At 34.7% G+C, this 288358-nt stretch overlaps 2 protein-coding genes and 1 long non-coding RNA gene across 5 annotated transcripts; 2 read left to right on the top strand and 1 right to left on the bottom strand.

Moving 5' to 3' along the window:
• Positions 1-58627: 58627 nt before the first annotated feature.
• On the top strand, positions 58628-105571 carry ERMP1 (endoplasmic reticulum metallopeptidase 1). The gene is made up of 15 exons (XM_074282869.1): positions 58628-61710; positions 63355-63656; positions 71148-71275; positions 73027-73132; positions 76788-76934; positions 79930-80022; positions 82345-82557; positions 84400-84620; positions 89075-89249; positions 91110-91300; positions 93893-94045; positions 99804-100006; positions 100660-100775; positions 101268-101431; positions 102193-105571. Exons 1-15 carry the CDS (start codon positions 61394-61396, stop codon positions 102355-102357), a joined length of 2694 nt encoding a protein of 897 aa, XP_074138970.1. The 5' UTR covers positions 58628-61393; the 3' UTR covers positions 102358-105571.
• Positions 105572-106012: 441 nt separating this feature from the next.
• LOC141551340 (uncharacterized) lies at positions 106013-108809 on the top strand. Its single transcript, XR_012484834.1, has 2 exons — positions 106013-106157; positions 108492-108809. It is a non-coding gene; the product is annotated as an uncharacterized LOC141551340 (long non-coding RNA).
• Positions 108810-108908: 99 nt separating this feature from the next.
• RIC1 (RIC1 homolog, RAB6A GEF complex partner 1) lies at positions 108909-244805 on the bottom strand. Of its 3 annotated transcripts, none has more exons than XM_074282866.1 (26): positions 244570-244805; positions 213047-213154; positions 192977-193056; positions 176338-176445; positions 165763-165905; positions 164183-164319; positions 155815-155906; positions 153947-154035; positions 152247-152391; positions 149931-149979; positions 148592-148744; positions 144874-145077; positions 135589-135627; positions 135361-135471; positions 133736-133825; positions 131376-131536; positions 130011-130149; positions 121809-121925; positions 120197-120925; positions 116723-116884; positions 116477-116613; positions 115507-115793; positions 113958-114152; positions 113148-113325; positions 112800-112988; positions 108909-111219 (listed from the first exon to the last, which is right to left on the bottom strand). In XM_074282866.1, the coding sequence occupies exons 1-26, from the start codon at positions 244711-244713 to the stop codon at positions 110934-110936; spliced, it is 4272 nt and encodes a 1423-aa protein (XP_074138967.1). In that variant the 5' UTR covers positions 244714-244805; the 3' UTR covers positions 108909-110933. The 3 variants fall into 3 exon arrangements, with proteins under 3 accessions (XP_074138967.1, XP_074138968.1, XP_074138969.1); XM_074282867.1 differs by having other exon boundaries at positions 164183-164316; XM_074282868.1 differs by lacking the exons at positions 192977-193056; positions 244570-244805.
• Positions 244806-288358: the final 43553 nt, after the last annotated feature.

Below are 288358 nucleotides of genomic sequence, written 5' to 3'. Positions count from 1 at the left end.
GAGACTCCCAACATAATCAATCTATTTACTCTTTATTCTCAATATCTTATCAGCCGACTCACTTTTTAGACTATTAGAGTCTTTAGTGATATTTTACACCACTTGCCTTGTACAATTCAGCATTGTTAAAATGTGACAGACTTCTTATCTTTTCACAAGTCTTTCTATAGCCAGAAAGATCATGTGCAATTTAGACTCATAGAGAAATTGTGATAGGAAATGGATTAGGGAACTTTGTCAAGAAATGATAGATTGTTGGCAATTGTTGGCAATATATATATATATATGTATACACACACACACACACACACACACACACACACATATATATATTTGGAAAGTGTGGGATAGTGAGTTAGGAAAGATGACTTGGCAGTTTTGAGACTGTTGATTGTGACATCAACAGGAATAAAGAAGTTGGGAGGACAATTGGGTTTAAGGGGAAATGGAACATATGTACAAATCCTTCCTGCCAGAGAATTACTGCTTCTGCTCTGGAAATCTAATATAAATAATTGCTAGACCCTAGAAATTCAGCTGACCTAAGAAATGCATTGACTAAGCACTTGCTTTTTATTTGCAGTGATAATTGGTTAAGTGGGAGTGGGGAAGTGGGGGTCATAGCTTTGGGGATATCATTTTATAGGTTGCTGTACCAGAGAAGGCAACATTATATAGTAGAGCCAAGGAGACCTGGATTTAATTCTCAATTATATCATTTACATAACATAACATAAAATGTATAGCATCAAAAAGCAAGCCAATTATATGGATACAAAACAATCTATGTTTAAAAAAATAAGTTCATGGATCCCAAATTTAAGAATCTCTCATTTAAACAGATTTTTCCTTCATCTTGACCATATTTGACTTTGTGCTTCAGTACTTAGATGATAGCAAGATGGCAATCCTAGGACCATTTTTATCTGAACTCCATGATGAAAGTAAAATTATAAAACGATAATAATCCACAAGTAGCGCTTGTTGAATGCCCTGACTAGTGAATTCTTCATATGGCTCTAGATAACTTCTGGCCATGGCTCATTTTACCCCCAGATTCCTTCCTGCTAATTCCGACCTTTTCCTGTTCTGGAATTTTAGTAACATCTCAATATTGCCATTGTTCATAATAATAATAATAGCAAGAATAGCTAGCCCTTTCTGGAATCCCAATAACATCAATATTGCTATCATTCATAATAATGATAATAATAAGAAGAATAACTAGCATTTATAAGGTGCTTTTAAATGTATAAAATACTTTACATATAATAACTCCTTTCATCCTCATGATAGCCCCCATGAGATAGGAGTTATTATTGTACCCATTTTATAATTGCAAAAATTGAGGCTGAAAGAGGTTAAAGTGACTGCCTAGGCTCTACCCCTGAGACAGGATTAGAATTCAGAACATGAATTGTTATTAGGAAGGATATATCAATTTACTCACTTTTGGCTCTGATCAAATCATCACTGTAACCTACTTCCTTGAGGGCAGGGACTATCTTCAGTTTTATATCAGTATTTCCAATGAATAACACAGTTTGACATATAATAATTATTTAAATGCATTCATTTAATTGAACTTGTTCTCCAGTTAGACCATGTCTACTTCTTTATGCTTATACTTCAAAGTCTGAGCCTGCCCACCAAATGCAGTCTGTTCTGTCCTTCTGAAGGAATTGCATCAACTCATGAAGCTGAACTCTTTGATTTAAATTGAGAGCTTAAGGGTCAAGGTTATTAGGGTCCCAACCTAATTGACTGGTACTGCTACATAAATCGGGGGGAAGGGAAAATGGTAACTTGATTTAATCTTTAAAAAAAAAAAAGCCAGTCCAAGCTGGACAGATTCCAAATTCAGGCAGGGGAATGCCAGCCTTGCCAAGTGTGGCCAAGCTCAGCACAGAGGGTTTGGCTGCAAGCTCCCAAGCTTATCGATCTTTGGCATGGGAAGGGCTGCACTCAGAACTGGTGGAGGGTTAAATCAAGAATCCATGAAGTATTAACTACTGAACCCTTAGCAACATCACAGAAATCAGCAGATCTGGAACAATTTTATTTTACTCCGTTAGAGCAGGAAGTTTAACAGATAGGTTTAAAACAACAGAATTTTAATTCCTCTTATTTGGAAACATTAAAGACTCATGAAGAGGTAGGAGTCTATTTTTAATGGCTGGAGAGACTTCAAAAGACTTTTGTTTTTCCCAAGTTCAAGGTCTGCCACACTCTAATGAAAAATGGAATGGGGCTACATGCGGCTCTACGTGGTGCTTCATGAATGTCCTTGGAGAACTGCATTCTTTCATTCAAAAGACCTCAAAGGCAGCAGAGTCACTTGTTTTGTTTGAATTTAATGAGAACTGGACTCACATAATATCTTGTGTTAAAGAGGGTGCCTCCCTTTTAACGCTGGCCAAGAGGCTCACACTCATTATCAAGGAGAAGCCTGTAATAAATTTAAAAGCACACCCACTGAAGAAATACTGTCTGCACCATATATCTCCTGGCATCTGGGGCTTTGGGCATATTTTGTGCCGGTATTATTTCCTCAAGTTACCTAGGAATGAGGTAGGAGGGGAAAATAATTATAGTACTTGCATTTTATAAGACAAATAAACCCAAATTATAAATAGATGAAACGACTTGCTCAAGTTTATTATATTTTAAATCTGTGTTGGAATCAAGAATAAATGGGTGCTTTAATACCTGTCTGGTCCAGCCTTCAGGATTTTCTGAAGAGGAACTGGTGAGGGTCTTTTGAAGAGAATAACAGCAGAAATCAAAGATATTCTATATATAGTGATTATAAAGCATTAATTATTGTTTCCCAATTAGTGCATAGAGCCTAAAAAATAATCACCAAAACTCACCAGTGGGCACAGAGCTGCATTTCCCTCCATTATTTCTCATCCCCCCTCCAAACCCAGTTTTTCACATGCCAGAATAATTTTTTTGATGTCATGGTTCTGTTTAATCTTTAACATCTTATTACTGCGTCATTGGATATCTTCAAGAATCTGATGCTTATCTATTTTTTATACCTGATCTGATATGTTTCACAGTGTACCTTTTATATAGTCAAACTAAGGTGTCCCCCAAATTTTATATATGCCTTCCCCATATTTGTGCTTTTGCTCACATTATTCCCTATTTTTGGAATCCTTATTCTGATGAGTTCCTATTTACTAATTTTAAAAATATATTTTATTTTTTCCAATTACATGGGAAAATAATTCTTAACATTCTTTTTTAAAATTTTGTGTTCCAAATTCTTTTCTTCCTTCCTTCACTTTGCCTCTCCCTGAGATAGCAAGCATTGATACAGTTTCTATGTGTACAAGGAAGCTAGATGGCATAGTGGATAAAGCACTGGGCTTGAATCAGAAAGATTCATCTTCCCAAATTTAAATCTGACCTCAGACATATTTACCAGTTGTGACTCTGGGCAAGTAACTTAACCCTGTTTACCTCAGTTCTTCATCTATAAAATGAGCTAGAGAAGGAAATAGCAAACTGCTCCAATATATTTGATAATAAGACCCCTTTTAAATTTAATATAATCAAAACCATCCTTCCAGCATTTCATAACGCTTTCTATTTCTTGTTTGGTTCTAAATTTCTCCCTTATCCATAGATCTGACAAGTGAATTAGTTCAGACTCTCTTAATTTGCTTATGCAATATATTTTTAAAAATTACTTTTATGTGTATGTATTCATTTTAACCTTATCTTGGTATTTGGTGTGAGATGTCATTCTATACCTAGTTTGATATACCAGAAAATGGTATACCAAACAATTTTCCAGTTTTCTCAGCAGCTTTTGTCAAATAATAAGTTTTTGTCCCAAAAGTTTGGATCTTTGGGCTTTCAAACACTTGATTACTAAGGACATTTACTATGGTCTATTATATACCAATCTATTCTATTGATCCCAGTGTTTTTATTAGTCAGTAACCAGATTGTTTTGATGATTACTGTTTTATAATGTAGTAAAAAAAATACCAGTAATAGCAGTAATCTAATATGATTAGACTATCTTCACCCTTTTTTTTTTTTCATAATTCCCTGGATATTCTTGACCTTTTGTTTTTCCAGATGAATTTTGTTATTATTTTTTCTAACTCTATAATTTTTGGTACTCTGAAGTATGGTATTGAATAAGTAAATTAATTCACATAAAATTTTCATTATTATTATATTGGTTTGGCCTACCTATGAGCATTTGATATTTTTCCAATTGTCTAGATCTGATTTTATCTGTGTGAAATGTGTTTTGTGGTTGCATTCATAGAGTTCCTGAGTTTGTCTTGGCAGGTAGATGCTGAAATATTTTATATTGTCTTCAGTTATTTTAAATAAAATTTTTATTTCTATCTCTTGTTTCTGAACTTTGTTGTTAATATATGTAAATCCCGATAATTTATGTGGATTTGTTATAAATCCTACAACTTTGCTAAAGTTGCTACTTATTTCATCTACTTTTTAATTTATTCCTTAGGGTTTTCTATCAATAGCATTATATCATCTGCAAAGAATAATAGTTGTGCTTCCTCATTACTTATTCTAACTCTTCCAATTTCTTTTTCTTCTCTTATTACTATAGCAAACATTTCTAGTACAATTCTGAGTTACAATGGTTATAATGGGCATCCTTGTTTCTTTCACCCTGATCTTATTGGGGAAGGCTTGTCCCCACTACATATAATGCTTGCTGATGATTTTAGATAAATACTATCTAAACTAAAACTGCCTTATCATCTTAAGGAAAGCTCCATATATTCCTATGCTTTCTAGTGCTTTTCAGAGGAATTGATGTCCTATTTTTTTTCAAAAGTCTTTTCTGTATCTAGTGAGATAACCATATGATTTCTGTTGGATTTGTTATTGATAATTGATATGGTTAATTATAGTTTTCCTAATATTGAACCAGTCTTGCATTCCTGGTAAAAATCTCACTTGGTCATAGTGTATGATATTGCTGTAATCTCATTGCTAATATTAATTTGACTTAAAATTTTTGCATCAACACTCATTAGGAAAATTGGTCTATAGTTTTCTTTCTCTGTTTTAGCTTTTCCTGATTTAGATATCAGCACCATATATGTGTCACAAGAGGAATTTTGTAGGACTCCATCTATTTTTCCAAATAGTGTGTACAGTATTGCAACTAATTATTCTTTAAATATTTGGTAGAACTTACTTATGAATCCAACTAGCTCTGGGGATTTTTTCTTAGGAGTTCATCAGGGACTTGTTCAATTTTTTTTCTTAAATGGGGTTATTTAAATATTCTGTTTCCTCTTCTGTGATTGTGAGAAATTTATATTTTCATAAGAATCCCTCTATTTTGCTTAGATTGACAGATTTATTGCATCTAATTTGGCAAAATAACTTCATAATTGTTTTAATTTTCTCTTCATTTGTGATGAATTCACTCTTTTCATTTTTGATACTGTTAATTTGGTTTTTTCTCTTTCTTTCTTTCTTTTTTTCTATTGAGGCAATTGGGGGTAAGTGACTTGCCCAGGGTCACACAGTTAGGAAATACTAAGTGTCTGAGGCTGGGTTTGAACTCAGGTTCTCCTGACTTAAGGGCCAGTGTTCTATTCACTGTATCGTGTAGCTGCCTCTTCTCTTTCTTTCTTTTTTTAAAAATCAAATTAACTAATGGTTTATCTTATTTATCTAATGCTTTCCCCTCATCCCCTCCTCTAGATGGCAAGTAATCCAATACATGTTCAACATATGTGATTCTTCTATACATATTTCCACAATTATCATGCTGCACATGAAAAATCAGATCAAAAAGAAAAAACATGAGAAAGAAAAAAAATGCAAGCAAACAACAATTTTTAAAAAATGTGAGAATGCTTTGTTATCCACACTCAGCTCCCATGGTCCTCTCTTTGCTCTCTCCATCACTGAACAAGTGGAACTGGTTTGAATCCTCTTGTTGTTGAAGAGAGCCACGCCCATCAGAATTGATTGTGTATAATGATCTCCTGGTCCTGCTCATCTCACTCAGCCTCAGTCCATGTAAGTCTCTCCAGGCCTTTCTGAAATCACCCTGTTGGCCATTTCTTACAGAACAATAATATTCCATAACATTCATATACCACAATTTATTCAGCCAATCTCCGTTTGATGTGTATCCACACAGTTTCCTGTTTCTGGCCACTACAAAGAGGGCTGCCACAAACATTCTTGTACATACAGGTCCCTTTCCCTTCTTTAAGATCTTTTTTGGGATACAAACCCAGTAGGAACACTGCTGAGTCAGAGAGTATAGACAGTTTGATAAGCCCTTTAGGCCTAATTTTTGGTTTGATTTAATCTAATTCTGAGAGAAGAAAGTTGGGGTCTCTCAGTATAGTTGTACTATTTCTTCCAGTAAGTCATTTAACTTCTTTAAACATTTGGATGCTATATCTTTATTTATTTATTATTTTATTGTCCTTGGATGAACTTTCATTGTTTATCTCTTTTAATTAGATCTATTTTTGCTTTTGCTTTGTCTGAGATGATGAATCCTCCCCCTCCTTTTTTTTTTTTCAGCCGAAGCATGATGAGTTCTGCTCCAACTCCTTACCTTTTTGTGTGTCTCTCTGCTTCAAATGTGTTTCTTGTAAACAACATATTGCTGGATTCTGGCTTTTAATCCATTCTGCTATCTGCTGCTATTTTATGGAGGAGCTCATCACATTCACATTCACATTCATGACTACTAACTGTGCACTTCCCTCCATCCTATTTTTTCTCTCTTCCCTTTCCCCCTGTCCCTACTCATGGGGACCAGTGTTTTGCTTCTGGCCACTGACTCCCCCAGTCTGCCTCTTTTCTATAAGTCCCCCATCCCTCTCCTTAGATCTCAACTGAGCCAATTCTGAAGAGAATAAAATTCAAGCAAAGCTCACCATCTTTCCCTCCATTATGTTAGACTTTCCATACCCTCCAGCCTGCTGATGACTTAGTCTCTGAGCTCCAACAATATTTATAGAACAATTCAGGGTGTGCTTGTGGATTGTTAAACAATCAATTTGGGGGAGACAGGGAGAATGCATGTACACTTTTAGTTTTCATCTGCATTATTATTACTTTTTAAAACATAAACAATCCCTAAAACAATAATTTAAGCAATGGACAGCAACTGCAATTTTCTGGGAGTGTAAATGATCCACAATCCGGTAACATTATCTTAGCAGATGGACTAACCAGGTTAAAGACCTCAACATTGTCAATGAGTTAGAGGGATGTCTACCCAAGCATGTCAAGACTCCCCCCTGGAGGAATGAGTGAATGGGAACAATTTGTTCTAGAGGCCTTGCAGGCGGCTGAAGTGGGTTCCATGGAGGGCTTCCAGCCCATCCCCAGTGGTCTCGTCACTGGAGTTTGATGATTCTGGAAGACAGAGGGATACTGACTGTGCAATTCTGCCTCGCTTAAATCCAGTTCATGCACTAGTCCAAACATCACCCATCGAAGTCATTAGTCCTCTGAAAATGAAGGATGAACAATAGAAAAATAACAAATGTTCATACTGGAAAATTAATAATGGCCTCTAGAAAGCCAGTTAGAACTGGTTATAGGTCAGCCCCAACTCCACGTGCAGTTAGCTGATGCTATCCAATTATCCTCCTTTAAGGAGTTATATAATCCTTTACTTTTTACTAATTGGGGTGTATATCTTTTCCCAAATCTGCCTCTATTTCTTTTGTGCAAATTAGGAATCATGTGGTCATAAATTTAGAGCCAGAAGGGATTTAAGAGATTCCCTATCACACTTTTTTTTCCAGATGAAGAAATGGAGGTAAAGTGATTTATTCCCTGTCACTTATTAACAAGCGGCAAGGTCCAGTTTTGAACTTGAACCAACTTCAAAAGTGATATTTATAAGCTCTATATATCATTCTTCAAAAAAGCTCCAACAACTTAAGAAAAATGCAACTTCTGACCAACCAAGGTCCATAAACAAAGAACAATTATCAATAAAACCTTTCCTCACTTTCATGTTTACTCTTCAATTGTTAGCTGTTATCACTTGTTTGAACTTAGAGCTACCTCACCCCTCACTGCCGTTTTCCAATTGATAATGGACTTAGATTTTTCAAATGTGTATCTTTGTCCTTGAGAACAACCTCAGTTTCACTGAATATTTTAAACATATCTTTGAATAATGGACATGATGACTACTCATTCTCATCAAAGCAGAGTTCCTACATCAATTAACAATTATCTTTCATGCTAGGAGGACAGATTGTGAAAAAACAAAACAAAGCAAAAAAATGGCAGATTGTTAGAATTACAAGGATTTTAGAGATTAATCTAGTCTATCCCACCCTGACATTTTATAGATGAAGAAACTAAATTCTGGGGAAGTTAAGAAAATTCTCCAAAGTACATAGTAAGTCATAAATATTTATTAAACTCCTACTATGTACCAAAAAAAGCCAAAAAGTAGTTCTTGCTCTCAAGGAACTCACAGTCAATGATGTGACAATATGAAAACAACTACATGCAAACAAAATGCATACAGGATAAATTACTCTGCATTCCTGACTCTCAGACAATTAGCCAATTCTCTTTTACTCTTTGCTGATATTAATTAGGTCTTTAGCCACAACATAAATTACGACTATTATGACTATTATGGATATCATTAGTAATAATAAATTCCTTTGATTTGTATAGCAATTTTTAGTTTATTAGAAGCTTGTACATATGTGAATTCTCACAATAACTTTGTGAGATAGGGCTAATATCATTAAAAATGATCAGCTGAGGTAATGTACATGAAATAGTTTGCAAATTTTTGATCAGAAATTCATAACCTTTCTTGTGTCATGACTCTTTTGGCAGTCCAGTGAAGTTTACAGATTCCTTCTCAGAATAATGCTCTCAATTGCAGAGAATAAAATAGAATTACAAAAGGGAGGACAGTTATATTGAAAGAAAGCTATCAAAATATTTTTTCAGAAAACTAAGTTTACCAGAAACTAGATTAAGAATCCTTGATTTATATAAATGTCAACTACTGTATTTATTATCAAGAGAAAACAGGCTTGAGGAGGTTTAGATAATTTGTCTAAGATCACATAGATGGGTCTTGGAGAGATCTAGGCTAGGAGTTTGTTAATAAACAAATATCTCTTCTCATTCATGTGGTGAATAATTGCTGCCAAACATACATTTACTACAACACAGAAATTATAGAGACAAAAAAGTTAAGTTTTACTATTATGCTCAAGCTTAATATGCTCAAGCATTTTTTTAAGTTGTTTGAGCTCTTTTGAAGATTGATATAGAGAGTCTATTATATAATATATATATAAACCCCTATTAGGAGTCTCCCAAACCCTCTTATAGACAAAATTATGTAGGAGTTGCAATGAAATAATTTTTATATATTAGCAATCTTTTACATTTGTCTTTGACCATAAAAATTTAAAAAAAGATAGATAAATAATCTTATACTCTCTTCAGTGACATAAAAGTTGAATTTAGTTAAACAGTCATAATTTCATATATTTCCTAGGGACACAAACCTCATCAAACTGTCAGGTTATGGATTAAATTATACTTAGAGGATTCATAAATAGACTATTTGAGAAGAAGGATTTAAATATCACTAAGGAGTCAGAACAACTCAGTTTCTTCCTTTGGCTTCTTATCTAAGGAATTTTTAAAGCCGTAAGTAAATTTTCACATTATATTTGATAGATTTTGGTTAGATGTAGTTACTGTCAATCAACTAATTATTAATAACAGACTTTTTAGTGCATCAAAATTTATAGAAAAATGACTCCATATCCAAAATAGTGAAGGAAATAAAAAATTTCCATAAAACATTCTTAATAACAAGGGAGTATATATATGTATTTTTCTTAATTTATAACTACATTTCACGATAATTGCTTTCCTTTGGCCTCTTATGTTGTATTTTATGCATTTGAAAACACCACTATGAGAAGGGATCCATTGATCTCCCCAAATTGCCCAAGAGGTCCATGATCTCACAAAATCAAAATTTTCTAATCTTGACTTTGACCCAGAAGGGGCCAGGTAAGAATCCACACTTTCTTATCATTTTCCCAATCATCATCAGCAGCTTCTGCTGCTACAACTTTACCTAAAAAAGGGACAATTTACAGACCAACTGCGTGGCCTAATTCTCTAACTTTGCACATCTTGAATTTCTTCTGAGCTATTTCACTTCTGCTCTGCTCATGGAGCACAGCCCCTGCTCTGATGAGGGCCCGCCATGCTGGGTGGTCCTGTGCAGGGTCTCCCACGTCATGCAATCAATTCTAAAGTTCTCAAGAGAAACCTTGAGAGTGTCCTTTATCGCCTTTTCTGGCCACCTGGTGAGCGCTTGTTCTGGGTGAGTACTCCAAAAAACAGTCTTTTTGGCACGGGTACCTCTGACATTCAAACAATGTGGCCAACCCAACAGCGCAGAGAGCCTTGACTTTGACTGTGACCTCAAAAATAAACAGGAACCGCTGGCTGTCTGCTTGAGCCCCACTAACTATTTGTAAGTGTTTGGGTTTGACAACACTTGGCTTACAGCTTTATCTATATCATTAATTCTTGTGGAGAATACATCAGAACAACCCAGACTTCTCCCAAAAGTTTCTCTCAACCTAAGCCACTCATAACATTCTCTATCTAAACATCTAGAGCCTTAAAACCTAGATTTTGCAGCTCCCACCCAGAAGGACAAGTGTCCCCAAGGCCATTTTGGTGACTGTCCCCTAAACCTTACCATGTTTGTTATTTTTTGTCCTTTGTTCCCCAAAATGACCATGCCATCAGGGAAAGGATATCCGTCATGACATGAAAGTGACTTGCATTGAAATGAGGGAGGGCCGGGCAAGTCACCTGCCTCAGTTTCCCCTCCACCAGATCTATATCAAAATGATCCCTCCCAGAAGGTCTCAGTCAACTCATCTGGAGAACTAGATGGCTCCTAATCATCCTAAAGCTGTGCTTATTTATAATTCTATAATTGCAGCATCCTGGAACCTTGCTTTTTTTAATTGTTTCTGGGAGTAATTGCTCCCCAGCTGGGTTTTTTCAGGCTGTCTCTATTGATGGCTCAACTCTTGTACAGATGGATGGTATTGTCAAGGTCAGACCAAGAATAAATAAAAACTCTTCAGTCACCATAGGCTACTTTCCCTCCCTTTGTGTTCCCTTCTCACATTTGAATGAGATGAGGTGAGATCTTTCAAGACAGTTGTGAAAATTGAGTAAGGCTTCATCTACTTCAGAGTTCGAGTAGGCCTGAAGGACTTTGAAGTTCAAGTAAAGGACATTGCCTTCCCCTCCTATGATATCTCCCTATTTCATCCAAATATGGGCAACTATGTACTTATTGGTCAAGTTCAATTTCATGGGTAGATCTCGCGTTTAGAATGTAAGTAGAATGTAAGACTCTCAGCCAATGAGGATGAGGGTCAGTGGTGGGAGGGGGCGTTTTGCGTTAGGGATTAAAGGTGCTGTCCTGCCCACAGGAGGCGCTTCCTCTCTTCGATAGTCTACTCGAAGAGTGGGACGCCCTTCTCGCGAGAATGTACAATAAACTTTGCTTTTCTCTAGAGCTCTCTCCAGCTTTTTTTATTAAATGGTGACCCTTCACCATTTCCGTACCACACAGTTTGGGGGCTAGTCCGGATCCTTTACTCGGTGAGTAAGTGAACTCCTGGGTGCTAGTGGGATGGCGCCCTGCCTTGATTTAGGCAGCCCGCCAGCTTCCAGGGGCTTCTCCTTGCTCCCTGACGTAGAGTGGACCCGAAGTGGAGAAACTCAGAGAAAAGCAACGGAAACTCCGCGGTGAAAATCCCAACCGGTTGGTGGAGGACAGATCAGTCAAGTAATTTGTTGCGCAGCAACCCAGAGGTAAGCGTCCTGTGAAGCCCCTTGAGTCTAGTTATAGATTCTGGAGGGGGCTGTAGACGGTAGACAGGAAGAGAGCTAGGCCTTCCTGGGTGACTGGGTTAACTGGTGACAGTTAGCGTGTTTGGGCGTTTAGGAGTCTGTTAAACTCCTTCCAAATTCAATGGGTGTGGCCTAGTCCCAGCCAGCCCTCGCGGAGAGAAATGAGAAAAATACCGGTAGATATTCCCTTGGGAGATAAATTAAGTAATTGGAACAAACTGCCAAAATATGAGGAAAAATAAAAAGCAAGAAAAAGTGGATAAGGTATTGTTGTTTTGTTGCAGACTGGTGGTGCCAAAAGGATTAAATGGTACCTGAAAGGAAGGACCTGAGGGGATTTAATTCCATTAGCCCTTCCAGGGGCCTTCGGGCGGGGAGGAGAACTAGGTCTTTTGAAGCAGGGGTCGTTTCAGCTGACCAGAAATAGCTGTTAGTGGATCCCATTTAGGATCAGAAACCCTGTACTCGGGGAAGTATGTGGGATTGAGCGAGTGAAGATGGTGGCTTCCTTCCTCTTCCTCCCACGTGTCCTGACTGCAGCAGGGCCATGTGGGCTGGGGGAAAGAAACCGCTATTTGGTGAAGTTCATTGTTTTAAATATGATGGCAAAGTAGTTTTATATTACTGGGAATTTAAAGCTGTGATTGGGATTTTAAGTTAAAACATAGGTTTTTAAAACAATGCTGGTAGCTTACTTAGGGGAGGTTGTGGTTGTATCTCCCTACTTCGATGGTATGTTTGCTAGAAGTAATTGGGTAATTTGTAACTGAGCTATGCCTTAAGTGTTTGTCAGCTCTGTTGGGCATGTATTAAGTTTTATGAAATTTGGGTCAGTTACGTGCAAACATTGAAGTGTAAAGTTTAAAAATATATACATATATATTTACTTAAAGGCGGGACAGGAAAGATTGATTTGTAAAAGTAATAGTTTAAATGGAGCTATGATATATTGGGTCGGGAAGCATGGTGGTGTGGGGGAAGGGTGACCACGTGGAGAGGTCCCTCCCATTAAGTATAGTGGGGTTTTTTGTTTTTAATAACTGCACCTCCTTGCTGATTTAGATATTAATTATTTCTACTGTTTAAAGGAAAAGCCTACATTTATATGGTGTTGATAACTGAATGTTTTATTTTTATTTTTCAAGTCTATAACTGTTCTAAGGAGTTGGAACTGAAGTTTTCTGAAAACAAGTTATTCAATATTTATTTACATGCGTGATAGTCTCCTTGTTTAAAGATTATTTTAATCTGATATGATAATTTGATAGGGTTATTTGCAAAAATTTTAATCCTGCTTCCTTTTTGTCCCCTGGAGAACAGAACTATTGCTGTATAAAACTGTATGACTATTGCTATTTTGGGAAATTTACTAGTCTGTTGTGTATAATCTGATAATTTCTGTAAACAGGGGGGAAGGGAAACTGAGATTTCAACTGGTCAGAAAATTGGGAAAAACTGATGTCTTATTTCAGTTCAGGCCTAATTGGAAACTACTTACTCTTTGCTTACCTCATCATTTTGGTTCCCTGATGAAGGACCACGAAAATAGACATAATTTGGGTACTGAATGGAACTCTGGAAAAGGTAAAAGATTTTTTTTTCTTTTTTGCACCGGACATCCAGGCTGCTTCTGGCCTGGATCGTTGTTAGAGCTCTATGCTCGGCACAATTCTTTTAAGAATTGCTGCGATTGACGAAAGGTCTCCTTTTGTCTCGCTCTCTTGTCTCTACAGATAAGGGAGAGGCTGCAAAAAGTTGAAAAAGCTCTTTACCTGTCCACTAGCTAGACACACCTGATTTTAGCAGATGCTGGGTTTGGAGAAGGCTGCAGAGACAAAAGGCCTTTACAGGGGACTCTAGCTGAAAATTTGCTAGACTATGATTGGCTGGCTTATGTTTTAACTTTGAATTATTGTCCTGACTCAGTCCTGCCTCAGTTTCCTTGCCTCTTAGTTCTGCCAAACCCCCCCCCCCCCTGCCTCTATCAGAATACTTGATAAGACCTTATGTTTCAGAATAGCAGAATGTCTCTCCCATTACAAGTTAATGGGAATCTCTTATCAAAACTTCTTGAATTCTCTTGTGTGGAATTAGACATTCTGTATATGATTGTATTTGCATTGGATGTTTTTAAAAACAAACTGATTTGTATGAATAATGTTCACTTATGAAAGATCTACTTGGATATAAACTCATTGGGACAAATTCCTTATTGTTATCAACACAAGGTTATGATAAATATTCGTTTAGAATTTATGTATGGTTCTTCTAGGATGGTAAATGGGAAAAGAAATGGGTTTATTAGAACTTCCACTGTTACCAAGGGCAGTCTATCTGCCCATTAGTTGGCTCAAACTTGTGAATTGTTGTGAATTGTATGCTTTAAATCAAGCGTTAAAATTATTGCGTGACCAAGATGGGAATATATATACTGATTCTAAATATGCCTGGGGTGTGGTGCATGTATTTGGGAGGAAAGAGGATATGTAAACAGTAAAGGTAAAGAACTGGTTCATCATACACTAGTCAGAGAGATACTAGAAAATATTCTGACTCCTAGGAATATAGCAGTAATACATGTAAAGAGACATCAGATGGGAAATTCTTTTGAGGTAAGGGGAAATAGATTAGCAGACCGGGAGGCCAAGGGAGCCGGAGATCAGGAAATCTCTCATATAATGAATGGCTTTGATACCTGTACTTCCCCCTAGTCTACCCTCTCCTAGTTTTACTCAGGAGGAAAAAGAGAAAGCCTCAACTCTCGGAGCAGTTGAGAACTCGGAAGGACGATGGCTCTTACCTGACGGCAGAGAGGTACTGACCAAAGCAAGTATGAGGCAAGTCCTTCAGCAACTGCACCAGGGCAGTCATTGGGATGTCCAAAACCTGTGTGATGCTATACTGACAAGGTATGTTTCCCCCGGCCTATATACTATGGCTCGACAACTGGTGGACGGTTGTCTTGTTTGTCGAAGGACTAACAGGGCTGCCCAACGCCAGCTTCCAAAAGGGGGACGACCTCCTGGAATCAGACCATTCCAAAGCATCCAGGTGGACTTTACTGAGCTGCCACCAGTGAGTCGAGTTCTTGCTGGTCATAGTGGACCATCTGACCTCATGGGTGGAGGCATTCCCGTCAGGCCGAGCAACTGCCTCGACAGTAAGTAAGGTCTTATTAGAACAAATTATTCCTAGATATGGAATGGTGGAGAGGATAGACTCGGGTCAGGGAACACATTTTTCTGCCCAGGTATTGCAGAATCTGATTAGGGCCTTAGAAATCACTTGGGATCTCCATACCCCTTGTCATCCTCCCTCTTCTGGGAAAGTAGAAAGGATGAACCAAGAAATAAAACGGCAGTTGACTAAGTTATCTTTAGAGACCCAACTACCTTGGACGAAATGCCTTCCTCTCGCTCTGGTTAGAATCAGGACCAAGCCACGTAGAGATATTGGGCTTTCACCTTATGAATTATTGTATGGTCATGCTTTCCAGGCTTATCCTAAGGGAGACTGGGACCCTATTTTAGAAACTAAGGATTTGTTTGTTAAGAGATATGTTAAATCATTGCTGGAACATTTGCAAGGACCAACAAAAAGGGCTAATAGCTCAGACTTCTAGGTTTCCCTGTTCATAGAATTCAGGTTGGTGATTGGGTGCTGATCCGTTCCTGGAAGGACGAAAAGCTGACTCCGTGCTGGGACGGACCCTACCAAGTGATACTGACTTCAGATACTGCGATTCGCACCCAGGAACGAGGCTGGACACACCACACCAGGACAAAAGGACCTGTGGCGCCACCTTTATCAGAGTGGACAGTTAAAGACAGGGGAGACCTCCAATTACATAAGAGGAGGGGACCTCCACTGAATGGGAATTGTAACTGTATGACTTTTCTTACTTTGGGTCTCTTTGCCTGTTTGTGATTTGATATATTTTCCTTTGGGAAGTTCACCTTAACTTTACGGTGTTATAATAGTTGAACATTATGAGGCTCTCCCTAAGCTTTGGGTTTATCTATTTCCTTATGACCTTCTAGAGATGAGAACCAATTTCTCCTGCTCATGCAGAATATAGGGAGGACATTTAACTTATCAAATTGTTGGATCTGTGGTGGATCCCAACAATTGAACCAATGGCCATGGGTACCTGTCCCCCTAAGCCCAGCCTGGATCCTTAGCAACAGATCCCAAATTCATAATGGGACCGGTTTCTGGAATTTAGAAGAGAAACATCAGTGGTCATTGACCGAAGATAGGAAAGGGAAATACTGCTTAAATCAGACAGGATGAGGTTTGAAGCTGGGAAATAGTGTTTGTGAGTGGACCTATTCGAGAACAGACCTGAGGCCAAAGACAATTGACTGTACAAAAATGTCTAAATATTGGCAGAATAAGGGGAGGAATCCTCAATTGAAGTGTGGAAAGGACTGGAAAGACTGTACCTTGAATGCTCTCCCAGAAATAGGAGAGCAGGGATATTGCTATCAACAAGTCACTACTGCTGAGTGTAGTGAAGTAGAATGGGATGTATTGAGATGTATAAAAGAGAATAAGAGGAAAGGGAACATATACATTGGGTACAGTTACCAATGGGGTTGGTATAATGTCACCCCAGGGACACCCGGGCAACATGGGACTCTGTTTTCCACATTTTGGAGTACCTCTAATCTAACAGGCCAGTGGCCAGTTGCCAATTGTAGTTGGAGAAAAGAGCAAGGTTTATGAAAATGCCAGTATGACCCCTTTGTGGGGGAAGCCCCCTAGGGACGAGAGACCAACAATATTACCCTTTTACAAGGAATAGCTCAGACATATTTCCAAGGGAACAACCTGCTCTAAAGGGTCATTATTGGATCTGTGGTTTAACTGCCTATACTCATCTGCCTCTTAATTGGACAGGGAATTGTTATATTGGACTAATAAGGCCAAAAGTTTTCTTTCTTCCCGAACAGGCAAACCAATATTTAGGGATTCAGTTGTATGATAATTTGGGAAGGGAGAAACGGAGTTTAGATACCTCCATCACTTGGACTGGAGATGCAAATGGTTGGGGTGAGGCCTGGCCTCCAGAAAGAATAGTCAAAGAGTATGGGCCAGCGACCTGGGCTCAAGATGGAAGTTGGGGATATAGAACTCCAATATACATGTTGAACAGGATAATTAGGCTTCAGGCAGTTGTAGAGATTATCACCAATCAGACAGCTGAGGCACTAGATCTTTTGGCTGATGAAGCTACTCAAACCAGAGAGGCTATTTTACAACATAGACTTGTGCTGGATTACTTGTTGGCTGAGGAAGGGAGAGTTTGTGCTAAACTAAATTTATCCACATGTTGTATAAAGATTGGTAACAATGGTAATCTAGTGAAGGAAATCACTAAGAACATTAGGAAACTTGCTCATGTTCCTGTACAGACTTGGACCTCACTGTTCAATACTTCTTGATGGTCCTGGTTTGGGAAGCTGGTGGAAGCAGCTCCTTTGGTTTGGCCTTATAGCTCTTAGTGGTGTTATATTATTCCCTATCTACATCCCTTGTTTGATCAGATTAATAACCAGAATTGTCCAAAACTCATCATCTGGAATGATCAGGTTGGAAGAGAAAGCTGAAGGGTCTGTTAAATAGATGCTGTGAGGAATTCATAGGGAATGTGAAATTATGTTACAAAAATTTGAAGAGATCTCAGTGTACAAAATAAGAGGAGGGACTGAATGAGATGAGGTGAGATCTTTCAAGACAGTTGTGAAAATTGAGTAAGGCTTCATCTACTTCAGAGTTCGAGTAGGCCTGAAGGACTTTGAAGTTCAAGTAAAGGACATTGCCTTCCCCTCCTATGATATCTCCCTATTTCATCCAAATATGGGCAACTATGTACTTATTGGTCAAGTTCAATTTCATGGGTAGATCTCGCGTTTAGAATGTAAGACTCTCAGCCAATGAGGATGAGGGTCAGTGGTGGGAGGGGGCGTTTTGCGTTAGGGATTAAAGGTGCTGTCCTGCCCACAGGAGGCGCTTCCTCTCTTCGATAGTCTACTCGAAGAGTGGGACGCCCTTCTCGCGAGAATGTACAATAAACTTTGCTTTTCTCTAGAGCTCTCTCCAGCTTTTTTTATTAAATGGTGACCCTTCACCATTTCCGTACCACACACATTCAATTCAATGTGTCATTATTAAACTCCTACTATATGCCAGCTGCTAGAGATGTAAGGATAAATACAGGATTATTCTTGTAGTCAAGGAGTTTATTCAATATGAACACAGATGTAAATACAAAGTATATTAAAATAAATGCAAAGTAATGAGTGGGAAGGGACTCTGATAATGGGAATTGAGGAAAGACTTCTTGGATGAGGTTGCTTAAATCCAGTTGAGCCCTGGAGGGAGCATAGAATCTTAGTAGGGAAGGGATTAAGCTTTTTAGACTTGCAGAAGGCCTAGGCAAATGTATATACACAAGAACTGGGGTATCCTGTACAGTGAGTTAATCAGTTGGGCCAGAACACCAAGTGTAATCAGCCTAGAGAAAATATCTGAGCCAGATTGTGAAAGGTTTTAAATGCCAAGCACAGAGGTCACTTTTTAATCCTTGAGATAAGAGGGAGCCATTGAATCTTCTCCATCAGAGAAATGACCTTAATAGACCTGTCCTTTAACATTATCCCTTGTATTCATTTTTCCAAATTATCCCCCCCTCCCTCTACTCCCTCCCCTAGATGACAGGCAATCCCATACATTTTACATGTGTTATAATATAACCTAGATAAATATTGCATATAAAATAAAATAGCATAAAATTACATATGTGTGTAAATCCAATTTTCTTGTTGCATGTTAAGTATTAGATTCCAAAGGTATAAGTAACCTGGGCAGACAGACATTAGTGCTAACAATTTACATTCACTTCCCAGTGTTCCTTCTCTGGGTGTAGTTCTTTCTGTCCATCATTGATCAGCTGGAAGTGAGTTGGATCTTCTTTATGTTGAAGATTTCCACTTCCATCAGAATACATCCTCATACAGTATTGTTGTTGAAGTGTATAGTGATCTTCTGGTGCTGCTCATTTCACTCAGCATCAGTTGATGTAAGTCTCTCCAAGCCTCTCTGTATTCATCCTGCTGGTCATTTCTTACAGAACAATAATATTCCATAACCTTCATATACCATAATTTGCCCAACCATTCTCCAATTGATGGACATTCATTCATTTTCCAGTTTCTAGCCACTACAAAAAGGGCTGCCACAAACATTTTGGCACATACAGGTCCCTTTCCCCTCTTTAGTATTTCTTTGGGATATAAGCCCAATAACAGCAATGCTGGGTCAAAGGGTATGCACAGTTTGATAACTTTTTGGGCATAATTCCAGATTGTTCTCCAAAATGGTTGGATTCTTTCACAGCTCCACCAACAATGCATCAGTGTCCCAGTTTTCCCACATCCCCTCCAACATTCATCATTATTTGTTCCTGTCATCTTAGCCAATCTGACAGGTGTGTAATAATATCTCAGAGTTGTCTTAATTTGCATTTCTCTGATCAGGAGTGATTTGGAACACTCTTTCATATGAGTGGAAATAGTTTCAATTTCATCATCTGAAAATTGTCTGTTCATATCCTTTGACCATTTATCAATTGGAGAATGGTTTGATTTCTTATAAATTAGGGTCAGTTCTCTATATATTTTGGAAATGAGACTTTTATCAGAACCTTTAACTGTAAAAATATTTTCCCAATTTGTTACTTCCCTTCTAATCTTGTTTGCATTAGTTTTGTTTGTACAGAAACTTTTTAGTTTGATGTAATCAAAGTCTTCTATTTTGTGATCAATAATGATCTCTAGTTCTCCTCTGGTCATAAATTCCTTCCTCCTCCACAAGTCTGAGAGGTAGACTATCCTCTGTTCCCCTAATCTATTTATGATCTCCTTCTTTATACCTAAATCATGGACCCATTTTGATCTTATCCTGGTATATGGTGTTGAGTGTGGGTCCATATCTAATTTCTGCCATACTAATTTCCAGTTTTCCCAACATTTTTTTTAAATAATGAATTCTTATCCCAAAAGTTGGTATCTTTGGGTTTGTCAAACACTAGATTGCTATAGTTGTACCCTCTTTTGTCCTTTGTACTTAATCTGTTTCACTGATCGACTAATGGACCTGTCCTTTAAGAAAATCCCAATTTATTCTGCCTTCCATCATTTTTTTCTCTGTCTCTTTCATTCTACTTAAAATTTCCCCTGAGCAGCTAAAGCACAGCTACCCTTCTGCTTGCTTTGCCCCTTTAGCTATAATTTAACTAAAATTTCCATAACTAAATATGAAAGAAAAGGTGGAACAAGGGTGCTCCTTTCCTTTGTCTGGCTTTCAAGATCCACAGGATCCAAACTGAACTATTCTGTACTCCTCTTCCCCTTTCCCACTTTCCTTCATTATCTCCTGCACCCCAAAAAAGGACAACACTCGCTCACCTCAGTGTGTTTGTTTATGGTATCTCCCATCCCTGGAATGTTCACTCTTTCCCCTCAATCCTTTGTTTTTATAATTACCTATGGAACATAATGTATTATATTTAGCTGGGTATGGACCATATTTTTACTATACTTACTATAAGTTCCATGAGAAGCGCTATTATTATCTAAATTTGTATTTCCTATAACACCTAAAATAGAATTCTGCACAGAGAATAGGTATTTGATATATCAATGAATGAATATGAAAAAAAGTAGAAATTCTAACTCCAAAATTAGAAGATAAATCTCACCTCTTGGTCAAATGTAATACTTTTATGTAGGATGAAATTCACTCCTAGTCCTTGATTTTAGGGAAGGTCTTCACGGCTGATTTTTGAAATTCAATCTTAAAGGTTCAAAGTTCCTTCATGATTTACAATATCCCCTTCTAAAATCAGATTTTGATTGCAGCAGAGCAATATAATGGAAATATTACTGAATTTGGAGTTGATCAGAGGAACCCACTTCTGCTCCATGTGGATCTGAGCAAATCATTTGTCCTATCTAAGCCTCCTTTACTTATTCTGTGAAATTAAGAGTCTTTAACATCTCTAGCTCCAAAATCTATTTTCCAGTGAATTAGCCATGAGGTTGGTATTAGAAGAGGGTTGGAGAGACAAAATAAACCTGCACTATTTCAAAAGGTTGTCTAGGATTAATCTAAGTCTGTCTGATTTGGAACGAGATCTTACGCAAAAATTAATGTCGACAGATACTGAAGGTCTGAGGAAAGAGATTTGTGATTTTTTTTAAAGAGCCATAGGAACAGCTATTGAGAAAGAAAATTATTCACCCCTAGCAGTTCAGCATCTACTACCCCACACGTAGTACATGGTTAGGGAGCAGGGAGTCCAACAGATAATCCAGGCAGCTCACCCAGATGCTCCTGCCAAGAGATCTCAGTTCCAGCCAGAGCCAGGCAAGACCTCAGCATCCAGTCCCACACTCAGGGTGGTGAATTACCCTATGATTTGAAGCTTTTTCCTTAGAATTCAAGTGTCAGTGAGAACAAGCACTGGCTGATTGGCTTTCAAGTTTTACAAACGCAGCAACAATTGTACATTTTTTCCTGATGGTTTCTATTTTTGCATTGGCATGGGGGGACAAGATGTAGTTTCTTGGAATGCACTATAACCACAGAAATAATCTCCATGTTCCCAGCTATAATTTTTTTTAAAGTTATTGAAGTCTGGTTTTGGTGAAGAACCTTTTAATTTGAGAAAATATTACTTTAAACTTAGTGAAACTAAATTGGATGGACATTATCTTACATTTGTATAAAGCTTTACTTCTATTTATTTATTTATTTATTTTGGCAAAGCAAGGGGTTCAATGGCTTGCCCAGGTTACACAGCTAGTATTAAATATCTGAGGTTGGATTTGAATTCAGGTCCTTCTGACTTCAGGGCTGATATTCTATCTACCACACCATCTAGCTCTCCCTATTTTATTATTTTTTTAAGTGATAAGGCAGGTAGATGGATAAAATTTCAAATTTGGAATAAGAGAATCTTGAGTTCTAATTTGGCTTCAGATATTGAAGATATTTTGATAATAATAATATTAATAATAATAATAATAATATTCAGATATTTGGTTCTGAGTAAGTCAAAACTTCTATCAGCTTCAGTTTCTTCATCCATAAATGGGGATACTAGTAATATTTTATTCACAGAGTTGTTCTGAAAAAAATAAGATTACATATTATATATGAAATAGATAATAATGTATCTATTATATATATCTAATATAATATATACTATGTCACATATGTGACATATTATGTATATGTCATATATAATAATATATCCATATTATATATGACAATATTTAAGATATGTATATAAAGATTACATAAGCTCTTTGCAAACCTTAAAGAGCTATGTAAATGTTACTATTGTTCACTTGTGTCAGTCTTATCCAACTCTTTGTGACCCCATCTGGGGTTTTCTTGGCAAAGATGATATAGTGGTTTGTCATTTCCTTCTTCAGGTCATTTTATAGATGAGGAAACTGAGGCAAACAGGGTTAAGTGACTTGCACAGAATTAGACAGCTAATAAGGGTCTGAGGCTAAATGTGAATGAACTCAGAAGGATGAATGTTCCTGACTCCTTGCCTGGTATCCTATCCACTATGACGTCATCTAGCTGCCCAGTTAAATATGAACTACTATTATCGTTATTATTACAAGTTGTAAAAATTCTATTATTTCCCAAGATCACATTGTAAGTTACAGAAGCAGAATATGAACTCCTGATTCCTGGACCAATGTTTTTTGTTTCTGGTTTTTCTCTACAAAGGAAAATGACCTTTATTCTAGAACTGAAAGAACAAAAATGACTAATAGGGAATTGATACCTGAGATAAGTAAAGAGGTATTAAGAGATAACCTAACTTCTTTTGTGAAATTCAAGTCACCTGCCTAGGTGAGCTCCATCTCTCTCCATAGCCAAAGAGCAGGCAAGTGAGTTTGCTGGGCAATAGCCAGTGTAACTGGAAAGACCAAAGAAAATAGAAGACTCTACATATGATTGGAGAAGGGCAAATGTTTTGCCATTTTTTAATTTGAAGAGAACAGGTGACAAACTATGGGCTAGTGAGCTTGATCACAATTTCCTAGGGACTTTCAAAAATAGATCCTTAAAATGCTAGTTGAGTAGTCACCTAAGAAGGGAAATAATGAAAGAGCTAACTTGTCTTCAACAAGGTCAGGCCATAACACATTAACCTCATTTTTAATAAGATGGATTACTAAAATAGTAGATGAGAATCATGATATGAATATATATATTTGATATATCAAGATTTCTGATATGCTCATATTTATTATTGTGTAAAAGATGGAGAAATATAAATTAGATGATAATTAAATCTAGAGAGTGGGTGACATGGATAGAATGCCAGGACTGTTGTCAGGAAGACTCATCTCCATGATATAAATCTCAAATACTTATTGACTGTTTGCTTAATCTTGTTTGCATAATCCTGTTTGCCTCAGTTTTCTTACTTATAAATTAAATTGGAGAAGGAAATGGCAAACTGCTCCAGGATTCTTGCCAAGAAAATCCCAATGAGGTCACAAAGAGTCAGACATAACTGAAAAGACAAGAACAACAAAAATCTAGATAGTAGAAACAGTGCAGGAAGAGGAGTAATAAAGATGCATATATATGAATAAGAAACAAAAATTCAAGAAAGGACTGAGCAATAAAACTTATAGTCTTAGGTTTTTTTATACAAAAGTATAAAATATGGAAAATAAGTAAAGTGAACTAGAAAGCCTAATTCTAATATTTAATTATGAGTTCATACTGAGGTTTGATGGGATAAAATCTGTAAGTACAATATTACTGTGAGAAGGAACATTTTATTCAGATAAAAGCGAATTTTTTTTGCCAATATAACTCCTCTATTCCCTTCTTCTCTGCCATTGCTACCATCCTTTCAAGCCTGGAATATTGCAATAGTTTTTCCCCTAGTTAGCTCCTCCTTTTTATAAATGATCTTCCTCAAGTGCAGGTCTGATTATGTAACTCCTCTATTTCAATAGCTATCATCTCCAGGATCAAACACAAAATTTTCTGTTTGGCCCTTCATCAACTGGCCTCTTTCTACCTTTACAATCTCCTCGTACTTTTTTTTCCCTTCACATATTTCATAATCCCAGAGACAGTGGCTTACATGTTGTTCCTCAAAGAAGACTCTCCATCTCCTGAGCATTTTCACTGTCTCCCATGTCGGATTTCATCTTCTAATGTTCCTGGCATCCTTTAAGTCTCAACTCAAATTCCAAGAAGTTTGACCTGGTTCACCTGTGTCCTAGAGACTTTCCTAGAAGATACCTTCCATCTCCCCTGTCTGCATATAAATTGTCTGTACATGATGATTTCTGTATTATCTGCCTCCAACTGACTACAAGCTTCTGTCACAGGCACTGGCTTTTGCCTTTTTCTATTCCCAGTAATATTTTTTTTTATATTACCACAATGCCTGGCACTTAGTCCATAAAAGCAAGTGCTTAATAAATTCTCGGCGTCTGACTGACTCCAAATCACTAATAGGAGAAATGCAAATCAAAACAATTCTGATGTTTTATCTCATGCATGGAAAAGTTACAAAGATCATTAAAGAAAAAAATAATCAATATTTAAAGGGTATGGAAATAAAGGCATACTACATATATTGCTGTATTGCTTTGAATTGGTCCAACCCCACTGGAAAGAAATTGGAAATCATGATTTTTAAAAATATCTATGTAACTTAGTGTGTTAGTGGATAGAATGCCAGCCTGGAGTCAGGAAGAATTCAAATCTGGCCTGAAACACTCACTAACTATGTGACATCAGGTATGTCACTTAACCCTGCTTCCCTCAGTTTCCCCATCTGTAAAATGAGCTCAAGAAGGAAATGGCAAGTCACTCCAGTTTCTTTGTCAAAAAAACCTCAAAGAAGTAGACACAACTGAAAATGGCTGAACAACAACAAAAGCTAAACAATTAATGATGTATACATATAATGGAATAATTATTATGCCACGAAAACTTATGAATATGAAGAATTCAGAGAACCAGGTAATAGCACAGTTCAGATGTTCTGGTGGAATACCTAAATCCAAAGAATGTCCGTTATTAGCTCGATTTAAACTTGGAAGAAAGTCTCAAGGAATCTATGCTTGGCCCTGTGCTATTTAATATTCTTATCAGTGAATTTATGAAGGCCTATTTGACATAATTATAATAAACAAAAATAACACTAAGCTAAGAGAGATAGTTAATACAGTGGGTGCTAAGAGTTAGGAATCAAAAAGTTCTCTGCAGGTTAAAAGATTGGTCTAAAGTGAATAAAATTAAAGTTAATATGGAAAAATGTGAAGACTTTCATTTGGGTTAAAAAAAAAGTCATCTTCACAAGAATCTGATAGAAAAGGCATGGTTAAGTAGTGGTCCATCTCAAAATGATCTGGGAGTTTCAGCCTCATTGAAGTAACAGTGGGATATGACAAACCAAGAAAGGTAATTTAATCTTAGTTGATTAAAGAAGAATCAGTGTCCAGAACAAAGGAAGTACTGGTTCCACTATATTCTGCACTGGTCAAACCATATATTATAGAATATCATCTTCGGTTTTGGATAAAGGAAATGTTAGGAAAAACATTAAGGAGTTACAGAATATCCAGAGGATGGTGATCAGCACAGTAAAAGATTCTGAGATTATGCCATATGAAGGATGGTTGGAGAAACTGACCAAATTTAGCCTGAAGAGCAGACTTAAGAGGGAAGTGATCAATTTTTTAAAGTAGTTATTGAAGAAATTAAATAGAAATTAGAATTATTCTGCTGGTTGGATCAATAGGCAGAATCTGAAAAAAGATCTTTAAAAGGCTGGATAACCTAACCAGTCATAGAATATATTTTAGAGATTATTTTATATTTTATAATTTAGAGATGGAAAGTACTGCCTTTGAGGCTCTTTTCAGTTCTGAGATACTATCATTCTTTTTTTTTAATTAAAGCTTTTTATTTTTCAAAATATATACATGGATAATTTTCATTATTCACCTTTATAAAATCTTGTATTTTAAATTTGTCCCTCCCTCCTCTCCACCCCTCCCCTAGATGGCAAGTAATCCAATATATGTTAAACATGTGATGCTATAATTCTGATGCTATAATTGAAGAAAAATATGGCTTCTGAAACAGGGAAATGAAAAGCATATTTCTAGGGAAAAGCTATGGAGAAAGGCAGGAAATGGAATGATGAAGACAAAACAGTAAGTTCCATTTTAACTAGAATGTAGAATGAGTAAATAGGAACAACATGAAGTGAGGCTAGAAAGGTAGATTGGGATCAGACTGCAAAGAACCTTGAGTACCAGGCTTGCAAGTTTCTCAATTTTCTCTTGAAGTAACGAAGAGTCATTGAAGATTTTAGAGTAGAGGAATAACATGGTAGGATTGTTGTGTCTGTTATGGATTGGAAAGGACAGACTAGAGTCGGGAATTAAGAGGCTATTGTAATAATTCAAATGAGAAGTGACAAGATCCTGAATAAGCAACAAGAGGAAAGAAAAGGGGATGGATGCAGAAAATATTATGAATGGAGAACTGATAAGACTTAAGGATTGATGGGGAGATGTGAAATGAAGGAGAAGAAAAAGTCAAATATGACTTGGAAGTTTCAAATCTAGGCAAATGAATAGGTAATAATGCCTTATATAGAAATAAGGAAGCTCAGAAGAAAGGGAATTTTAGATTGGGATGTTAAGTTCTGTTTTGGACAGGTAGGGATTGATCATCAATGATTCTAAATGATGGTGTGAATTTGGAATTATGCCCAAATAGCTATAAAACTCTTCCTGTTATTTAATCCAGCAATAGTACTACTAAGTCTGTATCTCAAAGAGATCATAAAAAAGGAAAAGGACCCACATATACAAAAATGTTTATAGCAACTCTTTTTGTGGTGACAAGGAGTTAGAAATTGAGGATTCATCAATCAATTCCCCCATCAATTGGGGAATGGCTGAACAAACTATATTATGTGAATGTAATGAATACCATTGTATGATAAAAAATGATGAGCAGACAGATTAAAAAAAAAAACCTGGAAAGATTTATGTGAACTGATGCTGATGCTGAGTGTGTACATTGTACACAGTAAAAAAAATTGTACAGTGAAAAACCTTGAGAGAATGAAGATCAAAGTATACTGTTACCCTATTTTGGTTGTTTTTTTCTTTCTCGTGATTTTTCCTTTTTGTTCTGATTCTTCTTTTTTTTTTATTTTAATAGTTTTTATTTACCAGATATATGCATGGGTAATTTTATAGCATTGACAATTGCCAAACCTTTTGTTCTAATTTTTCCCCTCCTCCCCCACCATGGCAGGTTGACCAATACATGTTAAATATGTTAAAGTATAAATTAAATACAATATATGTATACATGTCCAAACAGTTGTTTTGCTGTTCTTTTTGAACTTTGAAATAGTGTACAATTAGTCTGTGAAGGAAATCCAAAATGCAGGCGAACAAAAATAGAGGTTCATAGTCCTCTCCCAGAGTTCTTTCTCTGGGTGTAGCTGGTTCAGTTCATTACTGCTTTATTGGAACTGATTTGGTTCATCTCATTGTTGAAGAGGGCCATGTGCATCAGAATTGATCTTCATATAGTATTGTTGTTGAAGTATACAACGATCTCCTGGTCCTGCTCATTTCACTCAGCATCAGTTCATGTAAGTCTCTCCAGGCCTCTCTGAAATCATCCTGTTGGTCATTTCTTACAGAACAATAATATTCCATACTATTCATATACCACAATTGATTCAGCCATTCTCCAATTGATGGGCATCCATTCAGTTTCCAGTTTCTGAACACTACAAAGAGGGCTGCCCCAAACGTTCTTGCACATACAGGCCCTTTTCCCTTCTTTAAGATCTCTGGGATATAAGCCCAGTAGTAATACTGCTGGGTCAAAGGGTTTGATAACTTTTTGAGCACAGTTCCAAATTGCTCTCCAGAATGGCTGGATGTATTCACAATTCAACACAATGTATCCGTGTCCCTGTTTTCCCACATTCCCTCCAACATTCAACATTATCTTTCCCTGTCATTCTAGCCAATCTGACAGGTGTGTAGTAGAATCTCAGAGTTTTCTTAATTTACATTTCTCTGATTAATAATGACTTGGAGCATCTTTTCATATGACTAGAAATAGTTTCAATTTCTTCATCTGAGAATTGTCTGTTCATATCCTTTGACCATTGATTTCTTATAAATTAGAGTCAATTCTCCATATATTTTGGAGATGAGGCCTTTATCAGAACCTTTGACTGTAAAAATGTTTTCCCAGTTTATTATTTCCTTTCTAATCTTGTCTGCATTAGTTTTGTTTGTACAAAAACTTTTCAATTTGATATAATCAAAGTTTTCTACATTGTGATCAATAATTATTTCTAGTTCTTCTTTGCTGATTCTTCTTTTATAACATGACTAATGTAGAAGAATGTTTACTATGATTATACATGCATAACCTATGTTAGATTGCTTACCATCTTGGGGAGGGGGAGAGAAAAATTTGGAAATAAATCTTATAAAAGTGAATGTTGAAAATTATCTTTACATATTAGAAAAAATAAAATAATATTAAGTGAAAAAAAATAAAGAACAAATCCCTATCATTTCCGGGCAATAATAGCTCCCAATCTCACTACCAATTCAATTTAAAGCCAGCCGATTTTCCATTTATTACCTCTGTTCTTCTAGTATTTCCATAGTGCTTTAAAGTTTAACATGTTTTTCTCTCAACAATCCTGTGAAATAAATAGTATAATTACAGAATAGGAAATTAAGGCCAGAGATTGATCATTGGTGAGTTTTCAATCTACTGTTGGAACCAAGATTCAGTTCCAGATTTATCTGACTGAGGAGAGAGCTTTTCCCATTATCGCCACATGGTGAATCACTTTCTCTTTCTGAGATCATTGCTCTAAAAGTAAAAATGAGGAAGTTAAACTGAGGGAAGACACTTCTGTCACCTATGACTCCACCCTACACGCTCTCTTTCCCCGGGTCGGACGCTGCTTTCTCCCATAGTTCAGGCAACGACCCAGGCTGTCTTGCTTTTACTGGAATGGCTAATGACTAACGAAACACTAGTTACCTGCCAGCTGCCTGTTGTTACCTGTAGGACTGGATGCCCACTGATCGCAGATAACAAGTTAGGAGGAGGGGCGATACACGCCGGTAACGCAGCCTTAGAATGCAGTTTGGTGTTTTCCTCTACAAAAGAACATTTGTTAATTTGTGGATCAAAAGGGTAGCAAGTTTCCCTGGCAACTTTCATGGCCGCTAGAGGGAAGTCTTGTAACATGCCATCACCCATCTTCATTTAGGAGCAGCCTTTAGGATCATGCGATGTAAGGCAGAAATCGGGAACCTTGAAATCAGGAACTATGATCTCAGAATCATGTATTTAGAGGTGGAAGGGACGTTAGCGGTCATCGGGTCAGGGCTCCTCGGCTCCGGCCAGAGAGGTGTACTTCCTGCCCCGCTCCCAGGGGTGGGCTGGTAAATGTTTAACTGGCGTTGTGCTGGGGTAGGGGATGGGGGAGGACATGAGACACGTTTTTAAGTTTAATCTACATAACTAACATATTCTTTATCACTTGCTTAAGTCTAGACAATCAAGAATACACTAAATCAAGATAACACTGCTTGACTTTTGAGATATTAATGCTTGCATTGAAAATTCAACAATCACCTCTCTCGGTCTCTCTCTGCCTCTCTGTCTCTGTCTCTCTCGCTCTCTGTCTCTGTCCTCCCTCTGTCTTTCTCTCGGTGTTTGTCTCTGTTTCTGTGTCTCTTTCTCTTGCTCTGTCTCTGTCACTTTCTCTGTCTCTGTGTCTGTTTCTGTCTGTGTCACTTTCTCTGTGTCTCTGTGTCTGTCTCTTCTCTCTCTGTCTCTTCTCTCCTTGTTTGTCTCTATGTCACTGTCTTCCCCCCCTTTCTGTGTCACTTTCTCTGTGTCTTTGTGTCTGTCTCTTCTCTCTCTGTCTCTTCTCTCCTTGTTTGTCTCTATGTCACTGTCTTCCCCCCCTTTCTGTGTCACTTTCTATGTGTCTCTCTGTCTCTTTCTCTGTCTCTGTTTCTCTCTGTCACTTTCTCTGTGTCTCTCTGTCTCTGTCTCTGTTTCTGTCTCTGTCACTCTCTCTGTGTCTCTGTCTCTCTCTCTGTCACTTTCTCTGTGTCTCTCTGTCTCTTTCTCTGTCTCTGTGTCTCTGTCTGTTTCTGTCTCTGTCACTTTCTCTCTCTGTCTCTGTCTCTCCTCTCTCTGTCTGTTTCTCTGTCACTGTCTCCCTCCCCCCCCCTTTCTGTGTCACTTTCTCTGTGTCTGTCTCTTTCTCTGTCTCTGTTTCTCTCTGTCACTTTCTCTGTGTCTCTCTGTCTCTGTTTCTGTCTCTGTCACTCTCTCTGTGTCTCTGTCTCTCTGTCACTTTCTCTGTGTCTCTCTGTCTCTTTCTCTGTCTCTGTGTCTCTGTCTGTTTCTGTCTCTGTCACTTTCTCTCTCTGTCTCTGTCTCTCCTCTCTCTGTCTCTCTCTGTCACTGTCTCCCTCCCCCCCTTTCTGTGTCACTTTCTCTGTGTCTGTCTCTTTCTCTGTCTCTGTGTCTCTGTCTGTTTCTGTCTCTGTCACTTTCTCTCTCTGTCTCTCCTCTCTCTGTCTGTCTCTCTGTCACTGTCTCCCTCCCCCCCTTTCTGTGTCACTTTCTCTGTGTCTGTCTCTTTCTCTGTCTCTGTGTCTCTGTCTGTTTCTGTCTCTGTCACTTTCTCTCTCTGTCTGTCTCTCCTCTCTCTGTCTCTCTGTCATTGTTTCCCCCCCCTTTCTGTGTCACTTTCTCTGTGTCTGTCTCTTTCTCTGTCTCTGTGTCTCTGTTTCTGTCTCTGTCACTTTCTCTCTCTGTCTCTGTCTCTCCTCTCTCTGTCTGTTTCTGTCTCTGTCACTTTCTCTCTCTGTCTCTCCTCTCTATGTCTGTCTCTCTGTCACTGTCTCCCTCCCCCCCTTTCTGTGTCACTTTCTCTGTGTCTCTCTGTCTCTTTCTCTGTCTCTGTGTCTCTGTTTCTGTCTCTGTCACTTTCTCTCTCTGTCTCTGTCTCTCCTCTCTCTGTCTGTCTCTCTGTCACTGTCTCCCTCCCCCCTTTCTGTGTCACTTTCTCTGTGTCTGTCTCTCTCTCTCTGTCTCTGTCTCTCCTCTCTCTGTCTGTTTCTCTGTCACTGTCTCCCTCCCCCCCTTTCTGTGTCACTTTCTCTGTGTCTGTCTCTTTCTCTGTCTCTGTTTCTGTCTCTGTCACTCTCTCTGTCTCTGACTCTCTCTCTGTATCTTTCTCTGTCTCTGTTTCTCTCTGTCACTTTCTCTGTCACTTTCTCTGTGTCTCTCTGTCTCTATCTCTTTCTCTGTTCTCTGTCACTTTCTCTGTGTCTGTCTGTTTCTGTCTCTGTCACTTTCTCTGTGTCTGTCTGTTTCTGTCTCTGTCACTTTCTCTGTCTCTGTTACTTTCTCTGTGTCTGTTTCTGTCTCTGTCACTTTCTCTGTGTCTCTCTGTCTCTGTCTCTGTCACTTTCTCTGTGTCTGTTTCTGTCTCTGTCACTTTCCTCTCTCTGTCTCTGTCTCTCCTCTGTCTCTCTGTCACTGTCTTCCCTTCTCCCTCTTTTTGTCACTTTCTATGTGTCTCTCTGTCTCTGCCTCTGTCTCTGTTTCTCTCTGTCACTTTCTCTGTGTCTCTCTGTCTCTGTTTCTGTCTCTGTCACTTTCTCTGTGTCTCTCTGTCTCTGTTTCTCTGTGTCTCTCTGTCTCTGTCTCTGTTTCTGTCACTTTCTCTGTGTCTCTCTGTCTCTGTTTCTCTCTGTCACTTTCTCTGTCTCTCTGTCTCTGTTTCTCTCTGTCACTTTCTCTGTCTCTCTGTCTCTGTTTCTCTCTGTCACTTTCTCTGTGTCTCTCTGTCTCTGTTTCTCTCTGTCTCTGTCTCTGTTTCTCTCTGTCACTTTCTCTGTGTCTCTCTGTCTCTGTTTCTGTCTCTGTCACTTTCTCTGTGTCTCTCTGTCTCTGTTTCTCTCTGTCTCTGTCTCTGTTTCTCTCTGTCACTTTCTCTGTTTCTCTCTGTCTCTGTCTCTGTTTCTCTCTCTGTGTCTCTGTTTCTCTCTGTCACTTTTTCTGTGTTTCTCTGTCTCTGTTTCTGTTTCTCTCTGTCTCTGTCTCTGTTTCTCTCTGTCACTTTCTCTGTTTCTCTCTGTCTCTGTCTCTGTTTCTCTCTGTCTCTGTCTCACAAGTAAGAGCTGACTCTAGCACATCCCTGCTTGCTCTCTTTCTATCCTCATCCCTCTCTGCCTTTGGTACTTTCCCTATTGCATGGAATATCCCCCCAAATCTCATCTAATTCAAATGCCATCTACTCCAGGAAGACTTCACTTTGCTCCCCAAACTCTCCCATCACTCTCGATGCTGCCTCCCAAATCAGTGTCAAACTCACATAAAAAAGGGGCCACAAATATGTACATGAGAATCTATGCTGTGGAATATTAGTTTTAAAATGTAACGTTTCCCATGATTTATTATATTTTTATTTAGTTAAATATCTCCCATTTATATTTTAATCTGATTTAGGCTGTACCAGGGAGATTTGCAGACTACACTTATGACTCATGGGACATGTGTCTTGACACTTCTGTTAAAAATTTTATATTACTTTTCCATTTATCACATAATACGGCATGTGGTTATGTATATGGGCCTTATTCCTTTACCAGACTATAAGTTCTATGATGGTACAGAGTCATGACCTTTTAGACTTTGAACACATTTACAACCAGCCTGCATGAGATGGCCATCTGGAAAATGCCCCCAGATGTGTGCCCTAATTCTGTCTTCCCCATGGTACTGTAAGGGGGAGGAGCTGGGATCCCATTTCTTCATTATCTCCTCATTGAAAGGATGTACTACCTGCCATCTAGGGGAGGGGGGTTTGCAAGGGTCAGTGTTGAAAAATCACCCATGCATATGTTTTGTAAATTAAAAAATTTAATAACTAAAAGAATAAAAATAAAAAAGAGAGGATGTCTTGTGCTTTGTCTTTGTCAGGTTAAGTATTTCCATTTTTCTTCAGTTATTTTCATACGATGTGATTTGCTCTATTCAATCTTACCTGGACTTTGTCAATGTTTCCATTTAATTTTGCCCAAAGAAATGAAATGAAAGTTAAAGCAAAAGAGAGTTGAAAGTGGAGTTCCAATTCTACCTCAGAAATTTTGGGTAGGTATGTTTAATATACATTTAATCACTTTCCATCTAGGGGAAGAGGTGAACTGAAGGGAGGGAGAAAAATAGAACACAGGATTTTGTAGGAGTGAATGTCAAAAACTATCCATGTATATATTTTGAAAATAAAAAGCTATATATATTTTTTAAAGTTTAGAAAAAAAAGAAATTTAGTGAAGGTAAGTCATGTAATCTTTCTAAGTCTCTGTTCCCTCATATGTAATAAGAGTTACTAATATTTCTAAAAGGAGCAACTAGATGACAAGGTGGATGGAGCCTGAGGCATGGAATCAAGAAGACTTGAATTTGAAATCTGCCTGGGACACTTAGCCACTACTTGCTTCAGTTTCATCATGTGTATAATGGATATTTTATAGTATTTACTTCCCTGAATTCTTGTAAGGATAAAATGAGATAGTATTTTGTTTTTGTTTTTGTTTTTGTTTTTCACAATAGTATTTTATTTTTCCAAATACATATAAAGAGAGCTTTTAACATTGATTTTTATAAGATTTTGAGTTCCAACTTTTTTCTCCTTCCTTTCCTTACTTCCCTCCCCCTGCTCCAAGATAGGAAGAATCTGATATAGGTGCAGTCCTTTCAATCCATATTTTTCATGTTGTGCAAGGAAAATCAGACCAAAAGGGGGAAAAACCAGGAGAAGGAAAAAACAAAGAAACAAAAAAGGTTAAAATAGAATGCTTCAATCCACAGTCCGTTTCCATATTTCTCTCTCTGGATGTAATGACAGTTTCCATCCCATATCTATTGGAATTGCTGAGAAGAGGTAAGTCTATCATAGTTGATCACACAATCTTGCTGTTACTGTATACAATGCTCTCCTGGCTCTGCTCACTTCTATCAACATCAGTTTGTGTAAGTCTTTCCAGGCTTTTCTGAAATCAGCATGCTCATCATTTCTTATAGAACAATAATATTCTTACATATAGTATACATTCATATACAATAATTTCTTCAGCCATTCCCTAATTGATGGGCATCCACGGTCTGCTATAAATATTTTTGCCTTTTCTCTCCTTTATGATCTTTTTTTGAGATATAGACCCAGTAGTGAGACTGCTAGATCAAAGAGTATGCAGTTTTTTAGCCTTTGGGGCACAGTTCCAAATTGCTTTCCAGAATGGTTGTATCAGTTCACAATTCCACCAACAATGCATTAGTGTCCCAGTTTTCCCACATCTCCTCCAACATTTATCATTATCTTTTCCTGTCACAAAATAGTTTGTAAAGTGCCTTGTAAACTTTAAAAATGCTATTGAAACACTATGGTTATTATAACTAACTACTGCCTACCTCAATAGCTGAATCTTAAAACTGCAAAGAAATAGGAGCTTTTGTTAAATATATGTGTGTATGATATTCTTATAATACTTCACAGAGCACAATCCTAGAAATACAGCATTCAGAACAAAGCAGGTAGCATTTGTACCACGTTATGTACTGGTCAGATCTGAACGGGAACAATAATACTTGAGTATTTAAACTCCTTTACATCTTGGCTCCTTTTTACCTGTCCAAGTTTTTTATACCTTACTCCAGTCCACATACATCTCAACAAGCCAGCTAATTCCCTACTGCTCATTGTCCCTCTCATTATGGGCCATCTCCTGACTGCCTCCCATGCAAAGAATGGGCTCCCTTCACCTGAATCCTTCAGGACTCAGTTTGTTCAGAGAGCACTGCCCAGTTCTTCCAGCCCTCTCCTTAAAGGGGACCATGCATCTAGTCTAAGTAGTGCCTTGTATCTTCTTGTTTAGGAATACATTGTCTCTTCCATGAACACAAAGGCTTCTGTAAGGCTTTTTGCTTTTGCTTGGTATTGCCAAGGTTTATCCCAAAGCCTGAAAAACTCTTAATAAGTGCTTGTGAATGGACTGATTGACAGAGTCCTGCCTTATCTTGCTATGGCAGTGACCCTGGCTTGCGCCTGCGGAGAACGGGCTCGGACAGGTTCTGCCAGGCTGGACAGCTGCCACATACAGCAGATGCTATAACTCGCCCTTCTGATAACATTCTGCTGCATGTAGCAGGTTTCCTCTGGTATTTAATGGGTAATGGGTGGTACCAAAAGATAGACTAGAGATACTGATTGCAATCCCTTTTAGCATTGGTGTTTTGTTATTTGGCAAATTTACCTTTGTGGAACAAAAATAGATCCACTCTATGAGATTCAAATCGCTGTAAACTAAATCTCACGTATTGGGAGTTACCTTTACCTATATAGTTTCTTTTGTCTGGTTCTGTGGATATAGCAAGATCCTTTTGGTTTTATGTTACTTTCTCTTTTCTTTTTCTTACTCTCTCTCTCTCTCTCTCTCTCTCTCTCTCTCTCTCTCTCTCTGTCTTTTTTAACTAACACATTTCATTCCATGGACAACTTCTTCTAAAACTTTATCATAACACTGGAGAATTAACTCTTGGTTTTTGAGGATTGCCACAAGCTCTAGCAGATTTTATCATACTGGAAAGATTATATATACATTCCTGGCAATGACTACATATTCTGTCTCAGGAGCAGCCTGGGCTGGCCCTGAAATGATGAATTACTTGGGCATGACAATGAGGAAACAAAGAAAAATAGAAAATATCTTTCCGTTTTGTGTGACCTTTTTTCCTGCAGTACCCTGGATAGAGTATTAGACTTGGAATCAAGGAGATCTGAATTTGACTTTTGCCTCTGCCCTTGTTTTGTGACCTTGGGTAAAATGAGAGCAGTAATAATAGCATCTACCTGAGTTATTGTGAGAAATGAATGATACAGCGTATGTAAAGTACCACACAAACCTTAAGGTGCTAAATAAGTGATCGCTATCAGTGTGACTGGTAGAATGGTGGGAAAGAGAAAGAGGAGTGCTAAGAATTGCGCAGTATTAAGGTTGTAAATATTAATTGCTGGCCTGCTAAAGCAAGGGCTCTTAACATCTGTTGTGACAAGGGCTCCTTAGGCAATGTGGCAAAGACTAGGGATCTTTCTTTAGAATAAAATTTTTGGATAACTGAAAGAAATGCTAAATTTTTTTCTTTCAGAAGTTAGTGAAAATGATAATGTAATTTTTCTTCTCATTCAAGTTGTGGACTGTAAGTTAAAAAACCCTATTCTAAAGGGGAAAGGACATAGCTATACAAAAATATTTACAATAGTTCTTTTTTGTGATGTCAAAGAATTGGAAATTGAAGGGATGTTGATCAATTGAGGAATAGCTGAACAAGTTGTGACATATGATTGTAATAGAATATGACTGTTATAAGAAATGAGGAGGCAGATTTCAATAAAATGTGGAAAGACTTCTATGAACTGATGCAAAGTGAACCTTTGTACCCAGCAACTACAATGATTATATGACGATCAACTGTGAATGACTTAGCTATTTTCAGCAGTATCCAAGACAATTCCAAAGGACACAAGATAAAGAATGCTATCCAACCTCAGAGAAAGAACTGATGGAATCTGAATGTTCTATATTTTTTCACGTTTTTCTTTCCTTGGAGTCTGTCTTCTTTCACAATATGAACAACATATGTGTGTGTGTGTGTGTGTGTGTGTGTGTGTGTATATACACATAGTTGTTTGTTTGTTTTTTTTCTGAGGCAATTGGGGTTAAGTGACTTGCCCAGGGGTCCCACAGCTAGGAATTGTTAAGTGTCTAAGACAACATTTAAATTCAAATCCTCTTGACTTCAGGGATGGTGCTCTATCTACAATATGAACAATATTGTAAAATATGTAGCACAACTGAATAGGTATGACATCAAATTGCTATCTCAGGGAGTTTGAACGTGAAGGAGGAAGAAAAATAAATTGGAAATCAAAAATTTTTAAATGATTGTTTAAAATTGTCTTTACATGTAACTGGGAAAAAATAAAATATTATTTAGGAAAAAAAAACAACCCAACCCTGTTATCTAGCCCAGAGACTCAGCCATGATCTACCACCATGAGTATCGATCTAGCTGCCATGAGTAGCATTGGCTGGACTCCTTCAAACTCTGTCTAGGAAATCTAGGGGGCACAGAAACAGGAGAAAAAAAGATGTAGCCAAAGATGTGGGAAGTTTACTTTGTAAAAAAAAGAATACAAAGGAAAACTGAATCACAGACTCTAATGCTGTTAATTGTTATTTCTATGCAATTTTAAGTACATGCTTTACAACAACCCTCCATGCAAGGCAGAGCAAGTATGCCCATTTGACAGATAAGAAAACTCAGGCTAAGATACTGAGTGGTGTCCAAGGTCACAAGACTAGTAAGGGCCAGAGCCATCCCTTGAACCCCAACTGATTATTCTCCACACACGACCACAAAGCCTCCACTAATTACTAGATATGGAACAGAGCCCCAACACCTTTTCTCCTGGAGATGACTTTATACTGGAATAGGAGACACCTTAGAGAGTTAGGTCTTGTCAACCCCATGTAGAGAATGGATAATGTGATTTTTTTTTTGGTAAGAAGGTGATATATAACACAATTCATCACAAACTACTATTCGAATCTGTCCATTCAGCCTATTCTGAATTTATCTAATTGTACTATGATCTAACCCACAATTCTCTGTCTTTTCCTTAAAAATATCTCCATAAAATCTAAGCAAACTCCTTCCTTCTCGATCTGATTTTTCTTGTGCGGCAAGATAATTGTATAAATATGTACACATATATTGGACTTAACATGTATTTCAACATATTTAACATGTATTGGACTACCTGCCAGCTAGGGGAGGGGGTGGGAGGAAGGAGGGGGGAATTTGGAACAAAAGGTTTGGAAGGGTCAATGCTGAAAAAATTACCCATGTGTATGTTTTGTAAATAAAAAAAAAAATCTAAGCAAACTCTACAGCGTTTTATAACTTTGGTAACCTTGTGGAAAAAGGAAAAAAAAAATTAGTCTGCTACAAGTTACTCTTTATGGCTCTCTGTAATTATTACTTTCTTAACTAGATATTGACTAACCATCTCTTTAGTAATATATACTGGAATTGTATCAGGAATGCAAGTCTAATTAACTGCTCTATGGTTTGCTGATGATTCTGTTCTCTCTCCCTCTCCCTCCCCCCACCATTTCTCTCTGTCTCTCTGTCTTTCTTCTTTCTCTCTTTCTGCCTCTCTCTGTCTCTCTATCTCTCTCTGTCTCTGTCTGTCTCTGTCTCTCTCTTGTAAATCAATGTAACACATGCCTTTTTCCAGGCCTGTAGCTCCTCATCTATTCTACATCATTTTTCAAATATCATTGATAATGGCTCAGTAAATGCATCTGCCTTTGTTTTTTTTTTTGTTTTTTGTTTTTTTTTTTTTTTAGTACCCAGGAATACAGTTTACTTAGGCCAGATGACTTTTATTTTTTATCATTTTTATTTTATTTATCATAGGTGGATAGATGATATCTTGCCATCTCCTTAGTTTTCTTGAATGTCAACTACCAACTTTCCATTTTGTTCTAGTCTTAAAAATGCTTTCCTGGGAAGAAAAAAATAGAAGCAAAATAAGGTTTGAGAAACTCTTGTCTTCTATGTCTTCACAGTTAATAACCTCCTATTTCCTTGGAGCCATAGTCCTAACCCCTCTTTGATCTTCCTTCCCTATAACAAAGAGATCCTTTGGTATTATTAGTTTAGTATTCTCCATTACTCTCAGTTTATTCAGGGCTTTTTCACTGTAGACCTATTCTTATTGTATTTGCATACATCCTTTATTACCCATCCTCATTTTTGCCATGGGTATATGTCTTTGATCCTCTCAAACACTTCCCCCTTTTTTGTTCTATTAGAAAATGTTCTTTTGGCATCTTCAGGATTTTATTGTTGAAAATTTTCCCTCTCTTCTGGACTGACTTTCTCTTGTAGAATTTTAATCCATAGACACCCATCTATTTTTTCTCTGAACCTCTTTCTGCACTTGTCCCAGGCCCCATAATAGCATTATCGGAGGCAGTGGTGAGTGAAGCCCTTGTTATCCCTTCTACCTCCATTATTGTGCGAGTAATTCAGACGAGGAGCAAGGGAGCAGGAGGAAGGAAGGGCTCCTGCCCCTGGCTACCTTGACCAGAAGGCTAAAACTCTGCTGAAACCACCTGTGGCCCAGGTGAGAGAGATGTCTGAGTCAGTTATTTGACTATCTTTTGCTTCTCTTTGTATCCCCCAAGACTTAGCCCAGTGCCTGGCACATCGAAGGCACTTAATAAATGCTTACTGATTAATGCAATTAATTGAAAAATATTTAATATCAGAAACATATTTTGGGGGGTTGAAATAGTCTTATTTCTTTGAACTAGTCTCCATTAGAAACCTAAAAAATTTAAAGAGGCTTAAAAACAAATGATAATCCTGTTTGATTAAAAGAAAACAAAGGCTAACAACAAAAATCCAGGCTCTTTCAAAGGCACCACCCTATTCCAGGGAGATGCTAGAAAAATAATGGGTGGGGACATTTCCTTGTTTAGCATTTTTAAGAAGCTGGAGACTGATGTGGTTAGTGCAGACAAAAATTGGGTTGCACTCAACAATATGAAGAAAGAGTAGTTTATTTATTACCAGTATAAATCAATTTTGCAACCTGTGGAGGAGTAGAAAGGGTTGGGAGACAGAGAAATAATTGTAGGGTAGGGTGGAGGACTAGGAATGTCTTTAAAAGTTTTCCTATATATCTGATGGACTCCGGGAAAAAAAGTTCAGAAACTTCTCTTATAAATATTGGCAAACAGGTTTTCTGTTAACAGACATCCTTGTGGAAGACCCTTCTAGTTTGAATTAGTTGGATTCTACTTTATCTGTTATTAACAAAATCCAACAGCAGGTCTAAATGAGGTTGTTGTTTAAGGTTTCCCTATTGTTTTAGAGGACTAGATTTAATCTTTAAAATAGCCTTTGATGGGGGCAGCTAGGTGGCGCAGTGGATAGAGCACCAGCCCTGAATTCAGGAGGATCCTAGTTCAAATCTGGTCTCAGACACTAAACACTTCCTAGCTATGTGACACTGGGCAAGTCACTTAACCCCAGCCTCAGAAAAAGAAAAAAAGAGAAAAAAAATAAAATAAAATAGCTTTTGATCTAGGTTGTTACCCTTAGAACACTGGGCAGATACAATCGGAAGATTTCTTGATAGCATCCTCCAGACTGGAATTTGTTTTTTGTTTTTCTAAGACAGATTCTGTTTCCAGTTTCTTTTCTTAACCTAACAGGGGGCATAGACTCATAGATCATTTAGTGCAATTACTTCATTTAACAGATCAGAAAATTGAGAATCAGAAATATTTACTGACTTACTCAAGGTCATGTAGTAAGTGGCAGAATTGGAATTTGAACTCAAATCTTTTGACCTAAAATAAACCTTTCTACATAGTTTTGTGAGGCACAACACTAGAGAAACGAAAGTTATCAGTAATAGCTCCAAGTTTTTGGAAGTCGCTGGTTTTAATGACATTATTTTGGTTGAAACAAATCTCAGAAATGTTATTTAGAATATTTAAACATTAACATATGTTGTTTTTATATCACCATCATTTCTGAATATAACCTTCCCATTTTTCTTTCCCAGAATGCTTTCTCTTTTACCAAAGAATGAAGAACAAGAAATAAAAAGGGGTTGGGTGGGGTAGGAAAGCTGTTCAGCAAAATTAACCAACACATTTAACTGTGTGAAAGGATATTCCACACCTATAGTCCCCCAACCCTGCAAAAAAGGGAGAAGGAGGAAGGTGCATTTTAAAATCTCTTTTTCTCAAAGCTTGTCAATTATAATTATTCAATATTCAGTTTTGCTATTTTCATTGTTACTTATTTACACTGAATATATATTGTTCTGTTTACTTCTTATATAAATCTATTTTGTTTCCATTTTTTCTACCACAAAAAAAAAAAGAGCCTCATGATTATTTTGGCATGTAAAGAACTTTTCTGTCTTTAATATTCTTGGGAGTTTGGCCTTATAATGAGATCTTTGGATCAAAAATCATAAACGTTTTATTTCTTTTTTTTTCTTTTAGCAAAACTGCTAATTACTTTCCAGAATGCCTAGACAAATTCATAGCTTTACCAATGATGGATTAGTGTGCCTGTCTTTTTGTAGTCTCTCCAACACTGCCTATTTCAATGTTTTGTTAAGATTGCCAATTTTCTGGATGTGAAGGGAATTGTTTTGTTTCTGTTTTTGTTGTTTTTTTAAGAGAATTATTTTTTTAAAAAAGATTATTTAACATTACATCTTTACTTGGGTATTGTGCTATTTGGTTGCCCTTTTTTTTCTTCTGCATTTGAATTATAAGATTTAAAACTGGAAATTATGTTATAGCTCATCTGCCAACAGATCAATCCATCAATCAGCATTTACTAAGTATCCAAGAGCTACTAGGCACTGAGAATATAAATACAGAAATAAAAAAAAAAAATGAAGCGGTTGCTATCAATCAATCTATCAATCAATCAACAAGCATTTATTAAGCACCTTCTATGTGCCAAAGGTAAGGAGCTTCTAGTCTAATGGGGGAAATAAAATGTACATATACAAACATATATAGATTAAATACATAACAAATATAAGGTAGCTGTATATATATATATATATATCCATATATATATATGTATATATACATATATATATATATATATATATATGGATATATATATATATATATATATATCAGGGAAAGAAATGTTCAGGATACCCTTAATTGGTTTCTAACCCCTTTCTCACCTCCATTTCAGTTAATGAAGAGGGGCAGGAAATAGAGATAGACAATAATTAATGTGATAAATGAAGTGTTACCCCTTTAAGGTGTGAAGTTCTTTCTTAAATGAATTAGAAAGGCAGTCATATATATTTTAGTAGAAGAAAAATTAGTGAGATTTACATTTAAGGAAAATCAGTTTGGTAGCTGTATGAATGATGGATAGATAGGCTAGTGGAGACACTTAAATCAACGAGACCAATTAGAAAATCATTATAATGGTTTAGGCAATGAGTCACAAAGATCTAAATTAAGAAGGTGGCTTAGTGAAGAGAGAAAGATGTGATTGTGAGAGCTCTTGTGGAAACACAAATGACAAGATTTAGCTACTAACTGAATATATGGAAATAGAGGAGTGGAAAATCCTGGGGTTTTCAATTTGGAAGATTAGAAATCCAACTGGGGCCCTTAATAGAAATAAGGCAGTTTAATAGAGGCTGAGTTTCGGGGAAAAGGTAGTGAATTCTGTTTTCGATGTGTTGAGTTTGAAATGGATGCTTATGAGAAATTTGGTTTGACGTGACCAACAGACAGTTAATACTATGGCCCTGAAGTTAAGGAGAGAGATTGGGACTGATTCATGAGTGGTCTTCATAGAGATTATAATTAAATCCATGGGAGTTGGTGAAGTCACCAAGAGAGAGAAAAGACGGAGGACAGTCTTGGGGAACACATACAATTAGGAATGTCGATATGATGATGATCTAGCAAAGGAGATAGAACGGGAGTGGTCAAACAACTAGGAGAGAACCAGCAGAATAATGTCATGGAACCCCAGAGAGGGGAGTAAGGTCTGAGTGTCTAATCCAGTGGAGAGATCAAACAGGAGGAAAACTAAAAAAGACCACATCATTTAGCAATTAAGAGATCATTGGGTCGGAGGGGATGTAGAAAAACTGGGACACATGCACTGCTGGTGGAGTTGAGAGTTGATCCAATCATTCTGGAGAGTACTTTACACTCAAAGGGCTATAAAAGTATGCATGTCTTTTGATCCAGCTATACCACTTATAGGTCTTTGTTCCAAAAAAAGATTGTTAAAAGGGGGAAGGGGAGAAGGACCCGATTGTACAAAAATATTTATAGTAGTGCTTTCTGTGGTAGCTAAGAATTGGATCTTGAGGGGATGCTCATCAATTGGATAAGTTGAGGTAAATGACTGTAATAGAATATTATTGTGCTATAAGAAATGGGTAGCATACTTTCAGAAAAACCTGTTAAGATTTACACGAACTGATGCAAATTGAAGTGAGCACACTTGGAACAATAATATTGTACTTTGAAGAACTGTGAATGACTTAGTTATCCTCAGCAATACAGTGATCCAAGACAATCCCAAAGGACTGAAAAACGCTTTCCATCTCCAGAGAAAGAACTGATGTTGTCTTCTGAATACAAACTGAAACAGTATTTTTTCTTTCTTTCCTTCCTTCCACCCTTTCTTCCTTCTCTCCTCCCTTCCTTCCTTTTCTTCCCTCCCTCCCTTCCTCTCTTCCTCCCTCTCTCCCTCCCTTTTTCCCTTCTTTCCCCCTTCCCTTCTTTCCTTCCTTCCTTCCTTCCTTCCTTCCTTCCTTCCTTCCTTCCTTCCTTCCTTCCTTCCTTCCTTCCTTCCTTTCTTCCTTCCTTCCTTCCTTCCTTCCTTCCTTCCTTCCTTCCTTCCTTCCTTCCTTCCTTCCTTCCTTCCTTCCTTCCTTCCTTCCTTCCTTCCTTCCTTCCTTCTTTCCTTCCTTTCTTCCTTCCTTCCTTCCTTCCTTCCTTCCTTCCTTCCTTCTTTCCTTCCTTTCTTCCTTCCTTCCTTCCTTCCTTCCTTCCTTCCTTCCTTCCTTCCTTCCTTCCTTCCTTCCTTCCTTCCTGCCTTCCTTCCTTCCTTCCTTCCTTCCTTCCTTCCTTCCTTCCTTCCTTCTCTCCTCCCTTCCTTCCTTTTCTTCCCTCCCTCCCTTCCTCTCTTCCTCCCTCTCTCCCTCCCTTTTTCCCTTCTTTCCCCCTTCCCTTCCCTTCCTTCCTTCCTTCCTTCCTTCCTTCCTTCCTTCCTTCCTTCCTTCCTTCCTTCCTTCCTTCCTTCCTTCCTTCCTTCCTTCCTTCCTTCCTTCCTTCCTTCCTTCCTTCCTTCCTTCCTTCCTTCCTTCCTTCTTTCCTTCCTTCCTTCCTTCCTTCCTTCCTTCCTTCCTTCCTTCCTTCCTTCCTTCCTTCCTTCCTTCCTTCCTTCCTTCCTTCCTGCCTGCCTTCCTGCCTTCCTGCCTTCCTTCCAGTCTTTCTTTTAGTCTTTCATTTTGAATCTTCTTGTACAAAGTGACTATGCACATGTGTAACTATACCAAATTGCTTGCTGTCTCAAGAAGTTGGGAGAGTAGGGAAGAAAAGGGATGAAGGAATGGAACTTGGAATTCAAAACCTTAAAAAAAAAAAAAAGTTAAAATTTGTTTTTAAGGTAAGAGAGGGAGGGATGTTTGTTTGTTTGTTTTTTTAAAGGCCAATGGGATCTTTCCAGCTAAGTTGAAAGGGAGGAAGATCTTTCATCTCTCACATATCTACTTCAGCAAAACCCCTAATTCTCATCAGACCAAATAATAACCAAGATACAATGAGAAGCTACAATAAATGAAATTTTCCACCCTAGAATTACAGAAGTCAGGCAGAAACATGGAAACAATAGGAAAGGATAATACCAGTAAATCCGGAGCCAGTGTTGGCAAACAAGTCCAGCCTCTCAGTGTGACCAGAGACTGAAGGAGGTGGGGGAGGGCAGTGGGAAAGGGAGAACTTGCTCTTGCTCATAAGTTCGATGTATGAGAAGAACATGCAAACATGGAGAGGATGAAAATCAAGGTTCATCTGGACCTCGTTCATGTGAAATGTGCTAAAGAGCATTTCTCCTTTAAATGATCTGTGCTCTTGTGCCCTGAGATACATGAGACCTTCCTACCTAACTTATAGGTGACATCTTCCCTAGGTATTGCCTTCCCTATTGGAATGTGAACTCCTCTAGGAGCAGAGATTATCTTACTTTCCTGTTAGTGTCCCCAGCAATCAGCACAGTGATTTGCCCTTCTTAAATGCTTTAATTATCCTTAACATCTACGGGAGGATAGATTTCAAACAAATCTTTCAATTCTTCTGAACCCCAGTTTCCTATTGAATAAAATGAGATTCATAATAGACAGTAAACAAATATAATAATAAAGTTATTATATTTAATTTATAATAAAATGATATTAATAATAGACAGTATATATAGTGTTCTGTAATTCTCTCCTTCAGACTTTCTAATCTACATGAATTACTTTTGATGAAACCATGATGTGAAGGTTGAACTTATCTGATTAAACATTGAAAATTCTATTTCTTTACTATTAATGAATTTTAAAACCTTTTAATAGGGGAGGATTCTGGGAAGATGGCAGAATAGATTGCTAAATTTCAAGCTTTCCAGATTTCCCCCACAAATAGAACAAATTTGCACCAGAGGGAGAACATAGACTGGTGAAAAATCAAGAAGATCTGGGGCAAAACCTGGGTTCTTGAGTCTGGGAAGACTGACTGAACCTGGATGGCCAGACCTAGCTGGGCTGCAAAAACAGCCCTGGGTGAGAAGGAACCAGCATGGCAGGAGTGCAGAGGCAGTGGGCACGATGTTGCTGGCTATGGGCACTTGCAGGAGGGGGGAGCCTTTGGTTTGGGGTTCCAGGTCAGAGGGAAGAACTCAAGTGAAGGTACCCCACAAATAGAGGTGCTTACCCTAAGATTTTTTTTTAAATGAACTGACAAAGAAAGAACCCAATCATAGAAACTTACTATGGAAACAGGGAAGACCAGGGTTCATCTTCAGAGGACAATAAAGTAAAAAAAAAATCTTTTTCTACTGCTAAATGGCTCCCTGCCCAGAGAGAATTTATAGAAACACTCAAAAAAGAATTTAAAAATCAAAAGAAAGACATTGAGGAAAAACATTTAAAGATAAATAAATAAAAACTATCCAGGAAAAAGAAGATCATGAAAAATGTAGAAAAGGACATACAGAGTCTTAAAGATGAAAATAATTATTTGAAAATTAGAATTGAGCAAGGGGAAACCCATAAAGAGATTAGGAAATAACAAAACATTATAAAGAATGAAAAATAGAACAGAATGTGAAATATATTTTAAGAAAAACAATAGATCTGGACAACAGATCAAGAAGAGAAAATATAAAAATAATTGGACTATCTAAAGGATGTGAACAAAAAAAGAACCTTAACACAATAATGCAAGAAATAATCTAAGGAGTCTTGGAGTGATAGACATGAACAGAAATTAGAAATAGAAAAAAATCCATTCATCAACACCTCAATGAGATCCTTTGTGGAAAATACAAAGAATATTATTCTTAGGGAAATCATTAATGGCTTGTTCAATTTCTTTTTCTAAAACGGGACAATTTAAATAATTTATTTCTTCTTCTGTTAATCTAGATCATTTATGATTTTGTAAATATTCATCCAATTCAGTTATATTGTCAGACTTGCTGCTATACAGTTGGGCAAAATACCTTCTAATTATTGCTTCAGTTTCTTTGTCATTGGTGGTAAGTTTACCCTTTTCATTTTTGATGCTGGTGATTTGGGTTTTTTTCTTTCTTTTTTCTAATCAAACTAACCAAAAGTTTATCTATTTTATTGTTTTTTCATAAAATCAACTCTTAGTTTTATTTAGCAAGTCAATAGTTTTCTTAGTTCCAATTTTATTAATCTCTCCTTTGAGTTTTAGAATTTCTAATTTGGTATTTAATTGGGATTTTAAAATTTGTTCTTTTTCCAACTTTTTTAGTTGCATGCCTAACCCATTGATCTCCTCTTTCTCTATTTTATCCTTGTAGTTAGAAATATAAAATTTCCCCTAAGAACTGTTTTGGTTGTATTCCATAGGTTTTAGTATGTTGTCTCCTTGTCATTCTCTTGGATGAAATTATGGATTGTTTCTGTGATTTGTTGTTTAACCCACTCATTTTAAAAATAAGATTATTTAATTAAATCAATAAAATAAATAATTAATTTAATTTTTAGTTTATCTTTTTCTATCCCTTTATCAAATACAATTTTTATTGCATTGTGGTCTGAAAAGAAAGCCTTTCTGCCTTTTTGCATTTGATTGTGAGATTTTTACGCCCTAATTTTCTCTGCAGTACGCGGCATCTTCACCAATATATTGGTGAAGATGCCGCGTACTGCAGAGAAAAAAGTGTATTCCTTTCTGTCTCTATTCAATTTTTTCCAGAGATCTATCATATCTAGATTTTCTAGGATTCTATTAACCTCCCCAGTTTCTTTCTTGTTTATTTTGTGGTTAGATTTGTCTGATTCTGAGCGGGGAAAGTTGAATCCCCCACTAAAACAATTTTGCTGTCTATTTCTTCCTATAACTGACTTAAAATCTTCCTTAGGAAGTTGGCTGCTCTACCAGTTGGTGCATTCACATTTAGTATCATTACCACTTCATTGTTTACAGAACCTTTTATCAAAATATACTATCCTTTTTTATTTCTTTTAATAAGATGTTTTTACTTTTGCTTTATCTGAGATCAGAATTGCTACAGCTGCTTTTTTTACTTTAGCTGAAGCATAATAAATTTGGTTCCAGACTTTTACCTTTACTCTGTATATATCTCTCATATCAAACGTGTTTCTTGTAAACAACATATTGCAGAATTCTGTTTTTTTAATCCACTTTGCTATTCATTTACATTTTATAGGAGAATTTATCCCATTCTCATTCACGATTACGATTACCAGCTCTGAATTTCCCTCTATCCTCACACAGGAATATTACTGACAAATTTCAAAATCCCCTGATCAAAGAGAATACTTTGCAAGAAACAATAAGAAAATAATTCAAATATGCTGGAGCTTTAATTAGAATTATACAGGACTTATTAGCAGCCACAATAAAAGATCACAAGTCCTGGAGTCATATCTACTGACAATCAAGAGCACTAGGCCTGTAGCCAAAAATATTATATCCAGCAAAAATTTCTATAATATTGAATGAGAAAATAGGGACATTCAATAAACTTGCAGATTTGTAGAACGTTTAATCATCTAAATCCAAACTCAATAGAAAATTTAACACATAAAACCAATATCAGAGATCAATTTCAAGGAACTTAATATGGACAAATTGTTCATGGGTTTTTTTTTTTGTTGTTTGTTTGTTTGTTTTTTTTTTTACATGGAAACATTCCATATGTTTAAAACTGACATTAGCAGCAATAGGGCAGCTCAAAAGAAAGACTGGGACAGAGTTAAGGTAAAAATAGTATTTATACAAATGAGGTGCAGAGAAAGAATAGACAGAGGTATTAGAGGGAGAAGAAGGGCTGGTAGTTCATACTGGGAATGGGTTAAATGGGCATCACTACATATGTATCATGAAGGGGATAGCATGCTCGAAAATTTATAAGGAATTATGGGGAGACAGGAAAGCAAAGAGTGAAGAAGACAAGGGAAGGGTCCTTGGGTAGGGGGAGATTAAGTAACTTCAAGGCAACTTTAGGCTCAGAATTAAAGCAGAATCAGCAGGAAAAGAGATATGTAGGAGAAGAGCAGGATGTGTGTACGTATGTATGTATGTATGTGAGTGTATATAATCTATATCTCTCTATATGTACATATATATATATATATAAATAAATATATCCTTTCTTAACTGTTTGGGAGACATGAGGGGATGAAAAAGAGAAAAAAGAATAAAGTAAAAAAGGTATGCAGCAGAGAACCAAACAATGTACAGGAAGTAAAGAAAAGATGGACACTCGTGAATATATTTTACTAATATATACTTTCTGAATCTACCCTGATGTTCTGCTGAGCACATGACATTTTTGTTTTGTATTCTTTTCTCTTTTTCTTTTTTCTTATTTTTTAAAAAAACCTTTTAAAGACAAATTTGTAATCTCAGCTAAAATTACACTTTCTATAGGAAGCCTTTTCTGACTTCCCTTACTTCTAGTGAATTTTCTGCACTAATTATTTCCAATTATACTTTTTTACGTAGTTATTTGCATTTTATCTCCCCATTAATTAGATTGTGAACTCTTTGAGAGCTAGGACAATATTTTATCTTTCTTTGTATCCTCAGTGCTTAGCACAGTACTTGGCATATAGTAAGCCCTTAATAAATGCTTATTGACTTATTACTGATTGATTTGACAAATATTAAAACTATGAATATTTCAATATACATAGAACATAAAAAAGGACTGTATATGGAATTGTAAACTGTGGCTTTCATGATTTTTAACAAAATACATATTATTGAACATGGTAATAGCAAAATTTTATTACCTTGTGTTTACCTGCTTCTGAAATTCCTTCTGCTCTCTTGTCCCTATTTATTTAAATGTTTTATTGCCATTCCTTTCTTTTCTTCTGTTGGGTTCTAATTAAGTCTCTGATACATGCAATCTTCCTGATCACTGACAATTTCTCAATGTCCTAGGCAACTCTCCATGGCTGTAAATTACAAAGATACCTTTTAGTATTGTTAGAGGGATTTCCTCTTCCAGAGTTCCCTTCATAAAGGAAATCAAAGGTCATGTTCAAAAAAAAAAAAAAAAAAAAAGAAAGAAAAAAAGAAAAGAAAAGAAAAAGGTGAATACTATTACTATCTACCAACTCCTCACCTCATCATTTCCCCCATTCCCTTAGAAGCCCTCTCTTAGGATAAGTATAGATAAACAAACAAAAAAAAATCCACATATTAGTATATCTGAAAATATGTTTGATTCTGTGTCTCTAGTCAATCAATCACTTCTTTATCAAGATGTGGAAAGTATGTTTCATCATTAGTTTCTTGGAGTGGAATTAGTGATCACATAGACCAGAGTTTTTAGCCTTTCAGAATTGTTTTCTTTTACACCATTATAATCATTGTAGTAATTATTCTCCTAGTTTTTCTTTATTCTGTCTCTATTACTACAAGTCTTACCAGGTTCCCCTGATTCCATCCTTTAGCTCCTGAAATTTAACACCTGTCCTGCTGCCACTTTAGCACACATATGTCATTAAATGTTATTCTCCAGGATAGTTTGCCATAGGGGATCCACTGTGACCCCATTTCTCAGGGCTATGTAAGGATGCAATGTTTCCACAGTGTGGATTTATGGAATCAGATTCCTATTGATTAAGGACTTTAGAGATCCTCTAGCTTATTGGCAGGTAGAATTTTAGAATGATAGCACTGAAAGAGTCCACAGGACTTCTTCTGTGTCAGTCCTTCACCTTCAGACATTTTTTAAATGTGTCAACTTGCTAACTCCTGTTCTTCTGGTGAGAAGTTAGTCAATCCACATAAAACCAACAAGAAGTCACATGTCATAAGATCATAGGATTAAAAGTTGTAAATAACCTCAGATATAATTTATTCCAAATTCATTTTGCAGAAGACAAAAATAAGATGTGACAAGATGATGTGATTAGCCCTAAATCACACAGGTAATAAACAATGGAGAACTGATTAAAAAATGGGACCCTTAATAACAAAATCATTGCTCTCCCCCTATAGCCTGATTCCTTTTGGCAGGAGTATCTAGGTTGCCAATTCCTAGTTTATTTCATATAGATCAAAGAGTTATTTATTTCTTCCATTGGAGACTAAGGAGAAGCTGGAGAAGCTGTCTTAGGCTATAAGGAACTCTATAGCCAGAAGAAGGTCAACTGATTCAGTACATGACAGCCTTCCAGAGGTCCAGCTTCAAGTGGTATTCAGGATGTCACAGTAAAAGTTTACTGAGTTAGAACTGGCTCTAGGGGAAGAATTATTATTGATAATGTCACATGAGTCAGCACTCATTGATCTAACTCTAGTATTATATTTCTAATCCTTTTTAAAAATACAAAAAAACTTAGTATTATTTAAGCTGCTTACTCATTCCTGTATTCTGAGTTGTTATATGAGCCTGGAGCCCAGTTTATAAGTAAAAATACTACTACAGGAACAGAATGTATGATCCTCAGACAAGTCCCTTGAAATTAGCAAACACTTGCATTTTTTCCCCTTTAATAAGAGAATTTCAAGAAGAAAAAAGAGGTAATGAAACTCTAAATCAATATTATGACCAAGGAAGAATATATTGAGCCATTCTTTTCTTAGAAAATAGGGTGTATTTTAAAAGATGGCACTGTGTCATTTGACAGAAGTTAAATTGATGTTTTTCTAAATTGTACAATTGCATAGAATCATGACATTTAGATTTGGAGATCTTCTAGCCCACAGTAATTTGTAGTTACTCAAACTTGTGGTTACTTAAAATTACTTAAACTCTTCTCTGGGTTTCATTTTCCTCATCTATAAAAAATATGGTTGGGACTAGATAATCTTTATTGATTTACTTTTTTTTTTCCTTGAAATTTTCCTACTAAAGGAAAAGAATGCAGGTCTTTGCCAATTTCAAAGACTTTTTTGAGGATTATACATTCTGTCCCTGAAGGAGAATTTATTTTTACTTATAAACTGGATTCCAGGCTCAGATAACAAAGCAGAATGCAGATAGAGTGAGTCAGCAGTTTAGATAATATTAAGTTTTCTATATTTTTAAGTAAGTTCAGTAAATTTAAAAAAGAGGATTGAAACTATATTACTAGTCAAGTCAATTGCAGCCAAAGTTGGAAAAATCAAAACAAGTTAAATAAAACAAAGTTAAAAGTCAGTTAAAACAAGATCTGAAGCTGACCGTGGTTCAGATCAAGAGTCTATTATTGCAAAATTGAATAAATTAATTAATTATACCCAGTGAGTATAATCTAAATAATACCCCTCAGGATTATGAAATGGAGATGATAAATAGATTTAAGGGATTAGATTTAGTAGACAGAGTGCCCGGAGAACTGTGCAATATTGTACAGGAAGCAGCAACAAAAAACATTCCAAAGAAAAAGAAAAGCAAGAAAACAAAATGTCTGTCTGATGGAGCTTTACAAATAGCTGAGGAAAGAAGTAAAAGGTAAAGGAGAAAGGGAAAACTGACCTCAAAATTACAGAGAATAGCAAGAGAGACAAGTTTTTTTTTGTTTGTTTGTTTGTTTTTTTTTAAATGAGCAAGGCAAAGAAATAAATGAAAACAACAGAATGGAAAAGACAAAAGATCTCAAGAAAATTAAAGATATCAGAGCAGCTAGGTGGTGCAGTGGTCAGAGCAACAGCCCTGAAGTCAGGAGGACCTGAGTTCAAATTCTACCTCAGATAATTAACATTTCCTGGCTGTGTGACTCTGGACAAGTCACTTAACCCCAATTGTCTCAGGGGGGAAAAAAAGATATCAAGAAAATGTTTCATGTAAAAATAGCATGATAGCATGATAAAAGACAAAAATGATAAGGACTTAATAGAAGCAGAAGAAATTGAGAAGAGGTGGCAAGAATACACAAAAGAACTATTCAAGAAAGATCTTACATCACAATAACCACAATGGTGTTGATCCAGGCATCCTGGAGAATGAAATCAAGTGGGCCTTAGGAAGCACTGCTAACAAAAAGGCTAATGGAGGAATTCAGGTGAGTTATTTAAAATCTTAAAAGACGGTGTTGTTAAAGTGCTGAACACAATATTCCAACAATTTTGGAAAACTCAACAGTGGCCACTGGATTGGAAAAGATCCGTTTATGTCCTAAACCTAAAGAAGATCGATATCAACTAATGTTCAGATTGCCAAACCGTTGTGTTCATTTCACACATCAGCCAGGTTATACTTAATATTATGCAATGCAGGGTTTAGCAATATATGAACTAAGAATTATCAAAAGAGCAGGCTGGTTTTTGAAGGGGCAGAGAAACTAGAGACTAACTTGCCAACATTAGCTGGAATATAATGAGAACAAGGGAAATTCAGAAAAATGTCTACTTCTGCTTCATTGACTCCACTAAAGCCTTTGATTGTGTGGGTCACAAAATGTGGCAACTTGTCAGAGATAGGAGTAGCAGATCATCTTACTTTTCTCCTAAGCAACCTGTATGCAGGCCAAGAGGCAACAGTTAGAACAGAACGCGGAGCAAATGATTGGTTTGAGATTAGAAAAGGATTTGACTTATATGCAGAGTACATCATGTGAAATGCCAGGCCGGATGAATCAAAAACTAGAAAAGAGTATAAAAGTTGGTATGAAGCTTACCCAAAATAAATAAATAAATAAATAAGATCCTGGCAGCTGTCAAATAAAGGGAGTAGAAATGGAAGTGCAGATTTTACATTTTTGGGCTCAAATATCACTGCAGATGGGGACCACAGCCATGAAATTAAAGGATGCCTCCTTGGAGGCAAACTATGCAAATCTGGACTGCACACTAAAAAGCAAAAACTTCACCTTGCTGACAAAGATCTGTATTCAGTTTTTCCGGTAGCACTGTCTGGTTGTGAAAGTTGGATTCTGGGTGCTGCAGAATCCATGCTTCAGCACTGGATTGCTAGGGAAGGCTTTGGATGGCAAGGAGATCAGAACAGTCAGTACTTGAAGAAATTAATTCAGGATAGAGCATCAACCCATTTAACACTTCCTGGCTGTATGATCCTGGGCAAGTCACTTAACCCCAATAGCCTCAGGGGGAAAAAAGATAGATTAAAAATTAATTAATTCAGGAAGATCTAATACTGAAGCTAAAGCTTCAATACTTTGGCTAGATAAACGAGAAGACAGGATTCATCAGAAAAGACCCTAATGATGAAAAAGAGTAAAGGCAAAAGGATGGAAGAGGATGCCATGGATAGATAGTTGTGGAGACAACAAACATGAACTTGGACAGAGTATGGGAGATAGTGGAGGAGAAAGGCCTGGTGTGCTACAGTCCATAGGGTAACAGTCAGTCAGGAGCTGAAGTCACAATTTGAACCTCTGTCCTGGGACCTCAAGTCCCCGAATTCATTATTCCATTTCCTATCTTTGAGCCTTTGCAGTCTGTGTGTCATGTCTAGATTGCATGCCTTTCTTTGAACCTTCACTTTCCTTCAAGGCTCAGCTCAGACCACTTCCTCTGTGAAACCTTCCCTGATCTCCCTTGTGGTTAGTGTTCTCTGTCTCCCTTGTATTTCTTTGTATTCTTGTGTACATACTGTATACTCTCTACCCACTCAGGTAAGGTCTTTGGGGACTAACTCTTTTGGTTTAACTTTGTACCCCAATTTCTAGGAGAGTGTGTTACAAATATAATAGGTGTGTAATAAATGACTATTGAATTTATTAATTGGAATTCCTAACTGGAATTTATTCCTAACATGGTGCTCTTTAATTATCTACTTTAGAAACTTGGACCAAGAACTGGCTTTCTGACATTAAGTTTCTGTGGGCACATTTCCAGGCTGGAATAAGTTTGTAAAATGTTCTCGTAAGGATTAAAATTATAGTGCTCAACAATCTCCTTGCTAATTAACTCTATGTATGCTGCCCAGGCCCCATCTTTAGCTCTTTTCTACATGACTTCACATTCCTGATGTAAAACTCTTTTTTTCTTTAATATTTTTATTTTCCCTAATTACAATTTTTTTTTTTTTGTTTTATTTTTGGTGTAGCAATTGGAGTTAAATGACTTCCCCAGGGTAACACAGCTATAAGTATCTGAGGCCAGATTTGAACTCAGATTTTTCTGACTCCTACTCTATCTACTGCCTCTTCAATTATAATTTTTTACATTTGTTTTTAAAACTTTGAGTTTCAGATGCTCTCCCTTCCTTTCCACTCCAACCTCTCTCCATTAAAAAGGCACATGTGATGTTATGCAAAACATTTCCATAAAAGTTTTGTTGTGAAAGAAAATATAGATCTCCTTTTCCCTCCCCCTCAAAAAACCCTCAAGAAAAAAAAAAAAAAGAATGTTTCAATCTGTATTCAGTCACAATCAGTTCTTTCTCTGGGTATGGATAGCATTTTTCATTATAAATTTTTAGAGTCATCATAGATCATTGTATTATAACAAAGTCATTCACAGCTGATCATACTACAACATTGCTATTACTTTGGGCACAAAACATTTCACTTTGATTGAGTTCATGGAGAATTTTCCAGATTTCTCTGACAGCATCTTGCTCATTATTTCCCATAGAACAATAATATTCCATCATAACCACATATCACAATTTGTTAACACTTCCCTAGTTGATGGACATCCCCTCAGTTTCTAATTCTTTGCCATGAGAAAAGAGCTGCTATAAATATTTTTGTACATATAAGTCCTTTTTCTTTAAAAAAAAAACTTTTTTAAAATTTCATGCCTAGTAGTGGTACTGTTAGGTCAAAGGATACGCATGATTTTATAGTCTTTTGATCATTTATCAATGGGGGAATAGATTCTTTTTTAAATTTTTTAATAAATTTGACTCAGTTCCCCATGCATTGAGAAATGAGGCCTTCCTCAGAGAAACTTGCTTCAAAATTTTTTTCACAGTTAACTATTGGTAAATTCATTTCCCCCATTTATTTTATTTTCTCTCTCCTTTCACTGTGACCCTCCTCAAAAGTGTTTTGCTACATAATCCTCCCCCAACATACCCCCTCTTCTATCCTCTTCCCTTCCTACTTTCCTGCAGGATAAGATAGATTTCTATACCCATGTTGAATGTGTATATTATTTCCTCTTGGAGACAGTTCTGATGAGAGTAAGGTTCATTCATTTTCTCCTCTCTTTCTTTTCCCACATATAAATTTTTTCTTGCCTCTTTTAAGGCAGATAATTTATGCCATTCTACTTTTCCCTTTCCTATTCTCCCAGTACATTCCTCTCTCATCTTTTAATTTTTTAAGATATTATTCCTTTATATTCAATTTAACTTGTGCCTTTTGTCTGTATACTCCTTCTGACCTAATAATGAGAAAGTTCTTATGTGTCATCCTTCTATGTAGGCATGTAAACAGATAAACCTTACTAAGTCCCTTATGACTGCCTTTTCTTGATTACCTCTTGATGTTTCTCCCAAGTTCTGTATTTGAAAATCAGATTTTCTATTCAGCCCTGGTCACAAATGCTTGAAAGTCCTTTTTCATCAAATTTTTACCTTTTTCTCTGAAGGATTATACTAGTTTTGCTGGGTAGATGATGCTTGGTTGCAATTCTAGCTCCATTGCTCTCTGGCATATATTCCAAGCTCTGTGGTTCTTTAATGTAGAAGCTGCTAAATCTTGTATTATCTTGCTTGTGATTCTACTATATTTGAATAGTTTCTTTCTGGATTCTTACATTTTCTACTTGACCTAGGAGTTCCAGAATTTGGCCATAATATTCCTAGGAATTTTAATGTTGGGATCTCTTTCAGGAGATAATCAAGGAATCATAATAATTTTCAATGATCAGAAACTTTTTCTGTTGTCTGTTCGTTTTCCCGATGTATTACTCAGCTTTTAATTCTTTGTTAAATTAGGACTCTGTTTCCAAGGTGGAGGTACACTGTCCCAAGCTTCAGGGATTTTATGTGCTAAAGCAATAGAATCCTTCCTCAGTGTTAGGAAAGATACCTCTGTGGGATAACTAAGGCCTTCTGCTTCTCACACCCACTCTTGGTTTCCTGAGGTCCTCTCTCCTACTGACAAACCATTCTGATGTCTTTGATGATTCTGGGCTGAGAGGTCTGAATGTTTTTTTGGGGGGGGAGAATCTGGGCAGGTTGCTATGCCATCTTAGTTCTGTCTTTTCCTCTCCATTTCTTGAATGGAAATCTGAGTTCTAAATTGGGTGGCCTATTTGAGACAGAAGAATGGGGATATATAACCATCCATATCTCAAGCCCTTCGGTTACTATATTTACAAAGCCAAATGTCAAAAATAATTGTCTAAATCTTAAGAATTGGTGAACAATTAGAAATAAAAGTGTGTCAAAAAAATAAGTGTTTCCATGTAAAATGTATGGGATTGCCTGTCATCGGGGGAGGGAGTGGAGGGAGGAGGGGATAATTTGGAAAAATGAATACAAGGGATAATATTATAAAAAAATTACTCATGCATATATACTGTGGGAAAAAATTCTAAATTAAAAAAAAATAAGTGTTTCAACTGGAGAAGTCTTACCATCCAGCTGGACCAGTTTGCTCAGTGTTCAGCCCATTTGTAGGAGGAAGGTTAAAGAATAGGGGAGGATACGAATGGATGCATCATAGGTTGTGAGAATGGTATGCTGCTCACTTGTTCCACCAAATTTCTAATGAGAAAGTGTTACAAAGGAAAACTAGTGATTCAGCATAAATTTAGGGGTCTCTCTCAGGGAATTTTATCCTGGTGTCTGTGAACTTGTTTTTGTTTTTTTTAAATGATGACTATATTTCAATATAATTGACCTTCTTTGTAATCCTGTTTTAAAAAATTATTCTGAGAAGGGGTCCTTGTCTAAGGCTGTGTGTGTCAAGGACACAAAAAAGGTTAAGATTCTCTGTACTATTTGTATCTATTCTGCTCTATGGCTTCTGGCACCTCTCAGATTGAAAATAATTGGAGGTGCTCTCTGGCATATATGCTCCTATAATAAGAGTCTGAGGATATAATTTGGTCCTTTGCACTAAGGTTAAAAAATGATTGGGGTTTAAAACAAACAAGAAAAATCTAGTGGGATTTCACTTTTCTTTGGTTCAGGTCTCAGCTTTACTATCTCTGAATCTAACAGACTGGGAACTCTCCTGCCCCCACAGGCTCTTTGGAAGGAGTCTGTAAGATCAGCAGGGGTAATTCATCTTTACCTACAAAGCAAATACTCCATGGGAGGTGGACCCTGCTGTTGAAATGTGTGCTTATTTAGACCACCCTGGACAGCTGACAAATAGTAATTTTAGGAAGGGTTCTGGGGTTTAGTCCTATTTTTTTCATTAATTTGCATTGGTCACAGGCTTGAGATTCTCACAAGTAAAATTATAATTAAAATGGCTTTAATGAGTAAACTGACTTTAAAAACAAAACAAAACCCTCCCCCTCCCCACTATGTTCATCATCCCTGTCCAATTTGCTGAATACTTATTGGGTACAAAGCTGCAGTAGAAAGGACACATCTTTATTTTATTTAAAAAAAATAATCATAGCTTTTTATTTTTTCAAAATACAAGCAAAGATAGTTTCAACATTTATCCTTGCAAAACTTTGTGTTCCAATTTTTTTCCTGTCTCCCTGCCAAGTAATCCAATATAGGTTAAATATGTGGAATTCTTCTAAACATATTTCCACTTTTATCATGTTGTACAAGAAAAATTAGATCAAAAAGGGTCAAATTAATCTGAGAAACACATTTCTTATTTATGGACCTTTTTAACTTCCTACTTTATTCCTCAAATGTAAATGGATTAGGTTTAAAGTTAAGAGGGTAACTGTCTAGTAGATTCTTGCAAGTGGTAGATATCTATTGTTGCCCATTATACGTGGAGGTACAATTTTCCAAAGCACACGTTTCCAAGTGTGTACACAGAAAAAGTGTGATTGACTGAAAAGACAAGACCAATACATAATGCTTTAATTCTTTCCAAACTTGTGGAAAAGCACAGAGGTTCCTCTGGAGAAAAAGAAAAGAAAGTGAGAGAAGAAATCTAAATCTATTATTATGTCAGTCAGTCAGTCAATAAACATTAATTAAGCATTGTGGTAAGCTTTGGGGATATTTATTGGGTAAGTATGAAACAGGAGACATGAAAAAGTAGGGTGATCTGTGATTTTATTGGTGTTAGATAGAACTCCTTCCTTCATATTAAAATCCATCTCTAATCATAGAAAAAGCAAAAGACAGGTTTTCACCTCAATGAGAACAATTTAGTGGGGGAAACAAGCAAATGTGTACAAACAAGTTGTATATAGGATGAATAGGAAGTAATTAACAGGAAGGGATTAAAATTAAAAGGGATTGGGAAAAGCTTTCTGTAGAAGGTGAGGTTTCAGTTAAGACTTGACAGCCAGAGAAGCTAGGAGGCAGAGATGAGAAGGGAGGCCCTTCTGGGAAAATTCCAGGAATGTAGAGATGGGAGTATCTTCAAGTAATAGCAAGGGGGCCAATGCCACTGAACTAAACTCTTCATCATAGTAGAGGTGGTGGTGGTGCTGTACAGTGTAGCAAGTGAGCCAGTTGTATAGCAAGGGTCTGTCCAAAGTGGCTATGAACATGTGGGAGAGGCAAACCATTAATTCAACAAACATTAAATGTTTAGTCTGTATGGCTTCAAAGTTCAGGAGAGATGGAGTCCTTTCCCCAGGACTATTTACAGTCTTGTAGAAAGATGGTACTAAAGTACATTAGAGAGTTGCAAACCAAAGCATAGTGTGAGAGCAGTCCTAAAAGAATAGGGAAGAAGCGTTATGAAAGCGGTGTTCCATTGGGGCTTTAAAAGATGGATGGGAATTCAAGCAGATAGAATTTTCCCTCAAAGACCTGTATTCTAGTCCTGGCTCTGACTTCTGACCTGAGCCTCTTTTTTCTTATATCTAAAATGAGCATGAGAATGTCCATTTATCCTGTCTGTCCCATTAGGACTCAACTAAGAAAGTACTTTGGCAATTAGCAGGTGCTCCAAGCTATAGCATTTGACCAAACGAAATAGTCAATGGGCTATAAAAATTCTGTTTCTAGCTAAAAGAAAAGGTGTATATCAGTCAGTGAGTCAATAAGTACATATTAAATGTCTATTACATTACATAACCAAGCAAGCAAGACTAAACCCTAGGAGTTACAGAGAAAAGCAAAAATCCTTTCTAAGCTCCTGAAATTCACATTCTATTGTTGTCCTTGGTTTTTGATATCACTGCTTGACTTTTGTTTGCATTGGATTTAAATGAGGAATTATTACAAGTTTGTCAATCTCACTTTCTCTTTCGGAGTCATCAATGTCCAGTGGCAGGATGAAAGTTGGCTGGCCAGGGCCTTGGGGGGCCGTAAATGACCAGCTCTGAGCTTTCTAGAGTGTCTCTGCTTTCACCCCTCATGCCCTGGGAACAAAATTTTCTCTCTGCACAGTCCACCAGGAGAGTCTTCAGATACTTGGGTTAGAGATCCACCTGACAGATTTGAGGCCTATTGATTACCCTCAACCAGCTTTAGCTGATTCATGAGGTGTGGCCACAGCTTGTGCTATTGCTTCTTGCAAAGACAGATATGGCCATGCAGGGCTAAAGCCTGGGAGTTAGAGAAGGGCAGAATCGCCCAGTCCTGACCTCATGGTATTCCCATTCCAACAGGAGAAACGACTACATAAAAACAAGCTATAGCCATAGATCTTCGGATATGAACATAGATTATATATCTGTGATACACAATACATATATGTGTATATATAGATGTAATGGCAATTGATTTGTCATCTTGCTTTTAGATAGAAACACACACAATACACATACGTATGTGTGTATTTATATTAAGATATAGAGATATATTTACGAAGAAGCGATGGGGGGAGGGAGATAAGACAGACTGTGGCCAGGTTGCGAAGTGGATAGAGCCCCATGCCTGAAGTTCAAACCCAGCCTCAGACACCACTTGGATGACCCTGGCCAAATCAATCCTGGTTGCTTCAGTTCTTTATCTGTAAAATCTTCAGCTGGAAAAGGAGAAGGCGAATCAGTCTTTCCTATGAAAACCTTCAGGACTGAAAGACGAGACCAAGAGCTCCTCCTGCACTGGAGAGCCTCAGAGGGAAGGCACTAGCATGAACACGGGCTTGCAGCGAGCCTTCCTACAGAACACGGTATTTTATGAGACTTAAAGGAAGCCAGGAGGCTCTCAAATGACGACTGAGCGGGCCAGGAGTCGGCGTAGCTTCGCTGGCTGGGAAGGGCAGAGGCCACCATCCAGGATCGCTAGGGCACTACTCTTAAGTTACCTAAGGCTAACGACGGGAAGGGGTTAAGTTAGGAAAGGCTTTAAAAACCAAACAGAAGTTTGCGTTGGCTGCCGGAGCTGGTAAGAAGTCAGGGCATTTATTCTGGGGGTGGGGGGGAGGAAGGGAAAAGAGGTTGGAAAGAAGGGACTCGCAAGCATTGTCCTACTTTTCCTTTCCCTCGGGCCCAGAGGCGGGTCCCGGGACAAGCTTCATCCACCCGCCGCGGGGGGCGGGGACAGGTGGGATTTTCGTTTTTAACTTTATTCAGTTTATTCAGCCCGTGCCTTCTTTGAATGCTTGCCTAAGTTTTCATTGATTTCCAAAGAAGCTGTTGTGACTCGGCTTTCTATTCTGGAAATTTCGGCTGTCCACCTGAGCGGACTCCTTAAACCGTCCCGATTCGCCAGCCCCGCCCCTCCCGCCCAAGGAGGCGGGCTCGGGGCGGCCCGCGGGAAAGGACCAATCAGCACAAGTTTGTCCCAGTGCAGTTTCCGTCCGCTCCTCAGGAGGCGCTGCCCCGGCTGCCGGGGTGCAGGCGGCAGTGGCGGTTGGTTGGTTGGGCCGGTGGCCGCAGCGGGGGCTCGGGGCTCGCGGCTCGCGGCCATGGAGTGGGGCTCGCAGTCGGCGGCCGTGAGGCGGCTCCGCGTCGGCGTAGAGCGCCGAGGGAGTCCGGCTGCCCCGGGTCAGGAGGAGCGGGAGGCCTCGGAGCAGGGGCCGCTCCTCGGCTCGCCCCGGGACTGGACGCGGAAGGGGAGTGACGGTGGCCGGGCCGCGGGGTCCGGGCTGTCGGAGGCGCGCGCCGCGGTCGCTCTCCTCCTCTACCTGCTCGGGCTCCGGCTGCTCGTGCAGCTCTCTCTGCAGCAGCTCGTGCTGCCCGCCTCCTCAGGGCCCCGCCCGGAGTTCAGCGCGCTGCGAGCCCGGTAGGTGCCGCTTCGCTCCCCGTCCTCCTACCCTCCCCCACACGTGCACACACCTTTGCGCGCTGCTAGGCACTCCGCAAGCGTTTAATAAACGCACATGAGCTGCACCAGCCCACGCTCTGCAGCGGAACGGGGCTCCGGATTTGGAAGCAGAGAAGACCTGGGTTCAGATCTTTGTTGTGCTTCCTCTTTCGATGACCTTGGGCGAGTCACTTAACATTTCTGGCCCTCAGTTTCCTCCGCAAATTGAGCAGGTTTGGACTAGATAAAGTCCAAGGTCCTTCTGAGCACCAAATCATCCGATTTGACTTTTGCAAATAAAGACGCCAAGGAGCATTTATTAAGTTTTTACTGCATACTTACCGGGCACTGTGCTAAGCCCTGGGGATCTAAAGAAAGCTCACTGAAATATGGTGCCTCTGGAGACTGTCTTTGCATCCTTGACTCTGCTGCAAGACTGGTTTCTTATTAGTGAAAGCTAACACGTGGGAGTGGGAAATGTACATAGTGGTTTTCTCGGCTCCCGGTAGGGTTGCGAGCTGCTCTGGAGCACGGACCGCTGCTTGTGTATCCCGGGCGCTTAGCACGATGCCCGGCACATAGCAATCTCTTGATAAATGCTTGCCTACTGGCTGACCTTCTGGAGAAGACCTGACCTTTTGATTTTATTTACCCTCTGTGTTACTCTGAGCATACCTTTGCTGAACTAGATAATTAGCCAGTTCCATCCAGCTTTTGCTAATGCACCTAAATGGAGAAATTGGGGTTATGCACCATTTATGTTTCTATTTTTTTTGTTTTCAGAGACATGATTTTCATTCTTTTTGGAAATATTCTTCAGTAGAAGACTGGATTTCTTAAAAAAAAATTGTAAACTTGTCAGACTGAAGATCGAAGAATGATTTTCTGTACTATTAGATAAAATCACTTTTTGTGCTAACTTTGAGATGGAAAAGGGGGTACTATAAAGTTACACTTGATGAAAAGTTTCTCACACAGCCTATTTATTGTTAATTAAAATTAAAAGTATAGTAACCTATGGTTGACAGAGGTTGATAATTATATGTGAAAAATATTTCACTAGATCATCTTACTAAAAAAGTTTTGATTATCAAGCAGAGAAAGCTTGTTTTCATAAGTACTTTATCAGAATTTTTTTGGTAGTGGTGATTGCATACTTTAGCTAATTATCTTTTTGAAAAAGTTTCGTTTTGGTCCACTTAAAACTTTGTGAGTAAGGTGGTTATTTGTATGCATTAGGAGGAGGTCACACTGACTTTTAACCATGTGAATCTGTTACCCACTATGTAAAGAAGTTGTAGTGTCACTATTTAGCTCACTGTAGGCATGACTTTTGGACAAACTTTTTATTGCTTTTGGTAGTTTGATGTGTTTGTATTGTAAAGAATTGTATTGAAGTGTGTGAAAAGAATTTTTTTAGATTACAAATCCTTGTGTGAAGTGGTGAGGGCTAAAAATGAAAAGTTAATAGGAATTTATAGATTGTTTCAAGTTATACTTAATATAGTGAAGATCCCTTATTGCTGATAAATATTTAGGTAGATGTGGCTTACTCTTTTGTACTGTGGTGCTTTTAGCTTAGCAAATCTTTTTTTTCATCTTACTCTTTTTGATTTCTTGTAGGAATTATCTTGAACATATAACTTCCATTGGTCCCAGAACTACAGGAAGCCTAGAAAATGAAGTTCTCACAGTTAACTACCTCTTGGAGCAGATTAAACTGATCAAAGCTGAAAGCAGCAGCATTCACAAGATTTCAGTAGATGTGCAACGACCAACAGGGTCCTTCAGCATTGACTTCTTAGGAGGATTTACTAGTTATTATGATAACATAACCAATGTTGTAGTAAAGCTGGAACCTAGAAATGGAGCACAGCATGCAGTTCTGTCCAATTGTCATTTTGACTCAGTAGCAAATTCTCCAGGTATGCTCATGCTGTTATTTAATCATTTAAAAATACCTAGACAATAGCACTTGTCTAAACCAGGGGTTCTTAACTTTAACTTTATGGATAGATTTCAGAGGTCCATGAACTTATATGAGGAAAAAAATGCATTTTCACTAGCATCTATCTGACATTTATCGTTATCCTTCAATCATTTATATAGGTTTCACTAGACTGCTAAAATGGAAAGGGAAGGGGTCCATGACAAGACAAAGGTAAAGAAGCTTCCATCTAAACCCAGCTTTTGGGGTGATGATTCACCATTCTATGGGTGGTCTTAAGTTTTCTTTTTCCTTTTTTTGCTGAGGTAAAGGCTGGTGATGCTGAGACAAGGATCTTCATATCTCCAAGCTACATTTATGGGGTTAATTTCAATACTGACTGATAGAGGTTTTAATCTTTCACACCCGTGCTTTTTATCCTTTCTTAGGCAGGTTGGGACTGCCTAAAGGACAGAAACTCTCAGGGATTCCCCATATTAATCCCATTGTTAGTGCATTTGTTAGTACATTCATCTCTTCTCCTTTAGCCTATTATAGCTCAGAAATTCCAATCTCTAATAATATACTTGCCAGTAGCAGAGATTAAAGGTTTATAGTACCACTCCTAGCCATGGATGTTCTTATTTGTATAACATTAGCAATGTATTGATCTATAAATTATCTTGCTGGTAAATAAATGTAAATGACATCAATTTAGATACTTTCTTTCTGAATTTGCTTGTTATAGACAATATGAGCTTTAGAAAGTTCCTAATTAGCTGAGGATTTGCTCTTTGATTGTACATCTGACACATTAGGAGTACCCTATTTTTCATTGATAGATTTAGTAAGCCTGTTGTCCATTGGTGCTACCAGGCATTAAGTGTCATTTTTATTTCAGAGCTAAGCTGTGATTTCACTTGGCATGTTGTCATTGACTTCTACTTTGGGACTTCACTTAGGAGTATCCTATATTGTTTTAAGTTCCTAGTTAATAATTCTTGCCTAGAAAATACTTTGACAAAATTACAAAAAACATCTTCAGGATCCTTGGGTTTAATATTCTTGGTTAGGTAATATTTAAAGAAGTGAACCATGATGCAGTAGTTAACTGATATATTTTTTTGTAAATATATTCAGCTGGAAGGAATCTCAGAATCATCACTCCCAACTTCCTCACTTGACCAAAGTGGAAACAGCTTCGAACACATAAAGTGCCCAGCCATGTAGTGGTCTTCGGTCTCCAATTTGAAAACAGTCTCCGGTGCTCTTTTGAAATGTTTAATTGCTAGAGTGGTACAAAACATGTTATATTTGTTTGTAGCACCAGACAATGTTTTTTAAAAAAATGTAATGGTGTCTTTTACAAGCAGGTTTTAATTTAAAAATTAAGTTAAATTTAAATTAATTAAAACATTTTTTTAAATTAATTTTTTCCAATCCTAAAATTTAATTTGAATATTTGTACTGATAGTAGCCCATTATTTGTATGTTTCAAAAAGTCACAAGCTTAAAAAGCTTAGAAAATACCAACAATAAAAAAGTGTCTTAGTAAAGTCCTAAAACTCCAAACTTTATTTTTGATTTTAAAAATTCACAAAGTAATAGCATTTATAATTTATTTACACTCCTTTTTATTTTCCTTTGGGTATTTAAAATCCCCCCCCCCCTTTTTTTTTTTTTTTTTTTTTTTTTTTGCTGAGGCAATTGGGATTAAGTGACTTGCCCAGATCACAGAATTAGGAAGTGTTAAGTATCTGAGACCATATTTGAACTCAGGTCCTCCTGACAGGCTGGTGCTTTATCCACTGCTCCATCTAGCCGCCCCGCTATGTTCCTTTTTAAATAAGATCATAGTATTATCTTAATAAATTATTCTTTTCCCCTTCCTCCCCTATTACTTTGTAGAAATCTTGCCTTATTTTTATTTTTGAATCTTGCTATTTTACTAGATTATTGCATCAGTTAATTCTCATTTTTGTGACACAACATTTCTATGTTTAAAAAAAAAATTCTTCAATTACTGGATAAGTAGATTATTTCTAGTTCTTCAATACTATTTTAAAAAAATGTGACTTTTTTAGGCCTATAAGTGAGATCATTTGGTCAAAGGATGTGATCAATTTTGTAACTTTTATTATGTTTTGCCTGATTGTTTTCTAAAAAGATTACACCTTTTTACAGTTTTTTTTTTTAGCAATGTGATACACACCTATTTCCTTGCAGCCCTGCCAACATTGAATTTGATCAGTTTTACTTACCTTTGCTATTTTTGGTGTCAGGTTTTATCTCTGAGTTTTAATTTTCACTACTCAGATGATTAGAGAATTTTTTTTTTTTTAACAGATTTTGTCTTGAGGGAACTGTCTGTCCATAGCTTTTGGCTATTTATTCATTGGTGATTTGGCATTATTCTGGTAAATTTATATATCATTCCCTCATGGAGTTGGGAGAGATATATTTTTATCAGAAATATTTACTGCAATCTCTCTCATTTGCTTTTTTACTTTAGATAAATTGCTTTTTGTTTTACAAATGGAGTTATTTTTATTTAATCAAATTCAAGGATTTTATATTTAAAAATTTCTTCCATTTGTTGAATAGCAGCTTTTACATATGTAAACAAATTTAGAACACTGATTAATTTGATTTTACCTGGATTTACAGTCTCACAGCTTTTGCTTATGGCTATATAATTTCCCCAAACTATTTTTTATTGAATTTGTTTTTTTCCCAATGATTTTGTAGCCTTGAAATTTTAGAACACTAATCATTTTTGACAAGGCAGAATGTTGTAGAGCAGTGGTATCAAACTGAAATAGTAATACAGCCTCACTAAGTCATACATAAGGATCCCTGCTGGCCACTTATTGGCCATATACAGAATCCTTCTGTATGACTTTTGTATGACATGTTGACATGTTCTATTTTATTTTTATTTATTTTGATAGATATTTTCAATTACTTTTTAATCTGGGTGTGTTCAAGGCCTGCCTTTGTCAGGCCTATGGCTGAATAAACTAGGGAAGTAATAAGTCTTTTCACCCCTTAGTGCCCCAGGCCACTTAAAAGACTACTAGGTACTTTGATAGGAGTTTCCTCATTAGGAAGCTGCCTTTACTGGTGAAATCATAGGTTCAATCTCTATTCCTAATCATTTTATATATTTCATTTTATTTCTAGGTTTTCTTTCCATTGATTGATAATTTTTTCATTAAAAAAAATCAATACCAGGTAGTTATAAAATTGCCATTAAAAAATCTGGCAAAGCAATTCTCTGATTTTTTTTTTTTAAAGTTTTCCTTGATATGCTTCTTGTCTTTATTTTTCCAAATAAATCGAATCACTTAATGCAATTCTATAAAGTGTCCAATTGAATCTGTAAACTAATTTTAGGAATTTTGACATTTTTCTATTATTGATTTTACTCTTAACTATGATAGGGGTGATTCTTCCAGGTCAGGTATTCTTTTATAATTACTATTAAAACCTTTAAAATAGTTTTTTTTTAAATTGATTTAAAGCATATTTTGGTAGATTAGTGTCAAATTATTTTTTCAATTAATATAAATTACATTTTTATTTAATTTTTCCTGATTTTTAAGTGACATAAAAATGTAAGTCACTTTTGTGGGCTTATCTTGTATATTACTGAATTAATTTAACATCTATTAAGTTTTTTTAGAGTCTCTTGGGCTTTTTGCACATACAGTTATGTTACCTTTAAGTAGAAATATTTTAGTCTTTTTATTGCTGGTGCTTATTTTTTGTATGCTTATTACTATGTCTATAGTAATTTTTGTGTGTGCTTATTACTGTGTCCATAACTGAAATATAGATGTGGATTAATCATAGAATCATAGAACGGGGGGGGGGGGCGCCCAGGAAACATCTTTGACATCATTTAGTCTAACTCTTTCATTGTCTTAATTGTAGAAACTACTGTAGTAAGACACATTGCTGGAATATAAACATATTTTGAAATCTGTGGACCTGGTCAACTTTCTAATAACTTCCAAATGAAAGTGTCTCTATTTTTCCATTTTAACCCTTATTTTCAAATAGTATTGTTTTAGGGAAAAAAACCTTTTGATTCCATTCCTTTTTGGTTTGGGATTTTTATAGCATTTTACTATCCTGCATTCCTGCTCTTTTATATTGCTATATTCTTAATCTTCAGGCTGTTTAAAGGATTATTTATTCAACAAATGTTTATTAAATACTTCTGTGGAAAGTGTAAAGGAATCAATAATGTGATTTTCAGTAGTCATACATTGCTAAAATATTCTCCAAAGTATTCCATCCTTAGAAATTATATTAGTGTATTATAATAGAAACTTGTAATATGGAAACTTTAGGTAGATAAGACTATATTGTTATTTAATCATTATGGACTCTACATGTCTCAAAACCCATGGAATTTCCTTGGCAAAGATACTGGAGTTATTTGCTATTTCCTTTTCAAGTGTTTCCCTATTTTACAGATGTGGAACTTAAGACAAATTGGGGGTAAGTGACTTGCCCAGGGTCACCTAGCTAGTAAGTGTCTGAGGCTACATTTGAATTCAGATCTTCCTGATTCCAAACCTGGTGCCATATTCAATGCACCATCTTATTTCCCTAGAAAAGACCTACTAGTGTGTATTTTTAAAATACTTCTCTATGACACAAATGAAATAATACCTACAAACAATAATGTTACAGCAAGATGTTACACACTTATAGACTTCTGCCTTGTATTTCCAGGTGGTTGATGTTGAGGGACATTGTTATTTGTGGGAGAACTTCAAATTTAAAGTTACAGGAAAAGTGACATCTATTAATACCTCTCTCTTTGACACATTCATTCACATACTCTTTTTTTTTTTTTTTTTTTTTTTTTTTTGGTTCTTTGGCTTTATCTACATAGAGTAATTTGAAGTATGGAAACTCCCTCAGCAAATTAATTATAGCATGAAATCTTTAGAGAGTTACCTTGGGGCATTGATGATTTTCCAATGTTCCAAAAGCCAGTGTATGTCAGAGAAATTGAACCCTACTTTTTTTTTTTTTCTTGACTCAAAGGCTGAACCTTTCTACTATGTCAGCTGTCTTTATCCTATCCTGGTTTTCTTTGACTCTTGAAAAAGGTATTTGAGCTATCTGAGGCTACATCAAAGACACTGGAAATGTTAGTATAAAAAGGCATCGAAACCTTATTTAAAAAAAAAAAAATCATGTCATTTACTTTTCTTCATTGTGTAGAATGCTTGTAAAATTTACTTTTCTTTTATCCTTTTAAATAGTTGGTTTTTCTTTAAATTGTAAAACATTGCTTAGAACAACTTTTACAGAGTTTGAATTTAGTGTTTTGTATAACTTGATATGGTTTTTGATGGTTTTAGGTTTTTATGAGAGTTACATATATGAATAAGATAATTTTTCATTGTTGCTTTTAGCTTAATTTAGCTTTAATCCAAGCCAATAATGCCTTATAAATGTCTTGTACCCTGTTGCCATAGTGTGTTATCATTACTGAAGCAAGTATAATTTGATAAACTTGAACCATATTTATTCTGGAACCATAGCTGTTGACTTTAAAACTGTAGTACAGATTTTTACAGCTTAAATTGGTAGCTTAGCTAGATGTTAGGTAATGTATATAAATTCTATTGGAATGTATATAAAATTCTATTCTGTCCTAGTAGCGATTAGTAATACTATTTTTTATAGTGTTTTAAAAACTAAAAGCTCATTTAAATCTTAAAGTTAGGCTCATTTTGTAATCTTGATGAGTTGAAATCAAACTGTTATGGTAGGATAGGGAATGATTTTCAGAGCCTCTTGACTTAATATATTATTGTAGAAATTGATACTTTTTTTTTATGATGTAACATTTTCCATCAATGCCCCTCCCCAATTATTTTTGGCCAGGGGTAAGAGGAGAGGATCCCTTCATAATTAATTTTTTTTGAAAATAGTTAAACCTAATGGGTGATTATGACTGATAATGTATATCCTTTTCTACTCTTGTAGTTAACTATTTCATCAATATACTATGCTTTAGATTTAGAGATTTCAAATGTTTTCATCAGTTTCTTGAAAAATAGTTCATCAGTTTCTTTTAAAAATACTTTCCATAAGAAAGATGGCAATTGCCCATCACTATTAAAATTATCTCCTGAGCTTAAGTCCCATCTCTATTTGCTTCCTGTTACCATGACTATATCTATACCTAAAAACTTTGCTCAATTGTGAAAAGGAAGGGATTGGTTTAGATGATTTAAATTCTCTTCTAATTCTAATAGTCTGTGAGAAGACTGTAGACTGAGATTATTCTAGATCTCAGAGAAGCAATTTTATTTGTGCAGTGGTGGGAATTCTTCACTTTTTTGGTGTCCTGGACCAGTCTGATAAAGCCTATAGACTATTCAGACAGATGTTTTTAAAGACATAATATGCCAAGGATTACAAGGGGAAATATGAAAAGGTGTGTTATACAAGTTGGAAAAAAATACAAAGCTCAAATAAGTCCATAGACCCCAGGTTATAAAGCTGTACTTTAGGAGTTTTTTGCTTTAAATGTTTTCTTTGTTTCTAATATTGAAATCTTGAAGGAGGGTCAGACCTTTCTTGGTTAGATAGTTCATTTTTGGAGAATTGTTGCAAGTCCTTACTTCTTGTTTTCATGTGATAGTTAGTTGAAAGTATTGGATTCAAAGCCAGAAAACACACTTTTCTCAAATCCCCAAGCTCTGTTTTTCTGCCATTGTGTTGATGATCTCTCTGGCATCTGATTTCTCGTCTATAAAATGACTAGAGGAGAACAGTAGTTTTGTCTAGTATAAAGCTTCATTTTCAATATTAAAAAACTGGGCTCCCACATGACAGTACTTATAACATTAGCATTTGTTGATAGAGAAAATATGTGATGACCAAAAGCTACTATGAATTCAGTAGCATCTTTAAAACTATATTTTGTGGGAAGTAAATGGAAATTGCAGTGATAATGCTTGGTATATATGTGATTTTTGATAGTGATAACTGTGATTCACAGGTTGGGAACTATTAGACCTAAATGATCTCAAAGGTTCCTCCTAGCTCTAAGTTATCTAATAGGAAGTATGTAGCACCAACAGATTTAACAAAGCAATTTAATTAGGTTATGCTGTGTACAAAGTAATTTTGTGAGCACTTAAAAAGTTTCAAAATAAGAGGAATCATATCCCCAGTAATCTTATCATCTATTGGGGGAGATAAGATTCTGTACTAACGACTAATACAAGAGAGAAATGTATAAGATGGAACAAGTGATTTGACAGGTGATCAGAGAAAGGAGTGGAAGAAACTAAGTGTGTTTTAAATGAGATGGTGCTAATAGAATAAACAGCGAAAGAAATGACTAGTTAAACTTAATATGCAGTTAGGTAGTTTCAGGTTATGAAGGCTATAAAAACAGCAATTTAGAAACACATTTCATATTGTAGATCTATCATTTCTTTTTCCAAAGGTGCCAGCGATGATGCAGTTAGCTGTTCAGTGATGCTTGAAATCTTACGAGTTTTGTCAACATCATCAGAAGCCTTACAACATGCTGTCATATTCCTCTTTAATGGAGCTGAAGAAAATGTCTTGCAAGTAGCTATCACTGTTTTGAATATTAGGCTTTATTAAATGTCTGTTGAGAGAGAAAAAAAGTTGTGTTGTATGCAAATGATGGAATGTTTGTACCTTTTTCTAGCAGCACTATGAATTAATTAATTGGTGAATGAAAAAGCACTTAAGTAGTTACTATGCCAGATGTTGTGCTAGTCTGGGAATACAAGCACAGAAGAGAAACATTTTTGCCTTCGAGCCTCTTGACAGTTAATGATGCCCAGAGAAGGATTTAAACAAACTCTAAAAGTAACACAAGTTTGCATCTTTTTATTAAAACAGTTCTTGAAAATGTAAACTTTTAAAACAGAAAGTGGTCTTGCATAAAGATGATTTGATTTAACAAACAAATCATTGCAATATTTCTTTAAATAGTGATTTAAAAATAGGATTTTTATCTTGGTTCCAATTTCCCTGTCTGAAATGAGGGATATCTAAGGTACCATTCAAATCTTGGGATCTTAGGATTGATTTTTAAAAACTGTTCTTATACACTAATTTTCTTTTTTTTTTTTTTAAATTGAATAATAGTTTTTTATTTTCAAAATACATGCAAAGATAGTTTTCAGCATTCGTCTTTGAAAAACCTTGTATTCCAAATTTTTTTTCTCCCTCTATTCCCTCCACCCCTTCCCCTAGAAGGCAAGTAATCCAATATATGTTAAAAATGTACAATTCTATATATATTTTCACAATTATCATGCTGTACAAGAAAAATCAGATTAAAAAAAAAAGGGAAACAAAACAAAAGGCAAAAACAAACAAGGTGAAAATACCATGTTGTGATCCACACTTAATCCCCACAGTACTCTCTCTGGGTTCAGATGGCTCTCTCATTCCAAGTCTATTGGAACTGGTCTGAATCATCTCATTGTTGAAGAGCCACAGCCATCAGAATTGATCATCACATAATAGTCTTGTTGCTGTATACAGTAATCTTTTGGTTCTACTCACTTCACAGCACCAGTTCATTACACACTTTATTTTCTTTATTAAATGTCTATAGTTCATGACATAATAATTTCCTTATATCTCTTGGTCTGAAGAGTTGATAAATACTTTTGCCACTCTCACTGGTGAGAGTTATTTTAGTTAACTTCTTTTTTTTTTTAAGCTAATAGTGACAACTTGTGATAGTAGCGTCTTCCAAAAATTTGATAATTCCTATCATATGCACTTCCCTATTTATTCATTCTTCCTCTACTTCTTTATTTTGGCATCTATTTCTTTTTATCTCCCATTGATTTTTCTCTCTAGAATGGGGTGAGATAATGGGAGAAATAGCCTCCTAGCTTTACTGGTGATACTGAGGCCTAAAGAGATTGATCAATTAATTGTGCTTTTGTTACATTGTCACTCAGTTTACCTTTCCCAGACTTTAAGGGTCAGAAACTCTCATCCTTACAGTAATTATGTAAGTCAGACAAGCAGATATTTCCATTTCATAGATGAGAAAATTGAGGCACTCACAGTAAGATGACTTGCTTAATGTTCACACTGTCTGTTAGATGATAGAGTGAACTAACCCCTTCAACTAAAGATTTCTAATCATTTACTGTTTTTTTTTTTCTGCTGTATCCCAGATACATTTGTTCTTTCTTAATTATTATTTTTGAGAAAATGCATTTTATATCTCTTATTCTTCATTAGGGAATTTATTTTCATATAGTGAGTTAAATGTAATAGTACCTTAGAATACAATTTAATGATTTTTTTCTGTATTTTTCATTAAGGCCAGTCATGGTTTTATTACTCAGCACCCCTGGGCTAACTTGATTCGTGCATTTATTAACCTGGAAGCAGCAGGTGTTGGAGGAAAAGAGCTTGTATTCCAGACAGGTATGTTATCAAGCATTTTACATTTTAGTTTAAATATTTCTTTTGTACTTAAATTAAATCCTTATGCTGAAATAAATCTTTTTCTGCAGAAAAATTTTTCTTTAGAAAATTATTTATGAAAATATAGGATATCTCCTGAAAGTATTTAACTGTTACAAAAAAATTAACTTGCTGTTTAAGATTTAGATAATAAAAAATATTATGAATTTAAAAAATTGTCATCTATCTAGATATTTAGAGATTTAATTTTATAGTTGAATTTATTTGGTACTATATTTTATATGTATGTAAAACCAGTAACATTTAAGTAGTGTATCATTTCATATTTCTATTCAGAGGTGATCTTGATCTTAAATGTAAAAATATCCAAGTATTATCTATACAATATCTGAAGACTGTCTTAATTTCTCCAAATATTTCCTTCATTTTATTTTATTTTATTTTTTATTTTTTAGCAGTTATTCAATTCTATCTTAGATTTGGGGAAAAGTACCTTTCACAAGGAGCTGTGTCTTGGGTTCTTCCAGTGATAGGTATACTGGAGAAATCTTACAGGTCGATTTAGGGCAGAAATTTAAAGAAAAATTGGAAATCATTGTGTTAGAGATGTGTAGGGCCTTAGGTGATGATCTTTTCCAGCTCTCTCATTTTACAGCTAAGAAAACTGATATGCAGAAGAGTAAAATCTCTTGTTCAAGGTTATGAGACTAGATAGGTCTCCCTTGTCAAGGACCTGTACATGTTATACTTGTAGGTAGTGGTCAATAAATTATTGATGGGAATTAGCATATACAAAGTCCGTGTGGGCCAAAAAGACTCTTTGGCTAGCAATACTTATAAATGGGCTAGATTATTGCAGTAAATATATTACAGCATTATTAAAATAAAAAACAGGTTATGATACTTATGCATTATTTTATCTTACCACTTATTATTAGGTCTTTTTTTCACTAGCATTTTCCTCCAATTCCTATGAAGGTGACTGGGTTCTCACTGACTGGCTAGTAGTATATAAGATCTGACAGTGAAACCTGAGGGTAAGTGTGGTGACAAACTGTCTGCAGTCTGAGGACCAGCTTCGTTTATTTGTTGTTTATCTAAAAAACAGTCTTAGAAGGAATAAGAGGATTTATAATCTATATTGAGAAAAGGAATATTTTTAATATTCTATAAGTATTAAAATATTTTATTTTAAATGAATAATTTGATGGCTTTTTCATATTTATCCTACATTTTAAAACCAGAATAATTTCTCAATAGGATATATCCATTGTCATTTCAGGGAATAGATCATGCAAAAATTATGTGAGGTACAAACATAAGAGAATTAATTATTTGTAAAACACGTAGCAAAAGGAAGAAGAGGAGTATCTCTTTTCCCTTGCTCTCCTGCAGCTCTTCTTCTCAAAGCTGCATTAGTGAAAAGAACATTGCAGTGAGAGCCAAAATGTAAATGAGCCTGGGTTCAGTTCTTGGCTCTCTACACCTTCTTTACTATGGTAGAGGTAGTGGGATGTAGTGGAAAGATGGCAACATTTGGTGGTGAATCTTAGGTTTGCTGTTTTATACCTTTGAGATTATGGGCAAATACATCACATTTGTAACTTTGAATTTCCTCCTCTGTAAAATAGAGTTTGGATGGGATGACACCAAGGGTCCTTTCTAGTTCTGCAACCATGGACCTCTTACCTTGGTCAATTGCCCAAGTTACTCTACTTGTGCTGGGGAAGGAGTGTAGCATTGTGGACAGAGAGGTGGTTTCAAAGTTTTTCTAGGCCCAAGGAATGGGAATTACTCCGTGCTCTAGGCAGCTATCTAATGCAGTTTGGAAATTGCTTGGAGAATCTACATTGGGATAATTTCTTCTCCGGAAAGTTCCCTATGCCAGTTAATAGCAGGACCTGTCTTTATTATCACTGTCTTTTTCTTTAGGATGGTAAAGAAAGTGTTTTATGGTTAATGTTTAAAGTTCTTTGTAGATGTGAACTGCTGCTAATCTCCCTGAGCTTTAGTTTTCTCCTTTATAAAATGGGGATGATATCTGTAAAATTTTACATTAAATGAAATATTATGAATTAAATCTCTTGTGACTTATACATTTTGGTTATTCCCACTTTCTTTTTCATGGGAAGAAATACTAAATTCTAGTCTGAGACCTGTGCAATTAATTATAGGATGGTATTTTTCTCTACTACTTTAAAATAAGTAGGTATGTCACAATAGATGTAGAAGGGATTCTGTTTTGTCATTGGGAGATTACCCCATGGTAATACATTAGATATAGAGAACAGAGCAGTGCATAGCTAGTTTGTTGTTTTTATGTTTGTTTATATCTCTATAAAGCTGGAGAGGAGAGGAGTATCAGTATTTTGCTTTGTGTATCTATTCTTTCCTTTCCCCATTTTAGAAATTTATTTTATTACTCTTTCATTAGATATTTGATCTTAATTGTTTCATTTGTTATCCTTTAGAGAAGATGGGAGTGGTACTATAAAAATAGGAACTTGTCTTTTAAAATTTCCTGGCTCAATATTGGTTTAAATTTAGCATCAATAATTATTATTAAACTTACTGTATTACTTAATGTGTCTTAAAATATTCACAAAGCATAATATAAGATAAATCAACATGGTAGAGTCTAGTGGCATTTGTATTTCATTTCAGACTTATGGGTTATATCATAACTTTTTTAAAAATTGTAATTTGGAATACATTTTTAAAGTGTTGTTAAGAAAAATTGTTATAAATGGTAGTTGTAGAGCTTGTGTGGTGTGGTGTGGTGTGTGATGATACGTGCCTGAACTCCTAGCTACTGAGGAGCCTGAGGCTGATGGATCTTTTGAGCTTGAGAATTAGGAGCTGCAGTGAGCTGATCTAACTAGCTGTCTACACTTAATTTGGCATAATATGGTGAACCCATGGGACCAGGGGCCACCAGTTAAAGTAGCAACTTTTCATAGGAAGAATAGAACCAGGATAGAAATGGAATAGGTTAGAGCTCCCAGGCCTGATTTGAACTGGGGCCTATGTATATGTAAGCCCCTGAATTTTTAGCATAGGTATGTTAGAGAGATCCAGCAATTGTTTTAAATGATATGGTTCTGACTACAGTGCATAAAAAGCTGTTAAACCTTCTTGAATAAGAAACATAATACTTATTATAACAAATTGTCATTTATTTATAGTATTGTTTTTGTACAAAAATGCAGTTAGAAATGCTAATTAGGCTGTTAGGAATTCCTCCTTTTCTTTCCTCCTTCCCCTATCCTCTCAGTGGTGGTTTCTCTGGTAGGACAATCTTGAGAACAACCTCAGTGGACAGAAGTAATTGGTTCTGGGTATCTCAGTTTAATATTCTACATTTGTATGAGAAAATATCTCTATTCTGACTTGGATATCAAAAGGCACTTGTACCTTTGAGGCATTGGATTGGATTCCCCGGCACCCCAGTTATATGTATAGGTCATTCACAAGTTGAGAATGCTTAACAGAAGCATTAGGTGACTGAATAATATGCTTCCACAAATTGGGTCCAGTAAACTTACTTTTTCTTTTCTATGTTTTTTGTTTTCTATGTTCAGTAGTTTTCTGTCTCATTTTATGGAAGATAATGCTGGGTTGATCTTGTTAAATATATTCTGATATTTCTTTGCAGGACCTGAAAATCCTTGGTTGGTCCAAGCATATGTTTTAGCAGCAAAGCATCCTTTTGCCTCAGTGGTAGCTCAGGAGGTTTTTCAAAGTGGAATTATTCCGTCAGATACAGACTTTCGCATCTACAGGGATTTTGGCAGCATTCCAGGTATTTTATATTCAATTATGTTATATTATTAATAATTTTGTGTAAATATTATAGGAATAAAAAATAAAGTAGTTGCTTACAACCTCTTAAGTAATTGTTCTTTCTTTATATGTTTGGCATTCCTCTGAATGACAAATTTTAGATACTAGCTAGCACTTACATTAGAATTTAAGATTTGCACAGCACTTTACAAATATTACTTTATTTTATTCTTATAACAATTCTGTGAGATGGGTTCTATTATTATCTCCATGTAACAGGCTCAGAATTTGAACTGCGGTCTTGTAGTCCTGTGATTTCCTGGATTCCTTGGCACCCCAGTTATATATGTATAGGTCATTCACAAATTGTCTGTCCACTAGAGACCATCTGTAATAATTCCGTACCTACCAGAATTCCATTTCTAATCATAGCTTGAGTATTAGCTGTAGAGATTGGTGGTTAACAGAAGCACTGTGTGGCTGAATAATATGCTTCCACAAATTGGGTCCAGTAAGCTTACTTTTTCTTTTCTCGTCTATGTTTTTTGTTTTCTACTTTGTACATTTTTGTGCCAGATTTCATATGAATGAAAGTTGTGAGGTTTGCCCTATTAAATCCAATCACAGTCAGAGTTGGAAGTATACTTACCATTGAGCTTCTAAGATTGACATTTAGTCTGTTATCTTGTCTTAGTGTTTGTGTCTGTCTTTGGGAGGGCAAAATAATCTTAGTATGAATGGAGTTGCCTGAGGCTATAATTTATTTTACTTTTATTTTTCAGCTTTTGTTAGTTAAAACTGCAACATTTTCTTACCATTTTTAGTCTATGAGAAACTTAAGAGATTATCTGGCCTTTAAAATTTATATATATTAACTGATAATGGTTTGACTCTTTGCTTAAAAGTATTTGTAAAATCAGTGATTTTAATTGAATCACTTTCCCATCAGCATTTATTATTTTCAAGAGGATGATTTAAAGATTAAAAAAAATTATCTTTAGCAAAAATGCATTGCTCACTTCTGTGTTGTTTTATTTCTATAACAAAATAATGGTAAGCTAGCAAATCTTAAGACATACATTACTATCAAGAAAAGAGATTGGGATCATAAAAGTCAGATGATTTAGAGCCAGAAGAGGACAGTTAGTCACAAAGAAATTGAATCCCACTTAAGTGATATGATCTGCCCAAGGCTGAACTGGTAGCACAAGGGGCACAAGAATAGAGCCCTGGCCTGGAATCTGGCTGATCTGAGCTCCAGGCGGTGTCACGCAAGGGACTTAACAAGCTATGTGACTTCATCTCTCTGTTCTCAATTTCTAGCACCTACCTTTCAGGGTTGCTGTGCGGATCAAAAGCGATAATGATTGCAAAGCACTTAGCATAGTGCTGGTGCCTGATGGGTGCTGACCTGAGTCCTCTGACTCCAAGTCCAATGTCCTTTCTCTCATATTGTGCTCCTTGCTAGAGAGCTTGTTTTGGGATAGTTGTCTGACTGAGAGATAGAGAATGGATGCTTCAGATCCCTCATTTTTGTATCTTATGAGTTAAAATATATTTCCTTCTTTTGGTAAACCATTGTGTCTACATTAAGAAATGTGCATGTTTAGGTTTTCCACTAATACTTTCTGAAAGATTTTATATATCAGTATATGAATTTTAGTTTTAACCATTCTCTTGTGCCTAGATCATAAACTTTCCAGATTTCCCTTATATATAAAATAGTACAATAATGCAAATCATTCACCTGTTGACCAAATTATTAATACTTAACAAATCATTATGATTTTTCAGCATCAGTCAGCATTAGCTATTCAAGCATTACAGCCTGCTCTGTTTGAGGCACAATGCTGAGTCGTAGAGATGCACAGACAAAAATGAGAATTATTCTCTCAATACAGTATGTTAACAATGACAGATGATTAAACATCACTTTGAGGTTTGCAAAATACTTTACAAACAAAAATATCTGATTCGATTCTTACATCAATCCTATTTTACAGTTGAGGAAATTGAGGCAGGCAGATCATGAGTGACTTTGCCAAGTCACATAACTAGTACCTAGACAAAGACCTGGAGATAGAATATGGAGTATGGAGTAGCAAGGAAATCAGGTATGGTTAGACAGGTCAGGAGGAGAACCAAGAGAGTTAATGTTGGAAAGAAAAAAAAACTCTGAAGCATTGCTTGATAATTGGCATATTCAGTTGTGGCAGCCAGGTGGCACAGAACGCAGAGTGCCAGCTCTGGAGTCAGGCCAACTTGTCTCCTCCAAGATCAACTCTGGCTTCAGACACTAGCTTGCTGGGTGACCTTGGTCCAGTTACTTAAGCCTGTTTGCTTCAGTTTCCTCGTGAGCTGGAGAAGGAAATGGAAAACCATTTCAGTGTCTTTGCCAAGAAAACCCCCAAAGGGTCATAAAGAATTAGACGCAACTGAACAACAATATGGCATATTCAGTTATGGACATCTTTTATTTCAGAAATAGTCACCAGTTTGTTGTCAGAAGGAGAACTATTTTGTGACATAATTATTTAAAATAATTTAGGCTGAAATGAGGGTTGACTTTATTCTTTCATAGTTTTACATTTCAAATGAGTAACAATAAATCAATCTCAAAATGTGTGAAGGTAAATAATTTTTTGGGGGGGTCTCAGGCAACTTGGCATCTTTTGCTTACTTTAGCTAATTTCCATCCATTCCAAATCTTATCAGGTCCTGTTATGGATGATAGCTAGTTCTGCAAGGGTCTTTGAAATTTTGTTTATTCATTTCTTCTGTGCTTAAATACCCTTTAAATAAGCCCTTTATACAAATGGTTTGGAATTTGATTTTTGGTTCTGGCCAGGTAATAATCGAGAAGATACATTTTTGGGCAACCAGAAAGAACATATGTGAAATGAACAACTATAAGTGAGGTTGTTCTTAGAAGTTTAACTTTTATGTACTTTATTAAAATAATATTAATATGTGGATTACTGTGTTTCTTTTATGTTTTCTTTTTCATTTCTTAGGAATAGACTTGGCTTTTATTGAGAATGGCTACATTTATCATACAAGGTATGATACATCAGACAGAATTCTCACCGATTCTATTCAGAGAGCAGGTTGGTATTAGATTTTTATAAGCAGTACATCTAGATGTAGTTGTTTCCTCACTTATCTACATTTTAAAATCGGAGTGATTTCTTCTAGAGTCATTATTTGTGAACTTCTTTAACTTAAGTGTATCTAATGAGATCAGAGGCTGTTTGCTTTTAAGACTAGTGTTAATACTGATCTCTACTCAAAACTTTCATCTGTCTTTTAGGTTCTGGATGAGTAGTGACCATTATATTTTTAGGAATTATAATTTCTATGACTTAGAATTTTTGTGATTTTTTTTCAGCTTTTATTTAAAATTATCATACCAAAAATTTATTTTGTATGTTACCAATAATGTCTCATGTATAGGTATAGCTCATCTGCTCTTATTATGACTAAGCAAGAATCATGCCAGGTGAAATCAAAAAGGTATTTTCAATGTATACTTTTTGTCTATATAAGTAGCTTCCCCTATTCACTAACTAGGCATGTTCCACTTTTTTTTAGTTGGTTTTTTGAAATGCAGAATGTATTTTCTTGTAGAAAGAACATTTTCAAAGGTGACTAGGTATTTGGACTAGCCTAAAAAACCTAACGCTATACTGTAGCCAAAAGTCATACAAATGGTACTGTTTCAATCTACCCAATCATCATTGAGAAACCTTTTTCTCTGAGGAAAAATTCTGAGTTATTGCTGATAAATATAAGAATCCCTTTTCACCTGGGAACCAGAAGTACTTTTATGATTTTGACTGTGGGGCTTCTGCTGGGATTTGTAGAAGCTACTCTTGAAGACCAGTGTTCTTGCATTTGTGTAAGAGAAAGAATTTCATCTGCCCAAGAGGAATCAAACCTTCTTCAGTCTGTATGTTTTGCTTTTATTCCCTACTGATTAAAAGCCTTAAAAAAAGATTCCATAAAAGAGTTTGATTCCATAGTGCCCTAGGAAGGGAGAGGAGAGACACATTTACGTCATTTCTTGACTTGATTTTTGCTCTAAGAGATAGAGTCAGTTGCTGAGATGTTGGGTTATTTAGGAATAATAATAATGAGCCAGCATTTACATAGCACTTTAATGTCTTTATATAAGTTATCTCATTTGATCCTCATAACAACTCTGTTAAGTAAGTGCTTTCACCATCCTCATTTTACAGATGAGGACACTGAGCTTTGATTTAGAGAGGCCAAGCCAGATACTCACATTGACACAGCTCAAGTGTCTGAGCAGGATTTCACTTCAGCTCTTCTGATTCCTAAGTCTAGTATTCTATTTACCATGCCACATGATTGTCCATCACAATATGAATTTTACTGTTCTTATTCTAGGCAGTTCTGCTGGGGTAGGATGTCATAACTGTTCTCCAAAAACCAGGGAGGTTGATTACCTTGTAGGTCTCACTGAGAAATTGGACTCTCTTAGGATAAAACTGGTCCAGTGGTGAGGTGCAGTCCTAGCTAGCTTATACCAGATCATGTGAGGGAAGAACTACATGATTTCCTAAGAGTTGTGGAGCCATCCAGATATACCAAAGATTAATTCCTAGTGGAGTACAGTAGACAGTTGAATATCATAGATAGAATCAGGAATGAGTAATTCTTCCCCTTGAGGAACCCAAGCAAGGTGGGCACAGTCAGTATGTGTTTTTTGCAGCGTTCACTTTTGCTGAAGTGAAAATGGAATAGTGGACTGCTGTGACAAATTTTATGGGAAGCGTTTGACTTTGATGGGTGAAATGAAGCTGAGAAGACAAGGGTGATGAGGATGGAAAAGCACTTGATGTGTCACTTGCCCCCTTTCAGAGCTCAAGCATACAAAGTTATCTGTAAAATTGAATGTGTGAACTATTCCTTAAATGATATGACTATCTAGATGGTGGTCATGGTAACTTGTTGAAGTTGTATTTCAAGAGACTGGCAGAAATGAAATTAAGGTCAGGAAATAGAAGCAGTGGACTTAAAACAATTTATTTCAGGAAATAGGATTGTGAAAGAAAAAAAAAGAAAAAGATACCTAGGAAGAATGTGAAGAGGAATATTTGTTTTTCACTTTAAACATAATTGAAGCTGTTGACTCCCATGACTTAATTTTTTCTACTTAAAAACATATGTGTTATGAAACTACTTGCCATCTAGGGGAAGGGGTGGAAGGAAGGAGGGGAAAAGTTGGAACAGAAGTTTTTGCAAGGGTCAATGTTGAAAAATTACCCATGCATATGTTTTGTCAATAAAAAGCTATAATAAAAACAACATCAACAAACCGTGTGTGTGTTAGAGAGAGAGAGGGGGAATAATTATATATGAGTATATTAAAATGATGTTCTATTTATGTCTACTTTTTCCTGTAGGTGACAACATTTTAGCTGTGCTTAAATATTTAGCTACATCTGATAGACTGGCTTCTTCCTTTGAGTATCGACATGGAAACATGGTCTTTTTTGATGTGCTTGGCTTGTTTGTCATAGCCTATCCAGCTCGTGTTGGTTCAATAATTAACTACATGGTAGTAGTAGCTGTTGCTCTGTACTTAGGCAAAAAATTCTTGAAGCCCAAACAGAAGGGTAAGTCTGTAACTTTGCTGTAAATATTAGGCAATAGAATCTTTATGAGGCAAATCTTTATCTTTGCACTAAATGTAGGAGAATTCTGTATTATATGTGGTCCTAAGAAAGATTTTACAAGTACTCTATTCTTCACACCTGTATTCATTAGCTTCCTCTCATAGCTCCCAAAATCTTGTCTTGTAGTCTGAATGAAATAAAAATTTATGCATTTTATACACCAGTAGGTCAAGAAGTAGGGAATGATGCTTAATGGTTAGGACATTAGCTTTGGAATTAAGACATCTTAGGTTCAATTCTTGCTTGTAATGCTGCAATTTAGTTCCTGTGATCCTAGGGAAGTCACTTGGCTTCTTTATGGCGCAGATGATTCCCAAGCCTTGAGACTGATGAATGGATAGTAGAGATGGATGCGATCTGCATCCTCATTGGAATTTTTCTAAATTGAATAAAATTATAGTTTTATATATTCCTATATCTACTTAATACATAAACACCCACCACCCACATAATAAATGTGTACATGATGTCCTGTGTGTATATGTACACATATACCTATATGCATACATACCTATACTTATAATTGTACATGCCTGTGTGTGTATGGATAAAAAGATAATACACACATACACACACACACACTGAGGCACTGTATAGAAAGTGTTGGGTCTGGAATCTGCGAGACCTGAATTCAAATCTCTTTGCAGATAGTTACCAATTGTATGACTCTGAAAAAGTCATTTAATCTCACTTTGTCTCAGTTTCCTCAACTATATAAAGGGAATAACTGCTTACCTTGTACTGCTGTTGTGAGGATCAATGACATTTTTTTAAAGTGTTTACTGTAAAATGTTTAGCATGATGCCTGGCACATCATAAGCTATGTACAAAGGCATATTCCTTTCCCACCTCAGATAGATAGATGAATGGATAGGTAGATAAGTAATGTGTGTGTTTATATTACATATAAAACATATGTTATATTACCTATATATATCACTTTTGTCATATGATATATCTAATATATTTTAATATTCAAATCATATATCTATTTGGTGGGGAGAGAGAAGGGAATAAGTATTTGCATATAGCCTACTTTGTGCTAGGCACTATGCTAAGCACTTTACAGATAAATATCTCATTGACCCTCACAACAATCCCATACAGTTATTCTCATTAACAGTTGAAGAAGCTGACGCAAATGGAGATTGTGACTTGTCTAGGGACATAAATTGGTGCCCAGCACTCTCTAGTAAATGTCTGAATCTGTATTTGAACTTGGGTCTCACTGACTCCAGGCTCAGCCCTCCATTTCTTATGCCTCATAGCTACTTTTATTTAAGGTGTCTGTCACACACTTTATATTTATATATATGTGTGTATGTGTGTGTATGTGTATACATATATATATATATATGTATACACATACACATACACACATATATACATATATATGTATATATAACATATGTGTATGTATCTTTTGATTTAGATTTTATATCGAGTAAGTCTTACAATAAAATCAATCAGATATAATAGGAGAGACTTCAAAAGCTAGTTATGCTCATTTCACACATACAGGACTGTTTTGGACTGACTCATTTGAATGTCCAGCATGGTGACATGGTTTTATAGATTGCCAATGAACATTATTTTTAGGAAAATTTTAATACCTCAAGTTACCTGTGTTAATGTTTAACAAATGTTAACTTCACTAAATCATTTTATTATTTGTAACATTGAAAACTTTACTTTTTTAACTTTTACCATAATAATTTTGCCAGTTGCTTTTATGAGTTTGTTAAAGTTTGTAATCTATACTCTTATTTTTCTTTTCTTTAGTTGCTAACTACACAAAGGATTTCTTCTGTGGGCTTGGCATCACACTGATAAGTTGGTTTACCAGCTTAGTTACTGTTCTTATTATAGCAGTGTTTATTTCTCTTATTGGACGGTCTCTTTCATGGTATAACCACTTTTACGTCTCAGTCTGTCTATATGGGACTGCAGCTGTGGCTAAGATAACACTTGTGCATACACTTGCAAAAAGATTCTATTATGTGGTAAGTGCTATAGATATTGATTGCTTATTGCTTTGGATATAACTAATGATGGAGAAGGATTACACATAAGAATTTCATTTGACAAATACTGTCTTGGATATCTGTTTATGGCTATATTGGAACTGTTTCCCCATGTTATATATATTAAATAAGGTCATGGAGCTTTGTAGTATGCTGAATTGCATTATGGTATTTATATTCTTTTTTTTAATGCTTGTTAGAACAAGTTCTTTCCTTCTCTTTTTGTATCTTTTTGTACAAATAACTTATTCTCCTTCAATCCCTTCCTGTGAGTCTTCTCGTTTATGTAACAAAGAAAAGATGTTTTCTTTATCTGATTATTATTATTATTAGTGGAAAAGAAGTATTACCAAGCTTTTTTATATTTAGTTAGAAGCATTTTTAAAACAGTTGTCTCAAAAGATTTGTTATATTTTTAAAAAAATTTTTGGTTTTTATTCTTGAATGTTAAAACAAACAAATAAACAAACAAACAAAAAAACCTACCAATTCTATAATGAAGAATTCTTTCCCTAGGAGAAATGAACTTATTTAAATCAGACAGTAAGTCAGAAAATTGTATATTGAAAAATACTAGAGTCAAGTATTTGCCATATGTACCATTTCGTGTGTCTTTTTTATACTCTGTAGATTCCAAGGCAATTGATAGAAATATTTAGCTTTAATTGGATTTTTAAAATGGCGTTATTGTTGGCTAGATTTTTTTTTTTAATCTTGTTTTGTTTGTAGTAGATTTTAATTGAGGATAATTTAGGATAAAAGTGGGCAGGCTGCTTAACAACATTTTTCAAGGATGTTTTAAAAAACGCTGGGAACCAGGGCATAGGTTAAGTTGGTACCTAGAAGAGAATTGCTCAAAAATTCAAGTCATGTAGCTTTGTTTACTAGATGCATTCAACTCTGTCCAAGCCAACTACAGAGAGGTCTTATGTTCTCTGTCTTGTTGTGGTTTCTAAGTTTTTTGGAAAGTTACAGAGACCTTTGAAGTTTTTCAGTTGTATTGGTGAAAATTTTAAATAAATCAGCTTCATAAGAACTCCTCCCATATCTCAAATAGAATGTTAGTTTTTTCCTTTTAAGAACTTTAAAAAAATGAACTTTATATTGTATCTGTAGCTTTTTTATATCATGTGACTTTTCTCCATTGACCAATTTGTAAAGATACTTGTTTGATATTTTTCCTTTTTTTTTTTTAATGATACTTTTTTATTTTTTGAAATACATGCAAAGATAGTTTTCAGCATTCACCCTTGCAAAACTTTGTGTTGCAAAATTTTCTCCCTCTCTAGGCTCCCTCCCCTAAATAGCAAGTAATCTAGTGTTAAACATTGTGCAATTCTTCTAAACATATTTCTACATTTATCATGCTGCACAAGAAAAATCAGATCAAAGGGGAAAAAAGGAGAAATAAAAAAATAAGCAAGCCACCAACCACAAAAATGGTGAAAATATTATGTTATCATCCACATTCAGTATCCACAATCCTCTCTCTGGGTGCAGATGGCTTTCTCCATCACAAGTCTATTGCAATTGACCTGAATCGTCTCATTATTGAAAAGAGCCAGATACTTGTTTGATGTTCAAAATAACAGTGAAAGGATGATAATTAAAAAAAACAAAAAGCAAAAACCAAACACCTCAGATAATTGAGTTCTGGACATTTGTTAGATTATTTTGCTTCCTGTGTTCTTTCCCTTTTCCCTTTGTGTTAATTTCATTAATACTTTAAAATTTTCCCTTAATAAGCTTTTATCATTTTGTGAGGTTGAGAGCAGCACATTGTACATTTTGAGTATTTACGGGAAACTATCTTTAGTTATTAGAAGCAGCAGAATGTCCCACTGAATTTCGTGTAGACAGTTTCCTGCAAGAGGATTCTTTTTTAGTGTTTGTACACTAATAGAATTAATATTATTAACCTGAAAATTCTTAAATGTAGCATTTGGGGGGGGGGCTGAGGCAATTGGGGGTAAAGTGACTTAGTCAGGGTCACAGAGCCAGGAAGTGTTAAGTGTCTGAGACCAGATTTGAACTCTTGACTTCAGGGCTGGTGATCTATACACTCCGCCATCTAGCTGCCCCAGCATAATTCTTTTAAAAACAAACAAAACATGCTGTCCAAATTATAACTTGGCCCAAATTTTAAATTTGGAGAATTTTCAAAAGTTCTGCCTAAAATGTGCTTTATTCTTCAAACAGCTTAAAACTGAATGAGACTTTAAAGCTATCATGTCTACTCCATCATTTCAGCAGTCAGGAAACTCCTAGGGAAGCTGGAGGACGACTTGTTTAAGCTTATCCAAGTAAGAGATCCAGAATTTGAAACCAGATCTTCCTATACAGGAATTGAAATTAATGAGGCCATGCAAATCTCTTTTCTTCTTGAGTTTGCTAAAGTGCTGAAGTTAGCAGTCATTTTTGATAACATATACCCTGAATTTTCTCAAGAACTGTATTCAGCTTTATGGCAGAAGGGCCCCATTAATACCACCCAGTGGTATTAATGTAAAGTCTTATATTTTCAAAATATACCTATACAGATTATGTACAGTTCATATCAGGAAATTTCTAATTGAGGTTTTATTATTGTTACTTATAAAATTATTTTTTGACCTTTTTTCTGTTCCTTTTTTTTCTATCTGTTTTTATTGGTCCAGATTCCCTATTCAGGAATGTATGACAAAGACAGCCACACAGTTAAGGAGAGGGTGAAGGGAGATGGTAAGGGCTTCAGAGGTGCTTGTCCTTTGGTCACAGTTTGGATAATAATTACCTTCCTGTATAGTTTCACCTGTGTGAGTTAGGTTTGGTGTCAATGAAGTTAGAAATCAACATGCATGTTCAATGGAAGTAATTTATAGTGAAGTACAGAATTGTGTCCTTCTAGAATGACAGTCTGTTTAGCTTATTTCTTCCATTGTGAATTTTATGTTTTTTGTGGGAGGGAAAAAGATGGGGGGAGAAGGAAAGGAAAAAAAGGAGGGACAGACAGAAAAAGAGAGAGAGAGTGGTGTGTGTGTGTGTGTGTGTGTGTGTGTGTGTATGTGTGCGCGCGCGCGTGTGGTGTGTGTGTTTTCTTATACAGGTGTTCACGTACCAATATATTATAAATGATAGGATAAGGAACACTGCTTTGTGTATATATAATAGGTACCTAAAAAGTACTTATTAAGTCGAATTATTGAATTGGCTGCCAACTTTTAGAACTCTTGAATAAAGGGAAGGCCAATTTAAATTGCTAAGGAAACAATGCTTTTGGTATTAATAATATGTTGTCATTTTCAATTGGTGTTGGAAAGATCTATTTTGGGGAGCAGGATCTACTGAAGGTACATATTGTAGTGGATGGTTGGAGCAGTACTTTTATCTAAGTTGTCTTCATGTCCTACTTCTTTCCACCCCTTTCTTACTTTCCCATTGCTTAATGTCTCACTGTAGTTCCCAGTATAAAGATATAAAGCCAGAAAAAAAGCAGGGCTTTTGGGAAGTAGGAGGAGCATAGTGTGTATGATGTAGCAGAGCCCAGGTGAACTTTGTAATCACGTTCCTTCATTCTGGAAAGCTAGATGAAAAGGGACAAAATAAAGGGATTCATTTTTTTTAGTAACCTTTGGGTACCCCTTAAAATTAGATTACTGGTATCCAGTATTGGTGCTGTTGCTACTACTACTATGAACAACAAGAGTAATAATGGCCCTGAAGACAGAGAATGAAACATATTAGCAGAGGGGAGGATAATTTGAGGACAGATGCATTCCCTTACAGAGATTACATTTTCAGATGTAGGCTACATATTTGTTTTAATTTTTTTTTCTTTTATAAGAAAGGGTTCAGTTCCAAAGTGGTGAAGGGCAGTGGGAAGACATATCTATGTATTATAGTTAGCAAAAACAAAAGGCATTAAAAACCAAAACAGATTAGCATAGAGACAGTCTATTGGGTCTGCTGCTTCTAGATTTGAAAGACTTAGATTCAGTCCTTGTCTCTGATAATTTATTAGCTGTGTGTCCCTAAGTAAATCATTTAATTTCTGCCTCAGTTACCTCATCTATAAAATGAGTAGACCAATACTAATTCACAGGGAATTAGGCGAAGCATTTTGTAAAACAAAGCAATATATGCAAGTGAACTATTTATTTAGAGTAATTTGTTCCAAAAAGCATGGTTTCAGGTGGAATCTTATTTTAGGGTACAGTTCCATAGGAAAAATATAGTAACCTATAAGTTCAACAGTGTTTCAGTAGGGTTTCACAACTTTGGTTTGGTTATAAGGTTATACTATAAAACAGTAATAATTAGGAATCTTTTGCTGGGATATGCCTCTTTGGGAGGAGTTTGCTTTGTCAGTAAGTATTAACTTAAAAGGGTACTGAAGTGATTATATTAAATTGAAAAAAAATAAACTGTCCTATGAAACTTTGTTTTTCTTTCAGCACACAAGTGAACAATACCTGGGAGAAGTATTTTTTGACATTTCACTATTTGTGCATTGTGGTTCTCTTCTTCTACTCACTTCCCAAGGACTGTGTTCGGCATTTATTAGTGCAATTTGGGTGGTGTTTCCATTGCTCACAAAGCTGCTTATCAATAAGGAATTCAAGGAAAATGGTAAGGGCTTTTGTCATACACTTTAGGGTGCAAATTGTTCCTAATTATACTCCAGATATATTTCTTGGGCACTTTGATCTGTGCTGTATAGAATGTTTTTGTTAAAAATTCCAAGTTAATTTGTTAATAGTTATTCTTTTTTTTCCCTTTTTTCTCTAAATTAATGTTGATAGGGATCTTATATCTAAAATAAGGGATAATCCCATTTATTTTACTAATTTTTTTGTTAGAGTTTTACACTTAATCTAAGCAAAAAATGGTCAAAATATATCTGAGGATCTAGCAGGTGTATTTAAGTAACTTCTAACATTAAAAATTGAAATATCTAGGCTCAGAAATGGGTGCGTTGAGAGATTAGGCTCATCTTGCTTTGGGGTTGAGCTTTCTAGAATAGTACCTTATTATTCCTTCCACAAGATACTGTGTTTTTTCTTTAGCTAAAGATATGGTAACTACTAGCTAATGTCTTCCCTTCTACTTTTCTCTTCAAAAAAGGAAAAGTCAATATGGGGCAGGACTTCACAGGACTTTGTAAATAAATATTTCACCATTTCTTCTGGACTATAATAGTCTCCTTGATTCTATTCAGTTGGGGGTTTCTTCAGTTTTCAGAAATTGCCTCATCTCTATCCCCCATTCCCATTTTGGCTGCTGATGGGAGATTCTGATTAATTTGTTAAACACTAGTTGCATTAGTTTTCATGATGTGATTGTTGATTTCACTTGAGTTTTTCTAGAATGGTAAAAATATTGTAGTTTTAATTACTTTGCAACTCTGCCTCTAGTTTTTAGAGAACCACAGTTAGGTTACAGATATGAGTAGGTGGGATCCTTAGCCTGAGTTTGAAATTAATGATGAGAGAGTGGGGAGAAGACACATTCTTTTAAATCTCCTATGCTGTTCTTAGCATCCACAATACAGATCATAAACAAAAAATATCTAAGAAGTGATTTGAAACTATTGGAAAGTTGATTATATGTGAATTCAAAAGCCTCTGTTATTCTACTAAAATGTGTTCCTAGGCTTTTCTCCAACTTAATCCAGTAATGTTTACATAGTTACTGTGTACAAGGGATTGGGCTAATTGATGCAAGGAAAAACAGTACCTGTCCTTAAGGTGCTAACTTTTTTTTTAAGCATAGATATAACATATGAACAGGTATTGTCTATCTGGGGTAGTGGGAGGAGGAAATTAAGAGAGACTTCTCCTATTAGAAGAATAGCATATGAGCTGAGTCCTGAGAAGAAGTCAGTTTCTTTTTTTTGGTTATAGCTAGGTGAATTGCCTTTGTCCACCTATGCTCTAATTGTTCCTCAAGGATCTTACTCATTTGGTTTCTGTTACATGAATTTTTCCTTTATGACATCCTGGGTTATTTCTGTCCTTTAGACCTGACATCTGTTACCACTATACCATTCAATCCAAACTTTTTCTTCTTTATGTCTCCAAATACTTGTCTTTTTTCAAGGTTTAGTTCAGATGCCACCTTTTCTTTGAAACCTTTAATATACTCCTCTTCATGCTCTCCAACATTGTAAATAATCCTTACTTCCTCAGTTTTGATTTTCCTGTGCTTTTTTGTGTACATGTTGTAACCCTGCCTCCAGTGTCTTCAACAGTTTTTACACACACACACACACACACACACACACACACACATGCTACTGTATCAGAATTTGCCTGCCTTCTTACTCTACATTTAAAATTTCACAAGAATGACAAGTGTTAAACATTTTTTCTTAAATATTTAAGTAACTAGTAGATATTCCATAATTGCTTTTCAAATATATGGTGATAAAAATCTAGATCTAAATTCAGAATAGATTGTAAACTTTTTTTTCTCCCCTCTGTCTTACAGGTGCCAAAGGAAGATTTATCTTGACTTACCTTCTGGGCATGTTTATTCCATATCTTTATGCACTGTACCTCATTTGGGCTGTGTTTGAAATGTTTACACCTATCTTAGGAAGAAGTGGTTCAGAAATTCCACCTGATGTTGTGTTGGCTTCCATTCTGGCTCTCTGTGCAATGATTTTGTCTTCTTATTTTGTAAGAAAAAAATTTAGTTTTTCTTTTCTTTTTGATTGCCAGTATGTGGTTAGATGTAGCAATACTGGTTCATATTTATATTTTAGTAACTGGGGAGGATATATTAAAGGGACAAATAGCAACATAAATATAATTGAATGAAAAATCTGTGGGTTAGATGATCTGAGTAAGCATTTTATTTTGATCCAGGTCTCTACTTAAACTTTCTAAATTGTCTTTGTTATATTTTGTTTTGAGATTGTAGAGGCTGTTGCAGATGATAATTGAGTTCCATTTTAATGAAGTTTACTTGATACAGAATCTCACTGAATGATTATTGATATTTTTTATGAACTCTTGAGAATAAACACATAGCATTTAGGTCACATAACACAGCTAGAGGGAGGAGAAACAATAATTGATAGATTAGTAATAATTTAGTAATAATATCTTAAGCTGAATCATTGATTTAAGTAATTAGTCAATAAACATTTATTAAAGACTTACTGCATAATAGATAGACACTATGCTAGTTGTGGGGGATACAAAGACAAAAATGAAACAATATTTGTCCTAAAACAACTTAGATTTTATTGGGGAGGAGGAATAAAATACACACACATATAAGTATATATAAAATCAAAATAAAATAAGAAAAGAAGCAGTTTTGAGAGTGAAGCTTCAACAGCTGCAATATAAGTAGTGATTTTAAAGCTAAGTTATGCAGTGATTTAGAGATTTTGAAGCACTGAGCCTTCTAGGCACAGAAGATAGCCTATTCAAAGTTACAGAGATGAAGAACATCTAGAAAGGCACTTTGGTTGGGCCAAATGGTATGTAAAGGGAAGTAATGTATAATAAAGTTGGAACTAGTTTGTGAAGAACTTTAAATGACATACAGGGGAGTTTTTGTTTAATCTTAGAGGTAATAGTTTAATTAAGCAGGGGAGTGCCCTGTATATAGTGCTAATTTTGAAGTCAAAAAGTCTGGTTTCACATCCTCACTCTGCCAATTCCTAGGACATGTAACCATGGCTAAAACTTAAACCTCTAGCCCAGTGTACTCATTCCTAAAATGAAAGGATTGAGCTGTCTGACCTCTAAGATTGCTTATACTTCCAAATCTATATAATTTTGGAAGTGGTGTTTGTGGCATGGATGAGAAAAGGGAGAGACCTGAGGCAGGCAGACAAATGAGGTTATTCTACTAGTTAAGGTGAGTATATGAAGGACAGGGCAGGGGCAGCTGGGTGGTGCAGTGGGTAGAGCTCTGGCCCTGCACTCAGGAGGGTTTCAGGCACTTAATGCTACCTAGGTGGGTGACACTGAGCAAGTCATTTAACATCAATTACCTCAACAAAAAATAAAAAAGATATTGTGTTGGTAGAATCCTTAAGTTCTTTATTTATTAAAATTACTTCTTGAAACCAACAACATTTATTTAAGGAACAAAACTTTAGGGTTATCAGAGAGTCAAAAGATTGATGTTTGAGTTCTGATTGCTACTTTAATGTCTGAGTATAATGCTTGTGCAAAACCTACTGATAGTTGTGAAGATCAAAGTGAGATGAATGGATGAACATATTTTAACTATTACTTTTGTCCTAAGAACTGTGCTAAGTGTTGGGCATACAAGTAGGAAAATAGTGATAATCCCTGCCCTGAAAGCATTCACATGCTAATGGCAGAAAAAAACTACATAAAGAAAGTTTCCCTGCAGAGATGATGAGAAGGGTCAGATTTCCTAAGAGCCCAATTATATGTTGGGAATAAGGCCCTAGGCCTCTGAGCTTATATCAGTAAGTAAGGAATAATGTCAGGGACCTAGAGGACCCAAGGAGACAGTAGCAAAGCAGATGATGAGACCTGGTCATATCACCAGAAGGAATAGGGTTGGCATGTCCCCTCACCCACGCTGCCCAGATCAGCAGAAGGGATAAGGGGGGGACAAATTGAGGGATTGTTACTCGGCCAGGCCAGCACTGGGGGTAGAGTTAGGGTAGTTCCTACAGTTGTAAGTCTTTCTGTCCCCTATGAAGTGTAACTACAGTTGTAAGATAAATAACATGTTGGTGTGAATGTTGGAAATTTGAGGGAATCTCAGAAAGAATAAGAGTGTACTCCAGTATTTTTGCACAAAGTGACCATGGGAAAAATCACTTAGCTACTTGAGTATTAGTTTCTTTATCTGTAAGGTGGGGATACTATTTGTGCTGTCTTCCTTGTTAGATATGTGGTCAGGAAGGTGCTTTATATACTTCACAGTATTGTAAAATGTGAGCTATTGTTGAGCTGTTGGTCTTACATTTTCTCCCTTCAAAATCTGGTTTGGTTTCTCTTTTTTCTGCTGAGTTCTAGGTGATATTAAAAGTAAAATTTACATTTTGAACTATTTTGTAAGCATTGTAATGTAAGCATTGAGAAAATAGACACATTGATCTCTTAAGTGACTAGTTTGTGCTGGTTTTACCTTTCTTCTGCTCTGTGTATTGGGTTAGCTGAGTGAGTGAGTAGAAAAAGCCTGCACATAATTTAAATGATGAGTGCTTTTAACAGCATCTTTTAATCAATGATATCTGTTATTGATGCCACTTTTTGTGTGTTATGTTTCAGATTTCCTTCATCTATCTTGCCAAAAACACAAAGGTGACAATATTTGCTTTGGCTTCAGTATGTGCAGTTACATTACTTCTAGTTTGCAGTGGCATCTTCTTTCCATATAGTGCTGATCCTGCTAATCCAAAGCCCAAGAGAGTCTTTCTTCAGGTAAAAACAAAACTACACAGACACACATGCATGCGCACACCTATTAAAAAAAAGACACAAAAAAAGCCACCAACCTTTTTATGTTAGTTATTTTAAGATTTTAGGAGGATTTTGAGCTGCATTAATTATCAGAAAGCCAGGCTCCCATTCTAGGTTTAATCTTGTTGAGCTGATCTTGGCTTTTTTAGTGTATAGCAATAAGGAAAAAACTGAGCAGTGATACATGCTCATCAAGAAGAGCATTTTTGTTAGCTGGACATGAAATAAAATGATAATTTCTTAGAGATCTAATAAAAACATATTCATTTAGCCAAATCAGAACAAGCAAAAATAAGTGGTGTGTGTGTGTGTGTGTGTGTGTGTGTGTGTGTGTATAAAACTTTGAGTGCTAAGTTCTCTCCCTTCTTCCCTCTCCCCACACCTCATTGAGAAATCAAGCAATTCTATATAGATTCTACATACGTAGTCATGCAAAAACATTTCCATATTCGTCATGTTGTGGGGGGAGGGACACACACACACACACACACACACACACACACCCCCAAAAAATTTAAAGAAAATAAAAGAAGTATGCTTTAATCTGTATTCAAACTCTATCAGTTCTTTCTCTGGGGATGGATAGCATTTTTCATCAAATCTTTCAGAGTTGTCTGGATTATTGTATTGCTGAGAATAACTAAGTCATTCACACCTGATCATCTGTATGCATGCAGTACATTTTATCTGAGCTTATGGAAGTCTTTCCAGTTTTCTTCAAGAGTATCCTGCTCATCATTTCTTATAGTGCAATAGTATTCCATCATAAACACATATAACAGCTTACTCAACCATTCCCCAATTGATGGATATCCTCTCAATATCTAATTCTTTGCCCTCAGAAAAGAACTGCTATCAATATTTTTGTACATACAGGTCTTTTTCCTTTTTGTTTTTTCTCTCTTTTGGGTTACAGACCTAGTAGTGGTATTAATAGGTCAAAGGATATGCGTGATTTTATAGCCCTTTGGATATAATTACAAATTGCTATACAGGATGGTTGAATTACTTCACAACTCCACCAGCAGTGTATTGATGTTTCATTTTCCCCAGATGTCCCTCTACCATTTATCATTTTTTGAGATAGTACCTCAGAATTGTTTTAATTTGTATATCTCCAATCAGTAGTGAGTTACAGCATTTCTTCATAAGGCTATATAGCAGGGGTTCTCAAACTAGGCCCGTGGGCCAGAGGTGGCCGCTGAGGACGTTGATGCCGCCCGCCTGGTTTTGGCAAATGGGCTGAGGGGTGGTGATAGAGTGTGAGCTTTTGTTTTTACTATAGTCCGGCCCTCCCACAGTCTGAGGGACAGTGAACTGGCTCCCTATTTAAAAAGTTTGAGGACCACTGCTATATAGCTTTGATTACTTCTTGTGAAAATTCTTCATATCTTTTGATGATTTATCATTTGAGGAGTGGTACTTATTTTTATAAATTTGATACAGTTCTCTACATGTTAGAGAAGAAATGCCTTCATCCGAGAAACTTGTTTCAAATTTTTTGTCCCACATTTACTATTGTTAGCTGTCCATCATCTTCTCCCCATCCCATTAGTCTATTCTCTATTTTCGTCCTGTCCCTCCCCAAAAGTGTTTTGTTTCTATCTCTTCTTCCAGTCTGCCCTCTCTTCTCTTTCTCCCCATCTTCTCTTATCCCTTTTCCCTCCTACATTCCTGTAAGGTAAGATAGATTTCTATATCTAGATGAGTGTGTATGTGCTTCCCTCTTTGAACTAATTCTGATGAGAATGAAGTTCATTCATCCCTCTGTAAATTTCCCCTCTTCCTCTCTAATGTAAAAACTTTTTCTTTATCTCTTTTATGTGTGATAATTTACCCCATTTTATTTCTCTTTGCCTTTCTCCCAGTGCATTTCCTCTCGCCCCTTAATTTTAATTTTTAGATATCATTCTTTCACATTCAACTAAAACATATGATCTCTGTCTACATATATTCTTTCTAACTGCCCTAATAATGAGAAAGTTCTTATGAATTACAATATCATCTTCTCTTGTAGGAATATAAATTGTTTAACTTTATTGAGTTCTTTATGATTTCCCTTTCCTGTTTAACTTTTTGTGATTTTCTTCAGTATTACTTTTTAAAGTCAGATATTTTTATTCAGCTCTGTCCTTTTCATCAAAACTGATTTAAAATCCTTTATTTCATTGAATATCTATTTAAGATTACCCTTGTTTATTCTGAGTGATTCTTGTTTGTAATTCTAGTTTCTTTGCCTTTCAGAATATCATATTCCAGGTTCTCTGATCTTTTAATATAGAAGCTGCTAAATTTTGTGTTAGCCCAACTGTGGCTCCATGATCTCACTTAAATTGTTTCTTTCTGGCTGCTTGCAATATTTTCTCCTTGATTTGGGAACTCTGGAATTTGTCTATAACATTCCTGGGTGTTTTTATTTTGGAAACTTTCAGAAGGTGATTGATGTATTCTTTCAACCCTTTGTTTTAGACTATCAGGACAATTTTCCTTGATAATTTCTTGAAGCATGATCTCTGGGATTTTTTTTTTTAATCATAGCTTTTATATAGGACAATAATTTAAAAATTATCTCTCCTATACCTATATTCCAGATCAGTTGTTTTTCCAGTCAGATATTTCACATTGTCTTCTATTTTTTCATTCTTTTGGTTTTGTTTTATTCTTAATTTCTCATAAAATTAATTTTTACTTATTCAGTTCTAGTTTTAAAAGAATTTCTTCAGTGAGCTTTAAGTACTTTTAAAGGAGTTGTTTTCTTCAATGGATTTTTAAAAATTTCTTTTGGCCAATTCTGCTTTTTAAGGCATTCTCATTAGGTCAAAGAGCTAAGAGCTAGTCTGTTTTTAAGATGTTAATTTTTGTGTAGGGTTTTTTTTTTTTTTTTTTTTTTTTTACCAAGCTGTATAGACTTATTTTTCATGATTTTCTTACATCATTCTTATTTCTCTTCCCAATTTTTCCTCTTCCTCTCTTACTTGATTTTCAATATCCTTTCTTGAGTTTTTCTCTGGCCTGAGATCAATTCATATTTTTCTTGGAGGCTTTGGTTGTGGGAGCTTTGATTTTGTTATCTTCTGAGTGTTTTGGTATTCTTTGTCACCATAGTAACTTCCTATGGTCAGAATCTTTTTCTGTTTGCACATTTTTTTCCAGCTTATTACTTGACTTTTAACTCTTTGTTAAACTAGGGATCAGATGGTCAAAGGATATGAATAGACAATTTTCAGATGAAAAAATTGAAACTATTTCTAGCCATATGAAAAGATGCTCCATGTCATCATTAATCAGAGAACTGCAAATTAAGACAACTCTGAGATACTACACACCTGTCAGATTGGCTAAGATGACAGGAACAAATAATGATGAATGTTGGAGGGGATGTGGGAAAACTGGGACACTGATACATTGCTGGTGGAGTTGTGAAAGAATCCAGCCATTCTGGAGAACAATTTGGAACTATGCCCAAAAAGTTATCAAACTGTGCATACCCTTTGATCCAGCAGCGCTACTACTGGGCTTATATCCCAAGAAATACTAAAGAAGGGAAAGGGTTCTGTATGTGCCAAAATGTTTGTGACAGCCCTTTTTGTAGTGGCCAGACACTGGAAACTGAGTGGGTGCCCATCAGTTGGAGATTGGCTGAATAAATTGTGGTATATGAATGTTATGGAATATTATTGTTCTCTAAGAAATGACCAGCAGGATGATTTCAGAAAGGAATGAAATCATTATACAACAATACTATATGATGATCAATTCTGATGGACCTGACCCTCTTCAACAATGAGATGAACCAAATCAGTTCCAATATAGCAGTAATGAATCGAACCAGCTACACCCAGCGAAAGAACTCTGGGAGATGACTATGAACCACTACATAGCACTTCCAATCCCTCTATTTTTGTCTGCCTGCATTTTTTATTTCCTTCACATGTTAAGTGTATATTATTTCAAAGTCTGATTCTTCTTGTGCAGCAAAATAACTGTATGGACATGTATATTGTATTTAACATATACTTTAACATATTTAACATGTATTGGTCTACCTGCCATCTGGGGGAGGAGGTGGGGGGGGGAAGAGGGGAAAAATTGGAACAAAAGGTTTTGCAAGTGTCAATGCTGAAAAATTACAACCATGCATATATCTTGTAAATAAAAAGCTATTAAAAAAAAAAAAAAGTAGGGATTAGCTTTCAAGGTGGAGGGAGCACTGTCCCAGCTTTGGGGATTTTGTATAGTTGTTTTCAGAGACACTTGTGGGGACCTGTAAGTTTTTCATTCTTTCAAGGTGGTTTGATCTAGAGAATTGTATTTACTTCTCTACTGGCCTATACTTTGAACTGGGAAGTAACCATAAGCACCCTTTTCTGCCCTGAAATTGTGAGGAGGGTCCTTACTCCCCTGTAGTTGCAAGCTCTGTATGGTAGTACTCCTCTCTGCCCTGGTACTGCCACAGGGATCCAAATGTGGGCAAGGCAGCATAGGTCTGCCTTAGTGCTATCAAAGAGACCTTATAATCTTTTCTTAAGTAGTTGTTAGATTCTCTAATATCTGTGGGTCGAGAGTTCTGCCAGGTAGCTAATTCATTGATTTCAAAGCATGCTGGGGCTGTGGTCAGCTGTGCTATGCTCTCACTCGGGTATGACAGACCTTTCCTGCTGATTTGAGTTGTCTTGGCTGGAAAATTATTTTACCCCAAACTTTTATGAGTTCTGTTGCTCAAGGAATTGTCTTATGGCATTATTTAACGGTGTTGGGGGAGAATTACAATGAAGCTCTGCCTTTTAAACTCTGCTATCCTGACTCTGCCCCTTAAAAAGATATATTTTCAAAATCACAACATTGTAAAAATATTTGAGAAGCACATGTTAAGGTGTTGTTTGTTTGGGGTTTTTTTGCTGAGGCAATTAGGGGTAAATGACTTGTCCAGGGTCACACAGCTAGGAAGTGTTAAATGTCTGAGGCCATCTAACTGCCCTCCCCTTAAGTTTTAATGCATTATAGCTATAAATATATTTACAAATTATCTTATGATTAAATTTAAAGTTGTATTTCTCTAGACTGACAACAAATTCCCCTAAACTTTGGGAAAATACAGGCTGTTTTGTTCATTAAAGTACTGGTGAATTTGAAGAAAGAGTTGATTTCTGTTAGTATCACATATTCTTGGAATCCATTGGAATCTACTGCTCTGAGTTGCTGTAGAGTAATACCAATGCTTGATTAGCTTCAGCCTCCTTATTCTCTTTATTGCCCTTATTTTTTGGTAGAAGGGCTAACAAATTGTTAAAAGAATGAAAAATAGAAGGGAATTAAAAATACCGGATAATTCCTAGGTTGTTTAAGTGGGCCCTAAAATATTGACAGTTGGATGAATATACCTTATCTTGAAACAAAATAGAGAAGAACTAAAAGAAGGAGTTTCCTAAATAGAGATAAATTGTCATAGGAAATCAGCTTTATTGCTAATATGATATGGAGAAAATTTTCATTTTATAATTTCCCACATTAAAGAACCATTTATGGTAGTTTCACTTGGGTATCAGTGACTCAAGTTGTCTTTGGTATTTTACTATAAAATTTACAAAACTGTTTAGGGAGTACAGCATTTTTAGTTTTTAAAGTTGCCTTCTGATTTGATTCTTTGTCCTTTTCCAGATTTTCTTAAGAGTTTTTTTTTTTCTTTTTAAATTAATTTGTTCTTAATTTTTCTCCAAAGCATTTAACCAGAACATTTCATGGCTTGGATGGAAATATAGTGAAGAGAGATTCTGGAATATGGATTAATGGATTTGATTACACTGGAATGTCTCACATCACTCCTCATATTCCTGAGATCAATGACACCATCAGAGCCCCTTGTGAGGAGGCAGCTCCCCTCTGTGGATTTCCTTGGTATCTTCCAGTGCATTTTTTAATCAGGTTGGTAGGAACATTATTATTTGTAAATCTTTTGTAGGTAGAGATATTCAAATATTTATTAGTAACTCACTTTTCCATTTTTATTTATTTATGTGGATAGAGAATCATAAACTTTATTCAAAATTTTGCTTTGTTTTGTGGGATTAAGTTTCTCACTGTGGTAGGTCAGCTTTTTCAACTTCAGAAATTCTTTTTGGGAACTCTAGAAAGAGTAGGCTTGCATAGGATCCTCTGTCATGAGATAACAGTTGAGAAGGAAGCTTTAATCTCATTTATCTTGTTTAAGATATTTTAGAATAATCAGAAAAGTTTTCTAGGAAGCATGTATGTTTTGGGAAGAAAAGCCTGGTCCAAGACAATAAGAAGGGCAAGAGTAGCACGATTTGAAGCCTTTTTTAATTAACTAATTCTCTTGGTCTTTTGGGAGGTGTTACTTAGATTCTCTCCCCACAAATTGTAGTTGATTTTTGAAATCAATTGTCATAGAAACTACTACATTAATATGCACTAGACATCTTCAGTACTTCCCATGTATGCTGAAGAAAATGTGCTGCATTTTTGGTTCTTCACTTGAGATTCCATAATATGTGAAAAGGATTTTATAAAGCTGTAAATATATATATATATATATATATTTTTTTTTTTCAAATAAGGAAAAACTGGTACCTTCCTGCACCAGAAGTTTCTCCTGGAAACCCTTCTCGCTTTAGGCTTATATCCAAAGAGCAAACACCCTCAGAGTCTGTGAAGTTAACCTTTGAAGTAACAGGTGAGTGAGATCTGCCTTCTTTTTACTCTTTCTTTTATTTTGGTATCTTTTAACCTAGCTTTAGGGTGAGTCTGCAGTTTGTCTAAAAGTAGCTGAGGATCACCATTCTTCAGCTTAACCTTGACTGCCTTCCTTTGGCATAAGCAGCTGGCACAGGGCGGAGCCTCTTGTGTGAGCAGCACTTGGTATTTCTGTCACATGGTGGGGCTGCTTTGTGAAGGTGGGCACGACACCGTGGCATGGGGAGAACATGGGGGGAGACCCTTTTTTATGTGAGCCCTGAGATGTGTGGAGGGTTTTCCTCCCAGGAACTGAAACTCATTCTCAATAACTGTTCATTCTGAACTGTATAAATATGAGTTAGATTTTTGGCGTAAGTCAAAAGAAATTTGGGACTGGAACGCTCACAGATTGGTTTGGGGAGGAGAATGTTGACTTTTTACCATTTTGGTTTTCCTTAATGACTTTTAAATTATACTTTTTATTATATAGGTCCTAGTCACATGTCATTCTATGTCCGCACACATGAAGGATCAACCCTTTCCCGATGGTCTCTTGGCAATGGTACACCAATTACAAGTAAAGGAGGAGATTATTTTGTATTTTATTCTCATGGACTAAAGGCTTCTCCCTGGCAATTCTGGATAGATGTGCAGGTAGGAAGAAGAAAATTGATTTTGTTTTCCCAGCATTTTTTATTTTGGAAGTTTCTCTTGCATTGTACTTGTCATTTAACTCAGCTAGATCATAAAATGGAGTAGCAGTTCAGGGAGAGATGATTCCAGAAGGAGAATGGTACCTCCTTTTGATTAGGAATTCTCTTTGTGTACAAAGTGTTTGCACCCAGGGTGACACTGTAAAATGGATTGCCTGAGCGAGGATTAATTAAAAGCAGAATCAAATCATGCAGTTCTTGACTTTGTATCTGTTACATACATGTTAGGTGCTTGCCATGATTTGTTTTGTTTGAACTCTGACTTTGATCCAGGTTGAAGAGTTTTATGATAGTGGGTTTCCTCTCTGCCATGTAGAGGAAAGAACAAGAAAGAACAGCTTGGTTGAAGATTTTTTTTGAAAATTATTTTAAAAATTCTTATAGCAAGACATCATTGAAAGTTTTAATTTCTCCAAAATAGTTTTTAAAGTTAGCTGCTGGCACATACTTGATAACAAAATTCTATTTTTCTTTTCATTCTGGCATGTTCACATTTACTGGTTTTCTCACTCATCATCCTTCTGCTCATTGAGGCTCTGACCAGTAAGTAGCTCAGGAGTAGAAATACGTGCATTTTATTCTTCCTTGTGTCTCCCTCCCATTTGGGCAGATTTAAATTTGTATTAGTGTGAACCTATGATTTTTAGGTCATGATAAGGGAGATTAAATGCTAAATGAAATCTACCCCTTTCTCTCTGCCAGGTCGCAGAAGAACATCCTGAAGGAATGGTCACTGTGGCCATAGCTGCTCATTACTTTTCTGGAGAGGACAAGAGGTCTCCCCAGCTGGATGCCTTGAAGGACAGGTTCCCAGACTGGACATTTCCTTCTGGTTGGGTTTGCACCTACGACCTCTATGTATTTTAATTTCTGTCACTTTGTAGGAATATGGCTAGTGCTATGCTCCATTCTTGTGTGACATGGAATATGACCTAAGAAAGGGAGTTGGCCTAATTTAGCAGTTATTATTAGGTGCGCTCTGTTGCTTTCAAGTGTGGTATGGAAACTGAACTTCTTAAAAATGGTGGAAAAGCTCTAATTGACAACTAATAATTTTGTTCTTCCCTGCTTCAGCCAGAACAGAGACAGGGAGAAAAGCTTCAAGCAGCAGAAAATGTAGATGGAATGTTGGGGTGTGACTTTTTTGATTCTTGAAAATGCCAGGGAGTAAAGCTCATGTGGTTATTGCTATTTGCAAGGATTTCTCATTTTATGTGACCTTTAAAAAAAGAGGGGGGAGGGAACAACACTATAAATTCTTCCTTCAGGATCATGTAGAAATGAATTAATGTTATGGTGGGAAATAGCATTTCTAATTTAAAGCCATGGAGCATTTTTGTGGTATTCAGTGGAATAGAACAATATATGAAGTAGTGATTCTAATTAGAACCGAGTTGTGTAGGGGATAACACCACTTATGCGAGTGCTTGAAACTGAACAGATGATCTCTCAAAGTCCCTTTCCAGCTCTAAAGAACTGTAATTCTTAAAAGAAATTGATAAGTGCCCATGAGTTACTGCACTTGGAATATCCACCAATATTGGGAATTGCATGCCAGTGTTTCGGCTCACTATTGCGCATTTTGGCCTTGGTGTTTTCAATGCCTTATATTCTTCTAGAAATCTGTGTACCTGCTCTTGAATATACCACTTTAGGGAATGGAGAAGCCACATTTTCTTTTGGGTTCTCATAGGCCTTTTCAGAGTAATAGTACAAGGTCCAGATAGAGAGAGATGCAAGATGACCCTGACTTCTTGCATCAGAGCACTGACATGTTCCTTTGGCTTTTATTTTTTTTTAAATGTGGTTGAATATTTTATATTTATTCTGATTTCTTTGTTATGTAGGAGTCATTATTTTTTCTGGGTTATTTCTGTGTCTTTTTAAGATGTTTATTTATGCAGAGGACACTGCACTTGGTTCATGCCACATTCTATTGTATGATTAGTTTTATAAACGCATTCCTTTATTTGCTAGCACGACTAGTTTTCCTGAGTTTGAAGATGTCTTTTAGTGAGATTGGATACCTGAACATACTGTGAAAATGTGACAGTTCCCAGGAATTTGGTATTTGATTTGTGATGTGCTTTTTTGTTTTGGAAAAAAAAATTTATACAGTTTGTAGGTAGTTCTGCAGTAGAAAAGGCTTTGGTGTATATTCAATTCCTATAGCAGACAGATTTTATCAGATGGATAGTAAATTCTACTAGATTTTTCTTAATTAAAAATAAAAAAGAGGGCACAGATGTGTTTGAACTTTATACGTGCACAGGAGAACAAACTAGATATTCATTTGTTTTGTTAAGATGGAGTGGATGAAGCCCCTTGATTAGAGATGAAAAACAGATAAGTGTCTACCTCTCTGAAATGAATACAGTCTATCCATCCAATTGAAGTGGGAGTGGGTGAAGAGAAAGGATGGTTTGTTTTCAAAGCTGGAGACCACAGATTTAGGATAATTTGCTTAAACTTTCTCTATAAGTTGCCTACCTAATTTGTGGTTCATTCAAATTAATGTGAGCCCTATAGATGACACACAGCATGACCACCTGAAAGCTAGGTCTCACAAGGCCCAGGTTATTGCAGCAATATTTTCTGGAGGCTTAGCTGTTTCTGAGTTTCCATTCATAATCCACTTCAAAAGGCTGCAGTCTGTATCTGGCTACTGCCAGGGCTTTTGATGACAGTTCATTTCTGATTCTGTGTTGTTGAAATTTGGAGGTATTTGGGAACAGCTATTGTAACTAATTCTATTCCATTGTTATAAAAATGAAATGGAATGAACAGTCTCTCTCTAGAAATTACTAAGTAGATGCAGATTTTCTGGTCTTGTGTTTAACCTGAAATCTGAAATAAATAAGATTCATCATTATGAATAGATATAACTGTTCTAGAAAGCAAAACAATATTTTCCCTATGAGTTTTTCCTGTGTGTGCTGCTACTCAATTCTGGTGGTAATCATGATTTTATTTTTTACTTTGGAATATTTGTCCTTTTTAAGAATAATAGTCTTCATTTAATTAAGTTGATCATTTTGAATTTGGCTGTCATAGGAGTTGGGCTTTCAGGTGGTTAGTACAGAGATACCCACTAGTCTATTAGAATGTTAATGCAAAGATTCTTTTTATGCATTACATGCCAGAAATGTTCAAATAAATAAAACACTCAGAGCTATTTAATAAGCACATTGAGCTGTTCTTGTTAGATCAGTTGCATTTGGAATAAATGAACTCATTTATATTTTTTAGAGCCTCTGACAGGATCATTTCAGTGACTCATTTTGAAAAAGGTCTTTTAAAATCATAATAAATACTGTTTTACACAGCATTTTAGCTGTATGTAGCACAATGTTTGGGAAAAGTATGCAGAAGGGTGACTTAATTATTTCTGAATATTACATTGTGCCTCCGACCTTAAGAATGATTGTCACATGCAGTTTTTCCTGTTGTTACAGTTTAACAAATGTAAATAAGCATGCTATGAACCCTTAAAATGTTACCATTGAAGCAATAATTGTGTGCATATTTGAGGAATAGATAGCCAGCTTGCTGACTCAGGAAGCATTCTTTATATAAATAAATACACAAATTGTGTGTATGTACACACAATTGTTGATTTGAGTTGTCTAGTTTTGGATTATTAAAGAGTTACTTGCTGCCTTATGTTACTTAAACTTTTTAACCTTCTGCTTTCTTTTTAAAGAGTAACATTGTTTAGCCGCTAAAGTTTTCTTCTTTTCCCTCCACCTCCCCCCTTTCCTCTCCATTCAAGAGTTGCATAAATTTAGAAAAATAGTTTTTGTTTGTAAAATTGTAATTGAAATATAATTATGAAGTATAATTATCTTTAAAAGGTGGATGATGTGACCAAAGAACATAACATTTTAACTGGAATGTGTATTATGGTAGGATTTTTACCTTTGATTGAAATTGTACATCTCAACTTCATAGAAATTAAAAGTCAAATTACTTGGGAGTTGCTAGTTGCTTAGCTGCAGTGGATTGGATGGGATTGCTACTGTTAAATCATCAACATTTGAAGTGTTAATACATTTTTTTTTAAATAAAGAGATAGTAAAAATGAGTTGAAGCTCAACTAGTTAACCATCTTTTATTCTTTTTCTTTATTATTGTTTTACCTTCTGCAATTCACTTTTGGTCTGAAAACTCTCAGGTGTTTCCTTAGTGTAAATGACTGTCAACCTCTCAGCCTGTCATTAAACGTTGAAGAAGTTAAGAACCTGTATTAATTATGTATTTTCATCTTTAGTAACAACAAAGCACGCATGCTCACACTTACACATTGTTTGATTTTGTTTGTGTTTTGTGAAGCATATTTTACTAAACCCTTATCTTTGGAAACGCTGTCAGGTTGACAGTCCTAAGAAGTTATTTTTACTATTTCCTTGTATATTACTGAGGACAAAATAGGGTACCATCGATAACAATTGTTTTTCCTTCAAGACTTTTTAAAAATCACATTAAAAACTCAAAATAATTCCTGTTTTTTGTTTTCACACAGAATGTAAAATGTGTTTGTGTTCAGTGGGTGCTCTCAAGAAGATGAAATTCATGACCAATTCCATGCTTTTAGCCAATAGAACTTTCAAATCACATTTAAAAAAAAGCAAATGCTATGTTTTGTTGATGTTACATGTCTGTAACATGTAAGTAAGTATAAGCTGACTACCAACCTAAAAAAATAATCATATGGACCAAAAATATTTTGAGGTAGCTCTAGCTACCCATCAGAAAAAAACAACAAAGTATTTGTGCTCCCTAGAAATTTCTGTATGCTTTTCATAGGAATTGTGTAGGAAGCTACCCAGGTAATGGTTGGCTATTTGATCACATTGTCTAAGAAACAGTAAGGTTGAGAGTAAGATTTATAAAGAATGTGTGCTACTTACTTCTTTACCAGAAACCATAAGATTAAGTGCCTACAGTTTGCTATACAATATTAGCATTTATCTTCTCACTTTAAGGTTTGCAAAGTGCTTTACCTATCTCATTTGATCCTCATGATAACCCCGTGATTTAGATTTTACAGTGGGGAAGCTAAGCTGAGTGAAGTAAATATGCTGCCTAAAGATTCACACATCTGAAGACAGGATTTGAATGGAGTTCTTCCTGACTTCAGGTCTCTTGCTGTCCATTCTGCAACTAGCTGTCTTTATGGGAGAATGAAAAATGACAGTGGTGATCTCTGAGAAGTCAATAAGTCTGTAGACTAATGGGGGAAAGGAATGTAAATAACTACTGTTGTAGATTGGTAGGTTATAAGGTAAAGCATATTAGGAACTTGAATTTTAAAAGTGCTCTGGAAATTTGAAGCTAGGAAGAGTTCATTTTTGTTTATATTCTTTAACAAAAGGGTATGGAGCTATGGAGCGGAACTTAAGATACCAACACATAGAATAACTCATTTTATGAGATAGCCCCAGGGGTCAATGTCATGCTGTTTGGTAGGAAGGTGGCTAAATTTGCTATTTGTATCCTGTCCTTTAACTCTTAACTTCAGCTGGCTCTCTTCAATTTTATTGAAGAGGTAGCAGTGTTGGTGGCATTCTCTGCCATGTAGTAGGTACCTAAAAAGGACCCATCATTGATTGGTCCAACTGGGCCTTAAAGAGTTCCCATAGAAAAAAGTAAAGGAATGTCTTGTGAGTGCATGAATTGACAGAGTACTGAACAGGAGAAGAGGAGTCTGGTTCATTTGGAACATAGTGTGCAAGAAACGGAATGGCATGAACTAAGTCTGGGAAGGTGTAAACTGTTATGAAAAACTTGAAGTGCCAGGCTAAGCATTCTCATGTCATGGGCAGACTCATATATCAGGAAGATTATTTGGACAGCTGTATATGTGAAGAAATGAGGTCTGAGCAATTAGTAACAGTGTGTAATCCCTAAGGACTTGTCAGCAAAATGGTCATTATTTCTCCTATATCATCTTTAGCCTACATATCTGAAGTGAATTTTAGTAGTAATATCTCAGGTAAATTCTTAGTTAAGAATTTAAGTTAAGGGAGGGAATTCAGAAATAATCATTTCCCCAAAGTAATCACCAGCCTTCCTTGCTTGAAAACTTCCAGTATCTGGTAACTCAGTATCTTATTTTGCTTTTCTAACTTTCACTCCATAGGTTTCAAGTTTTGCTGTTTGCAGTCAGAATAACCTTTTTTTTTTTTTTTTTTTTTTTAAAAACATGATCTTCAAGTATTTGAAAATAGCCAATTAAGAAAAATTTAAGCATGGGGTTAACTCCCCTCTCCTCAGTTCCAGCTTCATTAGATTTCTAACTGGAGGGGCTTTAGGTGATATAGACTACCAATCTGTGATATATTCAAAATTTTATTTTTGGATAAGTGACTTATTTGGTTGGAGATATGCTCTAACAATTCTTTGCATTTGTTTAAATGTACTTGAGGGAGGGGTGGGGATTTTTTTGACTTTTGATTTTGGGAATGCTGTTTTATCAGAGAGGATTAAAAGTATAAGACCCAATTTCTCTAATAACCATAATCTCCACTGGCAATGCTGTAGTTTTTTTTTTTGTTTTTTTTTTTTTTTTTCACAAGCAGAAAACTGGGGAGAACATTAGAAGATATTAATAGTATTAAGGGCCCTCAGCATATGAGCATTTTGATTATCACACTTGTATGATGAAAAATTTACATGATTTTATTGAGTATTGTTAGTAAATGCTGTTTCTGCTTCAGAAAAATCTTTAAATTTGGTCATTTTTCAAGCTCAGGGGAGTCACTATTAAGTGGATTGACTAACATTTTAGTCCTGAATAACCTTAAGGGACACATTTACATGTGTATCATGTAAATAGATCATCATCATCTTGGAGATAGGCTTCTTTGATTCCTTGCCTCAAAAGTCTTTCCATTCTTTAGAAGTGCTCATATAAATGTTTTTCATTTGGCTGCAATTTCTCTTGCATTCATGAATTTAAGCTTAGTGTACAAATTATTAGAATGATTTTTCTTTTTTAGTCTTTCACTCAGGTATAATTTGGATATCTTGAAGGAACACACCCTCAAGACCAAGGCTCTTTTTATATTTACGTAACTTGCCCAGAGTCCCATAGCATATCATAGGAGAGGATTTTTACATCAAGGTTTTTCTGACTCCAGATCCAACAGGCAATACGGCTTCATTTGTAGCAGAGAACTGCTGAAAAGGATCACCAGAATTTACTATCAACTATCAGATAAGCAGGTTCTCAGAATGGTTTTTGTTTTTGCTCTTTTGGACACCAATTAGAAAATACATATTAAAGAAATTATTAATAAAGATTGATTTTTATCCCAAATATTTTCTTGCGTTTATACATTGTCGTATACACATTTATATTTAAGATGATGTGACTAAAACAGTAGCTGTTTTCTGTACAATAAGTCAGTCAAAAGGACAATTTGAATTTTTTTTTTTTTATTAAAGTATATATAACAAATTTATTACTGGAGAAAATAAACCTGTAAACTTTGCAGAATCTTTACTTCAAGGCCTCCTAATTGTAATTCATCAGAAACAAATTTGCATCTTTTAAATTATGTAGAGATGTGGGATTTAAGTTATTATTGCACATTCCAAAAGAACATGAGCTGAAAAGTTATATAAACTATTAAGCTCATCTATCTTTTCCTAGGGCATTAGGAAAGATCATTTCAGGAAGTAAGGATTGTAATTGCTTTAAGGATGTGTTGTATTGCCCAGCTCTTCCATCCCAGACAGACAGTAAGTTGCCCTATGTAGCAAAATTGAAGAATTTTTTCAAAATATTTTAAATACTTTTGTCACTCACACGCAAGGAAGGTTCTGCCTACTTATGAGAATAGAGCAAAATATGAAAGATGTTTGAAACTCAAAACTAGCACCACAGGACCAATAATCACTTAAATTCCACCCAGCCAGGAATTTTATTATTTGATATTATTGCACTTGTGATATAAAAAGTAAAGCAACAGCAAATTACCAAACTCTAAAATACTTTCAGATATATTTGATGACATAAGCTTTTTCCCTTGAGAGAAAACTACAAGAAAACCCAATCTTGCTATAGATTGTGTTTGCTCTAAGAGCAAGCAAAGACAAGATAACTCCATTTTTTCTGGGAGTAAGATGTATGCTTATACAACCGTACTACAAGAAGAGTGTCTTACAGGGTGGAAAGAATTTGGTCCACATCAGTCAAATACATTGTCATTACAAAAATAAATTTTTTCCTTATAAAATAATGTTGCATTCCTTTGTTCAAATTGCACAGTACAAACAAGCTATCTAAATTAATACTGTTGTAAGATATTTAGTATTACATACATTGGGGTCTATAAGATATAAGCTGGGATGAAAGTACCATAAAGTAACTAAGAATTATGTAGACATGTTTCCATAGCATATGAAAAGAAAAATTGTTCCTTATCCAGAAATACATTATAAAATGCTTGTAAAGTGACAGTAGAGCAAGCATTGTTTACATTACTGATGCTTAGTAGCTATGATACAATATTTAGCAATTGTATTTACAAAAAAAAAAAAAAATCCATTTTTAATCCATTTACAAAAGCAATAAATAAGAACCTCCATGAATACGCATTAAGTCTTTCCTCACTGTCTTCATAATCAAGGTATCAGGCTCTGTCTCTTATTGCCAAGACCAAGGAAGAGACCATTTAATCCAAAGCAGTGTCCTTTCTGCATGTCATGAGTAGAGTACAGAATAATTAAAACCTTACAAACTATGATACAAAGCCTCACGCAGAGAAGCAGCTCTTTTGAAAGTATTTACAAATAAGACAACTATTCACACAAAGATAGATACACTTGTGGTACAAAATATTTTTTGTGGTATCCAACATCATAATTCATGAATACCCCTTTTAAACCCAGCTTGTCAGCCTTTAGGTAAAACAAACAGGTGTAAAACTTTTAAGGAGGAATTTGAGTTAGTTCCAGCTCTTGGGTTGAATATACTAATTTAAGCTATTTGTGGTGTCTCCATGAGCTCTGGCACTTAATTCTCTTGTGTATGGTCCTACACGAAGTATATTAAGTGCCAAATTCATAGACAGTTGATGTAACGGATAACAGTGGTTTTGGAAACAACCACCTGCTACAAGAACAAAGAGAACCAAGTTTAGGCTGATGGAGAACCATCCCTATGGTTTATTATTAATAATTCTAAATTCTTTCTTAAAAATAAAACCAGATATTCTCATGTACATCTGTACAATAATCTTTATTACTTTGCAGCTTAAAAAACATTTTATGAAAGAACATTTATTTGAAATCACATTTTTCATGGATTCAAACAAATTTCTTCTAGTTAAAAAGTAGTTTGAACAGATTTCTCCCCTTTAAATCATCTGACTTGTTCACAGTGTACTCAGTTGCACTCTGCTAATACTGCCCATGGTGACAGAGGACTACTCCTATTAGGAGACTATACAGTCATATGTCCCATCTTGAAAAGATTCTTCTTCTGGGGATCCAGCCATGGTGCCTTCTGTCCAGCTGGCAGTGCTGCTGTTGCCAGCCTCGCCTGGAGGGCTGCTGCTGTGGCAAGCAGAGCTTCTGCTCTCTTCAGCTCGGGGGCTGATGGCCTGGTCAGGAACCTTGCTTGCCGGCTGAAAGGCTTCAGGCTGGATCTGCTCTTCTGTGATGTCACTTAGTCTCTGCAGTTGTGGCTTAATGACATTTAAAAATGGCTTATATCCAGGGCTAAGGAGAAAAAAGTCAATAAGAAAACATCAAATATGTGCATAATAAATCAGTGCTATATTTGGAGGCTCCAAAATACAACTTCTAACCTTGGTTAGAAGTTTAGAGGAAGAGGGCTCTTTTGTTTTTTGGATTAGAAGGATAAAATTTGAGGATATATCTCACCACACACACAGACACACTCACTCTTTCTCCAAGTTCATATTCATTTATCAGTTATTTTTGTGCTTGTATTTCCTTCCCCACATTAAGATTATAAGCCCCTTCTGAGAAAGGCCTATTGTTCATTACTATATTTCTAGGATAGCAATTGATTTGAATGTTATTGACTGTAAGTAATGGTTCTGGTTGATAAGTGGTCAAAGGATGTGACAGGCAGTTTTCATAAGAAATAAAAGTTAGCAATCACCCTAATTACAGAAATGCAAATTAAAAGAGCTCTGAGGAACCACCTCCTATCTATCAAATTGGCTAACATCACAGAGAAGGAAAATGACAAATGCTGGAAGGGATGTGCAAAAACAAAATAGGTACAATGATACTGTTGGTGGAGCTGTGAACTGCTCCAACTATTCTGGAAAAGAATTTGGAACTATGTCCAAGGGGTGATAAAACTGCATACCTTCTGATCCCATCATACCAGTATTACCAGCTCTTTTAATAACAAAGAGAATGAAAAAAAGGGGGGGAAAGACCCCATATACAAAAATATTTGTAGTAGCTCTTTTTGTGGTGTCAAAAGAAATGGAAATTGAGGAGATGTCCATTAATTGGCAAATTGCTGAACAATTGGAAATGATTGTGAATTAATACTATTGTGCTTATAAGAAATAACAAGGAAGGTGGTTTCAGAAAAACCTGGAATGGCTTACATGAACTGATGCAATGTGAAGTAAGCAGAACCAGGAGAACATTGTACACGGTAACAATAAATATTGTAAGGATGATCAATTATGAACCACTTAGCTATTCTTAGCAGTACAATGACCCAAGACAATTTTACAAGACTCATTATGAAAAATGCTGCCCATCTCCAGAGAAAGTACTGATGAACTCCAAATGTAGATTGAAGAAGGATACTTTTTAAACATTTTTAATATTTTTCTCCTTTTTTGTCTTTTGCAACATGGCTAATATGGAAATGACGTACATATAATTGATAAATATTTAACAAAATAAAAAGCTATTGTTAAAAAGTTATCTCTCTCTCAAAGCCCCTATTCTGCCCGCCCTGTAAAAAGTGCTAATTGGCAATACTTAAAATGTAATTGCTATGAAAATCTGTGTTGCAGTACTTTCCCTCCATTTTAAAATTAACTTCTTTGTTTTTTATTCTGAATATAATTATACCACTGCACATTAACAAGTTCAGTCAGCTTCAGTTTTATATAACATTTTTCCCAGAAGACTACAGTATTCTGTAAATTTTTCTAGCATGAAGGTTTCTAATGTAAGATCACAGAGATGCTATGTTAACTAAGAAAAAGCCCAGAAAATGAAGCTGGTTTTAACTTTTATTATTGATAAAAATATAGACATGCACAAGTGTTTTTGTAGATGGGAAAGGAAGCTTTACTTACCAATCTGTAGAAGCCCATCTGTCTATAGCATATAGCCCAGTTTTTATGTTCCGTAACATCTCGCCATCTACCTCTGAAGATTGCATCAGACCAAACACCTGATTAATTATAGAAGGTTCTCGAAGAATAAGGCCTATAACAATGCACCAGTCCAGACATCCTGCCTCCATGAAAATATGCAGCAAATAACTGTACAAAACAGAAAAAGTGTTTTTTTGTCATTTTTTTTTTTAATAACAGGGAAGATCTGCAAATGATGAAAAACATGACACTAGGAAGAGGTATTTGTTACTGCTTCAGTATGTTTTAAAATTTTTCTCTGCTCTCAAATATGACATTAAGACTTACCGGAGCTGGACTTGCGATTTATGTGGCCCTTTACTGGCCAACTCCATAGATATGTGTTCCAACTCTGATTGTGTTAAGCTTAGAGTAGAGAAATTTTCATCCACCATCATCCAGTCACCATCCACCATAGAGCTGGTTTCAGTTAGATCTGTGGCTGAACCAATACTGCATTCATCCCCTAATGAGAAATTTATAATCGTTTTCAATTGGCCCCACTAAAAGGATACCTCAAGGATTTTGAGGTTGACAAAATCACTCAATGGAAAATCTACACTCTCAAAATAGTAATAGATCAAGGCAATAAAAATAGTTCATGTTTCTATAGGACTTTTAAAAAATTTATTTTCTATACAATAACCCTTTTTTAAGGTATACATATTTCTATGCTTGTATAATTTACTTTCACTCATCTTTGTATAGTACAAATAACAATGACAAAAATAATTTTATTCGCAGCAAATTGACTGTATGTACTAGATCCCCACCTTATGGTACAACTATGATTGCCAGTTTTCTTTTTAACCTTTCTCATGCCCATTTTTAGGGTTGCATAACAGCATTTTCTGTTGGGAATACTAGAGAGAAGAATTTGGATCAATGTGTTTGCCTGATAAAGAAAGCTCACTTGAAAATGCAACCTTTTAACAAACTTATAGGTTAAGTTATTCCTATAATAAATCCAAATTACAAATCTATCGTCATTGATTCTTCAAAATCTTTTTTTGTCCTTTGCCAGTGATGGCAAAAAGGGTTTCACATTCTACTTGTGCTTTTTCCCCAAAGAAAGTTCTGATGTGAAATAGTATGTACCTTTATTTAATAAAGGTGACAGGAAGGCATCTTGTGTTTGTGCTCCATGGGATGAAGCTGTATCTATTTCCTGGCGGGTGGAACCAATGTTACCAAGCCAACTTTGACTTCTTGGAGCACTAGACCCTCCACCATCCATTTCAAGGTTTAAAAAAGGGTCAGCTGATTGAGACTTTGATAATTGTTCTCCCCCACCTGATTTAGAAAAACAAAAAAGTAGGATTCATATTGCTTTCTTCTAGAACAAATCCTCAGATTATACAATAATTATTACTCCATTTTCAATCTAGTACTGCATAATGCCACATACACACACACACACACTCACACGTTTTATTGAATTGGAAATCCACGAAATACTAAAAAGGTAACAGCAGTATTTTATGTGAGTATATGTAAGGTCAATATAAAAGGTGTACACTGATATCCATATGCTTAATCTGCCTCCAATAATAGTATCACAGTCTCTCACAGCTGAAACAATTATATAAAACAACACTAGGGAATATTAATAATGTTCACATGGCCAAAATATCAAAACACATAACATCATCAATTAAAATAAGAGCAAAAGATCACAGTTCCCACTTAATATGATTTATATTACACAGATTCAACTCCCAGTCAGGGAAGCAGAGGAGGCAAAACTGATGGAGCCCCAGGAGAGGGAGGAAGTCTGCAGAATGATCTATTACTATTAAGAGAGAACTGACTATAGTTATTTTAGTTAATTTTATAGTTATTCAGTTAACTTTTTTCTGGTGTCACATGGAATCTCTGGAATAAAAGATAATGGTTTTTAGAATAACAATGTGGTGATCATAAAGTTTTTCTTACTAACTTTTGGCAGGGATATCTTATTCTCATAAAGGGGAATTGGGAATAGAGATGACTTTATAAAAAATAACTGAAAATTAAAAAAAAAAAACAACTTTGGCTCTTTGTGTCTTCATCAATCAACACAAATTTGTTAAATTATAAAGTTTGCTTCCCCAACCACGGTACCTAAAGAATAAATTCTTCTGAGTAAGAAATCTTAAATAATTTAATAATTTAAGAAGTTAAAATATTGCTACTCCCATGTAAAAAAAAAAAAAAAGCCCTCAAAATTCTCCCAATATTTTAGCCCTCATATTTTTTCATATTATTATGTACTGTTATGTACCTCTTACCTTATAACTAGGTTGCAGACCTCATTCCTCCAGAGCAACCCCAAATATCCAGTACATGACACTAAATGTCAGAGCTGATAAATTGTTTGCCAAGTACATTCAGACACCTCTCTATTCTCCACTTTTAACTAATGTGACACAGAACAGAATGTATGGAGGAAGGAGGGTATTCAGGAAATTAGTGGTCAGTCATGGCTTCTAAGTCATTCATATCTTGGGGAAATCATGGTTGCCCCAGAGGAATTGGATGCAGGAGGCCTAAAAGCATTATAATTCTTTTAAAAGTCTGATCAAGGACTTAGAATAAACACATTTATTTTCCCAAACATCCAACAGAGCCCTGTTGGTTAATACAAGAACCATACATAGGCTATTACCTAGTCTGTATTTTCCGTTTTTAAATGGTGAACTGATGGAAGAAATGGGGATGACTGGGAATGGCCATAGGAAATCCTTATGGAGTCTCTTCAGAGCAATTACAAAATCTTCCACCCGAGCAGCTCTGGTGCGCTCCTTACACAGCCAGCCAATTAGTTCAAAGCCTAACTGGGCAGCGAAGCATCCGAGGTCTTTCAGCCGTACTTCTTCTAAGAGGCGCCGAGCATGTCTCCAGAGCATCATGTCAATGTACATATTTTCAGCAGAGTCACTGTCTTTGCTCCACCTGCAAATGGGTAGACAAGAAAGGTGGGGTACTATTCCACAGAATGTCCACACCAGAGATAAAATACTATTAGCAAATCTAGGAAAGTCTAAAGACACAAAGGTCAATAATTTCCCGAATGGCTCAGAATTAAAATAGTCAAACAAACAATGAATTTCTCCTGTCTATCTGTTGTGTAGCTGGCTCTCTTTCCATCTCAGCCAGGTTGCAGTTCCTGGGCCTTGTCCCACCTATGCCATTGAGTTTTTGGTTTCTACTTTCCATCCTGGGCCGAGTTCTTCCTCCTCTGGCAGACTGGCAGCTCCCTGCTGGGAAGGGTTCACTGTGGCTTAAGTAACAGCCCAGGGTAATTAATTAGGTAATACAAAAACTGCAGTATTCCAAGGAGTCACTGTGGAGGGAGCACCGGGCCTGCAATCCAGAAGACCTGAATTTAAATTTGTTATCTGATACTTATTAGCTGTGGGATTCTGAGCAAATCACTTCACTTCTTTCTGCCTCAGTTTCCTTGACTATAAAATGGGGATCCTAATGGATCAAATAATATTTGTAAAGTGCTTAGCATAAACCCTGACACAAAATAGGCCTTAACAAATGCTTTTTTTGCCTTTAAAAAAAAAATTTATTTCCTTCTTATCAGATGATTCTTTACTTCTGATGACTTTCACCCTCTTTGATCTCACCTTTTCCCAGAAGGACCAGAAGGCATACTGAGAGTTTTCTGCAAGTTCAGTTTGCTCGCAGGCAAGGTTTCAGCCGACTGTGACAAACTAATGCTTCGGTTCCTGAAGAACTCAAATCCACCACTTGAACTGGGTTCCTAAAATGGAAATAACCCATAAGACATTAAGAGAGCTTGTAAGGGGCAATGCCAATAGACAAAACGGAAGCACTGATAAAGGAACTTGCAATGGCACTCTATTCCAAACCTGAGTAGTAGTAGGTGTGGGTGGAGGGGTCTCAGATTCTCCAGAGCCAATGGCTTTAAGAAAGCGAATCATGTGTCGGCAGAGATCCCACTTTCCTTGCTCCAAAGCAGTGTTGAAGAGCAGAGTGGCATGCTGCCTGCTCACTGCTGGGACTTCCATATTCTGCAAACAATGGAGACCAAAAATAAAGAAAAAACAGGGTCACCCAGAGCCATTGCCCTTTGAACATTCCTTATTACCATCATAATGGGGGATGACAGAAAGGGCAATGGAAACTCACTGAGGGTCTAAATAGGTAGTAAATTATTAATGACATGCATCAGAAATGGTCAGAGAACCTAAGATCAGAGGAGGCAGGCTGGGCATAAGGAAGAACCTGAAGGCTGAAATTGGAAAACTTCTAGGCTGTCGAGGAGAAAAAGATTTGTGGGAATCCACGGCTGTCATGAAATCCAAGATGGGTTGCCATATGTACAACTGGAGCAGCATCTAATGTGACCAGTCTAGTTTTTCCATGGCTTTCTATAAATATGCAATTCTATATGGCTGGTTTATTAGTGGAGTTAAAATTCAAGCATACAAATAATAGAAACTATATGGGAAGCTACTATAAGGTAATGTTCCAGTAACTTTCTATAATTTCTACGAAATAATTGTGTTTAGAAGAAGAGCACATCCATCTATTCATTTACACACATACATCTCCAGTTATACATATGACTAATAATACTGTCTGACTTTGTTTATATCCTTCCTGTAGGGTGTAAAGAGGAGACTCCTCCACGTCACTCTACTCCACCTATCCAATCTGATGCCAAATCTTATTACTTTTACATTTTTAATATGCATCTCTTCTCTATTCACCCTATTTAGCCATCCCCTAAACACCTTTCAGATAGCTTACTGCAATTGCCTTCTAAATAATCTTCTTGCGTTAGGCCTCTCTTTTCATTCCAATCCATCCTTCACTCAAATGCCAGAGTAATTTTTTCTAACCGCAGATCTGAGTGTCATCCACCTGTTCAAATTAATTTGGCTCCCAACTATCTCCAGGTTCAAATACTAAGTTCTTTTCACATTTACACCCTTACTAATCTGGACCCTCTCTACTTCCTTGCCTGCCTTTTACGATGGCCTTGCTCTGTTTCCTTGCACAAGATGTTTCATGTGTTTCTGGGTTTCCTTTCCTGGCCATCTCCTAGGACTGGAATGAGATCTCACCTCCATGAACTTAGCTCCCTTTGAGACATGGCTCAAATTGTACCTGTTGGAGGCCTTTCTTGACCCCCCAACTGCTTCTTTCTGGGATGACCTCCCATTTACACTGTCCATCTTGTATATACACACTTATCTACATATTGTTTTCTTAGAATGTGAACTCCTTGAGGGCAGAGACTGTTTTTGTTTTCATTTTACCTTCAGCTTTTTGCAAAATAGGCTGCTAAAGGAAGAGTCACCAACCCAGTTTCTGGTAGCTGAAGAACTTGGAATAAATCACAAATTCATCATAAGATGGCTAACTTAGGATTAATAAATAGAAGTGATCATAGAAATCTTCTATTTGCCCAGGTCTCAAAGTGTGGTTTGGAGGTCCCTGAGACTGAAGGTCAGAGAAGTCAAAACTACTTTAGAATACAGTAAGACTTTTCATTTTGAATAGAGCAAATATTGATAGATATAAACCCTTTTTAAAAGTTCTTTTTTGGGGGGGTCCTAAAACCAGTAAGTCTCAGAACTACTATTCTACACCAACTCTTTCAACCCTTTCATTTTACACATCATGAAATTGAGACCCAGAGCAATTAAATAAGTAAATAATGGAGTCAGATCTGTGCTTAGTTCCTCTGATTCCAGTTCAGATTTTTTCCCACTACACCATGCTTTTATTTTTATCTAACTTTTCTTTCAAATCAGGTAATTAATCCTCTTTTCTGTTTTCAAGTTCCCAGCAGTTAGAAAGGTTAGCATTCCCTTTGGGATCCTGCTTCTGGCACTTGGCATCTATGTGGTATAGCCACATGACATGAAATTTCCTCACTAAACCATATTTTCAAGAGAACAGGTTTTTTTTCCCCTTATAGTAGATGATATCTGAAGAATGGATTTCAAGATAGAACTTGTTAAGCATAGTCTTTGGTCAAAGAGAATTATACTTTTTCAGTAATTATAAAAAATTATAGGATCGTAATACAGAAGCTGGTGAGAAAAGTAGGAGTTGGTGATAAAGTAGAAGCTGGAAGACCTGGGACTTCCCACTCACTGGGCCTCTTAAGTGAGGGAAGCAGACTTGTCTTAGCAAAACACTGTAGTTTCTTTTCATCTCCAAAATAAAGATCTTGACACCTTATCTATTTCACTAGGTAGAAAGTACTTTGTTATGCAAAACATCTATTAATTCCTCTCTCCCCCTCCCCCCCATGAGCCTGCATCTCCTATAGTGTGGATACAAGTAGCTCCAGAGGAGGAGTGCCTTTTCTAAGTGAAGATGAGAACTTTATTGGCAGCTCACAGTCTCCAGGGAAGTTAGAAGTGAAATCCCTTGCCCAGGTTTACACAACCATTACATAGTAATGGCAAGCTAGAACCCTCACTTACCTGACTCCAAGGCCAGGTTTACATGGACTGACTCCACCATGATTCTTTTTACTGAAGGACAAGTCTGGTGCCCAGCATACCCCAAATTCCAGCTTTAATCATGTATCACATTCAAATTACTACAGTTATAAAGCTTATAGCTGGATACTGGGATCGAGCTACTGGTGAGCTAGCACTTTCCCTAAGTACTTCCCTTTTCCCTTTGATGGAGATTTTACTTTGGAAAAAACTAGATATTCAGCTTTATTTTAAATTATTCCAACTAGTAATAGAGTAGGGCTCTAGCCTAATTTTTGTTGGTTTTCAGAACTGGTGCCATGATTAAAAAAAGAGGGATAGCTGAAGTATTTATACTGTGCTGTTAGAGGCAAAAATTGTCAACCAGAATGTTTTTGCTGTTATAGGTTTGCACTTCCATGGTTTATTTCCCATCTCTACCACAGAGCCTTTCTTTCTTTTTTTTTTTTTTTAAAACAGATAGGCAGTATGTTGTGTTCCTCTTGTTGGTTCAGGAGATAAAACTCTTAGAGAATCAGAATCTTGAGTTGTAAAGGACTTTAAAGATCACATATTCTAACCTCTCTTCTAATAGATACTTTCAGTTTGAAATGACAATCTCACAAATGAGGGAGTTCAGCTTATTCACTCCTATTCCTATTTTGCAAAATGGTATTCTCGGTGCCCATTAATTTATTGAATTAGTGCCATATAAAGCACTTTTAAAAATTCAACGAGTTGCTTTACAGTATTTAAACACACTGTGTCTTCAATGACAGTGTTCTTTTTAGGAAAAGTACCATTGTCAATAAATACAAAGAGCACCCAGACTTAAATTTGGTGCATGCTGATACTTGCAGTGACTTCAGAAACTACTGTTACCTGTAAGATAATTAGGTATGAGGCAGCTGTGTCCAAATCCTGTGCCATCAAACATTCCTCAAACAAATCCTTAGGGTTCCCAACAGCTGCAAAAAGATAATTCCACAGGGCATACTCAGTCTTCCTGGCACAATGAACAACTGTCTGCAGGAAGAGAGGGAACTCTGTGATGAACTTTGCTACAGTGGGAAGCAAAGGGTCGGGAATAGGCTCCCGTGAGGTAGCTTCTTCTTCCAACACTTCATGGAGCATCAATTCCAGCACGTGAGGGAAGTAAGGTAATGCGGCACAAGACTGGGCCAAAAGCAAGGCCTGTTCACCCAGGTTCCTGACCAAAAGCTGGCGCAGAATGTGATGGAGGTAGATCTGGGAGGTCCTTTCCACAACACAGAAAGGAAAAAGTACCTCCAACTGTTCCTTAGCATTGCCACGGGTATACAAACAGTCATAAAGCAAAGTGTCATTAACAGCACCAAGGACCAATGCATCTTCAAACAGGACAGCCAGGGGGTAAATGTTGATGTGGAAAGGCAGCATGATTCGTCGGGACAGGAAGGAATGTGGTTTTCGATGATCTCGAGGAAAAAGAGGAAGCCATACTTTCATTCCTGCCCCACCACAACTCAGCCACAGTGCCTCCAGGAGATGGCGCTTTTGCTTATTGGCTCGACAGGTGGTCCAGACATTTTCAACAGATTGGGCTAGTACAACAGGAGGACAGAATGGCAGCTGGAGAATGAGAGATGTAAAATATCAGCTCTTATTAAAATATTTTAAAAAGCAAATGTAAGAGGACTGTAATGTGAGAGGACTTTTGCCACTAATAAACAACTAGTGTTCTCTTGTTCAAAGCACAGATGGCAATTTGCTATGAAATGTAAGGAAGATTTACTAAAGAACACAGTACAATTACAGGACTAGCATTCTTTCATAGTTCAAGTCTCAAAAAAGATCTTTTGCTTCTGTTAATTATTCTGATAAACTGGTAAATCAATTCCACTATTTGAAAATACTTAGCATGTAGGAAGGATATTTGTTATCTTAATGTTGCTTAAAAGGATTCTCAAGTGACTGACATCTTCTGTATCTCTTGACCATTAGGTTTTTGGGGTTTTTTTTTCCTATAGCCATTTATCCTTTTCCATTGAAAAATGAATAATTTTTATTCAGAAGTTTCCTGAACCATCAAGTGATCTGGAAGCTCAGGATATGAATCAAGGAAACTCACCATCTTTCACCACTCAAAAAATATCATTCTTTTATCTGGAAGACTGAGGATACCTTTGTTCATTTTCTCAGACTCTTTAAATTATAGAGGAAATGGTAGTAAAAAAAAAAAATCGAATTCAAGGAATCTTAGAGCCACAGATATTGGGGCCAGAAGTTGGAGTTCATCTTGTCCAATCCCCTCTTTTTAGAGAGTAGACAACTAAGGTTCATACAAGTTAAATAATTTGCTCAAGATCACACAGCTAAATAAGTGGCTGAATCACAGTCTGAACCAATGTATTATGATCCCAAATACAGTGTTAAGTATACCACACTTCTCTTTGGTTCATCCCCCCCCCCCAATATCTCTTAACTTTCAGGAAAGGCTCTCTACTTTACTCACAAGTTTCCTTTGATTAGGGCTATTGTCCTTCTCCCGGATTTGAGGGCCAGATCGATCCCTTTGCATCATGATGAGCTGTCCTGCCAAATTTAGCATGATGCTTTCTGCATCACAGGCCTGAGGAAAAGAAATTGATCTGCTTTATCATTGTTTTAGAAGTTTTCTCAAGTTCACCATCCATTTTAGTGCCTTAAGCATAAATTTTATAAGCAAAAGTGCAGATTTTCACAGTTGCAGCTGTTATCAATGAAAAAATGTTTATTCGGGTATGCAGTTTTCTATTGGGCATCTGTCCTTGAGGAGCTAATGCCTACAATACCAATTTACAAGATAATCCAGTGAAAACTTAATATGTTGTGTCTATCTTCATTATTATCAAATTTCCTTCTCTGTACTCTCTGATATAATTGATGACTCTTTCCTTTGCTATGATGTTCTTTCATTAGTTTCTGTGACGCTGTGACACATTCTTCCTACTTTTGAATCTGTGTTTCTCTTTCCTGGTTTATACTTGACTCATTTTGTTTAAATGAAGGTATTCTCTAAAGTTCTGTTCTTGTTCTTTTCTTCTCTCTTTATACTTTTATCCCATAGTGATATTTCCTCATGGTTCAATTATCACCTTTATGCAAATTGCTGAATTTCCATCTCTGCCCTGCCAAATTCTTCTCAGAGCTAAGATCCTGTTTCCAAATGTCTGCTAGATGGCTCCTCCTGAATTTCCCCAGAGAATCTCAAACCGTGTCCATAAAACCTATCTCATCTTCGCTGATAAATGTGTTCCTCCAAGTTTATCTATTTCTATTCATATCACCATTCTTCTAGCCTCAAAACTTCAGATCTTTGACTTTTCCCTCATTCCACAGATCTAAATTCCATCATTTCAGTGCCTCAATAATTTTCATATCTACCTCTCTTTTTCATTTTTAGTAGTGGTACCTGTCTTGTTTAGGTCTTTTCACTTGGAGTATTGTACCATCCTCCTGACTGGCATACTTGATTCCAATCTCACCATTGTCAATTTATCCTCTATGCTACTTAGTTCTTGATAATCTTAATGTTAAGACTAAATTCATGGCACCAGCTTGAAGGAACAAATGCCCAACCATTCCCATACTCCCACATATCCTGCAGCAACTTCCTAGTGTTTAATGAAAAAGTTTTATCTCTTATCTTGTGAATATCTCAAGGCTATTTATTCAGTATAGCTCTAAGCCAGTGATGTCAAATTCAAATAGAAATGGAAACCATTAAATGTAAACAAACTGTGAATACATAAACTCCACATAAATTGTGACAAAAAAACATATTAACATTATCCATATTTTACGTTTTTTAATTTTTTTTTTATTTTGTTAAATATTTCCCAATTACATTTTAAACTGATTCAGGTTACACTTAGTGAGATGGCCTGCATGTGGTCCACAAGCTACAGGTTCATCAGTTTTACCTCACCTTCTCCATGACCGCAAAACCCTTTCTATTCTTTCCTCTATCTGGACCTTTGTTTATGCCACTATATCCTTCACTCACACTAATCTAGATAACTAGTAAAATTCCTACCTTTAAGGCCCAACTCAGATACAACTTCTTCCAAAAGGCCTCCTCTGAAGGCCCCCACTGAAAGGAATGTCTTTTCTAATTCTTGAAATTTCTCATGAAATTCTACCTGGATTTTCTAATCATACCACAGTTATTTTCATTCTTGTTTTCTTCTTTAGATTGTAAATTTCTCCTATGTCATACTTATATTTTGTGTGCACAATAGTACTTAATCTTGCTGAACTAAATATTATAAACACTTCATAACTCAAAAGCAATAGATTAGGCCTAGTAAATAAAAATAAAAGACATGGGAAATGATTACAACCTTTCTTTGTTTATTATCCAATGACTGCTCAAGAAACCCAGGCAAGTGATCAAACAGTAGCTGCTATCCTGGTGTGAATTACAAATCAGTTATATCTGAATAGCCAGACTTACCTGGAAATTCACTTGTGGGAGAAAAGATAAAAGGTATGAAAAGCATGGCTTTTTAAAAGCAGGGTTTTAGAGGAGCCCACATGATTATGAACCAGTTTGAGAGGGACTAACTTTCCCTAATAGGAAGTATCAAAACTGAGGGGAGTGTTCTAATGACATAGAGGATTTGTGCTATTTGTCTTTGTCAGGGACAGACTGAAATGATAGCTTAATTCTAACAAGATGAACTTTAATAGAGATGAATGTAAAGGCTTGAAATAGATTAGAAAATTACCTACAGAGAGATAATAGAAACAGTGGATAAATCAAAGGACTTGAAGTTAGGGAAACCTAAATTCAAATCTTGCCTCAGAGACTTACTAGTTCTCTATGACTCTGGGCAAATCACTAACTCTCTGTCTCACTTTCCTCTTCTGTAGTCTAAGCTAATGTAGTATGCTAATCTAAGAGCACTTAACTGATAGGTTGTTGTGAAGATCAAATGAATTAACATATGTACAGCACTCTGCAATCTTAAATGTTTTATAAATGCTAGTTATGGTTAGCTACGTTAAACAATAATTTATATATATATATATTTAGCAGACTGAGCTGGCAATAATATGTTCTAGAGTTTACAACACCCTTTATATGTATTAACTTATTTGATTCTTAAAAAGATAACAGTGTAGTGTGGCAGCCAAAAAAGATAAAATGATGTTAGATTTAGGAACCATGGGGACAAATCTGAGATAGTAAGAATACAGCATGAATGATGAACATAGATTGCAGGAGAGTATGAAACAAGTGAGGAGGAGGATGAATTGGCTTAGGAGGAAGAAAAGATGGAAGGCCAGAATCATAGGAAAGCAAAAAATTTCCAAATTCAAGCTCATGGCATAATGGTTGAGGCGTATTGTGTAAGGAATAGTGTTGGACATGGGGTCAGATAAATCTGAGTTTAAATCCTTCCTCTAACAAATTAATACTTATGTGAGTCCTGGCCTCAGTTTTTCTCATTTATAAATGGAGGATAATACATCATCTGATTCATAAGGTTAAATTAAGTAAATCAGACAAATTAGATAATGTATACACAGTATTTTACAAACCCTGCAATAGTATGTAAACGTAAGTTACTATTATTATTTCTATCTCTGGTTCTTATCATTTTGATTCGTTTCAAAAAGACTTCCTGGGAGAAGTTGCTATCCTAATATTTCTTTATACTTAATGTTCTATGAACTATTACACAGGTAGATGAAATAACTGCTTCTTGTAGCTGAATAAAAATACTAAAATGATGTACGTTTATTTTCTAGAGACTTATATTTTCAGGTCTTTATTTGTAGTTTGAAGATTTATCTACTATTGTTCCACCAAAACCAGCAAACTTCCAATGCATTCATTCTACCCACCAGGGAATATCTTACTGGTTTTTCATTGATCCAATTTGTTAGTAATTCATGTGCCATTGTACATCTTATGAGCCAATAATTATGGATCTTATCAGAATCCACCAATTTTCAGTTTTGCAAAGGAGGGAAAGTGACCCCATTTGAGATTTAACTATTCGATTTACTCAGCTTGATAGTGAAAATCTTCCACGGCCTTTTTGCAGACTTTTTAAAGAGCTCTCTCATACAGTTTCTTTCATACTTGTCTTTGACTCCAGTCCTTAGAAAAACTCCTTGATAGTTCCTTTTCCTCCTATAATTTCCAACATGGCAGTGGCTATTTCCTATACATACATCCTGATACAGAAAGGCTTTTACATTTTCTTACAAGTATTACAAGAGATTGAGTTTCATTCATGATGGTTATAGTAGTTCGCAACTTGTGAACTACTTTCTTTTGGTATAATTGGACTGTTGTTGGATTCATTCGGTCAAACTCAAAAAGGCTTTTCAGAATGTATGTAACTATGCTCACCTACTTATCAAAATCACTTGGGATAGAAGCATTATTTTTTCATCCATTTTGTTATTCGGTATAACATCTAGAGTTTCCAATAACTGAAAAGTTTCAATGACTTCAGGACCTTCCAATTTTTCCCTCTTCAGATTATAGTAGCCCCTTCATTTCATCTCCGATTCTACCTGATCTAAATTCATGGATTAAATTATCTTTCTTATGATCGTACTACTTTGATTGGCAGTATACTGTTGTGAGACTTATAGCAGATGCTATTATCATTGGTCAAAAATAATATGAATCCTTGCCCATAACTGATGAGATTTTCTAATTTTCTTATGATAGAGTATTAGTATATAATGAAAGTATTATTATTTTAGTGGGACCTAAGATATGATCATCCCTGTGGATGGCAGATAGGAAATAAAATTGTTAGAAATGGGAATTGAATAGGTTAATGAACTAGGAAGAGACAGAGTGTTTGCTGGGCTATCTACTAATTCCTAAAAACATAATTCTAACAAATCTGATCACATGATTATTGATCATAGATCAAAAGAATCAAATGAAGGACAAACACATTAGAATCAAACACACAAAAATAAGTGGCAGCTAATATAATGCCAGTAAAGAAGAAGAAAAACCTGTAGAATTCATACATATGAATTATAAGAGCAGAGCAAGCTGAGATGGCTCTTAAGATAGGGCCAAACAACAGCATATTACAATAGTAATACAAGATAATATGACATGATGAAAATAAAATAAAATAATGAATAGATAAAATCACAAAATGATGACAATGATCATGAATTATTAATATTTTTACTATATCCATGTCAGACCTTGCTTTTAGCTATCCTACATATTTAACACTATTTAAAAAGGACCCATACTTTACTCATTATCTTAGTTCAAAACCCATTTCCTTGTTATTTTCATATATTGGTGCTAGCTTTCTTCAAGATATCTGAAAGTAGTTGTCTTATTTCTCTGTGCCCCTCTTGAAACTTGATGCAACACTCCAGATATCTGACTAGCACACAATAGAGTGAAAATCTGAATGACCTTAACTATTAATTTTATTAATACAATGATAATGCCAGCTTTTTTTTTTTTTTTTTTTTTTAAAAACAAGCTACATATCACACTACTGGATCCAATAAGCTTGAGAAGAGGCTATTAAAAAAGTTCATGTAAATATAATCTCCATTAGTAAAAATGATAGTAACAAGCTCACAAAGTTTGAACTGTACCAGGAGTTGGCCAAGCCCTATCTGCAATACTGTATTCAGTTCTGGATAGCATGTTTAAGAAGGAAAGATAAGTCTAGTTGTATGGAGATACTTAACCTGAACATGAAAATACTATGGGAGAATCTGATACATATTATAAAAAATTATGTCAGGATTTATGTGAGCCTCAACTTACACTTTGACATTTAATCCTATTAAATTGTGTCTTGTACCAATATTCCAGTTTATTTATTACCATGGCTTTTTCTCCCTACTTTATGCAGCTAAAAATCCAACAATAACAGTTTTCTGTATTTCATCTAAGTAATGTATAAGGTAGGAAATGTAGCTTGTATTTTAAAAAATTTTAGTGCTTAAAAATAAGTTTCAGTGTTATGGATACCATTCCTACTGTAATTCTTGACTAAGTAAGCTCTTGAAGTACTCCATAATATATCCCATTTACCTGTAGAATAACACAGTGACAATTTTCAACATTTATCTCTGAAGAAAAGAAGAGAACATGTTTAAAAGACTCTATTATCCCAATAGAAGAAAAATAACATAAAAGTTCATTTTAATATTCCCTACTCAATTGAGAAACTCTTCCTTTCTTTTAATTATGCTCAGTAGGTAAACTGCTGCCATTGCCAGCAACCAGACACACTGAAACTGTTAGAGATACCTTAGGACGTGGATATATTTTAGTATTACCAAAACAACAACAACAACAACAACAACAACAACAACAACAACAACACACATTTATTTCCTATTTATTGATTTAGCAAGCAAAGGGTTAAGCAGTGATAGCATTCCTGGAAGTGAAAAATGTTTAATACAAAATTGAAGCATTGAGGAAAGGAACAAACAGTTTTTACAATGAAGCCCTCTATGCCAGGCACTATGCCAAGTGCTTTTACAAATATTCCATTTTAGTTTCACTAAACCCTGTGTGGTAGATGCTGTTATTACCCCCATTTTAAAGGTAAGGAAATGGAAGCAGTAGTTAAATGAGCTGCTCAGAATCATACAGATAGGAAGAATTTGAAATTGGGTATGAACTTAGGTTTTCTTGATTCCAGGCCCAGTGTTCTATCTACTGAGACACTTAAAACACACTTCCAGATAATATACTTATACAGAACGAGACCAACACAAAAGAGAATAAAGCTATTCTAACTCTGATAAATGTTAATAGACTAAAAAAATAAAAAGTAAAATAAAACCTATGTTTAAATTTTTGTTGCTGGCTTACCATAATTCTATGAGTAGCCTACATAAAATCATCAGATTCCTAACTACTACTCCAACATCAAAGATAAAAAGAATAGAGTAATGCTGAGGCAATCTCTTTTCACTAGTCATTTTCCTTATTCTGAAATACAGATAAAAATTGAGGTAAGATAATCAAGAGATACGATATATAACAAAAGCCCCAATTCACCCCCAGACTCTGGTCATACTCATATCTGAATATTGCATATCACTACTCCACATCCAAAGTAGAGAATTCTGGCAGGCCTTTAGTGACCATAGTCTCTCATCTGCCTACCTCTTTCTGGGGCTTCCTCCTGACCCTTCTTCCAGCCATGTTCCCAGCCAGGCTCCAATCTCCTAACCGTCAGGCTGGCCATTGCAGCATGCCCTGCCCTCTATCCTCACAGCTACTGTCCCCTCGTCTTCTCAGTTCCTGCCCTGTTGCCTTCGTACCTTGGGTTATTGCAGTGCCCACCTTTTCTATTCTTACTCATGGACTGTATGTACAACAGCACTGGAAAAATCTGCCCAAGTATGTTAACTGTGTCCACTATAAATTTATGCCATCTTGTCTCAGTGGCTCTTTCCTGATAAATCTATCATTTAACCAAAGCTGCTTTCTCCAAATTTGCAATCTCTTAATGGAAAAATTTTAATGCTTTTCCTGATCCTCATTCTTTCTGACCTCATTAGAGTCTTTGACTCTGTCACTCATCCCTTCCCTCTCTCTCTCCTGGTTCTCCTGGACATTTCTCTGTCAGGCTTCTGCCCATGCTAACCACAGATGATCCACAAGGGTTTTGTCCCAGGCTCTTTACTTTTCTCCTTCTTTAGCTAGTGATCTCATCAGCTCCCAAGGTTTCATTTATCACCTCTCAAGATAACAGAGAAAAGTTCCCAAGGTAAATGACTCCCAGACCTAGCCCTAGTCTCTCGAGCTTGGGTCCTATATCACCACCTGCTTTTTTGGAGAAGAAATTTCAAATGAATGTTCTAATGGCATTTTAAACTTACAATATAAGGAAGTCACCCCCAGAGCCACCTCTCCTAAGTCTTCCTAACTATTCCTAACTATTTTTTCCTTTCAGGACATTTCCATTCTTCCAATAACTCTAGAATCATCCTCAACACTTCACTTTCTCTTCAATCTTCTCTACCTTATCTCTACTATTACCTCTTTTCACCAGCATGTTCAGCTCCTAAGTAAAGCTGATGCTACCACTACAGTCTTCTTTGCCTTAGGCTTCTCCCCACTTCAATCCATTCTCTTGGAAGAACTTTAAATCCAAAATATTTCCCTTGAATTAGCTTTTTGCACATGAATTTAGAAATGTGGATTTAGTCATACAAGATAATTGCTGCCAAATTCCTAATTGAAAAAGACAAAAATTACTATACAAACAAAAAGTAGTAATATCAGAATGACTTTAATAACAATTCTAAATGTAGAATTTAGTTTTTCTGACTAAAAAACTAGATAGAGACTACAAAAAGACTAAGAATTTTAAACTCTTTGATTTTTTTTCCTTTCATGAAACTCAAATCCTTCATAGAACATGTTTTTAGAAAGTTTATTTTGAACACAACTACATCTTCATAAATACATTATTTTGGAATGTTTTCGATTTGTTTCACCTTAACAATGAAAAAGAATATTCTAGAACATAAGGAAAGGAAAAAAATGTGCTTAACCTGTTCAAGTTAACGACTTTCCTCAATTTAAATTTGGTGTTAAAACCTATATTCTCTATGACCTCTGTGCCCATTCAGTTACCTGGCAAACGCTCATTAATATCACTTCATTCGACAAAACCACAAACATGAACAGTACCTGATGTGGCATTTTCAAGGTGATCCCAGTTTCTGTTCTCACAGATGTCAGAGTCACAGATACTACTAGGAAAGGATGAGGGATGTAGCGAGACATGGAGACCTCCTGGAGAATGTGAATACTGGCAGTAGTATTTAGACTATAAAAACAAACAAACATTTCAAAAATATTACTCAAAAGTTTTGTTTTGCTTTTTTCCTTTTCAGCAATATCATTTATAGAATTTTATGATTACAGCTCTCTTTTCCTATGAGTCGCAGCTATTTGTACTATCTATTCCATTTACCAAGTAGAAGAAAATGATCTGTTCCCTACCTATAGTTTATATATTTTCTCTGTTAGGGAAGATAATGACAAAAAAGAGGGAAAATTATGGAAATCAGAAGACAATAATGATAAATGGTTAAGAGGAATTGTTATGAGAAATGTTAAGAATAAGAAGGTAAGCTCTCTGATTTTATCTTAAAAAGAAGATAGATTTCACTGGGTAGACTCTCACTTATTTCTCCAACCTTTATGTTTACTATAACCTTAATTAAATATGAATAGCTCCCAATTGTTATTCAAGGAAATGTTAGCAAAGTAAAATTCTATGAATTTTTGGTCACAAAGTATCTTCTAAATGCTATTCAGTCACTCTATCAACTTCATTAGATAAACAGAGCCTATATTTTAGGATATGAGTTAAGAATGGAAGTTAATAAAATAATATGGGTGCTACCTAAAGCTTTATCTCTCTAGAAACTTTGAACAAATCTTATCAACCATCTTGAATAACAAACTAATTAGAGCCCTTGTCTTGAATACCACATAAGGCCATCTGTTTCAAATTTTTTTATTTTTACAAAAATATAGAGATAATTTAGAATTTTAGGTATAAGCACAATGTCTGAAACTTAGAAGGTACCCAATCCAAACTTGAAATGAAATTCTGTATTTTAGAAATCCTACATTTAGAAATTTAGTACAATTCTGTCATTTCACAGTTAAAGACACTAAGGACCAAAAAGAGTGAGTGTTTTACTAAAGGTCAAAGCAGGAAAAACTAGGATTCAAACTCCGATCTCTGGTTTCAAGTTTAGCCTTCTTTCTAGGACATCATATCACCAAAAAACTTCAAGCATGGTGATTAGCCAAACAAGTTAATTTAGAAGTTGGTTTTAATTTCTATTATTGCTTAATAGCTTAAATAAGCTTAAATAAAATAGCTTTAAAAAGATGATTATAATATTAACCCACTGATTAAATCTTTCTTTAATGCTCTTAGATGGATAAAATTAAATCATTTTTTGAGAAAATAAAAGTTAAAATTGAGGGCACATGATAAATAATAATTTAAATCAATTTCTTTCATGTTATACTCACCCATCAGTTTTTCTTTCAATACTGTAAAGACAAATAGAACAGTCAGCTCTAAATAATATTACCATGTCCCGGAAAACACTAAGCAGTAATGTTTCTGCCTGAACTTTGGTGACATGTGCAAAAGCGTTGTCCAGGTTGGATGTTCTCAAGTAAACTCTTAGCTGTAGTCCCCATAAAAAAGAAAATAAAAAGCAAAGCAATTCAGTCTTTTAATCTTAGACAATGACTATTTCAGATGTGAATTTTCTTTGATCTTTTCAATTAACAAGAAATTAAAAGATATATTGGTGATTGGTTAATAAAAGAAAGTTTGGTGATAACAAACAGACAAATGATGTTCAAAAGGCTATGCTTATATAAACAGAAAATGGTGTAGAAAATCTGAGCTGTAATCTTATACGGATATTTGCTTTTTTTGGTCTGTTATGTTGAATTAAAGTTATCTTTAGATAAGAGGATGGCTTGAAAAGTGTGGAATGAATCATTCAGTCTTTAGAGAACTCATCTATATCTAGATTTTACAAGATTTAAAACATGAAAAGTTACTAGTGTTTTCAGTAAGAGAAATCCTAGAATTTAGATTCTATAACTAGATCTGAAATCTGCTTCTAAATACTTGTCTCAAGGAATAAAAGATTTTGTTTAAAATTCTAAATATTTATTGTCTATGTCCAATAGTTGTGCTTGATTTGATGCATATAAAGATTTTTTTTTGCATAAAATCCTGCAATTAAATGGGCAAATATATAAGTATAATAAAATGCAGTGTGCCTGGAGTGACAATAAAAAGAAAGCAAGGACAAAATCAATGCAACTAGTTAAAGAAGAAAAAGTAATTGGGTAGGAAAAAATGTTTATATCAAATATATGATAAAGGAATGACATGTAAAACATATAGGGAAGATAAGGATATAGGTTCTAAACATGTCTATAATTTTAGTGGTATAGTGAACTCCCAGGAGAGGAAACTCCCTTTACAAATGCAATAGAAAAATATAATAAAAGCCATTCCTGATGGGTAAATGGTAAAAGGATATGAATCAACTGTTTTCAAAAGAAGAAACACAAATTGGCATAATTATGTATAAGATTTTTATGTACATATGTGTAAACACACACACACATACATAAAAATAAACTAGAGGTATTATCTCAGAGGGATGGCACTGGTATTAAGGGGGACTAGCAAAGATCTCTTGAAGAAGATGGATTTCACGCACAGAAAATATGATAAAAAATAGGAATATGTCAAAACTGAAAATAATGACAGGCACACTAATTCATCGATGAGTTATGAATTTGGTCAACTATTCAGGAAAGCAAAGAGAATTATGCTAAGAAAGTGACTAAAATATATCTACCATTTGACTAAGATAATTTCACTGTCAAGCATATAATCTAAGGAGGTAAAAGAGAAAAAATCTATAATATACCAAAATATTCCCGTTACAATAGCAAAAAACTGGGAAAAAGTAAATTTTCCATCAAATGGGGAACAGTTAAACAAATTGGGATACATGGATATAACAGAATACTTTTTTTACTGTGAAAATCAAAAATATAAAGAACATAGAGAAGAATGGGAAGATTTATAGAAACTGATTTAAAATGAAATGATAAGAATCATGAAAATTATATTCATGACTACAACAGTGTAACTGGAAAGAAAAACCAGCATCAAAAAAGACTAGTAACAAGGACTAGACACATATATTTATCAAATAAAGAGAGGAATTGGATTGGATATTTTATCAGCACCTGGAACTCCTAGATGAAGAATTTTGCCCAACTAATTCAGGTTGATACCTTCTTTGCCACAACTTAAAAGTCTCTGTGTTGCCTAAAGCACTGAGGTTTAAAGTTGGGTCATAAAGACACTATATTTCAGAGGTGAGGCTTGCTTGATCCAAGTCCAGCTCTCTAACCATATTACCAACTGCCTTTTCAATCACCAAAAAATTGAAACAGTATGATCTGAAAGATAATGACCAAGCTCAATCCCAAAGAAGAGATATAAGAATGCATCTTCCTTCCTCTCTTGCAAAAGATGAATATTAGAAGTGTGAAATCTGCAGGTGTTTCTCATTTTGGTTGATATGCTGGTTAATTTTGCTGAAATGATTTTCCTCCCCCTTTTATTTTGTAATTAAGTATGGCTCTTTGAAGGGAAAAGGCAAAGAATATATTTAGAAATTATGGGGATGCAAAAAAAGATGGGGATGAGTGAAAGAAAAAAGAGATCCATGCAAAGTGCTCTAGGAAAATCTATGAGAGGGATTTGTTGTTTTCAAACAACAAAAAAGTAAGACTGCTTATGTTTAAAATATGGAAAACTGTTACTTTTAAGAATTTCTTCTTACCTCTTCTTGGTGGTCATTTAAATTATAACATGCCAAGACAATAAAGTCATTCCACCAGGCTAAGCCACCTGTCACAATCATAGTTTGCTCCTTAAAATACAAGACAAAAAACCAATATATTAGTTTCATTACTTAGTTAATATACAGATACCCCAAGCTCTATCCCTAATATTTGTTTTTGATGAGACCTGTAATTTTACCACTACAGAATACCCACTTCCTCTAGTAACACAGATTAGATCAATTCTCTTTCTTTTTTTTTTTTTTATTAATTTTTATAATTATAACATTTTCTTTGACAGTACATATGCATAGGTAATTTTTTTTTTTTAAACAACATTATCCCTTGTACTCCCTTCTGTTCCGAATTTTCCCCCTCCTTCCCTCCACCCCTTCCCCTAGATGGCAGGCATTCCCATACATATTAAATTAGATCAATTCTTTTGCAATTTATAATTTTTGAGTTGCTTGGGGGCAATGAAAAGCCCAAAGTCACAAAACCTGTATATCTGAGAGAGAAGACTTGAGCCCAAATTTCCTTAACTCTTATAGCCCGCTCTTTATTAGCTATATCATAGTGATTCTCAAGAAGCTGATACACTTATGAAATAAATATTTCCAGGCAAGTGAAAGAACCATTCCACTATTTCTGCTATACTCTTCAACTATAAAATCAAGTAACTTTGTAATACTTTCATTAATAGCAACTGACAAAGAAAAATGTTCCAGTCAGGAAAAGATGAGGAAGACTTGAGTATTACACTCAAAATGAATAGTGGGGCTTCAAATTTAGCAGGTAAAGAAATATGCCCTTGTGAACTATAATCTAAACCAGTTTGTCAAATGTGACAAAGTGGCATGAAAACTAGATTTTTCTTGAATAATTATTGTAATTGTTTTTAGTGCCTTTCTTTTAGTGTATCTTCAGTTAACAAAATTATGGCCAAGGACCTCAAAAGCTGGCAGTAGCACAGGCTATTTATTTTATGTTAAGGAACAGATCAATTCTCTGAGAGCCTCCACAGCCTCCACAGATCATAACATCTGAAGGAGTTGCAGGACAGCCTTTGCTGACACAAGTGTTGCAGATTGGGAATGAGATAAATTGGAGGCAGAGGAAGAGGAAAGAGGTCAGACAATGAAACTGCCTGTTAGTCAGAGAGGTCAGAGAACAGCAATTGCTCTCAGTCTCCTTGTATCTTCCTCTCACACGAGGAGATCCATTCTGGGTTGGATCTCCAGCAGCCACTGTCAGGTAGTTCGCGTGTATTCCAACAATTGTAAGACACTGAGAATTCCCTAACTTTACATCAGTTTACTTGGAACATATTTGATGCATTTAACCTACAGAAGAAAGGATTCTCTCAATATTTATGAAAATACATCCCACTCTCTTGTTCTCAGTAACAGGATTATTAATACAAACTACATATAATGAATGCCATGAAATTTTTCTCTTAATAGAAATTTTCTTTAAACAAAAAGAAAATTCAAGCTCCTTTACCATAACTATTCTTTTAGATTATTTTCCACTGATCATATTTAACTTTATAATTTTTTTTAAAGGGAGCATAAATTTGTATTTGATGGCAAAGCATCTCTCCCTACTTTGTAAAAGTACTGACCTGGGTAATGTTTCCAAAGAGCTTCCATTTTTTGGTGAGTAATGAATAATGTGCAAAACCAAACTTGCCAACGACAGCAACATTTTGTCCCAGCTTATCAATCGCTGAAAACTGTTTGAATAAAATAAGAGAATTCTCTGGAAACCAACCTAACTTATTAAATGTCACTTGCATAAACTAATAAGAAACATTTGAAAACAAATGAACTAAAAAAATAAAGTAACTCACCCTTATAGGCCAATTGCTCTCTAGATAGGTGCTGGAAATCTAAAGAAAACAATAGAGCAGTTACATAAGACTTGGAGTCAAATCATTATTTATAGTACTACTAATAAAAAATTATTCATTTTCCCATGCAATTGTCAAATTATACCATAGAAAACATTTAATAATTTTGTTTGTAAGTATGCAAATCTAGGAGAAATATTTCTTTATAATCATTTCCATCATTACAACAATAGCTCAGTATTCAGAAAACTGTTATTAGGTTTCTATTATAGCTATTCTTACAGATTTCAAATGTGTTTTTTAATCTACTACAGTTTATTATAAAAAAGTTTTCTCAGAGCAAAGTCAATGTTTACCATAATTTTTCCTATTTCCCTAAAGTGTTTTTGGATACACAGAGAAGAATCAATAAATGTTGATCAATTTATCAAACAAGCATTTGTTAAACTTACATCTTACACAATGTTCTAGGGATATAAAGAAAAAAAAAATAGTATCTAATCTCAAGTTGTTTAGATTCTGATTGGAGAAGATAAGAATATTTACCAAAACACACAATTATATGTATATAATATGATACAAATAGACACAAAATAATTAAATAAAAGTTAATTTTGGAGGGAAGGCACTAACAAGTTTTTTTTTGGGGGGAGATTGGTCAGGAAAAACTTTGTGTAGAAGATGGTGCTTGAATCAGGTCTTAAAGGAAAAGAAGACTATGTGGCAGAGGTAAGGAAGGAATGTATTCCAAGCACATGTTAGCCAGGCCAAAGGCATGGATTTGGGAGATGGAGTATTGTGGATGAAGAATAAAGAGATCACTTTTGTTGGATTGAAGATTAGAGGAGACAGAATAATGAACAATAAAGATTGAAAAATAGGGAGAGGCCAGATTATGACATGTTTTTAAAAGTCAACAAAGAATATACAATAAAATGGTTATATCTTTGTTTAAGGAAAATTAGTTTGAAAGTAGTGTACAGGATGCACTGGAATGATGAGAGAACTGAAGCAGTGAGACTAATTAAGAGGGTACTACAATAATTTAAATGAGATGTGATGAGGGCCTGAATTAAGGTGGTATCATTAAATAAAGAGGAGTTGGACTGAAGAATTGTGGGACAGAAATAGCAACTGATTTGATATATAGGGTGAAGGAGAGGGAGTTGTTGAGGATGATACTGAGGTGACTTTACTGGAGATGGAAAAGGTAGTAGTGCTAACAGGAATAAAGAAGTTTGGGAGAGAATCAGGAGGCAAAGATTTCTAGGATGTCCAGGAGAAAGACTTGAAGCTGGAGATACATATTATAAATGTGTACATACATGTGTCATTGTATGTGCTTAGAGAAAAAATTCCTTAAATACATATACATATGTGTAAAAACAGGGGTTCTCAAACTCCGGCCGTGGGCCAGATGCGGCCTGCTGAGGATGTTTATGTGGCCCACCGGGTTATGACAAATATGCTGAGGGGTGGAGACAAGTGTGAGTTTTTGTTTTTACTATAGTCCGGCCCTCCAACAGTCTGAGGGACAGTGAACTGGCCCCTTATTTAAAAAGTTTGGTGACCACTGTGTAAAAACATACACACACATACACAAAATATATAAATGAATAATATATCTATGAGTCATCTGCATATGGAAGATAGTTAAGCCCAAGAAATCTGATGAAGTTACCAAGACAGTGTAGAAAGAGAAGAGGACCTACTAGAATAGAACCCTGGAAAGTACCTAGTGTGTGGTAGCAGGATGGATAATAAGTGAACAAAGGAGAATGAGGAAAGGTCAGACAGAAAGGAAAAGAAGCAATAGAAAAGAGAATTGTGAAAATCTAGAGAGGAGAAAGCATCTAGGAAAAAACGATAGTCAACAGTATCAAAAGTTATCAAGAAGTTGAAAAAGGCAAAGACAGAGAAAAGATGACTAAATTTTGCAACTAGAAGACCAGTGATAACTTTTGGGAGAACAGTTTCAGTTGAGTAAATTTGGAAACCAGATTGAAAAGGGTTGAAGAGTGAAAAGACTAAAAGTGAAGACAGATTGTGTAGATAGTAGGAATGTGACTAAGGAAGGAGGAGAGATATAGGGAAGGGCATGAAATAAAGTATACAGGGAGAGAAATTTGTCTTGACTAGGAAAAAGTCTACTTTATTGTCAGAAGCTGAGGAAAAGGACGAAGGAGTGGAATATGAAGTCAGAGGGTTCTCAGATAAAGAGAAAATACCACACTGACTCAAGATTTCTCAGTTAAAAAAAAATAATAAAAAAAGCTGTGGGAAAACAGGAAAAAGGGAGGCATGAGGAGTAAAGAGAAGATTTAGAATAGCTTTTGAGAAGACTGAGATAAGGGATCACAGAAAATTAAAAGGCTGCCTTGCCGCAGTGAGAATTCATTTGAGATCAAGTATCATAAATTTGTAATATATTCAGTCTTCACAATTGTGAGATCTTTTCTAGCTTTGTTTAGGAGCTTCTGAATAGGAAATAGTTGGTGGGAATAACCTGAAGTTTGACAAGAAATGAGTAGAGATAAGACAAGAAACTAGAGAGCAGAACATAATACAGAATTAAAATGACTTTTTGTCATTCAGTCATTTTTTTAGTCACGTTCAACTTTTTGTGAGTCCATTTAAGGTTTTCTTGGCAAAACACTGGAGTAGTTTGACATTTCCTTTTCTAACTCATTTTACAGATGAGGAAACTGAGAGCAAACAGAGTTAAGTGAATTACTCAGGGTCACATAGCCAGTGTAGGAGGCCAAATCTGAACTAAGGAAATGAATCTTCCTGACTTCAGATTCAGAACTCTACCCCTTCTGTCTTTTGGTTGAATGTGGCTACATAGGGTTGATATTAGAGAGGGTAGAAAATGAAGTCAGGTTAGGGGTGAGGGAGGGCTTTTAATGAGGCAACACAGATTTAGGAAGGATGAGGTGTTAAGAAAGAGATAAAGTGATATGAGGTTTGTTTGTTTGTTTGTTTGTTTTTTCCAATTTGTTTTTATCACATATTGCTTTATGAATCATGTTGGGAGAGAAAAATCAGAGCAAAAGGGAAAAACCATGGGAGAGATAAAAAGAAAAAATAAGTGAACATAGCATGTATTGATTTAATTCAAGCTCCATAATGCAGGTGGAATTTTTTTTTTTTTTCTTTTTTGGTCCAAAGTCTATTGGGATTGCTTTGGAATGATAAGAGATCTGGCCAAATAGGGGAAAGTAAGCATTTCTAATTAGAGAAGTAGAATAAATATCTGGATAACAGCCAAGTGAGACAAATGGGTCATGCAGAGTCATGGAAAATATCTGACCCCTGGAGTAATCTGCCACACTCATAAGGTTTGAAAAGTTTCCGGGATGGGTGGCATTCCTAGCCTTAAGTGCTACCACAGTTCCAATGAGACCTGAAATCTCTATGTAGGCTAACTCAAATCTAGCTCAGGATTCTACCTGACTTTTTAAATTTGATGCTATGTAGCACCCCACATTTTTCCTGAGGGAACACAGGAAAGAAGAAAAAATGGTATAAAGAAAATAAAAACTCAATAAGAGTTCTTTCTCTTCCATTTTTAGAATTCCATTAAATGTATTTTGATAATAATTATAATAATTGGCATGCAAAGATTTGCTTTACTACTATCTTCACAATATTAATCCCATTTTACAGGTGAGGAAACTAAGGCAGACAGAAATACAGTGCTTTGCCCAGGGTCATACTAGTAAAAATGTGAGATCGCACTGGAATGCACTTCTTCCTGACTTCAGGTCTAACACTCTATCCACTGAGCCACCTAGCTGTCAGGACTCAGGATTCAAAAATGTAAACATTTAAAATTGTTAACTAAACTGGTATTTAATCCAGTCATCTTCTCTTTGTCTTAGAAAAAAGCACGAGGAGAAGCAAAAATGTTGACAGGAATCAAAAGACTCAATTTCAGAAATTTGACTTCTGTCAAGTAATTTCTACCTTAAAAATTCCATTTCCCCACTTGTCAAATGAGATAATAATTATATAACCTACCTAAAAAGTCATTATGAAATTATGATGATAATAAAGAAAGGACTTTGTAAACTTTAAAGTGTTGTAAAAATGTTAATTTTTATTATTGTTGTTGTGGGGAAAAGAGATTATTTACAATTTTAAAACACAGGGTCAAGTCTAAGATTTGTTAGATGCCTAACAGAAAAACATGTTGAACATAATGCTAAAATAAATAAAGATAGGGGGCAGGTAGGTGGTACAGTGGTTAGAGTACTAGCCCTGAAGTCAGGAGGACCTAAGTTCAAATCTGGTCTCAGACACTTAACACTTCCTAGCTGTGTGACCCTGGGGAAGTCGCTTAACCCCAATTGCCTCAACAAAAAGTAAGTAAGTAAGTAAGTAAGTAAGTAAGTAAGTAAGTAAGTAAGTAAGTAAATAAATAAATAAATAGATAGATAGATAGATAGACAAATAAATAAATAAATAAATAATTGAAGATAAGATTCTATTCAGAATGAATCTATCATTGAGAAAACTGTCTTCAAATGCAGATAATTTGTTCCTCAAGAAGATGCCACAACAGAAATAAAGGCCTTTTCTCTTTTTACTTTTTTAACCCTAGCACCTAAAAGTCCCTTACAATATAATAGAAGCTTAATCAATGTTTGTGGAACTGGATTGAATAATCTGTAGTTGACTTTTTTCCTTAGTAGGAGATTTTAAAGTTTACTTTTATATAGTACTGGGGAACATTTTATATGACTGACATATACTCTAATTCTTGACTTTAATCATAAAGTTAAAATCTTATCAATTAGACCAATTTAGAAAATCACTGGAGGGATAAAGAAAATTCCCCCCAAAATGGGAGGAAAAAGTGGGATGAAAGTTGAAAGAATTTTTGAGAGGGTCTATCTGTGAGATTGATCTTTTTTTTTTTTTATTTATGAAGAAAATAAACTAAAAATTACCATCTATAACTAATCTATGCATATGTCTTCAAGCTGTGCAAATTCTCAGGCTCCAACCTCCTTCAACACTACTACTACTTGAGCCAGTAACAGCTAGTCGTAAAGCAGTGCTTATCAAATTTATTCAAACCATGACACATTTTTAAAAATTCATTTGACAGAAGGGGTTGCAATGTGAAGAGTGAGAGATGAAATGAATGAACAAATAGAACTGAATGTAAAACTTTCTGGTTATGGGATTTTATTATCTATTTTTTGAAGTTTAAAAATTAATCTTCAAATAAAAGTAATTTAAACAGAGATTTACTTGCATCCTTTAAATATATAATCACTGTCCTATCATATTTCATTAAATACCCTTAATAATAGGCTGATAGGTTACCACTGGGCTTATATCCCAAAGAGATTTTTAAAGAAGAGAAAGGAAACTGTATGTGCAAGAATGTTTGTGGCAGCCCTCTTTGTAGTGGCCAGAAACTGGAAACTGAGTGGATGCCCATGAATTGGAGAATGGCTGAATAAATTGTGTATATGAATATTATTGTTCTGTAAAAAAATGACCAACAGGATGATTTCAGAAAGGCCTGGAGAGACTTACATGAACTGATGCTGAGTGAAATGAGCAGGACCAGGAGATCATTATATACTTCAACAACAATACTATATGATGATCAATTCTGACGGATGTGGTCCTCTTCAACAATGAGATGAACCAAATCAGTTCCAATAGAGCAGTAATGAACTACTCAGTGAAAGAACTCTAGGAGATGATGATGAACCACTACATAGAATTTCCAATCCCTCTATTTTTGTCCACCTGCATTTTTTACTTCCTTCACAGGCTAATTGTACACTATTTCAAAGTCCAATTCTTTTTGTACAGCAAAATAACTGTTGGGACATGTATAGATTTATTATATTTAACTTATACTTTAACATATATTGGTCAACCTGCCATCTGGGGGAAGGGGTGGGAGGAAGGAGGGGAAAAGTTGAAACAAAAGGTATTTGCAATTGTCAATGCTGGAAAATTACCTATGCATAAAATTTTTGTATAAACTAAATTAATTAATTAAAAAAAAACCTAAAAAAAAAAAAAATAGGCTGATGAGCAGTACATTCTTTTCATCTGCAAATTTTCCATCTTATTTTTATAAACAATGGTGTCTCATAAACAGCAAAAGTAAATGACATTCTTTTAAGTAAAATTCTTTTCATATACTGCCTTTGTACTTGAAACATTTATGTGAGAGCATGAAGTAGCTTACTTTCCTAAGTGGTCTCTATAATTTTGGTTGCACCTAATTATTTGCATACTGACCATCTGAGAGACTTTTATTTTTTATAACTACTTCTGGAAACCTGGATTATGGAAACTCAGTAGCAACTGATAATAAAGAAATCCAGGATAATAAGCCATAATCGTTAAAATAACTAATGAAGAAACAATACACCAAAGAGAATTAGCTTGTGGAATGTCAAATCATCTATACTTGTCCCATCCCTACAACCCTGTCTTATACCAAAGCAGCAATTATCTATAAGTAGAGAGATCTGTAAATACTCATTAACCCTTTCCAAAGGCAGAAAAAACATGTGAATGTGTGCCTTTATATCTTTCCAATAAAAAGATTATTTAGAATTACCCTAAATAAAAACAGAATCAATAAGAGAATTCAGCAGGCTAGAGAATAACCATCAATAATTTTTTTTTCTTGCATTTAATAGATAAGAACATAGGTTTGGACCTTCTTATAAAGACAACTTTTTAGAATACTGGTGAATATGACTATATGCCTTTCAAAAATTAAAGAAAAAGAAATAATTTAGAAAATGTTATATTATTAAGGATTCAGTTGTATAAACTGTGTATTGGTCACTGGTTCTTAAAGCTTTACAGACTGAAATCTGTAATTAGGAAAATAGAATACAGAAAGAAAGAAAAAAACATTGTGTTAAGAATAAAGCAGTTGTCAGTAATCCTGCTTCTAAAAGATAGGTACTTTTTTCCTTTCTCTTGAACTTAATGAAAAGATTAACAACCTAAAATGTTTTAAAGTGAAGTGCAGGGGTTTGAGTGGAGATTGAGGAAAGGAAAATGAGATAATTTAAATTTAATAACAGAGAAAATATAGGGAAAACCTAGGAAAAGAAGTTAAATGGAAGGCATAATTAACTCTGAACTTATTTGCACATGTTTAAGAAAATCATGAAGCATATAAAATGCAAAATCATTCATGAAAAGTAGACATCTAAATAGGATCTTATGCTGAATAGAGAATTAGACTAAGTATGTATGTTAAGGTTAAAGGGTGTAAGAATAGCTGGTTCATGGAGACATCACTGTTCATCAGAAAATACCCAGGTTAAAAATCTGCAGTTTGGAGGCATTTAAAGGCTTTTTATACAAACCACCTTGGGAAAGCAACATATTTATTCATTTAGATGGAGTCATAAGTAAACAAAGGACAAGCGAAATTAAAGATCTAAAATAGCAAATTCCAGTTTCTAGTCCTTGGCCCATACTAAAAAAAGACAGAAATTGTTTCCCCATTGAACTTAGCCTTTTGATTCCACTTTTATTTTAATTAGAGAATAGATTAATAATAATAAACTAAGAGAATAATTCCAATAAATAGCCTAGATCTTGTGCAAGTCTTAAACAATTCTTTGGGGCTCAGTCTTTCTCTCTCTCTCTCTCTCGCTCTCTCTCTCTCTCTCTCTCTTTTAATGAATAGAGGTGATTGGATTAAATAGTCTGTATGGTCCTTTCCAGCTCTAAAAATTCCATGCTTCTATTCCAATATAATTGCCTGTGAAGCATTAGCTTTGATATAGTTTTATGAACTCTGGAAAAACTGAAAAATTCAGAAAATGAAATTGGTTTTGGCACAGAAAAATGTTAAGACTCTCATACATATATGGTATAATGCCAGTGTTATTGCTGGTAATCAATAGACAAACACCTTTCTTAAGTGTTCTAAATCAGTGCTATCAAGTGCTTGTTAGGGTAATTTAATGGATTCTTAGAATCATGGAATTTTACAGCTGAAAGGGAATTCATTTTGTTTTATTTCCTGATTGTCTTTTGAATTCGAGACCTACCTGCTTTAATCCTCTGCTCTACTTGGCTCTCTGGTAACACAGACCTGGCTAGGTAGAACTGGCATTGATGCTAGGTCAGTGTAGAATGTATAGTTCATAGTATGGGGAAATGAAAATAGCAGAGAAATGGCTACAAGAGAGAAGGGAGTAGTGGAAAATTTTAGTAAAGGAAATACTTGATTCAGTTTTACTTAATAACTTAGTATCATAAAATGGTAATTATGAGCATTGGCCAATTTTATGTCAAAATCGATACAATTTAAAGTTATATTCAAAAACATAAGGTTTTAAAACACTAAGATAATTATCTTCCTGTTCAATTCTTTTTGGAAATATGTTCCATCCCTGCAAAAAAAAAAAAAAATTACCATAGGAAAGTAGGAAGGGGGGAAAGGGGAGGCAGGTAGTGTAATATATGGTTTAGGAGCAGGAAGTTGAGAAACAAACTTCCTTTTTACTGTGGTTTCTAGCCATAGAGAATTGAGCCTAGATTATTTAAGAGGAAGATGTAAAGAGTTTGGTATTATAGTAGAAAAGAAGAGCTAGGGTGATATGCTACAAATGAATAGTTTTATTAATTAATTTTAATTTAGCCTTTCTCCCAAATATAAATTTCTGAGATGTCGATTTTGGACCAAACTATGATATTTCTTTCTTTTCTGATTGCCAAAAAGTTTTTTTTTTTTAAATATTTGAAAAACTAAATATTTTCTCATTAGCAAAACGATGGCAGAGCTTCTTCAGTAGCTAAAGGTATGAGATAGAGGTTGTAAGTCTATATAGTAGACTAAGTTCTTTCACTCAAATTAATGTCCCCTGCACTGAACTAGGCTGGGTAAATCAATCTCTCAGTGATAATTTGCATATTACCACATCTTTGTTTATAACACAGTTGTATTTGTATTTCTTGAAAAATATGATGAGTAAAAAATCATTTTTCATAGTTGTGATGAAAGAGTGACTGGCAAAACTTTCTGCCCTTGAAGACAATGCACTGATAGAAGAGTCAGTTAAAGCAGAGGGCAATACATTCTGCTTCAAGTGGTAAGTACAAAGAAGGAACTAAAAAGGGTAGAACATACAAAAGTAGAGAAAAGACATGACACAAGAATGCAAAAGCCACTCCACTTTTTACAGCAACAGAAAAATATTTTGAAAACTAGTTCCAGGAAAAGTCTCACTGAGTGCAAGAGGTAGTAAGTATCTCAGCAGAAAATGAATTTACCTGCACAACGTGCCAATGTCGATGTCCAAGTAAAGTGCTTAAACCCTGAGAATCTAAATTTCCATCTGAAAATGGACTCTTTTCCCGAATGGGCTTATGTTCAGAATGTGCTGATGAGTTTCTAGGACTCTGGGCTTGTGAGGCATCTCCACAGTTCAAATACAAGCGATCTTCTCCCTGAAGTAGCACCTGCTCCTGGTTACTCTGTGCAAGTGGGGACAAAAAAGGAACAATTTTAAAAATTACTATTCCAGTTATTAGATAGGAGAAAAGGGAAGCTAAGTAAGTTTTGTGTTACTGCTAACCTTTGCAAGGCCCTCACTACACAGAGAAATTCTTTTATTCAACCTGTAATGACTATCCTACATTATTCAGAATAACTGTTTCAAATTTTTTTCAAACAACCATTCTTGTAAAAAAAGGTCTAGGGCTTTTACTGGATTTCAAGTTTAGTATGAATCAACAATGTGAGAAGATAACTAGAAAAAGTTAATGTTATTCTAGATTACGTTAAAAGAAACATAGTATTTGAGACAAGTGAAGTATTTCTACATATTTTACTCTGATCTGGCATGGTCATGTCTACACTGTTAAATTCAGTCCTGGGCATTCCATTTTAAGAACTATATAAATGATATGATTTGTGAGCAGAAGAAGATGAAGAAGATTGTCAGAATATTGGCAAATATGTTAAATAAAGAGAAGCTGAAAGATCCAAATAAGTGGTGACTTTGGAAGTATGAAGCATGATAGCTGCCTCCAATTATTTGAAAACAGAAATTTAAACTGATTTTATTTAGTCTCAGAGGTCAGAGCTATAAGTAATGGGAAGAAATTCCAGATTTAGGTTTGATGTAAGCAATTTTTTTCTAATAATTTCTGTTTTCAAAATTGTCATATGTTACTATGCTTTTTTGGAGGTATTCAAACAAAAGATAAATGCCAGTTTTTTATGGATGTCATATAAGATATTCTTGGCAAGGGTCAGGTTAAACTAAATGACCCTTGAAATAAATCTGAACTCCTAGATTCTGTAGTTACCTACTGAGAGAATGTAAAATACATAATGGCTTATGTAAACAAGATTATGTGACAGATAAGTTACATTATAAATTCTCACTTTGTTTAAACCTATTATTCAAAAGATCCAAAAGTACACCCAAATTTAAAGAGCTAATTTAATGACAATTTTCATAATTGCCAATAGATGGCAATGTAACTTCATAAAAGACCTTCACTGTTAACAATCAACAGTAGTTGTCGTGAAGGGTAATGATTTCTTAGGTACTGGAAATATTGACAAGGGTATGTATGAGCTATTGTTGGCAAAAGAGGTCACAGAAATGCAAAATTTTGGGATGAGTAGTGATGGTTCCAGCTAAAATACAAGGGACCTCCAAAGAAATTTTCCTGAAAACATAGACAAAATGTATGATGAGATAAGACCACCATAATTCAACAAGCATTTCTTAAATGTCTACTATGTGCCAGGTTGGGCAGTAAGGTAGTACATGGACAGAATGCCAGGTCTAAAGACTCACCTTCCTGAGTTCAAATCGGACCTTAGATACTAGCTGTGTGATCCTGGACAAGTCATTTAACTCTGTTTGCTTCAGTTCCTCATCTATAAAATAAGCTGGAGAAGGAAATGGCAAACCCTCCAGTACCCAAGCCAAAGAAAATGCCAAAAGAGATGAGAGAGTCTGAAATGACTCAACACATGCCTAACACTATTCTGAGCACTGGGGATACAAATATAAGTAAAAATGGTTACTTAAGGCTCTCACAATCTAAAGGGGAAGACAACATGCAAATAGTTATATATAGATCTCTATATCTATATCAATCTAGATCTATAGATAGATCTATCTATATATTCATATATCACATATCTATCTATCTATCTAGAGAAAACTGTAGGTAATGTGACATGAGTATAAAAAGGGACTGAGAAGAGCTTCTTGTAGAATGCGAAATTCTACTTGAGACTTGAAGGAAGTCCGGGAAGGAAGAAGTGAAAACAAGGAAGGAGAGCATTGCAGACATGAGGGACAGCCAATAAAAATGTATGGAGTCAGAAGATGGAATGTCTTTTTGAAAGAAACAGTAAGGAGACCAATATTCTGGATTGAAGAATATATAGAGGGGAGTAAGATATAAGGAAACTGGAAAGAGGCCAATTTACAAAGGATTTTAAAAGCCAAATAGAAAATTGTATACTTGATCTTTCAGGATGAGGATTTTGAAGAATAAGGAGCTATTGTAATTTACTGATAGAGAAGAAGGAGGATATGACATAGAGTTGCATTTTAGGAAGATTATTTGATAGCTCAAAAGAAAATGGGTTGGAGTAGAGAAAGACTTGGGAAACTCTAAGATCAAAAGAAAAATGTGACTTATATAAACTAAGTACACTAAGAAAGATATTTATAATGATTTCAATATTGCAAATAAAAAGAACACTGAAGGCAACTGAATCTTGATAAAGTGAAATGAACAATCCTGGCAATTAAGGTAAAAGATGATGAACTTACTACTCTCCTCAGTAGGAAGGTAGAAAACAAAGAATTGCACATGCAATCCAATGGTTCCACCACATTAATTAATTGGTTTTGCTTAACTTTTTTATACAGTTTATGGTTAATAAATGATTGTTGACAGATTAGCTTTATACAAAAAGGGAAAATTCATTGGGGAAGGGCTTTCAGGAAATAAAACTCATAAATAAAACTTTTAAAATAAAAAGTAAAATAAATTAAATGATTAAATTAAAATAAAATTTTCTCATGTTTCCCCCCCTAGAATAGAGGAAAATAAGAAAGAAAATACTTACCAATAGAAAAAAATTAATTGAAAATAACTTTAAAAAAATAATTTTTCCAAGGCTACCTATGTTTTCCAGATTTAGAGAAGTATTAATAGCAGGTTAGTTTAAGAGTTTTGCCTACTACAAGAGATGAGATCCCAGTTACTGTCACTTTGACATGAATGTTTCATTTACATATAAGTCATTTTTCTGTATCTTTATTTTTCTGGGGACCACTTAGCTGGAATTGTAGAAAAGGCTCTGAGAAGGGCCATGTTCATACTTTGCTTCAATCTGAATTGCACCAAATATTTTTAAAAGCTTGTGTGCCAAGGAAAAAAATTGAGTTAATATGAACTTTAAAAGGCAGGTAGTTATGCTTAATTGTCAAATAGCATTTTAAAAAATCCAAAACATTCTGAAGATGGAATTTTGTTTGTGAGGGAAACTTTGATAGAAACTTTAAAATTCTACGAACTGAAATTGTTTTCAGGTGCAAATTTGTAAATAATACTTAGGTGTGATCAGGATAGATAAAATGTTATAAAAATATCTTTTATAGCTTAGTGGGATTAGAACAAGTTTTATAAAATCAAAAATACAAACAGGATAGAATGCTAACTCAATTTTTTTTTCAGACTTCTTCCTCTCACACTTAAGTTTTTAGTGAATCCACCTTGTTTTTATTAAACCTACAAATATATAAAAGGACATAATGGACCCAGAAAGAACACTTCCGGCATAAATTAAATAAAGAAAGAAAACAAAAACCAGAAGTTATAACCTATAAGATGAGAGTGGTTCAAGATTTTAAGAGTATAAAATGACAGTTTTTTGAGCCAATAAGAGCCACAAACAACATCTGGAAAAAAAATCTCTTTGAAATACTAAAAGTCATAAATTTCTACTTACCATACAAGGGTTAACAGTGAGTGCACTTTTAATGAACTGAAATTGTAGAATGCCAGGCTGATTAGCTGAACTCTTGATGTCAGACTCAATATCTCCATTTTGAGAACCAAATCCACTTATTACCCACAGGTGATAACCTTCTGCACCCCAACTCTTGTATGAAAAAGAAACAAAAATTACTCCCAAACAGCAAAAAGCTCTCTTCCATATCATCTTAACTGCATACATTCCATACTACCTACATGACAAAATTGTTCATAATTTCTGGAGGATTACCAAATGTTGCTAAAAACACGGTTTAAAATCACATTAATTAAATTTTTCTAAGTGTTATATTCCTTACTCTGTATTTGGGATAGTAGAAGAAAATATAAAGAACACTTGTATCACTGAACCCAGGCTTTTATTTTCAGAAAAATTTTCTCTTTATTATATTATTTAAACTAATTTAATTGCATTATACAAAAAGGGGATTTGAGAATACATCATTTCTGAACTAGAGAACTAGTCTAGATCAATGAAAAAGAGACTAAGGCAGAAATAAATAATCAAATATCATAACCTTTTAGCAATGTTTTCTTTTTATATGTCCCCTTTTCTCCTCTCTCCCCCTCCCCCTTCCCCCTTCTTTCCCTCCAACCCTGGCATCCCCCCAAACTCATTGAATGATAGAGGAAATATAACCATGGAAGCATTGTCTAGAAAGGTTCATGATCCAGAAAAGATGATAGGAAAAAAACCTCTCTTATTTTTATAGGATTATTCACAAACATATTTACAAATGGTGGAACTGTGTAAAAAAGATGGACATTCAATATATTTTAAAATAAGAGAGTAACAGCAATTCTCAAGAAACATTTGTGATAAATTTTAAGCAAGACCTTAAAGGCAACATATCCAACGTATATTTAATTTTGTGCCTGCTTACATGAAAAAGAGTAATGAAAAAATAGTTGCAAATAAGTCACAAAAGAAAGGAGGCTATAGGAACGGCAGCTAGAAAAACAATACACTGTTTCTACCTAGCCAAGCATAATGGGAGTAGAAGAAAAAGAAGAAATTTTCAAGTTAAAAAAAAAAAAAGATATACCTTCTTTACAAAAAACTCTATTCTACATGATAAGTTATTCTCACCAAAAAGAACAAAAAGTTAAATATCAAAGACTGAGTAGATTTTCCTCTTTGCCTTCAAAAATGCTTTCAGTCAATCAAAAATTACATACTGAAGAATTTATTCATTTTCTGGCAGAACATTAAATCATATAAACAATAAACACCACATATGACAAAAGATAATCCAGACTTCCCAAATAATGCTAAGTTTTATATGAATACTTACCATAGAGCTGATCTTAAGAGGCTCTTTCTTAGTACCATCTGACCGGTAACTAAAAGAATAAAAGAAATTCTTAGGATTTAAACTTAGGGACAAAATGGAGGCCATCCACCATGAACTTTTTAAATGTTACTTTTCATTGTAAAAACCCTGTTATCTCTTTCAAATCTCATTTTTTTCCTCTCTCCACTCCCTGATGAGAAGTTGGCTCCTTTTATTTTTTCTTCTTTCTTTTAAGAATTTATACAGGGACAGCTAGATGATGCAGTGGATAGAGCACCACTCAGGATGACCTAAGTTTAAATCTGGCCTCAGACATTTAATGCTTATTAGCTATGTGACCCTGTGCAGGTCAGTTAAGCCCATTTGCCTCATTTCCTCCCTCCCCCCCAAAAAAAAAGAATTTATATAGTTCACTTTTTAAATTATAAGTTTCAAGTTAGTTTAAATTATTTTAATAATTTTAAATTTCATGATTCTTTTGCCAATCTCAAAAAAAAGCAAACAATTAAATAAAAAACCCTACCACTACAATATTAATTCTGTTTGGTTACTTTTTTACAGTTCTGTACAACATAATAGCATCTAGTGCATAGAAGGTAAGAAGAGAAATTTCTTAGCAAGAGGCTTTAAAAATGGCAACTGGAAGGATTAAGCACAGTGAACTGTTTCTACCTAACTAAGGAGATTGAGAGTAGAAAAAAGATGCGTTCCCCTTTTTAATATTTATATCATATACTTTGTGTGTTCCTTGTACCTTTGATTCTCATAACCTACTCCAACTTTCTTCAGGAGATTGCTCCTTCAATTATCTACTCCTCTCTCTAAATTTTCTTCTCTTCCTATTAAACAATTCATTCTATATAAACATAACTAAGTCTCCCTATTTAAAAATCTTTATTTGATCCTTTCATGCATTCAAAATTATCATCCTATACATAAGCCTATAGTTTTCTCCCTCTCACAGCTAAACTTAGAAAAAGAAGCTTATGCTTTTTTTTTACTTCCTTTTTCCCTTATGCCCCTGAAAAACCGCCTTTTCCAATGCTACTATCTAATTCTTTCCAAATTCAATCACCTTTTAAAAGTTTTCATGATGAGCCTTCTTGACATCTCTGTAGCAGCTGACCATTCTCCTTCCTGAGGTATTCTTTTCTCAACTCTCTTCTTATCTGACAACTATTTTTCAGTTTCTTTTGATAAATCATGATCCATATCTTGTTTTCTAAAGGTGGAAGATTCTTAAGCTCTGTTATAGGTCCTCTTTTATTCTTTCCTTCTATACTTTCTTGATGACCTCATCAGTTCCAACATATTCAATTATCATCTTTATGAAGATTGTGCCAGTACTACAAGTAGCTAATGGATATCAACGTAGCTGTCCTATAGATATTTTAAAGGGGCAAATAGATGACTCAATGGAGATAGTGATGGGTCTCATGCCAGGAAAGATTTATCTTTATGAGTTAAAATCTGGCTTTAAACCCTTACTAGCTACATGGCCATAGGCCAGCCATTTAACTCTTATTTCCTTTAGTTCTTCATCTGTAAAAATAAGCTGAAAAGGAATAGTAAACTACTCCAGTATCTTTGCCAAGAAAATCCCAAATGGAATATAAAAAGTTGAACATGACTGAAAAATGACTTGAACAAAATCTGTCAAACTCATCATGTCAAAAACAGAATTCACTATCTTAACTCCTAAACCCTTAGTAACACCCCATTTCTATCAGAAGCATTATCATCTAAGTCACCCAATTCAGAATCTTAGAGTTTTCCTCAACCCTTTATTCTTCCTCACCCTATGCACATCAATCACTTGCCAAGTCTTTTTAATGCTACTTCCATAACATCTCTTAAAAATATCGTCTTCTCTTTAACCAAACAGTTACCACCCTAGCTTATGCTCTCATAACCTCTTGCCTTAATTATTTCAGATCTCCTTAATTGTTCTCCTTGCCTCTAGTCTTTCCCCTTTTAATCCATCCTTCACACCAACTATAAGAAACTTTAAGTCAGGCAATTTTAGGGAGTAGATAATTTGGCAAAGGGAACAATGATATTTAACCTATCTTCTGGCAGAGTTATGTAACACAATTTTCAGGACGTTTTGCTTATTAGAAGATGGGTTTCCAGAAATATATTAAAAATACCTTTCTAGATGATATAACAATGAAAAGCTCTAAAACAATTTCATAGAAATTACTATTTAGAGAAGGGGGAAAACAAAACCAGAACAGTCCTAAGATACAAGATTGTTTTTTGTCATTAAAAAAAAAATTTTTTTTAAACATTATTAGTTATAATCCATGCACTTACGCAAAATCTCCTCCAAGAGTACAAATCAGCTGAGCACCAAACACACTCCATAAAGAAAGGCCTCCATGTTCCCAAGTCACCATCACAACACTGTTATCAGGAGACCACTTGATCAGTTTAACAGCTCCTGTTTTGTTCCAAATATCTATTTAAAAATGTTAAAGGAAGGGAAAAGGATGTTCATAAACATAATTTACACATTCTATTTCATATATTTCATATCTACAGGGGTTCAGTGGAATAAAACAAGGATTAGAATTGGAGTCAAAAGACCTGGGTTCAAGTTCTGGCTCCACAGTTTACTAGCCATGGAACCATCTGCAAGATACAATTAATTATATGTTTCTTGAGGGTTGATTTTTCTTTCTTTCTTTCTTTCTTTTTTTTTTCCCTGGTTGCCCAGTATTATATCTATAGTTCCTAGGAAGAAAAAGTTATAGTGATATTAATATCAAATTATTCTTAAAATAAATTAAGATTTTAAAATTCTAGTCTCTTCCTTAGGGGGAAAAAGATTTTTAATAACATAATTGCCTAAAAATTCCCTTAGTTTTTAAAATTTTTAACCATTTTAGCTAAAATTGGTTTTGTTTCAGACTTTCTCTTTCTAATATTAACAACCTTCAGTTGATATGCACATCAATGTTATAAGTTTCTCCAGTACAGAGGAAAAATGTTTCCAATTCTGCCAATATGCCAATATGGTTTGCCATAAAATTTATGTTTCCGACAAAGTAGACAAGTAGATAAATATCCGAGTGTTTGAAGATAAAATCCATGTAGGCACTGGCAAAATGCAGAGAAATCCCAAGTTCAAAACCCTAGAATTATTGGTGCTGGTCTCTACTTCTCTAGTATAGGGATTTAAACAAAACCAAGACAGACACAAGCAAACCTACTGAGTAAGATTAACAATCTTTTCATTTTATTTACATAGCTCCCAGTAAATTCTACTACACAGCCAAAGAGACAAAAATTACCTAGATATCACAAATAAAAGTTCATATAAGAATATTACAAGCAAAAAGGTAATCATATATCAGAGACATCAGTTTATTCAATATCCTTAAGTTATGTCTCCAGTTAAAAAGAAATAATTCTTCATAGTCATTATATACACTATTTCACAGGTAATGTTGTATGGCTAATGAATTTTTTTAAGCTGCAATTTGGTTACTTTGTCACCTCTTTTTAACCCTAAGATTAGAACAACTCAGCTTAAGGTTACTTTTTATGATAAACAGACATGCTATAGAGTTCTACTGATTATTAAATAATATAATGACCATGTCACCAGTGAAAGATAAGAAAATCCTCTTTATTACAAAACTTTGTTATAATAGCATTAATGAACTTAATCAAGAATATATATGACTGGAAAAGAAGGTGACGTATTCATATAATAAGAATACGAAATTACAAATAGGCAGCTTGATGGAAACTGCAATATAAGGGGAAAAAAAAAAAATCACAAGAAGTCCATTTAGCCATTGAATGGATAGTCTATGAAAATAGGTAAAAATTGAACATTGTAGGAAACCATGGGAACCGGTAGAAATCAGTTATGAGATCTCAGATCTATCAAACAATTTATTTCTAGTACATATATTTCAATTTATGTCATAAATTTACAAAATTTACCAAATTCAACATCAGTAAGTTTTACAAATGATATAAAAAAATAAAATAAAATAACTCACCAGGATATTGTTTTGGTGTTAGCTCCAATTTATGAGACAGCTGCATGGCTCCAGTGGTGTTATCTATTGTGTAAACTTGCACAGATCCACTGGAAAATAAATCACATAATTTTTTTTTTTTGGGGGGGGGGGAAGAACTACAAACCCAAATATAAGAAGTGACATTATCATTGTTCACAAAAGTAACTTTCTGGAATGTTAGAAACATGCATACTTAAAAATAAGGACTTTCAACTTTAGCTATTTTACACTTATCTTGCTTCAGTTTTTTAATAATCAGTAGAAAAATAAAATGTAATATACCTTAGAAAGGATTTTAAAATATGATTACTTTATTTTCATATTATAGGATAGCTATACAAAAGACTTCCAAAATTATACATCTACACTTAATTTCTTTTGAATGTTCTTTTTGGGATGTCTAATTATAACCTTAAATTCAACATGTTCACAATATTACTCATTACTTTTTTTTTTCCCTTGAGGCTGGGGATAAGTGACTTGCCCAGGATCACACAGTTAGGAAGTGTTAAGTATCTGAGACAGATTTGAACTCAGGTCCTCCTGAATTCAAGGCTGGTGCTCTATCCACTGAGCCACCTAGCTGCCCCTTACTCATTACTTTTACCTCTAAACCTATTGAACCCATTATCCTAGAGTACAAAATAGAAATAATTCATTTTGACATTCATTTATTGAGATTTATTTCGCATTAATCCTTTACACATACTCTTATGATGTGACCTATTTGCTACTTCCCAAATTCTCTTATCCCATCTCTTGCTTCCATGCCAAAATTCAAGTTTTGTCTTATATGCCTGGAAAGCATTCCTTAATTTTGTCTCTTGGAATCATTAGTTTTCTTTAAGGTTAGCTTCAGGTGTTACTTTCTAAGGAAGTTGTTCCTGATATTGCTTGCTTGTTAATGCTTTCTCACCTCGAAAGCTTCCTTGTATTGATTTCTGTGATATTGTTGCACCCCTCCCCCAGAAGAAGAGTTCCTTGAGGAAAAAGACCATTTTTCACATAAAAAGTGCTTACCATATCTCTGATGAATTAAATCCAACCCAGATTCTTCTTTTATAAATAGAGGCCCAGAGGTGAAATGAATGACAGAGGTCAACTAATGAATTCCCACATCTTCCCTTTAGACCCAGTAGTACTTCAACATACTTGGAGTCTTACTGATGTTATTACCTCCAAAGATGAAGCTTAGACTGTGTCACTTTCATATGCTTTTCATCTAGGTTTCTAGCCAACTCCCTTGCTGTCTTATGAGTATTTCTTCCCCATCTACTCCCATCTCCTTTTTTTTTTTTTTTGCTGTCCCTCTCTTACTCTGATACATAACACTAATACAATCAACAGCCTTCTAGAAAAGGCATGTCAATACATCAGCTAACAATCCCTGTGACTCTCCAGACTAAAATTCACTTCTCTTTGTAGGATGGCAGAACTAGTCAGAAAATGCTAGAATAACTTTTTAAGTGTTCAAATCTAAATAAAAATGTGGATAAGCACTTAGAAATTAAAAAAATTCAAGTGGTACATCTAAATATCTAAACCTGTGTATCAGTGTGCTACCTTGAAGTTGTAAAAGAAAGCTTACATTTAAATTTCAAAATTTAAATGAATTTACCACAAACCAAACTACAGTATCAATAAAATAGTCTTGATATTAACATACTGTAACAAATTCTGATATTTTAAAACAGCAAAAATACAATCTAACTTTAAAATAATTATTTTAAGAGAAAACTTTAGCAATTAAAAAAGATTGTTTTAAAAACAACTTTGTATATGATATATTTATTCTACTAAAAAGATAAAAATGTTGGCAATGATTCATAAAACAAAGTAGTACTTACCTAGCACAACCAAATGCCATGAGTCTATATTTGTTATTTACTGCTACACAAGTTCCATCCATAACATCTTGTGCCCAAACACCACGGAGTTGCTACAATAGAGAAATAATTTGAAATTAAAATGTTTTCTCAAAGATTTTACACTAGCAATGATTCTATAATCTTAATAAGTATTCTATGCCTTCAAATCACACTTGATTTTTAACAAATTCTGTAATTTATTCCAGAGAACAGAATTATAAAGGATGATTGATAATGGGAATAATCATAGTGATGTAATTTCCTGAGGTGCCCTAATATTTGAGGGTTTTAAATAAATTCCATATATTTATTCAAGAAACAGTGATTAAAAGTGTCTATTTTATGTAAAGTACTCTACATACAAATGCATATAAATTCAAGAAGAGAGGATGGGTCCTGGAACCCAGCAATTTCTACAGCTTCAAGGGCAGCAGCAAAAACCAGAGAATAAAACTATTTTCTTCATGAAGTTGACCAAGCAGGTTATCAAGTATACAGAGCAGCTGGGCATGACTGAATGGGTCACGAAAAGGGTAAGAGACAGAATTAAAAGGGGGATTGTGTGGGAGCAAAAAATAATAATGAACTGTGTGTGCAAGTGTGAGTCTGTATGCATATGTGTTCATGTGCATCCTAGTTTCAAGTCCTCATCATCTTTTATCTGTATTATTATAGAAACTCCAATTAGTTTCCCATTCTTCAGACTCTTTCTTCTTCTAATCCATCTTTTATATAGCTCCCCAAATAATATGCCTAAAGGAAAGCTCTGGCCATGTCATTAACCTGGCTCAAAATTGTAAGTGGATTGGGGCAGCTTGGTGGCACAGTGGATAGAGCAGCCTTGAATTCAGGAGGAGCCGAGTCTAGCTGTGTGACCCTGGGCAAGTCATTTAACCTTAATTGCCTTGGGGGGAGAGGGAGATCTTGTAGCAGATGTGAACTATGAACTCTTAACTTATGACATGTTAAATAGCAGCCAGAACTAGAAACCACTTAATAATAGCCAAGAATAACAGTTGATATTTATGCAATGTGTTAAGATTTGCAAAGCATTTTATATAATTTATCTCAACTAGGACTCAGAATTAAGAAAGTTTTACAGATCATCTCCATTTTACTGATGAAAAACTGAAGCTCAGAAAGGGTGACTTACCCAATCACACAGCCAGTGTTAGAAATGGGAACCAAAGAGAAATCTTCCTGATTTAAAGTACAGAACTATTTAAAATGTCACACTACCTCATTCAGGTATGCAACACAAGCAGAGGCTGGGACAATCTATGGTATGAAATACAATATTTAGGAGCCTAAAGCAAAACTTGTGCATTTTCCCTTTCTTTCTTCATTCCTCTTTCATATTTTGTTCTTAGTTTGTTTTGGCTCTCAATTAATGCCCTAAAACAATCAGAACCACCCCAAAATGGAAGGTGCTGTGTGAGGGGCTTGGCTAAACAAAGTCTTAATGAATCTTTTGGAGATATTGCAGAGTAAGACATAGATTGTACCAGATGGCCTTTGAGAAAGTTAGTGGCAAAGATAAATTAGTACTAATATCCTGTCTAGGGCTTACACAAAGATCTTGACACAAGTGTGTGTGTGTGTGTGTGTGTGTGTGTGTGTGTGTGTGTGTGTGTGTCCATGTAGATAAGGCTGAAACCTGTGATTTCACTGATTAGGAAACTTCTAGATGAGGACACTACATCCACCAATGCAAGTCAACACATTCTTTCCAATTTATAGAATACAGAGTTGCCTACAGCAGACAAGAAGAACTTAACTCCAATTTATAATGGTTTTATTTATATGGCTTTATAGAGTTGCCTAGGGAAGACAAGATTAAAGTGTGATTGGAAGATATTTAACAAATTCAATATAAATATAATAGGACAAAAATGATGCTAATATGGGATCACCTAAGTCTGAAGAAAATAATATTAGGATGGCAGAAAGTATATTATTTGTGACTGTCCTTCAGAGAACCTTATCATCTCAGTAATTCCTTATCATCTCATATTATAAAAATAAGAGAAATTGTGTAAATGTAAGAGATGGAGACTTTTCTACAAGTGAATCATCATTAAAAGTAGAGATTTATTTGTCCAAATATGTAGGAAAAGAAAACTAAAATAGCTATCTTAGAAACTCTTTAGCTCTTTATGATACAGTGAAGTTAAGAAAATGAGTTTCCTATAATTATGAGGAAGAAATATAAGAAACTAAAAGCTACATAAAAGTATTATGTATTGAAAGTTTTATTTTTCATATATTTATTTTTCCTCTAATTTTTTGGGAGGAAATTGGAAGTATCATTTATTGGGAAAGATAAATTATTAAAGATAAGAAACTGAGAAAAAGAACAGATCAGAAGACAGATTTCCAGAGATCATTTTATCCTAAGAACAAGAATATACTTTATCAAAAATTCTGAGTACATACCACATTCTGTGTTTTAATGATAAAAATATATTATTGTGCATACTCTTTGATCCAGCAGTGCTACTACTGGGCTTATATCCCAAGGAAATACTAAAGAAGGGAAAGGGACCTCTATGTGCCAAAATGTTTGTGGCAGCCCTTTTTGTAGTGGCTAGAAACTGGAAAATGAATGGATGCCCATCAATTGGAGAATGGTTGGGTAAATTATAATATATGAATGTTATGGAATATTATTGTTCTGTAAGAAATGACCAACAGGAGGAATACAGAGAGGCTTGGAGAGACTTACATCAACTGACGCTGAGTGAAATGAGCAGAACTAGAAGATCATTATACACTTCAACAACAATACTATATGAGGATGTATTCTGATGGAATTCCAACTGATCAATGACAGACAGAATCAGCTACACCCAGAGAAGGAACACTGGGAAATGAGTGTAAACTGTCAGCATTTTTTGTTTTTCTCCCCAGGTTATTTTTACCTTCCGAATCCAATTCTTCCTTTGCAACAACAACAACAACAACAACAAAATTCGGTTCTGCACATATATATTGTATCTAGGATATGCATATTTAATATGTATGGGAATGCCTGCCATCTAGGGGAAGGGGTGGAGGGAAGGAGGGGAAAAATTCAGAACAGAAGGGAGTACAAGGGATAATGTAAAAAAAAATTACCTATGCATATGTACTGTCAAAAAATGTTATAATTATAGAATTAATAAAAAATATATATAGTTAATTTTAATTGATGACAAAAAAATGAAAAAAAAAAAGCATCTGAAACAGTTAAAAATTTAGAGATAAATCTGCTAGACAGATTTTGAAACATTTGAAAGCATTGATAATTATGAAGTTCTATATACTTTGAAAACATTTATTCAACAAATATTTACTGAGTACTATATAAACTGATACACTTGTTACTCAGTTTTTTCCTTAATAATTTATAACCACAATTTAATGTGTTACCATTCTTAAACCTTCCTATAGTTAATCTTGAGTAGTAATGGGGAATTTCTATAATTTCTTCCTTTATAAATATCCTGAGATTAAACCTCTACTGTGCATAATAATTATATAATGCTCAGGAAAAAAAAAAATCACTGAAATAGTACTCTGTATAAGTTTTTAAAGCAAAAATCCATTTAACAGAACAATTCAATTAATCAATTGGCCAAATACAAAAGGAACTAAAAAAGGTAACTAAAGAAAGAAATGGAAACAAAGGCATCAAAAGAAACATAGAAAGGCAAACATATTTAATTGAAAAGAAATGGGGACAAATCAATTACATGTTAATAGGGAAATAAGAAATAGTATCTTTTCAGAATTTACTATCTTTAAGAATTTAATCTTATCTTATATATCTTAATATCTTAAGGAAAAGATAAATTTTGTTCTCTTTTAATTCTTTTAGAAGACAAAAATGGGCAGGGGACAAGAAGTCTGACAGTAATGCTAAAGCTGACTAGTGTATACATTCTTATATATTACCAACAAAACCAAGCAGAAGAGCTAGAAAGAGAAATTCTATTTAAAATAACTGATACTTCAAAATATGTTAGTGTGATCTACCAAGATTCACCCAGAACATATACAAAAATGCAAATATAAAAAACTTTTGTATAATAATTGACAGATCTTAATAATTAAAGAAACATTAATTGCTTGTTCATAGGCTGAGTTGATGTGATAGATAAAAAAGAAAAATAACAATTATAAATTCACATGAAGAAATGAAAAAATAAAATATCACAAGAATAATTTTTTAAAAGTGATGATTTCAGAAAGGCCTGGAGAGACTTAAATGAACTAATGCTGAGTGAAATGAGCAAGACCAGGAGATCATTATATACTTCAACAACAACACTATATGATCATCAATCCTGATGGACGTGGCCCTTTTTCACAATGAGGTGAACCAAATCAGTTCTAATAGAGCAGTAATGAACTGAACCAGTTAAACCCAGTGAAAGAACTCTTGGAGATGACTGTGAACCACTACATAGAATTCCCAATCCATCTATTATTGTCTGCCTGCATTTTGTACACTATTTCAAAGTCCGATTCTTTTTGTACAGCAAAATAACTGTTTGGACATGCATACATATATTATATTTAATATGTACTTTAACATATGTAACATGTATTGGTCAACCTGCCATCTGGGGAAGGGAGATGGGGAGAAGGAGGGGGAAAATTGGAACAAAAGGCTTGGCAAGTTGTCAGTGTTGTAAAATTACCCATGCATATATCTTGTAAATAAAATGGTATATTTAAAAAAAAAAAAGAAACACCTTTTCTGATGTGACCAATGTAGGAATTTGTTTTTACTAGAATTCCTAGTAGTATTTTATTCATCTTTTTTCTTATGGTTCTGCTCATTTCATTCAGCAGCAGTTTATGTAAGTCTCTCCAGGCCTTTCTGAAATCATCCTGTTGGTCATTTCTTACAGAACAATAATATTCCATAATATTCATATACCAATTTATTTAGCCATTCTCCAATGATGGGCATCCACATAGTTTCCAGTTTCTGGCCACTCCAAAGAGGGCTGCCAAAATGTGTTTCATTTTATGCATTTTAAGTTTAATACTTATATGTCAGAAGGCAAGTGTAGTATTTCATCTATCTTCATTTTTTCAACTTATCATTTATAGTTGTCTTGATCAGAATAAAAGCCTTTCAAAGTTATTATTCTATAATGTTATTATTGCATAACTTATTGGTTCTGCTCATTTTAATTGTCATTAGTTCATAAGTCTTTCCAGTTTGCTTTAAAACTACCTTATCATTTCTTATGGTAAAATAATATTCTGTTATATTCATATATAGCATTTATTTAGCCATTTACCTTTAGGAAGATACCACCTAAGTTTCTGGTTTTGACCTGCCATGAAAAGAGGTGCTATACCATTCTCCAACTGATAAATGGTCATAGGATATGAACAGACAATTCTCAAACGAAGAAATTGAAACTATTTCTAGTCATATGAAAAGATGCTCCAAGTCATCATTAGTCAGAGAAATGCAAATTAAGACAACTCTGAGATACCACTACACATCTATCATATTGGCTAGAATGACAAGGAAAGATAATGCGAAATGTTGGAGGGGATGTGGAAAAACTGGGACACTGATACATTGATGGTGGAATTGTGAATACATCCAGCCATTCTGGAGAGCAATTTGGAACTATGCTCAAAAAGTTATCAAACTGTGCATACCCTTTGATCCAGCAGTGTTACTACTGGGATTATATCCCAAAGAGATTTTAAAGAAGGGAAAGGGACTTGTATGTGCAAAAATGTTTGGGCAGCCCTCTTTGTAGTGGCCAGAAATTGGAAACTGAGTGGATGTCCCTCAATTGGAGAATGGCTGAATAAATTGTGGTATATGAATGTTATGGAATATTACTGTTCTGTAAAAATGATCAGTAGGATGATTTCAGAAAGGCCTGGAGAGACTTACATGAACTGTTGTTGAGTGAAATGAGCAGGACCAGGAGATCATTATATACTTCAATAACAACACTATATGATCATCAATCCTGATGGATGTGGCCCTTTTCAACAATGAGATGAAGCAAATCATTTCCAATAGAACAGTAATGAACTGAACCAGCTACACCCAGCAAAAGAACTCAGGGAAATGAGTGTGAACCACTACATAGAATTCCCAATCCCTCTATTTTTGTCCACCTGCATTTTTTATTTCCTTCACAGGTTAATTATATACACTATTTCAAAGTCCGATTCTTTTTGTGCAGCAAAATATCTATGAACATGTATACATATATTGTATTTAACATATACTTTAACATATTTAGCATGTATTGATCTAACTACCATCTGGGGGAAGGGTGGAGGGAAGGAGGGGAAAAATTGGAACAAAAGGTTTTGCAATTGTCAATGCTGAAAAATTACCCATGCATATATCTTGTAAATAAAAAGTTATAATCAAAAAAAGTGCTATAAATATTTTTTATATACAGATCTTTCTCTTTCTTTGTTTCTTTGGAACATAAACCTGATAATACTGTGATTGGGTCAGAGGACATATACACAGTTTAGTAACTTTGGGAGCATAATCTCAAATTGTTTTCCAGAATAGCTGTGCCAAGTCATAATCCCACTAAGAGTATACAAGTATACAACCTCTTAAGCATTTCACATTTTCTTCTTTTGTTATCTTTGCCAATTTGATGGATATGAGCTAGAACTTCTTCAATATTTGTGATTATGAATATTTTACATATAAATGTTGATATTATAGATTTCTTTCTTTGAGTACTGCCTGTTCATATCCTTTTTTTTTCTTTTGAAGAATTTCTCTGAGCCTTTTAAATTTGAATTTATGAGATCCTTATCAAGGAAATTGAATATGGTATTTTTTTTTAGTTTCTTTTCTAATATTAATATCAGACTTGTTTGTTAAACAGAACTTTTTAGTTTTTTTGCATAATCAAAATTCACCATTTTATCTTATGATTCTTTCTATTGCTTTTTTAGCCATGAATTGTTCCATTATCCAAGATATGAAAAGTGCTATATAAATGTTAACTATGATTGTTAAAGACAGAGGCATAGTCGGGGTGGGGAGAAAGATAAAGCATATACCCTTTGACAAATACTGGAATTATCTTGAAGATATAATACATAACTAAGAATATAGCTTAAGGTAAAAATATAAAACAAATAAAAACCAATCTTTGTGTATGTGTATTGTAGCTGCCCCATATATGATAACAAAAATAGAAAATGTCCACTGGCTTTACTGCCTTTTGTACATCAAGAACGAATAATATAATCCGTATAGAAACAGAAACATCTATGAAACCAAAGATCTATGAGTATTCATCTTAAATGGATTATTTAATCCATTGTAGCTTTTTACTTAAACAATCTTAATTCTTGGTACTATCAAGTACATGATAAAATAGAGTGCTGAACCTGCAATGAGGTAGAACAGAGTTCAAATTCAGCCTCAGCTAAATATCTTTGAACACAAATCATTTAACTCTTATCTCTTAAATTTCCTAATTTGTAAAATGTAGGTGATATTAACATCTACCTTTTAGGATTGTTGTGATGATAAAATAATATCTGCAAACATTATGGTGCTAAATATAAATGTCAGTTATTATTAAAAAAGAGATTTCAATCATATTAGGTATACAGGAAGAAAGAAACAAACATTTGTTAAGTACCAACTAAGTGCTAGCCATAGTGCTAAACACTTAAATATTTTTTCATTTGATTTTCACAACAACCTGGGGAAGAGGTATTATTACTATCTTTTTTATAGTAGCATAATATGACAAATCCCAAGCACAAAATTATTAGGGGAAGAACTCATTATTTGACAAAAACTGCTTCAAAAATTGAGCAGTAGTCTGACAGAAATTATTTTTATATCACCACTTCATCAACAAATGGATATGTGATTTAAACACAAAAGATCACATAAACAAATAACAAGCAAGGAAAAATATCTCTCAGATTGCTATGAAGATCAAATGAGATATGCTTTAGCACAGTAACTAGCACATAGGAAATACTTAATTTTTTCCCCCTTTTCTTGTATATCTAATCTGATTTAAGCAAGGTTTTATTTTTCTATAAATGTTTTGATAGACATTAATAATGACTACTTTCCAATAGCTGAGAGGCCAGAAAAAAAAATTCCCTTTTTTCCATTCTGATTTGTTGGAAGAAGTAACCAAAAACAGATAATTTAATAACCTGCTTATTTGCAATTATATTATAATAATTATTATTATAACTTAAAATGTTTATTAAGTTCATTAGAGACAAAAACTCTCTAAATATTAGGGAAAAGAGAATGATTAGACATCTCATCTTAAAAAAATTAATAAAAAGAAAAATAATAAATTAGCCATACCTCAGCAGTAAATCTACTTGACATTGGGGTAATAAATCCAACTCTACCATCATTAAACACAACAGCAAATCCATCAAGTGTAGCACAATACTCCATATCTTTGATGTGCACATCTTCAAAACCCAAGAATGAACCTGCTGATGAAAAAATATGGAAATGAATATTCACAACAGTTAAACAATGCTCTCAAAGTATTACTTGGAAGATCATCAGTTTCTTATATGCAACTGCATATTTAATAATCTAATAAAATGAAATAACTTCATTTTAAAGAACCAAATGATGGGAAAGTGACTAAACAAACTATGATATTGGTTAAAATGAAATATAACTGGTATGAGAAATGATGAACAAAATGAATTAGGAGAAGCTTAGGGAGACTTATATGAAAGAATACAAAAAGTAATCATAACCAGGAAAACAGTTTAAATAGTAGTTTCAATCATTTTAATGGGAAGAACAAAAAATGAAACTGAGTGTTATGTAAGTATAATGATCAAATGCCATGGGAAAAAAAAGAGAGAGAAAACACATCTTTCTCCCTTCTTTTTCTGCAGAAGACAATGAATTTGGAATATCCTCTGTTTAATGCACTGTTATTTTTATTGTACTGCTTTTTCTGCCTTTTGGCTTACTTATTTATTTATTTATATTATGAAGGAAGATATTCTGGTTAGAGGGAAAGGAGGAAATGAAAGGAGGAATAGGAAATAAAAATCAATTTTTAAGAGAATTTACTTTGAATAAAAAGTAAAACAAATGTCCAAGATCTCAAATATTTATTTCATTATTGAAAAGAAATCAGTGTTGGCAGTGATTTGGCACAGATAACATTTATTTATCTTTGTATGAAACAATAGTTTACATGTATTAAATTAGCAATTAATTGGAGAGAGGGGAGAAGGTCTAGTAATGCACAAATGATAATGTGGCATAGAGATGGAAATAAAGGAGGAGGAAAAAGGTCCTAAGTTTGGTCAAAATAAGGTTAATGCTCACCAATCAGAAGCCAAAATCACAGGGATGGGAGTATGAAATTTAGGTGGGAGGTGAAAATGCATTAAAAGATAAAATGTATACCCTTTCTTTGACATATACAGGAATTATCTTGAGAATATAATACATAACTAAGAATATACCTTAAGGTAATAATATAAAACAAATAAAAACCAATCTGTGTGTGTGTGTGTGTGTGTGTGTGTGTGTGTGTGTGTGTGTGTGTGTGTGTGTGTGTGTGTGTGTGTGTATTTTAGCTGCCCCATACATGATAACAAAAAAAAAAAGAAAAGAAAAGAAAATGTCCATTGGCTGTACCACCTTTTGTACATCAAGAGTGAATATGATCTGTGTAGAAACAGAAACATCTATGAAAACAAAGATCTATGAAAAAAAAAAAAAGAATTTAAAAAACCATACTGAAACATATTTGATTGATTATATAAAAGTATATTTATAAAATCATAAGGAAAATATTTTACAATTTCTTATTTATAGTGATTGTTTTGTAGTTACTTCAATTTTTTAAAAATCAAAAATATTTAAAAGCAGGTTCTTCTTCAAATACAGAAAGGTATAACTACCTCGAGATGACTGCAAGTCTACTGAAAATGGTACTGTACAAAGATTGATGGCTTTCCTTCCATTTGTCATCCCTTCCCAATGAATAAGATGAAGCAGTCCATCAGATGTAGCAACCAGAAGATCCTCCAGCATTGACTGCAAACTGTAAGGAAAACAATTTAGAACCAATGCTTTAAAAATTGTAAGCTCACTGAGATATTATACAGGTCTTGAAAAAAAAATTTTAATAAGCTTTCAAGTTCATAAAACAATTTACAGTTATATCTGGATTATAGCCAAAATGTTACAAAGTCCAAAGACTCATATATTCTTGTGCATATAGAATTTTTTTTAATTAAATTTTTGTTTTTAGATCAAAATTCCATTCTTCCCTCAGCTTCCTACCCCATCCGTTAAGAAGGCATGAAATATTCTTAACCTAAACTGCCCGGCAAAAATAAATAAATAAATGAAGAGGTCAAAGGGGCAAAGAAAATATCCATTCATATCTATATTTCTAACAAGTTTATCTGCTTGTAAGCCCATAGCAGATTTAGATATAGATGCATTGCTAGAGGCAAGTACAGAGGCAACAATGAGAACCAGTTGCATAAAATAAAATAAAGAGACCAAAGAAAAAAAATAGATAGCAGAAAAAGTTACTTTAAAAATGCTGTAGTCTAATATAAAGGCAAAAAAATAGTCCCTTGTCACAGTGCACTGCAATGGAAAGAGAGGGCAGGGATGAAATTCCAGATCTTCTATGATTGTCCTGGGCAAAACATTTCCCTTGATTTCCCCATCTACAAAATAATGAGGTTAGACTCTAATATTAGCACAAATCTATTGTGATTTTTAGATTGTGAGTTCAAGGACTGGGACTGTTTTCTGCTTTTTAATCACCAGCAATTAGCACGGTGTCTTGCACATACTAGATGCTTAATACATGTTTACTGACAGAGTGGAATTTAGAGTTAAAAGCCCAATAGTCCCATTTTACAGGTGAGGAAACTAAGATCCAGAAAAGTTTTAAATAACGTAAGGTCATACAGATTCAAACTCAAGTCTTAGGTTTTCAAGCTCAACTCTGTTAAGATTCCATCTAGTTGCTTTTCCTCATTGTGTCCAGAAATTACATGGATAGTGCAGGGGGAGTTTCAACAGTGAAGCCAGTGACAACTGAAATGCTATTCAGGAGGGAAAGTCACAGCTTTAAAAGAAAAAAAATATGAAGTCTTCAGGGTTTAAGATTGTGCAATTTAAACTCAATTGGTTGCTGGAACAAACTACTTTATTACAGTCCATGCTGGTGAAGAAGAATTTGTACATTTGCATGTTCAAAAGTCTCCTCATGAAAACAAGCCATTCTTCTATCTAGTTATCAAATCAACCAAAACAAAAAGAATGAAGTCTTTTTTTAATACATTATTTTGAGTGGTAGCTCTTTTTTTTTTTTTTTTAAATATGGATTCTCTCTCTCTCTCTCTCTCTCTCTCTCTCTCTCTCTATTTATATATATATATATATATATATATATATATATATATATATATATGTATGTATATGTATACCTGCACAAACATATATATTCAAACACAATACAGGCTTGTATTAAAATTTGGGAAATACCAGAAATCTCATTTAAAAGAAAACACAACTATTACCCAATTGTAAATCTTATTAGTTTATTAACCTCAAAAGTCACTATCACTAAATCATAATAGCATGATCTAAGACATTCATAATAATGCTTGAATCATTAAGGTTCAAAATTTTTTTCCAGTACTCTTTGTTAAAGAAGTCAAGGAATTATGCCATACATTAAGATTTCCAGATAAAATAGCTACTTAAATGGATTAGTGATATCATAGTTTTGATCAGCTTTACTTAACATAGGATCAACTGTAGTCCATGAACTTTGATGAGAAAAAACCAAACTATATCTTTATTGTTAACATTTGATTTCCTTTATAATCTTATGTATTTTATGTATTTAAAAACATAATACTGAAACAGTATTTGGCACCAAACTCCCAAAGTTATCTGTAACACACAAAAAGGTTAAGAATCCCTCATCTAATAAGCCAAAGCCCTCATTTTACAGTTGAGGACACTGAGAAAATGGCTGGAAGTCACAGAGGTCATAACTAAATGGGTCATAACTGAGTCAGAATTGGACTCCAGGTGTTTATAATGCAAAAGGAAATTTTGGAAACCCTTAAGCCTGAAAGCTATGATAGTCCCTTTTACTGGTAAGGTACCCAGAGTCCAACATGACTTGCTATTTGTTTTGAAAAGATTTTCTATTTATATGAATACATATTATTTTTCTCAGTGGAATGTGAGCTATTTGAAAGAAATGACTACTGAAGTTTTTGTCTTCTGCATTTCCAAGTACTTGGCACATTCATTGGCATAAAGCAGAACAAATACTTGTTGAATGAAAGAATGTTTATTACCTTAACCAAAAAGAGAACATCAGTGAACCTTTCCAGTTGAATGAGAACTATGCTCACTCAGTTTGACTCCTTTAGAGTTCATTAAGTGCCTATGGCTTTTATTTGTTATTATTTTCTACCAGCTAAACTTTTTTAAACATAGATGTCTGAAACAAAATTCATTTTCTTAAAAGAAAACTAAGTTGGGAAATTGTCTTTATAAAAATGACTCAGCCTTCAGAAAAGCACTGGGTTTATACATTGGTCAGTAAGCATTTATTAAATGCCTATTATACCAAAAAAGTAGGGGCTAGAATCTTGTCCAAGGTGAGAAGAAAAATATTTTAAACAGTTGTTGTGGAGGCAAGAATAGAAGACTTTCTGAGATATAGTGAAAAAACAAATGAGGTTTTTTTTTTTTTTTTTTTTGGGGGGGGCTGAAACCCCAAGGGAAAAGCAAACTGTTAGGAAGAAAAATGAGAAGGTCCATTTGTGGAACATACAAAGTTAAGAGTTACTATGTATAAGTCATTTGTTTATATAAGACAGGCCTTTTATAATGGATAAAGCAGCCAGCAAAATCAGTTCTGATCTGGGTTTTTTTGGTAGAAGGTCAAGACAAATTATATAAATAAAAATGACTGACAAATACTTTTTTTTTTTTTGATCTATAAACTAATAGAAAACAGTTGACACTATTTGCAGAACAAAACTTACACTAACTGATATATATTTTTTTTTTTTTGCAATAACGTTTACATATGTACATAACTAAAACTGGCTATACCTTTAGGGCTATCAAACCCTATTGCCTATATGGCAAACCTCTACACACTGGATTTTCTCTACTAAAAAAGGTGATACAGATATTAAGATGTAAATCCTGCTTCGATGGCAGTTACTGAAGGATTTTGGGGAGATAGACAACTCATTTCATTTAATCATATTTTTAAATTAAAAGTGCCAGCAAATTAATTGGCACAAAAGTAAATCTTGCTTTCTTAGGAAAATAGCAGGAATAATTTGTGCCACAGAACAAATGTTTCTATTGCCAGACTGGAAAATTACAGTTATATCACTGTACCATATAATTTTTCAATTCCAGTTTCTATTTTAGAGGTACACATGGGTAACAGTTAATTGCTGGTATAGTTTCTTTAAATATACAAAATGTTACTATTCTTTTTATCTACAATTAAGTACTAGTTTTCAACAAAGACTGAAATACAAGCCAATAAATGAAATGATTCTCTATGGAAAATATTTGTTCTGCTAGACTATTAAATATGTTTATGATGATATAGAATATGCACACCATGTCATTATGAGATAATCATTATTCCTTTTCCCTTCACTACATATTTTGTTTTTGTAGTATCACATATAATTGTAGCATTGTGAATCTTTATTTGTTTTTTAAAGGGGCACTACTGATTTATAGGGAATGGGGTAAGGGAAGAGATGGCTAGAGAGTCAAGTCCTTGTTCGGATTTCAATGTTCTGGACAGCTCCTAATAAAGAAACTCTAATAAGTAGATTAGAAATTGTTTTGTAATCTGGAGTTTTAGAGAATTGTTAAAGGAGATAAGAGAATGAGAGACTGATCCAGAATCACATAGTCAACATGTGCTCTAACTCATAGGTAGATGGCTGTCCATCCACAATGCTTATTCTCAGCTATTACAATACTAATAAAGCAAAATAAAATAAAATAAAATAAAATAAAACTTTCTGAAGGATAATAAAGCAACAAAATGAGTAGTAATCCATGTTATTAACATCACTATTATTTTTAATAGAAGCAGAATGTTAAGAATGGATAAAAACCCAATCTTGAATTAAGTGAAGGTCAAAATTCCACTCTCTGCTGGTTGTGTGACTCTGGGGAAGGAACCAAACTGTTCAATATACTAAGCAACTTTCTAATTTTGAACTTGCAAAGGTGCTTTCACCAGAGTTCTATATCCTAATAAAATCACAGTCCCAGTCCCTATCACTATTAATTTTAATATTTTCAATATTTCAGTGGCAAATAATGAACTCATACAATCTTATACCATGTTGAAGACAGGTTTTCCTCCTCTGCTAGCTCACTGTATACTAAATTGGTATTTCAGTGAATTGGGAAAGGTTAATTCTTGAACCCTATTTCTTCTTTCCTCTGCAACATATTTTGCTGCCACCAAGTGGCAATAGGCATAAGGTCAACAAATTCAACATTAAACCCAAATGTCACCAAGTGCTAGAAATTCAATTAACAAAAAGGAAGAATTTCTGCCCTTAACAAGAATATATGCTAAAAAGGGAGAACTGGAAATACATACAAATATATTATAAGGAAGAAAATGATAACTGAAAAGAAGAGAACAAAGTGATGAGAGAAGTTTGAAGAATTAAAAATGATCTTTATCTGGGATGATCAGGGAAGACTTGTAAGTAGGAAGTGGTACATAAGCTGCATTTTTTAAGATAGGAGAGACTTGACAGATGGAAATAAAGGGGAGAGTCTACTATAAGGTTAGGATCATGTTCATCAAAGGCATGAGGAAACAGGGCAAAAATGGGAAAAGTGTCAGGGAAATAGAAAATGCTTAAGTCTATTACATGGCATTTTAACATATTTAATGTTTTAGACTACCTGCCATTTAGGGGAGAGGGTGGGGGAAAGGAGGAAAAAATTTGGAACAGGTTTTGCAAGGGTCAGTATTGAAAAATTATCCATGCATGTTTTGTAAATAAAAAGTTTTAATAATATATACATATTGCAAAAAGTAAAAAATTTAAATTAAAAAAAATTTTTAAATAAATGTATAATATGGAAAGAGGCAATAGCAAGAGATAGGGTACTGTGATAGGTACTGTAAATACTGAGAAAGAGAATTTAAAAAATAACAAAAAACTAATGCTATTTCTCAAAGTAGTTTTTAAAAATGTTAACATCTTAAAAGCCTATTATACTTATATAAACACATATAATGTATAAATACAAATAAATATATAAAACAAATCAACATCATAAGAAATAACAGAGGCAGGAAAAAAACTAAAAGTGCAAGTACCATAAGGCAAATCTCTCTCATATTCTACTTATCAATCAATCAAACAACAAGCTAAAATATTAGCTCATGAAACGGCACTATACTAAGCTATAGGGACAAAAAGAAAAACAAAAATAGTCCCTGCCTTCAAGAAATCTAGATTCCAGTGGAGGAAATATATAACCTCCAACAGAGATTATATAAACAGGTACAGGGAATTATATAAACAGGTACAAGGAAGCTATTACTGGCATAGAGTAAGCACTTAAAAAATGCTTAGTGACTGACTAGTTAATCAAAGTCCTAAAGAAAGTCAGAGATTCTAAGAGGCAGACGTAAGGAAGGCTAGGAGATGGAATGTTGAGTTTGAGGATCAGCAAGTAGTCCAATATGGCTGGATTATATAGTTTGTAAAGAGATATGTGGTATAAGAACACAAGAAAGGCCTGATCTAAAGCTATATCCTGATCTAAAGCTATATTATATAGCAGCAGTCACCAAAACCATTTGGTATTGGCTAGGAAATAGACCGGTAGATCAGTGGAACAGATTAGATACAAAGGACAAGAAAGGGTACATCTATAGCAATCTAATCTTTGACAAACCCAAAGATACCAACATTAGGGATAAAAATTCATTATTTGGAAAAAAACGTTGGGAAAACTGGAAATTAGTATGGCAGAAATTAGATATGGATCCACACTTAACACCATATACCAAGATAAGATCAAAATGGGTCCATGATTTAGGTATAAAGAATGAGATAATAAATAGATTAGAGGAACAGAGAATAGTCTACCTCTCAGACCTCAGGAGAAGGAATTTATGACCAGAGGAGAACTAGAGATCATTATTGATCACAAAATAGAAGATTTTGATTACATCAAACTAAAAAGTTTCTGTACAAACAAAACTAATGCAAACAAGATTAGAAGGGAAGTAACAAATTGGGAAAATATTTTTAAAAGTAAAGGTTCTGACAAAGGTCTCATTTCCAAAATATATAGAGAATTGATCCTAATTTATAAGAAATCAAACCATTCTCCAATTGATAAATGGTCAAAGGATATGAACAGACAATTCTCAGATGATGAAATTGAAACTATATCCACTCATATGAAAGTGTTCCAAATCACTACTGATTAGAGAAATGCAAATTAAGACAACTCTGAGATACCACTATACACCTGTCAGATTGGCTAAGATGACAGGAACAAATAATGATGAATGTTGGAGGGGATGTGGGAAAACTGGGACACTGATACATTGCTGGTGGAGTTGTGAAAGAATCCAGCCATTCTGGAGAGCAATTTGGAACTATGCCCAAAAAGTTATCAAACTATGAATCCCCTTTGACCCAGCAGCGCTACTACTGGGATTATATCCCAAAGAAATACTAAAGAGCGGAGAGAGACATATATGTGCCAAAATGTTTGTGGCAGCTCTTTTTGTTGTAGCTAGAAACTGGAAGATGAATGGATGTCCATCAATTGGAGAATGGTTGGGTAAATTATGGTATATGAAGGTTATAGAATACTATTGCTCTGTAAGAAATGACCAGCAGGAGGAGAGGCTTGGAGAGACTTACATCAACTGATGCTGAGTGAAATGAATAGAACCAGAAGATCGCTGTACACTTCAATGCTGTATGAAGATATATTCTGATGGAAGTGGATATCTTCAACATAAAGAAGATCCAACTCACTTCCAGTTGATCAATGATGGACAGAAATAACTACACCCAGAGAAGGAACACTGGGAAGTGAATGTAAATTGTTAGCACTACTGTCTATCTACCCAGGTTACTTATACCTTCGGAATCTAATACTTAATGTGCAACAAGAAAATGGTATTTACACACATATATTGTATCTAGGTTTTATTGTAACACATGTAAAATGTATGGGATTGCCTGTCATCGGGGGGAGGGAATGGAGGGAGGGGGGGGAATAATTTGGAAAAATGAATACAAGGGATAATATTATAAAAAAAAAAAATTAGTCATGCATATATACTGTGAAAAAAAAATTCTAAATAAATTTAAAAAAAAAAAAAAAAAAAAAAGAACACAAGAAAGGGACAAAAGGGCCAAGATGTGAAGAGTTTTAAATGCAAATAAAGGATGTTATATTTGATCTCTGGAGGTAAGAGAGAATTTATTAAGGAAGGTACCCAGACCTATGCTTTGGGAAAATCACTTTGTCAGCAGGATGGAAACTATATAAGAAAGGGGAGAGATGAGACAGGGAGAGCAATTAGATTACTAACATAGTCCAGAAAAGAGATAATGAAAACCTAAGAATGGGATGGTAGGTGTGAAAGAGACATGTATGATAAAATGCTATAAAGAAAAAAACAAGCTTGTATAACTGATTGGATAGGTGGAGTGAGGTTAAGGACTTATGAAGGACACTGAGATTGTAGATATGGGTGAGTAGCCTTAATGGTATTCTTAATGGTAAAAAGGAAGTTCAGAAGAAACTTAGAAGGAATAATAAGCAAGGTATAATGTTACTCAAAAGAAACCAGTCACAAATATTCAATGAAGACAAAGTATACAATAAGAGAAGGTGATCAAAAGTGCAAAACACTGCAGAGAAGTCAAAGATGAAATTAAGAAGAGGCTATTTAATTTGGCAAATGAGAAATTACTGATTACTTTGGAAAGAGCAAATTCAACTGAGTGATGAAAATGGCAGCCAGAAAATGGTTTAGAAGAAAGTGAGAGAAAAAAAGAAAAAATACTGAGTACATAGTTTTTTCCAAGCAAGCTTACCAAGAATCAGAATGAGATATATAGAAAGATAGTAAATGAAGACTGTAGGATCTAGAGTATATAGCTAGGAAAAAGCCAGCAGATAGGGAGAGATTACAGCTTTGAGAGAGGAGTAGGGAAGATAATGGGAGAAATAAGCTAGGATGGCATGGGTGTGTGGGATAAGAGAATAAATTAGCGGAATAGTAAGCCTACCTTGCTACAGAGAGGGTCCAGTTGGGACTAGATAACATATTTCATATGTGGACCCAATCAGCAGTTTCATGACTTTCTCCAACTTCATTCAGCAGCAAGAGAAAATAAGTGAAGGAGGCAGAAGATAAGAATAATACAGCAGTTGGGTTTGGCAAAGCATAGTCAGATGAAAAGACAAGCAGATAAGGAATCTAAGCACTGAAGATACATATAACTGAACTAGCTAACCAAAGAAAGAATTAAGTTTGGGAGAAGTATAGGCCATATAGGTGTGAAGTTCTCATTGAGTATGAAGAAACAGGACCCTCTCTGTAGCAAGGTAGGCTTATTATTCCGCTAATTTATTCTCTTATCCCACACACCCATGCCATCCTAGCTTATTTCTCCCATTATCTTCCCTACTTCTCTCTCAAATTGTGAGGTATCAGGAAAGATGTGATAAAAGATTGTAAGCAAATAAAGGGATTTAAGAGCACACAAATATCTGAGTGAAATACATGTAGGTGACTGCAAGATCACTGGTATACTACCTTGTGTGTAGTAAAGTACAATAAAAGCATAAGTCTACAACTTTGATCTTTTCCTTTCCAAACTCAGGAATAGTGAGCCTTATCTTGGATTCACCTAAAATTCATTCTAAATCAAGTATTCTTTCCCTGAGAAAATCTATTAGCCTTTTTAATAAGAAGATATTTTTCGGGAAGCAATATGCTTCTGCTGCTTTTGTGCTCTCTTCAATTTATCAATTGTGCTCTATCAATTTATCCTTCTTGTCCACATTTTTATGTAAATTCCCATCTCTACTTCTCTCCTTCCCCCACTATGATTTAGTGAAATCTCATTTCACCCTTACTACACTATTAAAAATGCCCTTGGCTTAATATTCCTACTCCTCATGCTCCTTATTCTAGCCCTATTCTCCCCAGACTCACTGGGAGACCCAGACAACTCCTCACCAGAAAACCCCCTAAACACACCCCCTCACATCAAACCAGAATGGTACTTCCTCTTTGCATATGCCATCCTCCGCTCTATCCCTAACAAATTAGGTGGTATTCTTGCTCTACTAGCCTCCATCCTAATCCTTCTAATCATCCCCTTCCTCCATACAGCCAATCAACGAAGCATAATGTTCCGTCCGGTTTCCCAAACATTGTTCTGAATCCTTACAGCCAACCTTATTACACTCACCCGAATCAGCGGCCAACCAGTAGAACAGCCATTCATTATCATTGGCCAACTAGCCTCTATGCTTTACTTCCTTCTAATCCTTATTCTTATATCTCTAGCAGGTCTATTCAAGAACTATATATTAAAACTAAGTGAAGAGTCCAAGTAATTTAACAAAATACTGGCCTTGTAAGTCAGCAATGAAGGTAAACCCCTTCCTAGGACACATCAGGAAGAAGGCATTATACCCCACCATCAACACCTTCTTTGTTGCCATTCTTTTTTCTTGAATTTTTTTTTTCCCTCTGAGAAAAGGTCAGAATCAAATCACCACTATCCTTTTTCCTCAATTATCCATTTTGTCTTTTTTGGTTTGAATATACAAAAACAGCATATAATAATTGATACACAATACTGGTATTATAACCTGTTATTTTATTATGATACAGAATATGTAGAAATGAGTTCTTGTTTTTGTTCATTCCACATTCCACAAGAGTTCTGACTTAACAAAATGAGAGAAACTGTCACTTTCTGGTTTGCCAATATGATTTGGGGGATAGTCCCCCCCCCAATCAAAATCTCAGAAATAGCTAAGGTAGTATCAGGGAAAATGCCTAAATAAAAATAATCAATATTTTAAGGATTTGATGAAAATTATGTGGATAGGATTTATTTGATATGAATTCTAAGTAAACTCAAAAGACTATTCAAACAATTTACATTGGACATCATTGGTGAAACACAAAAACATTAAAAGAGTGTGATTGTGAGATTTTAGTTATTTAAAGATATAAAAATAAATCTGCGGTAAGATTAGAGTTCCTTCCATCAAAAATAGTAAATAAAAGTTTTGTTTCAATTCTCTAACCTGTCCTTTCATATACCCATTCTACATTTGTGAGTAACCAACCACTGTGTTATAGCAAAGGACCCAGGAGATAACAAACTGTTGAACCTAACAGAGATATGGTATACCTAATGATAGATGCTTGTAAATCCAGTACTTTTTTCATCTCCAGATGCAATGAAGGAGCATACTGTTCTTCCTTAAAATGAGGTGTTCCCTTTACTTGTGGACTTCCTCTAAAAAAAAAAAAAAAAAAGTTAAAGACATATAATGAGAACAATGTTGTAATTTTACACATTCACTCTCTCATCCTCTCCCTCCTTCTTCCTTCTCTCCTTTTTTCCTTCCCTCTCTCTCTTCCCAAGAATTTTAAAATTTAAAAATGCTCCAAATAAATTTTGGTACATTTTGATACAACATTGAAAAATATGAACTTATAAAAAAGTTCTACCTAAGGCAATAAGACAAGAAAAAGAAATTGAGATAATAAGCACATGCAAGGAGAAAACAAAATTACTGATTTCTGAAAATGATGTGATGATATATTTAGGTAATCCAAGAGTCATTTAAAATTAAATAATAACTTCAGTAAAATTGCTGATAACATAAACCATATAAATTACCAGAATTCCTATACATAGCCAATAAAACCCAGTAAAATCAACTAGAAAGAGAAATTCTTTTCTAAATAACTATAGAAGCTATAAAATATATGGGAGTATTGTTGAGATGTGTGTTATGATGTCATCTTGAAAAAATTCAGCCTCAGACTTTCTCCAAACCAATCAAAGTTTTGATATAGACATTTATTTGGGGTAATGTATCCTAAAGGTAGGAGCAGCAGCCCAGCCAGGATGGATCCTTTATATAGTAGAAAGGCTTATGATTGGCTGATGGAAAAACAGTAAGGCACAAACACAAGGAAAATAACAAAAGACAACTCAATATGCATGTGATTTCCCAGAATGCACTTAGATTATTCGGGATATGTGAGGGTCCCAAATTGCAATGGAAATCACATGCTAATAGGTTCAAAACAAGAGTGAATATTATACAAGTTCTATGAAGGAAAGTCTTTTTGTGGTTTTGTGGTTGGTTATCAGTTAGGGGGTAGGATGTTATTGGTTAAGTAAGGGGCCTTGGGCATTGCTTCCTTAGCAGTATAACTTCTGAGATTTATCCAGGAACTATACAAATCACTCTGCAGAGTAATAGCAGACCTAAGTAAATAGAGAAACAGTAATTGCTCATGGATAGGTTGAATCAATAAAAATGACAATTCTACCTATTAATTTATTTATTCAGTCCTATAACAATCAAACTCTGAAATATTTTTCAGATTTTAAAAAAAAACAACAAACAAATAGGGAAGAAAAGTCTTTCAAGTTTCTATATAAATTTCATTTCCAAATTTATAAGACTAGGCCATTCCCCAATAGATAAATAGTCAAAGGTTATTAATAGGCAGTTTTCAAAAGAACAAATCCACATCATTAATAATACTATGAAAAAAATGCACAGCTAGGTGGCACGCAGATGGAGTACCAGCCCTGAAGTCAGGAGGATCCGAGTTCAAATCTGGTCTCAGACACTTAACACTTCCCAGCTATGGGACCCTGGGCAAGTCACTTAGCCCAATTGTCTCAGCAAAAAACAAAAACAAAACAAAACAAAACAAAACAAAACAAACAAACAAAAACTGTGGAAAATAGGTACAATATACTAGTGGTAGAATTATGAATTATGAATTCCAGCCATTCTGGAATGCAATTTGGAATGATTTTTAGAAAGTTACCAAACTGAATACCTTTGACTTAAGAGATACCACTATTAGGCCTATAACTCAAAGAAATGAAAAAGAAAAACAGACATACAGACACCAAAACATTTATAGTAGCTCTTTTCATGGTAGCCAAAAATTAGAAATAAGGGGATGCCCTCCCATTGGAGAATGACTAAACAATATGCCATAAAAATGTTGAAATGGATAATTTCAGAGGAAACTAGAAAGACCTCTAAAAATAATAATAGTGCTATAGGGAACAGTAACTTTGAAAGACTTTAGAATACTTACCTATATTAAATTAATAGTATTAGGCAATATTAGTAATCAATATAATGATAAATCATAAGTACAAAAGAATGAAGATGAAATGTGCCACTCATTTAAAATGCAGAAAGAAGCATACATTTTTAGACATGATAAATATGGGAATTTGTTTTGGTGGGCTATGTAAATAGGAAATGGGGGATTTGGTTTTGCCTTTTAAAAATTTGCTTAATTTGAGATGGGGCAGTGAGAAGTGTGGCCCAATAAAGAATACTTATGATTTTAAGAAGCAAAAGTAAAACAAAACCAAAAAAATCTGTTAAAAAAATCAATCAACAACAACAAAAAAAAAACAACCAAAACTATGAGTCAGACACTCTTCTAAAGTGCTAAGAATACAAAGAAAAAAATTAAATAGTCCTTAACCCCAATCAAGCTACATTGTATCAGCAGAAATAAAATATACATGACTTAAATATATGCAATTATATACAAAATAAAAATAATTATTTTAAAAATTAAAAGCGTTAAGAGCTTGTGGAGTAGGGGAGAAAAAATTGGGCTTCAAGTAGAAGATTGTCACCTGAAGTTGTGAAGAAAAAAAAGAGATAAAGAGGTTGGGATAAAGAGGGACAGTGGGCCACCCAATACAAAACCGAGATGGGAGGTGTGTCCTATGTGAGGAATAATTAGGACAGTTTGGCTAGACTCTGAAGTGGGAAAGGAAGTAATATAAAAAGATCTCCATTACTTTTATTTTGTGTATGCACATCAAATAACCATATAATTTTTTTAAAATTACACTTATGGAATTTTAGTAACAAAAAGCATATTATAAATTTCCTGAAGATCTCTAAATTGGTACCTAACTTAATGAACTTGATGCATTATGACAAATATTGTGGAGCAAATATCTCCAAAATTTCCATTATAAAATTTGGATATTGATTTTGCTAAAGCACTTAGGTCCCTGAAGAGAGTACATATGCAGGAATGTCTGTTTACTTTCTGATATAAAATCAGTATTCAAATTTTAATGATTATTAGTTACAGGTTAAAAGGAATAAAAATATGGTATAGTACCAAAAATTCTATGTGAATGATTTCTTTCTTTCCTCCATACTGTTTCCTTTAAAGAGGTAGGAAGTCCTTAAGCTTTTTTCATTTAATTATTTTTTTTTGTACCTATCAAGCACTCTGGCATTCAAAGTTATTTTTATTAGTGTTTTATAAAACACATTTTCTTCCATCTACTGTGCTTTTTAAATATATCTTTCGACTATTAAAAGTGTCCTTGGACAGGAGAGCTACGTTAAGGGTTCTAATATTCATTTCTTGCTTGGTTTACTCCAAATCAATATATAACTGTATTGCATAAATGTGCATCCATTGAACCAGACAACTGTCATCAGGCTAATTTATAATGATACTCTGAAAATTGTGTAGGGCCAGTGTTGCCCATATGGTAAACTAACCAATATTTAACTGACATTTTATTCAGGTACTGTCATCATGTCAAAAAAAAAAAAAAAAAAAAAAAAAAAAAAAAAAAAAAAAAGGTAAGAAAGAAAAAGTAATCAAAAATTGTTTATAGTGGGAATACAATGACAAATGATCCCAAAAAACTTTATATTTGAAATCTGCACTCATGAATATAAATTATAATATTTCATAATTCCTCAAATTTGAAAGGTGAGTTTGGGATATATGTATTCTAAATCTTTACTCTCTTTTGTTGGTTCAGTCTTGTGGGGGATAATCAAAAATCTTTTTTTTTAACATTTTAATTTATTTTCAATAAACAAAAATCTATTTCTATCTCTCCTTCCTCCCTCCCTTACTTGAAAAGGAGCTCTCACTGAATCTAGGGGCCATCTCCAGTAATCCTGATCTCTATCTTACTTGCAGACCCAGATGGGGCTAGAGAAGAAATTACCTGGTGACTTTGTACAGTCCCCCTCATTGAAATCTAATTAATTCACTTGCAATGGCATCACTTCCCCGATATAATAGCACCTTTTGAGAATGAAGGACAAACAACAACTTGAAAAAGTAAAAAAACAAAAAACAAAAAAACCCCAAAAAACCCCTACACCCTTGTTAAAAAAAAAAAAAATTGTCAACAAGATCAAATTTCTTCATTTCTTTCTTTGTCCACACACAAAATAATTTCAATCAGTCTATATAGCATTTCTTTAGATATAGGTATAGCATCCTTCATCATAGGTCCTTTGAAATGGTTGCTCATTTTACTGATCTTAAGTCTTTCAAAGTTGTTTTTACAGTTTTATTATTGGGTAAATTGTTCTTTTCATTCTGGCTCACTTATCTGCACCAGCCCAAACAAGTCTTTCCAGGTTCTCTGAACTCTTTCCCCCTATTACAATAGCACCCCAGTATATACTATAATTTGTCTAGTTGATTGAATCCCCTTAAACAAAGAGCTATTATAAATATTTCTGTACATGATTTTTTTTTCTTTTTCTTAGATTGCTTCAAGGATACAAGGATTCTTTGTTCCTCTACTGTATTTATGATGTGTGCCTGTTAAAATATGCATGTATTGATCACAGCTCTTACAGATCCTCCCAGAGTCTCAGATTCACAACCTAAACTCATTATCTTCCACTATAAAGATAGCCTATAGCCAATCTGTCACCAAGACTGACTAATTTTACCTCTGTAATCTTCCTTTTCTCCTCCGACACTGCCACCATCACCTAATACCTTGACTATTGGAATAGCCTGCTGGATGTCTCAGGGAGGAAGAGAGGGAGGGAGGAAGAGAACATACTGTAGTGGTTTGCCATTTCCTACCCAGCTCACTGTGTAGATAATGGAACTGAGGCAGAATTAAGTGACTTGTCCAGGTTGCAAAGCTATTAAGTATTTTATAATTCCAACTCTTATTTCTAATGGTCCCCCTCTGCTAATTATTTCCTATTTATCTCACATATGTAATTTCTTTGTATTGATTTACAATCAATACAAGTTTTCTTCTCTGTTAAGACTATGTGCTCCTTGAGGTCTTGGCTCTTTTTGTATCCCCTGTACTTAGCATACTGCCTGGTATGTAATAGGTGCTTAATATGTTTACTGAATTTTTAAAATGCTGTTATAATTGTATAAACTCTTCTCGTGGTTCTGCTTTATTCCTTTAGGCCTCCCAAACTGTTCATTTTTATAATATTGATGTTGATATAACATTATTCTTTTGGTTCTACTTATTTCACCTCAAAACAATTCATAATGTTTTTCCTTGTCTTTTTGAAATCATGTATTTCCTCACTTCTTACAGCATGACAATATTCTATCAAATTCATATCACAACTTATTTAATTATTTGTCAATTTATGGTCATCTCTTCAATTTCCAGTTTTTGCCTACCACAAAAAAAAAATTCATCAAAAGATCAAAAATATTTAGTATATATCCAATATATATCTATACATAAAGGACTTTTTTTCTTCTTTTCTTGAACTCTTTTGGGAGTAAGCTCATAAAGGTAAAGCTGTGTCAAAATGAAATATCATTTGGGAATTTTTTGTATATAATTTCAAATTGTTTTACAGAATTATTGTAATCTTAGGTCCACCAATAGTACATAAATGTGCTTGTTTTCCCATAGCCATTCCAAGATTTATAATTTTCTTTTCTTTTTGGACATGAAATAGGATGACGAAATGATATGAATTTGCATTTCTCTCATTAGTAATGATTTGTAATTTGTTTAAAAGTTGTTAAAGATATGGAGAGATTTATATCAACTGATGCTGAGTGAAACAAGTAGAACTAGGGGATCATTATACACTTCAACAATGATACTGTATGAGGATGTATTCTGATGCAAGTGGATATCTTCAACATAGAAAAGAGCTAAACCAATTCCAATTGATCAATGATGGACAGAATCAGCTACACCCAGAAAAGGAACACTGGGAAATGAGTGTTAACTGAGAGCATTGTTTTTTTTTTTTTTGTTTCTCTTCCCAGATTATTTTTACCTTGCGAATACAATCCTTCCTTTGCAACAACAATAACAACAAAATGCGGTTCTGCACATATAAATTGTACCTAGGATATACTATAAGATATTTAATATGTATGGGAATGCCTGCCATCTAGGGGAGGGGGTGGAGGGAAGGAGGGGAAAAACTCGGAACAGAAGGGAGTACAAGGGATAATGTTGTAAAAACAAAAATACTTTTGCATATATACTGTCAAAGAAAATGTTATAATTATAAAAATTAGTAAAAAAAAAAAATGAAAAAAAAAAGTTGTTAAAGATATCTTGGGTCTCTCCCTATAAGAACTTTCTGTTTATAACCTTTAGACCATTTATCAAATGAGGAAATAGTCCTTTTAAATTTTTTAAATTTTCCTTTTAAATTTGAACAAGTTCATTATATAGCTGAGAAATGAAAACTTTATCAGAGAAACTTGCTATAGAGATTTCCGCCCCAGTTAATTGTTTCCCTTTTAATCTTAGCTTTATTAGATATTCAAAATTATTCATTTTATCTTCTGTGATCCTTTCTATGGTTACAAAATTCTTGTAACTATAGAAAGGATTCAAGAGTTCTCACCATGTTTTTCTAATTTATGTATGATGAAACCTATATTTCAGTCATTTTTCAGTTGTGTCTTGACTGTGACTTCATTTTTTTTTTTTTTTTGAGGCTGGGGTTAAGTGACTTGCCCAGGGTCACACAGCTAGGAAGTGTTAAGTGTCTGAGACCACATTTGAACTCAGGTCCTCCTGAATTCACGGCTGGTGCTCTATCTACTGTGCCACCTAGCTGCCCCCTGCCTCATTCTTTATTAACAAATTTAAAATCATTGATGGTAATATCCTTTTTCTTTCTGATTCCACAGAACTTTTGACATATTCCATTATATACTCCTTTACTAGTCTCTGATGATGAAGGTAGGCCTTCTCTAAAACCTGAGTAAGGAGAGTGTCAAATGGGTGTTCCTATTATATACCACACTGCTGACTCACATTAAGTTTGCAATCTACTAAAATCCCCATATTTCCTGTTCTTCTATCTTATATTGGTGGAGCTGATTTTTTGTATATCTACGTCCTGGACTTGACAGATATTCCTATTGAAATTAATCTTCCTTAATTCAGCCCAAAGCCTTTTTTTTTGACCTGCCAAGAAACTTGTATATCCTGACTATCATTTATTGTATAATATCCCTCCTAAATTTGAAACGCTTACATTTTCTGCAGCATCGATCTCCTTCTTCAATTTGGTCTTCTTTCTATCTCTGTGATTCTGGTCTCTGGATGATGTTTTATTCTGTCTAGCCTTAAGCAACATCATGCCTCTTTCCAAGCATTTCCAAAAACCAGCTAAAAGACAGCCCTTGCTCCCAAAGAGCTTTCAAATGGAGAAAGACAATACACAAAAGGAACTGAAGAAGGGCTGAGAATGGAATGAAAGTAATCGCATGGTGTTGAAGTGCAAAAAACACCACGGAGGCATGATGTTGAAGTGAAAAAAATTTGCAGACACACATATCTTTCTTTTTTTTTCTGATTTACAGTATTTTTCTTCAACCTGGAAGTTCTAAATTTTGGTTATAACATTTCTGGGAGTAATCAATTCATGGTTTCTTATAATTTTCTCTTTGTGCTTTGATTTAAATTCATCTGGACAGTTTTCTTTTATGATTACTTGAAACATGGTATTCCAGGGTTTTTTCTCTCAGTCATGGCATTCATGGAGTCCAATAATTCTCATCCTGGTCTCTAGACAATTTTTGATAATAGCATCTCATATGTTCATACAATTTTTCAGTATTTTAATTTTATTCTCCTATTTGTCAATTAATGAATAAATTTTGGGAAACATTTGCAACATTTTATTTTTCAGTGTCTATTTGAATTATCTTTTTTTATCATCTAATCAAAGGATCCTTATCCAGAATCCAGAAAGCCCCCCCAAAAGGGCTTATAAATTTGATTCCTTTTATATTTTGATAACTATATTTCAATATGATTTGCTTCCTTTATAATCCTATTTATTTTATTTCTATGCATTTAAAATCATTACTGAGAAAGGGTCCATGACATAAAAAAAAAAAAATTGCCACCCTCTCCCCCAAGTTGTTTATTTTCCTGTCAAGTGATTTAATTTCTTTTCTCTCCCTCCTCCTGACCCCCTTCAATCCTCCCTCTCTCTCCTCCTTCCTGGAGTCCTTATGAATTAATTCATTTGGAATCCTACTTCTAATTACTATAATTATTTCCTATGAGATATTTTTTCTTGGGTTTCTCTTAATAAATAGTGGATATGGAATTTTAAAAAATTCTAATAGAAATGTTTTCTGCTTACTTATGTTTTTTGTCTTAGTGAATCAGAGGCAAATTTTGTCCCCTTGTTTGACCTTGGTTAGAGTGGATAAAACCAAATTCTGTGTATGACCACAGCCTGAAAAGAGATAGCATGATATTAAGATTAGGTCCTTCCCTATTCCAATCTAGATCCTCTACTGCTGCCTTTCATAGTTCTGGATGGAAAAGCCTAGTCCTGGTCCCATCTTCCCTACCATCATGCCTTGCTTGGGACACCACTTAGTGCCAGGCATGAGCCTTACCCCACAGCCAAAGTACATAGTTTTCCCCCCATTTCCTGGCAGTCCCTGACTGAGAAATCATATATTGATCAGGATCAATCCTCTGACAAAGCAGCTTCCTTACATACTTCTGGCCCCCAGATTGAAGTCTACATTCAATCCTCGAACTCAGTGGTCTTTCCCTTTAGTTTTGCTGAATCTGTTTTATCCACAACTTTTATCAACCCTGAGGTGATTCTCAGATAATTGGCTTTGGTGGTACTTTTCACATTGTCATCTCTGCCAGAGGTCTTTTGCTTTTTTCACATTCTAAAATGTATATACTATTTATCTTCAAGATCCATTACACCCCCAATAGACTCTCAAGTTTGAGGTTTGAAACAGCTTCTCATTTATATCTTTCCCAGTATCTAATACTATAAATCACATTAAGCTTCTCATTTATATCTTTCCCAGTATCTAATACTATAAATCACATTAAGTAGACTTAATAATAAATATTCAAGGAATATCTGTTGCTGAATGAGGGGATCTCTTCATGTCCTCCTTTAGATATATCTACAAGTCATGGAGATTCATAAAAGTCTTCATGCCGAAAGTCAAACTTAGGAAATCAAAATATTTTCTTGGAGGAAAGAAAACCCAAAACACCACAGTATTTATATTTAAGCACAAATCTTACTACTTCCAGACAGGAACATAAAATTTCTATTCTTTTTTTCATCAATGAGACAGAAAATAGATAATCCATCATAATATTCAGTTTAGTTTTTATTTAAAAGCCTTATTCTTTCCTTTTGTCGTTTCTCCCTGAAAGAAACTTGAGAGTAGGAAGGAATGATGACAAAAAAAATTGAAAACTAAAAGTTTGGTATTCATATATTTTATTTGAAAATTACTAACAGTTATGAGGTTTTTCTTTGGGTTTAAGAAGTATGTAAGAAGTAGAAGGAAGTCTTAGTATCTATCAGCCAATAGTATAATGAAGTAGAGGGGAAGGCAGGAAGTGAGCCATGATTACTCTATGAAAGAAACTGAGTTTATAATGTGGTTGGTCTTAAAAACTGATTTAAAACTTCGATAAGAGCCTTTAATATCACCTTTATTAAATTATCACATCAATTTAAGCAGTTAGATTTCAGATACTGAATGGTTTGAAAAAAGAGCAAATGAGAAAACAGCTTAAAATATGATATAATTGTAAAGGTCAAGATAAGAAAAGCAAAGCCATCTCTCTCTAATTACATATAATTTTTTTTTTTTTGGTGGCAATTGGAGTTAAGTGACTTGCCCAGGGTCACACAGCTAGACCGTATTAAAGTCTGAGGCCAGATTTGAACTCAGGTTTTCCTGACTTCAGGGCTGGTGCTCTAGACAGAGCAACTGAGAGGACCGGAGTTCAAATCTGTCCCTCATATAGTTTATTTTAAAATATAAAATAGCTTCATACTAAATGTCCTTAAAATTACTGGTATATTATACCCTTAACTTGTTTTTGTTTCTGAGATTCACTTTAAAATACATATATAATAGTCTAATAGTCTAATTGTTAACTCAGAAAATGTTTTTACATTCAGTAAAAATATCAGCTAATGAAAAATGAGGAAAAAATAAAATAGTTTGCCATGATCCTTAGAAAGAGTTGAAGCTTTCTCAAGAAGTCTAGGAGACTAGACCTAAGTCACATAGCCCTATTCCCAGAGATATGCAGATCGGCAAGATCAGGTCCTTGGGACCAGGATGCAGAAAGTCACATGATCTCTAGGCCTAAAGGTCTCTAAAGGCCAAGACTCTAGGTCAGTGACAGGAAGTGACATAACCCATAGGAAGCAGACAACAATTAGTGACCATTGGTCAATGATGGTAACTTCCTTTTAGTCCATCCAAAGAAAAGGCTTGGATCTTTTGCTATTTAATCATTTTTACTGCTTCTGACTTATCAGGCAATGAGTACATGTTGGGAGCTGATATGCTTCCCAGGTATGCTCGGGTCTCTCCCTGCAGGGACTAAATAAATGCTTTCTCTTTGTTCCTGAAGATGTCTCTGATTAGTTAATTTGGGGAAGGGGGTCTAGCATTTGTCCCACACACATAAGATGTTATTTTTGTGGTTACTTGGAAATTTCAAATGCTACCACAACTTAACATCGCTATCAAATTTCTCAGGAATAGTAAGGAGTTTGTGTGTATCTGTGTGACTAAATTGAATGCACTACTTGCTTTTGATACAAGTTACTTATTTTTGGCAGTTTTGTCAGTCTTTTACTCTTCAAACTCCAGTTCATTATATACCAATATTTTTATATGACCCATAATTTACTTCTATACTTCTGAACACATTTTTTGGAGGGGATTCAGTCATAAGATTTAATTGGATCAGTTAAGCAAAAAAAGTCCAATGGCTAGAGTGTGGAGAGATTAAATAATTTTACCCATCCATGACCACAAATCTATGTCAGAAGCAGTACATGAAGGCAATCTTTCCTAACTTCACAATCAATCCCAACCATTTAACCCCTTTTATTCAATAAACTTCAGTGATCCCCTATAATTTCTATGATCAAAGACAACTTTTTCTGTTCATCTTTTAAACCATTCATAATCTAGCCCCCCTCCTACATCTCTTACATATATTTTATGATTCAATGACAATGACCTCCTTATCATTCCTTTCACAAAACATTCTACCTCCCTGTTCTATGCATTATCAATAGTTATCCCACCTGCCTAGAATGCCTCCCTTCCTTATCTTTAATTCCTGGCCTACTTTAATTCTTAGCTATCACTTTCTACAGGAAGTTTTTCCTGGTCTCCCTTAATGCTAGTGCCTTTCTTCTGAGGTAATTTTGTTAATAGCAGGAACTGTTTTTGCCTTTCTTTGTATCCCCAGCTCTTTCTTAGCCTAGAGTCTGAAGTTTAGTAGGTGCTGAATAAATTCTTGTTGATCTTCTCCTTTTTATTGCATGATACTGGTATTTAAATTATCCCTTTCTTTCAGATAGGTGGTTAACATGGACTTGAGTAATTAGAATTAACTAATGGCAAATGCTGTTCACACATCAATAATAAATTTAAAAGATAAGAAAAACTTGGCTCTTCCTTTTTTCCTCAAAATCAATTTTTCTTTTATAGTGAACTAGTTAATGAGAAGCATCTCATAAAAAAAAAAAGACAGGCTTACAACATACTTATAAGTGACACTTAAATAACATGCTTTGTATTTTGGGGGGGTATATATAGTATGTATAACAGATAAATGGAATGAGAGCATATTAGAATACATAACTATTAATTATAGTATATTTTATTGTAACTTGAATAGTAAAATAATGTCACTATAGGCTACTGGCTGAGACATTATTCATGTAGTCAGAATTCAAGTCAAGTCCAGACTGATACATCTAATTTGTGTGATACTAGGCAAGTCTACCTATCTCTCTCTGTTCCTCCCCTTCATCATTTATAAATCAGGGATAATACTTATATTACCTACTCTACTTCACAAGGCTGATGTGAAGAAAGAGTTTTGAAAAGCTTAACACACTACATAAATGAGGAAATTATTCTCCAAAATTTTGTTCAAATGTTTTGTTGTCAAGGGACTAAATATTTAATGAAATTTCTAAGGTAAAATAAATACATTCAAGTATAAATGCAAAAATATATCCTTAAGCTAAAGAGAAATTACTTCTGGATTACATGTAGCATAGCTCCTTTAAAAAAAAAAGGGACTATAACTGTTTAAAGAACTATGGTAGAAAAAGATACTTTAGTGATGATCCTTAAAATGCCTTCTAGCTTTAAATCCTATAGTTTTTCTGTCCTTTCATCAGATATGTTTAATAAACAGTGGTCTAAAAAGATTTTTAAGAGGTCATAAAAGAAATGTAAAACTTACAGAGTTAGGGAAAGAAAGAAGGAAATATAAGGAAAGAATATAAGTCACCCAAGGCTGAACTAAAAGCAGATCTGAAATGACATCTTATTGGAAACTATTAATGAACATAAACATCTGAGCTGTTTCTCAGATGTAATGTAACAGGGAAAAGATAAGTACTTCTAAAGTGAAGTGTGCTGTCACATAATACAGGACATCTGATAAACTAACAATAAAAGAAGCTGATGTACTCCTAAGATTTAGAAAAGAGGTTCAAGAGAAAATTGTTCCATATGAATCAGGAAGAGAAATTATCTATTCCTTGTGTGAGACATTTTAATTCTGTCTATTTTAAAATTTAAATTTGTATCAACTGTTTTTGTTATTTTTTAAATATAAACTAAATGCCTTCTTCTATTACTCTCCCTTTCCCAGAAAGCTATTCTTTATAAACAATTTTTTAAAAAAAGCAAAACTGATCAATATATTAAAAAAAACAAACAATTCTGACAATATATGTAATGTTTCCCATTCATGGACCACTGTTTTCCCATCCCCTGACAAGGATTAACTAGAGGGAGGTATCTTATATTACTTTTTTTGGGCCAAGCTTAGTCATTACACTTTTGTGACATTTAGTTTTTAGGTTTTTTTAGTTACATTATTTCCATTTATACAGTTGTAGTCATTATGTATGCTGTTTTCTTGGCTCTGCCTACTTTACCATGATTAGTTCACATAATCTATTTCCATGTTTCCCTACATTCGTATGTAGGACAGTAATAATAGTCTATTGCATTCATCCATGATAATTTGTATAACCCATTTCAATGTGACGTGATCTCCTCCATTTTTAAGTTATAGGTAGGTCTTATTTCCCTTCCTCTTTTGTTTTTCTTCTTTGTATTCCCCACCCCACCCCACTCCTGTCCCAATAAGGCCCAAACTAATAGACAGGAGACACAGAGTTGAGAGATATAAGACCCAAATCAATTAATTTGTTTCCTTACTCTAAACTCTGAATAAAGCCCAGCTGAAATTATTTTCCTTTTTTTTTTGTTGCCAGCATAAAAAATGCATGTTTTATTCAGTTTGATTTAAAATAGATGGGCTTTGATAAAACCGAGAGCCTTTAAACAATGTATAATAGATTACAAAGAAGTTACAACCCCTTTCAAATTCATTTTTCTCATCTATAAAATGGGAGTGTTCGAATTGATAATCTCTCAGATTTCTTCTAGCTCTAAAGTTTTATGATCAATATTATTATATGTTCATAAGTATAATTTTCATCCTTATGTAGTAAGGATATGTATGTAATAAGATGGATAAGAACACTGGACTTTGAGGCAGGAAAATTTAAGTTCTGCTCCTTTAGATACTTAATAGCTGTGTGATTTTACCTAAATTATTAATCTCTCTCATACTCATTTTCCTCATTTGTAAAATAAGTGGGAGTAGGATTTAATACCCTCTAAGTTCTCTTTCTGCTCTAAATTTTGGATCCTATGAACAAAAAAGCATTTTTTATTAAATATAATTGCAAAGTACATCAATCATCCTATTTCCAATCCTTATATAGCACTGTGCCATTCTTGACAAATGATCATCTAGTCTCTACTTTAGGAGCTCAGGGGGTAATAGCATATTGTTAATCACCTCAAAAGTAGTAACCTTGCTTCTTTTAAATATAGTCTATTCCATTGTAGGGGAACTCTAATAAACTCTTACTACTGGATCCTTAACTAACTGACCTATCAGCTAATTCCTGAATTTTATATTCCAGCTCCTATTTCTGTTCTGTGTCTTTGCACAGGTAGCAACATACCTTCCTATCATCTCTGTCTCTCAGAATCTTTAACTTCCCTAAAGGGTCCATTCAGTTACTATTTTCTAAGAGATTTCTGATCCTTTGTAGTTTCCCCCAGTTGTTGGAGCTCTCCCTCCTCAAGTTACCTTGTGTTATTCATCATTATACATGATATATCCCAAGTAGAAAGTAAGCTGTGGTAAGATCTGTGAGAACAGAAAATATTTCATTTTTGTCTTCGTAGTTCCAGTGTCTATCACAATGCCTTTATATGGAAAAGCTATTCAATAAATGTTTGTTAAATTGAATTAGTAAATACTAACTACAGAGTAGTACACAACATTAACACTGACTTAAAATCCATCACTTCTCTTAACTCCGATATTCCCCATTACAATGAACAAAGTTCTACATATTCTATAAATGAGCAGCTAGGTGGCGCAGTGGATAAAATGCTGGGCCTAGAATCAGAAGACTCATCTTCCTGAATTCAAATCTAATTTCAGCTTGTTAACTGGACAAGTCACTTAACCTGTGTGTCCCAGTTTCCTTATCTGTGAAAATGAGCTGGAAAAGAAAATGGAAAACCACTCCAGTATTTTTACGAAGAAAACCGCAAATGGGGTCATGAAGAGTTGGACATGACTGAACTGACTGAACAACCTACATTACAGAGAGCCATAAAAAAGAGGTACCAGGTTGGCCTGGTTTCAGAAGAGGGTTATATTATAAAAACACTAAAATTAAAATTTGTGACATAAATAGGCAACATCTTCATACAAAAAGTTGTCTTAAAATCCAGCATTTTATTTCATTTTCTTTTCTACTACATTTTTCTATTATTCTATTATATATATATATATATATATATATATATATATATATAAATAAAACACAATGATTATCTAATCACAGGGCAATCTTTGTCCCAAATCAGAGGTCCACAACTACAAACTGCAGAACAAATTCCTGCCACCTGTCTGTTTTTGTCTGCTTTTGTATGGCCCTAATACTAAGAATAGGTTTTTTAAAAAAATATTAAAACAAAATGTTACTGCATCTAAGAAGCATGATTTTTATATTTTAAACAGAAATTTAATTGTATTTAAAAATGTAAAAAACATTCTCAGGTCCTGGCTATCCAAAAACAGGTGGCAGGATTTGGCACTTATTGACAATATGCTAATATTAACTCTCTCCTTTAGACTGGTAACCATAAAATCTAAGTAGAATTTGCAAGTGAAATTTTCTGAATTCTCAACATAATTCCTTCCATGCTTAGTTAAATTTTCCCATCAGTTTCTAAAAGCAAAATTTGTTTAGTGACTAAAATAAAGTATTAGAAAATATTCCCAAATGATTATAAAATAAGAATCAATTGATGGTAAGAAAAGCTAAAAAATGCCACCTAACTGTATTTTTTGAACATCATAATTTCCACTATGTAAACAAATTAGATTTGAAATAATGTAGCTTGGACATATCTGAGTTGTTATTATATTGACAGGATAGAGTATGGAAAGAAGTTAGACCAGTGATTCCACAAATATAATAAACTTAATAGGAGCAAACTCCCACTTCCAAAGTAGATAAGCAACTATAATACAATTAACATATTTAAAGAATTTGCAGGGGCGTACAAAAAGGTCACATGACTTACTCAAGGCTACATTCCAATGTTGGGAGAGACAGTACTAGAATTCAGATCTTTCTGGGTTCTCTAATCAGGTCTTCTATCCACTAAATCAAACTACCCTTACACTTCATCTCACATTCCATGAAGAACAGCAAATGTTTGACTATCTCTCATGCAAAACCAGAATAATAATAATCATTTAAAAAATTTCAAGTTTTCTAATAAACATAATTAAGGAGTCAATTTCAATTACTTAATATTCACAAGGAAGTCAAATTTAAGCAACTGGACTCTGAAGCTTCCAAAAAAGAAAATAATTATAAAACTTATAAAATATCAGAAGTTACAGTATATGTGTAAAATCAAATTAAAATGTATATTTATCACACTGATTACAAGAAACAAAATATAAGGTATTCTATTCTCTCTAAATTTAATAGTTCTTTAAACTCCAATAGAGTTCTGTCTAAACTTTACTGGAAAAAATAAAAACACAAGGTATGTCATAATAAGAACAATCTCTATACTATTTAAAATATTTCCAAGACTCAGTTAATAGTTCATTTATTTTAACCTAAATTTCACTCACACACACAGAAATGACAAGTCTAACAAATTTGGAGTTTCTTGACAAAGGAATCTGATATATATATATATATATATATATATATATATGTATATATATATATGTATGCATATATTCAAAATAGGCTGTCTTTGTATCTACTTTTAAATTGGCAAAACTGTAATGCTTTTTTCAAGGGTATAATATATAAATAAAAAATAAAAGATGAAAAACAAAAACTTACTTCGGATATATAGGCTCATAAAGGTACTTTTCTCCTCTTGCTGATGCAATATGAAAAAATAATATGTAGCCATTTGCTGTCTGAAAGAGATAAATTTTATTAATTATAGAATAAAAATACTTTGCCCATCACCTTACTAAAGTTCTCTATTAGTTTTCTGAATTGTATCTTCATTTATTATTCATTAATTTCAAACTTAAAAAATAACCCTTTTGAAAGAATACCATCCTGATGAACTTTTCAAAAGAAGTGTAAACTATTAGCAACTATATAAAATCACAGTAAAAAGGCATATCAGAAGAACTTTGAGGTTTCATTCCCACTCAACAAAGAAGCAATACTCTTTCTCTCCCTCCCTCTCTCCTTCCCTCTCTGCCTCTCTTTCCAAGGGAGTCACTGATAAAAAAGAAAAACCTCATGTTTGCCAAAAAGTGATAGCATTTTTTGGTACTAATAAATAACCAAAAATAAAGTAGATGCTCATCAACTGGGGAAATGGTTAAATAAGTTGTTGTATATGAATATAAGGTAATATTTAGAAACTTAGATGAATAATGAATACAGAAAAGTTTAGAAAGAATTATATGGATTGATGCAAAGTGAAATAAGCAGAATCAAGAAAATAAGATAAATGATCACTACAGAAACAACAATAAAACTAACAGAAACTAAATGCTGTGAAATTATGATGATGAAGCTTGGCTGCAAAGAACATGAGGGCTTCTCTTTTTTTGGAAAGATGAGACACTTTGGATATGAAACACTACAAGGGAAGACTTTTTCATTATGTTGTTTAACTTTGCTTTAGTAGGTTTCTTTTCCTTTTTAAAAAAAATTTTTGTTATAAGAGATGGCTATCCTCATAACAGATGGCTTTCTGGAGCAGGTAAAGGGAAGGAAAGATATATTGAGAAATGTAGTTTATATAAAAACAAAAAGTAGCAATAAAATCTATTTTTAAAAAAGCTATCAACTTATCAGAACTTAGGTGGTGCCTAATGGCTCATGATGCTAAATGGTGCTAAAGTTTTGCTCAAGAAAACATACCTTTGCTTTTTTGAAACCAGCAATAAAAAGGATTTTATGTATATATTTTACAATCTGTATTTTTAAAAAATAATATGTTATATAAACATTCCAAAAGAAGAGATTACTGAGTATGCATTTAATAAGCTATAAAATGTTTAAATTACTGTATGTTATGCTCTGAATATTATTTTTCTGAACATTTGTTTCTTATCCTGATGAATTTTGGAAAACTACAGCAACTCCCTCTATAGCTATAGATTTATAGCTCATTTGCAGCCTATAGACAGTATAGAGCAGGAATTCTTAACCTGGGGTCCATTTCAAAGGTTCCATAAACTTGAATAAATTAAAATGCATTCAATTTATCATTTAATTATTTAATTATTTGGAGTGCTCTGTTCTAAGGAGTCCACAATTTTTTACTAGATTGCTAAAGAGGTCTTTCACCCAAAAAGATTATTAACAATTCCTAATATAGAGAGTTGGCCATTTTTACTAAGAGGGAACCCAGGCTTTTCCAGTTCTAAGGCCAATTGTTATCAACAGTTCTTAACTGTTTTGAATTACAGATCCCTTTTAGTAGTCTTGTGAAGTCTATGGATACTCTCTCAGAATAATGCTTTTAAATATGTAGTATTACAAAGGAAACTTATTATATTTAGGTAATTATCAAAATCTTTTTAAAAAATCAAGTTCACAAACTTCCAAGTTAAAAACCCATCTGTGTACTATGCTATCATTGTCTTTCAATCTGTTGACCAAGTGACAATCTGTTGAACAAAAAAATATTATTTTCAAATTAAGAATGACAAGAATTATTATTGATATTTAGAAAAACAGTAAGAAAAATGATTCTAGGCTCTTTTTTCACTTTAAAGTGTTGTTAAATAGAGTTCAATCTAGAATATATACAAATGTTCTACTACTGAAAAGAACAAATGTAATATCAAAGGAACAAATGTAATACCACAACTCTTGGCATGCAGTGAAGAAATGGAACCAAATTTGAATCACCAAGATTAAAGTAAAAAGTAATTTACTTTTTCCAAGTTAAAATATTTGAAAGATGTGCTTGAACATTAAATCTGTAAACTTAAGCCCAAAATAACAATCTTGTTTTATTTAACTGGTCATTACATATATTATGATTACATAGCCTTGAACAAACCAATCAATACTTACACAAATATGAAACATAATATCAGATCTTCCTAAATTTAAATTTTGAACCAAATATTTGTCACATCATCTAGGGAAATGATAAAAGTATAAAAGTATTAAGATACTTTATGCCAATTCAAAATTCCTATCATTTTAATGCTAAATAGTCATGACTAAAAGAAAAAAGCAAAACAATTCAGAGTTCCAAATTCTTTTCCAGTATTAGCTTCCTGTTTTTCATTTAAAGGAATGACAGGAAACACTTAACTTCTCAGAAAAAGAGGCCTTTTGTGGGGGAATTGAGAAGGGTATCACAAACCTCATTCCTTTTTTAAAAGCATTTCGCACAATGTTTATATGGTTTTAATGATTACACTATCTATATAAAAATAGCCTAAAACCACTTCTCAAAGTCATTTAGAACACATATCAATTGCTAATATATTGTTTGTCAACTATTTAAATTTTTAGAACTCTTCTTTAATCTTATAAGGAAGGGAAAAGTAAAATAATACTGTAAAGTATCTATAGTGATGATATTAACATACAAAAACTTTCCTGAATTCCATTCACTCAGGCCAAATGTTCACCACTTAAAAGGGAGATCAAATTCCAATAATGAATCCAAGGACTTAATTTTTAAAAGGAGTAAAGAAAAGAATACAAAGGTACATTATCTTTCTGAATCCAAATATCCAGTCTGTTTTATATCTAGCATACTAGGTGAAACTGAAATTGTTACTTCATTTACTATACAGAATCATAAGAGTATAGTTAGATAATGTTAAAGATCTGTTCCAGCACTAGTCCAATCTGCTTACTCAGATGTATCAAATTATTTAATATTTAATGCTAACTTTGATAATAAACGAAAAGCTTTTTTCCCTTATGGCCCAACCACATTTTAAATGTAATGGTTATTGATTATCTACATAATGGGTACCAGAGAGAAATATGTACTAGAATCTTGAGAAAGCGTTTTAAGTCAATAGGACAAAAGGAGAAGGGATTTATTATCTCAGGAAAAAAAAGCAGACAGGAAAATGAAAGAGAAAAAAGGGAAAGAGTTTTTTTTTTTAATTATAATTTTTTTATTGACAGAACATATGCATGGGTACATTTTTACATTATCCCTTGCACTCACTTCTGTTCTGATTTTTTCCTTCCCTCCCTCCACCCCCTCCCCTAGACAGCAGGCAGTCTTATGCATGTTTTGCAGAATCATATAGTTCTCTTGTTACACAAGAAGAATTGAATTCAGAAGGTAAAAATAACCTGGGAAAAAAAACAAAAATGCAAGAGGTCCACATTCATTTCCTAGTGTTCTTCTCTGGGTATAGCTGATTCTGTCCATCATTAATCAATTGGAACTATATTAGATCTTCTCTTTTTTATAAATATCCACTTCCATCAGAATACATCCTCATAGTATTATTGTTGAAGTGTATAATGATCTCCTGGTTCTCTGCTCATTTCACTCAGCATCAGTTCATGTAAGTCTTTCCAAGCCTCTTTATATTCATCCTGCTGGTTATTTCTTACAAAACAGTAATATTACATAACATTCATATACCATAATTTACCCAACCATTCTTCAATTGATGGGCATTCATTTATTTTCCAGTTTCTAGCCACTACAAAAAGGGCTGCCACAAACATTTTGGCACATTCAGGTCCCTTTCCCTTCTTTAGTATCTCTTTGGGATATAAGCCCAGTACCAACCCTGCTAGATCAAAGGATATGCACAGTTTGATAACTTCTGGGGCAATGATTGGATTTGTTCACAACCTCACCAACAATGCATCAGTGTCCCAGTTTTCCCACATCCTCTCCAACATTCATCAGTATTTTTTCCTATCATCTTAGCCAATCTGACAGGTATGTAGTGGTGTCTCAGAGGTGCTTTAATTTGCATTTCTCTGATCAATAGTGATTTCATATGAATAGAAATAGTTTTAATTTCATCTTCTGAAAATTGTCTTTTCATATCCTTTGACCATTTATCAATTGGAGAATGGCTTGATTTCTTATAAATGATAGTCAATTGTCTATATATTTTGGAAATGAGGCCTTTTTATCAGAATCTTTAACTGTAAAAATGTTTTCCCACTTTGTTGCTTCCCTTCTAATCTTGTCTGCATTAGTTTTGTTTGTGCAAAGGCTTTTTAATTAGATATGATCAAAATTTTCTATTTTGTGATCAATAATGATCTTTAGTTCTTCTTTGGTCATAAATTCCTTCTTTGCTCCACAAGTCTGAGAGGTAAACTATCCTATGTTCCTTTAATTTATTTATAATCTCGTTCTTTATGCCTAAATCATGGACCCATTTTGATCTTATCTTGGTGTACGGTGTTAAGTGTGGGTCCATGCCTAATTTCTGCCATACAGTTTCCAGTTTTCCCAACAGGTTTTGTCAAATAGTGAATTCCTATACCAAAAGTTGGGATCTTTGGGTTTGTCAAACACTAGATTGCTATAGTTATTGACTATTTTGTCCTGTGAACCTAACCTATTCTACTGATCAATTAATCTGTTTCTTAGCCAATACCAAATAGTTTTGGTGATTGCTGCTTTATGATATAGTTTTAGATCAGGTACAGCTAGGCCACCTCATATGATTTTTTTTTCATTAATTCCCTTGAAATTCTTGACCTTTTGTTCTTCCATATGAATTTTATTGATATTTTTTTCCAAGTCATTAAAGTAATTTCTTGAGAGTCTCATTGGTATAGCACTAAATAAATAGATTAGTTTAGGGAGTATTGTCATCTTTATTATATTCGTTCAGCCTATCCAAGAGCACTTAAGATTTTTCCAATTATTTAAATCTGACTTTGTGTGGAAAGTGTTTGGTAATTTTGCTCATATAATTCCTGACTTTCCATTGATAAATTCCCAAATATTTTATGCTATCGACAGTTATTTTGAATGGAATTTCTCTTTGAATCTCTTGCTGTTGGATTTTGTTGGTGAAGTATAAAAATGCTGAGGATTTTTGTGCATTTATTTTGTATCCTGCAACTTTGCTAAAGTTATGAATTATTTCTAATAGCTTTTTAGTAGAATCTCTGGGGTTCTCTAAGTATACCATCATATCATCTGCAAAGAGTGATAATTTGGTTTCCTCATTACCTACTCTAACTCCTTTAATCTCCTTCTCAACTCTTATTGCCAAGGCTAGCATTTCTAATACAATACTGAATAATAATGGTGATAGTAGGCAATCTTGTTTCACTCCTGATCTACTGGGAATGGTTCCAGTTTATTCCCATTACATATGATGCTTACTGACGGTTTTAAATATATGCTCCTGACTATTTTAAGGAAAAATCCATTTATTCCTATACTCTCAAGTGTTTTTATTAGGAATGGATGTTGGATTTTATCAAATGCTTTTTCTGCATCTATTGAGATGATCATATGGTTTTTGTCAATTTGGTTATTGATATAGTCAAGTATGCTAATAGTTTTCCTAATGTTGAACCAGTCCTGCATTCCTGGTATAAGTCCAACTTGGTCATAGTAACAGTTATTTTTAAAATAAGTGATAAACTGAAAATGTTTGTGACTGTGTTCATTTAAAATAAAGATAAAAAGCCAGGCGGAATGTATAAAACATTATTTTGTTAGGATTTCCAGACATCAGCAATAGTCAACAAAATGTATGAATGAGGCTCATTTATCTATGCCCACAAAATTCAACTAAACAAGGATCTGGCAAATATGCAGGGCAGGATTAGGCACTGGGGATACATAAACATAAATATATAGAAACATATAAAAACATATTCACATAAAATATACTAAAGATAATTTTTGGAGGAAGACACAAGTATCTGAGATCAAAAAAGACTTCCTTTAGCAAGTGGCATTTGAACTGAGTTTTGAAAAAAGCCAAGGATTCTAACACATCTCAATGAGAGGGAATAAATTTCATACATGAAAAATAGACAATGCAAAAGCATGAAGAAAAGAGATGATGTGCATGGAAGAAGAACAATAAAGAGGCCAAGTTAACACAAACAAGAAGAATATAAGTAAATAAGATTTTTTAAAAAGTGAGTTAGAGCTTGGTTGCAAATGCCAAACAGAGAAACTTATATATGATTCTAAAGATAATGGAAACATTGAAGTGAAAGTGACATGGTCTAATCTGTGCTTTGAGAAAATAATTTTAGTACCTGTATGGAAAATGAATTGGAATGTGGAAAGATATGAGGTAAGGATACCAATTAGGAGACTATTGCTAAAGACATGAAAGAAGTGATAAGGGTCATATCTAGGATGGTAGAAGAAGAAAACAGCAATCAGAAAATGATGAAGAGGGAAGAAATGATGGGATTAGGTATTGATTCTATATGTAGGTGACTGAGGAGTCAGGATAAAAACAAAGTTGCAAACCTAGGTGATTTTAAGGATGGTAGTGTTCTCAAAGCAAACAGGTAAATTTAGAAGAGTTGAGTTTTAGAGTAAAAATGATAAGTTCTGTTTTGGACATATAGAATTTGAGATGTCATCATACTATTATATGCAATGCTTACCTGTAAGTAGGGAAAGGTAGATGGTAGTTAGAATGCCAAGCTTAGCATCAGGAAGACTCATTTTCCTGAATTCACAGCTGGCCTCAGATACTTTCTAGGTATGTGATTCTGGGAAAGCCCCTTAATCTTATTTGCCTCAGTTTCTTCCTGTGCAAAATGAGCTGGAAAAGGAAATGGCAAACCACTCCAGTATATTTGCCATCTGTGTTCATGAACAGTCAAAAGAGATAGAACTGAAAATTACTGAACTGAAGTTGGTAAATAAGTTGTGACCATAAGAATTCAAACATTGAGAAGCAAAGTCCATGTACCAAAGATTAGATAAAGGGCTTCTATACTAAATAAAAGACTGGCCTAGAAGACCCTTCTAATACTAAGATATTATTCTATTTATTGACTCATTATTTTTATTGTTATTCATCCTTTGTTTTTGAAGAGAACAAGTTACAGTGTGGAGTGATGCCTCAACTTGAGGATGAATTGGATTTAATTGAGGCAGAGTTGCACAAAGTCATCAGCCTCACTATCTCTCTTCTAGTCATCAAACACTAGAGGTAAGAAAAGTCAGAATGACTGGTCGTGGTCTGAGATACATTGGATGACTTTAGTGTCTTTGATGTCTGACCAAGCTCTGAGTGTTCCATAATTCACTTCAGCTTCATGGCCTTCATAGCCATTGGAACAAACTGTTCTCATCCACCTGTTCCAACTGGTGAAGTCTTCACATGGATGGGATAGACATCTACTAATACCCTAATGAGTTTAGAGCCTTGTCAGTTACTCTCAACCTAGTTTAGCCTATCTTCAGAAATAGTTTTTCCTAAAGGATGGCTGTTACAAATGCTACAGTTTTGTAGATTCACAAGTAAAAAGTGAACACAGGGTGAAGGTGAACAACAAAGATTAATGACCATCTCTGAAAAGAGCTCAGCAATTTCTCACATCAGAAGTTCTAGTCTTCCCTTAATACCCCATAAATCTTGGATCAGATAGTGTACAATCCAGGGATATACCTGGAAATTAGTAGCAAAGGGAAATAAAGTGAGTCAATTTTCATTCCTCCCAATTAGATAGTTAAACACAGTAATTTAGCCAAGAGAGCTACTAATAGAAAAGACTGGAAATTTTCTATAAGGGTATTAGGAGATTAATTCTCAAGTGATATTATGAAGGGAGACAAGATTCCAATTCAATCCAACAAGTATTTTGTAAGCATCTACACACTGGAAAAAGTAATTGGATGAGAATGATTTGGTATGTCCTTGAGAATGATGTAGTAGAAACCACAACAGCAGAAGAGACCCTAAAACTTTTTGGAAAAAATCCCAGGCCTTGGAAATTATGTAATCACCTTAGGAATGTAGCTATTGGAAGTATTGTGCTAAAATCTTAGAGAATGAGTATGAGGGAAAGGAAATAGTATCTGATATCTTTATTCCACTAGGCTATCCTTTGGGGACATCTGACTTGTCTTCCAAAACTCTGGACTGCTATCTTGCATCTGGACCCAAAAAATGAATACTTCTTAATTCAAGAAAGGGAGTTATAGTTAGCTCCCATTACCAAACTTCCCACCAATCAGAAAAGGCTCTGTAGATAAGGGGCCTTCCCCACTCCTGAGGAGGCACATTAGAGCATACCTTTGTCAAACAGTAACCTTTGTGTAGTAGAGACCCTCAGTATCATCCATTAGCATACCATTGTTCCTGTATTCCCATCATTAACTTGCTGAGTTTACAGTTGTTCAGGATTCTCCCTGATTCTTTAATCCCCGACCTTTACTTCTCTTTTCCTTCCCAGTTTCCAAATCATAAGTAACACCCCACATCCACACTTAAGTGCTTGACCTACTGGACCCAGCCTGTGTGCTTTCACAAAAAGCTCCTCTGGGCTATGAGAATAACTTTGTGAGTTTTTCTCATTCTAACCTGCCCTCCCAACCTGGTGCTTCATCAAGATCAATTGTATCCAGAAGTTGACAAAATTCTGTGGACCTTTAGAGAGAATTCTCCAGGTTTTCTGAAGGAGGAAAAGAAACCAAAGTTATGAAAAAAAGAAAGAAAAAAAAAAAAACCACCTCAGTCCTCATTCATTTTAATATCATCTACCACCAACCAACATGTTTACTTTCCCACCTATACATTTTAAATGACAATTATCTATATCAAAATTTTTCAAAGTGTAATTCTTGGATTTCTGTGGGTTCTTGAGACTTTGAAGGGAGTCTGTGACTCTTTTCAAGGAGTCCTCAAGGTCAAAACTTTTCATAATACTAAAACCTTTTTATCTCTTAAAATACTCCTCTCTTTTCCAGTACTTATTTTTGAGAAACTAGATTTTCTTCATATATATTAACCATACCAACATATTGGAACAGATTAGAGAAGCAAATATGAGAATCCAGTTACCTTTTATTAATAGGCTAGATATGAGAGATTTGCAAAAACATATAAAAATAATAACATTCTTTTGATTCATTTTTTGTTTTGGAAAAATAGCATTATTTCTCGTAACTTTATTTTGGGAAGAATTATTCTTCATTGAAATGTCATTTATGTTAACATAATGGGCTTTATTTTTTTAATTAAATTTTTGTTTATAAAATAGTAAATACCAATAGATATAAACAAAAAATTTTTTGGGGGGGTACTCAAAAAACTTTTGTTTATATTGGTATTTACTTTTTTTTAATGTAAAGGGATTATAAGATTAACAAGTCTGAAAAGGCTAATCTGCATATACATAAAGAATATATCGATGGTATTTAAAGGAAATAAACAAGTGATATTCCATAGTAGACATACTTACCATTACACAATTATTTGTGTTTATTGTTTATTCTCTTTACTATTTGTTAGCTATATAAAAGTACCCTCCAAAAAGGATGGCAGGATCCAAAAAAGATCTTGACAGATTAGAACAGTGGGCTGATCCTAATAGATTAAATGACACAAATTAATAATTCAAAAAATCATCTTCACAAATACAGAATAGAGAAGTCGTAGTTAGAAAGGAATTTGAAAAATACCTGGGAGTTTGAATAAACAAAGTTTAATTCAAATCAGCAATGAGAACAAAAATGATAATGCAATCTTGGACTGAATTTAAAAGTCATAGGTTCCAGAAATAAGGAGATAACCTGTTTTACTTGGAGTTTTACATTTAGTTATGAACATCATGTTTTATAAAGGACATTGATTAGCTGGAGTTGTTTCTATAAATGAGTAACCAAAAAGAGTTTTGAGTTTATATCACAGGAATCAGGTGAATGAGCTGAGAACATTTAGTCTGAAGAAGATTCAGGTGTGGATGAATTATGTCCAGTTATTTCAAGAACTATCACATGTAATTATTTATTCTTTTTGGCCCCAGAAAGCAGAACCAGCTACAAGTTTCAAAGAATCAAATTTGGGTTTAATGTCAGGAAAAATATATTTTTTTGCCACTTGCCCCATTCATGGTTCAGAGTTAAGCTGATGTTCAGATAGCAGATAGTCCATGGTTGGACCTGTATTCAAATACTTTCCAGCCTCATAAGAATATTCCACACAGCTTGCTCTATGTTCGCGATAGTGTTGAAGAATTCAGTGCCAGTATGAGGCATTAGCATGTGCGTTTCTGAAGTTCCTATCTACAAAGTATATTCTCAATTACAAACATCAATTTATTTTCCTTTATTTAGAATGAGAACTGGAAATATGACATTATGCACTAATACAGGATTAGCATGCTAATTTTCTATTTTAATTTTATTTCCTTTAAAATCTATTGATGCAAGACACCAGTGCCTTCCCTCTATTGATTATTTCCAATTTATCTTGTATATACATATTGTTATTTATTGTTTCTATATTATCTCTGCCACTAGACTACTGCCTCTCCAGAACTTATCTGGTCCATAAATATTTATTAACTAACAGTAAGATAAACACTCTTACAGTATATCTTCTCTATAATATCATTAGGCTATGAATGTTCAGAGAAAGGAGGAATGATGTGTCCTTTACTTTAAATTTCTTATTGACATTTTATTTTTACATCTCTTTCATTTCCAAATTTACCTTTCATCTTTCTGCAGGGAGATGTTTGTTTTGTTTTGTAACAAAAAATGAAAAAAGGAGGAAGAAGGCAATTCAACACAAGGGATATGCCCTTTAATTTTGACTATACGGTATTGGCTTTTTTTCTAAATAAATTTCACTGATAGCTTTTGTTTCCACATCACCTACATTTTGTATTATGTTCTTCCCAGAGAGTCACCTTCCATGACAAAAAATAAAAGAGAAAAATTAATGCAGTAAAATAAATTCACTTTTTTCCTTCTGTTTTTTTTTATGTTTTTCCCTTTTGTTCTGATTTTCTTTCCCAACATGATTCATAAAGAAATGTGTATTTAAAAAATTAATGTACATGCATAAACAGATAAAAAAAATTAAAAGGGGGAGGAAAATTAAAAAAAAAAAAGAATATTGTTGCCTTTCCAATTTGACCTTATGTATATTAACATTCCATTATATTTTACTATTATAATTTGTTCAGTGATAAACAAATTATTGGATGGTATTTTTGTTTCCAGCTTCTTGTTATTACAACTAATATACTATCAACATTTTGATAGGTAGTTTTTTAAATAATCTAGCTATGTCTTAGTGGAATTTCTGAGTGAAAAAAATATAAACAATTTAAAATTTTCTTGCTACATTTAATTTTTTAAATGCCTTGTTCATGTTTCTTGCATAAATCATTTTCTAATACTCTTTCCTCCTCACCCCCACATTCTTATTGATAACCAACCCCTCCTACAAAAAAACAAAAAACAACTGTGAAGTAAAACCAAATGATAACAAAAGCTAAATTTTAAAAGATTTATAGTTATTCATGTTAATGAAAATCTTTATAAAAATGAGTTATATGCACTATATTATTTTTCCATGAAATATAGAATTACTATGTGATACTCTTTTAAGAATTTGAATCTGTTCTATGTATAAAATATGACAAATAAAAACTTTATTTAATTAAAAATCATCTCTTTAAAAAACAAAGAAAGTATGTGGGGTTTACTTTTAAATGTATATAGTGTAGCTCAAAGTAAGCATTATAGGTACAGGTTTCAAGTGCATGAGGAGTTCGGGGAGGAATAGAACTTCTGGTATGAGAGCTTGCTGAGCTCTTTTCAGGGCTGGTCACTGACTTTTGGTATCCATCTTCACTCAGGGTCCATTCTTCATCTGTGGCTTCAAGACACTGTAGCATTTACAACAGTCATCCTCTGGAAAAAACATCCCTATAGACAAGCTAACTGGGGAATTAGTAGATGTCTACTCAATCCATGTGAAGATTTCCCCGTTGGAATAGGTGGATGAGAACAGTTTGTTCCAATGGCCATGAAGCTGAAGTGCACTATGGAACACTCACAGCTTGGTCAAACATCAAAGAAACAGAAGTCATCCAATACACCCAGACCATGACCAGTCATCCTGACTTTTTTCTTATCACTAAAGTTTGATGACTAAAAGAGAGAGAGTGAGGTTAATGACTTTGTGCAACTCTGCCTCACTTAAATCTAATTTATCCTTGAGTCAGGACATCACCCCACAATGTAACTGGTCCTCTTCAAAAACAAAGGATGAACAATAATGTAGTTTAAAGTAGTTACTAAAAGTAATGAGTCAATAAATAGAATAATATCTTAGTATTAGAAGGGTCTTCTAGGCCAGTCTTTTATTTAGTATAGGAGCCCTTTATTTACATCTTTGGTACATGGACTTTGCTTCTCAGTGTCTGAATTCTTATGGTGACAACTTATTTACTAATTTCAGTTGTTCAGTCATGTCTAATTCTTTGTGACCCCATTTGGGTCATGAAAGCAAAGGACAAATTACATTTGGTTCAACCTATTTAATTAGAAAAATCAGCACAAAAAAAAAATTGATATAATTAAATCCAATTTTCTAAGGAGACCTACACAACTAGTTTTACCTTGCAACTTTTCTCTAGATCTTCCCTCTACTTCTTTGTGTGACGCATTTTTTTTCCTTACCATTAAAAAGAATATTTTATTATAGTGGCCTTAATATTTCTAATTCACAAATTAATACCTGAAAAACTCCCAATCACATCATTTCAGAATTGAAAAAAAGACATCAAATTTAAATCACATCTGAAATCATAGCCCATCTCCTATATTCTCAATAAATGGTTTTATTCAGCCTTTGCTCAAAAACTTCTAATAAGAGGAAATGTATTATGTTCTAAGACAGTCCATTTCACTTCTGGATAGTTCTAAACTTTAAGACATTTTTCCTTATACCAAAATCAAATTTACTTCTCTGTAACTTCTACACTACTGGTCCTAGTTTTGTTCTCTGCGACCATACTGAATAATTCTAATACCTCTTTCACACAAATGCCATTCAAACATTGACTTCGTATGAAGATCCCTTATAATTTTCCTATCCAAGTTCAACAACCTTAGTTCCTGCATCCCTTCTCTAGTGCATCCTTCATTAGCTGCTAAAATACAGTTCTAATGCACAAATTTATTGACATCACACATCTCTGCCCAAAACCATCAGTATATATCCTATTAGCTTTCAAATAAAATATAAGCTTCTAGGGTTGAACTTCTATTATGATAAGAACTTACTTCTGGGCTCTGCATCTAAAATATGAAAACCAAAATATTGTATTATATCTAAAAATAAAATTTATAATCTTAGAACCATAAGGCCAAGCCAAGGGTCATGAATACTACTACAATGAAAGAAGCTGCAGAATCCACAAGATTTTACAATAGCTAGAATATCAAAAAAGACCAATTCCAGAAATGATTTAACATAAAAGCTGCAGTCTCAAAAATATCATAAACAAAACATACAGAGCACTCTAATCTTCAGGATTAGGAAAAAAAGACCTACTCTTTTAAATTAAAATGGGAGAATCTGGAGAAGATAATTATTATGCACATATAGCAGCACCTATATATAATGGTAAAATACAATGATTTTTTCTTTCATTTCTAGTTCTGTCTTTTCTGAGTCATCTTTCTACTTTTAGAGATACCTGTCTAACTACTCTTCTTGTATTTAAGTTCCCACACTCCTCTTCTCCCTGCTTCATGATCAAAATTCACATTCTCTCAACAGTCCTGCTCCCAGAAGCCTGATAAAGTAAATTTGCTGTGACATTCACTGATGTCATTGTTCCAACCTCTCCTATGGGAATTTATTACTAGTAAATGTGGAGACAAATTGCAGCATTAGTAAATTGTTTGAAGGAGATATTTAAGGGCAAAAGAGCCTTATTAATTTCCTCCAAATCACATCACTATGACTACATTCTAATTCTTCCCTTAAAACACTTGGTGCTCTAAGACATTCTAGACTACATATTCTATTCTCTGCTTTTAAGTTGAGTTTATAATAAAAAAAACTTCCATATTATCAAGAATAACAACATTATCTTCAATTCCCCTAAACTAAGATGTTCCTGGGTGATTTAATTCATTTTTATACATATAAACAGTAACCAATTTTAATATTTTTGTTGAGTCTTTTCAAGATATTTCCCATACCAATTCATTGTTCTTTTTCATTGCTGAAGTGTTTTTGGTCAAAGACTTATTTCTTTGAACTCTTGAGAATTACTTTGCACACATAAGCTATGTGGCCCTGGATAAGTCACTTAACCTGTCTGCTTCAATTTCCTCATCTAATAATAGCATCCACCTTCGAGGATTATCCACTGACAATAATATTAGGTCAAATTAAATGGACTTTTTTTTTATTACTAAAGTAAAAATATATACATTTGTTAATAGTAAACAATGAAAATAGAAAATTATAATACCACTGACCAAAATTACTTCACTAGAGTTTTGCTAAAAACTAGAGTTTTTCATAGAAAGGCTTTATATTGGTAAGTGACTATGTCAAATCAAAATATATCAATAATTTTTAAAAAATATATACTAGAGACATGATATATGTTTCTATGAGGAAAAATGTTGGATTTGGAATATAAGAACCTGACCACAATACCACATTTGCCACTTTTTATTACCTTAGGGAACTTGGACAAGTCATTCCAATTCTGTGAATTTCAATTTTAAGTTACTTATAAAAATGAGAAGGTTGGACTTAGATGACTGTAGGATCCCTTCCATCTCCAGATCTATGATCTTATCTATAGCCCTGTAACACTAATGAATCTAAATAAATTAAGTTGTATTAAACAATCACCTTTCAAAGATGTTCAATTTGTCAGCCAATAGCCTCTTTAAAGTGCACATGTCCAAGGACTTTAAAATCTATTTACATTACTTTGTGGGTGATTTGTGAATTGTTCAATACAATACTGTCTAGGAAGTGGTAATACATCTTTTAGATACTTCAGATGGAGGTAAAGTAATCAAAGTGATTTGAACAAAATATTTCCCAAGCATTTTAATATCAAGAATGAACAATATGACTAAAATATTCTCTTGATAACTCAAGTAAGAATTCTACAAATGGGAAATGGATAATATGTGGGTAAGATAAAGCTTGATTCTTAGAAGCGCTAAATTTAAAATTTTATTGCTTAATACTTATCTCTTCAACCATAATAAAGGTTCCCCAGAGTCAAGGGACAAGTCTTATACACTGTACCCTCAATTCATTACCTGATATCTTGCAGATTACATTCAATCAATAAATTTTATTTCTGAATTTTATTTATTTCTACCATTGCCACCTCACAGTATTCTTCTTCATAAATCCAATGTTTCACATTGCAAATTCCTTACTTCCCAACCTCACCATCAGAGTACCTTTGTTTATTATGTTCTCCCTTAAATGGAATGACGGTCTATCCAAACTTGGATAACTTCTGTGCTCAACTCTAAAAATCATCAAACAAATACTTATTTAATCGAAATGAATTTACTTAAAGGGCATGTGAATGACTACATGGGAGATTTGAATTTAGTTACCAACTTTTCTAATGCTCTTCCCCCAGCTTTACATTTTTAACATAATAATGTGGTGTCTTTTTCAAATCAAATAATAGGTTCCACTTTTTGCAACAAAATACTAAAAAAAAGAAATTCTGTACTGAATAAGTACATATAGGTATGAATAATATCTATCTATATTCTATCTCATCTTTCTCCCTCCCACTTAGGAAAAAAAAAGACAATATAAAAACAGAAAGGAGAGGCAACTAAGTGGTACAGTGGAGATAGTGCCAGGCCTAAAGTCAGGAAAATGTGTCTCTCTGAATTCTAATCTGGGCCTCAGACACTTATGAGCTGTGTGATCCTGGGCAAGTCACTTAACCCTGTTTGCCTCAGTTTTCTTATCTGTAAAGAAAATGATAAACTGCTTTAGTATCTTTAAAAAACAAAAAAACAAAAAATAAAACAAATAGATTCACAAAGAGCAACACACAACTGAAATAACTGAACAAAAGACAGAGGCACTAATTAGAAAAGGAGAAATCAAAGTTTGAGAATTCTTTAAGGCTTTCAAAACCTCAAATCACAAAGTAATCTTTCAATTTTCCTTAATTTTACAGAACATCTAATATCAAATGCACCCTACATATTTTCTTAACCTTTTATTTTTTAGCTATACAAATCCCAGCCAACAGGAAGCTAATTTACTTCATACCATCCATCTCTTCAGTATTTCCACAATGAAACTAAGACATAGACTGCTTTTCCTTCTTTTAATTAGCCCCAACTTGCTCAATATACCTACACCAAAAATTTAAAGAAAGCTTTTAAAATGGCTAGTTTGTTGATTTTATCAGAACCACTTTAAAATATTCTACAAAGTTTTGCTTCATTCCTTAACTCTCAAAAGCTATACTGAATCTGGAGAAAAATTAACAATAGTAGGAGCAGCTAGTTGGTGAAGTGGATAGAGCACTATCCCTGAAGTCAGGAGGATCTGAGTTCAATATGACCTCAGTCACTTAACACTTCCTGTCTGTGTGACCTTGGGCAAGTCACTTAATCCCAATTGCCTCAGCAAAAAAAAAAAAATAAAAAAATCAATAAATAAAAAAAAGTAAAAGAACAACTTCATTGTATATTTCCTTGCCCAAAGACATTTCTTTGTTATTTGAAATATTGAGATAATAGAATAATGTGTTGTCATAAGGCAAGCAATTCATAATGAATTTATTTTTTATTTGTAGAATAACACTTTATTTCTAAGACCTACAATTTTATAGTTGCAAAAGTAAACACTGAAAAAAATTCATTAAATCTGCATAAAAATGAAAGTGTCCAGGAAAAAAAAGGAACCTCAGGAATTTATTATTATAAGACAAAATGCATGCTAAAACAGATCAAAGACAGTTAATATGACAAAATGGAAGTTAAGATTAAGATTAATCCCTGAAGAGTTGAATTTTACTCCCTTTAAAATTAAAAGCAACAGAAAGAAAAATTATATTGCGATTAATATATTTTTAGTTTTGCATAACTTTTAATTTAAGACACTTCATAATGGATAAAAGTAACTTAATATTTCTTCCTGATTTATTTAAAAGAGTAAGACATTCTAGAGAGGCCAACAATTTCTGATTATGTTTCATTATTTATTTTGGGCTATTTAACACTTAAATTATACTATATTTATTATTAGATGGGAAACATTTGCCATTTTTACAGTGTTTACCAATTCTTTTTAGATCTGTTATTAAAACCATGGAACTATACTCTGTTATTTTTACTTATAGTACATAAGAGATTTAGTATCCATCCAATTATAAAAAGCTGATTCATCAGTAGCAAATACTTATTAAAAACTTACTACATGTAAGGAGAACATTATGCTAAGATCCATTTCTTTTTAATTCTATCATTTAGAGTGACCAAAATGAATGGTATAGACAATAAAATTACTGAAATTAATAGAAGGAAGTGTTTACTAAGGGCTGGCTGATTAGGGAAGTAAAAAAGGTATTTAAGAGGAGCCAGGAAGGATTCAACAAATAGAGGAATAAAGAGCTGGAAGCATTTTAAATAAAGAGAATAGGAACTTCAGCATGCAAACATCAAGTTAAGGGAACAGTGAATTGATGAATTTGGCTAGAGTGAACGATTCATACAGAAAAATAATGGAAGATAAAGTTGGAGAGATGGTTAAGACAGCACACTGGATGGTGTATGAGCCCTGGAATCACACAATCTGAATTCAAATCCTCCCTCAGACACTTACTAGCTATATAACCTTGGGCAAGTCACTTAAACTCTTTGAGATTCACTTTCCTCAATATTGCCTACACCAAAGGGTGCTATGAGGCTCCAATAAGATAACATTTGCAAAGTGCTTAGAACCTGGCACATTGAAGGTCTTTTATAAATGTTTTGTCTTCTTCCTTCCTTCACTAGAAGGGTCATCTCTTCCTCAGAAACAAAGAAGAAAAAGAAATGAAAATATAAAGGGTTTCTAATATGAGAAGTAGGAGAAATTAAAGAACTCCAAAATAGACTAAGATGAAAAACCATCTACTGAGATAAGGAAGGCATAAAAGCTTGATTAAAGAGTTTGGAAAGTCATTTTGGGGAATGTGATTAGTTAAACTTGGAAAAATAAATGGTTTGTGATGTGGCAATGAAGGCTCAACTAAGTTTAATAACAGGAATTTCATGGAATCTAATGAGCACAGATACATCACTTACTCTAAAAGCATTATCAGAGTAGGTATACAAAAGATGGATGGTAGGAATGAACTGAGGGTAAGGAATGACATTAGGATGCTAGGGCAAGAGTGCATAGTTGACCTGTGAAGGAAGTAAAAGTGACATCTTTATAGTAGTGATAGACTCAAAGAAACTTCTATGTTCATGTCAATGAAGTAAAGGTTTAGGTTATGGGGATTAATTCTATTTATGATTTGAGAGGTCAGGCTGTTGAAGGAGTATCAATTAGTAAAATGAAATCCCTAAGGATAAACGTCAGGACTATGGTGGACAAGAAGACTATGAATCACAGATTCTAAACTCTTTTGAGGAAAAAAAAAGAGGGAGTAAAGATGACAAAATGCTAGGAGTATAGTCATGTAATGGATGACATAGTTAAGATTCAAGAATATCTCATAGGTTAGAAAACTGGACACAATCTAATTATGTTACATTTAATAAGACAAATAACAAGTCTTGTTATTTGGGTTCAAAAACTCAACTTCGCAAATACAAGATCAGGGTGGCATGACTAAAAAGTAATTTATGTGAAAAAAAATCTGAGACTTTAGTGAAATGCAAATTAAGTACGAATCAATGGTATAATAAAATAGCCCCCCAAAAAAGTGAACTAAATTTTTAAAAGTATCCAGGGCAAGGAAGGAAACAGTCTCATTGTATTCTATACTAGATCAGATATCTGAACTACTATGTTGAGTCCAAGAACGATTGATAACTTGGAGAACATCCAGAGTAAAGTGCCCAAGACAGTGAGACCTTGAGTTTATTTTCTAAGGATTCTATGGAAACTGAAGATGATTAATCAAGATAACCTGGGAGAAAAGTAAGTGTCTTCAACTATCTGAAAGGTTATTATGTAAAAGAATTCAATTTGTGCCACTTGGTTTCAAAGGAAAGAACTAGGAGTAAATTGATGTTGCAAAAGTAGATTTAATAAGCTTGATTTAGTGAAAAAACCATAAACATGAAAAATCATAATAATCATAAAATCCAATAGTAAAATAGATGGTATTAGAAGACAGTGAATTTATCAGAAGGCAGTGAATTCATCTAAGAGCTATCCATCTATTCATAAGTGCTATCCTATACTGTAAAGAAGACCTGTGTTCAGCTACAGTTTGAATTAGAGGATTACAGAGTTTCTTTCCATGTCTAAGATTCTAAGTCTGAATAACTAGTAGGACAGAGTACCAATAACAAAAATGGAGAAGCCTAGAAAGGAAGTTCACTTAAGCATAAAGATGATGACACTGATTTTTGACAATGCCTTAAATGATGACAAGACATTCAAGTGGAGAAATTTGGAAGACTGATGATAAATGGCTAAAAACCAAGAGGAATAATCAAGGCTATAAATGCAGATTTCTTATTTATTTCTATAGGAATAATAGCCGATATAAGAAAATGAATTTTCAAAGAAAAAAGTAGAGTGAACAGAAAGGTTAAACTTGTAAAGGAAACAAATGTTAACAGAGAAGAACCCTAGAAAACAGTGCCATAGAAAAGAGAAATTTTTTCCCCAAGAGCCGTGGATTCAAAATAATGTACAAGGCTATCGGAAGGCCATTTATCAAAGATAAATTTTTTAATACCACAAAACAATTATTTTATAAGAAGGTAGAAACTCCCCTACTTACTGATACAGCTATCATGGTACTATCTGGCCTCCATTCAACTTGCTTGTAGGATCCAAACTGAGTAGATGATTTTGCCAGTTCCTTGTAGGTTACGATTAACACGCTAGGCTGGCCAAAAAAAAAAAAAAAAAAGTTGCATTTTTATTGACATCAAAACAATGCACAGAATAATTTCAACCAGATAAGTAATCCCAGGCCATTCTCATAAAATATTCTAAAGGATTTTGAGAAAGCAATAGCATTCACTATGATGTGCTCAGTTGATTCTTAAAATGTATACACACATACACACAAACTCGAAAAGGTTATTCTGAAAGTGCTTGAAATCTGGACAGGGAGAAAAAAAATATACTTAGATATATGACTGCACACTAAAATGTAGGACATGAACTCAGTGCTATAAAAATTCATATATCAGTTTCAGTTAGATTAGTTGTAAGTCTTCACAAGAAATGTGATTTGTCTTGAAAATTTTGAATAAGAAAAAAAAGGAAGGGGAGAGTATTTTAGGTAAAAGGAAAAATAAAGGAGAGAGGCAGACTTATATTTTGAGTGTATAAGAAAACAAACTTTGTTGATGAGTCTGGAGGTCCACAAAGAAGTACTGGTAGTTAGTGCCTTTGTGTTAGGTTCTTACTAAGTGCTAATGAGATAATGACATGTTAGGTTCTTACTAAGTGCTAAGTCAGTACTTAACAATTCTCTAGTTCTGGTCTTTACTAGGAGTTCGACCCCTTTGAATTCCTGGGGAGGAGCTTGCATGCTTAGGAGGAGCAAGTTCATTGGTTGAAGTAATTTTTCCCAGAAGCCCTTGCATTATCCCACGCCCATTCTCTGGGAGGGTAAAAGAGGAAAGCACTTGAAAGATAAGAGAGTCTTGTCTGGGCCAGACTTAAGGCGGTTCTCTGTGGAGGAAGAAGTCTCTCCTCTAGACCAGAGAGCGATCGCAGTTTCTGGAGATGACAGCCACGTTACATCTTGGTATCCTTACTGCTCAGAAAATTTAAAAAAATGTTTGTTGAGTGACTAACAATGACTAAAATATCAGAATCCCAGCATAAGTGCAAACTTAATTCCCTGAGCAATAATTGAGTGAGAGTTTTCATAGTTTCTTAAAGTTTAAAAAATAATTTCCGAAGTTTCACAAAATAGTAAATTTTCATGATATTTCTGAGACAACCCAAATTTAAACCTATGAGTTTTTAGGCCAATGATCTCACCACTAGTTCACTCTTTATTTCTCCACTCTCTGGTTTTCCTTGAGTTTCTATCCCAACCAAAAAAACAATCAATTAAAAATATTTCAAAGTCTGTCTAGGGAATCTCCTAATCAATTCAAAAATTAATTCTTAGTCTTTATTTTCTCTGGCCTCTTTGAAACATGACAGTACCAACTAGCTCCTCCTTTTTCCAACTCTTCTCTTCTGACTTCTGTTATACTGGTCTCCTGGTTTCCTGCAGCTCTCTTAGTGACTTAATCAATGGTTCCCCTTCTTAAGGTACACAAGAGGAAAATGAACTCAGATCTTCCTGTCTTACATGTCTCTTCTCAATCCATTATGCCACCCACTTCTCTGCTGAATTTTATGTATCTTTATATCTAGCGATGTAATGCATGTATATTCATTTTTTACATTTATTTCCATATGAATTATACTGGAAGAGAAAAATCAGAACAAAAAGGAAAAACCTTGAGGAAAAAACACACACACACACACACACACACACACACACACACACACACGAAAATAGTATGCTCCAATCTGCATTCAGACATAATAGCTCTTTCTCTGGATTAGGATGGCATTTTCCATCCAAAGTTTATTAGAATTGGCTTGGATCACTGAACTGCTGAGAAGAGCCAACTCTATCATAATTGATCATCACATAATCTTGCCACTACTGTGTACACTATTTTCTTGGTTCTTCTTGCTTCACTCAGAATCAGTTCATGTAAATCTTTCTAGGATTTTCTAAAGTCAGATGTTCATCACTTCTTATATAACAATAATATTCCATTACTTTCATATGCCATAACTTATTCAGCCATTTCCCAATTGATGGACACCCACTCATTTTCTAATTGCTTGTCACCACAAAAAGAGCTGCTACAAACATTTTTTTATGATCTCTTTGGGATACAGACCCAGTAGTGGCATTACTGTATATAGCCCTTTGGGCATAGTTCCAAATTGCTCTTCAGAATATTTGGATCACATCCACCAGCAATGTATTAGTGTCCCAGTTTTCCCGACACTCCCTCTGACATTTACTATTATTTTTTCCTGTCATGTTAGTCAATGATAAGTATGAGGTTGTACTTCAAAGTTGTTTTAATTTGCATTTCTCTGCAAATTAAGACAACTCCTAGATATCACTACACACCTGTCAGATTGGCTAGAATGATAGGGAAAGATAATGCGCAATGTTGGAGGGGATGTGGGAAAACAAGAACACTGATACACTGTTTGGTGGAATTGTGAATACATCCAGCCATTCTGGAGAGCAACTTGGAACTATGCTCAAAAAGTTATCAAACTGCATACCCTCTGATCTAGCAGTGTTACTACTGGGCTTATATCCCAAAGAGATCTTAAAGAAGGGAAAGGGACTTGCTTGTGCAAGAATGTTTGTGGCAGCCCTCTTTGTAGTAGCCAGAAACTGGAAACTATGTGGATGCCCATCATTGGAGAATGGCTGAATAAATTGTGGTATATGAATATTATGGAATATTATTGTTCTGTAAGAAATGACCAACAGGATGATTTCAGAAAGGCCTGGAGAGAGTTACATGAACTGATGCTGAGTGAAATGAGCAGGACCAAGAGATCATTATATACTTCAACAACAATACAATATGATAATCAATTCTGATGGACATGGCCATCTTCAACAATGAGATGAACCAAATCAATTCCAATAGAGCAGTAATGAACTGAACCAGCTACACCCAGTGAAATAACTCTGGGAGATGACTATGAACCACTACATAGAATTCCCAATCCCTCTATTTTTGTCCACCTGCATTTTTTATTACCTTCACAGGCTAATTGTACACTATTTCAAGGTCCGATTTTTTTTTTTATATCAAAACAAATGTTTGGACATATATACATATATTGTATTTAATTTACACTTTAACATATTTAACATGTATTGGTCAATCTTCCATCTGGGCGGGGGGGAGGGGGTGAGAAATTGGAACAAAGGATTTGGCAATTATCAATGTTGTAAAATTATCTATGTATATATCTGGTAAATAAAAAGTATAATTTAAAAAAATTTGCATCTCTAGTCAATACTGATTTAGAGCATTTTTTTTCATATAGTCTATATATGGCTTTAATTTCTCTATCTTGAAAATTGACTGTTTATATCCTTTGACCATTTATCAATTGGGGGTTAACTTATATTCTTATAACTTGACTCAGTTCACTATATATTTTAGAAATAAAGTCTTAGAAATAAAGGCTGTAAAAATTGTTTTTCAGCTTTAAGCTTCCCTTCTAATCTTGGCTGCATTGGTTTTACTTGTGCAAACACTTTTTAATTCCAGAAAAATTATCCATTTTGTATTTCATAATGCTCTCTATTTCTTGTTTGGTCACAAATATCACTCTTTACATCTAAATCTCTTTACACAGATATCACTCTTTACATCTAAATCACAAATCCATTTTGATCTTATCAGATAGGTATAGGGTTGGTCAATGGCTAGTTTCTGACATGTCAGTTTCCAGTGTTATCAACAATTTTTGTCAAATATTGAATTGTTATCTCAAAAGGTGGAGTTTTGGGGTTTATCAAACAATAGATTACTGCAGTTATTGATAACTGTGTCTTGTGTAGCTAACCTAGTCTACTGATACACCACTATATTTCTTAGCCAGCACAAGACGGTTTTGTTGACTGATGCTACAATTTTAGTTCTGGTACTTCTAGGTTACAGTTCTTTTCATTTTTTTTTTTTTTTTAATTCCCTTGACATCTTTGACCTTTTCTTTTTACAGATGAATTGTTATTATTTTTTTTTCAGCTCTATAAATTAAATTTTTGGCTGTTCAAATGGTATGGTACTGAGTAAGTAGACTAATTTAGGTAGAACTGTCATATTTATTATATTAGATTGGCCCACCCATGAGCAATTGATATTTTCCCAAATGTTTATTATTTGTGTGAGAAGCATTTTATAATTTTGTTCATATAGTTCCTGGGTTTGTCTTAGCAGATAGACACCCAAATATTTTGTTTACCTACAGTTATTTTGAATGCAATTTCTCTATCTCTTACTGTAGGCTTTGCTAGTAATATAAAGAAATGCTGATGATTTATGTCGGTTTATTTTATATCCTACAACTTTGCTAAAGTTGTTAATTGTTCCAAGTAGTTTTTTAGTTGATTTTCTAGGATTCTCTAAGTGCACTGTCATATCATCTACAGAGAGTAATAATTTTATCTACTCTAATTCCTTCAATTTCCTTTTCTTTTCTTATGTTAAAACCAACATTTCTAGTACAATATTGAGTAATAGTAATGATAATGGGCATGCTTGTTTTACTCCTGATCTTACTGGGAAGGCTCCTAGTTCTCTCTATTACATATAATGCTTACTGATAGTTTAGGTAGATGCTGCTTATCATTTTAAGGAAGATTTCATTTATTCCTATGCTTTCTAATGTTTCAAAAGCTTGTTCTGCATCTATCGAGATTATAATTTGAAAAAAAAAAATTTAAATATATAAAATTTGAATACCTTCCCTAAAAGGGCCTGGATGCTGCACAAAGTGAAGAAAGGTACAAAGTCAACAAAGCCTGCAGATATGAATGGGAACTTAATATCTTCGATAAATAATGTCTACTTATTTACTCATCAATTTAAATATTTATCTACCAGTTAACAATGCTGCAACATATTAATGTTTTCAATCAGTATTAAATGTTTATTTTTATCATTTAATTCTGTTCTGCCTCAGTATTCTTTAGATGGTATTCTACACACAAAAGTAAAACATACAGTTAAAGAATAATACAACAGAAAACACAAGACTAGGTATACTATAAACCCACTTAAGGCATAGTATACATAGGCATTTTAAGATATGTGTTTATAAAGAAGGGAAAGGGACCTATTTGTGCCAAAATGTTTGTGGCAGCCCTTTTTGTACTGGCTAGAAACTGGAAAATGAATGGATGCCCATCAATTGAAGAATGGTTGGGTAAATTATGGTATATGAATGTTATGGAATATTATTGTTCTGTAAGAAATGACCAGCAGGATGAATACAGAGAGGCTTGGAGAGACCTACATGAACTGATGCTGAGTGAAATGAGCAGAACCAGGAGATCATTATACACTTCAACAACAATACTGTATGAGGATGTATTCTGATGGAAGTGGATATTTTCGACAAAGATCTAATTCAGTTCCAATTGATCAGTGATGGGACAGAATCAACCACACCCAGAAAAGGAAGACTGGGAAATGAGTGTAAACTGTTTGCATTTTTGTTTTTTCTTTCCAGGTTATTTTTACCTTCTGAATCCAATTCTTCCTGTGCAACAACAACAACAAAAATCGGTTCTGCACACATATATTGTATCTAGGATATACTATAACATATTTAACATGCATAAGAATGCCTGCCATGTAGGGAAGGGATGGAGGGAGGGGGGGGCGGGAAATCGGAACAGAAGGGAGTACAAGGGATAATGTTGTAAAAAATTAACCATGCATATGTACTGTCAAAAAAAATGTTAAAAAAAAATTTTTTTAATTTAAAAAAAGTGTGTTTTTTTAAAAAAAAAAGGCTTTCAAACTCTAAATTTCATTTTTAAAATCTGTCATCTTCATTAAAAAATGTACTCATTCCATAAGATATAGAATAATGGCTATAGAAGGCCAATGTGTTTTATACCGATAAACTTGGATTTTTGGTGTTCAATATATGCAGAGATTTGATATTTTGACATAAAATAAAAGCTATTTCAAGAAAAAAAAAGTATACTTATTCAAGACCAAAGTTGATATAAGTGACTCAGATGACACATTCCAAGGATACAATCAATTGAAAGGCATTAAAGTACAATTTACTTTGTATCTACCTATCTACTGAGTGCAAAATAATTAGCTGACATGCAGAGAGTTGAGATGTCATATTTCTGCTAGTGCTTAGGTACATATACCTTAATGTACACATTTTCTTATTATTTGATAGCACTAGTCTCACCTTGACCTTTGATTTGTTTAAAGTTCCAGATTTTAGGAGAGGTTTTGTGGACTGAGACTTTCTGAATAATACTGCTTTCTACTGAAATACATATAATTATGTCCAGATCACTTGTCAACTGTCCTATCAATAAAATCTCCTCATTTTTGTATAAGATGTAACATTTTCACCAAGTTTGGGGATTCATTTTTTTCCAGCACTTTCCCCACTTCTCTATTTGCAGCTTTTGCTACCTTTGGTTTCCTTTTATTGTCATTTAAATTAGATGAAACAAAATCCAAACTCTAGTTTTTCAACAGTATAAGTAGTAAAAGCCAGATCTCCTCAGTGACCAGGGGAAGATTTTATTTTCGCATATGAAAAGTTGTAAGATTCTTTCCCTAAAGCTAATAGATCAATGAAAATCTGCATATAAATATTTGACAGTCAGTTCATGCAACTGTTTAATTCTAAACAGATAATTCAGTATTAGTGATATTTATTCCAAAGGCAAATTAGACATAATTCCAAATTTGAATGAATTAGAATAACTCTCTATAATATATTTTATTTTAAAAAGTATGTAAAAGCTATCAAGACTTAAATAAAATGGAACATGTTAGAAGAACTAATACAGGAATTATAGCAATTAGATCTAATTACTGTTACGAAATCAAACTTTTAGCACCAGCCTTGAATTCAGGAGGACCAGAGTTCAAATCTGGTCTCAGATACTTAACACTTCCTAGCTGTGTGACCCTGGGCAAGTCACAAAACTGCAACCTCAGGGGAAAAAAAAAAAAAAAAAGAAATCAAACTTTTTAAAGGCAAAAAGGAGATATAATAATGCCTTATTTACTTATCTAGAAATCAAACTTCTCCTTTTAACTTTTATGTAGAGGCCAAATTTTAGTAGCCACAGTTATCCAGTTTAAGACTATTTAAAGTCTTCTATTTCTTCATAGTAAGAATAAGCCCCTGAAAAAGTTTCTGAATTTAAAAAAAAAAAAAAGCTACCATAAAGGTCATATACTCCAGAAGAGATTAGGATTAGGGAGAAAGAGATAAAGGACTAACTCCAAAAAGACTGAAAAAACCATGTAAACACAACAGTATGGGGCCCATTTCAGAATATTTTATACCCTAGCACAATGCAGTAACTAACTGATATTCAATAATGAATGACCTTGTATCATTGCAAAAAAGTTCAATTATTTTCAATATACTCTGTTTAAGAGTTGCTCTATCTATACACATATTAGCTATGTAACTGTGGTCATATAATTTAATCTCACTATTCAGAGCAACTCTCTCAAATTGTAAATTACAGGAAAACTGCCAAATTTCCACAATGATCAAGTCACAGTTGAAACCAAAACAAATAATCTGTTCAAAAAGGCACAAGGATGTAATTCATAACATAAGTATTTCTAAAAAGATGGTTAGGGGAAAAAATGTAGCTTAAAGTAGTAAATTTATCTGGAAAATTAATTTACATGAAATTTTTCATTGACCAACATTGCCACAATAAAAGAATGAGACGTAACTTTATCTAATTATACGGTAATATGCTAAAGAATATGACACTTTAAAAAATGTCCCTATTTGTTCCTATAACTTATCTTCCCAATTCCCTTTTACAACCGTCAAACCAGATCTAGGTATGAATTCTTTTTATTTTTGGAAAGCTGCCTTTCAGAAATATTCCTACAGACAAATTTGTGAAAGTAGTAGTAGCCCCACTTAAATGTATCACCATCTTTCCATCCCTAAACAGCATAACAATACACATTTAGCAGAATGGTATTTATATGATTTACAAAGCAGATTGAAAAACAAAGGGTTTATATCTACAAGTAATACTAATGAAGTCAACCTAAAATTGATTAGTAAAGATGATCAAAGTTATATACTATAAATAGATGTAATATGTTCTAGTTGGGAAATGTGCCTGATAGCCAATTATGATTGAAGAGAGATCTTATCTTTATACCACTCTAGCCAAATCTCATACATAAATTAAGAATGATTTATGGTTAAAACAAAGTTGTATTAATTACAATTAAAGTATTGCAAAATTACAATTAAATACAAATTAAAGAATTTGAGGTGGCATTGTAAGGGCCCTTTAAATGGGCGGCGCCACAATGCAATAGGAGATTTGAGTGACCCAGAAGTAATCTCTATGGATATAGGACTGCCCTGTGGGTGGGATCCTGTCCATATTGAGATATCTTCGTAATGGGTGACAGCTCTCTCACTGGTTGGCTGTGTGTGACCTCACAGGCCCTTTATAAGCCCACTGCAGACAGCAGTCACTCTCTTTAACCTGGCTCCCTAGCCTGGGTGGCCAAGCCAAGCTGATGGATAGCCAAGAGAGGTAAGAAGTCTGGTAGTGAACACGTGGATCTTCAGACCAGGTGTTCACTAGGGAGCTGACAAGTCAGGGCATTATGTGAGTAGGTAGGATAAAGGTTTTTAAAATTACACGTGGCTGTTCTTGAGTGCGCTACCAGTTATTAAACTATAGATTCAAGAAAATCGTGGCCAGAGACCTTTGAAGGCCTCAGAAGAGGCAAGCCAGGTAGAGTTGACACTGCAAAGGTCAATGGTCAAAGGTACTCTGTTGGGCCTAGGACAGACTAGTAATTGTTACTGCCAGAAGAGCATGTTACAGTGGCAATTGAAACAAGATGGCTAATAAAAAATGTTTACTGGCAAGGTCTATAAAAACCAAACAGTAACCCTCACTAATTTGGGAAAAGAACCTACTCAAACTACACTTCAAATAGTAGGCATCAAAATTATCTAATACTGACTAAAAATGGAGATGTTGGTTGGTTAGGCATATTACATATGAAAGTGAGATAAATATGAAAACAAAATTAATGATTAATAACCAATGGTTTGGGGAGATTCAGATTTCCCCCTTTTTCTTTCAAGACCTCAATCTCTAAAGGTTGAGTGAACCTTCTCTATCCAAATCCCATCCAGGTGGGGCAGCTAAACTCAAGTTTGGGTAGGGATAAATTCTTTGAATAGAATTCGGGGAGTAGGGGGGAAGGAAAGAGGAACTTAAGAATTAAATGACATAATCAAAATTCAAGTCCAGCCCCCATTCATTCTTTAATTGTTAACTAATCAGGGTTGTTTATTACCCTTGGAAATATCCCATTCTGATGGGCATATAAACAGTGAGCCATTGCTATATCTTCCTTAGTCTAACAGTGATGGTCTAATGACTATCCTTTTATGAAAATGCTGGTACTATTAATAAAATAATTAAATTACCCTGAAATTATGTGTCTCAAACATTTTTAAATGCAATGAAAGCAAATGAGCCTAGTATTTTAGTGTTCAATAAACTCAAAGTCCCAGCTATGATGGTAAAGACTCAATACTGGACAAAAACTGTGGGAACATTGTAGTTAAATATAAATTAGGTTTAGACAAATATATCATAACATATACTAGGATAAGCTTCAAATAGACACAAGATTCAAACATAATAGATCACATTATAAATTTGAAGGGCAATGAAGAAATTATTTTTCATATCTTTGGATACAAGAAGAATTCATGCTCAAGCAAGGGATAGAGAAGACTATGAGATAAAGTGGATAATTTTCATTATATAAAATTTACAAGTTTTTATGCAAATAAGACCTAAACAGTTAGAAACAGAAGGGAGATTAGTAACGGGGGAAAGGGTTGAAAAAATCTTTGCATCAAGGGTTTTTTTTGGGAAAAGCCTTATTTCTAAGACATAATGAACTCATTCAAATTTAAAAGAATAAGAGCCATATCCCCCCATAGAAAAAGAGTCAAAAGATATGAATGAGCAATTTTTAAAGGGAAGAAGTTCAAGCTAACAATCATATGAAAATATAGTAGATATCAGACGTCTCAGAGAAATATAGCCAAGTAAGAAATGAGATGTTTATCCTCCTTTCTTCCTTAGCACTGAAAATTTTGCAGTTCATGGTGTTACAGAGAATAGTGATGAGGATGAGCATTAAGAATGACCTGATCTTTTAAGGTAATGAAATTTTCCTAATGATGAAATTCCTGGGGCACAGTAGTGTCAGAGAAGTCCAAAAATAGAGCAGTCATATGGGAAATGAGAAAATATTTTTTCCTGAGCTCTCTACATAAATGGAGGCTTTGGAGTTCATGATTCAACTCTCCAATCAGAGAGGCAGAAAGTAGTGATGAAGTATATAAGTAGCAGGGCTAACTAGATTATGAAGGATGATGAAATAATACAATCTAAAACAACGTGAGTCGAAGAACAGAAATTTTTTAAATAAGGAATTATGTGGGGGGAAAAATGAGAAGAGAGAATCTATTGAAACTTGGTATATAAGCAAAAGCAATTCTTATTTTTAAAAAAAGTTTGTTTGGTTTTTTTTTTAAACAAGGTGATTTAAGCCTTTAATCTGTACAAAATTCCATCTCCCCCCTTCCCCCATTATGATAATTGAATTTTTCAGGTCTCTTTTGAAAACCATATTTATTTTAGCAGTTAAAAAAAACAAAAAAGTTTTTTGTTCCTTTAAGACAGCAATCTCTTCACCTGTGATGGCAATTATTATTTTAAATTCTTCCTAAGTTAACTAATTTTTCTTTTTAATGGAAAGAGCCTAATTCCCTTTTTTTTTCTTTTCTACTTTTATGTTGATAAGTTTTTTATTTTTAAAATACATGCAAAGATAGTTTTCTAAATTCACCCTTGCAAAATCTTGTTTCAAAATTTTTTTCCCTTCCTTCCCCCCACCCTCCTCCCTCAAGACAGCAAGCAATACAATATAGGTTAAACATGTGCAATTCTTCTAAACATATTTCCACATTTATTATGCTGCACAAGAAAAGTCAGATCAAAAAGGAAAATAAAATGAGAAAAAGGCGGGGCGGAGGGAAAGGGGGAAGCAAGCAAACAACAATAAAAAAGGTGAAAATATTATATTGCAATAGACATTCAGTCCTTACTATCTCCTTTCTGGATGCAGGTGGCTCTCTTTATCACAAGTCTATTGAAATTGGCCTCACTGATGAAAAGAGTCAAGTCTATCCTAGTTGATCATCACAATCTTCTTGTTGCTGTGTACAATGTTCTCTTCATTCTATTCACTTTACTTAGCAGTCTATGCCTCATATTGATGCTATACTAATTATGAGAGAACACACATAAAAATCTCTTGTAACGATAAAGCACCACATAAACATGAACAAGTTATCTTGCATTGCATCAATACTTTTCCAATCTGTCCTTTTACTCCGTTCCTTAGGTAATTTTCCTAATATTCTTTTCAAGTGAAAAACAAACAAAAATGACCTTAAAACCTTTGGTGACTACTCATCACGTGGCAAATAAAATACGAACCCTTGGTCCCTCTCTCCTTATTGAAGCCTTCTTTGATGCTTCTCCTACTCCCAATCTCCTCAAATTTCTCATAGCATTTTGCAATTCACAATAACTATCTAATTATTCTGGAAGGGTTAGATATCTGTACTGTTAGAATTACTTAATCTGATAACTCCCTTAAGTAATGAAATATATTAAGTGCCATATAGAGCATTTATGAACAAGAATGTACAAAAAGTGAGATAAGGAAATTATTTTTGATTCAATTTTTCATAGAATGCATCATGGAAGGTTAGGCCATTAAGGATTAATTAGTGAGATTTCAAAAATCATAACAAATTAATAGTACAATATATAACTATTACAATGGAATGAAATAAACTGGATTTTGTGAGTTGTTGAAGCCAAAATCCAACACCATGTGGGGAAACTCACTAGTGACATCTCTCTAAAAACCAGATAAATCGTAGCTAGAGTTTAGACTACCATCTGAGGACTACATCTCTTAGGCCTAAATTCTAGCCTTTTTCACTTTAGATTGTGGTACAATTTTTAATAACCCAAAGTCATCTCTAAGATAAGACTGTAAGGCTTCAGAGGAATGTCCCAAAAATAGACTAAAAGAGGAGATAGTGCAAGACAGCTACTTTTTACAACTAAGAGTGAATGATTCTTCCTCATCTCAATTAAAGTAATCACAAAAGGCTTAGCCACCTAAAGCAATTCAATTCACTCTACTATAATGGGTGACTATGTCAATTAGAGAGGACTGGAGGATTTGGACCACTGGATAAAAGCAGACGCTACCCCAAAAGAAACATCTCTTAACAAGCCAAAAGAATCAGACATATCTCTTAGCCTATATATAAAAATAGCAGTAAGTCAAATAGTGGGTCAATCCACTAATGGAAAATTTCCCCCTTGGAGCCCCTAAGAAAAGATTGTTCTGTGTAAAAGGAGAAAATTCTCCAAGTGACTCATATTTTTAAAAAGACACTCACAAAAGCTGAAGACAGCATACCTAAATCAAGATAAAATATAGAAGAGTGGTAATAAACATATAAGAATAGGGCCAAGAAGACTAATAATGCCCAGGATGAGCTGAGGCTAACCAAAAACTAAAGTATATTAAGGTAACTTCTGGAAAGCAATCTCAAATTAGTTATTAAATTGTTCATGCCCTTTGGCACAAAGATTCCACTATTGGAAATGTACCCCCCACCAAAAAAGAGCTAGTAATAGAAAGATCAATATATAACCCCCCCCAAAAAAAATCATAACATTGTTATAATCAAAGATGGAAGTAAAATTCCAGATGATCAAGAAATGAATACTTTTTATTTATTATGACTTTGTTTTTACTAATATGACAATTACAGCATATGCAAAATGGAAAATATAAAGAATTCAGAGAACCATAGGAAGATTGGTAATATAATTATATGTACACTAGACATTAGTAATGTCACTGAAGCAAAGTAGTATAAAAAAAGAATGGGGACAGCTAAGTAGCACAGTAGATGGAGCACTAACCCTTAAGTTAACCAGAATTCAAATTTGATCTCAGACATGTTAACACTCTGGGCTGTGTGACCCTGGGCAAGTCACTTAACCCCAATTCCCTCAGCCAAAAAATTGAAAAAAGAAAGAAAAGAAAAGAAAAAAGAAGAAAAGAAAGTAGAACCAATTTTTTAAAAACTAGGGCAATATTGACAATGCCTACAATAATGTGAATAAAGTCAAATTTGAGAGGCCACAAAACTCTACTTGGAAAACAGGATACATCTTTCTTTTAACAATAAACAAACTTAAAATGTATGGGATTGCCTGTCATCTAGGGGAGGGAGTAGAGGGAGGGGAAAATTTGGAAAAATGAATACAAGGGATAATGTTATAAAAAAAATTTACTCATGCATATATACTGTCAAAAAAAATTAATAATTATGAAATTAATTAAAAAAACAATAAACAAACTTCTAAAAATAAAAGGAGAGATTAATAAAATTGAAAGTAAAAAAATATTGAATTAATAAAACTAAGAGTTGACTCTATGAAAAAAATCAACTAAATAGATAAACCCTTAATAAATCTTTTTTAAAAAAAGGAAAGAGGAAAATCAAATTGTTAGTCTTAAAAATGAAAAGGGAGAACTCGCCACTAATGAAGAGGACATAAAAGCAATAATTAGGAGTTCTTTGCCCAATTTTATGCCAATAAATTCGATAAATTAAATGAAATGGAAGAATACCTTCAAAAATATAGCTTGCCCAGATTAACAGCGGAAGAAGTAAATAGTCTAAATAGTCCCATTTCAGAAAAAAAGAAATAGAACAAGCTATTAACCAACTCCCTAAGAAAAAATCCCCAGGACCAGATGGATTTACATGTAAATTCTACCAAACATTTAAAGAACAACTAACTCCAATGCTATATAAACTATTTGAAAAAATAGGGATTGAAGGAGTCCTACCAAATTCCTTTTATGACACAGACATGGTAATAATACCTAAACCAGGTAGGTTGGAAACAGACAAAGAAAATTATAGACCAATCTCCCTATGAATTTTGATGCTTAAATCTTAAATAAAAATATTAGCAAAAAGATTACAGAAAATCATCCCCAGAATAATACACTATGACCAAGTTGGATTTATACCAGGAATGCAGGGCTGGTTCAATATTAGGAAAACTATTAGCATACTTGACTATATCAATAACCAAATTGACAAAAACCATATGATCATCTCAATAGACGCAGAAAAAGCATTTGATAAAATCCAACATCCATTCCTAATAAAAACACTTGAGAGTATAGGAATAAATGGATTTTTCCTTGAAATAGTCAGAAGCATATATTTAAAACTGTCAGTAAGCATCATATGTAATGGGGATAAACTGGAACCATTCCCAGTAAGATCAGGAGTGAAACAAGATTGCCTACTATCATCATTATTATTCAATATTGTATTAGAAATGCTAGCCTTGGCAATAAAAGTTGAGAAAGAGATTAAAGGAATTAAGAGTAGGTAATGAGGAAACCAAATTATCACTCTTTGCAGATGATATGATGGTATACTTAGAGAACCCCAGAGATTCTACTAAAAAGCTATTAGAAATAATTCATAACTTTAGCAAAGTTGCAGGATACAAAATAAATGCACAAAAATCTCCAGCATTTTTATACATCACCAACAAAATCCAACAGCAAGAGATACAAAGAGAAATTCCATTCAAAATAACTGTCGATAGCATAAAATATTTGGTTATTTATCAAAGGAAAGTCAGGAATTATATGAGCAAAATTACTAAACACTTTCCACACAAAGTCAGATTTAAATAATTGGAAAAATCTTAAGTGCTCTTGGATAGGCTGAACGAATATAATAAAGATGATCCTAAACTAATCTATTTATTTAGTGCTATACCAATGAGACTCTCAAGAAATTACTTTAATGACCTAGAAAAAAACAATAAAATTCATATGGAAGAACAAAAGGTCAAGAATTTCAAGGGAATTAATGAAAAAAAAAAATCATATGAGGTGGCCTAGCTGTACCTGATCTAAAACTATATTATAAAGCAGCAGTCACCAAAACCATTTGGTATTGGCTAAGAAACAGATTAATTGATCAGTAGAATAGGTTAGGTTCACAGGACAAAATAGTCAATAACTATAACAATCTAGTGTTTGACAAACCCAAAGATCCCAACTTTTGGTATAGGAATTCACTATTTGACAAAACCTGTTGGGAAAACTGGAAACTGTATGGCAGAAATTAGGCATGGACCCACACTTAACACCGTACACCAAGATAAGATCAAAATGGGTCCATGATTTAGGCATAAAGAACGAGATTATAAATAAATTAAAGGAACATAGGATAGTTTACCTCTCAGACTTGTGGAGCAAAGAAGGAATTTATGACCAAAGAAGAACTAAAGATCATTATTGATCACAAAATAGAAAATTTTGATCATATCTAATTAAAAAGCCTTTGCACAAACAAAACTAATGCAAACAAGATTAGAAGGGAAGCAACAAAGTGGGAAAACATTTTTACAGTTAAAGATTCTGATAAAAAGGCCTCATTTCCAAAATATATAGACAATTGACTATCATTTATAAGAAATCAAGCCATTCTCCAATTGATAAATGGTCAAAGGGTATGAAAAGACAATTTTCAGAAGATGAAATTAAAACTATTTCTATTCATATGAAATCACTATTGATCAGAGAAATGCAAATTAAAGCACCTCTGAGACACCACTACATACCTGTCAGATTGGCTAAGATGATAGGAAAAAATACTGATGAATGTTGGAGGGGATGTGGGAAAACTGGGACATTGATGCACTGTTGGTGGAATTGTGAATGAATCCAACCATTCTGGAAAGCAATCTGGAATTATGCCCCAAAAGTTATCAAACTGTGCATACCCTTTGATCCAGCAGTGCATAAGCTGGGCTTATATCCCAAAGAAATACTAAAGAAAGGAAAGGGGCCTGTATGTGCCAAAATGTTTGTGGCAACTCTTTTTGTAGTGGCTAGAAACTGGAAAATGAATGAATGCCCAGCAATTGGAGAATGGTTGGGTAAATTATAGTATACGAATGTTATGGAATATTATTCCTCTGTTAAGAGCAGCCAAAAATAAAGTAATGATGAATGTTGGAGGGGATGTGGGGAAAACTGGGGACACTAATGCATTGTTGGTGGAGTTGTAAACAAATCCAACCATTCTGGGGAGCAATCTGGAATTATGCCAAAAAAGTTATCAAACTTGCTCAGTGAAATGAGTAGGACTAGGAGATCATTATATACTTCAATAACAATACTATGTGATCATCAATTCTGATGGACGTGGCCCTCTTCAACAATGAGATGAACCAAATCAGTTCCAAGAGAGCAGTAATGAATTGAACCAGCTACACTCAGCGAAAGAATTCTGGGAGATGACTACGAACCACTACATAGAATTCCCAATCCCTCTATTTTTGTCCGCCTGCATTTTTGATTTCCTTCACAGTCCAATTGTACATATTTCAAAGTCCGATTCTTTTTGTACAGCAAAGTAACTGTTTGGACATGTATACACATATTGTATTTAATTTATACTTTAACATATGTAACAAGTATTGGTCAACCTGCCATCTGAGGGAGGGAGTGGGGGGAAGGAGAAAAATTGGAACAAAAGGCTTGGCAATTGTCAATGCTGTAAAATTACCCATGCATATATCTTGTAAATAAAAAGCTATTAAAAAAAAAAAAGTTATCAAACTGTGCATACCCTTTGTTTGATCCAGCAGGGTTACTGCACTTGATCCAGCAAGAAATACTGTATGTGCCAAAATGTTTGTGGCAGCCCTTTTTGTAGTGGCTAGAAACTGGAAAACGAATGGATGCCTATCAATTGAAGAATGGTTGGGTAAATTGTGGTATATGAATATTATGGAATATTACTGTTCTGTAAGAAATGACCAGCAGGATGAATACAGAGAGGGTTGGAAAGATTTACATGAACTGATGCTGAGTGAAATGAGCAGAATCAGGAGATCATTATACACTTCAACAACAAAACTGTATGAGGATGTATTCTGATGGAAATGGATATCTTTGACAAAGAGAAAATCTAATTCAGTTCCAACTGATCAATGATGGACAGAATCAGCTATACCCAGAGAAGGAACACTGGGAAATGAATGTGGACCTCTTGCATTTTTGTTTTTCTTCCCAGGTTATTTTTACCTTCTGAATCCAATTCTTCTTGTGCAATAAGAGAACTGTATGGTTATGCACAAATATATTATATCTAGGATATAACATATTTAACACATATAAGACTACCTGCCATCTAGGGGAGAGGGTAGAGGGAGGGAAGGGAAAAGTCAGAATAGAAGTGAGTGTAAGAGATAATGTTGTAAAAAATTACCCATGCATATTCTATCAATAAAAATTTTAATAATTAAAAAACAATAAACAAACTGTTTTCAGGAATTATATATGTGTGTGGGAAACAACTAAGGGGTGGGGAAGTGTCTCATCTTTAAAAGTTATTAATAAATTTAACTTCAAAAAAGATGAGACATAGATTATATCTTCCTACCCACCATGGTCCCTACCATACTGTTAAGCTCCTGGCAAGTATTCAATATTTAGTGAATTTCTGGCACTGCTCCAATGTCAAATAATTCTTTTGTATTTGCTTTTGTTATTCCTTCCATTTTGAGGGCAGGAAATGTTCTTTAAGGTCTGAGTTTATTGTACATCTCTGTGCCACAATCATTTCTTTAGATGCCTCTCTCTTGAGCCACATTGGGCTCATTTACTGCACTGTCAATCTCATTTTTCAGAGATTTCTATCAGATAAGTCTGACTGATCTTAGATACTTAAAGGCTGTCTAACTCTGTGTGTCACTTAACTGCTTTTTGCCTCAGTTTTCTCTATTGTAAAAATGATGGCTAATATATCATCTACTGCTCAGGGTTGTAGTAAGGACCAAACAAGATCATATTTATAAAATGTTTAACAACACAGTACCCAGCACATAGTAGGTGCTTTAGAAATGCTTAGTGAAGAAACAAAAGAGATTAGAATAGCAAGTGGTAGTGGGAACTGAATGAACCACACTATTTGATCTTGTGACTCAATTCTGGAGCTAACTCAGTTCCTATACCATTCAATTATGGGTCTATTCCAATTTCTGTCTTGTGAGAAAATTTTATTCAACTGTTAGAATTGTGAAAAAATCTTATTACATTGTTTGAACCTAGACCTGTGAAGCTGGGAAATTGAACCAACTTTATCTGTTGTTTTAAAATGGACCTAGGCCATGCTAACCCGATACCAATTGGATCCAAAGACTGATGCAATAAGTTTTCTCACAATTATATATCTCAAGCAACTCATATCTGTTATCTGAATATTGGTCCTATACTGGTCAATTAGGTATTATTTCCATATTCCTTTGATTGAATAGTCACAGGGGAGAGGAACAGTAGGATACCTCTTTTTCTGATTTTAGGGAATTGTACTTGTTTGCTTTCTTCCTCCCAACTTGGAAAGCCCCTAACTCTCTTCAACTGAAAATCATATTACCTAATTTCATATCCTAGTTACCTATTTTCCTTTTAATTAATTGGTCTTATTTGATTGTTTTTGATGTATAAAGTTTGTCTCCCTCTTTGTTCAGGATCTTGTGCCAAAGCTGAGACGTTCTAGTCCAGTTTGTTGAGCAACTGGCTTGTACTGCTTAATAACTCGATATGCTCAGAAGCTCAAATGTTTATTTTCTTTCACCTGCCATATTACTTCCTCCCTTCCTTCCTTCTTTTTCATCCAACCTTGAGATCATTGTGTCAATATCTAGGAACTCCAAGTGCAAAGAGTGTGAAATGGCTGCCAAAAATATTAATACAGAGTCTGTATTAACAGAAATATGGTACCCAGAACAAAGTATAATAGTCCTATTGTACCCTGACCTAGTCAGACCACATCTCGAATGCAATGTTCACTTCTGAATGTAATTTTAATAGAAATATTGGCAAACTAGAATAAATCCAGAAGAGAATGATCAAGATAGTAAGGAAAATTGAAAGCATGCTGCATAATACAGTTTGGGAAACCACACAATTTTTACCTGGGAAAAAAGGATGACCAAGGATATGCTTAATATTCAAATATTTGAAAACCTGTCATATTGGATTTCATCTGAATAGCTCTAGAAAGAAGAGCCAATAGTTATAAGTGATAGGAAGACAAATTTCACCTCAATATAGAAACTTCTTTCAAGTATAGTTTTCTAAACCAGAAAGAGGCATCTTTGCAAAGTAGTCAACTCTCCATCACTGTTAGTGTTTCAGCATAAGCTAGATCAATTTCATTCAGGATAATACAGAGGAGGTTCCCATAATGGCTAAGAGAAAAGTTGAATCATACAAAAACAGCTGATATATTAATATCCCTTTATAGTGTACAGAATTTTTATATGCAGTTTATCTAATTTGATCTTCACAACAATTCTGGTAATGGCACATAATGACAACAATAATTTAATTATTTTACAGGATAAAGACACTTGAATTCAAAGCATGCCAATAGGCACAAAGTCAGTAAATAGTAGAGCCAGGATTTTTACATGGATAAATTCTATTGGTAATCAGGGGCTGAAAAAAAAAAAAAAAGATAACACAATGTATACCTAATTCTATGGATCTATGACATTCAAAATAATTACTCTCCTTAAATATATATCTTTTAATTTGCAATAGTTTTTTTTTGTCATTTTATTGTCTGGCTTCAATTTAATTCAATTTGTTAAATATTTACTAAATAGTTAAGTAATAACTACAACTCTTAAGAAATGACAATGCTTACTTTTAAGGAGTTTTCAGTATACTTGGGAAGAGAATTAAGATATGTATGTCTCATAGACATATATAGAAATAAAGATGATATGACTTAGGGTATGAGTAAGGAAAAGGACAAATTTTAGTATGAGAGAAGTAATTTGTTTGGACCCGCTATTCTATTCCAATCAGTATTAATCAATTTGATAAAAATCATAGCAAAGTTCTACATATAAGGTCCCAGAGCTGTGAGCTGAAGATTCTAAGTTCACTTGCTTAACTATAGGAAATCAACTAAAGGCCCTTCACTTTTGTTTTGTCTTATTGACATGGGTGAATTCTGTAAAAATGGTGTCCCCTTTAATCTCTAAAATAATCACTGAAACAGTGTCCCCTTTGATCTACAAAAGAAGAGATTCAGGGTCTCCCAGGTTCCAGAGAGTTTGGGAAAAGGCATATCTTCCAGACCAACATCAATGAATTGGAAATCTTGGGCAAATCACCCCCCTCCCCCAGCAATTGAACTTTCTGGGAAACCCCATCCCCCATTCAGACTGAAAAAAACCTTCTTCAAAGTAATTTCATTCAATTGGGAGATCCTGGTCTGATAATCAGTTCAAACTGCCCCAAGATTTGCTCATAAAATAGGTTTCTGCCAACCAATTCTTTGCAAATTTCTTCATTAAGAAATGTGCTGGCTAACAGAGAGAGCTTCTTAGTGAAAAATAAAACTTCATTTTTCTGACACAAACTGAGATTTGCAAATTCTTTCCCATTTGGACCTATATTTCCCAGCAGAGAGGAGATTCTCTCTCCTATTCCTACATATCATCATTATGATGATGACCAAACAGCTTGTCAGGTGACAACTACATGGAATATACCCCTAATACTTTTGTACCCCTGGCTCAATCACTTGTCCAACAGGAGCAGATGACCATCTTATGACCACTCAGGTCACTGACTGTGATAGCCTGTACCACTTCTTCCAAATTAGGAAGAAATTAAGGAGAAGCCTGCTCAACTTATGTGAAGATATTCCTTGCTTCACCCAACTTGTGACCTTGCTGACATGTTATTTTGTTTATTCAATGGTGTTTGGTATTGCTGTTCTGGGTTGACTAGATATCTAGCCCTAGGAAAGAATGGAAGGAGATCATGAGAAAGGAGGAGATCATGAGGAAGAATCATGGACTCTTTAATAAAGTGTAACTGACTCAGATTTCTGTTTCAGTCTCTCTTACTGTAGGTGGGATAATTTAAAACTCCATAGGTAAGATACTAAATGTTTGAGGGGAGAAAACACTTCCATCCAAGATGATCAGGAAGGCTTTCTAGACAAGAGATCACATAAATTGAGCTTTGAAGGAAGAAAAGGATTCTGAAAAGTAGAAATGAAAATGGAATGAATCCCAAACATGGAAGATTGGACTAAGAAATGTATGGATACAGAAAATGGTATGTCAAATTTGGGAAACATTTAATAATCCATTTTTGTTGGAACACAGAATGAAAGAAAAGTAGCAATGTGAAGCAAAGCTGTAGAAACTCTTCGGGTTTTTCCTCCAACACTATGTTACTCATCATAGGGCAACACTCCCCACTCAGCTGCTTCAGCACTTGACCTGTACACTCCTAATAGCTATGAAAATTCTCAGGACCCATTTGAAAAATCTCCACTTCCTGGTGTACCAATCCCCAAATTATTTCATGACTGTTATAGTCACCTTTTAGCCAGCATGTAAAAGAGTCTTATTCCCCCTCTACTTTTCATTTTTGTTTTGTTGTTATTGTTCCCCTGTGGGACAGAATAAACTAATGTGGATGAACAAACACAGATGGATTATTCTTTACATGGTGGATCTCATTACATGATCTCTCCCACAGATCCATCCCTTTTCTAACTTCCTTAACTCTATTAAGGACATCATGCTCCTTTTCCATCTCCTGATTTCTAAACCTTGTTAATTTTGACTCTTCATTTATCAATATTGTTCTCTTCAAAGTGACCAATGATCCCAAATGCTAAAGCTGATGGGTCTTTTTTCTATCCTCACCTTTCTTCTCTTTTCAGCAGCATTTCACACTGTTGATCACCCTTTCCTTCTAAACATTTAATCTTTCATCTTTTGCTGAAAATGATATGCATCACTTATTAAAAACTCTCATATGTAAAGTTAAAAAATTGGGGACCAAAACTGCCTACTTAAAAATTTTCCAAATGAAATTTCAGTGAGTTTGACATAATTTGTTAGAATGATAAAGATGCCAAATTTTCCCATTAGTTTACCAAAACTAATGAAAAACTGTAAAAGACTTATCAGGAAAGATGAAAATATATCAATTAAATAAACCAACAATAACTTTGGCATAATTGGTACAAGAAATTGTAGATCTAAATGTTTGTAAAATTAGCTAATTACTAAATCACACAATTGTTAAAACCTGATACTGAAATAAAATGAACTTAGAATCAGATCTTTGAATCCCTTCTACCACAAAGTATTAAACTAAGCCTTTCAAAAATATTCAAGCAAATTCAAATTCTCTCATTAAAAATATTACCTCATCAACATCATTTCTAATATTTTAATGAGAACAAGGAAGTTTTATGTCATTGCTAACTAAATAACATTTTAAACATTATTTTATCTTTCTCATACCCTCCGGATAAGTTTTAAAATATGTTTTAAGTATTCTTATAATTGTAATTATACAAAATAATTACATAATATATATTATATGTAACTTAGTAAACATACATATATTTCTACAGCATACAATTCAGCCTTAATTTTAAGCAACATTCTCCTATAGATCTTGACCTCTCTCAAAAGGAACACAGATATTCCTAAGCAAAAAGGAACTATCTTTTACTTCCTCTGTACCTATGACAAGCAAGTTATAATGATGAGGTCTACATTTCAGGGTTCCCAGTTAGGGAACCAAATGAGGAGGTCTAAGATTTTGGGGTTCCCGGTCAGGGAACCAAAAATGATGAGGTTAGGATTCCTGGTGGTCAGGAAGTTAAATGATGAGGTTAGTAGCAGGTTCGGGGTTCAGCGAATGCAAAGGTTTGGCTCCCCTAAATCCACCCAGGATTCAGCAAAGGGTAGGGAGTTATGGGAATCCCCTTCTGGTGGCAAAGAGGTCCTTCATTAAGGGATTTACAAACCTGAAAAGCTAGACTGATAAAAAGAAATTTATTATTGGCATTGGGAAATTAGCCTTTGCTATGCATGAATAGAAAGACAATTCCTTGATGGCAAGGTCCTGACAGAGAGATATAAAGTTTCTAGTGGAGGAGTCCTGGCAGAGAGAGAATTTCTAGCAGAGAAATCCCGACAGAGAGGTGTAAAGTCTTGTTAGGGAAATAGATGAGAAAGATAAAGAGAGTAATGCTGAAAGAGAATATCATTTCAGTGGGCAGAGTTTGCTGCTATGCCAGGGAGAGAGAAGTTCCTTAGCATGCTAGGTCTTCTGCAAGGACTGAGCCCCAAGTTGTTTTATTTTATAATTGAGGCCTCAGCTACAAGCTGGGGGTTGCTCTTGATGGGGGCTGGGTATGCTTGAGCTGAAATTAGAATAGAGAATCTTAGAATTGAATGAGTGATCCTAGGCTGATCTTTAATTCAATGGGAAGCTTAATAAGTAGTGAGTTATCAATGGGGGTGATGCCCTCTCTAAGGATAACAGAATGAAGCTGTTTGTCCTGTTTCCCTCAGGGCAGGGTCTTTTACAGAGGCCAGGATTCAAGGAGACTTTCACCTTGAAGGAGTCTTACAGAGAGAATTTCCTCCCTTGTCATTCCCCCCTCATCAATAATGGTCTTATGGGGTCATGGGAGCAACAAGATGGAGGATTAGACCTCTTTTTTTTTTTTTTTTTTTAATTTCCCACAACTTCTCAAATCTCCCAAAACATAATTTGCAATAGATAAAAACAACTTCAACAGATTCCATGGTCTAGGAAAAGCTTCTTAAACTGTGGGTTGCAACCATAACTGAATGTAAAAGTTGAAAAATTATGATTATTAGTAAATTTGTAGTCCTATTTTATATACTCACATACCTGAAGTCACAGAAAAATTTTCAGGTGGTCTAGAACATTGAGAATACAAAAAGACTCTCACTGACCCCTCTCTCATCTCTCACATTACAAGCAGTGAAGCTGCACTAACAAGCCCAGTACTCCACATATATGTCAGGGCTTGTAACAAAAACAAACCCCACTCCATTGTTGTTCCTTCCTTTATAGTGTGACCTGGGTTCAAAGGTGCAGAAATTTGCTCAGAGACCCCCAACCCAGTGAGAAAAAGGTAACAGCCTTTCAAAAGCAAAAGCTTGCTAAGGCCCCAAAACCTGTAATACCACTGAAACAAGGGTCTAAAATGGCTACGTTGGGAATTGTCTGCCCCAGCACAGAAGCTTTCTGAAACAGGACAGGACACTGTGTTTGTGGGTGAGAGGAGGTGAAGAAAGTATTGTATAGCATTCCATTAATCCAACTCAACATCCAACTAGGGCCAATTCTAACCACTCAAAAGTCACTTGTGGTGGAGACTTGGGCTGGGGAACTAAGAATAGCAAAGCAGGGGAGGAGGATGTGATGCTTTGAAATCCAGTCTCCAAGGAAATAACAATTAGTGAGGACAGTAAGAAAGAGAAGAGTAAAAAAGGACAGCCAAAGAACTCAGGAAAATGAAAATCCAAAATCCTTTGGTATGCACAGATAAATCAATAGGGAAAACATTACTAGAAGGAAATATAGCCTCTAGATCTAGTAAATGAGTTCAAGTATCTATGCATAAATACAGCAAAACAAAGGAAAGTTATCCAACACTTGATAAGAGAGAAGACTTTTTGAGTGAAGATTCACTTTTTAAAAATTTAAAAACAAGGAACCATAACAAACTGTTTCTGAGTGGTCAAAGGACAAATAGGAATTATAAGAACAAAATTTATGGCATCCACAGCAAAAATAATGAGCAGAATAGAAAATGTAAATTTGCCAGGACAAGATCCACCAAACAAGAGATTGGGAATGCAAATATATAAAATATACAAAAGTGAAGGACAATCCAAGAGAAGCAAAAAATACAATTACTATGCAAACAAAACATGCTCAACTTGAAGACAAGATGACTAAAGTCAGTGTAAAGATGATAGGTCTCTTAAGAAAACATGGCAGAACAAAAAAATGTATAACACCATAATGCAGAAAGTAATAGAACTCTGAGACACATGGTGCTTAAATTTAACAATGGATCAAGTTCAGTAAGTAATCAGAAATAAGATTTTTAAATATAAAGGAAAGAAAATAAAATGCAAAATTATTCTGCACCTACCATAAAACTCAAGAGAGAATGAAATAATGCATTCCAAAGAACAATGGAGCTCAGGATGCAGCCTAAAGTAACCTATCTCTTAAAGATGAGCTTAAACCTATATGGAAAAACATGGACCTTTAATGATAAAATGGAATTTGAAACATTTTTAGAAAGTAAACAAGAAATGAAGAGATTATTTGCTTCTCAAAACCCCCAAACAAAAGAAATGCAGAATCAGTAAATAAATGCAGCAAAGGCAGTCACAGAGTGACAGTAGAGAGATCATTAAAACAACAAACAAAAACAAAAAACTCTTTCTAAATACATACAAAGAAACAGGGGGGAAAGTTGAAGTCTTATAAAGGAACAGTAAAGAAGTCTGGAACATTAGAACACCATGGATAGAATTTAGCAACATTGCCTAGGAGAGTATGTGTATTCAAAACCACTTTGGGAAAAAATCTGGAGTAATACTAACAAAGTAACTAAAACATTCCTACTCTTTGTACTAAAAACTCCATTATTCCGATGAAATCACTTAATAGAAAGTTCATCAAAATATTTATATGGGCATTCTTTGTAAATTGGAATTAGAACCAAAGTAGATATTCACCAATTGGGGAACAACCAAATAAATTACAGTACTGAATATAATGGAATATTAATGTATTGTAAAAAAAATGAAGTGTATAATGAATATAGAGAAGCATGGAAAGAAAGATCCATATGAATTTATGCAGAGTAAAGTAAGCAGAATTAAGAAAATAAGAAACATAGTAATTACAGCAATGTAAATTTAAAAACACACACCAAAAAAAAAAAAAAATCAAAAGCAAAGGTAACAAAGATATAAAAGATTAAGCAGAAGTCAACTGAAGAATTATGAGAGGATATTCCCAACCCAACTCTCTGAAGAAGTGGAAAGTCCATAGGTGTTACATAATACAAATTTTCTGACCTTTGTTTTAGTCAGTTGTGCTGATTTTCCTCCCTCTGAAAAAAAAATATTATTATATGGGAGAACTCTGGGACAGGAGAAGAAAGGATACTTGGGATAACTATGATTACAGAAATATCAATTTAAAAAGCTTTTCAAAAATGATACTGGTGAGATCACCACAGAACTTGGGAGTCAGAGGAAAAGCAAGTGAAATGACACATAATAGACATTAAATAAATACTTGAATTGATCTGAATGGCTTCTAATCTAATGGAACTTTTAATTGGGGAAAAGACACATATGCTTGCAAGCCACAGAACATAAATTTATAAGAGGTACAAGTAAAAAGATCTGAAGGAAGAAAGATCATTAATGACTTAAGGGAACAAAGAATAAACAACTTTAATGCAAGACTTTCAAAGATAGAGAGGAATAAAGTAAACAGTAATTGCAGGCATAAGGAACAGCATGAACAAGAACAGAGACTTGTAAAATAAAGTTATTTGGTAATGGCAGTGAATGGTCTACTTTGGTTGGGTCATAAAGTGTGTGTAAAGAAGAATAAGAAAAGCTAGACAGTTAGAACGTTCCAAGAATGTAGAAATTCTTAAATGCCTGGATAAGGAAATAAAACTACTCAGTAAAAAATATGGAACCCTTGAAGGGTTTTCAGCAAAGAATGACATGACTATAAGTAAAATTAATCTTGATGGGGGCTGTAGCACCTTGATATTCCTTGTTTGATCTCCAACTCCATTTGGGATTTGGACTTTGATGTGGTCAAACTAGTTTGGACTATCTGAGCTGGTTGGAGTTTTACAGCCCCCCATTCTAATCTGCTCAAACATACCAAATGTCACAGCAGGGGAAGAGACTTCTGTCTCTACTCAAAAGATTACAAGAGAATCCTTATCTTATCTACATCACTCTCCGGAACCTCCTCACATCAATGCATTTGAATGATTGTGCTTTGTATAAAACAGAGAACTCAAAAATCTATTCTTTGCAAAACTGGCCTTGTACCTTGCAGCCATTTTGCCCATGACTCTCGGTGTTTCTATTCTAATCAATAAAGACTTTGTTTCTACACAGCCTTGAGTAGCGGGACTTTGGGAAGGAGAAAGAGATTATTAGACCTCCTGAAAGGAACTGACCCATCTTGGTTTAGACCCTCAGTTTACTCCTCATCAATCTGATGATTCTACTAATGATGAATTAAGGAGAAACAATAAACACAGATGGAGCCCTTAAGAAGATAGTTCAGACAAAGGAGTAATGAGGCCTTTGCGCTAGCTATCATAAGGACAATGGGAAAAGAATTTCAAGACTTAGTTATGTTGGAGTTAAAAAGTAAAAAGATTTGCTAACAATGCAATAAAAATGAAAAACAATAAATAAGTTTTTAAAAAAACAAAAAACAAAACATGGAATTCTGGGGAAATGATGGCACCAAAGACAGAAATAATAATTTTTTAAAAAAGAAATCTAAGCAGGTTTTAGAATAAATTCAGTTTTCTGTATGTTGAGTTTGAAGAATTGATGGAACCAGGGGGGAAGATTCTGAAGGTGATTAGATATATAATACTAAAGATCAGGAGAGAAGTCAGGGCTTGAAGTGCAAACTGAAGCCATGAACTCCTGCAAATAAGATTACCAAGGGGAAAAATTAGAGGAGTGGCAAGGTCAGAATATTGAATTCCTACTTCAAGGCATCCAAGGAAATGGAAAAGCAACAAAAAAGAAAAAAAAGGAACAATCAAAATATGGTAGTCATTCATTTTATGCAGTATTATTTGAATATACTTACTAAAGCATAATCATGAAACCAAGGAAGAAAGAAGGGGCAATAAAGCTACAAAACAATAATGGCAAATGAAGGCTGAGAAAGGTCACTGGATATAGTAAACATGGCCAGCTCTATGAAAATACCTTCTATAGAGCAGCTGGAATTGCAAGATTACAAGATTAAGAAGTAGTTACATAAAGAGTAATCAGATAGGGGATGAGTAGCTATAGTCACAACTTAGAATAAAAGATATATGGGAAAGGTTTTTAAGGATTAATATACCTCTCTATATTTTTATATAGGGAGGGAAAAACCCAGTGAAGAACATACATTAAGGACAAATATAGGAAGAAAAAGGAAGAAATTAGAATCAAAAACACAGCTTGAGGGATTAGCCTTTGCAAAAGAGTGAGGATAACTATTCCCCTGATATATGAAAGAAATGATGTTAATGAGATAATCTGAGGTGTTGATGGATTTATTCAGCAGGAGGACAAATCATCAGTTATAAACCTAAGGATTGAGGAACTGATAAGAGAAAAGATTGTAACAGTTGCTGTAGAGAATGAGATAAACAGTAAAAGTACAAAACAATTTCCAAGCAGCAATAATGATCCAAATGAGGTTATGTTTGAAGCAGAACAAATTTTTCCCATAGAAACAATGTTATAAATTATGGTTGGCTTCACAGGTTGGTCCACAAAAGCATATGTAACTGAACTACATATCCTACTAGCAAAAGTTCTGGGCCCTGAAGGCAATGGATGGACATAGTCCAGGAAAAAAAAAGAAGAAACCTTCTCTTTTCTTTGTATAACCAGGCATAGATTTCAACTAGCCCTTAAGAAGGGCTTGTCATTGTACTTATTTCCTTTTTCTTTTTCTTTCTTGTTCTTTTTTTTTTTTTTTTTGCTGAAGCAATTGGGGTTAAGTGACTTGCCCAGGATCACACAGCCAGGAAGTGTTAAGTGACTGAGGCCATATTTGAATTCCTGACTTCAGAGCAGGTGCTCTATCCACTTCACCAACTAGCTGCCCCCATTTCCTTTTTCTAATACCATATGAAACTGTAATTTATAAGCTATCAAGTTAAACTAAAATAGAAACCAAATAAACCCTACCTTACTTTATAATTTCAACTAGTATAACAAAGGAAAAAAAAAAATTAGGGCAAGATGGGCAAATGCATATGCAAGTCTAACCAGTGCCAGCTGGAAGACTTGACTATAAGTCACCTTTTCCAAACTTTCTGGTTTCTTCTTTTTCTTTACTTTAAACCCCCATAATCTATAATTCTCCAAACTTTTCACTGTGATTCTGATGGTAGTGACATAGGGGCTCCCATCATCAAAGGGAGGCAGAGATTTATTTGTAAGGGAGTTATTTTCTGCCTGTACTAGATTATTGAATTTATATAGTACCCTTCCTCCAAATTAATTAACTGTGTATTACCATGAAATGTTTAATGAAAAGCAATGCTGGAAGGAATTATGCTGATGACAATCCTAGAATGCTATCCATTTTAGAGTGTGATTAAAGTGCCTTATAGTTCAGGACTCTCTTCATATTAATTTTATCTAATACTAAACTGGACATGTAATTTAACATGAAACAAAAGTAGTGCAGTCCAAATATTACAACGGCAATTTATCACATTCTAGCAAAATTCTAAATTAAAAAAAAGTTTGTTTTTTAAACAGAGTCCAAATTATTATTTCTGTCTACATTTGATAAGATATAGAGACTGGGCTCCATTTTAATCTAAAAATCTGCTTAAAATATAGTTGACCTCTCTGGGCCTCAGTTTCCACAAGAGTATAATGAGAGTATCAGAATGAATAAAATCATCCATTTCCAGCCCTAAATCTAGGTTGAAAAAAAAAATCATTGTTATTCAAAATGCTAATCGCAACATAAGTGCTTAAACTGAAGTTTACTCTGGTTAGTAGCACATCAATCAGTATAAACAGAATACATATTCACAAACCCAATCAAGCTCAGAAAATTCCTATCTCAAAAATTTTAATGTTATTTATTCTGTTATTTCTGACAAAAGACTGAAAAAATAATCATATATTTGATGTAACAAATTATGAAGTGTATCAGCATTACCAAAATCCCAAAGCCAATCTTCCCACACCGTGAGGACAGTCAAGGGCATTAGACACTTAGATGGTAACATAGAGAGATTTCTGGTATTAACTTAATTGGGCCAGTTGGTTCACAAGGTCACATGACAAGAAATCATAGCCTATCTGCACACAGTTCAGTTATCTTCAAAAAGAAAAAAAATGTTTAGCAAGTTTAAATGTTTAGCAAGTTTAAATGTTTAACACCACTCCAGACATTGCTGGGTAGTGCCTCCAGAAAAATAAATAAATTAATTAAAATAAAATAAAAAGAATGGCACATCTCTCAGTAGTCTTTTAACCTCTAGATTTCGAAAAATAACCCTATAGCAGCTTGGGAGATTGGGAGAGGAAAATCTCATGCACGATTTATTTTCAAACTTGTTTCATGTGACCATGACAATAAGCTGTAAGTAGTACATAAATAATTAAAATTCATAAAAAATGGAAAAAATAACTTGTACATCTTCCTTTAAAAACTCTTTTTCTGGGGCTAGGATTAAGGAATGGCTGGAGTAATAAGATTCCTACCTACTATCACTCCTATGAGAAAAAAAATCTAGAGATAAAAGTCAAGAATATATAGATGGAGGCAAAAGGAGCTCAGGAAAAAAAAAAAAAATTGGAACTTTAAACATCTGTATATTTATCAACCAGCCCTTTTTAAAGGGGAGAGGGGAGGGAGAAGGAGGTCCGGTCGCAGTTTTCAACACCAAAGTTTTGCCAGAGAGAAAATGCTTGCTATTTGACATTCCACCACCCAGCTAAGGGTCACCCAACTCCAATCCCACTGCAGAGGAAGCTGGGGGTGTATGTCCCCCGGCCATTTATTTTAAACGGCTTAAAAAAAGAAAAAGAAAAAAGTTCAGTCGGACTTTGCCAGTGTTTCTGTACCACACAGTCGGAGCTCAGGCAGGGTGGGCGCAAGCTGAGTTGGCACCGACGAGCCTTCCTAAAAGTGGCTGTCTCCGAGGACAGCAAAGAACCACTTTTTTTTTTTTTAAAGTCCAGCTTGGGATATTCCCTCTCCGCCTCCTCCCCCTTCTCCCTAGCGTCCATCCCCCAGTAGGACGAGGTAGACAGGAAAAGGGAGGAGGGAACTGGGAGTTTCCCCGACTCTCCTTTAAGCAGGTATAGAGGGCAAGAGGTGCGCGGGGAAAATTAGCACAGGGAAAGGCAAGATGCGTGGGCTAGGGGAATGCAGCGGCGGGGATGGAGGGGGTCGTGGAGGGATTCGGGGAGGAGCGGAGTGGGAGGGAGGGCTCAGAAGTTCGGGGGTAGGTACTTAGTCCCGGGGCAGGCGAGAGCGGGGGGAGGAAGGGATCCCGGCCGCGGAGGGATTTAGGGAGGGGGAAGGGGGAGGAGACAATGGAGGAGGGGACGGAACCGGGGCTGGCGGCGGGGTACCCTCCGGGACTTACTCGGCTGTACCAGATGCTGAGGTGGGCTGGGGCCAGCACGGCGAAGAAGGCTCTCTGTGAGTCGGTCTGGATGTGAAAGGGAGGCTCCGCCGGACTCCCCACGGGGCAGAGCAGCCTCTTGGGCCAGCCGCTCAGGAAATACATGGTTCACCCCGAACCGGCCCCCGCAGTTTCGCTGCCGCCGCTTCTGCGCCGCCGAGTCGCCGGCCCTGCTTCCCTGGACCCTTCCCCACCCCCACCCACCCCCCCTCTCACACTCAGCCCCTCGGGGCCGGACCCCCGCCTCCCACACCGGTAGCGGCACCGGCGACGGTGGCTGCTCGGGGCATCTGCCCGCTGGCCGGGTCGGGCCAGGCCGACGCGACGCGACGCGACGCTCGCTCCCCGGAGCTGACGGGGCTGACTGAGGGAGGGAGGGAGGGAAGGGGGAGAGGGAGGAGAGGGAAGGGGATGGGGAGGAGGGAGGGAGGGAGGGAGGAAGGAAGGGAGGCGGGCCGAAGGGAGAAGGGGGGGCCCGCCGGAGACCCGCCCCTGGCCCCGCCCCTTCCTTCGGCCGCTCGGTGCGTCAGCACGCCTTAAGCGGCGTAGTGGCGAGGAGGGAGTGGCAACGTGGGGGGAAGCAGGTGAGTGCGTGCGTTCTCCCGTGTGCCCGCCTCTCGGAATTACGCCTGCTAGTCTCGCGAGTAGGCCCCTCGACCTGAAGGCTTCAGGGCGCATGCGCTATTGTCCGTATCCTCAGGCCGCTTGCGCTTCGTGCTAACTTGTAAATCACTTTTTTCTTTTCCTTTCCCCGGTGTTTAGTGTGTTGTAGGTCATTAATAAATTATTGGTTTCTAATTCCGTGTTCTTTCTCTGTAAAGTGAGGTTAAACCTCGAACTACTAGTATACTTTTCAGGAGTATTGAGAGGAAAATAACACTGCAGATTATAAGAGGAAAAAACTCGAGCGCACAGCACCCGGATGAGGTCGAGATTTTATCCGACTGTAATTAGCAAACTTCTGCCGGCGGTGCGCGGCTTCCGTCGTGCTCCCCTCCTTCCCGTGGCTGGGATCTTCTGGTGGGGACCCGGGAAGGACGAGAGGGCGGGATCTCTCCTGCACTGACTCACTGGTAGAACGCGTGCAGAAGTACCTCCTGTCACTTTGAGAGCGCAGCGGAGAGCTTAGGGCGAAAACTTAGGGGGCCGAATCAAATCGCGAACACTTTATTTGACTCTTATTATGTGCTTGACCCAAAGAATACAAAAACACTCATTTAAAAAATGCCTTCGGGGAGTCTTACAGCTTATCTAGAAAAAGAAGTGGTAAATATGTATGTCCAAAGTAATGCTAGCTTACAGGAGTGGGAAGGGATCGTTAGGGAAGTTAGGGAAAAGTCTGTGGAAGATTGAGCGGGAGATGACCCTTGCATTTCAAGCGCAGGAAATAGATGCCTGATGTGAGGATCAGACGAAAGGCCGATCTGGTGGGCAGGTCCCCCCTCCCCCCAAGGGATGGAGGATTTGAGGCAGAATCCGAATGAAGGGTGGAGGGAAAAGATGTTGTGTGGAAGTAATAACAAATGTTGGTAAGTGACTGAATATGTAAAGTCAAATCAAACTAACAAATATCCGCCGTGTGCCAAGTACTGCAGTTAGTACTGGGGATAAAACCAGTCCAGACTAAGGAGGGAGATCATACATAAATAGCTATGGACAAACACAGATACAGGATAAATGGAAGACAATCTTAGAGAGTTGAATGTAAGTAAGGAGTTAAGTACGGCACTGAGATGATGAACCTGGGTGACTGGAAGCATGGTGGCTGCATCGGAGAAATAGGAAAACTCCCAAGAGAAGTGGTTGTGACATAGAAAGATAATATGTTTAGGACAAGTTGATCTGACCCAATAGGTAGTTGATGCAGAACTGTAGCTCAAGAGACTGGAAATGTCATCAACATAGTAATCAAATCCAGGTGAGCTGATGAGATGGAAAGAGAGTGGGAAAAGAAAAGAGGGGGGAGTCTATCAGGTCAGTGCATTGGTCCAAGATTAGAAGTAACTGGAGAGTAATGTATAATGATATTTGTATTGTTCTTTAGGGTTATTTCTTATTTGATCCTCACAACAACCCTATTTGTGTCCAGACAAGCAGACTGAGGCTGTGAGAAATTAAATGACATAATATCCCCCATGGAAGGAGTCTGCAGGCACTAACATTCACCGATAATGTATGTACTCATGTATATATACTGTCAAAAAAAAAATGTATAATTATAAAATTAATTAAAAAAAAAAAAAAGACCCATGCAGGACTGGATGGTTTGGGTTTGAGTTTTTAAAAGAATGATCAACTCACTTGGAAGGGGGGAATTTTTCTTTAGCTGGGTTACTTTCCATGACAGACTTATCTTTCAAGTCCCACTTGCAGGATTATCACCCTTGCTCTACCAACTATGCATGAGTCTTTCAAGCTTCTCTCTGAGCCCTTTTTACTTTTTTGCCAACTTGATCTGCTCTCATTCCATCTCCCACATCCAAACAGTAGCCATATCTTTTGTAGTCCCCTTTCTTCATTCTTATGGGATCTTTTAAACTCCTTTGAAATTACTTTAATAGCTTCCTAATAGATATTTCCTTCTAATAGGTTCTCTTCCTCCATTATCTCCTCTCTCCAAATCTATCCTCCGCTCAGCTTCTGAATTGATATTCCTAAAGCTCAGGTCTCAAGAAGTCACTCACCTGTTCGAGAAGCTTCTATGTTTTTTTCTTGCCTTATGGATAAAATACAAGCTCAACTGTTTGGCATTTAAAACCCTTCACCATTTGGATCCAGACTTTTCCCATCATTCTTCATCACTTAACTCTGTTCTCCTAATCAAACTGGTCTACTATGTATAATATCTAATCTCCCATCTCTATTTGCACGTTGTTTTCTATACTTAAAAATTTTTTCTTTCATATGAGTGTTGTTTGCAACATCTGTCTCCCTTCAAGGATAAACTCAAATACCATCTTCTGATTTATACTTCCTTCCTCTCCTTTACCTAGTTATCATGCATTTTTATTCATGGTAATATACATGTTTATTTTGTACATATTCTGTGTTTTTTCTTTGTAAACATGTAATATCTCCTAGTAGAATATAAATTTCTTGAGGTCAGTGACTATTGTGTTTTTGTATCTTTTTTGTAGCATAGTACCTGACCAAAATAGGTGTTTTATGAATATTTGTTAAAGTTTGGCTGATGAAATAAATTAAGAACTTTTATAAAAGAATTAGGCATTTTTATTGGTATCCAGGGGAAATGTATTATATGTAATAAACAAAAGGTTATGTCCCCAGAATGTTCAGATGAGCCTTGAAAATAAACAGATTCTTAATTATTTCAGATACCAGACATTTTTGGCAGAGCTGATAATTATATACTCTTTGTCACCAAGCCTTATGATTAAAAACCAATTAACTCGTCGTTGTTTGTTAAAAACCAGTATAAGTTGCAGAGCTTCCTTCTCTGATGAAGATCATAGGTATAAACACCACAGGTATATATAGACCAAGAGATAGCAAACATTTTAGGATATCTTCACCACTTAAGGGATTAAATATCTTTTTTGAATGTTCTGCCACTGTTCAAATACATCCCTCTGGTGGCCAAGCCATTTAGTGGCAAAAAATAGTTGCTTAAATATTCATTGCTTTATGATTTCTAAGAATTTATTGAAATAATTTGCTTTTGTAGCTTTTTCCATTGTGAATTCTTTAATAAAAATTCTTGTAAGTACATACTTAAATAGTAACATTTTACATGAAGCTCATCATAACAGACATAAGGAAATTGAATATGGGGGTGGTGGCACAGACCTGTAATCCCCACTTGAATTCACTTGAGTTTGGGAACTCTGAGGTAAATCAGGTCAAAGTAAACTCAGAACCAATGTGGTAATCCTTCAATGTGTGAAACTACTAGGCTGCCTAAGGAGGGCTAGAGCAGCTCAGGTCAGAAGAGTATCAAAGCACTTTTGTAATCATCAATAAAATTGGGTTTTCTGTTAATGGCCACGTAGAGAGGGGAAAAAAGGAAGAAAAGAAGGATGGAAGAAAGGAATGAAGGAAGGGAGGGGAAGAATGGAGGAAGGGAAGGAGAAAAGAAAGGGAGAACAAGGGGAAGGAATAGAAAAAAGAGAGGGAGGAAGGCAGGGATAAAAGGGGAGGAAGGAAGAAGAAAAGAAAGAAAGAAAAAATTGAAATCATATTTTGTACATGTTATATTGAAGGCAACATGTAGAATACAGGAATCCCGGTGGACATAGAGATAGGCCAGGTTTCAGATCTGGGCTTAATTTATTATGTGACTTCAGGCAAGTCACTTAATCTTTCTAAGATTTATTTTCTGTATCTTCAAATGGCAATAATGCAATTTAAGCTACCTATCATAGTTTTATGGTGAAGCTCAAAACGATACATAATATAGTCCTTTTTAACTATATATTGATAAATATAAGCTATTAGCCAACAAGTAGCAATCTAACCTTCAGGTCTTCATTTTTTAGTTCAAGAATTAAAAATTCACACCAGGATACTTCACTGCTTGCAACCATTTTAAACAATAAAACAACTGCATTGTGCAACTATATTATTACCATTCCCATAGTGGCAATGCTTTCTTCTTCTAGAATAGTTGGTTTTCATGTGAATTACTGGAAATGGGTGGTCATCATCAAGTATGACATGTCACTGTCAGCCAATATTTCAATTTTTTTTCCTTTGTAAATATGGATATTAATGCTTTCAGTCATGACTCAGAGAGTTGTGGGGAGAAAAGGTTTACAAGTACTATAGAAATATGTATCATTATTATTATTATTATGACTACATGCAAATTGTACTACACTAAAAAAATTGTATAGCCAGGTTCCCCATAGGCATCTAAATATCCTAGTCTTAAAGTTCTTACAACTTTTAGACAATTTTTAATAAATAGGACTGTCTTTTAAAAAAAAAAAAAGTGAGCAACTTTTTTCATTAGAATGACAAAAATTGGCGTGTAGAATTTTCATTAGTCTACAGACTAGACAATGGAAATTACTGTACTGGTCTGATGTCAATTCAGTTCCATATAATAGTTATGCATAAAGCACTATGTTAGGGGATAGAAGAACATACCTTATTCAAAAGGAACAAGATAGGTAGGATAAAAACAAAACAGATTCTGTCCCTAAGAAGCTAACATTATAACATAATGCAATGAAGAAAGTCCTGAACTTGATGTCACTGGATGTGAGTTCAAATTCTGGCTTTTATACTTAGCTGTGTGACTATGGGCAAGTCACTTGAGTTCTGGCCTCACTTGCCTCATCTATAAATCAATAGAATTGAATATAATGACTTTTAAGGTCCATCCTAGCTCTAGATCTATCATGCTTATCTCCTACCGGTGTGAAGCAACATGTATATAGACACACAAATACAAAATATGTAGAGAATTGAAACAAAGTAATTTTTAAGGTATTAAGGGTGGGTGGAGTTGGACTTAACAGTTAAGGGAATTAGTAAAATCCTTTTGTATAAAATGTTTCTTGAGCTGAATCTTAAAGTAATCTAGGAATTCTAAAAGAAAATAAGCAATAGGAAGATTATAGGTATGCAAGATATTCTATACAAAAGCATTGAGGTAGGATATTTAATGTTATATATTATAGACATCAAGAGGGCCTATGTGAGAAATACTGAAAAGCTGCGTTTCTATAGAGTGTTGCCAGCTTCAAGGTAGTATAGGATAGTTGTTAGGATTCTTACAAGATGCTAAGTAAGTGGAATTGAGGAGACAGTGGTTAAATCTAGTTTAGCATTGATTTAATCCTACAACAAATAATGGTTTCCTAGAGATATAATGATTGGTGTATACTCAGTGTGGGACATATAAGGAAGAGCTTTCAGGTCCAGAAAGGATAAGCCCACTAGAAGCTCTCAGAGCCTCAGCTAGGATTCAGTCGAGGAGATTCAGAAGCCAGAGAAGGCAGCTTAAACTCTTGGAACCAAGACTACAGAAGGCCTCAAGAAAAACTATCGGAGCCCCAAGTGAAGGAGATAAGACTTTGAAGGAGACAATAAAGGATTTGGACTTTAATTCCTGGCTGCATTTGGGGAATTATACTCAACTGAAACTAAGGTTGCCTCCAGAAGCCCCCCAAGAAACCTGCTCCCAGAGAACATTACACTTTAGAGAAGAATATTACAGATAATGGTTTTCAGAATATGAGAGATTAAGGGAGGTAAAGATTCACAGAAAAATTAAGTGATCTATAGAAGCCTTGAGCAAACAAGGAATTGGGGAGCTAGGAAGTTTCAGGAGGATTCAGCCAATCACAGTCTTGTGGTTTTGAGAAAACCACAAACTTAAGATAATAGCCAATTCAGCCCTAAATAGTTGGGGTCAGTGACCTGACGTGACCAAATCACTATTGGGCCTGCTTAATAAGCTAATTGAATATTAAACAACACTTCCCAGAGGAGGAATTTTCTGCCTTTTTGAACATGGGATGTATGACAAAAGATGTATGACATGTTTATATATATTTAGGAGGAAACATATAGTGGGCAGATCAGAAAGATTGTAATCTGGAAGAAAACAGACCAATCCATTCTCTGAAGGAAAGGGCTGTGCCAAATTAACAAGTATAAAGCTTCTGATTCTGTGCTTAATGCTTCCTCTTCCAGAAGAGGAGAGGAGCCCACTTCTGACCAGAAGACAATTCCTTAAAATTTTTCTTTAATAAATTTTCCTTGATATCTGATTTTTCAGTGTCAAGTGTATTTCTAAAACATAGAACATAGAATGAATGAAATGGAATATGTGAAAGCAAATTAGAAAGTTAAAATACTAGATTGTGAAAGACTATAAATACCAAACTGACGGGTTTACAACTTATCCTAGAATCAATAGAGAGCCACTAAAATTTTTTGATCAGAGGAATGACATGTTCATAGACATACAGATTACATGACATGTTCAAAACTACATTAAACATATAGACTATATCTCTAAAGTAAGTTTAAAAGGGAAAAAAGTATACATGGAAAAAATAAAACTGATTATAGACCAAACTCAAGCTTTGTGTAAACCTAATGAACAGAAAAACCTGTTTGATATTTCTCATATTGAACATATATAGGGGAGGGCATGGAGGAAGGTGGATGGGGGGGAACAAAGGGAGAGGGAAGAGAGGAATTGGAACACAGGGTTTTGCAAGGGCTAATATTAATGAATTGTCCATGCATGTTTTGAAAAATAAAAAGCTTTAATGAAGGGAAAAAAAAAGTTTGGACCAGTAGAATACATGTCCAAAAGAATTTGAAATTTTTACATGATTCATATTTTCAAAAGCACACAAAAGACACGGTGTATTTCTACATGTTTATTATAATTGTTTTTTAATGATAAAGAAGCAAATCTTAATTAAAGAGACTAAAACCTGGATCATTATTTATTCTCTGTTATTATCTTCAATCTTCCTGGACCCTAGAGAAAGGGGTTTGCAGATCTTCACAGAAGATGCTATAGCTAGAGCTACCTTGAGATTAATAAATATTTTTGGAATTCCTTAATCTAGTGAAATTACATAATTCATATGCTCTCAAGAATATTTTCTTGTTTTTAATTTTTTTCTCTCTTTTTCAGAATTATCTGAAGGAGACTCTTGATAAAGATTAGACCTTTAGAAAATCCCAAGGGGTCATTTAAAACTCAGACATATAACCCATCTAGGTAAACAAGTATACTGTTATTTAGATCATGAATAAAATGCTGATTTACATACCATGGCTCTTCATTGCATGAGAGCTACTTTAAACAGTGAAACAATTTTCCTGGATTTTGTGTAACTGCATTATAACCACTACTGTAATTATAAAGAAAAAATATCAGAACATACTAAGGGGGAAAAAGGCAAATGTTTTGCTTGCTTCTAAGTCTTTGTTCATTGTCTTATCAAAATGGATACCTGCTCTTTATATAGACATGTGTACAAAAAGGACAGATAGATGGTTACTAAAGACTGTATATTTCTTTCTTCTTTGTGTTAAACCTTTTGTTCTGTAGCAAATTTATAGCTTTTAAAGCCTAGAAGGTGGAATGAAAATATGTAGAAAGTGGGGAGGTATATACAGAAAACTAAGGTTCAAAGAAGGAAGGGCACTTGGTCAGTCACACAGATAATAAGTACCAAAACTGAAATTTAAGCCCAGTCTGTCTGTCCCCCTCCCTCCCCAGATCCAATATGCTTTCTGTTCTAGCAATTTGATAAAAGGTAGAAAGAATTTTATGAATATATATATATGTAATTTTTACTCCTAATCTCCCCCTAACCTTTCATTTTATCTTTTGGGTTTAAAGAAAAAAACAGAAGAGAAAGGGGACTTGCAGGTCTCCACAAGAATATGCTAGAACTTGAACGTCCTTGACATCAGTATTTTTGGAATTCCTTAATCTAGTGAAATTATATGGTTCATATGCTCCAGGAATATTTTCTTTCTTTCTTTTTTTTTAAACTTTTTTTCTTTCCTTTTCAGAATTATCCAAAGAGGACTCTTGGTAAGGACTAAGACTTTTGGAAAATCTCAAGGGATCATTAAAACCCAGCCATATAGTATATAAATAGTGGGTGGATCCTGCTCAGCTTTTCCTGTGTTACTAAAAAATCTTTGTGCCCTCTGGGATAATGCTGTAAAGGAATAGCTGATCTTCTCTAAAACAGAAAACACATTTTTCAACTCAAAATATTTGAAATCCTATGTGACTTACATCTCATACAAAATAAATAATATTTTGGGAAGCACCTAGGATTTCTTGTGTTCTAAACCATAGTAATAATGCTGTAGCAAATCAAAGAATAGAACGCTAGCACAGCAATGCCATTTTTTTTTTTTAATTGGTAAAAACATGTATAACTAATATCAGGTTGCTTAACAACTCAAGGAGGGGAGAAGAAAAGAAGGGAGGGAGAGAATTTGAAACTTAAAAAGAATGTTAAAATTATTTTCATAGGTAATTGGGGGAAAATAAAAAATTTTTTAAATGAGCAGAGTTTATGAGACAAATAGGCATCTTACTGATGCCTGCTACTTTTCTTTTCAAGATGTTCTCCCTAGCTAATTGTAAACTTCTCTAGATCAGGACCAAGATACAAACTTCTTTTCCTATCTATTTCCCAGACCTTACATTTGTTTACCCTTTGAGCATAGGCTTGACTCCACTGGGCATCCTGTTTATTCTCTTTGTCCATGACTTAAACTGTGACCTATTTCTCAGTGGGGTGGAGTTCTTTCCTCTGGGCTACTTAATTGTCCTCAAATCATCTGCTTGCTCTTTGGAGGGGGTGGATTAGACTCCCTCTATATATAATTATTCTTATACTAAATTCATCAATGATTAAGAAGCATTATTTATAAGAGCCATATGTCATACTATGGTGAAGTAAGAAAAGATCATGGAGATCATCTACCCATACTCTTCATTAAATGATGAAATAGATAAAACATTTCAAAATCAATACTATCTCTTTTAGCTGAGAATTTACCATAATTTGTCTTAGTAAAAGAGAAGAAAATAGTTTAAAACAAAAAGAAAGAATTTAGAAGGAAGTTTGCTCTGATAACCTTAAATAAAAATTAGTCTTTGTAAGTGATGCTATAGTCTCTTTAAGCAGTAACTCACAATTAAGCATGTAACTCCTATGTCTCTGAAACTAGAAGAGACCTTAGAAATTAATCCGATCAATTCCTTTTTGGTATATGAAGACATAAGTATAGGAAAGGAAAATGACTTACATAACATAATATAACTAGTTAATAAAAGAACCTTTTTAAAATTCAGATATCGTTACCAGTCCAGCACTTTCCCCACATCTTTTCTCAGTGATTGAGCTATTCCCCAAAACAATCTATGTTCATGAAATTCTAATAAGTTGAACTATGATTTTATGTTATAAATGCACAAGAAAACTTTTCTTTGTTTTGTTTTGTTTTTTGAAGACTGCATCTCCTTAACTCACCATGGATGAAATTTTAGTGGTCACCTATAGGTCAATGTCACTACTGATCAGCACAGTTTTGACTTAGTCTACTTCTCACCTGAGTCAATTTGTCCCTTATTTGGCACCTTAATATCCCTTGCTCCTGGGGCTTACCACATTGGAGCTAGGCTTAATGAGGAACCTGATTGATTTTATCCCTACTTCATCTCAAAACTTTTGAAGTCAAGTGATTTACTAGCTTCAGCCTTTCCAAATAATAGGGAATGATGAATGATAGAATTTACTATTAAAAAAAAAAAAAAAGAAAAAAGAAAAGAAAAGAAAAAATCAAAAAATCTTTTGTATAACAAGTTACCCTTTTGTCAAGTGAATAATCACTCTCAGTTTGTTTTTTCTATTAATGTGAATTCTCATATTTTAGTATTGCTTAAAGTAAAATACTTTTGTGAGGAGATCTAAGACTTTATTTAAAGCCAACATTAAATTAACTATTGTAATACTCTTTTTGACTACAATGGGAAAGAAATTTGTGGTGTTGGCCCAATTTTGTACTAATGGTGATCATCAAAAAAAGAAAAAAGAAAGGGCATAAAAACTTCACAAACACATGTAGAAAGGCAGAAATGCTTGCTTTTCAGACCACTTGCATAGTAAATGCTTGCTTTTCAGACCACAATCCAATAAAAGTTATATTCAGTAAAGTAATAAGAAAAGATAGACTAAAAACCAATTGGAAATTAAATAGTCTAATTCTAAAAAATGAGTGGATCAAACAACAAATCACAGAAACAATCCATAATTTCATCCAAGAGAATGACAACAATAAGGCAATATACCAAAACCTATGGTATGCAGCTAAATCAGTTTTGGGGAAATTTTATAGCTCTAAATAACTACATGAATAAAATAGAGAAAGAGAAGATCAATGAACTAGGCATACAACTAAAATAGCTAGAAAAAGAACAAACTTAAACCTCCAATTAAATAACAAATAAGAAATTCTGAATCAAAGGAGAGATTAATAAAATTGAAACTAAGAAAACTACTGGACTAATAAATAAAACTAAGAGTTGGTTTTATGAAAAAAAAAAAAAACTCCACAAAATAGATAAAACTTTTAATTAGTTTGATTAGAAAAAGAAAGGAAAAAAATCAAATCACCAGCATCAAAAATGAAAAGAATAAACTTATCACCAATGAAGAATAAATTAAAGCAATAATTAGGAGCTATTTTGCCCAACTGTATGGCAGCAAATATGACAATCTAATTGACATGGATGAATGTTTACAAAAACATAATTGGCCCAGATTAACAGAAAAGGAAATAAATTACTTAACCAGTCTCATTTTAGAAAAAGAAATTGAACAAGTCATTAATGAATACTGTCTAAGAAAAAATTTCAAGGACCAAATGGATTCACAAGTGATTTCTACCAAACATTTAAAAAGCAATTAATTTCAATACTATGTAAACTATTTGAAAAAATAATTAAAAGAAGGAATCCTGCCAAATTCCTTCTATGACATAAATATGGTACTGATACCTAAACCAAGAAGAGCCAAAACAGAGAAAGAAAATTACAGACCAATCTCCCTAATGAATATAATCGCAAAAATTTTAAATAAAATATTAGCAAAGAGATTACAGAAATTTATCAGCAGGATAACACACTATTCACAAGGATATATACCAGGAATGCAGTGCTGGTTCAATATCAGGAAAATTATTACTATAATCAACCATATCAATACCAAAACCAAAAGAAATCATTTGATAATTTCAATAGATGCAGAAAAAGCTTTTGAAAAAAATATAGCAACCATTCCTATTAACAAGATGAAACATAGGGATAAAAGGAGCTTTCCTTAATAATAAGCAGTATCTATCTAAAACCAACAGCAAACAATGAAGGGAAGCTGGACATATTCCCAATAAAATCAGAGGTAAAACAAGGATGCCCTTTATCACCACTACTATTCAACACTATACTAGAAATGTTGGCTTTAGCAGTAAGAAAGAAAAAGAAATTAAAGGAATTATAATAGGCAATGAGGAAATGAAACTATTAGAGATGATATTATGATATACTTAGAGAATTTTAGAAAATAATCCAAAAGCCTACTTGAAACAATCCACAGCTTTAGCAAAATTGCAGGATATAAAATGAATACATACAAATGATCAGCATTTCTAAATAGTAATGACAAGCCCATCAGCAAGAGATAGAAAGAAAAATTCCACTTAAAATAACTATAGACAAAATAAAATATTTGGGGAGGGGTCTACTTGCCATGACAAACACAAGAAATATAGAAAACAATTACAAAACATTTTTCATATAAATAAAATCAGATCTAAATAACTGGAAATATCAATTGCTTATGAGTAGGCTGACCTAAAATAATAAAAATGACCATTCTGCCTAAATTGCTCTACCTCTTCAGTGCCATACCAATCAAACTGCGAAAAAATTATTTTATAGAACTAGAAAAGATAAAATTTATCTGGAAGAACAGAAGGTTAAGAATCTAAAGGGAATTAATGAAAAAAAAAATATAAAGGATGGTACTTAGCAGTACCAAACCTAAAACTATATTATCAAGCAACGGTTATCAAAATCATTGAGTACTGGCTAAGAAATAGAATGGTGCATCAGTGGAATAGATTAGATATACATAACACAATTATTAAGACCTATAATAATCTAGGATTTGATAAATCCTCAAACTCCAGCTTCTAGAATAAGAACTCACTATTTGATAAAAATTGCTGGGAAAATAGAAAATAATGTGTCAGAAACTAGTCATGGACCTACATCTTTTTTTTTTCTCTTTTTTTATTATAGCTTTTTATTTACAAGATATATGCATGGGTATTTTTTTAGCATTGACAATTGCAAAACCTTTTGTTCCAACTTCTCCTCTCCTTCCCTCCACCCCCTACCCAAGATGGCAGATTGATCAATACATGTTAAATATGTTAAAGTATAAGTTAAATACAATATATGTATACATGTCCATACAGTTATTTTGCTGTAAAAAAAAAAAAAAAAAGAATTGGACTTTGAAATAGTGTACAATTAACCTGTGAAGAAAATAAAAAATATGCAGACTGACAAAAATAGAGGGATTGGGAATTCTATGTAGTGGTTCATAGTCATCTCCCAGAGTTCTTTCTCTGGGTGTAGCTGATTCAATTCATTACTGCTCTCTTGGAACTGATTTGGTTCATCTCATTGTTGAAGAGGGCCATGTCCATCAAAATTAATCATTATATAGTATTATTGTTAAAGTATATAATGATCTCCTGGTGCTGCTCATTTCATTCAGCATCAGTTCATGTAAGTCTCTCCAGACCTTTCTGAAGTCATCCTGCTGGTCATTTCTTACATAACAATAATATTCCATAATATTCATATACCACAATTTATTCAGCATGGACATACATCTTAACATGCCATACCAAAATAAAGTCAAAATATGTACATGATTTGGACATAAAGGATAATATCATAAAAAATTTAGGAGAGCAAGGGATAATTTACCTTTCAGATCTTTGGGGAAGGGAGGAATTTATGACCAAAGGAGAAATAGAAGGCAAAAAAAAAAAAAAAAGGAACATGAAAGGCAAAATGGACAACTTTGATTACATTAAATTAAAAAGATTTTGCACAAACAAAACCAAGAGAAACAAGATTAAAAGGGAAGTACAAAGCTGGGGAAAATATCTTTACAACCAGCATTTCTGATAAAGGTCTCATTTTTTTATTCTTGCTGAGGCAGTTGTAGTTAAGTGACTTGTCCAGGGTCACACAGCTAGGAAGAAAGGTCTCATTTCTAAACTATATAAAAAATTGTGTTAAATCTAAAGAATACAAGTCATTCCCCAATTGATAAATGGTCAAAGGATATGAATAGACAATTTTCATATGACAAAATTAAAGGCATTTCTAGTCATATGAAAAAATGCTCTATATCCCTATTGGTTAGAGAAATGCAAATTAAACAACTCTGAGGTACCACCTCACACCTCTCAGATTGGCTAAGATAATAGGAAAGAAATGATAAATGTTGGAAGGGATGTGAAAAAATTGGGACATTAATGCATTGTTGGTGGTGGTGTGAAATGATCACAATCCTTCTGGAGAGTAATCTGGAATTATGCCCAAAAGGCTATAAAACTGTGTATAGCCTTTGAAGGAAATCATAAAAGAGGGAAAAGGACCCACATTGCAAATATATACATATATGTATATGTGTGTGTGTGTATATATATATATATATGTATATATATATATATATATATTTTTTTTTTTTTTTTGCAAAAATATTTATAGCAGCTCCTTTTGCAGTAGCAACAAATTGGAAAATGAGCAAATGCCCATCAATTGGGGAATGGCTGAACAAGTTGTAGTATATGAAGATAATGCAATATTATTCTATAAAAAATTATGAACAAGCTGATTATTGAAAGGCCTAGAAAGATTTACATGAGCTGATGCTGAGTGAAACAAGCAGAACCAGGAATATATTGTACACAATAATAGCAAGAAGGTATAATGATTAATTATGAAAGACTTGGTTCTTCTCAGTGGTTCAGTGATCCAAAGCAATCCCAATAGACTTTGGACAGAAAATGCCATCTGGAACCAGAAAAAGAACTATGGAGATTGAATATAAATCAACACATGCTATATTCACTTCTTTTTCTGATTTTTTTTTTCTCTCCCATGGTTTTTCCCTTTTGCTCTAGTTTTTCTCTCAACATGTTTCGTAAAGTAATGTGTATTAAAAATAAGTAAGTTGAATGGAAGAAAAAGACAAAAACAAAGAAAAAAAAACAAGTGCTCTCTCTCTCTATGCCATTCAAACTGAGATTATTTGCATAAATATACTTCAAGTATTTTTCCTCAACCATGCCTTTGTTTATGCCATGCTGTGCCCTGTGCCTTCCCTGACATATAAAATGTCTGAGAAATAATTTCTGGGTAATTTAATCATTTTACTAATAATGCCAGCATGTTTATTAATAAAAGAATGGTCATTTGGCTGTCTCTTTCTTAGACTAAATACAGTCATGGTGGTAGGGTCATAGCTTATATGTCTTTTGAAAGAGAAGTGTTCTTGAAGGTGAACACTCTGTTTTACACAACTATTAAACACAGTTTAACAATAAATAAGAAATATAATTGGAAAAATAAAATACTATAGAAAACTTAAAAAAGAAATGTTACACATAGTAGCTAGCTAAGTTTCTTAGCCATCTCAAAAATAAATCACATTTAAATAAATATAAAATACCTTATTATCGCACAAAAAAAATCCAAACCAACAAAAAAAACAATAAAAGAATGATTATTACAATGAAGGACTGAATTTATAAAGTTCGATTATGTCATTTACTTCTAAGTTATCTTGTAGCCTTGGATAATTTATTCCTACCAAAATCTGAGTAGAACATATGTGGGCTTTTCCACATATATGGGATCTGGATCCAATCTCATTATCAGTAATATCCTTCAACAGACTGAATTTTTCTTTCTTTCTTTCTTTCTTTTCTTTTTTTTTTTTTTTTCTGAGACAATTGGGGTTAAATGACTGCCCAAAGTCACACAGCTAGTAAGTGTTAAGTGTCTGAGTTCAGATTTGAACTCAGGTCCTCCTGACTTCAGGGCTCAGGCTCTATCCACTGTGCCACCTAGCTGCCCCAACAGACTGTATTTTAAAATCAAGACTTTAAGAAACAGGGGGAAACTTTATTTTCCTAAATGGTGGTAGACCTGTTCTTTGCTTCTCCTGAAAGACCTCCAAGAAAGCTAGGCCTGGCCCCAGTCGAGGAAACTAGATTGTGAAGGAGATAATAAAGAATTTGGACTTAACACCTGGCTATTTTTGAGGTGATTACTCTACTGAAATAAAGCCTGCTCCAAGATCTCCAGAAAACCAACCAGAATACTACATACAGTATAGGAAATCCTTGGGAAGGAAGGAAATACAGGTTGGTACTTTCTCTACAACTATTAATTTTAAAGAGATGCCCAGAGAACTTAGAAGTCAAATGACTTTCCCAGAGGCACTTGACTAATATGTGTCAGAGGCAAGGCCTGAACCTAGGTTAGTTTTCTATGTACTATACCGTGCATGCTGCCTCTCAAATGAATACATCTTTCATATTTAGACAGTACTTCAAAGTTTACAAAGTTATTCACACCACTCTTGTGCAAAAGGAAAACCCAGGATATGTGGCCACATAGGTAGATCTGAATTCTGATCTCCTGAATCCAAGTCCACTGTTCTGTCTATTTATACTAAGCTGCCACCCACTGAATCATCAACTCAAAGTAAGTGTCCTTTGACTGGGACTTAGATTTTCAGCCTAAAGAAGTTTGGTAATATTTTGACATCTGTCATTATATAGAGGCCAAAGATGAATGGATGGTAAGTTAGAAATCCAGCACCCATTGTCTTTAAAACATGATTTTTCCCAGGTTATATTTGGAAGTTCAACCAGGAGTAATTTTGAATTGATCTTTGTTGGTCTTGCTTTGGATAACCTGTTAAAAAAATCATGGAATGATAGAATTTTAAAATTGTAGAAATGACCTGTTATTTGTAGACTCCAAATCTAGTTATATGACCACATTATGATGATTCTGAGGGATATCTCTCCTTCAGAATATCTATTTGTGAGAGAACATATTTCCCTATTGTAGCTAAGAATAAAAAGCAGAACAGTTTTTACTAAGCTGTCAAAATAATTTTGGTAAGAAAATAAGGGAACTAAGCATTCACTCCAAAAATCAGGAATGTCCTTAGAAAAGAATAGTCCATATTTTCATTCAAAATAGGGACACAGAGAATTATCAAAAGGGTGTCAGACAAACACAGACACATAAATAGATCTATCTGTATCAGTTGCTGAAAGGTTGACTAAATAATGTGGTGTAACGGAAAGAACTTTAGCTTAAGCAAATCAGAACTTGAATTCTAGCTCTGCTCCTAATTGTCATTATTAATTTTTTTACTTGTGCAAAGTTAATCTTCTTGTGGCTCAGTTTTCTTTTCTGTAAAATGAACAAGTTGCAGCAGATGATTTCTGAGGTCCATTTAATCTAAAACCTCTTGTAGTTTGTCAAAAGAAAGGTCTGAAAGAGTTTGAAATTTAAGGACAGTATCTGAGGCAAGTGATTGTTGTAAGAATAAATCAGAAAACCTTTAATGTAGAGACTAAGAAAATTTTTTTTACAAGATTAGATGTGTAGCTTAAAGTTTCATTCCATTGGACCTAGAAGGATCCAATATGATGCCATATTAGAACAGAGAAGCCACAGATTTGTTGTTGCTCGGGATCAGGGGAGCATTTCAAATGAACATGGGAAGCTGGCCTTGTGTATTTGTTTAAAATTTCATTATTGATCAGCCTGGAAGGTAAATTCTAGATTAATTTGGGGTCAGGATTAATTTGATTTCCAAAGAAATATGTGGATCTTCCCTGTGAAACAGTTTCCAATCAGCAAATATTTATTGAGTATCTAATAGGTACAAGTTCCTGAGTTAAGTACTCTGGAGAATATAAAGAAAAATAAGAGGGACTTCGAGATTCCTGATTCTAAGACTGGTTTATGCTAGGCTGCCCTTGTCTTATGTCTTTTTATATAGACTAATAATATAATAATAGCAAATAAGTAGTATGGTAGATAAAGGGCAGGACCTGGAATCAGGAAGATCTGAGTTCAAGCCCAGCCTCAAACACTAGTTCTGTGACCTTAGGCAAAGCATTTAATCTTTTATTATTATTATTATTATTATTATTATTATTATTATTATTATAGTTTTTTATTGACAGAACATATGCATGGGTAATTTTTCAACATTGACCCTTGCACTCACTTCTGTTCCAACTTTTCCTCTCCTTACCTCTACCCCCTCCCCTAGATGGCAGGCATTCCCATACATATTAAATATGTTATAGTATATCCTAGATACAATATATGTGTACATATTTATACAGTTCTCTTGCTTCACAAGAAAAATCGGATTTAGAAAGGTAAAAATAACCTGGGAAGTAAAAATAAAAATGCAAGCAGTCAACATTCATTTCCCAGTGTTCTTTCTCTGGGTGTAGCTGATTCTGTTCATCACTGATCAATTGGAATTGAATTGGACCCTCTCATTAAGGCATTTAGTCTTAATTGTCTCAATTTCCTCATCTGTAAAATGAAGACAGTATCAGCAACCATCTCCTGTGCTTATTGTGAAGATAAAATATCATAATATTGGTAAAGTGGTAAGCACTTATACAGATGCTGTATAAATGTTAACTGTTATTAGGTATTATTACAAGCACTATATATATATTAATTAATTTGATCCTTACAACAATCTTTTGAGAGAGGAATTAAAGGCATTTTAAATTTATTTAAATTTAAATTAATTAAAGGAATCCCCATTTTATAGATGAGAAAATTAAGGCTGAGAGAGTTTTATTTTAATACTTTTCCTATAGCCAGTAAATTTGAGGATTCAAATGGTATATTGTCTTCTGATTCTATGTCTAGTGGTACAGTGTTGTGTCCTGCTTTCAAGAGCTATTCTAGAGGAAATAGAAAATAAAACTATGCTAGTGGGAGAGGCCTCAATTTTCCTTCTCAGGACATGATAAATCTAAACATAAAATAAACAAGAAAGAAATAAAGGAAATGAATATAATTTTAGAAAAGTTAGATATGATAGATATCTGACAAAACTGAATGTGAATAGAAAGAAATATGCCCTTTTTTCAGCTATATATGGAATCTACACAAAATTGATCATATTTAAGGATATAAACCTTACAACTAAATGCACAAAAGCACAAATATTAGATGCTTCATTTTTAGACCATAATTCCATGGAAATAATACTATGGAAACATAGATTAAAATTAATTATAAATTATCCTAAGAAATGAGTGGATCAAAGTATAAATCATAGAAATAATCAGTAATTTCATAAAAGAGAATTATACCAATGAGACAACATGCCAAAATTTATGGGATGTAGCCAAAGCAATACTTAGGGAAAACTTTTTTTTTAATATCTAAATGCTTATATCAATAAAATTGGGGAGGGGAGAGCAGAGCAATGAATTGAGCATGCAACCAAAAAAACTAGAAAAAGAACAAATTAAAAATCCTCAATTAAATATCATATTGGATATCCTAAAAATTAGAGGTAAGATTAATAAAAATTGGAAGTTTAAAAAATTGAAATAGGAACTGATTTTTTATATATATATATATATGTATATATATATATATATATATATATATGTACATACATATAATTGGTTAATTTGAATAAAAAAAGAAAGAAGAAAACTAAATTGCTAATATCAAAAATTAAAAGGATGAATTTACCACCATTAAAGATGAAACTAAAGCAACTATTAGGAACTATTCTTCCCAATTATATACCAACATACTTAACAATCTAAGTGAAATGTATATATATTTACAAAAAATATAAATTGCCTAGATTAAGGGAAGAGAAAATAGAATATTTAAATAATTTTATCTTGCAAAAAAAAAATTGAACACATCATCAATAAAATCTCTAAGAAAAAAATTCACCAGGATTAATTCCAATACTAGTTAAGCCATTTGGAAAAATGGACAAAGAAAAAATCCTGCCAAATTCCTTTTACCACACAAATATAGTGTTGATACCAAAATCAGGAAGAGCAAAAACAGAGAAAGAAAACTATAGACCACTTTCCTTAATGAACATTGCTGCAAAAATTTTAAATAAAATACTAACAAGAAGAGTATAACAAAGCTCATAGATGATGACCAGGTGGGATTTATGCCAGGAATACAGAGCTGATTCAGTATTAGGAAAACTATCAGCATAATTGATCATGTTAATAACAAAACCAACATAAATTACATTATTATCTCAATAGGTAGAAAAAGCTTTTGACAAAATAAAAAAACTCATTCCTATTAAAAATATAAAAACATAGGAATAAATGAAGTTTTTCATAAAATGACAAGTAGTCACTAGGTAAAACCATCAGCAAGCATTATCTATAATGGGAATAATCTAGATACTTCCAATCAGAGAGGAGGGGCAATAGAAAGCATTGACAGCATATTGAGTATCAAAAACTGAGTCAATCCATATGGTGATGAAATTGAAGGTGATTATTTTATATAATGTGAGGCATGATATTCTGTAAAATAGAAACCAAGCAGAGCTGTGATAGAAAGTAGAGTTGTCTAGAAATCAAGCCTAAGAGGGATTAAGTAGCTTACCTAAGGTCATACAGTCATAAAGTGTTTCTGGCAAGCTTTAAATTCAGGTCTTCCATTCTCCAAGTTCAGCCTGCTGCTGTCTTAAACATTTTATTATCATTCAGTTATTTCATTCCTGTCCAACTTTTCATGACCCATTTGGAATTTTCTTAGCAAAGATACTAGTTTGTCATTTCTTTCTCCAATTCATTTACAGTTGAGGAATTGAGGCCAACAGGGTTAAGTGATATGCCCTGGGTTACACAGCTAGTAAGAGTCTGAAGTCAGATTTGAATGCAAAAAGATGAGTCTTCCTGATTCCAGCTCTAGAACTTTATCCACTGTGTCACTTAGCTACCCTATGTCTTAGACATAGTAGATATTTAATGTTTATTCCAGTACTTCAAAGATTTATGATTTAACAAGGGTAAGATTACTCTACTGATATAACTATTCTTTGAGATATTTGTGTCAAACTTCTCAATTGTAAAATGAGGGGTTTGGATAGAATGGTTTAAGTTTTCTGGAAGTTCATTAATCTGTGACAAATGTGATAATGACCTTTTTTTTAATTAAAAATTAAAAAAATTTTTACAAATGCTTGTCTGATGTATAACTGTGCAAGATTAAATTTCTTCTCTCACCTGGTTCTGCTTTTTACTCTAGGTATAAGCTTGCAAGATGGTTTGTTTGGGTTAAGGATATAATCTACCAGTGGGGATCAGTGATGTTTGGTATTCTTTTCTGTGTGAGGTTAGCCTGGGATTCATAACTACTTTGTCAGAAAGCAATGATAGAGAAGAAGGAACTGGGTCTGGTTTCAGAGAAGCTGATTTGATCCTTGTGTTTCCACTTCCTTCTTATGTGTTGGGGGAAAGCCAGTTCTTTATTCAGCAGCTCAGTTTCTTCATCTGCAGAATGAGGGACCTCATGATCTTGAAGGTCTCTTTCTGAAATCCTCAGCATCATCAGTTTTTTGTTTTTTTTAATTTTCCTTTGCTAGTAACTTTAACAATTGATTTTGGGGAAGAGTCAGGGAGAAGTACTGTAGAACACACTTTAAAAAAGTTTATTCTGCATTATTAACATTTTTTCAATCATTTTCTTAAGCCTTAAAAATCAACAGATAAAAATCATCCCTGGTTTGTACCATTTGTTAATTTTCAAGGCATAAAAGCTCACAATGGGGATTTAGTAATTGGCTTTCTGGAACAGGTTTAAGCAGGACTCCAGCACATCTGTGGTTATGTCCTCACTAAATTACCTTCTACATTAAGCAATATGTCTAAATAAATTATAGTGAATTGTTAAATCAAGAGGCCTGGATCTTAGTTCTAACTCTGTTATATGTAGTTATGTGACTGAATAAAGCATTTAACCTCTCTGGACCCTCAGTTTCTCATGTATCTGATGAGGAAATAATAAATAATCTTCTTTCAATTCCTCAAATCCATGCATGTAAAAATTTCCCCAGCAGAATGGGTAAATGAGAATAATTCCAACAGCCATGAAGAGAGCTAAGGCTGGAGCAGGGTCAGACATTGAAGACACTGACGTCATCCACTGAATTCTGGGTCATTGTCAGTCATCTTGACTTTTGTCTTATCATTGGAGTTTGATGACTGCAAAAGAGAATGAGGCTGATTGTACAACTCGACCTCACTTAAATCCAATTCACATTCGAGTCAAGATATCACCAGTGATGTCATTGGGTCTCTTAAAAAATAAAGCACAAACAACAGCAACAACAGCATCTTGCTCCCCAAATAGCAGATAAATTGTTTTTATTGGAATACCTCCCCTCACTGAATTTTAAGTTAAAGGATCTGATTTTAAATCTTGGCTTTTAATACCAGTATGATTTTGGATTTCTTAAACTTTTTTCAGAGATCAGATTCCTCAACTTTAAAATGTAGAGTTTGGACAACCCTTTCCAACTTTGAATTCTAGGAGAATTTTCTTATTTCAAGGAAATTATTGTCCATTCTTTTGCTGAATGTCCTTAGGTTGTGCTGAGTTATCTCTTGATAAAATACAAACCACATTCACACAGAGATTAATCTTAAGAAAGGAGGCAAGTAAACATATCAGAGCAATGTGAACTCCCACTGTCAATGGCAGGTCATGGGACACTGATATGCACCTGAGAATTCTTACAGCTGTTGCTCTTAAGCTAAAGAGTTGCTAAATGAGGAAACACCTGTGAAGAAGGAACTTTGCCCTTTTATCTACTGTGAAAGCCTCAAACTTCACCTTAGCAACAATGACATAACCCTTTCTTTTTCTGCCTTTCAGACAGAAAGATTTTTAGCATTTAACTGTTATTGTTTGTCCTTCCTTCGCAAAGATGACCATGACATCAGGGATGCCATGACATCCAAATGAATTGGATTGAAATGAGGGAGGACTATGCAAAGTCACCAGCCCCACTTTCTCCTCTGGAGCCATCTGGATCCAATGGCAAGATATAGATCAGGAAGACTTGAGATGGTGCTGGATGAAGTGGAAGACTTTGGCTTTTTAAGCTAACGCCTTTAATAGATCTCAGTATAACTGAGGCAAAACTGCCCATTCAGTGATTAATGCTAAGGAAGAAAGACACAAGGCAAAGAATGTTCTTTTTTTCCCTAGACAAAAAAAAAAAAAAAAAAATTAGAACCGAATAATTTGAAATAACGTAAATAAAAATCTTTTTGCTAGGGTCCTTTTCAAGTCCCTCTGAAATTTGTATACTCCTGGCTTTATGTCCTAAAAGAGATTTTTCAAACTTTGTAGTAGCAGGATCCCCTCACTGGAGGTCTTCAAGCAAGGCAAGGCACAACAGATGACTACTAATCAATAATGTTCAGAATGGAACCTTAGGTGTGGACTTCATTACACAGTGCCTTGGGGACCTCTTTCAATTCTGAAATTCTGGGGACATTGTCCATTACTTTCAGGACCCTGTGACCCTAGAAGGTTTCATGATTATGCCTAATGGCTGAAGTAGAGAGATAAGAGGGGCCAGAAGGGGAAGAAATATCCTCATTTTACACCCGGGGGAAACTAAAACTGACCAGTTCCAGTTCACACAAATTCAGACATATATTTTTAGTACTGAATTGAAGCTATAACTTTGCACTCCCCCTCAGTTCAGGAGTTTGTTGGAATAAATTACAATAGCATTCTTAAAAGTACATTCTAGAAATAGATACTTTATACTGCAGATTCCCAAGAAAGCCAAGGAAAAGACATTATTTAGAGCATGAAAATAATCTTCACTAAGTACCAGAAATTCCCAAGAAACTTTAAAGGAAAATCCTTTAATAACATTTTTAAGACATTTGGAATGAAAGTATTATTGATATTAACTATAATAAAGGATTATCATAATAAACTTATAAAGAGCTGTGAATAGACACATTGTGGGTATAAGCTTCAAATATAACTGACATAAAAGATATGTATCACTAGAAAAGAAAATGATCCTATCATGCTGGTAGAATAAAAAAGGAAAGATAAATAGTTGAGTCCAGTAATGTTACCCTTGAGGTATTAAACAAACAAAAAACATACAAACATAAAAAGTCTCCAACATATTAGGTAGATCTTTGTGAGCTCCTTTATGGAAAAATGATATGGACAAAAAAAAAGAATAAGATGTGGAAGGATTTTGATACATATTAGTGGACATGGTGCAGTGGGTAGAGTGGTAGAATTGGAGTCAAGAAGATCTAAGTTCGAATTTTTCCTCAGCTACATACTTTGTGACCCCAGGTACTCTTTTCTGCCTTAGTTTCCAAAACTGTAAAATTACAATGGTAATACCTAACTCACAAGGTTGTGGGAATCAAATTAAAGAACGTGTGTAAAGTTATTTCCAAAATTTAAAAAGCTATGTATCTCATTTTATTAACATAAGATTTTTGAAAAAATACATCTTTATTGATATTTTTGGTTTTTATATCACCTAAATTTCCTACTGTATCCTACGCTTGTCTCTCCTCAGAGAGCCATCCTATATAACAAAGAGTATTTTTTAAAGAAAGAAAAAGATGAAGAACAGAAAAAATAATCATGCATATCTGGGGTCTTCTTACCTCTGCAAAAAAGTAGGAGTAGACATCTTCTCATTATTCTTCTTTGGGGCTATGCTTGTTCTGTGTAGTTTTGTAACATTAGCTTTCTTTCTTTATTAAACAATAAAACTTTGTAGATTTACTCTGCTTTTTGTATCATCAGAATTTCTCCTAAGATCTTTCTTTCACTTTCTAAGACACCTCATAGGACAAAATTTTTTTAAAGAGAAAAAAAGAGGAAAAAACTGATCAATACATTGAAAAATCTGAAAATGTATGTGTTATCACTTAACCTCTATCTGCTCAATTACTTTCTGTAAAATGAAGGATAATAATAACATCTACCTCCTAGGATTATTATGAAGATAAAATGAGATATTTCTAAAGCTCTTTGCAAACTTTAAATAGCTATATAATTATAATTATTCTATATAATGTTCCATGCTTGTGGACCTCCCACCTCTGCATATCTTGCACTTTTGATTTTTGTATTATTGTTTTTTAAATTTTGCATTGTTGTAATCATCATATATATTTTTTCTTCTTCATTCTTCAGATCATGTTGTCTTTGTGTTTTTTATATTCATGTTCATTGTTTCTCATAGCGAAGTAATATTCCTTTTTCATGCAGATACCATAATTTAACTATTCCCCTGTCAATCATCATTTACTTTGTTTCTAGTTCTTTGCTACCACAAAAGTGCTACTATAAATATTTTGGTATGTATGGATACTTTTTTATGAATGACCTCTTTGGGGTAAATTTATGTTTCAAGGAATCTCTGTGGCCCTTGGTTACTGTATTTGCCCAATTTCAATTGTTTTCTAAAACAATTGTACTGATTAACTACAACACAGATTATTGTATAGAATATTGACTATTCCCATATTTTGTCATCTTTGCCAAGAAAGCAGAGGTACTCATAGAACATCTAATTCTTAAAATTTTTAAATCTCAAAAAGATCAAATTTCAATTTTATATTCATGTTACCCTCAAAATTCACAAATTACAATGTCTTTCTTTTCAGGGAAAATGTGATGGGAGAGAATGTTGAAGAAAGAAATATTGGGGCATTCAGGATAAAGATGTATTTCAAGTTTTACCCAGTATGCCACAGATATGCCATAGATCAGCCCTGTTGAAAAGGATGAATTTGAATTTCTTAATAAGAAGCATTTTGTCAATACTGATCAGAGAAATGCAAATTAAGACAACTCTTGAGATACCATTACACACTTCTCTGACTGGCTAAGATGACAGGAAAAGATTTTTTTTCTTTTTTTTTTTTTATTAATTTTATAATTATAAAAAAATTTTTTAACAGTACATATGCATGAGTATTTTTTTATAACATTATTATCCCTTGTATTCATTTTTCCAGATTTTCCCCTCCCTCCCTCTATTCCCTCCCCTAGATGACAGGCAATCCCATACATTTTACATGTGTTACGGTATAACCTAGATACAATATATGTGTGTAAATCCAATTTTCTTGTTGCATGTTAAGAATTGGATTCCGAAGGTATAAGTAACCTGGGTAGATAGACAGTAGTGCTAATAGTTTACATTCAATTCCCAGTGTTCCTTCTCTGGGTGTAGTTGTTTCTGTCCATCATTGATCAACTGGAAGTGAGTTGGATCTTCTTTATGTTGAAGATATCCACTTCCATCAGAATACATCTTCATACAGTGTTGTTGAAGTGTATAGTGATCTTCTGGTTCTGTTCATTTCACTCAGCATCAGTTGATGTAAGTCTCTCCAAACCTCTCTGTATTCCTCCTGCTGGTCATTTCTTACAGAGCAATAGTATTCCATAACCTTCATATACCACAATTTACCCAACCATTCTCCAATCGATGGACATCCACTCATTTTCCAGTTTCTAGCCACTACAAAAAGAGCTGCCACAAACATTTTGGCACATACAGGTCCCTTTCCCCTCTTTAGTATTTCCTTGGGATATAAGCCCAGTAGTAGTATGGCTGGGTCAAAGGGTATGCACAGTTTGATAACTTTTTGGGCATACTTCCAGATTGCTCTCCAGAATGGTTGTATTCTTTCACAATTCCACCAACAATGCATTAGTGTCCCAGTTTTCCCACATCCCCTCCAACATTCATCATTATTTGTTCTTGATGACAGGAAAATATAATGTGGAATGTTGGAGGGGATGTGGGAAAACTGGGACACTAATGCATTGTTGGTGAAGCTGTGAACGAATTCAACCATTCTGGAGAGCAACTATTGTTCTGTACTAGCAGGATGATTTCAGAGAGGACTGGAGAGACTTACATGATGCTAAGTGAAATGAGCAGAATCAGGAGATCATTATATCTGGCAACAAGAAAACTATATGATGATCAATTCTGATGGACGTGGCTCTCTTCAACAATGAGATGATTCAAACCAATTCCAATTTTTCAGTAATAAAGAGAGTCATCTACACCCAGAGAGAGAACTGTGGAAAATGAGTGTGGACGACAACATAGTATTTTCACTCTTTCTGTTATTGTTTGCTTGCATTTTTGTTTTCCTCTGGTTTTTTTTTCTTTCTAGATCTAATTTTACTTATGCAGCAAGATAACTGTATAAATATGTATACATATATTGGATTTAACATATATTTTAACATATATAACATGTATTGGGCTACCTGCCATCTAGGGAAGGGGGTAGGGGGAAGAAGGGGAAAATTTGGAACAGAAGGTTTTGCAAGGGTCAAGGTTGAAAAATTACCCATGCATATAACTTGTAAATAAAAAGCTATAATAATAATAATAATAAAATAAGTATCATTTTATGCTTGTAAACTTGAAGCATGAAAATTCTAAACTATACAGATATAATGAAATAATAAGCAAGAACCTTAAAAGAAATTCCATCTTTTTGAAAAGCTGGAATATTGTGACAAATCATGAAACTGCAATGATTGTCTATCAGTAGCATTTCTAAAGTTTTGTTCTATAAACACATTTACAGTTTCACATTTATGTAATATTTTCATCATGTGATATAAACGAACTAGGTAGACTTTGGGAGGATTTCTCAATTCTCTAATACTTTCTTTCCACCTAGGAAATCTGAGAAACTCACTATATTCACATCACCCAACAATGTATTATCACTAATTCCCCTCCCAAACACACTTTCACTCCTCAAAGAAAAAAAAAAAAGTTTTACTTACAAGTTGAAGAAAATAATATAGTTTGTAATAGAACTCACGGAAAATATCTACACTGATCATTAATCTTCCAGAGGTCTGTATGTAACTTAAAGTTATGCACTATGCTGGGGTCCTGGGAGGTATTATCTCAAAATACTTAAGCAGATTGTTTCTTCTGCAGTTTTGCATTTATTCCAGCAGGTGGCATTAGTATTCTTCCATAGAATCATAACTAGGAATTTTGTCACCTTGGCCAAATTCAGTCCAAGGGAGTAAGTCCATCTTCCTTGGACAAGGTCATGTGGGGAGATGAGATGGTTTATCCTCCAGATCACCTGTCTCATGGACAATGATTCTGACTCCTGAATTCCAATTTGACAGAGACAGATCTGCAAATCTCTCCTGCTGATTTCTCCAAAATTTGTCCCAGTATTAGAAATACATTGTCCTGATCATCCTTAGGATAACAGTCTTTCACACCAAATTTAGATATCAAGATCCCGATTTTCTCTTTGCTTTAGTTCCTAGATGGTATGTCTCCTGTTATTTTAAGTGTTCCTGTAAGTCTAGATGTTTAACAAAGCATCCTAATTCTTCTTTCCCTTCCTATTTCTCAAGACCCCAAGAATTTCTTTAGATGCAGCATGATAGGGTTATTCAAGTTAGTCAACCATTTCTAAAATAAAGAGATTAGGAGAAACTGCATACTCCCCCAAGAATGCTTTCAGGAGGGAGAAAAAAGGGAGAAACTAGGGTCACTGATTGTCATATAATAAGAGGTGACCTCCAAATCATTATTGATCAGAGAAATGCAAATTAAGACAACTCTGAGATACTACTACTCACCTCTCAGATTGGCTAAGATGACAACAAAAGATAATGAGAAATGTTGGAGGAGATGAGGGAAAACTGGGACACTGATGCATTGTTGGTGAAATTGTGAATTGATCTAATCATTCTGGACAGAAATTTGGAACTATGCTCAAAAAGTTATCAAATTGTGCATACCCTTTGATCCAGCAGTGTTTCTACTGGGCTTATATCCCAAAGAGATCTTAAAGGAGGGAAGGGAACCTGTATATGTAAAATATTTGTGGCAGCCCTCTTTGTAGTGGCCAGAAACTGGAAACTATGTGGATGCCCATCAATTGAAGAATGGCTGAATAAATTATGGGATATGGATGTTATGGAATATTATTGTCCTGTAAGAAATGACCAGCGGGATGAATACAGAGAGGCTTGGAGAGACTTACATGAACTGATGCTCAGTGAAATGAGCAGAACCAGATCATTATACACGGGAACACCAAGATTATACGATCATCAATTCTGATCAATGTGGTTCTTTTTAACAATGAGATGATTCAAACCGATTCTACTTGTTCAGTGATGAAGAGAGCCATCTATACCCAAAGAGAGGACTGGGGGAGCTGAGTATGGACCACAACATAGCATTTTCACTCTTTCTGTTATTGTTTGTTTACATTTATGTTTTCCTTCTCATGTTTTTTTTTTTTCCCTTTCTATCTAGATCCGATTTTTCTTGTGCAACAAGATAACTGTATAAATATGTATACATACACTGGATTTAACATATACTTTGACATATTTAACATATATGGGACAACTTGCCATCTCGGGGGGTGGAGGGAAGGAGGGGAAAAGTTGGAACAGAAGGTGTTGCAAGGGTCAATGTTGAAAAATTACCCATGCATATGTTTTGTAAATAAAAAGCTATAATAAAGATAAGAGGTGACGTCACCTTAAACACTATGTCAGTCAAGCATAAGTTCTGGTAGGATCTACCCAACTTCAGATACTGACCTAGGAATGACCTGTATTCTTATCATATGACAATCAGCTCCCCTAGTTTGAAGAAGCTCATGAAAAACTGGCATTTGGCCAGCAAATGAATAGATTTTTTGGTCACATCATTTCTTGAAAGCTGTCCTTCAAAGCATGTCTACCAAAGGTTGTAATAAACATCATTGGAAAGAGAACCCACATCAATGAAGTCATGGAATTTTGAAGTCACCAAAAAAAAAAAAAAGTTGATTTTGCTTTTCTTTCCAAGGAATTAAGAGGTCTCTGAATTATTGCTTTGGTAATCTTTGCTTTGTTGAATATGTTTTATCAGCCCAACAGGTTAATGTGTTGATGTCATGGTTTACTTCCTCTTTTTAAAAAAGGGAGAACAATGGAAATGTGGGGATTAACCTGTTTACCCACCTTCTAAGAATTACACAGGGACTGAAGTATGACACTAGCATTTCTAGTTCCTAAATTCCTTTCAGCAACTGAGGAACTTCAGAGTAACCTAATAGCTTCTTCCCTGTTTCTAATTTGTGATGGCAAAGCTAGTATGTTATTAGAGAAAGAACACTAAACTTGGAGTCAGAAGATATTGGATCACATCCTAGCTCTGAGATTAACAAACTGTTCATCTGTAGGTAAATTGAAATCTCTTTCAACCTCAGTGTCCTCATCTGTAAAATGGAGATACTTAATATGTACAGTTTCTCACAGCAGGTAGTATTAAGAAAGGCTTTTTCAAGATGCTCACAACTATTTGGATTCTAGTGGGTTCATGCTGGAATTTTCTAATGGTGTTATGTTTGGAGTTCATAGGTGAAGGGAAGTTTTAGAACTATATCTCCTCATGGTGATTACTGTGTGTAGTTACTGTGGCTACCAGCAGATTTTGCTACAGATATATTGGTTCTTCTGACTTCTCAAAAGTCAATAAAACCCAATGCCTGGCACATATAGTAGGTAGTTAATAAATGTTTTTAATTTGATTTTTATTTGACAGTCTGGTCATAAGGTCAAAACCTGATTTGTTTGATATTTTGTCACCTTAGATTAGGAAAAAAAATAAGCACAACAGGGTCAGAAGCATTATAGGTACTTTGTGTAAGGAAGTAAAGATCTGTCCCTCAATCATTCATCATTCCTTCCCAATTGATTCATACCAGGTAGGGCATACTGGACATGCTTCAAAGGCTGGTGCCCCATCAGCCATTCCTCAGGTTAAATTCTTTAATAACACTTTATTCTCAAATCATATTGATAACATAATAGATCAAAATATTCCATTCACTCAGTTGCAAAACTGTGAACCCAGAAAGGCTCAAAGGAGTCATCAGCAACTCTAGAATTATAAATGTGGGACTAAGTGTTTGGAAGGACTCAATATTTATCTTGTTAGGGTTTTTTGAAACACCTGTTTTGTAATCTTTATGGTTCCAAAGTGAAAATCGTGAGAGCCTACTTTACATTTAGTCTGTCTTTGGTACTTCTGTTTTTACTATGAGTCAGCATTATCATACCATACAGAAAAATAGCACTATATATATGCTGTGACTTGCTTTCTAGAGCTCCCAAGTTGGGATGATAAAATGTATTGTGCTTTCTAGAGCCCCTATGCTGGGGTGATTAAAACATACTGTCTTAGTGGAGAAATGATGAGGGGGGACTCCCGAGGATGGTGGAAATAATGGAGTCCATTTATTCCCAGTTCTTTCCCCTTTTTATACCTTAATACCCTTATGTCACCAAAGCAACACTGCACATGTGCTAAAGTGAGACCACATGAACAACTTGCTATTGTATGTAGATGACTCTGCCAACTGGTATCATTCTGCTTCTATCACAACACAGGTTGCCACTGCCCCTGACTTCTCAGGAAAGTTGAGAGCCTTAGGGGAGATGAGGAGCTGAACCAGACATTGTCAGCAGGTTCCCTCTGGTCACCCAGAGTGGACCTCCCACTGCATCCAGGGACACCTCTACTCAGCCTGATCTATATCTTGCCATTGGACCCAGATAACTCTAGAGGAAAAAATGATGCTGATGTCCTTGCACAGCCCTCCCTCACTGAAACAAATTCATTTTCATGTTATGGCATCACCTCCCTGATATCATAATCATCTTCAAGAATGAGGGACAAATAACAACAACAGAGAAAAAAAACCCTTTATGAAATGATGAAAGGGATGATAGATTGGAATATCTGAATTCTAGTCTGAGTTTTAGGACTCATGCAATACAAGAGGCTGGAAAAGTTACTTTGCATGATCAAGTCTCAACTTCCAAATGTGTTAATATGGAGGTAATAACACTGCACGTCCTCTTTCACAAGTACTATTGTGAAGAGAGTATTTTTTTTTAACCTTAAAGCACCATAAGAATGATAACTAATATTATTTTAATTAATAAACACAGAGTATAAGGAGGAGAAGAATTAAGCAGAAGCATTTAAAAGAAATAGATGGGTTTTCTCTTGCTGATATTTAAGTTGGAATAACTATTTACTGACCAGAAAATAACTTGATACATACTAGAGGCAAAGACACATTGATCAGCAGGGCACTAAACTACTTCTGGAGGGCCATTGGGTGGTCTGATTTAGGGCTGAAGTTTTGGCTCTTTGGGATGATGCAGCAAATCTGGGGTGGCCCAGAGTCCCATAAATGGGGAATACTCACCAGTCTGCCTCCCTTACACTTAAAAAGGCACATTTTTAGAATTACAAATTAAAACCACATCCTGTGTACCTTTTCTGTATTGGAATAAGAAAATCGATAAAGTCCAAAGATGGTGAAAATATCAACTAGCCTTCACCTGATCCTGCCAAATCTGTATTCCCTCCTTTCTAGGGAAACAAATATAGCCTTTTAGCCTAACTACTTGTGCTCCTTGTACTTTGCATTGTGGAGAAACTCAATTGTTTTAGAGAGTTTCTGTATCTTCTGGGCAAAAGTTTTTCTACTCACAACTTGATAGCAGAAAAGATCACAAGGATAGCTATGTATTGGGAACATGAAATTTTTACATCTTGGCAAGTCTGCCCATCTCTCCATCCACAATTTCTATCAAAGATATTAAGATGAGGAACAGCTACTAGAATAACTCTTTGCATGCTTTTTTTTTAAAAGACTAATTCCCATGGCTCATTATCAGGAAAAGGCATAAAATGGGAAGCCAAGTGTGGAGAGGGAATGAAGGGATTTCATTAGAACTGGAATTCTCAATGGAAGATGCTAAGTGAATGGGAGGTACCTCACCTGAGAGACAGAGAGAAAAAGATATATAAAGAAAGACTAATTCTAACTTGAAAGAGAGAGAGAGAGAGAGAGAAAGAGAGAGAGACAGAGACAGAGAGAGAAAGAGAGAGAGAGAGAAAGAGAGAAACAGAGAGAGAGAGAAAGAGAGACAGAGAAACAGAGAGACAGAGAGAGAGAAACAGAGAGACAGAGAGAAAGAGAGAGAGAAAGAGAGAAAACAGAGACAGAGAGAGAAAGAGAGAGAGAAACAGAGAGAGAGAGAGAAAGAGAGAGAGACAGAGAAACAGAGAGACAGAGAGAGAAAAAGAGAGACAGAGAGAAAGAGAGAGAGAAAAAGAGAGAAAGAGAAAGAGAGAGAAACAGAGACAGAGAGAGAAAGAGAGAGAGAAACAGAGAGAGAGAGAGACAGAGAAACAGAGAGACAGAGAGAGAGAAAGAGAGAGAAACAGAGAGACAGAGAGAGAGAAAGAGAGAGAGAAAACAGAGAGACAGAGAGAGAGACAGAGAAACAGAGAGACAGAGAGAGAGAGAGAGAAAGAGAGAGAAAAAGAGAAAGAGAAAGAGAGAGAGAGAGAAAGAGAGAGAGAGAGAAAGAGAGAGAGAGAGAAAGAGAGAGGAGACAGAGACAGAGAGATAGAGGTGGGATCAGACAGACAGACAGACATATAGACAGAGAAATATGGAGATAGAGGGGAAGAAGAGAAAGGCAGAGAGAAAGAGAAAAAGAGAGATGGGGGGAAGGAAGGAGAGAGAAACACAGAAAGACAGAGTGATAGAGTAAGAAAGAGGGAGGGACAGCAGCAACAGTAATGGAGCAAAATTGAATTGTGAACAGTGGTGTTGATCCATTGTTTCTCACCCCTTGCCCTCTTCAAGTCTCTGCCTTTTTTTAACTAAAAATATCTTTTTCTCTTCTTTGATTTCTCAGATCCAAGCAGTGCCACATTTCATTTCTTTGGTGAAAAGTTCAGTAGAAAAAGCTACCACTTAAATTGTATGGAATTTTTATAGAATCTCTTGATTCATACTACTTTCCCCTCTTTATTTATAGGGCAAGCTGGTTAATAGGAAAAGATAGGGAGGAACTAATCTAGAGAGATATGGGAAGCAATGTTAAGCAATGTGCTCTTGGCTTACAATAAAAAGAGGGGAATCCAGAAGTTAATTTTGAATAAATAAATTTGAAGTGCATGGATGTGAAAAGCAAAAGTGAAATATATTGTTCCCCAAAATGTTGGGTTGGTAAAGAAACATCATAAGAAGACCTTGAGATCTGAAGCTTCAGGAAAGCAGGCAACTAATTCTTCCTGTGTTAAGTTATACAGTGACAAATATCTTCTAGATTAACAGTGAATTATCTGCAAATCTTTGTGGTAGGGATGATGATTGCAATGCCTTTTTTGTTTTTAAAATCAGGACCTACATTAAGACCACAGAAAATAAATTTAAATGCTAATCAAAGCTTATCTCTAGTACTAGAATATTGTTATACCATGTTCCCCATGGTATACTTAATGCATTCTTCTAAGTTAATTTCTATTTAAATGTTAGTGTTGCCCCGTAAGTAAACCATGTTCTAACTTTTGATTAATATAATTGCCATTTGGATTTCTTTAGTTTAGCTCACTATCCCAAATTTTGCTTCTGACTTCATTATCCTATTCAAGCTGTTCTCCCAAAGATCATCCAGAATTTCCTGATTAGCCTACCCAGTCAGCATCCTTTTTCAGACTTCAGTCTGTAGCTCCTCTGTTACATTTGATGGAACTTCTTGGAACTCTTTACCCTGAGCTTCTGTTCCCCTACCATATACTGACAAACATAAAAGTTGAAATTAATAGTGTTTTAAGGTTTACAAAGTCTCACATACATCATTTTGATTTTTTAAATTTTATTTTAAAATGTATTCACTTATTTTTACATGTATTTATCATCTGTCTCTTCTATTGCCCTCTCCAGGGAGCAACAACAAAAAATAAACCCTCATCCATAAATATGCATAATCCAGAAAATTAAATTTCCACATTGAACAAGCTCCAAATTATCTCTGGGTTTAAATTCATCTCTTCTGGCAAGAAGTGATTAGTGTGTTTCATCTTCAGGCTTCTGAACTTGTAGTTTGTCTTTGCATTGATAGGTTTAAAGTCTTTCAGGTAGTAAAGAACTTCTAAACACTCCTTTTTTGACTCATTTTGTGGTATCAGTTCTGTCATGCAAGGGGATTAGACTTGTTTTGCTTGACCTAGGAATAAAATTAGAAGCACTAGGTCTGAGAAGTAGAGTAGCAAATGTAGGCCTATGTAAGGCAATATTTCCTATTAATAGTTAATCTAAAGTAGAATGAGTTATCTTAGGATGTGTATTGAGGTCTTCCTCATTTGAGGTTGTTAAGGCAAGCCTAAATGGTCACTTGCTAGGGACACAATAGAAGGGATTCTTCAGGTATGGGTCAGACTTCTAACATTATTTCCAAGTTATGTAGTCTATACTTGTAGAAGCCATCACTGATACTTTCTTCTCCCTTACCTCTTATAGCAAATCAGTTGTCTAACAAATTTATCCTCTCTTTTCCATTCTAGCTGTTACCATTTTATTTTAGATCCTTATTAACTCTCACCTAAATCAGCATTAGGGCCTCCTAACAGGTTTCCTTGATTATAGTTTCATTTTATTGCAATTTGTCTTATATATCATTGCCAGATTAATCTTTTCAGTAGATAGGTCTGATCACATCACTTTTTTCAATAAGACTTAAATTTTCCCCCACTATCTGTCTAATAAAACCCATACTCCTTTCCTTGGCAACAGGGAACTCCATCATCTAGCTTTCAGCCTTATTTCTCATGACTTCTCTTCATATAATCTCTGCTTTAAGCAAACTGTTCTATTTAATTTTTCCTTACTCTATGCTCCACATAGACCTTAAAAAAACACACACTCAAAACAAAACCAAAACAAAACAATGTCTCAGTACTTGGATTACCTCTGACTCTCTTTCCAATGCTTAAATATTGAAATTTCTTCCAGCTTCCAAAATTTGGAAGTTACCTTTTTCTTTAAGAAGCCTTCTGTGATGAGTTTAATCCAAAGGGATCTCTTCATTTTCAAATCTGTCATAAAATTTTGGAAGTTTCCTTATATTTGTTATTGTTCAGTCATTTTATAACCCTATTTAGGGATTTTGCAGCAGAGCTTTGCCATTTTATTCTCCAGTTCATTTTACATATGAAGAACTGAGGTCAACATGGTTACATCATTTGCCTACAGATCTATAGCTAATAAACATCTGAGGCCAGATTTGAATTCATTTAGATGCATCTTCTTGACTTCAGGCCCAGCATTCTATTCATTGTACCACCTACCTGTTCTTCTTATCCAGTTAGAACATTATGATTTGTTTTGCAACGTTTGTGTCATTGTTTTATCCTTTGTATTGTATTATTATTTACCCTACGTACTGTATTAGAAGTTTTTTGAGAGCAAGGATTGATTGTTTTATTCATCATTGTATCTCTTCTAACATAGTATAGTGACTCACAAATAGTTGGCATTTTATAGCTTCTAAAAATTAGATTTGTCCTCAATCTAAACTCAACCATGTTTGTTCACCCAAAACTTTTTCCTTCAAGGTCAAGTCATATATCTCTTTACAGAACATTAACATTTGGATTTTCCAGTATCTCCTTAAATTAGTATTTAAAACTGAATTTCCCCCCAAAACCAATTCCCAGTCCTAACTTCCCTATTTCTGTTAATGGTGTCATCATATTTCCAGTCAACCTGGATCGAAACCTCAGAGTCATGGTTGACACACACTAAAATCTACTCAGTGATGTAATGTTTCTCAAATCTTTTCTTTCTTGTTTATTCTCACTGCTATTTCCTTAGGCAAGGCTCTAATTACTATTGTTTTGGAACAACAGTCACAGAAGCAGTGTGGTGTATGAACTTAGACTTCTAAAACCTAGATTGAAATCCTGTCTCAGTTACAATACAAACCCCCCCCACCCCCACATACAACATGCTAGTTCTCTGTGACTACAGGCGAGCCACTTGAACTCTGTGGCTCCGTTTCTTATAAAATGTGCAAGGTCACCTGTCTCCTTTTTGCCCTTTTTAAACAGGCCTCAGTTTGACTGAGGCAACCGTCTATTCATAACATATGAACAATTATACTATACAACAGCTACCTTGAAGAATAGAATATAAAAGAAGTACAAAATCTTGTATAAAGGGCAAAGAAGGGAAGATTATAATCTATAAAAGGGATAATAAAGGCTTCATGGAGGAGCTGGTCTTTGAGGTGGGCCTGAATAAAGTTTCTTTTTTCTTTCTTTTTTTTTTTTTTTAATAGCTTTTTATTTACAAAACATATGCTTGGGTAATTTTTCAACACTGACTCTTGCAAAACCTTCTGTTCCAAATTTTCCCCCCTTCCCCCCACTCCTTCCCCTAGATGGCAGGTATTCCAATACATGTTAAATATGTTAAAATATATGTCAAATCTGGCCTCAGACACTTACTGGGCAAATCACTTAATCCTAATTGCCTCAGTTTCCTTATCTATAAAATAAGTTGTAGAAGGAAATAGCAAACCACTCCAGTATTTTTGCCAAGAAAATCCCAAATGGGGTCATGAAAAGTTGGTCATGACTGAAAACAACTAAACTTATTTTATATTGTTCTATAGATGAGAGGGAGTAGATATATGATTTCATTAATCAATCCATGTGCCATATACTGTGCTAAACAAGGTCGGGAAGGGGATACAAAAAGGTAAAAGACAGTCCCTGTCCTCAAAGAGTTTACAATCTAATGGGATTAGACTATAGTCATCAATACAGAGAACTCTCAGATGGCAAAACTCTACTACTGGAAGTATGCAGCCCAGGCAGGTTTAAACTAAACAACACTAATTCCACTTTTCAAGTACAAATAGAAATGCGGGATATTATTTAAATATTTCAGCATATCTTTGAGTTCATTGTTGTAGGTGCTTCTTCCAAGAATTAAGATCTTAACCAATCTAAATCATCTGATTCTACAATGGTTCTTATTCATGTACTTCCTTAACTCTTTCCTGGAATGTCCACTCATTATCTTAAAGGTCTTTCTCAGCATATTTTAACTTAACAGTTGTACTATCCATCTGTCACCCCTTTATTTTCAATCACTCAATCAGTAAATATTTACTAAGCATCTGTAATATGCCAGACACTATGCTAGTTACTAGAGATACAAGTGCCAAAAAATGGAGCAGTCTCTATTTTATGAGGATTACATATTCTAATGAGAGAGACAGTATATACATACAAAACTATATGCAACATCAATATATAACTATTGATATATATTATTGATTGATTATTGGTAAATATATAAATAAATATAAAGTGAATAAATACAAATATATACAAAGTAGTTTAATACAAGGTAGTGTGAGAAGAAGGGCACTAGCAATTGGAAGAATCAGGAAAGGCTTCATGGAGAAGATGGTGCTTGTGCTAGGGGAGGGAAAGGAATGACACTGTAAGGTGAGGAGACAGTGTATTGTAGCGCTGATCAGTACAAAGGAAAAAATACTGGAGATGGAATGTTATGTGTGAAGAACAGGGAGAAGGCTTTGTTTAGCTAGCTCACAGACTGGGAGGAGGAGCAGTATTCAATGAGGCTGGAAAGATGGATTGAGGATAGGTTGTATGTGGCTTTGAAAGCTATCCAAAGAAGATTGTATTTTATTCTACCAACAATAGGAAGCTATTGAATTGATTAATTAGAATGGTCAGATATATGCTTAAGGAAATTTATTTTGGAAGCAATTTTAGGATGGACTGGAGTGTTTGAAGGAATGAAGTAGGAAGATTTTGTAATAATTCAGGCAAGAAATAATGAAGGCTTGAATTAGGGTAGTAGCTATGTAAATAGAGAAGTAAAAATGGCAAGTTCCAACTTTAAGGGAAGTGAGAAGTTCATGATAATGTTGACCAAACCTGAGAGATTGAAAAGATGAAGGCGCCTTCAGCAGAAATAGCAAAGTTTGGAAAAAGAAAGTTTCAAGGGAAGATGAGTTCAGTTTTGAATGTGTTGAATTTTGGAACATCCAATTTTACATGTTCAAATCACCTTAAGTGATTGGTTCACCTCTTTTTGTAATCATATGTAGCCTGTCACGTCCCAAACAATCTGGACTTTCTTGGACTTAGGTACAAATCATAAGGAATTCTGATGTAAAGATACCTATCATGACCTGCTTGTCTCCTGCTAAGTAGAGAATGGAATTTCTGCTTGTTAACATAGATCTAGGTATTCAGTGACTCTTTATATTCATACAGCCAAATAATAGCTATGAAATGGTAAACAATCAATCAGGATAGCAAATAGTAATGCAAAGAACAACAATAACCCTAAAACAAAATAAACAAAACCACTATCATAGCCCATTCCTGAATTAGTATGGAATCCTTTTCCTCTCTTCCATCAGTAATTTGGAAGACAAGATCCTCCAAAAAACTCAAAGCTCAGATAGAGTAAGGTTAGTCTGTGCTCCAAGGAGAGGGAAAAGTATCTCAGTGTAACAAGGAACTGGGGAAAAGGCCCTGTCCTTATGCACAGAGGCCATAACAAGCACAGCATGCTTGATTGACTTATGAGAAGCTTATTTCTGGAAAGTTGTGATGGTGTGTAATGGAATTCTTTAGAGAGGCTTTTGGAGCATATGTAGACAATCTATAACTGGTTTGAATCAACTAGCTATATTTGGTAAATAGGAGGTTCTTTCACAGGTACAGAAGCATTCAATGAGTCCTTAGCCTCAATACCTTTTCACATGATTTTGCTTCTTCTCTTGGTTTTACTTCTTTTCATCTGATTTCTTCCTGCTAGACACTATCAGGTGAGAGACAGTGCTATAAGGTCCTTTTCTCTATTTCCCCCCTTACCCAGCCAATTCCTTGAAAATAGTCTATGGTCAGGGCAGCGAGGTGGTGGAGGGGTTAGAGAACCAGCCCCAAGTCAGGAGGAACTGAGTTCAAATCCTTTCTCAGAAACTTAACACGTCCTAGCTGTGTGACCCTGGGCAAGTCACTTAACCCCAATTGCCTCAATTAAAAAAAAAAAAAGAAAAAAAGAAAATAATCCATGTTCCTTTGCCTCAACCTTTATTTTTGTTTGTGTGTTGCTTAATTTTTTTTTTCCATGAAAAAAGTAAACCTTGATGGCTTTGAAAGGTCAAGAGACTCATCCATCCACATGATTCTCTGAGTCCAGAAATTTGGAAATCAAGTCTCCATGCCAGGTTTTGCAGCCAGCCCTGGATTACATCCAGCCTGTGGAAAAAGGAAGTGATCTTTGGGAGAAATATCATTGATAACGGAGATGAGACTCATCTAACAGAGATGCCAAATTTGGACATGAACTTTTGTGACCAATGTCATGGAGGTTATGTAGGAGACAGTGTACCTCTGAAATATTTTGGAGAAGCATTTGCATTTCTGTCCTTGCTATAGTTTCAAAATAACCATCTCTTTTGCAAAAGCTAATTGATAATAGTTGGTTAAATGGAACTGAGAAAGTAGTCAGTGGGTTGGGGGAGGCTGGGAAATAGACACGCCAGGAATAGGGCTCAAGTTGATGTCATTAAAGATAATCCTCTCCCTCAGAGGTACCCCTAACATGTTGAGGAGGAGATGGAGCAGCATGATTCTGAGATAGCTTGAGAGGAAAAATTTTTGGATTAGACTCCATTCTCCCTTATTTAAGAGAAAGCAGCAGTTAGGTACTGAGACAGTTCTGGCAGGAATATATGACGGGAACATACATATGTATTCCCATTTGGATCAACATGGCATTCTAGCTTTGGAGACTGGTTCATAACTAAACCTAAGTTTGAGGTACTAGTTTTGAGAATCTAGAGATAGCGTTCTCTATAGAAGAAAGGAAAGCTCTTGATAAAGTAGCTCCTTTGAGGATCATCCATATGATTCTTGAGCACAGTGAGTTATTTGGACTATCCATATATGATACAAAAAGATGGCTTGTTCTGTAACTCCCAGGATGGGAGGGAGATAATTAGAGGAGAGCAAATGCTAAATTCTGTAATGTCCACATAATGTCAAGGTGGAGGGTGACTCCAAATATCGACCACCTAATCTTTAAACATTTAATAAGTGCTTACTATGTGCTTGAAACTGTGCTAAAAGTTAGCGACACAAAAAGAGGCAAAACATAGTCTCTGCCCTCAAGAAGCTTGCAATCTAATAGAGATGACCCTCACTTTCTTCCTTTTTATCTGGATTCCTCTTTTTCTCTTCTTCGAATTCCTTGCAATGAATCCATGATAGTCTCAGCCCCATGTTAATAGTTGGCAGAATTTTAAGAAAACATTTCCTCTTCAGGGTGACTTTGGGAAAGAGTACTATATTTATATACCCCTATAATACATAACTCCACATAGTAGGAAATCAATAAATATTTTTGGGATGGAGGAATTGATATTTGTGGAATATCTTCTTTTGGGAGAAAAAACTCTCATTTTCTTTTCTGTTGCCATTTTAAATATGTGGAAGAAGCATTAGAATAGTGAAAGGTACTCCTTTTACTTCCTGCTCTTATTCTTTTATCTCATGCATTTTATCTACCTTCATTTGAGGAGAGATTGAAGAAAAGGGAATTGCTAATTCTCTATGTGCTCTCTAGGTTTGCAGAGTATTTTCATCACTACTACCTCTTGAGAGACAAGAAGTAGCTATAATACCACAAAATTATTTTAAGTGTTTACCACTCCTTGTACCAAAAAAACCCCTCCCCCCCGCCATTTTCATGTGTGGATTACCCAGAAATGTTTTGCTAAATTAAAAAAAAAAAAAAAAGCCAAACCCCATAAAATTTCTTGCTGTCTGGAAATTTGCACACGTGAAAATATTTCAATTTAAACTGATGAAGATAAAGTGCTCACAAGACCAGCTCACAAAAATGATGACCAGAATTTGACTAGCAGCTGCTCAAGGTCATATGCTTCTCATACACTGTGTCATAACTAAGCCACACATGAAACTCATAGGCAAATTCAAAACTTGCTGACGAATGAACTCTTGTCCTTTTGCAAACTTCCTCTTAGTGAAATCTGAGACATGGGGACATTTGAAAAGAGATGAAAAGATTTGGAAGAGCAGCTGTGAAGAGTGGGATAGATAGAGAGTGAACTGATAGGGAAGGTGTAGTGGAATTGCCAGGAAACAATGGGGTTTCAGCTAAAGTTATGTAGCATGAATTTGTAGTTGATTCTATCATAACAGTTGTGTGATTTCCTTTTATCTTTGTTCACAAGCCTGTATGTAGAAGTGTGGGTGACAAATGATGGTCTTGATGGAAGGCTGAGGCATAATTAGTGATATAATGAGATGACAGGAATTCTAGAGATGAGGATAGTATAGAGTTGGTATTTTGGTTTCTCTTCAGTTCCCTTTAAAAACAACAGCTGTAGAGTAACTACAACCTAAAATAAAGGGGAAATAGAGGGTATGAACAAAAATCTGCCAAGCATGCAAATCCATTGAGAATTTGTTTGATACTCTGCATAGATCAGAAGACAAAGTTAAATAATAGGCTCTGATAGAGTATGCTAACTTACTAAAGGGATTCTGCCGAGGTTTGTTTTTTTTTTAAATCATTTAAAAATGTATTTTACTTAGTTACAAATTTGCACATTTGTTAGTTTCTTTTCTCATCTCAAATCCCCCTATCTCAAATAAAAAAAAAAAGAAAAACATAGTCCTTGTAACAAATAAATAAGCAAAGCAAATCCATATATTTGTTATGCTTCAAAAATCTGTCTTTCTATCTAATTTTGCATTGTGAATCCATCATCTGTCTCTGCAGGAAGTGAGAAACATACAAATTTTAGAGTCAGGGTTAGTCATTTCATTCATCAGAATTCTTAAGATTTTAAAAATTATTACAAAATTGTTGATTCTGTATATATTGTTCTGGTTCTTGTCAATTCACTCTACATCTGTTCATATATGTGTGACCATGTTTTGGAGCATCCTCAGATCATCAAGATATGGGTATCCATGTGGAAGAGCTCTGACCATAGTCCCTGATCCTTTGTTGAATGACCACAAATGCTATTCTTTGGCCTAGAATTGTGACCCAGAACTGTATATGGGCACTATATAAACAGTACTCACTTTTGCACTAACTGCCAGCTCAATGTCCCCTATAATTTTTTTTTTTGATTGGTTGTCCAACTTCCTTACTGTTTCTGGGCTAAGCGCTCCTGAAGTTGTGCTGCTACTATTGCAATCTCCCCCAGTGTTCACCACTACTATGGCTTCTTTGTGCGCTCCAGGCCAGCCCCTATCCCAGTGTCATAGACCTTTACTGTTGACCCCTTAAATTATCTTGGGCTGAAAAAAATCTCAGCCTGACTTTTAGTTGGCTTTGCCATTCCAGAATCCAATTTGAAAGCTTATTTTAAAGTTCTTAGCAGGGACTGAGAGTGTTCTAGTGGGTTGGTGCTTCTATTCCTGGCACCTCACAAATATTTTTTCAGTAGAAATTCAATTTATCAACATGAAAACTACAGCAAATCATTAATGCAAATAGACTATACAATCTATCTATGGATAGAAATGTAAATTAACTCAATTCTGAAGTTTCAACCATTTGTATATATGTTCAGCCTCAAAACAACAAACAAATTCTTACTAAATCCTCTCATCCCTTCAAGATATCATCTTATATCTGTCCTCCTTTTTTTAATCAAGCACCTAGAAATCTCTGTTTAATAATCATTGCCTCATTTCCTCTTACTTCTCAACCCTTTGCAATCTGGTCTTCAACCTTATCACAGCTTTGTCCAAAGTTATCGGTAATTTTTTAAACTGCCAAATCCAATAGTCTTTTCTCAATCGTCATCCTTCTTGCTGCTGGCCACCTACTCCTGACTTGATGCTTTCTCCTCTTTGCGCTTTTGTTACACTGTTCTTTTCTAATTCACTTCTGATTTGTCTGTCTTTTTCTCAGTTTTCTTGGCTGGGTCATCATCCAAATTCACCTCTCATCCATATATATACCTCAAGTCTGTACCTCAGGGTCCATTCTCTTCTATCTCAACATTTCCCACGTGGAGATGTCATCAGCACTCATGGGTTCAATTATCAACCTTATGAAGATGATTATAGTCTCTCTCTTGAATTCTTGGTCAGAA

The sequence above is a fragment of the Sminthopsis crassicaudata genome, chromosome 1, assembly GCF_048593235.1.
Source record: "Sminthopsis crassicaudata isolate SCR6 chromosome 1, ASM4859323v1, whole genome shotgun sequence".
In the NCBI taxonomy this organism is placed as follows: domain Eukaryota; kingdom Metazoa; phylum Chordata; class Mammalia; order Dasyuromorphia; family Dasyuridae; genus Sminthopsis; species Sminthopsis crassicaudata.
This window is presented reverse-complemented; position numbering and strand designations above follow the sequence as displayed.

Excerpts from the sequence above, each read along its gene's own strand:
- ERMP1 (XM_074282869.1), top strand. The coding sequence starts at position 61,394 with ATGGAGTGGGGCTCGCAGTCGGCGGCCGTGAGGCGGCTCCGCGTCGGC. Across the intron at positions 63,657-71,147 it reads CTCAGTAGCAAATTCTCCAG|GTGCCAGCGATGATGCAGTT; the intron begins GTATGCTCATGC and ends CTTTTTCCAAAG. Across the intron at positions 71,276-73,026 it reads CTGAAGAAAATGTCTTGCAA|GCCAGTCATGGTTTTATTAC; the intron begins GTAGCTATCACT and ends TTTTTCATTAAG.
- RIC1 (XM_074282866.1), bottom strand. The coding sequence starts at position 244,713 with ATGTATTTCCTGAGCGGCTGGCCCAAGAGGCTGCTCTGCCCCGTGGGG. Across the intron at positions 155,907-164,182 it reads CAAGTAGATTTACTGCTGAG|CAACTCCGTGGTGTTTGGGC; the intron begins GTATGGCTAATT and ends TCTCTATTGTAG. Across the intron at positions 149,980-152,246 it reads ACTCTTGGAGGAGATTTTGC|TTACCGGTCAGATGGTACTA; the intron begins GTAAGTGCATGG and ends TTATTCTTTTAG.